Source organism: Bos grunniens, chromosome X, assembly GCF_055505025.1.
Source record: "Bos grunniens cultivar Pamir isolate PY7600 chromosome X, Bosgru_T2T1.0, whole genome shotgun sequence".
Classification (NCBI taxonomy): Eukaryota; Metazoa; Chordata; class Mammalia; order Artiodactyla; family Bovidae; genus Bos; species Bos grunniens.
The window spans coordinates 49,792,141-50,080,498 of record NC_141194.1 but is presented as its reverse complement, the minus strand read 5'-3'; the positions used below and the strand labels follow the sequence as shown (position 1 = coordinate 50,080,498).

Genomic DNA, 288,358 nt, shown 5'->3' with positions numbered 1-288,358 from the left:
TTTTTTAATAGCATTCTGATTGATGAAGAGAGTAAATGTGAGAGACAAGGGGAATGGGTGAATGTGTGAGTAAAGAGTAGATGAATGTAATGTAATGAATGATTCAGTAATTAAGTGTGAATGAGGGAATCACTGAATGAATTATCAGTAACCTTCTCCTATATATTCTGCTAAGAGATGCAGAGGCCACACTTGCTTTCTTCTGGAATTACGACTCAGAATGGGAGGCAATGGGATGACAGTGTGAAGGACAGGCTGCCCCAGAGGATATCTCAGGCCCTATAGGCCAGAGAAACACTGAGGCTGCCAGCCTTGCTTCAAACTTCATCTCGAGGCATTTGAAGGCCACACTGGCTACCGCAGAATCGTTATATGAGCTGTCCAAATATGGATTCCTGGGCCTCACCCCACTGGAGTCTGCATGAGTAGGTTGTGGAGGGGCCCAGGAATCTATCTTTATAACCCATTTGCAAGTGAGCTTGATGTCCAATCATATTGGAGAACCAGTGATCTGGGCTAGAGGCCTCCTCTGAGGGACGAGTGGGACAGACACAGAGAAATCACCCATGTTATGGGGCCACTCTCACTAAACTGTTTATCTGCGAAGGTCCTACCTAATTTGACCCTGCTCACCCAGAGAGACAGTGTGGAATGTGGAGGGGGGAGACACAGACACAGACCTGGGTTTAAATCCCAGCTTTGACCTTCTGTGAAGGTGAGGCAGCAGGCAAATCACCCACTGGCTCTCCTTCACTTTTCCCATCTGCACAATGAGCATGCACAATCTTCGGCCCAGGACCACTGTGAGAATTTGAGAAAATTCCTCCCCACAAATCACTGGTACCCAGGAATGAAGACCTGATGATAATTGTAATCCTTAGCATTATCAAGAGATAATTATCAGAGAAGGCAATGGCACCCCACTCCAGTACTCTTGCCTGGAAAATCCCATAGATGGAGGAGCCTGGTGGGCTGCAGTCCATGGGGTCGCTAAGAGTTGGACACGACTGAGCGACTTCACTTTCACTTTTCACTTTCATGCATTGGAGAAGGAAATGGCAACCCACTCCACTGTTCTTGCCTGGAGAATCCCAGGGACAGGGGAGCCTGGTGGGCTGCTGTCTATGGGGTTGCACAGAGTCAGACACGACTGAAGAGACTTAGCAGCAGCAGCATTATCAAGCACTTACTAAGATCCAAGTATGGTTCCAAATGATTTACATAAATGATCTCACTGAATTTGCACTAACTTTATCTATGAAAGAGGAGCTATTATCCTTCCCATGCTACAGATGAGGAGTCTGAGGTGTAGAGAGTGTGAATAACTTGTCCAGGGGCCCACAGGCAGCAACTGAGTCTTTGGAGCCTGCACTCTTAAACCCTAAGCCATAAATGGCAGCTCCCTCCCCCCCACCCCATTCTCCTTAAGGGTTAAAACAGAGGGGAGAGCCAATCCTGTTGAGATCAAACAGAACAAAGACCTCTGAAAGGAAGGAAGCCAAGGGAATGTATGTAAGCAGGCACCTCAGAGAGTATGGGGGCTCAGTTTGCCCCTAAGCTTCCTGACAGCTGTAGCAGGAAAGGGGGTGGGGAGCAGAATTCCCTAGTTTCCATGTTCTGGGGTGGGGGGGTGGGAAAGGAGGCACAGAGGCATATCTAAATGGACATTTGTCTTGGACTGAAATTCCAGAGGAGTTGATCTTGTGGCCAGCTCAGCAAACATCCGGGACCAGAAATTCATCTGTGATTTCATGAGGCGCTAAAAGGCTTATTCACACACGTGATTCTGTGAGAGTCAAAAGGCAGAGGGGGAAAAAACATGAAATTCTATCTAGAAGAGAACCTTGCTAGACTGTAAGTTCCCACAGCAGTAAGGGGTGTTGGGGGAGACTGAGGCCCTGTCTGTGTATCAGTTTCTCTCTGCAACGCACAACACAGGGTCTCTCCAGGAGGAGATCCAGGCTCATGAGGACATGACACTCCTCCAGAGCCTGGGCTCCAGGATGGATGGCAAATGAGCCAGGATGAAGTTGTGAGTGATAGCCAGACTGCCAGAGCCTGGAAGCTGAGTGGAGGCTGGGTCTGTCAGGCTGGGCATGCTTGGAAGAGGCAGAGTAGGGGCAGCTGATTGTAGGTTTGGGAGAAGCATGTGGTATTTGGCAGGTGGGGTGGGGCATTGCAGGCAATGGAGCAGCAGGTGGTGCAGAGCTCACTTCTCATCCTCCCCAGATATTGCCCCTTTTGATGTCCCTTTACTTGGCTTTCTGCCTGGTGGACTCTTCTTACCACCACCCATGCAGGTGAGGCTGACTTGCCCCCATCCACTATGATTGAGAGGGGAGAGACCTGTGTCCGAATTACCTTCTGTCCATCACTGCAAGACCAGTCTGCCTTCCCCAGCTCAGGGATCATGGCCAACTTTGTGGTCCAGAATGAGGTAGCATTCGAGGACATAGTAGGAGACGTGCACGTGATAGGGCCAGCAGAATGGAAAGTGGGCTCAGGAGTCAGACAGTCCAGGGAAACAAGGCGCTGGCCTCCACGAGGTACTTGTTTGTTTCTCCCTGGGGATCAGTGAGGACTAGTGCATGCAGACAAGATGGTGTGTAGCAACACATGACTTCACAGCGGGGAGGCACGTGTACCCCAAAGGCTTAGAGACCTGGAACTTGAATTCAATAAATGGAACTGAACTCCAGGTAAACACGCTCCTAAGTGAAGCAAGCCATAGCCCACTCCTAACCAGTCCTTTTAGGAAGGGAAATATCGGCCAGTGATTAGACTCTCACACTTTCTGCAGCTCTGATACTCTCATGTTCTCTTGGGCTTTCTGGATGTCTCTACATTTTAAAAAGCCTTTTAGCCTCGCTTGAGCCATTTGCCTAAACTGGGAGCCCTTAAATTCTGAGCTCACACACTCACAAAGAACATGCCAAGGTCCCGTCCTCTTCCAGAGGAGTAGAGGCTGATCCGGGACGCTTGTCTTGACAACAATTGTGTGGCAGCCTGAGATGTCTGGTCCCAGCCTGCTTGTTCCACAGCACCTCTCACTGCCTCCAGCACACAAACCATCCTCCAGCTGCCCCCACACCATGACACATCACACACCGTTGTCCCAAAGCACCCGAACCTACCAAACATCTGTGCCTGAGTATGTGCTCCAACTATCTGCCACCTTGGGAATGTCTTCTTCCTTTCCCCGCTGGTGCGTGTCCTCCTTATCCTGAAGACTGTGCTTCAGTGCCGCAAGCTGACTGTGGCTCAGATTATGAACTCCTTATTGCCAAATTCAGACATAAATTGAAAAAAGTAGGGAACATCACTAGACCATTCAGGTATGACTTAAATCAAATCCCTTACATACAGTGGAAGTGACAAACAGATTTGAGGGACTAGATCTGATAGACAGAGTGCCTGAAGAACTATGAACAGAGGTTCATGACATTTTACAGGAGGCAGTGATCAAGGCTATCCCCAAGGAAAAGAAATGCAAAAAAGGCAAAATGGTTGTCTGAGGAAGCCTTGCAAATAGCTGAGAAAAGAAGAGAAGCTAAAGGCAGAGGAAAAAAGGAAAGATATACCTATCTGAATGCAGAGTTTCAAAGATGAGCAAGGAGATATAAGAAAGCCTTCCTCAGTGATCAATGCAAAGAAATAGAGGAATCAATGGAATGGGAAAGACTAGAGGTCTCTTCAAGAAAATTAGGGAAACCAAGGGAACATTTCATGCAAAAATGGGCTCAATAAAGGACAGAAATGTTATGGACCTAACAGAAGCAGATGATATTAAGAAGAGAATGCAGAGAACTGTACAAAAAAGATCATCATGACCCAGATAATCATGATGGTATGACCACTAACCTAGAGCCAGACATCCTGGAATGTGAAGTCAAGTGGGCCTTAGGAAGCATCACTATGAACAAAGCTAATGGAGGTGATGGAATTGCAATTGAGCTATTTCAAATCCTGAAAGATGATGCTGTGAAAGTGCTGCACTCAATATGCCAGCAAATTTGGAAACAGCAACAGTGGCCACAGGACTGGCAAAGGTCAGTTTTCATTCCATTCCCAAAGAAAGGCAATGCCAAAGAATGCTCAAACTACCGCACAATTGCACTCATCTCACACGATAGCAATGTAATGCTCAAAATTCTCCAAGCGAGGCTTCAACAGCATGTGAACCGAGAACTTCCAAATGTTCAAGCTGGAAAAGTGTTCAACCTTCCACATGTAAAGCTGCCTTTAGGAAAGGCAGAGGAACCAGAGATCAAATTGCCAACACCCCCTGGATTATAGAAAATGCAAGAGACCTCCAGAAAAACATCTACTTCTGCTTTATTGAGTACTCCAAAACCTTTGGCTGTGTGGATCACAACAAACTGTGGAAAATCCTTAAAGAGATGGGAATACCAGACCGCCTTAGCTGCCTCCTGAGAAATCTGCATGCAGGTCAAGAAGCAAGAGTTAGAACTAGACATGGAACAACGGACTGGTTCCAAATCGGGAAAGGAGTACGCCAAGGCTGTACATTGTCACCCTGTTTATCTATCTTATATACAGACTACATCATGTGAAATGCCAGGCTGGATGAAGCACAGGCTGGAATCAAGATTGCCAGGAGAAATATCAATAACCTCAGATACACAGATGACACCACCCTTATGGCAGAAAGTGAAGAGGAACTAAAGAGCCTCTTGATGAAAGTGAAGGGAGTGAAAAAGCTGGCTTAAAACTCAACATTCAAAAAACTAAGATCATGGAATCCAGTCCCATTATTTCATGGCAAATAGATGGGGAAACAATGGAAACCCTGACAGACTTTATTTTCTTTGGCTCCAAAATCACTGCAGATGGTGACTGCAGCCATGAAATTAAAAGATGCTTGCTCCTTGAAGAAAAGCTATCACCAACCTAAATGGCATATTAAAAAAGGAGAGGTATGAATTGTGAATAATTTACACCTATGGGTTTCTGAAGCCATTTCTTTAAAAATAAAAATAAATAAAAAGCAGAGGTATTACTTTGCCAAAAAATGTCTGTCTAGTCAAAGCTATGGTTTTTCCAGTAGTCGTGTATGGATGTAAGAGTTGGACCATAAAGAAAGCTGAGCACTGAAGAACTGATGTTTTGAACTGTGGTGTTGGAGAAGACTCTCGAGAGTCCCTTCGACTGCAAGGACATCAAATCAGTCAATCATAAAGGAAATCAGTCCTGAATAATATTGGTGCTGAAGCTCCAATACTTTGGCCACCTGATGTGAAGCACTGACTCATTGGAAAATACCCTGATGCTGGGAAAGATTGAAGATGGCAGGAGAAGGGGACGACAGAGGACGAGATGGTTGAATGGCATCACTGACTTGACAGACATGAGTTGAGCAAGCTCTAGGAGTTGGTGTTGGAGAGGTAAGCCTGGCATATTGCAGTCCATGGGGTCGCAAAGAGTCGGACATGACTGAGCGGCTGAACTGAACTGATACTCCCATCCAGGGTGTGCTCTGATTCCTGCATCCCCAAAACAAGAACCCTTCAATCCACCTACCTACCATTTTGCTTGAGTATGCCTGCCTTTCAAAGCCCAACCCCCTCACTCCATGAACACCTAATCCGTTATGCCCACTACTGCCTGTGTTGGGAACCCTGAAGTGAATCACACACTGATCTTATTTACTGTCTCCAGGTGAAACAGAGACATGCAAGAATGACACAAGATGAGAAGTGCTTTGTCAATGACAGCTTAAGTATGATGGAAGCCATTGTGAGGGGTGAGGAGGTCAGAGAGTGCTCCCTGGAGGAAGTAAAGACATACTGTGGTCTTAAAGAATTCAAAGACATGTGCCAGGTTGGGAAGGACGCTCTCAGAGGCAAAGGCAATCTAGTAAACTGAGGGTTGCATGATACAAAGAATGGAGGTTGGAAAAATCCACGGGTGTGAAGGGAACTACAAGAGGATTGGAGCTCCTGAAGCGTTGATTTGAGGCTCATGGTATGTTCAGAGGTGAGCCTGAAGGCCATGAGTGCTGCAGGGGCTTGATAAGGAATATAAAATTTATGTTGAGAGGTTTGAGCCATCCAAGGGAATGGGTCCAGTGGTGAGTGGGTATGAATTTGTGGAGGGGGAACGAATGAAGAGCATTGGACTGGAGAAGGACTTGTGGGGTCAGCAATGGAGATCCATGGGTTGAATCCAAGAGAGCTAGGGAGGTGACCCAAGCAGAACGTCTAGAGCCAGAAGAGCAGATCTAGGATGGCAGTTGCTAAAGCAGAGCTTCCCAGTCTAGCAGCTATTGACCTCCACAACCCTTGGGATATCCAGCCCCACCAACTGACATTGGGCTGTTCAGGGTTCTAAATGCCCACCACTTCCCCCATTGTGCTACACAAATGTAATCATTTTCTTTGCATGCCACGACTGACAAATATTAGGCAACACTGCTTATGGAACACGGGGAGAACATGGAGCTGAAGAAAGAGACTGAACCCTATGGGCCTGAGAGCCTGTAGGAGAATAAGGAGCTTTCGTCATCTCTGAATCCCAGGGGACAAGATTCTTCTAAGGACCAGAAGTGATTGTCAATTGTGAACAACATCAGGCAGGTGCAGTCTGAGGAGAACTGAAGTACATCCAGTGAGTTTTCAAACCAACTAGTCATTGCTGCCTTTGGTGAGAGAAGGATCAGTGGTGAGGGTGGGAGCTAGGCTCCAGTAGGCAGCGGAGTAAACTGGAGGTGAGAAGACCATTACAGCTGTGAGTTCATTACCTCGGCATGCTACTGGGAAGAAAGGAGCTGGTTTGAAGTTTGTGTGGGATTGGGATGAATGGAGGTTGTCTTAGTGGATGGAAAAGACAGCAACATTTTTAAATTCTAAAGAAGACCCGGTCGGGTGCATGGGTGGGGTTGGAGAGTAGGAGTCTGGCTGGTGGAAGAGGTCCTGGAGGCTGGGCATGCATGGGGTCAGGGAAGGATTGTTTTGTCTTTCAGTAGAGGGATGAGGCATATAGGCATGTGGACCTTGTGCAAGAGTGGAGTGGGCAGTCCAAGGGACATGGCCTGGTGCCCTTACTGTTCTCCTGTGGAGGGAAGGGAGACGGTTCCTGAGAACAGTGTGGCATGATAGCTGAAGGGAGTGTGAGAGGTAATGCCGCTGGTTTATAAGATGTGAGGTGTGGCACCACCAGTGAACCTGGGTGCATGGAGAGGTAGGGATGTGATTTTCCCAGAAGCTCTCACCTACACACGTATGGGAAGAACATGGAAAGAGAGCTGGACTCTGCCTGTTGCTTGGGCAGTTGCAGGATGTTTGACTCAGGCTTTGGGGGACTGCTGTAGTGCGCAAGGGAAAAGTGCCTACAACACCTAAACTTGTGCTTGTGAATTAATTAAAAGGCTGGCATGGAGGAGAAGAGCAAGATGTCCTCCCACCTTCCTTCCTTCTCTCCACTCCCAGCTCCCGCCCTCCAAGAGGGGAGGAGATAGTGTGTCCAGCTTTGTGATCAGAGAATGCCTGAATGTCTGAGAGGAGAATAAGCTGGTTATCCTGGGGTAGAGCCTGCTGCAGGCTTCTGGGCAGCACAGACCCTCTGCAAGCCTATACTTGCTTAGGCTGAGCTGCACTGGTCCTGGGGGCCCTCCCAATTTCCCTCTCCTTTTCCCTCAGCTGTCCCAGGCCCCAGGCTCTGCAGAAAGAGAGATGGAGTGGGGGATGGGGGTCAGCAGCCAATCACATACCTGATAGCTCAAGGCATCTGCACCTGGTCTAACCAATCCCTTCTGAACAAACTGCTCACTCAGACTCCGCTCCCTCCTCCCCTCCCTGCTCTGCCCAGCAACAGCAGAAAGCAGGCTGAAGGAGGAGAGGGAGGCCCTGCAAACTCCCAGCCCCTGGCAGCAATGGAGCTGGGCCTCAGACTCACTCTATAGAGAGAGGCTGAAACAGTACTTACATTTCCTGGAACCCAGGCAAATCGTCCCTAGGGGCCCTCAAGACTGTGCAAGCCCAGCTCTCACAGACAGGAACTCACATATTACAGACATCCTGATCCTTGGAGCCTTTGGCCTCAAGCCAGTCTCATTCTCTCCACACTCAGGGGCAGGCCCTGGGCTGGCAGTCTGACCAGCAGAGATACATAGTTCTGGTGGAGGAGACGGACATTGAGCAAGCAATCCCACAAATGCCTATTTAATGGCAACAGTGGTAAGGCCTAGGAAGGAAAAGAGTAGAGTTTTATGTAGCAAAATAAGAGAGGACTTGATTTAGATGCTTCACAGTTTTTGTTGATTTCACTTCTGTTTTCCTCAGATTTACAACGGCTATTTTATTTATGACTTTGCACCCAGAGGCCTTCCACCTGTTGGTAAAAATGTGGGGTTTGTTTTTGACATGAGTGGCTCCATGTGTGGTACCAGGATGAAGCAGGTAACAGGGGCCCTGGGGGTCTTTTGTAGCTTTTGATTTAGAAAGCTCAGAAAGCAGAGTGCTGGAACAGTGGTTCCCTGAGACCGGACTCCCTGCCATCCCATCACCCTTTGACCTTATAGGCCTAGGCGTACCTTAGTGTCTTGGTTCCTTGTCAATCAGAACCCCCATAGACATGGAGCCACAGAACCCTAGGAATACTGAAACATAGGACCACACGGCCTGAACCCATCGATAGCCTCCACCACAAGCCTCCAGGTCTCATAAGGGCTCAAAGTTAAAGAGCCTTTGAGCTAGAGCACTCTGGCATCATAAAGACTCAGTCAAACATATTAAAACTTTGATCATTTTAGACTCTGAACTGTCAAGGGGCCACAGCTTTGTTTTCTTGTTTTTTGACTACATAGCCAAAAGAGTACTGTGCCATGGGCTTATAATTCTTAGGAGCCATAGAGTCCTGGGTCCATCTAGGCTTCAATCTTGTTCCCCTTACTAGAGCACTGTTGAAACAGAACCTTGGAGGCATAAACCAAAAAGATTCTGATTTTAGAGCCTGAATCCATAGACTTCTGGAAACAGATTTTCAAACCATCAGACTGTGAAGGTCCAGAGTATAAGGTCCTGATCTTAGGGCAGTATCACCTTTGTTACTTAAAGAAGCATACTTTGGAAATAAGGTATAGAATTCAAGATCCCCTGAATTTTAGCATCATGGGTACCTGGGTGCCTACGACTTCACAAAGTCTTTGGAAATTAAACTCTTTAAGAGTAAGATTTTTCTGTGTTATAAACTCCAAGTCTTTAACACTAGTTATCCTAGGCCAGAGTGGTTTTTCACCCCCTGAACCATAGTATCTTTTGACTAAACCTGAGGTCTACATGTCCAGTCTACAGTCAAATGTATTTAATGATTACTTCATTTCAGATATGGTATTTTTTCATTTTAAAAATCAGCATTAGTGAGTTTAAAAGAGATTATTGGAAAGTATCTTAATTGAGACAAAAACATCCCCAAAAATGAAAATAATAGAGAGTTAGAAACGTGTCAGAAAGCCAAATGATAAAATCATTTATATTTTTGTTTATTTTTATTGAAATATAGTTGATTTATAGTATTGTGCCAATCTCTGCTGTACAGCAAAGTGACTCAGTTATACATGTATATACATTCTTTGAATATTCTTTTCCATTATGGTTTATCATAGAATATTGAATATAGTAACCTGTGCTATACCCTAGGATCTTATTGTTTATCCATTCTATATATAATAGTTTATACCTATTAATCCCACACTCCTAGTCCTTCCCTTCCCCATCCCTTCCTGCTTTGCAACCACAAGTCTGTTCTCTATGTCTGTGAGTCTGTCTTTGTTTTGTAGATAGGTTCATTTGTGTCATAATTTAGATTCCACATATAAATGATAATGATGAAATAAATTAATCTATAGCTTAGAGAATACCAGTTAGGGAAAGCATAAAGAAAACTAGAATTAGGTACACCATGGGCAAGCTGTTGAAAACAATGGAAGTGAAGAAATAAGCAGGATCACTGAAAGTGAATTATTATATCAGGAAATAATAATACATCTTAGAAATGAACTTGGAAAAATATCTATGGAAAGTCACATGCAATGCAATGACTTTTTAAAAGGAATTATATATTAAAAAAATAACAAGCTATGTTCTATACCCAGTCAAAATGTTCTTCAAAAATTAAGATAAGGGACTTCCCTTGTGGTCCAGTGGTTAAGAATCTGCCTTCCAGTGCAGGGGATGTGGGTTCAATCCCTAGTTGGGAAAAGATCCCACATGCCTCAGGACAGCTAAGCAAGAGCACTACTGAGCCTGTGTGCTCTAGAGCCCATGTGTCAGAACTAGAGAAGCCCACTCACCACAACAGAAGATCCCACATACCTCAACTAAGACTCAGTGCAGCCAAATAAACATAATTATTTTTTAATGAAGGCAAAATTATGACTTTTTTAATACATATTGACAGAATTTTTTGTAAGCAAACTCAAGCTACAAGAAGAATTAGAGGATGTTCTTTAAGTTAAAGTAAAATTAACCTAGATAGATAGACAAACAGACTTTTAGAATGGTTGAAGTTCTCTTGGAAAAAATATACATGAGTAAATATAAAAGAATACTGTTTCCCCATCCTGTGGAGGATTCATGTTGATATATGGCAAAACCAATACAATATTGTAAACTAATTAGCCTCCATTTAAAATAAATAAATTTATATGAAAAAATAAAAAATAAAATAAAATGGGAAAAAAAGAATACTGTTTTTACAACAATATTATTGCTTACTATAGGATTTATAGTAGGTACAATTAAAATATTTAAAAATTTAAGTGCATGAAGGAAATGGAGTTAGATGGTGTTATTCTTTGATTCTTTAAGAAGTGATTAAGTTTCTAAGTTAAGGTAGACTATAATAAAGCAAGAATGCATATTGTAATATTCAGGGTAAAGACAAAAGCAACAATACAACAATATATAACTAAAAATCTAATAAAGGAGATAAAATGGAACAGTAAAATATTATTAATAACAAATCCAAAAGAAGTCAGAGAAGGAGAATTAAAGATACAAAGAACAGATGGGACAAATCAAAAAGTAGTATTAAGATATTAAGTTTATGGGAGGAGAAATGATGTTGAAGGAACTTGAGCTCACTTCCTTTTACAAGAACACCAAAATCACAACTAACTGCTGAAAAACCAATTTAAAAAAGGACCAGAACCTACCAAGAAAGATATTCTATATCCAGAGACATAAAGAAGAAACCTGACCAGTTGGCAAGAGGGATGCACTTGTGATATACTCAAATCCAATACCCCTGAGTGGTCAAATCACAAACTAGAAAATAATTATTAATATATTGAAGAAGCAAGAGTTTTAAGACCCATGTCAGTTTCCCCAGCCTGGGTGTCTGGTATCAGGAGGAGGAGCCCCCAGAGTATTTGGCTTTGAGAATCAGTGGGGCTTTATTGCTGGAGCTCCACCAAACTGGGAAAGACAGACTCCACTCTTGCAGGGCACACTCAAGCTCTTGTGTTCAACAAGACCCAGAGCAAATTAAGTGACTTCATAAGAGCCTGGACCATATCTACCTGCTGGTCTTAGAGAATCTCCTGGGGAAGTAGGGGTGGCTGTTTTTCTCCCTGGGGTCATAAAAGTTGGTGTCAGAAATACTGGCACTTTCACTACAGCAAACATTATCTTCAATGGTGAAAAATTTCCCCTAAAGTCAGGAGCAAGACAAGGGTGCCCACTCTCACCACTACTATTCTACATAGTTTTGGAAGTTTTGGCCACAGCAATCAGAGAAGAAAAAGAAATAAAAGGAATCCAGATTGGAAAAGAAGAAGTAAAACTCTCACTGTTTGCAGATGACATGATCCTCTACATAGAAAACCCTAAAGACTCCACCAGAAAATTACTAGAGCTCATCAATGAATATAGTAAAGTTGCTGGATATAAAATTAACACACAGAAATCCCTTGCATTCCTATACACTAACAATGAGAAACCAGAGAAATTAAGGAAGCAATTCCATTCATCATTGCAATGAAAATAATAAAATATTTAGGAATATATCTACCTAAAGAAACTAAAGACCTATATATAGAAAACTATAAAACACTGATGAAAGAAATCAAAGAGGACACTAATAGATGAAGAAATATACCATGTTCATGGATTGGAAGAATCAATATAGTGAAAATGAGTATACTACCCAAAGCAATCTATAGATTCAATGCAATCTTTATCAAGCTACCAACGGAATTTTTTTCAGAGAACTAGAACAAAGAATTTCACAGTTTGTATGGAAATACAAAAAACCTCAAATAGCCAAAGCAATCTTGAGAAAGAAGAATGGAACTGGAGGAATCAACCTGCCTGATTTCAGGCTCTACTACAAAGCTACAGTCATCAAAACAGTATGGTACTGGCACAAAGACAGAAATATAGATCAATGGAGCAAAATAGAAAGACCAGAGATAAATCCACGCACCTATGGACAACTTATCTTCGACAAAGGAGGCAAGAATATACAATGGAGAAAAGACAATCTCTTTAACAAGTGGTGCTGGGAAAACTGGTCAACAGCTCTGGGGAGCTTGTCTCTGGGAGGCGAGGCCGAGGTGGTGTCCGGGTGGGACTGGGGTGAAGCCAGGGTGCGGGCGGAGCCTGCATGTCTTGGGCCCCCTGCCCACCGCTCACCACCCCCAAGCCCCCGGCCCCACCCAGGAGGCGAGCTGTGCATGACTGGGGGCCTGCCTTTAAAGCACATCCCAGGACTGGGCAGGTGGCAGGCCCTGGGGTGGACCCTGGCTCCTGGCGCCATCCCTGCTGGGCTCAACCACCAAGGTGGAGCCTGTAAAAGAATGAAACTAGAACACTTTCTAACACCATACACAAAAATAAACTCAAAATGGATTAATGATCTAAACGTAAGGCCAGAAACTATGAAACTCCTAGAAGAAAATATAGGCAAAACACTCTCCGACATAAATCACAGCAGGATCCTCTATGACCCACCTCCCAGAATATTGGAAATAAAAGCAAAAACACACAAATGGGACCTAATTAAACTTAAAAGCTTTTGCACAATGAATGAAACTATAAGCAAGGTGAAAAGACAGCCTTCAGAATGGGAGAAATTAATAGCAAATGAAGCAACTGACAAAGAATTAACTTCAAAAATATACAAGCAACTCCTGCAGCTCAATTCCAGAAAAATAAACGACTCAATCAAAAAATGGGCCAAAGAATTAAACAGACATTTTTCCAAAGAAGACATACAGATGGCTAACAAACACATGAAAAGATGCTCAACATCACTCATTATCAGAGAAATGCAAATCAAAACCACAATGAGGTACCATTTCATGCCAGTCAAAATGGCTGCAATCCAAAAGTCTACAACCAATAGATGCTGGAGAGACTGTGGAGAAAAGGGAACCCTCTTACACTGTTGGTGGGAATGCAAACTAGTATAGCCACTATGGAGAACAGTGTTGAGATTCCTCTAAAAACTGTAAATAGAACTGCCATATGACCCAGCAATCCCACTCCTGGGCATACACACCGAGGAAACCAGAATTGAAAGAGACATGTGTACCCCGATGTTCATCGCAGCACTATGTATAATAGCCAGGACATGGAAGCAACCTAGATGTCCATTGGCAGACGAATGGATAAGAAAGCTGTGGTACATATATGCAATGGAATATTACTCAGCCATTAAAAAGAATACATTTGAAACAGTTCTAATGAGGTGGATGCAACTGGAGCCTATTATACAGAGTGAAGTATGTCAGAAAGAAAAACTCCAATACAGTATATTAACGTATATATATGGAATTTAGAAAGATGGTAATGATGACCCTATATGTGAGACAGCAAAAGAGACACAGGTGTAAAGAACAGACTTTTGGACTCTGTGGGAAAAGGCAAGGGTGGGATGATTTGAGAGAACAGAATTGAAACATGTATATTATCATATGTGAAACTGATCACCAGTTCAGCTTCAATGCAGGGTGCTCAGGGCTGGTGCACTGGGATGACCCAGAGGGATGGGATGGGGAGGGAGGTGGGATGGGTGTTTAGGATGGGGAACACATGTATACCCTTGGCTGATTCATGTCAATGTATGACAAAACCACTGCAATATTCTAAAGTAATTAGCCTCCAATTAAAGTAAATAAATTTATATAAAAAATATTGGGGTTTTCATCTACTTGAGCCCTTGGAGGCAGACATCTTGCTTGTGTAATTAGCCCCTAGGCCTTGTTGTTGTTTTTCAGTCACTCAGTCATGTCCAACCTCTTTGTGACCCCATGGACTGCAGCACACCAGGCTTCCCTGTCCTTCACCATCTCCTGGAAATTGCTCAAACTCATGTGCATTGAGTTGGTGATGCCATCCAACCATCTCGTCCTCTGTCATCCCCTTCTGTCTTCAATCTTTCCCAACATCAGGGTCTTTTCTAATGAGTTGGCTCTTCCCATCAGGTGGCCAAAATATTGGAGTTTCAGCTTCAGCATCAGTCCTTTCAATGAATATTCAAGACTGATTTACTTTAGGGTTAACTGGTTTGATCTCCTTGCAGTCCAAGGGATTCTCAAGAGTCTTCTCCAACACCACAGTTCAAAAGCATCAATTCTTCAGCACTCAGTTTTCTTCACAGTCCAACTCTCACATCCATACATGACCACTGGAAAAACCATAGCCTTGACTAGATGGACCTTTGTTGGCAAAGTAACGTCTCTACTTTTCAATATGCTATCTAGGTTGGTCATAACTTTTCCTCCAAGGAGTAAGCGTCTTTTAATTTTGTGGCTGCAGTCACCATCTGCAGTGATTTTGGAGCCCAAGAAAATAAAGTCTGTGACTGTTTGCATTGTTTTCTCATCCATTTGCCATGACGTGATGGGACCAGATGCCATAATCTTAGTTTTTTGAATGTTGAATTTTAAGCCAGCTTTTTCACAGCACCATCCATCAACAGAAAGGCTGCCTAAAGACTTTCTGAACCCACAGCCATCTCTAAGAATGCCCCTTAATGTGGTTATGCCCACCAGAGGGCCAAGATTTAGCTTTACCCAGCAGTGGGCAGGCCTGACCCTTCCTACCAGGAAGCATGCCCAAGTCTCCCAACTAGCCTCACCCATCAGGGGGCAGATACCAGAAGCAAAAACAAAACAAGCAAAAAATACATTTCCTCAGCCAGTGGAACTGAGTCTGTCAACAGGTCAGGACCTGCCCTGGGACCAGCTGATGCCTGGACTGTGGATGACAAGAGGGGAGTGTACTCCTGTGACACATAGGCCACCCCCAACAGAAGGGCCACTTCTCCAAGGTTGAGAAATGTAACTAACCTGCCATATACATAAAACCACAAATATAATTTAGATCAAATGAGACAGCATAGGAATATTTTCCAGACAAAGGAACAAGATAAAATCCCCAAAGAACAAGTAATTAGAGTGGACATAGGCAATCTACCCTAAGAAAGAGTTCAGGGTAATGGTCATAAAGATGATTCAAGAACTCAGGAAAAGAATGGATGCTCAGAGTGAAAAGGCACAAGATGTTTTTAACAGAGTTAGAAAATATAAAGAACAATCAAAGTTGAAGAATACAATAACTGAAATAAAAGCCACAATTTAAGGAGTCAATGTCAGAATAGATGAGGCAGAAGAAATGGATAAGAGTGCTGGAAGACAGAGTGGTGGAAATTACTGCTGTGGAACAGAGGAAAAGGAATGAAAAGAAATGAGGACAGCATAAGAGACCTCTGAGACAACATCAAATGTACCAATATTCATATTATAGGGGTCTCAAAAGAGAAGAGAGAGAGAAAGGACCTGAGAAAATATTTAAAGAGATAGTAGCTGAAAACTTCCCTAACATGGGAGAGTAAATAGTCACTTAAGTCCAGGAAGCACAGAGAGTCCCGTATGCGATTAACCTCAGGAGGAACACTCTGAGATACATATTAATCAAACTGACAAAAATTAGAGATGAAGACAAAGTATTAAAAGCCGAAAGGGGGGTTTCCCTGGTGGCTCAGTGGTAGTGAATCTGCCTGCCAATTCAGGAGACATGGGTTTGATCCCTGGTCCCAGAGGATCTCACATGCCATGGAACAACTAAGTCCCTGTGTGCCACAACCATTGAGCATCTGCTCTAGAGCATGAAAACCACAGTCACTGAAGCCTGAGAATCCTAGAGACTGTGCTTCACAAGAGAAGCCACCGCAATGAAAAGTCTGCTCTCTGCAACTAGAGAAAAGCCTGTGTAGCAATGAAGACCCATCACAGCCAATAAGTAAATAAAAGTATTTTTTTAAAGAAACAAGGGAAAAATAATATATAACATCCAAGGGAATCCCCATTAGGTTATCAGCTGATATTTCAGCAGAAACTCTGCAGACCAGAAAGGAATGGCATGATTTATTTAAGGTGATGAAAGGGAAAAATCTACAGCCAAGAGTACACAGGAAGACTTGCTCAGATTTGACAAAGAAATCAAAAGCTTTATAGACAAGCAAACACTAAAAAAATTCAATACCACCAAACCACCTTTACAACAAATGCTAAAGGAACTTCTCTTGGTGTAAAAGAAAAGGCTACAACTAGAAACAAGAAAATTACAAAATAACAAAGCTTTCTAAAGGAAACATACAATAAAGGGAAACATACAATAAAGATAGGAAATGATCCACACAAAAATGATATCTAAACCAGTAATCATGAGAGGAGGAGAGAACAAGTGCAGAATATTTGAAATATTTTATAATAACCTATTGGAGAAGGCAATGGCACCCCACTCCAGTACTCTTGCCTGGAAAATCCCATGGACGGAAGAGCCTGGTAGGCTGCAGTCCATGGGGTCGCTAAGAGTCGGACACGACTGAGCGACTTCACTTTCACTTTTCACTTTCATGCATTGGAGAAGGAAATGGCAACCCACTCCAGTGTTCTTGCCTGGAGAATCCCAGGAACGGGGGAGCCTGGTGGGCTGCTGTCACTGGGGTCACACAGAGTCAGACACGACTGAAGTGACTTAGCATAGCATAGCATAGCATAATAAACTATAAGGGAAACGAATCTGGAAAAGAATATGTGTGTATATGTGTGTGTGTTTATATATATATATAAAATATTTATATATAAACTGAATATATATATATAAGCTACATATACATGACTACTCATATACATATGTCTATCACTATGTGTGTGCTTAATAACTCAGTTGTGTCTGACTCTCTGCAACCTCATGGACTGTAGCCCACCAGGCTCCTCTCTCCATGGAATTCTCCATGCAAGAATACTAGAGTTGGTAGCTATTCCCTTCTACATATATACACATATATTTGTTGTTTAGTTGCTAAGTCATTTCTGACTCTTTTGTGACCCATGGACTGTAGCCCACTAGGCTCCTCTGTCCATGGGATTTCCCAGGCAAGAATACTGGAGTGGGTTGTATTTTCCATCTCCAGGGGATCTTTGAGCCTACTATCTTTTAAACATTTAAAAAAGATATTAGGCTCAAACCGAACTATGTCCTCATTACATTAAATATATCTCACAGTTCAGTGGGTGGTTTAGTCTCTAAGTCATGTCCAACTCTTGCAACCTCATGGACCATAGCCTGCCAGGCTCCTCTGTCCATGGGATTTTCCAGGCAAGAATACTGGAGTGGGTTGCCATTTCCTTCTCCACACACTTCAGTGAAAAGACTAAAAAAGGTAGAATTAAATTATATGTTTAAAAAAAAAAATAGATTGACCTTAAATACAAGGACACAGGCTGAAACTAAAAGGATGGCTGGTGTCTTACATTAATGCCAGACCAAACAGTCTTTGAATCAGTACATATTAGCAAAGATAAAGATTAACATTTTATAATGATAAAAGGACCCATTAAATTGTAAGATACATTTATAATTTTTTGCACCTATTGTCACAAGTTTGATATATACTAAAAAAATAAAAATATGAAAAATAAACAGTATCTGCAATAAATTATAAACTCCTCTACAAAATTGATAGAAATAAATTCACAGTTATAAGTGGAGATTTTAACATGCTTCTCTCAGTAACTAATAAGACAATTCAGTTCAGTTCAGTTCAGCCACTCAGTTGTTTCCGACTTTTTTCAACCCCATAGACTGTGGCACTCCAGGTTTCCTGTTCATCACCAACTCCCGGAGCTTGCTCAAACTCATGTCTACTGAGTCGGTGATGCCATCCAGTCATCTCATCCTCTGTCATCCCCTTTACCTCCTGCCTTCAATCTTTCCCAGCATCTGCTGCTGCTGCTGCATTGCTTCAGTCATGTCCAACTCTGTGCAACCCCATAGATGGCAGCCCACCAGGCTCTTCTGTCCCTGGGATTCTCCAGGGAAGAATACTGGAGTGAGTTGCCATGTCCTTCTCCATTTCCAGCATCAGGGTCTTTTCAAATGAATCCATCCTTCACATTAGGTGGCCAAAGTTTTGGAGCTGCAGCTTCAGCATCAGTCCTTCCAATGAATATTCAGGGCTGATTTCCTTTAGGATTGACTGGTTTGATCTCCTAGCAGTCCAAGGGACTCTCAAGAGTCTTCTCACCACAGTTTGAAAGCATCAATTCTTTGGCACTCGGCTCACTTTATGTTCCAACTCTCACATCCATACACGAGTACTGGAAAAACCATAGCTTTGACTAGATGGACCTTTGTTTGCAAAATAATGTCTCTGCTTCTTAATATGCTATATAGGTTGATGATAGCTTTTCTTCCAAGGAGCGAGTGTCTTTTAATTTCATGGCTGCAGTTACCATCTGCAGTGATTTTGGAGCCCAGGAAAATAAAGTCTGTCATGGTTTCTGTTGTTTCCCTATCTATTGCCATGAAGTGATGGGACCGGATGCCATGATCTTTGTTTTTTGAATGTTGAGTGTTAAGTCAGCTTTTTCACTCACTTCTTTAACTTTTATGAAGATTCCTCTTTGCTTTCTGCCATAAGGGTGGTGTCATCTGCGTATCTGAGATTATTGCTATTTCTTCTGGAAATCTTAATTCCAGCTTGTGCTTCATCCAGCCTGGCATTTCACATAGTGTACTCTGCATAAAAGTTAAATAAGCAAGGTAACAATATACAGCCCTGATATACTCCTTTCCCAATTTGGAACCAGTCTGTTGTTCCATGTCCAGTTTTAACTGTTGCTTCTTGACCTGCATACAGATTTCTGAGGAGGCAGGTAAGGTGGTCTGGTATTTCCATCTCCTGTAGAACTTTCCATAGTTTGTTGTGATCTGTACAGTCAAAGGTTTCAGTGTAGTCAATAAAGCAGAAGTAGATGAAAAGAATGAAAAGGACACATTTTTTTTTTTTGGAAAAAAAAATGTGTCCTTTTCATTATAGGGGACTGGAATGCAAAAGTAGCAAAAATAAGACAATTAACAATTATGTAAGGATATGTGTGATTTGAACAACAATATTAAGCAGTTTGACTTTGAATGACATCTATAAAGCACTACACCAAAGGATAGCAGACTATACATTCCTTTTAAGTGCCCATGAAACAATTTCCAAAAGAGACCATACTCTGGGGTATGTTTTTTTTTTCCATTTTAGAATAAACATTAAAATCACAATGATATACACTACACCTACTAAAAAATGTCTTTAAAAACAAAACCAAACTAAGGCAAACCAAAACTTCATAATCAAATGCTGGTGAGGATACAAAATGATAGAAACTCTCATATATTGCTGGTGGGAATGCAAAATAGTACAGCCACTTTGGAGAGTAGTTTGGGAATTTCACATAAATTTAGGAAAAAAAAAAAAACTTGCCCTATAGCCCAGAAATCCTATTCCTAGGATAAATTTTTTTTCTAATAGAAAACAAAACTTAAATTCACATAAACTTTGTAAAGAAATGTTTTAGTGGCTCTATGACAATTAAAAGAAAACAACTCAAATGTTCTTCAACTGGTGAATATTTAAGTAAACAGTGCTACATCCATACAATGGAATGTCAAGTATTTACCCTGGATAAATGAAAACTCATGTTCACATGAAAATCTGTTCACAAGTATAGCAGATTTATTTATGATTGCCAAAACCTGGATATAGCTCCAATGTCCTTCAAATGGTGAATAAAAAAAAAAAAAGCTTTGAAGTATGCATACAGTAGAATACAGTGCTCAATCGTGTGTGACTCTTTGAGGCTCCATGGACTATAGCCCACCAGGTTCGTCTGTTCATGGAATTTTCCAGGCAAGAATACTGGAGTGGGTTGCCATTTCCTACCATACTGTGTAGTCTTCCTGACCCAGGGATTGAACTCTCATCACTTGCATCTCCTGCATTGGCAGGCAGATTCTTTACCACTGAGCCATGTTGGAAGCCTCTAATAGAATACTGGTGGTGGTGGTGGTTTAGTCGCTAAGTCGTGTCTGACTCTTGTGACCCCATGGAATGTAGCCCGCCAAGCTCCTCTGTCCATGGGATTTTCCAGGCAAGAATACTGGAGTGGATTGCCATTTCCTTCTCCAGGGGATCTTCCTGACCAAGGAATAGAACCCAGGTCTCCTGCATTGGAGGCAGATTCTTTACTGACTGAGCTATAAGGGAATACTACTCAACAGCAAAAAGAAGCAAACTACTTATACATGGAGCAACACAGATTAGAGAAAAAAGAAAAACTACAGATTTCAAATGCGACATACTGTGTAATTCCATACATATGATCTTCTGGAAAAGGCAGTGTTATTGAAAAACAGCTCTGTTGTTGTTGGGACTAGAAGAGGGGTGAAGGAATAGACTATAAAAGGACAATATGAGAGAATTTTTTGAGGCTGTAATTGTTCTGGCTTCCCTGATAGTTCAGTTGGTAAAGAATCCGCCTGCAATGCAGGAAACCCAGGTTCAATTCCTGGGTTGCGAAGATCCTCTGGAGAAGGGATAGGCTACCCATTCCAGTAATCTTGGACTACCCTTGTGACTCCGCGGGTAAGAAATCCACCTGCAATGCAGGAGACCTGGGTTAGGTCTCTGGGTTGGGAAGATCCTGTGGAGAAGGGAAAGGCTACCCAATCCAGTGTTTTGGCCTGAAGAATTCCGTGAACCGTATAGTCCATGGGGTTGCAAAGAGTCAGACACGACTGAGCGACTTTCACTTCACAATTGTTCTGTATCTTTCTTTTGTTTTAGATTATGTGACTGTATGTATTTTTTTTAAATAATAGAATTATAAAGAAAAAATAGTAACTTTTACCCAATTCAAGTAAAGGAAGTAATAAGAAGTACTTATTGTGAGAAACTTTATGCTTGTAAAGCTTATAACTTCAATAAAATTATCAAATTTCTTAAAAAATACAACTTACCAAAACACATAAAAGATCAAAAGCATGAATAATTCTCTATACGTTAAATAAGTTGAATATGTAATTGAATTTCTTTCTACCAAGAAAACTCAGATGTAAGTGGATGCACTGCAAATTCTTGGAGCATTTAAGGAAGAAATATTTGCCTATTTTACATAAACTCTGTCAGAGAATATAATAAAGATGAAACATTTTGCAAATTGTGTTATGAGACCAGATTTACCCTGATACCAAAACCTGACAAAGAAACTATAAGAACTATAACTTTCATGAACATGCAAAAGTTATAAGCAAACTATTTGCAAATTAAACCCCATAACATACGAAAAAGATAATGCATCATGACCAAGAGATATTTATTTCAGGAATTCAAGTTAATGAAACAGTCAACAGAACAAGGAGGCAATCTATAGGATGGGAAACCTTATATTTAATTAGGGGTTAATATAAAAAATATGCAAGCTACTTCTGCAACTCAACAGCAAACAAAACAAAAACAAAAAAGCAAAATAACAACTTGATTTAAAAGTGGCCTAAAAACTTGAATAGATATTTTTCCAAAGAAGACATTAAATGACCAACAGATAACATGAAAAAAAAAAAATGCTCAGTTTCACTAATTGTCAGGGAAATGTAAATCAAGCCCACAGTGAGATATTACCATGCACCTGTCAGGATGGTGTGTGTGTGTGTGTGTGTGTTTGTGTCTGGAGACAGAGTGAGCAAGTGTTGGTGAAGATATGGAGAAATTGAAACTCTTGCACATTGTTGTTGGAAATCACAGTGATGCAAACATTATGATCAAAAAAGAATTGCTGTATGGCTCAGGAAACTCAAACAGGGGCTCTGTATCAACCTAGAGGGGTGGGATGGGGAGGGAGATGGGAGGGAGGTTCAAAAGGGAGGGGATATATTTATGCCTATGGCCAATTCATGTTGAGGTTTGACAGAAAACCACAAAATTCTATAAAGCAATTATCCTTCAACAAAAAAATTAAAAGAAAAAAAAAAGAATAGAACTACCAATTCCGCCTCTGGATATATATTCAAAGAAAACAAAATCACTATCTTGAAAACATATCTGCACTCCCAAGTTCATTGCAGCACTATTCACGATAATCAAGATGTGAAAGTGTTAATCACTCAGTCGTGTCCAACTCTTTGCAATGCCATGGGCTGTAGCCTGCCATGCTCCTCTGTCCATGGGATTCTCCAGGCAAGAATACTGGATTGGGTTGACATTTCCTTCTCCAGAGGGTCTTTCCAAGCCAAGCAATATAATATGTTTATAAATTGCAAAAAAAACAAAGCATGAATCATAAAGAATAAACTTTATCAAGTGGCTTTTGTCAATAGTGCAAAGTCCTGCTCTTTGAAAGACAATATCAAGAAAATGAAAAGGCAAACCACTGACTGGGAGTATATATTTGCAACGTGTATTAGAGGGAAAAATTCAGATTAAATAAATAACTCTAAAAAGTCAACAATAAGAACACACAAAACTAATTAAGAACCGTGATAAGCAATGCTATGAGGAAGAAGCCAGGTTCCAAATCATACACTACGACATCTTGGGAAAACAAAATTATAGAATGAAGAACACATAAGAAGTATCTAGGAATTAAATTTGTTTGGAGAGTTTGACCAGAAAGGTTTTGTATAGTGGAATTTTAGGATGTGATGAAACTCTGTGGTTTCTTGATCATAAGCATTGTTATATGACTCTGCATTTGCTAAAATCCATAGAACATACATTGTACATACATAGAACATACATATAAAATACATAGAACATACATAATACACGTAAATTAAAAACAAATTAAAATATGGCTAAATATTTGAACAAATGTTTCACAAAAGAAGATGTATGAATGTGCAACAAGCTTGTGAAGGGTATTTAATATCACTGCTTATCAGGTAAATAAAAATTAAAACAACACTAACAGACCACTTCACAACCACTGGATGAATAAAATTAAAGGACTGAGAATTCCAATTGCTGATGAGGGTGTAGGACAAGTGAAACTCTCATGTGCTGCTGGTGGGAGTGCAAAATGTTATAGCTACATTGGCAAACAATTTCAAAATATCATAATTTCAAATATACACTCAATGATATTACTCAACAATCTCATCCTCAAGTATTCACTCAAGAGAAATAAACATATGTCCATAAATGGCTTACACAGAAATGTTCATAGAAGGTTTATTTATAATAGCCTCCAATCTGGAAAAGAGACTGCTAACACTTTTTGATCAGTGAATTGACAAACATTATGGTATATGTACATGATTAAAGCTATTCAGCAATAAACCGAATAAACTTATGTATGCAAAATCATGAAGAAGTCCCAAATATGAGTTTTAAAAGTCACTCAAAAGAGTACATAGTGTATAATTCCATTTATTAATATACAAAATCCTTTTATAAATTCCTTTTGTCAATCCTTTTTTAGAAATGAATTTATTTATTTTAATTGGAGGATAATTACTTTACAATATTGTGATGGTTTTTGCCATACAACATGCATCAGTCAAAGGTATACATATGTCCCTCCCATCCTGAACTCCCTTTTCATCTCCCTTCCCACTCTATCCCCTCTATCCCTCTATAAATTCCACTTATATGACAAAAATGATCTTTTTTTTTTTTTTTTTTTGACAGAAAGAAGCTAAGTTGTTGCCTAGGCCTTGGAGCACGAGGGAACTTTTTTGGGTGATGAAAATATTCTACATCTTGATTGTGGAGGCTGTTTCATGGGTCTATACATTGCAAACTTGTTAAACTATAAATGTAAAATGGCTGCATTATACTGTATGCAAATAATACCTTGATAAATTTTACCTTAAAAAACTAAATGATTGCTATTCTCTGCATTACCATAATAAAGCAAAGAGTGGCCATCTCAATAGATGTACCAAGAGAGTCGATAAAGTCAGCACTTGTTCAGGATTAAAATTCTTGGCAAACTTTATTTTGATTTAATAAAAGGTATTTGCAAACAATATACAGATGGTATCTTACTTGTTCAGTCGCTAAGTTGTGTTCAACTTTTTGTGACCCCATGGACTGCAGTATGCCAGGCTTCTGTGTCCTTCACTATCTCCTGGAGTTTGCTCAAATTCACATCTACTGAGTCTGTAATGCTATCTAACCAGCTCATCCTCTGCCACCCTCTTCTCCTTTCGCCTTCAATCTTTCCCAGCATCAGCGTCTTTGAAATGAGAACTCTTCACATCAGGTGGCCAAAGTATTGGAGCTTCAGCTTCAGTATCAGTCCTTCCAATGGATATTCATGGTTGATTTCTTTCAGTATTGACTGGTTTGATTTCCTTGCAGTCCAAGGGACTCTCAATAGTCTTCCTCAGCATGACAATTCAAAAGCATCAATTCTTTAGCATTCAACCTTCTTTATGGTCCAACTCACATCTGTACATTACTGCAGGAAAAACAAACAAACAAACATTGCTTTGATTTTACAGACCTTTGTCGTCAAGGTGATGTCTCTGCTTTTTAATATGGTGTCTAGGTTTGTCATAGCTTTCCTTGAAGGAGCAATCATCTTTTAATTTCATGGCTGCAGTCATTATTGGCAGTGATTTTGGAGCCCAAGAAAATAAAATCTATCACTGTCTCCCCTTCTATTTGCCATGAAGAAGTGGGACCAGATGCCATGATCTTTGTTTTTTGAATATTGAGTTTCAAGTCAGCTTTTTCACTTTCCTTTTTCACCCTCATCTAGAGGCTCTTAAGTTCATTTTCACTTTCTGCCATTAGAGTGATATCTTCTGCATATCTGAGGTTATTGATATTTCTCCTGGAAATCTTGATTCCAGCCTGTGATTCATCCAACCCAGCATTTCACATGAAATACTCTGCATATGTTATATAAATAGGGTGACAATATACAGCCTTGTCATACTCCTTTTCCAATTTTGAACCAGTCAGTTGTTCCATGTCTAGTTCTAATTGTTGCTTCTTGATCCACATACAGGTTTCTCAGGAGGCAGATAAGGTGGTCTGGTATTCCCATCTCTTTCAGAATTTTCCAGTTTATTGTGATCCACACAGTCAAAGGTTTTTTTTTTATTTTTTAATATTTTACAATATTGTATTGGTTTTACCATACATCAACATGCATCCGCCACGGGTGTACGCGTGTTCCCCATCCTGAACCCCCCTCCCACCTCCCTCCCCATGCCATCCCTCTGGGTCATCCCAGTGCACCAGCCCCATGCTTCCTGTATCCTGCATCGAACCTGGACTGGCGAATCGTTTCTTATATGATATTATACATGTTTTAATGCCATTCTCCCAAATCATCCCCCCCCCCACAGAGTCCAAAAGACTGTTCTGTATATCTGTGTCTCTTTTGCTGTCTCGCATACAGGGTTGTCGTTACCATCTTTCTAAATTCCATATATATGCATTAGTATACTGTATTGGTGTTTAAAGGTTTTAATGTAACGAAGCAGTGAAAGTGTTAGTCTCTCAGTTGTGTCCGACTCTTTGTGGCTCTATGGATTGTAGTGTCCATGGAATTTTCCATGTAAGAATACTGGAGTGGCTTGCGATTTCCTTCTCCAGGGGATTTTCCTGACTCGGGGTTTGAACCCAGGTCTCCCACATTGCAGGCAGATTCTTTACTGTCAGAGCCACCAGGAAAGACCTAATGAAGCAGAAGTAGATGTTTTTCTGGAATTCCCTTGCTTTCTCTACAATCCAATGAATGTTGAAAACTTGATCTCTGGTTCCTCTGCCTTTTCTAAACTCAGCTAGTACATCTGTAAGTTCTCGGTTCACGTACTGCTGAAGCCTAAATTGAAGGATTTTGAGTATAATCTTACTTACCCCACTTACTAGCATGTGAAATGAGTGCAGTTGTACTGTAGTTTGAACATTCTTTGGCATTGCCCTTCTTTGCTAGATTTACATCTGTTTCTTTTTGATGCTAATGTAAATGGCATTATGCCTTAATTTCAAATTTCCATTGTTCATTGTAGATGTATAGGAAAGTGATTGAGTTTTGTATATTAACCTTGCCTACAGTATTGCTATAATCATTATTTCTAGGATGATTTTCTGCTGATTCTTTGGATTTCTTTACATAGACAATCATACTATCTATGAAAACAAAACCAACTTTAGATCTTCCATCCCAATATGTATGTGTTTATTTACCTTTCTTGTCTTATTACGTTAGCCAAGACTTGCAGTATGATGTAGAAGTGGTGAATGAGGACATCCTTGCCTTGTTCCTGATCTTGGGAAAGCATTTCTAGTTTCTTGCCTTTAAGTATAATGTTAACTGTAGGATTTTTGTAGGTATTCCTTATTGAGTTGAAGAAATTTCTCTCTATTTCCAGTTGCTTAGAGTTTTTATCATGAATAGGTGCTGAGTTTTGTCAAATGCATTTTTTTGCATCTATTGATTGATTTTTCTTCTTTAGCCAGCTGATATGATGTATTAAATTAATTGATTTCCTTAGTTGGAGCAGCCTTGCATACCTAGAATAAATTGCACTTGGTGTGTAATTCTTTTTATACATTATTGGATTATATTTGCCTGTATTTTGTTCAGGATTTTTGATTCTAAGGGAGAAAAATAAAGTGCCAGAAACCATCCCTGAAGATACACCAGCTTCAACTGAAATATACTCAAAAAGCTAATGCAACTATAAAGATAAGAACTAATGGAAATCAGGACAATGGTATATGATCCAAATAAGAATATCAACAAAGAGAAGTTATAAGATGGAAACAAAAATTCTGGAACTGAAAGCTATAAGAACTAAATGAAAGAATTAACTTGGGAAGTTCAACAGACTTGATTAGACAAAAGGAAAAATCAGTGAGCTTGAAGATAGGACTTTTAAAATTAGTGAGTCTGAGGAGATGAAATTAAAAAAAAAAAAAGAATGAAAACAAATGAGGAAAGCCTAAGGAACTCATGGGACACAATAAAGGAGGCAAATATACAAATTATGGGAGTCCCAGGAAGAGATATGACAAGGTGACAAAGAGATTATTTGAAGAAATAATAGCTAAAAATTTACCAAATGAAAGGAAAGATATGACTCTACTAATCCAAAAACTTAACAAATGTTAAGTAAGATAAAAAAAAAAATCCATACCATGAAATATAATTCAGTTGTTGAAAGTGAAAGACAATGAGAGAATTTTGAAAGTAGCAAGTGAAAAACAATTCATAACTTACACGGAGTCTTCAATAAAATCTTCAGTCAATTTATCAGCAGAAACCTTGGCGACCAGAAAAAATAGAGTAAAATATTTAAGATACTGAAAGAACTGTCAATTCTTTCTTTTTCATGTTAAAATGGACTTTATTTTCCTCCCAACTTTATTGGGATATAATTGACCAAATAAAATTATATATAAGTAAAATGTACAACTTGATGATTTGATAAGCAAAACATTGTGAAATGATTAACATAATCATATAAATTAACACATCCATCACTTTGCAGGGTTTTTTTTTTGTGTGAAAATGTTTAAGATCTACTCTTAGCAAATTTCAAGTATACATTAAATATTACTAACTATAGTCACCATGCTGTACATTAGATAACCAGAGTTTATTAATCTTATAACACATATCCATTGACCAGAATATCCCCATTCCAAGGTCACTGGTTTGATCTCCATAGGGGCCAAGTTTGCTTGTTACTTTGGGCTTCCCTTGTGGCTCAGACAGTAAAGAAACTGCCTGCAATGTGGGAGACTTGGGTTCAACCCCTGGGACGGGAAGATCCCCTGGAGGAGGGCATGGCAACCCACTCCAGGTATTCTTGTCTGGATAATTCCCATGGACAGAGGAGCCTGGCAGGCTACGGGCCATGGGGTCACAAACAGTAAGACATGACTGAGTAACTAAGCACAGCACAGCAACCCCCATTAATCACCACTTTACTGCCTGTTTCTGTGAGTTTCACTTGTTTTTTTTTTAGATTCCACCTGTAAGTGAGGGTAATATCTCCTTCTGCTTCATTAGCTACTCTAAAGCCTTTGACTGTGTGGATCACAAAAAACTGGAAAATCTTCAAGAGATGGAAATACCAGACCACTTTATTTGCCTCTTGAGAAATCTGTATGCTGGTCAAGATGCAACAGTTAGAACCAGACATGGAACAACCTACTGGTTCCAAATTGGGAAAGGAATACATCAAAGCTGTATATTGTCACCTTGCTTATTTAACTTATATGCAGAGTACATAATGCAAAATGCTGGACTGAATGAAACACAAGCTGGAATCAAGATTGCAGGGAGAAATATCAATAACCTAAGATATACAGATAACACCACCCTTATGGCAGAAAGTGAAGAGGAACTAAACAGCCTCTTGATCAAGGTAAAAGAGGAGAGCAAAAAAACTGGCTTAAAACTCAACATTCAAAAAATGAAGATCATGGCATCTGGTCTCATCACTTCATGGCAAATAGATGGGGAAACAATGTCAACCAGACCACCTTAATTGCCTCCTGAGATATCTGTATGCTGGTCAAGGCTGTGCACCTGAAACATATAATATTGTACCTCTGCTGCTGCTGCTAAGTCATGTCAGTCATGTCCAACTCTGTGCAACCCCATCAACAGCAGCCCACCAGGCTCCTCTGTCCCTGGGATTCTCCAGGCAAGAATACTGGAGTGGGTTGCCATTTCCTTCTCCAACGCATGCATGCATGCTAATTTGCTTCAGTGACGTCTGACTCTGTGTGACCCTATGGACAGCATCCCTCCAGGCTCCTCTGTCCACAGGATTCTCCAGGCAAGAATACTGGAGTGGGTTGCCATTGCCTTCCCCTCAACTATGCCTACATAAAAAAGAATACACACAGATGGCAGACAGTTATTTGAAAAGTTGTTCAACATAGTCAGAGAAATTTGAAATCAGAATCACAAAGAAATATTACTTCACATTTGTTAGGATGTCTTTATAAAAGTCAAAAGATAACTTGTATTGTCAAGAATGTGAAAAAAGAGTACTCTTGTCCACTATTGGTGGGAATGTAAATATGTACAGCCATTATGGAAAACATTGGAAGTTTCTCAAAAAAAAAAAATATATAACAACCATATAATCAACAACCCCACCCCTAAGTATGTATTCAAAGAAATAAAGTTATCTTAAAGAGATATCAGCACTCTCATGTTCATTGTTGCATTATTCGTGAAGGTCAAGATCTGGAAAAACCCATATGGATAATGTGTCCATAAGGGTAATGAAAAAATATATATATGAACATTATTCAGCCATAAGAAATAACACAATCCTACTTTTGTGACAATGTGGATGAAGCTGCATCTCATTATACTAAAATAAGCCAAACAGAGAAAAACAAATCTATATTCTCACTAATCAGTCAGTTTAGTTTAGTTGCTCAGTTGCGTCTAACTCTTTGTGACCCCATAGACTGCAGTACGCTAGGCTTCCCTAGCCATGACTAACTCCTGGAGCTTGTCCATTGAGTTGGTGATGACATCCAACCAGCTCGTCCTCAGTTGTCCCCTTCTCCTCCTGCTTTCAATCTTTCCCAGCATCAGGGTCTTTTCCAATGAGTCCAATCTTCGCATCAGGAGGCCAAAGTATTGGAGCTTCAGCTTGCTTTCAATCTTAGCTTTGACCAGATGAACCTTTGTCAATAGTGTTTCTGCTCTTTAATATGCTGTCTAAGATGGTCATAGCTTTTCTTCCAAGGAGCAAGTGTCTTTTAATTTCAAGGCTGCAGTCGCCATCTGCAGTGATTTTGGAGTCCAAGAAGCCAGGAAGAAAAACACCAATACAGTATACTAACGCATATATATGGAATTTAGAAAGATGGTAACAATAACCCTGTATACGAGACAGCAAAAGAGACACTGATGTATAGAACAGTCTTTTGGACTCTGTGGGAGAGGGAGAGGGTGGGAAGATTTGGGAGAATGGCATTGAAATACGTATAATATCATATATGGAACAAGTTGCCAGTCCAGGTTCGATGCATGATACTGGATGCTTGGGGCTGGTGCACTGGGACGACCCAGAGGATGGTATGGGGAGGGACAAGGGAGGAGGGTTCAGGATGGGAAACACATGTATACCTGTGGCAGATTCATTTCGATATTTGGAAAAACCAATACAATATTGTAAAGTTTAAAAATAAAATAAAATTTAAAAAAAAGAAAAAAAAAAAAAAGAAATATAGTCTTGACAACCAAAGCTGAAAGAAAGATCACCACAGAGGAGTCAAGATGGCAGAATAAAAGGATGCAGAATTTGTCACTCTTCATAAGTACACAAATAATTCATCTACAAACAGAACAATTCCCACAGAGCACCTGCTGGACATTAGCATAAGACTTTGGACACCCAGAAGAATGAAAGACAGAAGATAAAAATAGTAGAATAAAAAAATGGACCAGAAACTCTTGTGGGGAGCTGAAGGTGACGGGAGGCCCCATCACTCAGAAAAACTCCATCACAGTGGGGAAATCAGCTTGGACAGAAAAAGACCTTTGGGAAATCAAAGGAGAATGCAGAAGATGGTCTGTGGAAGGCAGGACAAAGTAAGAACAGCATGCAGAGGTGGTCCTAGGATGACGGAGGAATAGGATGGGGAGACCACTTTCTCCCCGACAAATTCATAAAAAGATCATTTGAATGCTGAGCAACTTCCACAAAACAACTTCTGAATGCTGGCGGATGACACCATGCACCCAGAAAGGTAGCCCATTCTCGTTTAAAGGAGGTAGGACAAAATATAAAGACAAAAAGAGTGACAAAAGAGTTAGGGATGGAGACCCATCCTGGCAAGGGAGTCAAGAAGGAGGAGAAGTTTCCAAACACCAGGAAACCCTCTCACTAGCAGGTCTGTGGGGAGTTTTGAAATCTCAGAGGGCAACATAACCAGGAGGGAAAACAAAAACAAAAACCAAAGTCCACAGAATATGTGCCTTAACCACAACTCCCAGCGGAGAAAGCCCAGACACTCAAGTCTGCCACCAGTGAGCAGGACAGATGAGGTTGCATGCTTAGGGTAAGGACCAGGCCTGAATGCCCTGAGGACAATCTGAGGGAGCTAACATGAGATAGCAACCCAAACTGTGGGATAGCCAGAGAGAGAGAGAGAAGAAAAAAAGAGAGAGAAGAGAACTTTCGCATGGAAAGCTCTAACCTAAGGCACAGGCTGGCCTGCTCACAGAACAAAGGATTGAGTGAATACCAAAGGAGAGCTAGCCAGCTGTGGACAGGCCCATTCCCCCGACGGAGGCAGAGAGGCAGGCAGGCAACAACCAGAGCTGAAAGGCAAGGGACAATCTTGGCCCCAGAGACGGCATCATCCACCAAACTGTGAGCAGGCTCCCAGTTGCTAACCAAGTCTTCCTGGGATCCTGGACAGTTGACATCTGCCAGGAGGGTCGCAACCTGAGATTCCCCAGAGGAGACACACAGCACACCTGAGACAGTGCTCTTGCAGCACACCCAGGAAACTGAGTGGCTGGGACTGGGGAGGTGATAAGACACACTACACACACCTGGCATAGTGCACTCACCAAGCACCTGGTTGCCTGAGCTGTTTGCACCTGGGAAGGGCACAAAACGCATGTCCAACTGAGTCTGTGCCTTTGTGGAGTACCTGAGAACCTGAACCTGAGCAGCCTACACATGGGAAGTGAATGCAACACAGGGGCTGCTTTGGACAGTTCCGCTTCAGAGCAACCCGGAACCTGAGCAGTGTAGACAGGAAAAGCACAGGCACCATGAGCTGGGGCAAAGTCAGTGTAGTCCATACACTGCACGCACTCCCCACACATGCCAGTGGTATTTGTTTGCAGTGTTCCTCCCTCTACACAGCACAACTGAACAAGTGAGCCTAAATAAGTGACCACCTTCACCCCCTTGTGTCAGGGTGGAAATTAGACACTGAAGAGACTCGCAAACAGAGGAAGCCAAAATAAACAAAGAAGAGGGAGCCACTCTGGAAGTGACAGGGGCAACAGATGAAAACCCTGTAGTTAGCATTGACTAAGCACTGGACGACAGAGGATGAGATGGCTGGATGGCATCACCGACTCAATGGACATGAGTTTGAGTGAACTCCGGGAGTTGGTGGTGGACAGGGAGGCCTGGCGTGCTGCGATTCACGGGGTCGCAGAGAGTCGGACACGACTGAGTGACTGAACTGAACTGAACTGAACTGAAGCATTGGAAGAGGCCTATAGACCTTGAGAAGAAGTATAAGCTGGAACAAGGAACTATCTGAAACTGAACTGACCCCACACTGCCCTCCACAGCTCCAGAGAAATTCCTAGATATATTTTTACTATTATAATTTTTAAGTTCTTTATTACTCCTTTAATTTTCATTTTTACAACCTACTATTACCTTTAAAAAAAGACCCTATTTTAAAAGCAAATTTAACATGCATATTTTTTATAATCTTTGTGATTGATTTTATTTTGCATTTTTAATATTGTATTTTTGAGAGTCTAAACTCTAGATTTTTAATCTTTGCTTTTTGGTATTTGTTATCAATTTTGTACCTTTAAGAATCTAATCTTCAGTACCCATTTTTACTTAAGGGTGTGATTACTGATTTGATTCCTGGGTTGGGAAGATCCCCTGGAGGAGTGTATGGCAACCCACTCCAATATTTTTACCTGGAGAATCCCATGGGCAGAGGAGCCTGGCAGGCTGAAGTCCATGGTGTCACAAAGTCAGACACAATAAAGCAACTAAGCACAGGACAGCACAGCACAAACTTACCTAAGGAGGCAAAAGACCTATTATGCAGAAAACTGTAAGATACTGGCTATAGAAATCAAAGACCTCACTAACTGAAGGAGAGATATACCATGTTCTTTGTTTGAAAGAATCAATATTATGAAGATGACCATACTATCCAAAGCAATCTATAGATCCAATGCAACCAAATTACAATGGCATTTTCCACAGAACTAGAACCAAAAATTTATAATTTGCATGTAAACATAAAAGACCCCAAGTAGCCAAAGCAACCTTGAGAAAGAAAAATGGAAGAATTAAACTCCCTGTTATTGTTCAGTTACTAAGTCTTATCTGACTCTTTACAACCCCATGAACTGCAGCACACCAGACTTCCCTGTCCTTCACAATCTCCTGGAGTTTTCTCTGACTCATGTCCATTGAGTCAGTAATGCATTCCAACCATCTCATCCTCTGTAGTCTCCTTCTCCTCCTGCTTTCAATCTTTCCCAGAATCAGGGTCTTTCCCAATGAGTCAGCTTTTTTCACCAGGTGGCCAAAGTATTGGAGCCTCAGCATCAGTCCTTCCAATGAATATTCAGGGTTGATTTCCTTTAGGATTGACTGGTTTCAACTCCTTGCTGTCCAAGGAATCTCAGGAGTCTTCTCCAGCACCATGATTTGAAAGCATTAATTCTTATGTGCTCAGACTTCTGTATGGTCCAACTGTCACATCCATACATGACTACTGGAAAAACCATAGCTTTGACTAGGTAGGCCTTTGTTGGCAAAGTAATGTCTCTGCTTTTTAACCCACTCTTTAGGTTTGTCATAGCTTTTATTCCAAGCAGCAAGTGCCTTTTAATTTTCTGGCTGCAATCACTGTCCACAGTGATTTTGCAGCCCAAGAAAGTAAAGTCTTTCACTGTTTCCACTTTTTTTTCCCATCTATTTGCCATGTAGTGATGGACTGGATGCCACTATCTTAGTTTTTTGAATGTTAAGTTTTAAACCAGATTTTTCACTCTCCTCTTTCACCCTCATCAAGAGGCTTTTTAGTTCCTATTCGCTTTCTGCCTTTAGAGTGGTATCATCTGCATATCTGAGATTGTTGATATTTCTCCTGGGATTCTTGATTCCAGCTTGTGAACCATCCAGTCTGGCATTTCACATGATGCACTCTGCATATAAGTTAAGTAAGAATGGTGATAATATATAGCCTTGATGTACTCCTTTCCCAAGTTTGAAACAGTCTATTGTTCCATGTCTGGTTCTAACTGTTGCTTCTTGCCCTGCATACAGGCTTCTCAGGGAACAGGTAAGGTGGTCTGGTATTCCCATCTCTTGAAGAATTTTCTCCAGTTTGTTGTGATCAACACAGTCAAAGGCTTTAGTGTAGTCAGTGAAGCAGAAGTAGATTTTGGGGGGAACTTCTTTGTTTTTTTTCTGTGATCCAGTGGATGTTGGCAATTTGATCTCTGTTTCCTCTGTGTTTTCTAAATCCAGCTTGTACATCTGGAAACTCTCGGTTCACATACTCCTGGAGCCTAGCTTGAATGATTTTAATCATATTCTTTCTTCCCTGACTTCAGACTATTCTACAAAGCTACAGTCATCACTTCACACCAGTCAGAATGGCCATCATCAAAGAAAAATACAAAGAATAAATACTGGAATCGATGTGGAGAAAACAGAACCCCCTTGCACTGTTAGTGGGAATGTAAATTGGTACAGCCACTATGGAGATCAGTATGGATGTGCCTTATAAAACTAAAATTAGAACTACCATATGACCCTGCTATCCCACCACTGGGCATAAACCCTGAGGAAAACCATAATTCAAAAAGACACATATACCTCAGTGTTTATTGCAGCACTATTTACAGCAGCCAGGACATGGAAGCCACCTAACTGTCCATTGATAGATGAATGGGTAGAAAAGATGTGGTACATATATGAAATGGAATATTACTGAGCCATAGAAAGAACAAAGTTGGGTCATTTGTAGTGATGTGGATGGCCTCAGAGTCTGTCATATAGAGTGAAGTATGTAAGAAAGGGAAAAACAAGTATCATATATTAACACATATATATCACATACATATGAAATCCAGGGGCTACCCAGGTGGCTCAGATGGTAAAGAGTTTGCCTGTAATGCAGGAGATCCAGGTTCAAACCCTGGGTCAGAATGAATCCCTCCCACAAGGGATTGGCTACCCACTCCAGTATTCTTGCCTGGAGAATTTCATGGACAGAAGGGCCTGGCAGGCTACAGTCCATGGGATCACAAAGAGTCAAACATGATTTCACCCTTTCACTTTCATTAAGTCTAGGAAAAGTGTACAAATGAACTTATTTACAGGGCAGGGATATAGATGAAAATGTAGAGAATGGATAAGTGGGCACATGAGAGGGAGGGGATTGTGGGATTAATTGGGAGATTAGCACTGACATATATACACTACCATGTGTAAAATACATAGTTATTGGGAGGCTTCTGTATAGCACAGGGAGCTCAGCTTAGTGTTCTGTGATGACCTAGAGGGGTAGGATGGGGGGTTTGGTGGGAGGCTGATGAGGGAGGGGATATATGTATACATATAGCTGATTCACTTTAACAGAATAAACTCACACAACATTGTAAGAAATTATACTCCAGTAACGATAATAAAAACAAGAAAGATCACCATATAACTTGGTAGGACAAAAGTTAAAAAAAAGAATAAGGATGGGACTTGTGTCTCTGGGAGTGAGTTCTCAAGAGAAAAGTTTCTTCTCCCTTGGAACCCACTTCAGGGACTGGGAGGTCAGTTGCGACAGTTAGGGAACCTCATTGAGAGATCAGCCCAGTCTTCACAGTGTTACCACAATCCCCAGCCTGACACACAAACCATGCCTGTTAGTGTAGGCAGTGGCTGGGTGCTGAAACTTGGACTTCAATGGACAGACTCAAAGAGAAGACTTGATTTGGCTGCACGAAAACAGCCCAAAGGGCCTAAGGTGTGTTCTTTACTGCAACTGAGGTTGTACTGCATAAAATAGAGCCTATGTCCAGTATAGGACCCCCATTGTTAACATGCATGTGAAGGGAACAGCATGGCTCTGCCATAGCAGCCTTATTCTTAGCATGTTCACAGGGGTTGAAGCAAAGCTTTGGGATCGTGTAAGGACCAGTGTGTTGCTCACATGCAGAAGCAGTGCTTAAATCTAAGTGAATTCCTGGTGGATGTGCTACTTCAGTGGATTCACACTGGTGGCATTGTGAATGCAGCTCTTGGGTGACAGCTGAGTTGATTACTGTGCTCTCATAGCTGAGGTGTATCAGGTGTCAGCAGCAGCAGGCTTTGTGGCCAGATACATGCAGAAGCAAGGCTGAAACCTGAGCTGATTACCAGCATCCCCACAGTGGAAGTGGGGCCAAGGCAATTCCAACAGCTGTGTATTTTTTGAGCAAACACACTGGGTGACAAGTGATGTCATAGAGTTGCATGTCCTGAGAGACAACTCCTGGGGAGAAACACACAGCAGCTCCTTTCCAAGTGGGAAATCTCCTTTCCCAGCACTCCAGTCCTACCTACCTTCCACCAAGGTGTATAACAGGTTCAGGGGATCTCTACTCCAACAACTAGGGAGCAAACTCTGCCCCTGATAGAGCAAAGAGGATGTCCCACCCAACATCCACTGCAGGTTCTGGTCACCACAACACCAATCACACCACTATCAAGGGACTAATAGGCAACACATTCTGGGGAAGGATGTGGCAGGCATCCATACCAAATATAGTCCTTGAAACAAAAATATTGGAGTCATACAGCCTACACAAGGATGCTCCTGCATAAAAACAGACATTCAATATCACAGTAAATAAATGTATCTCCTAAATTTGTAGAGTCAGAGGAATATAAGCAAAATAAAAAGTCAAGGAACAACTCCCAATTAAAAGTTGGGAGTTTTATCTTGAAGAACTCAATAAAGCCCCTGAATGAAATACATACATACATACATGTATATATATACACACACACACCTAATATAGGAGCACCTAAACGTGTAAAATAAATGCTAACAGACATAAAAGATGAAATTGACAGGAATTAAATAATAGTGGGAGACTTTGCCACCCCACTGACATCAATAGACAGACCATCCAGACAGAAAAAAAAAACAGTAGGGCAACAGGAGTCCTAAATAACGTAATAGACAAGTTGGACTTCACTGATATCTACTGGACACTACATTAAAAAGAAAAAAAAAAAAAAAAAACAAAACAGAACAACAATGACAAAACCCAACCAAACTAAAAAAAAAAAACAAAACAAAACAAAAAAACCCCAAAAAACCCAAACCAGAAAATATATTCTTTTCAAGTGCTCATAGAGCATTCTGTAGGATAGACCACATACTAGATCACAAAGCAATTAATTTAAATTTAAGCAGAGAGTCATTATTTTAACCATCTTTTCTGACTACAACAAGCATGTTTCTAGTATGAAACTGGAAATAATCAACAGAAAGAAAGTCAGGAAAAAATAGCTATCATGGGGAGATTAAACAACATGCAACTAAAAACCCAATGGATTAACAATGAAATCAAAGAAGAAATCAGAAAATACCTTGAGATGAGCAACAATGAAAACACAACCTTACAAAAATCTGTGAGACAAAGCAGTTCTAAGAGGGAAGTTCATAATGATATAGGCCTTCCTCAACAAACAGGAAAAATTTCAAATAAACAACCTAACCTACCACCTAAAACATTTAGGGGAAAAAAGAACAAAATCCAAAGTCACCAGGATGAAGGAAGTAATAAAAATTAAAGAGGAAATGAATAAAATAGGGATTAAAAACAAGAGAAAATATCAATAAAACCAAGAATTGTTCTATTTTTAAAGGATAAACAAAATTGACAAACCTCTAGCCAAAATCACCAAGAAGAAGAGAGTACCCAAATAAATAAAATAAGAAATGAAAAAGAAATAACATCTGATATCACAGACATACAGAAAAATCATAAGACAATAGTATGAATAGTTATATGCCAACAAACCATACAACCTAGAAGAAATGGACAAATTTTTAGAAACATGTATCCTGCCAAAACTGATTCAAGATGCAGATAATTTGACTACTCAAATTGTAATGAAATCTCTAATAAAATAACATTGCAAACAAAAACCCAGGGCAAGACAGCTTCATTGGGGGATTCTACTGAACATACAAGGAATAACTGATAATTTATCCTTCTCAAGCTATTACAAAGCATTGAAGAGGAAGGAACATTCGCAAATTCATTCTATGAACCCACCATCACCGTTATACCAAAGCCAGACAAAGAAACTACAAAAAAAGAAAATTATATATACAGTGGAATATTACTCAGCCATAAAAAGAACAAGATAATGCTATTTGCAGCAATATTGGATGGACCTACAGATTGTCGTACTGAGTGAAGTCAGACACAGAAAGACAAATATATGATACTGCTCATATTTAGAATCTAAAAACAAGGGTACAAATGAACTTATTTACAATATGGAAAGAGAGTCATGGATGTAGAAAACAAATTTATAGTTACCAAGAGATGGGGTGGGAGAGATAAATTGGGAGGTTGGAATTATATATACACACTATTATATATAAAATAGGTGACTCAGAAGAACCTGCTGTATAGCAGAGGGAACTCTACTTAATACTCTGTAATGGCCTATATGGGAAAAAAATCTTAAAAAAAAGAGTGAATATACATATATGTATAACTGATTCATTTTGCTGTATAGCAGAAACTAACACAACATTGTAAATAGACTATACTCTAATAAAAATTAGAAAAAGTAGGCCAATATCTTTGATGAAAAAAGATGCAAAAATCCTCCATAGCATATTAGGAAAATGAATCCAACAATACATAAAAAGGATGACACAGCATGATAAAGTTAGGTTTATTCCAGCATCACAAAGATGATTCAACATGTACAAACTAATCAATGTGATACACCATATTAACAAAAGGAAAGACAAAAACAATATGATCATCTTAATAGATGCAAAAAAAATTTGAGAGAATTCAGTATCCATTCATGATTAAAAACTCTCACCAAAGTAAATATAGAGGGAACATATCTCAACCTAATAAAAGCCATTTATGACAAACCCACAGCCCACATAATCATCAATGGTGAAAAGCTGAAAGCCTTTCCACTAAATTCAGGAAAAAGACAAGGATGCCCACTCTCACAACTTCTATTCAACATAGTATTTAAGTCCTAGCCCCAGTTGTCAGACCAGGAAAAGAAATAGAAGATATCCAAATTGGAAAGGAAGATGTGTAACTGTCACTATGCAGATGACAATACTCTATATAGAGAACCCTAGCATCTTCACACAAAAACTGTTAGAACTAATAAAAGATTTCAGCAAGGTTAAGATATAAAGATCTGTTGCATTTTTTTATACTAACAATTAAATATTTGAAAAATAAAGTTTAAAAAATCTTGTTTAAAACTGTGTCAAAAAATAAAATATCTGAACGAGATGATGCTGTGAAAGTGCTGCACTCCATATGCCAGCAAATTTGGAAGACTCAGCAGTGGCCACAGGACTGGAAAAAGTCACTTTTCATTCCAATCCCAAAGAAAGGCAATGCCAAAGAATGCTCAAATTACCGCACAATTGCACTCATCTCACACGCTAGTAAAGTGATGCTCAAAATTCTCCAAGCCAGGCTTCAGCGATACGTGAACTGTGAACTTCCAGATGTTCAAGCTGGTTTTAGAAAAGGTAGAGGAACCAGAGATCAAATTGCCAACATCTGCTGGATCATCAAAAAAGCAAGAGAATACCAGAAAAACATCTCAGTTCAGTTCAGTTCAGTCACTCAGTTGTGTCTGACTCTTTGCAACCCCATGAATTGCAGTATGCCAGGCCTCCCTGTCCATCACCAACTCCCGGACTTCACTCAGACTCACGTCCATCGAGTCAGTGATGCCATCCAGCCATCTCATCCTCTGTTGTACCCTTCTCCTCCTGCCTCGAATCTCTCCCAGCATCAGAGTCTTTTCCAATGAGTCAACTCTTCGCATGAGGTGGCCAAAATACTGGAGTTTCAGCTTTAGCATCATTCCTTTCAAAGAAATCCCAGGGCTGATCTCCTTGCAGTCCAGGGACTCTCAAGAGTCTTCTCCAACACCACAGTTCAAAAGCATCAATTCTTCGGCACTCAGCTTTCTTCACAGTCCAACTCTCACATCCATACATGACCACTAGAAGAACCATAGCCTTGACTAGATGGACCTTTGTTGGCAAAGTAATGTCTCTGCTTTTCAACATGCTATCTAGGTTGGTCATAACTTTTCTTCCAAGGAGTAAGCGTCTTTTAATTTCATGGCTGCAATCACCATCTGCAGTGATTTTGGAGCCCCACAAAATAAAGTCTGACACTGTTTCCACTGTTTCCCCATCTATTTCCCATGAAGTGATGGGAACAGATGCCATGATCTTCATTTTCTGAATGTTGAGTTTTAAGCCAACTTTTTCACTTTCCTCTTTCACTTTCATCAAGAGGCTTTTTAGTTCCTCTTCACTTTCTGCCATAAAGGTGGTGTCATCTGCATATCTGAGGTTATTGATATTTCTCCCGGCAATCTTGATTCCGGCTTGTGCTTCTTCCAGCCCAGCGTTTCTCATGATGTACTCTACATATAAGTTAAATAAGCAGGGTGACAATATACAGCCTTGATGTACTCCTTTTCCTATTTGGAACCAGTCTGTTGTTCCATGTCCAGTTCTAACAGTTGCTTCCTGACCTGCATATAGGTTTCTCAAGAGGCAGGTCAGGTGCTCTGGTATTCCCATCTCTTTCAGAATTTTCCACAGTTTATTGTGATCCACACAGTCAAAGGCTTTGGCATAGTCAATAAAGCAGAAATAGATATTTTTCTGGTATTCTTTTGCTTTTTTGATGATCCAGCGGATGTTGGCAATTTGATTTCTGGTTCCTCTGCCTTTTCTAAAACCAGCTTGAACATCTGGAAGTTCACGGTTCACATATTGCTGAAGCCTGTCTTGGAGAATTTTGAGCATTACTTTACTAGCGTGTGAGATGAGTGCAATTGTGTGGTAGTTTGAGCATTCTTTGGCATTGCCTTTCTTTGGGACTGGGATGACAAGTGACCTTTTCCAGTCCTGTGGCCACTGCTGAGTTTTCCTAATTCTCTGACATATTGAGTGCACTAATTATTAGTGAAATGCAAATCAATACTACAATGAAGTATCACCTCACACCAGGCAGAATGGCCATCAACAAAATGTCTACAAATAATAAATGCTGGAGAGAATATGGAGAAAAGGGAACCCCTGTAAACTTGGGATTGTACATTGGTGCAGCCACTACGGAAAACTGTATGGAGGTTCCCTTAAAAAGCTGAAAATAGGAATACCATATGTTCCAGCATTTCTACTTCTGGCTATATATTTGTAAATACCAAAAACTCTAATTTTAAAATATAAAATGCATCCTGGCGTTTACATAAGCATGACTCACAATAGCCAAGACATGTAAGGGACACAAGTGTCCATCAAGAGATGATTGGCTTAAGAAATTGTGGTATATATGTACAATGGAATATTACTCAGTCATTGCCATTTGTAGCCATACTGGTGGACCTAGAGAATATTGTACTTAGTTAAGTAAATCAGACAAAGCCAAATACTGTATTATATCAGTCATATGTGGAATCTAAAAAATAATATGAATGAAGCTATATACAAAACAGAAAGAGACTCACAAACATTAAAAACAAGCTTATGGTTATCAAAGTGGAGAGGAAGGAAGGACAAATTAGAAGTACAGAATTAACACATACAAGCTTCTATACTTGAGGAACAGGGATTTACTCTATAGCATAGGGTAAGTACTTATTATATCATAGCATACAAAATTATATTCAACATGTTATAATTACCTATAATAGAATATAATGTAAAAAACATACCTGAATCATTTTGTTGTACACCTGAAACAGGTTGTGTTAGTTTCAAGTATATAGCAAAGTGAATCATATCTATATATCCATTCTTTTACAAATTATTTTCCCATATAGGTTATTTCAGAATACTGAGTAGAGTTCCCTGTGCTATACAATAGATCTTTGTTGATTATCTATTTTATATATAATGTCTTGGTGTGGGTTTCTTTGGGTTCATCTTTTTTGGCACCCTTTGTGCTACCTGTACCTGGATATCTATTTTCTTCTTCAGGTTTCAAAGTTTTCAGCTCTAATTCCATCAAATATATTTTCAATCCTTTTCTTTCTCTCTTCTTATGGGACCCCATAATATCAATGCTGGTAAGCTTGATATTGTCCCATAAGTCCTTTCAACTATTCTGATTTATAATTGTTTTGTTGTTCTAGTTGGGTTATATCTATTTTTCTATATTCCAGATAACTTGTGTTCTTCTATATCACCTAGTCTGCTGTTAATTTCTTGTAGTGTGTTTCCCATTTCAGTTATTTTATTCTTGAGTTCTGACTGATTCTTTTTAAATGTATTTTAGTTCCCTGTTGAAATTCTGTGTTCATCTATTATTTTCCCTAGTTTATTTAGCATCCTTATTGTTTAAGTCTTTAACTGGTAAATTGCTTCTCTTTCATTAATTTTTTCAGGTGTTTTCTTACTTCATTTGGAATCAACTCCTCTGTCTTCTCCTTTTGCTTAACTTTCTCTGTCTCTATGAAATTAGGTGAAGTAGTTACCTATTCAGATCTTGAAGAGGTGTCATTCTGTGGGACCATCCCTATTGAGTCTGCATGTGCTCAGTGGCTTTGGTGGGAGAGCTAGATCTGAAGTAATCATGGGTCATGTCTTTCCCCAGGGTGCACTGGCTGCTATCACTATGGTAGGAAGTGATGGTGGAGATGGAGTGGGTAGAGTCAGAGCCAGGTATGAGCCAGGGCTTCTCCTCTACTTAATGGCCAACACTATCATATCAGGGGCAGGGGTGGGTTCTACATTGCTGAAGCAGAATCCCAGAGATTCAGCTCCATGCTGACTCCATCTCCCACAACTGTGAAATCTTCTTGCCCATGGCATCCCTTGCTCTAATGGAGAGTTGTGCTATGGAGTGAGAGGTGCTGGAGTGGGTGTTGAGTGCCTCTGTGAATGCCAATAATGTCTGCCCTTGCCCCATTCAGATGCCATGACTGGTCTGAGCCAAGTCTGTGCCCTACAATACTTTCCTCAGCTGCAGCAACCTTCACCCCAATGTACTGCTATGTTGTGGAGCAAGAAGAGATAGAGTGAGCACTGGCTCAGGCTGGGATGTGTGTTAGGGTGGTCATGGGAAATGAGACAGAGTCTTGGGCAGTTTAAATCTCCTTTCTCTGCCTCATTTCAGGAATAAGCATGCATGTACACACTCTTCATGAATGACGTCTAGGTTTCTTATAGCCGTGCTGTCAGTCACACTACTTTTTAAACCAGCTAAGGGGATTCATCCCCCTGGTGTTAGACCCTGGGGCTAGGGTGTCCAATCTGTCATTTGGACCATTCATTTCCTAGGTAGGATCTCTGAGTCCTTGTAATCCCACTCTTTTTTCTGTGTCCCCTACTAGGAGTGCAGGTCATGGCCTGATCATTTCTCTGTCCTTTGTACCTGATTCCATGTGGATCTGTCTTATACAGCCTTGGTGGTATAAGAATTTTTATGCCATTCTCCACCCATTTTCAGTGAGAATTGCTCCACATGTATTTTTTTAAATAAAAACATTACTAACTAAAGTTCATAGTTTACATTAAGGCTCACTCTTTGTGATGTACGTTCTATAGGTTTGTCAAATATAAAGTGACATGTATCCATCATTACAGTATCTTACAGAGTAGTTCCACTGCCCCCAAATCCTTTGCACTTTTTCCTTTTCTATAACATCTGCTCCTGCTAAAAGGCCAACAGAGCTGCTTCATGGGTGTCCACACTGGATGCTTGGCAGAGTCTGTGCTATGGGCACAGACTGTCTGTGTTGTGGGCACCTTTGATGGGGGAGTGCTCTGGTGAGAGGAGGAGCATGGAAAGTGGCATTGTCACTGAGAAGCAGCTGCAGAGTCAGTGAATTCTATTCTTAAATCATTGGTGGTAGTTAAAAACATTCTTCATCCTGTAGGTATAGAGAGTAGCTTGCTTTTGTGGCCGTCATTTGTAGTGTAAGACCCACCAGATCTGGGGTCTGTGTGGCCCACATGTCCTGGCCACTGGAGTTAGAGGACTATGGCCAAGTTCACATGCATTTATCTCCACTATTTGTGTCTTCACCTCTTCTTTTTTTCAAATTAATTACTTTAATTGGAGGGTAATCACTTCATAACATTGTGATGGTTTTTACCATACATCAACATGAATCAGCCATGGGTATACATGTGTCCCCTCCATCCTGAAACCCCTGCCCACCTCCCTCCCCACCCTATCCCTCTAGATTGTCCCAGAGTACCAGCTTTGGGTGTCTTGCATAATGCATCAAACTCGCATTGGTCATCTATTTTACGTATGATAAAGTATATGTTTAGAAGTTATTCTCTCAAATTATCCCACCCTCGCCTTGTCCCACTGAGTCTGAAAGTCTGTTCTTTACATCTGTGTCTCCTTTGCTGCCCTGCATGTAGGATCATTGGTACCATCTTTCTAAATTCCATGTGAGTGAAAGTTGCTCAGTCATGTCTGACTCTTTGTGACCCCATGGACTATACAGTCAATGGAATTCTCCAGGCCAGAATACTGGAGTGGGTAGCCTTTCCATTCTGCAGGGGATCTTCCCAACCCAGAAATCAAAACCGGGTCTCCTGTATTGCAGACAGATTCTTTACCAACTAAGCTATCAGGGAAGCCCTTTAAATTCCACATATATGCATTAATATACAGTATTTGTCTTTCTCTTTCTGACTTACTTCACTCTGTATAATAGGCTCTAGGTTCATCCACCTCATTAGGACAGACTCAAATGTGTTCCGTTTAATAGCTGAGTAATATTCTATTGTGTATATGTACCAAAACTTCCTTATCCATTAATCTGCTGATGGACATCTAGGTTGATTCCATGTTCCAGCTGTTGTATATAGTGCTGCAGTGAATATTGGGGTGCATGTGTCTCTTTCAATTCTGGTTTCCTCAGGGTATATGCCCAGCAGTGGGATTGCTGGGTGGTATGTCAGTTCTGTTCCCAGTTTTTTTTAAAGGAATCTCCACAGGGCTCTCCATAGTGGATGTACTGGTTGGCATTCCCACCAACAGTGTAAAAGGGTTCTCTTTTTTCCACACCCTCTCTAGCATTTATTGTTTGTAGTCTTTTGATGATGGCCTTTTGGACTTGTGTAAGATGATACCTCATTGTGGTTTTGATTTGCATTTCTCTAATGATGAGTGATGTTGAGCATCTTTTCATGTGTTTATCAGCCATCTGCATGTCATTTCTGGCAAAATGTCTGTTTAGGTCTTCTGTCCACTTTTTTTATTGGGTTATTTGTTTTTCTGGTATTGAGCTGAGCTGGTATTCTGTATGAGCTGCTTTTATATATTGGAAATTGATTCTTTGTCAGTTGTTTCATTTGCTATTATTTTCTCCCACTCTGAGGGCTGTCTTTTCACCTTGCTTATAGTTTCCTTTGTTGTGCAAAAGCTTTTAAGTTTAATTAGGTTACACTTGTTTATTTTATTTCCATTACTCTGGGAGTTGGGTCATAGAGGATCTTGCTGTAATTTATGTCAGAGAGTGTTCTGCCTATTTTTCCCCTAAGAATTTTATAGTTTCTGATCTTATATTTAGGTCTTTAATCCATTTTGAATTTACTTTTTTGTATCATGTTAGAAAGCATTCCAGTTTCATTCTTTTACATGTAGTTGACTAGTTTTCCCAGCACCACTTGTTGAAGAGATTATCTTTTCTCTATTGCATATTTTTGCCTCCTTTGTCAAAGATAAGGTGTCCATAGGTGTGTGGATTTATCCCTGGACTTTCTATTTTGTTCCATTGATCTGTATTTCTGTCTTTGTGCCAGTACCATAAATGTCTTGATGACTGAAGGTTTGTAGTATAGTCTGAAGTCAGGCAGGTTTATTCCTCCAGTTCCATTCTTCTTTCTCAAGATTGCTTTGGCTATTCGAGGTTTTTGTATTTCCATACAAATTGTGAAATTATTTGATCTAGTTCTGTGAAAAATACTTCTTGTTCGTGACTTTAGGGGAAACACTTTCAATTTTTCACCATTGAGGATAATGTTTGCTGTGGGTTTGTCATATATGACTTTTATTATGTTGAGGTAAGTTCCTTCCATGCCTACTTAATGGAAAGTTTTTAATCATAAATCGGTGTTGAATTTTGTCAAAGGCTTTCTCTGCATCTATTGAAATAATCATATTGTTTTTATCTTTCAATATGTTAATATTGTGTATCAGATTGATTGACTTGTGAATATTGAAGAATCCATGCATCCCTGGAATAAAAAGTCCACTTGATCATGATGTATGATCTTTTTAATGTGTTGTTGGATTCTTGTTGCTAGAATTTTGTTGAGGATTTTTGCAACTGTGTTCCTCAGTTATATTAGGCTGTAGTTTTCTTTTCTGTGGCATCTTTGTCTGGTTTTTGTATCAGGATGATGGTGGCCTCATAGAATGAGTTTGGGGGTTTTCCTTCCTCTGCAATTTTCTGGAAGAGTTTGAGTAAGACAGGTGTTAGCTCTTCTCTAAAATTTTGGTAGAATTCAGCTGTGAAGCTGAATCTGGTCCTGGGCTTGTGTTTATTGGAAGATTTTTTTTTTATTATTACAGATTTCTATGCTGGTGATTGGCTCAATTTTTCTATTTCTTCCTGGTTCAGTTTTATAAGGTTACACTTGTCTCAGAATTTTTCCATTTCTTCCAAGTTGTCCATTTTATTGGCATATAGTTGTTCATAGTAGTCTCATGACCATTTGTATTTCTATGTTGTCCATTGTAATTTCTCTATTTTCATGTCTAATTTTATTGATTTGAGCCTTCTCCCTTTTTTTCTTGACGAGCCTGGCTAATGGTTTTTCTATTTTGTTTATCTTCTCAAAGAATCAGCTTTCAGTTTTATTGATCTTTGCTATAGTCTCCTTTATTTCTTTCTTATTTATTTCTACTCTGATTTTTATGATTTCTTTCCTTGTACTAATTTTTTGGGGAGTTTGTTCTTCTTTTCCTAGTTGCTTCAGGTGTAAGGTTAGGTTGTTTATTTGATGTTCCTCTTGTTTCCTGAGGTAGGCTTGTATTGGTATGAACTTCCCTCTTAGCACTGCTTCTACTGAATCATGTAGGTTTTGGGTTGCTGTATTTTCATTATCATTTGTTTCTATGCATATTTTTGTTTCCTTTTTGATTTATTCAGTGACCTCCACATGTATTTTTGATGTTTTCATAGGGAGAGAGGAGATTTCCATTCTCCTACTCCACCATCTTGATTGCCTCCCTCTTTTATCTCTTCTATATATGTATAGGAGTGTACCCTGTGAAGCCTACTGGTCCTAGACTTTTGTTTGTTGGGAGTTGTTCTATTAGTGATTCAATTTCATTACTAATAATTGGCATTCATATTTTCTATTTCTTCCTGATTTGGTCCTGAGAGATTGTACCTTTCTAGGAACTTATCTATTTCTTATAGGTTGTCCATTTTATTGGTATATAATTGTTAGTAGTAATCTCTTGTGATCCTTTGTATCCTTTGATACTGTTTGTAACTTCTCCAATTTTTGTACGTTTTTGGGACCCTATATCTTTTTTATGAGGGTGGCTAGTAGTTTATCAATCTTGTTTATCTTTTCAAGGAACCAGTTCTTAATTTCATTGATCTTTTCTATTTTTTAAAATTCTTAATTTTATTTATTTATGCTCTGATCATTATTGCTTTGCTTAACAGAACAGGCTGCAGAGAAAGTCTAGAAAAGAATATCTTTGAAAACTCTCCAAAAAGATTACTACAAGGATACATTGCTTTTAAAATCTGGACTTTAGAGAAGTGAGAGTGGCTGAATGACAATTATATTTCCCTTATCTGTATGAATAACCTCTTTCTTTGCTTACACAGGCTTCAGTGCACTATCACATCATGGAGTGTGTTACCCTACTGGCCTTGGAATTCTCCAATACCAACTCTCTTGGATTTCAAAGGGAAATATTAAAGGCATGGTCTATATAGCCAGTAATGCCAGTAATGTCTGCTGAACTATAAAGAGAAAAACTGTTTCTACAGTTACAAAGCATACCTCACAACATGAAACAAGATCAGGGGAATGATATCATTACTTTAATGCCATCATTGCCAGGTCTCCTCAGTGGAAAACAAAACAGTAATTGGACATCACTTAGAGACAACCAAGGGGTTAAGAGCCAAAATATACAGATGTTTCATACAGCTCAATATTTAAAAAAGAACAATAAAAAATGGACAGAAGACCTGAATAGACATTTCTGCAAAGAAGACATACAGATGGCCAAAAGACACATGAAAAGATGTTCAACATTGCTAATTATTAGAGAAATATGAATCAAAACTACAATGAGGTATCATCTCACACTGGTCAGAATGGCCATCATCAAAAACTACAAACATTGTAATAAATGTTGCAGAGGGTGTGGAGAAAAGGGAACCCTCTTACACTGTTGGTAAGAATGCAAACTGGTGCTGCCACTATGGAAAACAGTACAGAAACTCTTCAAAACACTAAACTTTAAGAACAAGCAAGCTCACTCCTGAATATATATTAGTAAAAAATGAAAACTCTAATTAAAAAAGACACATCCCCTGTGTCCACAGCAGCACTTTTTGGAATAGCTAAGACATGGAAACAACACAAGTGCCCATCAACAGATTATTCATTTAAGAAGATGTGGTAGATATATACATCAGAGTATTATTCAGCCATAAAAATGAAATATTGCCATGTGCAGCAACATAGATGGACCTAGAGAATATTATGCTTGGTGAAGTAATTCAGTCAGAGAAAGACAAGTACTATATGATACCCCTTATAAGAGAAATCTAAAAATAATACAAATGAATCTATATACAAAAGAGAAGCAGACTCACAGACATAGAAACAATATTTTGATTACCAAAGTGGAGGAGGAGGAAGAGACAAATTAGGAGTGTGGGATTAACAAACGACCATACTTACAATAGATAAGTAACAAGGATTTAATGTATAGCACAGGAATTTATATTCAATATCTTATAATAGCTTATAATGAAATATACCCAAAAAACAGAATCATTTTGCTTTACATCTGAAATTAGCAATATATTTTAAATCAACTATATTTCTATTTTGAAAAAGCCCATGTCATTGAACTCTTTTATTGTGTAATGTAATGTCAGCATATTAAAAAGCAGAGACATTGTTTTGTCAACAAAGGTCCGTCTAGTCAAGGCTATGGTTTTTCCAGTAGTCATGTATGGATGTGAGAGCTGAGTGCCAAAGAATTGATGCTTTTGAACTGTGGTGTTGGAGAAGACTCTTGAGAGTCCCTTGGACTGCAAGGCGATCCAACCAGTCCATCCTAAAGGAAATCAGTCCTGAATATTCATTGGAAGGACTGATGTTGAAGCTGAAACTCCAATACTTTGGCCACCTGATGCGAAGAGCTGACTCATTTGAAAAATCCCTGATGTTGGGAAAGATTGAAGGCAGGAGGAAAAGGAGATGACAGAGGATGAGATGGTTAGATGGCATCACCGACTCAATGGACATGAGTCTGGGTAAACTCAGGAGTTGGTGACGGACAGGGAGACTTGGTGTGCTGCTGTTCATGGGGTCGCAAAGAGTTGGACATGACTGAGTGACTGAACTGAACTAAACTGAACTGAATGCCATTTTACTCTGGCTGTTTTATATGTTTTTAACATATCTTTGGTTTTAAGATTTGACTTTCTTTGAAGTTTTACTGTTCGGTGTTCACTGAACTTCTCATGCTGTGCTGTATTTAGTTGCTCAATCATATCCAACCCTTTGTGACCTCACGGACTATAGCCCGCCAGGCTCCTCTGTCTGTGGGGATTTTCCAGGCAAGAATACCAGAGTGGGCTGTCATGCCCTCCTCCAGTGGATTTTCCCAACCCAGGGATTGAACCCAGGTCTCCCTCATTGCAGGCAGATTCTTTACCATCTAAGCCACCAGGGAAGTCCACGAATGCTGGAGTGGGTAGCCTATCCCTTCTCCCGCGGGATCTTCCTGACCCAGGAATCTAACCGGGGTCTCTTGCATTGCATGGATTCTTTACCAGCTGATCTACCAGGGAAGCCCATGCTTCTCATATGTACAAAAATATTTTATTCACATAATTTAGGAAGCTTTTGTTTATTATTTCTTCAAATATATTTTCTACTCCAATTTATTTGTCCTCTATTTTTGGAGTTCAAATTACACATATATCAGTATCTTTGGTAATGCTCAATAGCTCCCTCAGTCTCTGTTTAGTTTTCCTCTTTTTCTCCTTATATATTTCTGATTAGATATTGTTTATAAATCCATTTTCAATTTCACCATTTTTCCTCTGAAATTTCCATTCTGTTAGTAAACTCATCCAATACACTTTTAAAAATTAATTAATTTATTTTAATTGGAAGCTAATTACTTTTCAATATTGTGCTGGTTTTTGCCATACATCAACATAAATCAGCCATGGGTCGTACATGATACTGTGTTTTCAGTTCCAAAATTTACATTTGGTTCTTTCTTACAATTTCTATTTCTCTTCTGAGATTTGTTTTTCCTTCATTCATCACAAGTGTGTTTTCCTGTACGTTGCATGTGTGCTAAGTCATTTCAGTTGTGTCCAACTCTTTGCAACCCTATGGACTGTAGCCCGCCAGGCTCCTCTGTCCATAGGATTGTCCAGGCTAGGATACTGGAGTGGGTTGCCATTTCCTACTCCAGGGGAGCTCCTCAACCCAGGGATCTAACCTGCATCTCTTATGTCTCCTGCATTGGCAGGAGGATTCTTTACCATTAGCGCCACCTGGGAAGCCCTTTCTGTACCTTATGGAATATAACTGTAATAGCTGCTTTAATGTTACTCCTCATAATTCTAATATCTGAATCTCTTCTTGTTTGGTATCAGATGATTTTGTTTTCCCTTTAGAAGGGGACATATTTTCTCACTCTTGGATACTAAGTAATTTTCTGCTTATCCTGGACATTGAAAATGTTTTGTGTAGACTCTTTGTTCTTTTATAATCTGCTGAAAAACGATACTTTTCTTTTAGTAGGCAATTTACTTGGTTAGATTCTGGCCATCAGTTCTGCATTATCTTTTCTATACCATAATTAAAATCTCAGTTTAGCTCTCAAGGCCTTTTATTTGCTGATTTGGATATGTGTGTGCATGTGCGGTTCAGAGTTCAGGCTGAGATTTTTGTGATTCAAATCTCAGTTCATTTCTCAACGGCTTTGATTTGCTTGTTGGTTACTTTCTGCACATGCATTGTTCAGTAAGAGTGGTTTTATCCAAAGATATGGGATACTTTCTCTGTCTCTTTTCCTTCTGAGATTTCTCTTTTGCACTGCATCATACTCATGCTCCTTTGCAAGGTTCTTCTGGCCAGAAAAATGGCAGGTTTTTCATCAGAGTTTCAGCTACATGTGCTTCTCTAATCCACAATAAATCCTTAACTTACAAGGCTGTGAAAGAAAAAAACCTGGATACCTTACTCTCTTATGTTTTCACTCTTTTTCATCATTTGCCTCCTTTTTGGTTACTTCTCAGAGTCCTCAAGTGAGATTTTTTCTTTCTAAAATTTTGTCCAGTGTTTATAGGTGTAATTAATGGGGGATGTGGTTTCTAGGGAGGCTTACACTTCCATTGCAGAATTGGGTCTCCCAAGAGCACTATATTTTAAATATCATCCTATATTTATATCTCATTCAATATTTACTTTTATGCAACACTATGCTGATAATTAACCAGTTGTGTCTTTTCATAAAATTTTAGGTTTTATTGTGAAATACATAAAAGGTAACCTGAATACATGGATAGATATACCATATTTAAGAATAGGATGATATAGCACTATAAAACTTTAGTGTCTCCCAAATTTATATATAAATTGATTGATAGCACAGCTAATATTCAAGCTGAAATTTTATACACTGATGTACAAACTATAACATATACACTTGCTTCCTATCAAATCCTAACATTTTATAAAGTTGTTTCCAAAGGTGACATTCAAAATATAGCAACCTGTATGACGTAGGCACTAACTAATGAGAAAAATCCCTGACTACTAGTTTCTATGATCTCAATGCCTACCAAGCCCAGTTAGATTTATGTATTTTTATTACATAAAATATTTTAGAGTTAAAGATGCTTCTGTATCTCTTTCCAAATCCCATAACTATTTCCCTTCCTGTGTATATTTTACACTATTACTGTATATGTATGTATCCATAAAAATGTATAGCATACTTTCACATGTATATAAATTGTACAATACTGAGCAAAGACTATCATACATGGACATAACTGAAGCAACTTAGCACAAATATATAGTAGGTAAATATCCATTTTGATACATATTGAACTGTTGCATAGTATCCCATTGAATAACTATCGTACAATTTACTTATCAAAATTGCCTATTTCTTTGTTTTAAATTTGGGATAGTGTTCTAATTCTATTAAAAACAATGTTGCAATAAAAATTCATTTTCATGGGTTATTAGGAACATGTTTCTCTTGGATACTACATAATAGTGGAATTGGGGATTATACATTTATTTACCTTTAATTTTATTAGATATCATAGTTGTACAAGTGTATACTCCCACAAATACTGAATGGGATTGCCTATATTCTGATACTCTCCCTAACAGTATGTGTTATCAAACTTCCTTTTTAAAAGATTATTTTAGCTTTTACTAATTTAATAAAGTGGTATTTTATTTTATGGTAATTTCATTTCCCTAATTAATGCTTATTGGTTTCTAATCAAGCCAGTCTCAAGTTCTGCTTTATTTCTTTTTAGTAGTTTCTTTTTTTTGAGGATTCTTAGATGTAGTCAACATACCCTCATTCTCTGTACTTTTCTAATCTGTTCCCTTTGCAGAAGTTTCTGCCCTTAAAAACTTGGTACCAATTTCTGTATATGCTTTTGACTGCAAACAGAAAATTCAACTGAATTAAAAAAGGCTGGTGTTGTTGTAATATATATTAGGAAAGTTCGGGGATAGCAGCAGATTTAGGTATGGCTTAATGTAAAAAAAAAAGTGGCAATGAAAAAAATGAAATAAAAGGAGGAGAGAGTGAAATAGCACAAGAGGAATGAAGAAGAAGAGGAAATGTAATATTTTGTTCTGATGTCTATTCTGTGAGTCAGGACACAAGTTCTGGGGTCTCGGAGATGAACCAGTTCTGCATGATGGATCCACAAGAAGCTCACCATCCAGAAGGCAGGACAGAGAATAAACCAGTAAACACAGAGCTCTCACCCAGTTTATTAAGTGCTCTGACAGAGTCATACAAAAGACTAAGGGGGAAGGAAAGACTAACTAAACTTAGAGTAGTCTCAGAAGCTTATTTTGGAGAAAGCAGCATTTGTGCCAGTCTTTATAGGAAGGCAGATCTTTTATAGGCAGGCATGGTGTGTGGGAGAGGGGAACAAAGACATTCCAGGTAGAGGAACATTCTGAACAAGGGTGTGGCATTGGCAGAATGCAGAACATGAGTCATCCAATTGTGACTGAGGCATGTGAGCTTGGCAGAGGCCAATCATGGAGGGCCTTGAACAAATGATAGGCTAAGGAGCTTGGATTTAAACCTGCCAGTCAAGGGAACCCTTGGTAGCTACAGATTTGGGCAGCTATGTGTTTGAAACATGACTCTGAGGGTCTCTGTGTGAGTGGAGCAGATGGGAAACAGGTGCATAGGAGCAGAGACCCATCTGCCACCATCACATGTGCCCCTACACTCAGCAGAGGCTCCTCAGAGCCTGCAGTCCTACAAGAACTATTCCTTCTCCCCTTCTCTTCTGCCAATGTCCTATTCCTCCCACAGGACCCACCCAGCTCAAATATACCATATATGGAAGATTTCACTGCCTTCCAGGTGGTGATTTCCTCTGTGAGACCCTCAGTACCCTGCTCTGGGATTCTTCAGTGACATTATATTCTTATGCACCCCAGCCAAACGGAGAAATCTTCAAGGACGGGGTGTGAATCTCATCTAGTTTTGGATGTCCAGTGCATAGTATGGGTTTTGGCACATGGAGGAAACTCCATTCCCATTCATGGGAAACTCACCAGTGAATGAGAGAAACAGAAAGTAAATGAAGGGAAAGAAGAAATGGGAGAAGGAGAGGAGAAGACTGGAGAGAGGGAGGGAAGGGGGCAGATAGATGGGGTGTTGGGATGGTCAAGAGAAATGAGAGGAAGAACATGGAGGGGAGTACAGGGCCAATGTGGGTTCTCTCCTCTTCCCATCTGTAGTGCCAAGTATCAGACAGTGAGTGTCAGTGTCAGACACAGTGAGTGTTAGGCTTCGAAATCAACCAGATGTGGGTTCGTATCTTGGTTCCATCACCTTGTGTTCCATCACCTTGGTTGATGTTACATACATGTGATGTGTTCCATCACCTTGGTTGATGTTACATACATGTGATGTGTTCCATCACATGGTGACCATGTGCCTTCAGACAAGATGTGTCAACTCTTGGACATTAGTTTTGTCAACTGTGGGATGATGATAATACTAGTCTCTCCCACGTGGGTGTTTTAGAGCTTAAGAATAGATATGAGTTCTTCGAGGGCAGGGGTCCTATCTTACTTGTTTTTCTTTGCCCAACATCCAACAAGGGCCTTGACACAACTGTGCTCAACAAATAATTAATGATTGAGCAAATGAATGCCTGAGAAGAACTTTTTCTGCACTGGGGAGCAGTGCTCCATTCCACAAGAGAGACAGGCTAAGCACTTGCTTAGTGTACCAGTAAAGACACAGCCCCAGTAAAAGTTTTCAGCCAAGTGGATATGCATTAAAAGCATTAATATAGTCATTAGGGGATAAATAAAAAAATTGGTAGACGTTACATTTACTGTTTCTATTCTGAATTACATATGATGCCGGGGCACCCTAACTCTTAGCGTTTAAAACCTCTAAATGTCTTAACTTTGTCCTGCTTGAGCAATAGAAATGAATAAGATCTAATATCTTACCCCAGAGCAGCTCCTGGGGCGAGAGACCCAGACACACAACACACTATGTAATTAGTGTTGGCATAGAGGGGGCTGTAGAAAGCATTGGTGTGGGAGCCCAGAGAAGTATGGTCCTAGGGAGAACAGAGGAGTCAAATAGGAATGGGGATACGGGGTGGGGATAGAGAAATCAAAAGGAGAACACAAGAGAATGATTGCTGAATAAGAGGTAGTAAGCAGAAAAGAGATCACATGGGGAGAAAGGAAAGCTGGAAGCAGGGAGTGTGGGAGGAGGCTGACAGGCTGTGAAGGAGACCCCTCTGGAGGCGGAAAGAGGCAGGGTCACTTCCGGCTGGGGATGGGGAGAAGCAAGGCACAGACCTAAGAAGAGGCTTGGAGACAGGACGCTTTCTGGACTGGAGAGGTGAGCTAAAGTGCCCTGCTATACTGAAGAGCTTGTGGGGACCTCCAGGCTGGGGTTTCAACGTGCTTGACTCCACATTCCCCTAAGGTTTGAAGGAAATCCGCTGAAGATACAGTCGCTAAACTCATGGAAGTGGTCGGATTTAGAGGTGCCTTTACTCAGATAGCAAGGGAGTTAGGTTAGAATTTCTTTTGGGCAATGGAAAGGAGAGGTCTAGATTCTGTTAGGGGTGCCAAAGGAGGGAGGCAGATCCGGTTGAGACTGCAGAAAAATGAGATGGAGAAATCGCTCAGGGCACAGAAAGAAAGGAACAGAATCCAATTTAGCAGGGAGATAGGCAATGAGGGCCTTTGTTAAATGGAGAAAGGTTGCAGGACCTGGTTTGGGCCACAGAATGTAGCGATTTGGAGGTGGATAAACGAAGGGGTAGAATCCCTATTGAATAACTGAAATGAACGGGCTCGGAGGGGAGAAAAGAGGGGCTAGGACCCGGTTGATACCGGTTTGAAAAGGAAAGGGACAGAACCTGGTAGCGTTTGGGAACAAGGATCACACAAAAGCCTGATATCGTTGGATTTATGGGCGAGGCAACCGTGTTTGTAGTAAGGGCGGGATGGTCACTAGCAGACATAGAAGTAGGAAAGCAGTGCTGGGGAGGGGGCGTGCAGGGACTTACTGCAGAGCGGAGGGAGGGAGCGTGTAAAGGGACGAAGAGGTGCGGGGTAGTACTGTAGAGTGGAGGGAGGGGGCGTTTCGAAAAGGGGCAGTGCGGTGCACCACTGTACTACAGAGGAGAGGTGGATGGTGTTGGGGGCGGGAAGGGGCTGTAAGAAGCTGTAAGAAGAGGTACTGCAGAGCGGAGGTGGAGGAGGAGGTGTTGGGAGAAGGGTTCGAATGAGATGAGATGCAGTTAGAAAGAGTTTGTCACGGGTGGAGTCCAGATGTTCAGCTGCTCTGAGAGCAGAGACCTTATGTGGGATTCAGGTGGTCACAGTTCAGTCCACCAAAGCAAGTGAGCGCTCAGCGCCAGCGGTTGCCCCTACACCTCTGGTTGGTGCACATGCGCACTATAGAGTTGCAGTAAGGGGCCTGTGTAGGGTAAAGGGGAAGGGGTCGGAGAACTGACTTGCTGTTTCTTGGAAGCAAAAGGAGCTAGGATTTGGAAGCCAGACCATCTGGGTTTCTAGGTATGAGAACCCAGTAGTTGTAGGGTTTGGGGTTCAAGGTTTGATAAGAACCCCTTCCTTAGGATTGGCAGGAGGCCATACAAATCTCCACCTCCCTCTCATTCTTTCCTAACTCAAGCCCCTTCCCATCAGGCTCAGCTGTTTCTTGGCCCTCCAGAAAAATGGATAGGAGAAATGACTCCAATTATAAGATGACCCTGTTCCAGGTGAGGCCTCTCTGCATTCTCTGAAGGCCATCTACCCTATTCTGAGTTCATTTACTGCTGTTGAGCCCCTACCACTCTGTGGTTGCATAACTCCCTACCTAACCTGTTTCAGTCCTCCCTTGCATGGTGGAGGACGAGGTGAGGAAAACCTGCCTATTTCTTGCTCCCTTTCTCTTTCTTTACTCTCCCCTTCAATCAATCGTTCAAAGGAGGGGGAGGTTTTTTTTAGAAAGGGTGGGCTCTAGGGAGGCCAGATGGCTCAATACATCATAGTCTTAAGTGTGTAGGGCCCTCTGCTTCCCACTGTGAGCCTAGGGCTTCACTTCCCTCCAGATGTACAGGCTGAGACAACAGAAGACAGTGTCTTGCTGATACATACCCTCTTGGCAGCAACCAAGGACCCTCTGGCCATGGACCCACCAGTTGCCAACCAGCTGAAGAAAAGCAAGACCAAGAAGGCCCCTATTAAGGCTATTACTAAGACTGACCCTCCAGTTCCATCTGCCAGTGTGATTCCCACCACCAAGTTTAAAGTAACTTTTCCAGCTTTAAATCTGCCAGTCATTCTCCAGATCAACCAGGCTTCAGCTACCACTGAGGTAGCCAATACTCAGGCTTCTTCATTCACTGCTTAGTCTACGAAATCTAACAAGACAAAAAAAGTTACTGCTAAGGCAACCCAATGTTCCCAATTTCCAATTGACAGTGAGAGTGTCACTACACAGATCAAGTTACCCTTGCAGACCCTAAACCTGCTAGTCGTTCTTCAGACTATCCAGGCTCCAATTGCCAATGAGTCAGCCAATTCTCAAGCTTTGTTAGGCCCCACCCGCCTAAAGAAGTTTCCAGGGCTAAGAAGGCTGATAATAAGGTCATAGCTAGTGCCACTGATATCTCACTGGCTCCATCCACTATTTACACAGCTACCACCCACAGCCAAATTACCTCCATCCGAACTAAGAAAGGCTCTAAAGCCAAGAAGGCAATTTTATTGTTAAGGGCACAAATACTGATACTGAGCTCCCGGAGGCCTCAGATGCCACTGAGATAGCTACCAGGCAGACTGAGGCCTCAGCAGCAGCTATCTGGCCCCCAAAATCCAAGGGCAAGAAAGTTGTCTACGAAGGCCCAAAATCTGCCTGTGAGATCTCTGAGGCCCTACCTGCCAGTCAAATGGTCACAAACCAACCCCTAGCAGCCACCCTCTGGGTCAAGAGAGGGTACAGGGGTCAGAAAGTTGACACTAAGACCCAAACAACCAAAAGCCAGACTCAAGTTGACCAAGGGATCCAGGCCAAGATGGATACCTCTCAGACCCACATAAGTTCTCTTGAGACTCAGGTTGCTGCTTCTGTCCAGGCCCTGGCAGATGACTACCTGGCTCAGTTTAGTTTGGAGCCCACAACTAGGACCCAGGGAAAGAGGAACCAAAAGGTGAGATCTCTGACATCACCATCCTTAACTTTGTACTTCTTTTCCATTGCTTTCCTCCTGGTTTGTTTATTTGTTCTATAAAAGTTTACTGAGTCTTTATACTCTGAGCCAGTCCCTGCATTCATACAGGCTATGTGAGATTCTGAGAAGATTGGGATGTAGTTACTGCTCCTTGGCAGTTCACAGATTGGTGTGGAAATAAGACATCGATACACTTAGATACAACCCAGATATAATTCAACTTGTACTTATACAGTAGTTAGAATGTGTCAGGCTTTGTGTTAGGTATAGTTACACAGGATATATTTTTATGTTTTAAAGTAACTTGTGCCAGCTAGGTCCCAGTTTTGCAGATAAGAAAACCAAGTCCCAGAGAGGTGAAGTGACTTGTTGAAGGGGTACAGCTTGTAGAGCCAGTGGTGGCCAAAAAAAGAGAGAAATAACCAGACCCTGCCCTTGGATTGCTCCTGTGTAGCAGGAAAATAAAACTCCTACCTGGAAGACAGTAAAAGATAAATCTAGGACTCAGTGTGGTTAATGGTAAAGTCAGGACCCACTATAGGGAAGGTTTAGGGGACAGCGTGAGGAGACAAAGCCATCTCTTTCAGCTGGTGATTTTGGATCTTCCTTCTTTCTGATGATGTAGTCCAAGAATCTGAACAAGGATGAGAGAGGTGTTGGTAATTATAGGTGGATCCCATGGAGCCAGAGGCCTCTGCTATCCCGAGATGTGGCCATTTTGCAAGAAAGGGTAAGAATCCAATGCTGCTCAGTCTTTTCTCTTCTTCACCTGCCCTCTTCTCTGCCATTCTTCTAAGTTTTATGAAAACATATTGAGATCTCCCCATGTATTCCTCTTCTCCCAGGCAAATAAGTTGGTGAAATACCTGTTGATTAAGGACCAGACAAAGATCCCCATCAACCACTCAGATAGAGTCATACCAACCCTCCTCCCTAAGCTGTCCTTTCTACTCCCCTCTCCTCTCTGCCATGGGAGTAATCATTTAGTTTTATGGCCTCTTCATTCTCTCACATGTCCCCCCCTGCCCTTTTCACACTCTGTCATGGCTGGCATCTCCCATTAACACAGTTCAGGACTCAGACTATACTGACCCCACTGGGCTGGCAAAAGGACTATAGCCTCTGTGGCCCCTTCTCATCCCAATTGTTCCCTTCTCTCCCTTCCTGCAGACATGCTGAAGGATGTCATCCAAGAATATGATGAATATTTCTCAGAGATCATTGAACAAGCAAGCTACGCTCTGGAGAAGGTGAAGGGGTATCCTCTGGGGGATGGGCACAATGGGGAACTCTTGAATGGAACAAAGATGTACACATCCCTTTGCAGGGAACCACAGAGACTGACTAATTCAGCCCCATCCCCATGCAGATGAGCAGATGGTGGCCTAGCGAGAGGCACAGACTAGCTTGGGGTCACACAGCAGGTACAGCTAAGACTCAAGCCATCCAACTCAATCCTGGCTTCTGTTCACTGCTGGACACATCCTGTAGTATATTTCAGATATTCACTTCTCCCTTCCATTTCCCATTCTCTGTCCCCCTCAGTTCAGTTCAGTCGCTCAGTCGTGTCCGACCCTTTGCAATCCCATGAACCGCAGCACGCCAGGCCTCCCTGTCCATCACCAACTCCCAGAGTTCACTCAAACTCACGTCCATTGAGTCAGTGATGCCATCCAGTCCTCTTATCCTCTGTCGTCCCCTTCTCCTCCTGCCCCCAATTGCTCCCAGCATCAGAGTCTTTTCCAATGAGTCAACTCTTCACATGAGGTGGCCACAGTACTGGAGTTTCAGCTTCAGCATCATTCCTTCCAAAGAAATCCCAGGGCTGATCTCCTTCAGAATGGACTGGTTGGATCTCCTTGCAGTCCAAGGGACTCTCAAGAGTCTTCTCCAACGCCACAGTTCAAAAGCATCAATTCTTTGGCACTCAGCTTTCTTCACAGTCCAACTCTCACATCCATACATGACCACTGGGAAAACCATAGCCTTGACTAGATGGACCTTTGTTGGCAAAGTAATGTCTCTGATTTTGAATATGCTATCTAGGTTGGTCATAACTTTCCTTCCAAGGAGTAAGTGTCTTTTAATTTCATGTCTGCAGTCACCATCTGCAGTGATTTTGGAGCCCAGAAAAATAAAATCTGACACTGTTTCCCCATCTATTTCCCATGAAGTGGTGGGACCAGATGCCATGATCTTTGTTTTCTGAATGTTGAGCTTTAAGCCAACTTTTTCACTCTCCTCTTTCCCTTTCATCAAGAGGCTTTTTAGTTCCTCTTCACTTTCTGCCATAAGGATGGTGTCATCTGCATATCTGAGGTTATGGATATTTCTCCCGGCAATCTTGATTCCGGCTTATGCTTCTTCCAGCGCAGCGTTTCTCATGATGTACTCTGCATATAAGTTAAATAAGCAGGGTGACAATACACAGCCTTGACGTACTCCTTTTCCTATTTGGAACCAGTCAGTTTTTCCATGTCCAGTTCTAACAGTTGCTTCCTGACCTGCATATAGGTTTCTCAAGAGGCAGGTCAGGTGGTCTGGTATTCCCATCTCTTGAAGAATTTTCCACAGTTTATTGTAATTCACACAGTCAAAGGCTTTGGCATAGTCAATAAAGCAGAAATAAATGTTTTTCTCGAACTCTCTTGCTTTTTCCATGATGCAGCGGATATTGGCAATTTGACCTCTGGTTCCTCTGCCTTTTCTAAAACCAGCTTGAACATCTGGAAGTTCACAGTTCACGTATAGAGTCCCATTAATCATAAAGATGATTTGGTAACAATAATACGTTTGTTATTTGTTTGCTGTGTGCTGGCCACTTAGCTAAATGCTTTCTATGCATTATCTTACTGATTTCTCACACACACTCACAAATCCTAGGTCAACAGGGAACTGTGGGATGCTCAGCCAGCTCATTGATGCCTAGGCTGAATTTTGTGATCTCACACGCTATTCTTTTACTTGGCAGATGTTTTGAGTCAATCTGAAGGAAATTGATAAAGCAGCTTGTATATTCTCATTAGCATTCAGGAATCCTCTACAGGCATACTGAGAATGTAAGCTGGGAAAGGGCTGCAGTGGTAGGGAGGCTTCTCTGCTTTTTTTTTGTTCATGGTACTACTCCATCCTTGTCTTTTCCTTCCCCACATCCCCTTAGGAAGTCAGGAAAGACAGAGCCTAAAACCCCATTTTCTATCATCCACTCATAGTTGGAGCCCTGCACACAGGAGTAGTGCTCCTTTATGATTGTCTGGAGGGTGTAAAAGCCTGGGTTACTCCTACTGTCAGATTTTCTATTTCTCTAGAAGCTTCCCTGTCTCTTCCTATCAGGCTTGGTAGAGTGGTTCTCAAGGGAAGGCTTCCTGGTGTGGGTGAATCATGATGATTGATGGGCAGGAGCATCAGTGGGGCTGTGCCTAGATTTCTCTTGGAACTGAGGGGTCTGGAAGAGAAAGAAGGAACTCACATTGGCTGGGTGCCTGGATCATACCAGACTGACAAGCATTCTATCCTCTCAGTAACTTGGGGAGAGGAGAATGTAATTTTCCCATTTTATGAATAGGAGACTAGGCTCAAAGCCTTAAGTGCCTTTCCCAGGATCATATAGAGCTTGAAGCATAGACTGAGCAGAATTCTCCCATATCTGAAGAATCTGGGAGAAGCTAGCCTAGTGAGCAAGCTGGTGTATGTTTTGTTTTGTTTTTCAGATGGCTGCTGGATGTAAACCTTCTCTCTGTCCCATTATTTCCCTAGGACCAAGGGCACACCCAAACTAGATCTTCTCATGGTGATTCTGAGTGTCATTTTTATGAATGGCAACAAGGCCAATGAGGGTAAGTGGCTGGGTTGGCAGCTGAATTGGAGGAGGGGGTCATGGTCAAAATTGCACACGTTCATTTCTATCCCTGTTTCCTTTTGCCTCCCCTTGCAGCTGTCATCTGGGAGGTGCTGTGCAAGTTGGGGCTGTGCCCTGGGTATGACTGGCCTCTGTCAGTGCTTGCTGTCCGTGTTGTCCTTTGGCAAGAGAGAATGGTCCCAGGATTGCATCAGTCTGGTGGTCTGGTGGGGTGGGCAGATGTGCTGGACTGGGTCCAGAGTTCTGACTTGGGTGGATAGGGAAATGGTCCTGAACTCTCTGCTTCCTCTTTCTCCTATGTCCTCTTTCTGTTCTAATCTGATATATAAGATAGACCTTAGGGGCATCCCTGATAAGAACCATCTGACCTCAGCTGCCTGCTTCTAGTGATCCTGTGTTCATTACTTTCCTGACTTAATTGAGATGGCCTCATGTACTAGACAGGTCTCTTCCACATTGGGAAATGCCTCTACCCCCATGTGGGAAGATCTGATCTTGGTTCATGGGTTATTTTTCCCATTGTCAGGATAAGGCACTCACTCTTAGGGGAAGTGAGGAAGCTCATCACAGATGAGTTTGTGAAGCAAAAGTAAGTGGTGTTTGGGGGCTTTGTCAGGACCTGAAGTGTTCTGGGTATGCCAGTCTGGTCCAGAAATTGCTTGTTCAGCCCTTTTCTTACACTAACTTTAGACATATGGGCATTATGTTTCCTAGAACTAAGTGAGTCTGGTCCACAATTACCATGGTGGACCATACCAGGGCTGGGCCAGACCAAACACAAAACCCTTGCTATGGGGTGTGCTCAGAGCAGAATGCCCAGAGAATGGCTTCTCTGTTTACAACACACCCAATAGAAACTTGGGTTTACCCCTCACAGGTGGCAGAATACTTTGGCCTCCCTGTGACACCATACCCTATACATGCCTCCCCTGTAACACCAAGTGACTGCTTTGTACAGAGCCAATGGGAAATGGCTCGATATTGGAGGTTAAGATCATGAAATTTGTTTTGGAGTTAGTCTAGGGAAGGAGGGCTTTGGATATCCTTCTCCAGGAGCTGAGTTTAGTACTTGATTGGAGGAGGTTGCCACCTGTAACCAAGTGGTTAGACAACAGGTTTGCTTGGTTAGAAGCAAGTTTTATTTCCTTTCTCCAAGGTACCTGGAATACAAGAGGGTCCCCAACAGCAGACCACCTGAATATGAGTTCTTCTGGGGCTTGCGCTCCTACCATGAGACTAGCAAGATGAAAGTTCTCAAGTTTGCCTGCAAGGTAATGGAAGAGCTTCCCTTACTTGGCATATTAAGGGTAATATGGCTGGGGCAGGCAGTGTACAGAATGGACAGGTACACGGTAGCCTGCAGTTCATATATAAACATATGGAACTTAATTTATGTCCCAGAATGCTGCTTGACATAAAGTTTACATCATTTCATTCATTATTCATAATTTATATTAGTCTCCTTAACTGCTATAACAAAATATCATAAACTGAGTAGTTTAAACAACAGAAACAGGAATTTCCCTGGTGGTCCAGTGGCTAAGACTCTACGCTCCCAATGCAGGGGGCTGGGGTTCAATCCATGGCCAGGGAACTAGGTCCCACATGCCCCAACTAAGAATTCACTCACATGCTACAACTAAAGCCTGGTGCAGCCAAATAAATAAATATAAAAAATTAAAAAAAAAAAAAAACAAACAGAAACATTTTGTTATAGTCCTGAAGGCTAGAAGTCCTAGATTAAGGTCCAGGAGCATTAGTTTCTAATGAAACCTCTCCTGGCTTGCAGAGTTCATGCATTCATGAACTCTTGCTGTGTTCATGGTGGAGAGAGAGTTCTTCTTTTTTAAAATAAATATTTATTTTTAATTGGAGGATAATTGCCTTACAATATTTTGTTGGTTATTTTGTTGGTATTAACATAAATGCAGCCATAGGTATACACGTTTCCTTACTCTTGAACCTCCCTCCAATCCCAGCCCTCTAGATTTTCACAGAACACTGGGTCTAGCTCCCTGCATCATACAGCAAATTCCCACTGGCTGTTTTATATATGGTACTGCATATGTTTCTATGCTACTCTTTCCATTTGTCCCACCCTCTCCTTTCCTGCACCCCCTCCATGTCCATAAGCCTGTTCTCTATGTCTGTTGTCTCCATTGCTGCCCTGCAAATAGGTTCATCAGTACCGTGTTTCTAGATTCCATATGTATGCATTAATATATGATATTTGTTCTTCTCTTTCTGACTTACTTCACTCTGTATAATGGGAGAGGCTCTTCTTAAAAGGACACTAATCTTATTGGATCAGGAACCCACCATTATGACATCATTAAACTTTACTTCCAGAAAGGCCCTACCTCCAGATATAGTCACATTCGAGGTTGGTGCTTCAACATATTAATTTCGGCGGGACAAAAGCATTCAATCCATAACATATTTACTCTCTTATCATTTCTCCTTATCTCTTACCATGAAAGGTAATAGGAGAGCTGTCCTGACTTGACATATTAAGGGTACAGGATGTCCCTGACTGGGGAAAGCAGTATACAGTGATGGGCAGCTTGCAGTTCATTTGTGATAAGAGAGTCAGTATGAAGACAGAGATGAAGACATTTAGGCTCAGTGACATTAAGTAGCTTGTCCAAGGTCACATAGCACCTAAATTATCAGAACTGAAATTGGATCTCAGGACTGATCCATGATAGAGCCCTAACAACTAAGAATTTTTAAAAATGCTACTCTTAGTTTTATACAAAGCCCATGGTATGTACTTAATACATAATTACAAATGTTATTTTTATTATAATGATTGTAATTCTCATTTCAGGTGCAAAAGAAAGACCCCAAGGACTGGGCCGTGCAGTACCAGGAAGCAGTGGAGATGCAAGTCCAAGCTGCAGCTGTGGCTATAGCTGAGGCTGAGGCCAGAGCTGAGGCAAAAGCCCAAATGGCGATTAGAGAGGAAGCTATGGCTGGGCCCTGGAATTGGGATGACATGGATATCAACTGTCTAACAAAGGAAGAGTTAGGTGATGGTGCTCAGGCCTGGGACAGATTTTCACTTGAAATTGAGGCCAGAGCCCAAGAAAATGCAAACGCCAGTGCTAGCATAGACTTCAGCAGAGAAGCTAGCACCAGGGCTAGCTATAGCGATGGTTCTAGTATTAGCTTCAGTGGTGTACCCAGCCCTGGTAATGTCTTTGGTGGCAGAGCTGGTATTAGCTTTGGTGGCACATGCAGCACCAGTGCTAGCTTCAGCAGTGTAGCCAGCATTTGCTTTGATGGCACACCCAGCACTTGCTCCACTTTCAGTGGTGGAGCCAGCATTAGCTTTGGTGGTACAGCCAACACCAGCTCTAGTTTCAGCAGTGAAGCCAGTATTAGCTTTGGTGGCACACCTTGCACCAGTGCCAACTTCAATGGTGGGGTCAGCTGTAGTTTCAGTGACCTGCTCAACACCAATACCAGTTTCAATGGTGGAGCCAGCTCTGGCTTTGGAGGCACACTCAGTACCACTTCTGGTTTCAGTGATGCACTCATTACAAGCACCAACCTTGGCAGTACACTTTGGCACCAGTGCAGTCTTTAGTGGTGTACTTAGCACCAGCACTCGCCTAGGTGGCACACTCAGCACTAGTGGCTACTATGGTGGTTCTCTCAGTTCTAGTGCCAGTTTGGTGGCACACTTAGTACCAGTATCTGCTTTGGTGGCTCTTCTAGCACCAGTACTGGTTTTGATGGTGTACTCAGTACCAAGGTCTCCTTTAGCAGCTCTTTCAACAGTTGCACTAACTTTGGTGATACACTCAGCACCAATCTTGGCTTTGGAGGCACACCCAGCACCAGTGCTGGTTTTAGCAGTGCTGTCAGAATTAGCACTGGCTTCAGCAGTGTTCAGTTCAGTTCAGTCGCTCAGTCGTGTCCGACTCTTTGCGACCCCATGAATCGCAGCATGCCAGGCCTCCCTGTCCATCACCAACTCCCAGACTTTACCCAAACTCATGTCCATCGAGTCAGTGATGCCGTCCAGCCATCTCATCCTCTGTCATCCCCTTCTCCTCCTGCCCCAAATCCCTCCCATCATCAGGGTCTTTTCCAGGGAGTCAACTTTGCATGAGGTGGCCAAAGTATTGGAGTTTCAGCTTCAACATCAGACCTTCCACTGAACACCCAGGACTGATCTCCTTTAGGATGGACTAGTTGGATCTCACTGCAGTCCAAGGGACTCTCAAGATTCTTCTCCAACGCCACAGTTCAAAAGCATCAATTCTTCAGTGCTCAGCTTTCTTCACAGTCCAATTCTCACATCCATACATAACCACTGGAAAAACCATAGCCTTGACTAGATGGACCTTTGTTGGCAAAGTAATGTCTCTGCTTTTGAATATGCTATCTAGGTTGATCATAACTTTCCTTCCAAGGAGTAAGCGTCTTTTAATTTCATGGCTGCAGTCACCATCTGCAGTGATTTTGGAGCCCCCCAAAAATAAAGTCTGACACTATTTCCACTGTTTCCCCATCTATTTCCTATCTTTTTGCCTTTTCATACTGTTCATGGGGTTCTCAAGGCAAGAATAGTGAAGTGGTTTGCCATTCCTTTCTCCAGTGGGCCACATTCTGTCAGACCTCTCCACCATGACCCACCTGTCTTGGGTGGCCCCACACGGCATGGCTTAGTTTCATTGAGTTAGACAAGGCTGTGGTCCATGTGATTAGATTGACTAGTTTTCTGTGATTATGGTTTGTGTGTCTGCCCTCTGATGCCTCTCACAACACCTACCATCTTACTTGGGTTTCTCTTACCTTGGACATGGGGAATCTCTTCATAGTTGCTCCAGCAAAGCGCAGCTGCTGCTCCTTACCTTGGACAAGTGGTATCTCCTCACAGCCGCCCCTCCTGACCTTGAACTTGGAGTAGCTCCTCTCGGCCCTCCTGAGCCCATGTTTATCTCATTTTTATAGATACTGATAGTGAATTGCAGCAGGCCTTCCCATGGAGCCAAGGTACATCCTTGGAATCTTTGTCCATGCAGCAGTCTTAGCAGATATTACCAATCAGCTGAGGGTGACACACTATGAAAATAATCTGTTTGCCAATTCTGGTTTTTGTGTCCTATCATATTTGGTATCATAGTTGCTTTAAATTTGCAAAATTAATTTCAGTTTGTTCTGTATTTTAATGTGCTTAGGTTGATGTGGGTGACGTTTTGGGTTTAGAAGAGCTAGAGATCAGCTTAGCTCTTTGGGGAAGGTGGGCTCTAGCTTTAGACTAAAAGCTATGTGTTCAGTGGGATAAAAGCTATGAGTTCAGTGGGATAGAGTCTTGGGGAAAGCATAGCAGACCAGCAGAAAATAGCCTAAGTCAAGATCTAGAAGGGGAAGCCTGGAACAGAAGGCAAAGAGAGCAGGTTCTTGAGATTAAGTACAGTTTCATTTTGAGATGTCTACGAATGGGGAGATAGAGAGGGACATAACTAGAGGTGGACATGGCAACAACAGAGGATTTTCTTGGGATAGGAGAGAGGCCCAAGCATGTTGCATAGACTATAAGTGCAAAAGCCAATAGAGAAGGACAGGATATAGATGTGGAATAATCAGGAACTGACTGAATCAACTTATCCTTGAGAAGGTGGGATGGATAGAATACCAGAGAATAGAGAGTGGCTCTGACTTTGAACAGAATTTAATGGTGGCTGTGGAAGGAGATAAATATAGATTTGCTTCAAGCAGTGATCACCAACCCTGTAAAAGATCCCAATTAAAAAAAATGATGTGGATTATACAAGGTTTTGGGTCTTGCTGGTGGTTGTGATGGGAGGACAAAAAGGGAAAAAAAAAGGCAGGGGGTGTATGAGTCTGTATCTTCACAACTGGGTTGCTGGTACCTGCCCATAGTAGCTGCATGGAGATTGGCTGAAGAGACAGAAAGTAGGATCCAAGACAGCCAGGGATGGAAGGAAAATGAAGAGGGAGAGGACTGATGGATTGGGAGATACTGAACGAATCAAAGGACTTATACTCCATGCAGTGCAAGGGTAAATATTGTTCATTCAAGAAATACTACATACATGCTTGCTGTGTGGGAGGATGACACAGAGAGTTATAAGGAATAGGGGGCCGGTGGTCAGATAGTGAGATGCTTGTATTTAAGAAGTCAAACTGGGAAGAAGTCTAGATGATGCCAATCAAGGTCCATGGCGTGACTGACTGAAGGGAAGATGATCACTGAAGTTGAGGGGGCAGGGCACTAGGTGACCAGGGTATTTGGATCATTTATATGGACAGTGAAATCAGTCAGGATGGCAACAAGAGTTGAAGAAAGGAGAACTGTGGTCTAAGTACAGATTCTTCTTTGAATATAGGGATGAAGGTGTCATGTTCCCAGTCATGTTGCTCACCAAGGAACAAGGCCATAGGCACGCACATGGATGCTCCACCTTCATATTTGGAGATGCTTCTCCAGAGCCCTTTTATCCAGGAAATTCTCATCCAGTCCATACCCCACAGCACCAGAGCCATTTCATAAGGTCAGGATCTTAAGAAAATCTTGTAGGAGAAGCCTCACAATGACCTCCTTTCTACTTTTGTAGGCAGTAAGGGAAGTCTTTATTGATCAGGGAATAGGAATTAAGAAGGAACAAGTTTCATCTTGAGCTAGACAGCTCCTTGTTTATAGCTAGAAATCAAGACCTATTTTGGAGTTTCTTTACTAGAAGTGGGTCTCTTCCAGTGAGGCCAAGTTCAGAGTGTTCTCAGTGTAAGAAAAGAGCAATAATAGCAGCTCCTAAATGTGAACCCAAGAAAGGACAGAGGCAGTTTGATGTCTAAGAAAGGGCTCAGTAGTGGGCAGGAACAGTGTCCAGGGCTTCTTCAGGTTCCCGGGTGATGTCCACATTCTGAGAGGAAAGAATCTAGTATTAGTAGGAAGGAACCAGTAGTCTGGAGCCCCGACCCTTCCCTGTCTCTTGTTCTCAGTGCCAGGCTCCCCTCTTTTAGCCAGGCCTGGATCCTGACTCTTTCCTTAGGCAAGCCTGGGGGAACTTCAGCCAGAGTCCTTTTAGGCAGGGTTGCTCTAGCCCTGCTTCTCTATGGTATCTCAAGTCTGGTCTGCAGTTCCTACATTTCTGGGTGCTGGTTTTTCTACATGTTGGTGGAAACACCCAAGCTCTGTGGGACTGGGGCTGCCTTTCTGCAGGGGAGGGTGCTTTAACAACACCCCAGCTTGAGCCACAGAGTCCCTTACCTACCTCAGGCTTCTCCCGATGTGTGTTTACAGCCTCCACATTCAGGTAGATGGACTCCACTTTGCAGCCTCGGAAAAGAACAACCCGTCGTCCATAAGCCACCCAGGTGAGCACAGGTCTCCCCTGAGGTATCACTCTCTCTCCTCGTAAGCACCCACACCCCCAGCTCCATGCTGTGTGCAGATTACAGCTGCCCTTTATGGAGGGGAATTTAGACCAGCTGTGTGATGTCTGGGGAAGGCATCAGGCCTAAAAGGCAGGCTATGCCCCTAATAGTCTCAGTGTTTGCTGAGCCTCCCTTGTCAATGGGAATGAGAATTGAGAACAGATGATCTCTGCCCCACTCCCCAGGTCTTTTCTGTGAGACAGAAACCTAATCTGTGTGATAAGGATGGAGCTCTGTGTAGCCTCCCAGCTGTGTTAGCTGCTGAAGTGCTAAAAGAATCTTGGGGCCACTACCTTGGGGCAACCAACCCCAGGTAAAGTTTATTTTGAGAACTATGTGGTTACTGAAAGATCAGAGGTGTGGAAGGCCACAAGGTAGTTCTGGGGAGCCTCAAGAAAGAGGAGGGTGGTATCATTGGGGTTTGGAGCTGGCATAGGAGGCCCAAAACCTGTGGAAGCCCTGATTGGTGCTCTGGTAGAGACAGAGAAAGCTGGCACCACATCCCAGATTTAGAGGCTACCTAAGTCCTTCCCCCATTGTCATCTTGCTACCACCAGTCCTGCCTCTACCAAGACATCTAACTATCTACCCAGGGAATTTCTCTTAGGACTTTGCTGGACAAATGGTAGGCACTGCAGGCATGCTCATAGCGTCTATATACTTTTCCGCAGATGAAGGTGGGGGCACTCACCATAAGCCACAGGTGTAAGTTTGAGCACTGTGTGCAGAGGGCACTTGAGATAAGGCAACTCATCTGGAAAGGAGGAGAGAGCAGCTTTCAGAGGCAGGATGCTAGGGATGTCACCACCTCTCTGGGGCTCCAGGGTTAAAGCACTCTTCCCTTCCACCCCCTTCCCCATGGATGTCTTTACCTGGATCCTGCTCCCCCACACTCTTCAGGGGGCAGTGCTGAGAGCCCAGTGGGGAGGGAGGAAGAGAGCAGAGAGGCCTCAGGAACAAGGAGGACTGCAGGTACTGGGGATCGGGGACAGACCCTGGGTCCCCAGAAACCAACGATTGGCACTGTGGAGGTGGCCGACCTCCTCAACTGCAGGGCAGACATGAGACCAAGACAAGCCTCCCTCCCACCCATACTCAGTCCTTCCACGGGGTCCCCCACCCTAAAGGTCACAACAGGTCCCAGCCAGTGTTTTCTGAGGCCCTACCATGTGCCAGGGCCTTGGCTGAGGTGTGCATGCACCTTGGCAGCTCTTGCAGCTTTCTCCCCAGCCCAGGCCTGTGCCCTCTGACTCCCTGGACTCTTGTTGATGGACAAGTATTCACTGATTCACTTGTGTTCAGTTCCTGATGATTTGCACGCAATGACTTCCGTGGCCTTGACGGCAATCACCAGATAGCCTCAAGGGAGCAGATGACCAGGCACATTCCATGGATGAGGACCCTGAGGCTCTGAGAGGGAAGACATTTGCCCTGAGTCCCACAGCCAGAATGTGGCAGTGCTGGGACTGGAACCCAGGTTGCTTTGAGCCCAAATGTGTGCTCTGACCACTGCAGTCTGCTGCCATTGCCTTCGAGGGATGCGTAGTGGTGTGTGGTGACACTCCCACCTCTCATTCCTCTCTGTAAACACCCACCCTCCTGATCACCCAGGAAACATATTCAGCTTTCCATCTCCCTTCATTGAGCCAGAACCCGCCCGTCATGGCCTCCCTGGCCCTGAGGGTCATGCTAGGCTTTTCAGGCCTGCCACAGCCCACCCAGCCTCCTGACACATAAGATTTCCTGGGCAACCAATCTGCTCCTCCTTGCCTTTGTCATCATCATCTTCAGGTGTTGGGTCCAGTGCTTTTGGTCCACTACCTTACTCCGTTCTCACTAACACTCTATGGGAGTTACTGTTCCTCACTTCATGCATGACAAAACAGATTCAGAGAAGGGAAGCAACTTGCCTGAGGTCTCTGACCCAGTTCTGCCACTGCCTAGACAAGTGATCTCAACCCTGCCTTTTCTTTTTCTGGTCTTCAAAGATCTTATCTCTTATAGCACAGGATTGGACCCAGCTCTGAGGTCCTATGGATCTGAGTTCTCAGTCACAGCATCTTCCTGAGTTTCAGTTTCCTTACCTTAGCAATAGCAGTAAAGAGCATGTGCCCAGTCCTGCCTAGCCAGCTCTTAGGACAGCTGTGAGAAGCTGGCATGGCCTGTTCATGAAAGCAGGTAGTATGTGGGTAAAGCAGTGTGCAAATGGGAGATGCATGTGCTTCCCATGAACCCCACATGTGTCTGAGATAAGGTGCCTCTGGAATGCACCTGAGATTAGTGCCTCTCTCTGCCCCACTGAGCCCTATGATCTTGGGCAAGTCACTTCATCTCTCAGAGCCTCCATTTCCTCTTCTGCACAGTCAGGGTTACAGGGCCAGCCTCACAGTCTCAGAAATAGTACTGAGCAGTACAGATGTGAACAGCATCAGAAATCCAGCAGCACTACCCCATCCCCTGTCACCTTTTTTCCATTGAGGAGATTGAGGACCAACCAAAGGAAATTACTTGTCCAATGTCAAGTTCTCAAGTCCCCCCAGTTCCAATTCTAGATGACTCCATATTATAGAGCCCTTTGTTTGAAAGCTAGCATCATAGAAAAGATCCAAGTCTGCAGGACATTGTATACTTCAAATATGACTTTGCACTGTTCTCACACATCCTTACTCCAGTATCCTGGAGATGCCAACACTTCAGCCTCCATGTCAGAAACAGACTTTCACACCTGGAGGTGACATGATAGTCCCTTGCCAGACCAGCTGCCCTAGCTTGCAATTTGTAATCAGTGTGTAGATACTCCGTAAATTAAAATATCCAGATTTTTTAATAAAAAGAAATTATCATTTAAAAATCAAAACACCACTATCTTTGAGAAATCATCCCTAGAGCAAAGACAGAAACCTATAATCAAAATCAAGACACTAGGGACTTCCCTGGTGGTCCAGTTGTTAAGATTCCATGCTTCCATTGCAGGGGGCATGTTGGATCCCTGGTCAGGGAAATAAGAGCCTCCATGCCACATGCATGATGTGGCCAAAAAGTTAAAAAAAAAAAAGTCACAAGAAGTCCCATTCCACCTGATGACAGCATGTCTCTGAGAAATACTGGCTCAGCTTTCTCAGGTTGAAAAAGATTGTTTAGGTTGGCTTTGAAAATGTTAACTCATAATAACACTGATATTAATAGTAGCAGCTAATACTTATATTGCCCATACTTTGTGTCATGAACTGTTCTAAGCTCTATACATATATTAATTTATTTAAACTTAATCATTCTCTCTTTTTTACAGATGAGGAAACTGAGAACAGAGCCTGCTGCCTGCTAAGTTGCTTTAGTTGTGTCTGACTCTTTGCGACCCCATGGACTGTTGCCTGTCAGGCTCCTCCATCCATGGGATTCTCCAAGCAAGAATACTGGAGTGGGTTGCCTGTGCTCTCCTCCAGGGGATCTTCCTGACCCAGGGATCGAGCCCACGTCTCCTGTGGCTCCTGCTCTGTAGGCAGATTCTTTACCACTGAGCCACCGGGGAGAGGTTAAAGTAATTTGCCAAAGGTATCACGAGACAGAGTAAGAAATTGGACTCATGCACCCTTGTTCTAAATACTGTACTCTTAACTATTAAGATAAAAACCACCAGTTTCTGTTGTCAGAGTCTCAACTTACATGCAGCTCCCATGCCAGGAACAGAGAGAAAAGTGGTACCTGAGCTCTTGTCCAGAAAGTAGGCCAGGAGGCACCGCATGACAGCCTGATGGCAGATCACCAATACATTTTCCTGCCGTTCTAGCTCCATTATAACTGGCTCCAGACGCTGGACCAGATCCTCGTAAGACTGAAAGGGAGAGAAACATTTGGGTAAGAAGAGGAGATGAGGCACATTTGCCCTGAGGAGAAGAACTCTAGACCAGGAATCAGGAAAACTCGATTTTGGTGCCAGTTCAGTTGTTAGTCAGCAGTATGACCTTGGGCAACTCACTTCCTTCCTTCCTGGGGCCTTACTTTTTCATCTATTAAATGGGGCAATCAATATAGTGGAATAGATAACAATAACAATAATAAAACTTTCCACTAAAAAATCCCTAGAAAAGCTGGATAAAATAAATGTTTGCATTGCTGATCTTTCAAGAAAACAAAACATTATGAATATAGGGTTCCCAAATGAAGAAAAACTTGGGGAAAAGAGTGATAAATGGATAGAGAAGCCATAATTCCCATGGGGACATTTGCCAATCACAGTATTCAAGAGCCTTGAGCTTTTAAAACATAATAGAAATATGAGATGAAACCTTAGGTGTATATAGGGTAGGGATTTATCTGGGACCTTCAAAGGACTACATCCTCAATAAAATTATAAACTAAAAAATATATCCACAGGCAAAGGGAAACAATAAGAAAATATGTCTCTGCCTCACTTTTGGTGGAAAAAATTAGGAAAAGCCTCCACTAAGAATGTATAACCCCAAACATATTAGATAGATTTGTGGTTCAGAATTATATTACCCATGTGTTTCAGAAAATGCTAAGCTGAGAGTTTAATAAAAAGTGATTTCAAGTCATTTGCTTCCAGGAGTGTCTGGAAAAAGCAAATGTAAATTCTCTCTAGATTCTCTCAACTGAGGCTGCATGGATTTTCCACAGATAAATTTTTGTCAAACTGAGGCTCATATAACATACACGGAACATAAGCTATAATAAGTAAAAATAAGCAGAAACAACAAGAACTCTAACAACTTAAGATAAAGGATCCACAATATAAAATAAATATTACTGAGATTTTTAGAGAAGTAAAAGATTGACTCAAAAATGCAAGGAAGAAATAAGATGCTATTGAATATAAGATCCAGATTTGAAAAAGAATTAAGTAGAATTTTTATAAATGAAGAATATATTCATTAAAATGGAAATCTCAATGGATAGAGTATGCAGAGCATTAAATAAAATGTTTTGGAAGACAGAGCTGAAGAAATTACCCAGAATGTGGCAACGAGATCGAAAATAAGAAGTTTGGAGACATGAAGCATAGAGGTAAAACTAACACATATCTAGTTGAATTTCTAGAAGGAGATAATAAAGAAAATATGAGAGAGGAATAGCTAAAGATATAATGCCTGGGAATTTTCTAGTATTGATGAAGAATCTCAATTCTCAGATTTAGGAATTCCAATTAATTCTGAGCAAGATAAATTAAAAGAAATTGATATTTAGACATATCAGAGTGAAACTTAAAAGCAATAGAGACCCAAAGACCCTAAAAGCAGCCAGAGAGAAAAGAAATAACAATTAGACTTGTAGGAGACTTCTTAGCCATGTTAGAAACCAGAAGACAGTGGGGATGATAACTCCAGAGAGAAAATTGTGTTCCTAGTGTTTTATACCTTGCCAAAGTACCATCTAGGATTGAGGACCACCCCTCCAAAAGACATTTTTAGACAAAAGGAAAGGTGAGTCTACTACCAACAGATCCTCCTAAAGAAAATTCTAAAAAAAGATAGACATTTAACTCAGAAGGAAAACCTGAGATGTAACATGAAAGAATGATCAAAGGAATTGGTAAATATGTGGTTTAATCTAAATAAACACTGACTATATACAGTATTTTTTTAGCTAGTAAAAATTATATTTTAATTAGATAAGTGATTTCCTCTAATTTCTACTATATAAAATCCATCTAGGAGAACAGAATGGGAATGGAGTTCCTTAAAAAAACTAAAAATAGAACTATCATGTGACCCAGCAATCCCACTCCTGGGCATTTATCTGGAGAAAACCATAATTCAAAAAGATACATGTACTCCAATGTTCTTTGTAGCACTATTTACAAAAGCTAAGACATGGAAGCAACCTAAATGTCTATCAACACAAATGAATGGAGAAGAAGAACCTAAATGTCTATAAACAGATGAATTGAATATTAATATATTCCATTGTATACATATAAATTTCATTGTGTATATATTAATTAACATATATAATGGAATATTACTCAGCCATCACAAGAATGAAATAAGGCCATTTACAGCAACATGGATGAACCTAGAGATTATCTGAAGTCAGACAGAAAAAGACAAATATTATATGACATCACGCATATGTGGAATCTAATTTTAAAAATGATATAATAGTCTTATTTAGAAAACAGAAACAGACTTACAGATATCAAAAACAAGCTTATGGTTACCAAAGGAAAAATGTGCAAGGGGGGATAAGTCAGGCACTTGGGATTAATAGACATACACAATTATATATAAGATAGATAATCAGTAAGAGCCAATGGAATAACACAAGGAACTCTTCAATATTATGTGATAACCTATATGAGAAAAGAGCCCGAAAAAGAATAAGTATATGTATATGTGACACAACATTGTAAATCAACTATAATCCAATAAAATTTTTTAAAAAGAAAAAATCCATCTGTGTGGGTACAAAGTTTATTAATTGTTTGGAAATAATTCTATTTTATCTAGAATTCATAATAATTTTACTTTGGTAATGTCAATTTAACCCCAAAATACAATATGTTGGCATTATAGGGACAAATAGTGATGTATTCTGATAGACTGGTATAAACTGAAGTGCTTCAGCAAGCATTCATTCAATTAACACTCACTGAGTAAGCTGTGCTTACAATAATAAATTTAATACTAAGAATAATAATTCATTTAGGGAATAAGACACAAGTTTGAAGTAAGTAAAATAAAAAACAACAAACAATATAAGAGAGGGAGTGACCAGAGTTGTAAAGTTTTTATACTGGTTCAGGAGGCAGGTAGAGATATTGATTTTTAGATTTTGTCAGTCATACATATTAAAATGTTAAGAGTAACTCTAAAAGAATGGAAAGAGATTGCACAACTCAAACATAGATGGAAAATTTTATCAATTCTAAAGGGAGGAAAAGACAAAAAATAACCAAGCCTAGAGAGCTCAAAATAAGAGAATAGAAATAAATTCACATAAGTCAGTAATTAAAATAAAAGTATACCAAACTTGCCATTCAAAAGTCATATATTTCCAGTGTTTATTAAAACCAACAAAACCCATCTCTATGTTGTCTATAGGAAACAAAACAAAACTACACAGAGAAGTTGAAAGTAAGTAACTAACCAAATACTGAGCAGATAAAATTTTAGTATCATATAAAAGAAGCATTATTAGCGGGGAAAGAGGCTTGCTCACTGTATTATAAAATATACAATTTACATAGGAGATATAATTGCTTTAAATTTGTATGCCTCTGATAATATAACCTTAAAATATGAAAAGGAAAATGAGGGCACAGTCACTGACTTCATAATGTCATTTCTGAAGATGAAAATACAAATGTTAAAGTGCTTTGTAACACAGGATATCTATCATTTCATCTTCTCTAATATTCTGCTTTCTGATAATTTCCCCCAGGAATCTGTATCAGAAATGGAGTATGACTAATAAATATTCTAACATGTGAAACTGGCTAAATGGAGGCTAGGTTGAAAGCAATGAGGATTCACCACCGCATGGGAATAGGGAACTGATAATCTGGCTCATATGATGGAAGAAGAGTTGGTTAAACCATTAGCCATTGTTACTTGGGACTCCAACTCACAGTCCAGAAAGGCTGGAACTTTAGGCAACTTGGCAATAAAGTGTCAGAAAATTAAAGTACAATAAAATATTTCGGATGCCATTAGTGAAAGAATATTAAAGACAAAGTCTAGGATAAAGTGAGCTTTCCTGAAAGAAGGAAATAAACGGGCAAATGTACAGCCTTTAAAAAGAGGAATATGTTGCTTATAGCCAAGAATGAGAGAGCCCAGGGCCAGATAATCATGTGCTTTGTGGGATGGAAGATGCAAAATTTGCTTTACCCTGTTTCTAAAGCTGTCTGGGGAAATATGGAATCCTGGTAGTTGGAATAAAGATACTGGGGAGGAGTCCTAAGAGTCTGGCCACCCCTCCAAATCTTACCTCTCCCTTAGGATAGCGGTAGCGGTATTTATCTTGGTCTCGCAGTGCAAATTCTTCAGGGTAGTGTTCTTGGATTTCTTCATAGGTCATCTCCTCACAGACACCCTGAGAAAAATTATTTGGGGACAAAAGTTTTCACAAGTTGAAATCTCCACAGCCTTTACCGTAGTTCTGAGGCCAATGATCGTGGAACATTAGCACACAAGCACCTGGGTTTCTGCTAACACACCTCTAGGTTTGGGTCTGCTGTCTGTTGTTGTTCAGTCACTAGTCGAGTACAATTATTTAAAACTCCATGAACTGCAGCACACCAGGCTTCCCTATTGTTCACTATCTTCTGGAGTTTGCTCAAACTCATGTCAATTGACTTGATGATGCTATTCAACCCTCTCATCACCCCACCAACCAACCATCTCTGTCACCCCTTGCTCCTCCTGCCCTCAATCCTTCCCAACATCAGAATCTTTTCCAATGAGTCAGCTCTTCAAATCAGGTGGCCAAAAGTATTGGAGCTTCAGCTTCAGCATCAGTCCTTCCAATCAATAGTCAGGACTGATTTCCTTTAGGATTGACTGGTTAGATCTCCTTGCTTTCCAAGGGATTTTCAAGAGTCATCTCCAGCACCACAATTTGAAAGGATCAGTTCTTCAGCACTCAGTCTTCTTTATGATCCAACCTTCACATCCATACATGACTACTGGAAAAACCATAGCTTTGACTATATGCACTTTGTTGGCAAAGTGATGTCTGGTTTTTAATACACTGTCTATGTTTGTCATAGCTTTTCTTCCAAGGAGCAAGTGTCTTTTAATTTCGTGGCTGCAGTCACTGTCTACAGTGATTTTGAAGCCCAAGAAAATAAAGTCTGTCGCTCTTTCCACTTTTTTCTCATCCATTTGCCATGAAGTGATGGGGCCAGATACCATGATCTTAGTTTTTGAATGCTGAATTTTAAGCCAGCTTTTTCACTTTTCTCTTTTACCCTCCTCAAAAGGCTCTTTAGTTCCTCTTTGCTTTCTGCCATTAGAGTGATATCATCTGCATACCTGAGATTGTTGATATTTCTCCCAGCAATCTTGATTCCAGCTTGTGCTTCATCCAGCCCGGCATTTTGCATGGTGTACTCTGCATATAAGTTAAATAGGCAGGGAGGCAATATACAGCCTTGACGTACTCCTTTCCCAATTTTGAACCAGTCCATTGTTCCATGTGGGCTTCCCTGGTGGCTCAGACGATAAAGTGCCCGCCCGCAATGCGGGAGACCCGGGTTCGATCCCTGGGTTGGGAAGATCCCTTGGAGAAGGAAATGGCAACCCACTCCAGTACTCTTGCCTGCAGAATCCCATGGACAGAGGACCCTGATAGGCTACAGTCCATGGGGTCGCAAAGAGTCGGACACGACTGAATGACTTCACTTTCACTTTCACTTTATTGCTCCATATCCAGTTCTAACTATTGTTTCTTGGCATTCATACAGGTTTCTCAAGAGACAAGTAAGGTGGTCTGATATTCCCGTCTCTTGAAGAATTTTCCACAATTTGTTGTGATCCACAGTCAAAGGCTTTTGCATAGTCAATGAAGCAGAAATAGATATTTTTCTGGAATTCCCTTGCTTTTTCTACAATCCAGCACATGTTGGCAATTTGATCTCTGGTTTCTCTGCCCTTTCTAAACCAAGCTTGTACATCTGGAAGTTCTCGATTCATATACTGTTGAAGCCTAGCTTGAAGGATTTTGAGCATTATCCTGCTAACATGTGACATGAGCACAATTGTATGGTAGTCCCTTTGGTATTGCCCTTCTTTGAGATTGGAATGAAAACTGACCTTTTAATCCTGTGGCTACTGCTGAATTTTCCAAATTTGCTGACATACTGAGTGCAGCACTTTAACAGCATCATCTTTTAGAATTTGAAATAGCTCAACTGGAATTCCATCCCCTCCACTAGCTTTGTTGGTAGTAATGCTTCCTAAGGCCAACTTGACTTCACACTCCAGGATGTCTGGCTCTAGGTGAGTGACCACATCATTGTGGTTATCTGCATCATTAAGACCTTTTTTGTATAGTTCTTCTTTGTATACTTGCCACTTCTTCTTCCTGGTGGACTATAGTCCATGGAGTTGCAAAGAGTTGGACACAACTGAGCAATTAACACTTTCACTACTTCACTTTACTGCCCCTGTGGAAGGAGACAATACATTCTATTTGTTGTCTGGTATATGTGTATATGTGTGCACAAGGTATGTAGCTGTGTGGATGTGAGAATGAGTGCATGTGCATAGGTGTGTTCAGGCTGAGTGCATGGTGGGTATCTGTGGTGTTTCTCTATGATTATCCTAGCAGGTTTATAGGTGTACATTGTACATATATGTGTATTTTTATAAATTTGTGGGTTTAAGAATTTGTGACTGTGTTTGTGTGTGTGTAGCTTGCTCATGATGTATATTTTTGGTATGTTTAAGGTCTTATGCTATTGGTTGTGCATTTGTGTCAGCATATATATGTAAGTATATATATATATATAAGTATGAGTATATGTATGTATATAAAGGATGTCTCATCATCTAAGAATGTGTGTGCATAGATGTCTCTGTGGTCTGTCTCTTCATGTGGGTCTCAGTGTGTCTGTGGTGTGTGTGTCTCTGAAATGTGTATATCTATAAACATATGTGTGAGTATCTATGTGTCTATGTCTGAGGTCTGTGTGAATCTGTGGTAATATGGCTGAGGCTGTATGTCTGTACTGTTAGTGTGTCCATGGTATGCCTCTATGTATCTATGTGATGTAAATATATGCAAAGATTGCATGCGTATCTACAGTGAATGTGATATGTACCTCTAGGTGTGTCTGTCTGTAAGTGTGTGTGTGTGCATGAATGGTGCACATATGATTGGTAGATGTGTCTGAGAGGAAACCTGTGCTTGACTAGTTAGTCTATGTGTCTGTGAAATGCATATCTGTGAGTGTAAACATACCTGTGGTGGATGTCTGTGACTGTGTACACAAGTGCATGTGTATGTACACATCCACAACAGGGCTTTTCAATGTTATCACATTTCCCATCCTTTCTGCCTACACTTCTTCTCCAGGACCTCTGGCAGATAAAGAAATAGGTATCCACAGACCTCTCTCAGAATGCAAGAATTAGCAAATTCCTCAGTTTCAGAGTGGTCCTTGGGGATATACACTCTCCTGACCCAAAGAAGGAATTAAGGGCTCTTAAAGAATGAGTTCTCACTAAGAAATCCACAGAAGTGAGGTGTCTGTTGTTAGAGGTGGGATCAATGTTGGGTTTATAAGATTCCCTTCTGGTTTGGTAGATTCCAATTAGACCTTCCTGTAGTGAAGCAATGGGCTCTGGTTGTCTTTTGAGTCACCAACCAGGCTTTTCTTAGGAGTTAGGTTCACCCCTGCCCCAACCTACAAGAAGATAGGCAGTGTAAAACCTGCATCTGACACTGCCCATGGGAGAAAGTGCACTCTGTATATTCACAAAGTCCTTCCAGATTGGCTTTGACTTTCTATTCTGAGGCATGCTGGGAATCTGTTGCCTGTGGAAGTGACCTCTGATTCCTTATTGACTTAAAGAAAATCGCCTAACTTCTTTGAATTTTATTTTCCTCATCTGCAAAATGAGGATAATTATAACTATCTCACAACAGTATTTTGAATATTAGAGATAATATATGTAAAAGAGACTAGTATAGAATGTACAAGACACATTTAAAAAACAATCAATGGAATATATTACTCTATAATTAATATTGCTTAGATTAATTAATCCCAGGCTCCCCCGTCCCTGGGATTCTCCAGGCAAGAACACTGGAGTGGGTTGCCATTTCCTTCTCCACTGCCTGAAAGTGAAAAGTTAAAGTGAAGTCACTCAGTCGTGTCCGACCCTCAGCGACCCCATGGACTGCAGCCTTCCAGGCTCCTCTGTCCATGGGATTTTCTAGGCAAGAGTACTGGAGTGGGTTGCCATTGCCTTCTCTATACACATACACAATTCCCTCTTTGCTTATGCTGCTTTCTTTGCATGATTCCTGATCCTCTCTACTTGGCTCACTGTTACTCAGCTCTCAGGTTTTAAGTAGGCATCACTTCCTCCAGGCAGATCATGGCTGGGTCAGATGCCCACATTCTAGCCTATCAGAGTCTGCATCACACATGCTGTTTTGTATTCCTCTGACTACCCTATTTTTTTCTGAAAATTCAATGAAGACAGAAACCAATTTCTCTCTCTAGCACTATTCTAGAGTCTGAAATGGAGTAGGGATCCAATAAATGCTTATACCATGTGTGTGCCAGAAACAAACAATAACTGAACTATTATGATGAAAAGTTGTCTCACATGTATTCTATAATAATATATGTGATATGTATAACAATGTTGTACATCCATTTTCTAAATATGTGTGTTTCTATACATCTGTAGTTGAGTATATATGTTATTATGCATGCACACACATACTTCCTGTATTTATCTAGCAGGCAATCAGGTTAACCTACCTACACAGAAGTTATCTACATCTGTGGTGAAGCTTTTACTTTAGTATCTAACAATCATAATCTGTGGGCTGTTACCTGATGTAAATGTGCCTATAGTGCAGGTGAGACAATGGAGAGGAAATATCTTCTTAAAGAGCTCATAGAAAAACCTGACTCTAAAGAAAGACTGTCATGTCATGAGGCTCAGATGAAATATTCACTAAGTTTTTCCTTCATTTCATCTCCAATACACATCTGGTCCATCACACCCTCACTTCTTGCCTAGACTAATGCAGTCATCTCCATACTGGTATGCATTCTCATTCTGGCCCTCTTCCCACCTAGTCTCCAGACATGATCATGATGGAGTCATGGGTGGAGTCTTCACAGCATGGTCTTTAAGAAAATGTGAATCACATTCAGCCCACTCCTCCTTTTGGCGAGGAAGGTAAATTTTTTAAAAATAATTTTTAATTGGAAGATAATTGTTTTACAATGTTGCATTGATTTCTGCTATACAACAAAGTGAATCAGCTTTAAGTATACATATATCCCCTCCTTCTTGAGCCTCCTTCCCATTCCCCACCCCCATCCTCTAGGTTATCACAGGGGACCAATCTGAGTTCCCTGTACTATACAGCAGCTTCCCACTAGTTATCTATTTTGCACATGGTAGCCCACTCCTCCTTGACTTAGACTACATCAATGTTTTCCCATTTTTGGGTAGCATCCAAATCCCTTAATATGGACTATAAAGCCCTATAAGCTCTCTTCTTTTCCAACCTCATCTCCCTTCTCTCCAGACCTTACAATCACCTCAGACTCTCTGCTGTTTTCCCTCAGTTCCCTGAACATGCCATGCTCTATTATCACCTCTGGGCTTTCACATGAACTGTTCCTTATTCCTTGAACTAAAATTATTCCCTTACCCCAGTCCATTTTGCCTGCTTCTAGGAAATTTTCCTTCCAAATCTTCTACCACTGTCTTGTCAAGAATATCCTCACCTTCTGAGACTCTGCAGATCCTTGTATTTCCCCTCTCACAAACTTTTGTTGCATGCAATGCAATGTCTTATTCACTGTCTAACTTTGGGCTCCATGAGAGTGAAGACCTTGTCTGTTCTGGACTTCACTGGATCCCCAAGGCACAGAACAGTGTTTAGCACAAGAAAAGTTTGTTGAATTAATTAGGTTCTGCATATGAGGCAGAGTAAAGGCAACCCAGGGGATAAGTCTAGAGTCACCACCCACCAGGGAATCCATCCCCCTCCATCTCACCGCATCAATCTCATTCAGGGCCTTCCATTGCTCATAGGGAATGCCTAAGGCTTCAGCTGTCTGGATAGTCCTCTTCATGTGGCTGGTCCACACCTTCAGTGAGCTGATACCCTGGGACTGAATGAAATTGGCCAGGGCATAGGCATACTGAGGAGTGGGGGTGCAAAGGAGGAGAGGATTGGAGAAAGAGAGATGAAAGAAGACAAGGTGACCATGAGAATAAATTTAGATCTACCACAAATAATGGAGTGATAATGAACAAGGAGGAGTAGAGTTTAAATGTTTCCAATTTACAAAAAGTCATATTTTTGCCCACATGACTAAGGACCAAGGGAATAGAAAAGAATATGTGTATTTATGTGTGTATATGTGCATGTGTGTGTGTGTGTGTGTGTGTTCACTGAAGCTTGTTCATAGAACCTCCTGCTTGGTTATTCATTCATTCAAACAGCTCACTTCTAACATTTGTGGGCCTGGGACAAAAGTACAAATGGAAGCACTCCACTTATAGTTCACCTCCCTTCTTTTCCCATTTCTGCTACATCCTGTACTCCTAGGCATCTTAAGTACATGCTTATGGATAATCCAGTCACAGGAACAAATTCTGTCTATATCATATCCCCAATCCCCATGACATACAAACAGTGACCCCTTGGCCATTCCTTTCCCTAGGTGTGAAAGATTTTGTGACATGTCCTGTTCTCATGTGAACAGACTCTTGGACAGGCCCCATATAGCTACTGGAAGCAGACTCTGGGCAGGAAATTCTAGGATTCTGGGTACTCGGAGTGTGGTCTGGAAGTGTATGTGGGTGGGATGTGGGGGACATTTCTCTTTGACCTTGTGAAAGGTCACTGCTTGAGCAGGGGACCTGGTACTAAGATTCTAAGGGTATTAAAATATTTACTGAGTGTGTGTGGGCATGTGCTGGGTGCTGGGGTGGCCAGTTCTCAAGACACAGCCTGGTGCACTGGGATGACCCAGAGGGATGATATGGGGAGGGAGGTGGGAGGGGGGGTTCAGGATAAGGAACACGTGTACACCCGTGGTGGATTCATGTTGATGTATGGCAAAACTGATACAATATTGTAAAGTAATTAGCCTCCAATTAAAATAAATATATATATATATATATATATATGTATATATATATATATACATATATATAGACAGCCCATCCAGTGAGGGAAACAGTGACAGCACCAAAAGGAACCACTTAGGTTTGTGGAAGTGCATATGAGCAACTGATTCACTCTTCTTCTGCAGATAGACATGTTTTTAATCAAGATGATGTGTGGGGAACATCTGCACAAATGTACAGATACAGGCACACATTTTTATGTACAAATATAGGCATTGTGTCCACACATTCTAATTATGGATTATGAGTCAACAGTCAGTGTGCTCTGGTGGAAGGAGTCCTGATTGGGAGACAAGTGATGGGGTTTAATCTACCCCAGCTCCATCACAGGGTCCCTTTGTGGCCTGGGGGCATATCTTGGGCCCACCTTGGCTTTGTATCTCCTGACTGTAGCATGCAAACAGCATTAGCTCACCCAGCCTGGTTTCTATGAGTGTCACATTAGATAGTAGATGGGGAGCCACCAGAGTGCTCTCTATTACATAGTGAGAGCTACTGTGCTCGATTGTGGATGACAGTTGATGGGAAAATACTTTGGAAACCATGCATGTTGCACTGTACTCTTTAGCATGAAAGTTGGAGCCAGGCATGTGCATGTACATGTACACATTTCTGTTTAAGGAGGCATATTGTATGGAGATGGCCATGTGTCCAAACTGGTGCTTAGTTGTGTGGGCAAGGCCATGGACAGCCCCAACCAAGAGACCCCTGGCTGTAGGTGGTGCCACAGGCTTGGGTGGCATCTCTATGGCCTCTGACTCTGCTCTGAGGAGTGAGAGAGGTAATAGTCAGAAGTCAGAGTCCACCTTGAGGGGATACTGCCAGTCTGAAAGTAACAGAAAAGGAGCCAGGAGGACTGAGGCTTCTGGTATGATGACTTGCCTGCAGCACTGCCAGCTCTGTAGTGGGGGAGGCTGAGGGGCAAGCAGGAAGGCCTGGTTTTCAGTCCTGGCTCTGTCCTTTACTGAATGTGTGACCAGAGGCCACTTCTTGTTCTTGTCTGGGCCTCAGCCTCCTCTTCCATAAATCAGTGATGGCAATGCCCACCTCACAGAGTTGTGAAGATTAAATGAGGCCACACATGTGGAAGTACATGGTGCCATGAATGTGCAGAGGTGCCCAATAAAAGAGGGAGCTCCTTCCCTCCTGCACCTCATTTCCCTCTTATCCCACCCCAAGTCATCCTCCTAGCAAGAACAATACCTATGTTAACAAGCCTAGTGAAAGTGAAAATGTTAGTCACTCAGTCGTGTCCGTCTCTGTGACCCCATGGACTGTAGCCAGCCAGGCTTCTCTGTCCTTGGAATTCTCCAGGCAAGAATACTGGAGTGGGTTGCCATTCCCTTCTCCAGGGGATTTTCCCAACCCAGGGATCGAACCCGGGTCTCCTGCACTGCAGATAGATTCTTTATCATCTGAGCCACCTGGGAAGCCCCTTTAACAAGCCCAGGGAGAGGGCCAAATGCAGGAAAATGTGTCTCTTTATTTGGGCAGCAAGTATAACATACAGGTCATTATTCTTGACTAGAAAGAAGAGACTCCCACCATTGGCTTCCCTCATAGCTCAGTTTGTAAAGAATCCGCCTGCAATGCAGAAGACCCCAGTTCAATTCCTGGGTCAGGAAGATCCGCTGGAGAAGGGATAGGCTACCCACTCTGGTATTCTGGCCTGGAGAATTTCATGGAGTGTATAGTCCATGGGGTCTCAAAGAGTCGGACAAGACTGAGCTACTTCCACTGACTCACTCACTCAGAAAAGAGACTCCCACCATGAAAGTCAGAGATGGGCCAGAACTGGGGGTATGGAGCCCAAGTGACCTGCCTGGGATGGCAAGAGAGGACAGGGGAGGGCTTCCTGGGTCAGCCCATGGAGCAGGAGATGGGTCCTGGAAAAGGTGGAGAAGGGAGGGCAGGAAAGAAGTGGTGACTGGTGGGGGACAAGAGTCAACTCTGTGATGACCTGCAGTGGGGGTTTGGGAACATAGCATCAGCCCTGAGTAATGCAGGAGAAGATGGATTCAAGTGTGGGGCACTTCAGGGCAGCTGTCTATGCAAAGGATGGTCATCAGCTGACAGAAGGGACAGAGGAGGGCAGCCTCCATGGCGGAAACTGCACAAATGAAGACACAGAGTTGTGAGAAAAATGAAGGGACCAGTTAGGCAGGAGAGACAATACTTATTTTAATGGGGTTGGAGGAGCAAGTGGTCTGGGAAGGCCTGGTATTCCAGGACCAAAGCATCAGAGTTGCTGGTGGCACATGGAAGCCATGCAAAGATGGGTCAAGACTGAGTGGTTAATGGGGTGGAAGAGCAGGAGTGGCCAGAACCTGCTTTTACCTTGTCACTGAGTCCCTCCACCCACAGGACCCAGTCAGCAGCCACCCCACCAACTTGTGGCCCACTTGAACCAGCCCAGTCAACGTTTCAGAATTCGTGGGGCCTTCCCTACCTGCTTGCCCCGAGCTGAGAGGCCAGAGTCACCTCCAATGCGGCCTCTGAGGTTGAGTTCACTCTCACCGTGCCGGCATAGGTAGATGGAGCGGGGTGTGACGTGAATGTTCATGAGATAGTAGACTGTGCGGCTCTGGATATGGTCCTGCACACGATTCACCATGTAGCGTGTGCCCACGTCGAAGATCTTGATGTAGGACAGGTGGCTGGGCCAGTCCAAGCAGGAGCAAGGGCAGCTCAGGAGCTGATGTTGGAGAAGCTGATCCCAAGAGAAAGCCCCAACCACACACCCTGCCTTCAAGCCTACTCCATAACACAGCTCTCACTTACCTTTCCTCTAGCCTTGCCTTGTTCTGCATACCTGTTCTAGAAACTTGGTTCCTGGCCACCCTGAGGAGCTCACTGCTTGCTACCATCTCCCTTTGTCTCCTTTCTTCAGTCTCAGTTTGAGCCAGACTGTTTTTTTACTTTCATTCATTACACTCCATGCATCTAGTATTCTCTCTTCTGTGGTTCACACTGCTGACATACTGAGAGAGAAACAGTAATCCTCCAACAGTCAAGCAGGAAGCAAATGCAAGTGGCCTATGAGATGTTGGAAGCAGTCAGGGACAGGCAGTCAGGCACAGGGTATGGTCACTGTTCTTTCACGTCTGAGAGTCAGAGCATCTGCTGTCATGCTTACAAATATGCTTTAAAAATATCTGAAATACCTGGAGATCTCTTCATGTCACTAAAGAACTCTGGCAAGGGTAGGCCCTTTAAATTATTCAGCCCTTCTAATACATTTTAAAATAGAACTCACCTAATATTCTGATATAAACATCTATTGCATAAAGCAAAAAAAAAAAAAAAAAAAAAAAAAGCAGCTGCCAACTGTGCCTGACTGCCTGTCCCTGACTGCCTACATCTCATAGGCCATTTGCATTTGCTGAGCATTTCATGTGTGTGTGTGTGCGCGCATCTGGCAGGGGTGGGAGGTTTCAAACTCCATAAATCCTCATAGCCATTCTAGGAAGTGGAGACTATAATCTCTGGTTTATAGGTGAGGAAACTGAAACACAGAGAGAGGAAGTGATTTGCCTGATGTCAAACTCTTCAACCTATGACTCTTAGAGCCTAGGTGGAAAATGTCTGATGTCACCTTGTTGTCTTGTTCCTGACACTAGGTTCTGAGTGGCATTAGGATAAACTCCAAATTCTTTAGCTTATTGTGACATTTTAGGTGCCTTCATACATTGGCTGTGCTTGGCCTCACCTCAGTGTCCCATGTCCATGCTCATAACTTTGTTTCATTTCAGGCTTAATGCTTTTGCTGAAATATTCTCTGTACTCCTCTACTTTTTATTCAGACTTAACTAGACCTTTACAAGGTACTGTTCTCTTTCCTTGAAAAGATGTTCTTTCCCTGGTTTCCAAAGCTGAGCTCCTATGCATCTATCCTCCAAGAGTAGGTATATTCACTCTCTCTACGAAGATTTTTTTAAGCCCAGTATCATGTGAATCATTTAGAGGTAGTTCACATCAAAACTATGACATTTTCTATTTCTTCTCAGCATACCCCCATCATTTATAATTTAAAATAAAAATTATCAGTTCAGTTCAGTTGCTAAGTCTAGTCTGACTCTTTGAAACATGGACTGCAGCACACCAGACCTCCCTGTCCATCACCAACTCCCGGAGCTTACCCAAACTCATGTCCATCGAGTCAGTGATGCCATCAAACCATCTCATCCTCTGTTACCCACTTTTCCTCCTGCCTTCAATCTTTGCCAGGATCAGGGTATTTTCCAATGAGTGCGTTCTTCACATCAGGTGACCAAAGTATTGGAGCTTCAGCTTCAGCATCAGTGAATATTCAGGACTGATTTCCTTCAGGATTGACTGGTTGGATCTCCTTGCAGTCCAAGGGACTCTCAAGGGTCTTCTTCAGCACCACAGTTCAAAAGCATCAATTCTTTTGTGCACAGTTTTCTTTATAATTCAACTCTCACATCCATACATGACTACTGGAAAAACTATAGCTTTGACTAGATGGACCTTTGTCGTCAAAGTAATGTCTTTGCTTTTTAATATGCTGTCTAGGTTGGGCATAGCTTTCTTCCAAGGAGCAAGTGTCTTTTAATGTCATGGCTGCAGTCACCATCTGCAGTGATTTTGGAGCCCAAGAAAATAAAGTCTGTCACTGTTTCCATTGTTTCCCCATCTATTTCCCATGAAGTGATGGGACCAGATGCCATGATCTTAGTTCTCTGAATGCTGAGCTTTAAGCCACATTTTCACTCTCCTCTTTCACTTTCATCAAGAGGTTCTTTAGTTCTTCTTTGCTTTCTGCCATAAGGGTGGTGTCGTCTGCATATCTGAGGTTATTGATATTTCTCCCAGCAATCTTGATTCCAGCTTGTGCTTCATCCAGCCTGGCATTTCACATAATGTACTCTGCATATAAGTTAAATAAGCAAGGTGACAATATACAGCCTTGATATACTCCTTTCCCGATATGGAACCAGTCCCTTGTTCCATGTCTGGTTCTAACCGTTGTTTCTTGACCTGCATACAGATTTCTGAGGAGGCAGGTAAGGTGGCTTGGTATTCCTATCTCTTTAATAATTTTCCAAAGTTTATTGCAATCCACATAGTCAAAGGCTTTGATGTAGTCAATAAAGCAGAAGTAGATGCTTTTCTGGAACTCTCTTGATTTTTCTATGATCCAGGAGATGTTGGCAATTTGATCTCTGGTTCTGCTGCCTTTTCTAAATCCAGCTTGAACATCTGGAAGTTTATGGTTCACATGCTGTTGAAGCCTTGCTTGGAGAATTTTGAGCATGACTTTGCTAGTGTGTGAGATGAATGCAATTGTATGGTAGTTTTTGGCATTGCCTTTCTTTGTGATTGGAATGAAAACTGACCTTTTCCACTCCTGTGGTGACCGCTGAGTTTTCCAAATTTGCTGGCATATTGAATGCAGCACGTTAACAACACCATGTTTTAGGAATTGAAATTGCTCAACTGAAATTCTATCACCTCCACTAGCTTTGTTCATAGTGATGCTTCCTAAGGTCCACTTGACTTCAGACGCCAGGATGTCTAGCTTTAGGTGAGTGATCACACCATCATTGTTATCTGGGTCATTAGGATCTTTTTTGTATGGTTCTTCTTTGTATTCTTGCCACCTCTTCTTAATATCTTCTGCTTCTGTTAGGTCCATACCATTTCTGTCCTTTATTGTGCTCATCTTTGCATGAAATGTTCCCTTGGTATCTCTAATTTTCTTGAAGAGATCTCTAGTCTTTCCCATTCTATTGTTTTCCTTTATTTCTTTGCATTGATCACTGAGGAAAGCTTTCTTATCTCTCCTTGCTATTCTTTGGAACTCTGCATTCAGATGGGTATGTCTTTCCTTTTCTCCTTTGCCTTTAGCTTCTCTTCTTTTCTCAGCTATTTGTAAGGTCTCCTCAGACAACCATTTTGCCTTTTTGAATTTCTTTTTGTTGGGGATGGTCTTGATCACTGCCTCCTGTACAATGTCACGAACCTCATTCCATAGTTTTTCAGACACTCTGTCTATCAGATCTAACCCCTTGAAACTGTTTGTCACTTCCACTGTACAATTGTAAGGGATTTTATTTAGGTCATACCTGAATGGTCTAGTGATTTTCCCTACTTTCTTCAATTTAGGTCTCAATTTGGCAATAAGGATTTCATAATCTTAGCCACAGTCAGCTCTGGTCTTGTTTTTGCTGACTGTGTAGAGCTTCTCCATCTTTGGCTGCAAAGAATATAATCAATCTGATTTTGGTGTTGACCATCTGGTGATGTCCATGTGTAGCATTGTCTCTTGTTTTGTTGGAAGAGGGTGTTTGCTATGACCAGTGCGTTCTCTTGGCAAAACTCTGTTAGCCTTTTCCCTGCTTCGTTTTGTACTCCAAGGCTAAACTTGCCTGTTACTCCAGTTATCTCTTGACTTCCTACTTTTGCATGAAAAGGACATCTCTTTTTGGTGTTAATTCTAGAAGGTCTTGTAGGTCATCATAGAAACACTCAACTTCAGCTTCTTCAGCATTAGTGGTTGGGGCATAGACTTGGATTACTCTGATGTTGAATGGTTTGCCTTGGAAATGAACAGAGATCATTCTGTCGTTTTTGAAATTGCACCCAAGTACTTCATTTTGGGCTCTTTTGTTGACTTTGAGGGCTATTTCATTTCTCCTAAGGGATTGTTGCACCTAGCAGTAGTAATAATGGTCATGTGAATTAAATTGGCCTATTCCAATCTATTCCTATTCACTGATTCCTAAAATGTCAATGTTCACTTTTGCTGTCTCCTATTTGACCACTTCCAATTTACCTTGATTCATGACCTAATATTCCAGATTCCTGTGCAATATTGTTCTTTATAGCATTAGACTTTACTTCCATCACCAGTCACATCCACATCTGGGCATTGTTTTTGCTTTGGCTCCATCTTTTCATTCTTTCTGGGGTTATTTCTCCATTCTTCTCCAGTAGCATATTGGGCACCTACCGACCTGTTGAGTTTATCTTTCAGTGTCACGTCTTTTTGCCTTTTCATACTGTTCATGGGGTTCTCAAAGCAGGAATACTGAAGTGTTTTGTCATTGCCTTCTCCTGTGGACCACGTTTTGTCTGTATTCTTCGCCATGACCTGTCCGTCTTGGGTGGCCCTACAGGGCGTAGCTCATAGTTTCATTGAGCTAGATAAGGCTGTGGTCCATGTGATCAGTTTCTTTTGTTTTCTGTGCTTGTGGTTTCATTCAGAATGAATAAGGATAAGAGACTTATGGAAGCTTCCTGATGGGAGAGACATCTTTATACTAAAAATTATAAGCTATATTATAATATGAGAAGGTTCCATTGAGTTCTGGTTAGATATTTTCTGTTTTCACTACCTTGATACTATTTTTGAAATATTGTGTTGGCCAGAAAGTTCGTTCAGAAAAACCCAAACAAACTTTCTGGCCAACTCAACACAAACTATCAAAAGCTTTCAAGATTGTCTTTTTTTATTTCTAATTTTTGGTAGTCTCTACCTTGCTGGTGCCCTAAAAACTTGGTAAACATGCTCTTCCAGATCTTTTCCTCCAAGTTGGACTGGATCCTCTCTTCTGTGTTCCCCCACCCCACTTGCTTTACTATCCCCAAATTCTGGCCAGCTGTGTATGCATTGTCTTCTTCAACCAAGTGGTCATTCTATCAGAGCAGATAGCCTATCCCTTTTTGGATTCTTAGTGCACAACTAGGTTTGAGCCTTGATGCATGGATTGTAAATGTCTGTTTATGGAAAAATGATTAGATAAAACCAACTTTCAGAATCAGTTATCTTCAGACCTGAACTGATTCATGAAACACTGAGTACCTGCAGAACTGTAGGCCAAAGGCTAGAGCTTTCTCCATGCTGTTCTTTCACTTTAGCCCTCCTCCTTCGGACTTTTCATATACTGCCTATGTGGAAATTTGAAAAAGTTTCCCTCACTCCAGCACAGATGGCTTGATGAGAAAGCAATTGTACCCTTGACCTGACACAGTGAACAATATTCACAATCATACATAAGGTCATGCACCTTGCACTGAGTATCATGTGACACTTTTTATGACATAGGTATGTGGGAGGGGATAACCTTGATGGAAGTTAGAAGATAGGAATTTTTTGAGTATATATTCTGCTACTGAATCATTGTGTGGCCTCAGGTAAGCCCTTGCCCTGCTCTATGTCTGTTTCCCCATCTAATAAGTGAAGCAGTAACAATGTTCACCTTGGGGATTTTGGTTGGGCAAAGCTGGAAGGATGCTCTTTAAACTTCTTAGAGTGGTGATGACTATCAGCAGCCTCCCTATACTTCTTACTTGAGGCCCAGAGGGTCTGAGTGACGAGGATCTCTTCTCATCATAATCTATTTTGAAAGAAAGTGAGCTTCTGGGAATACCTTATGTCTAAAGCTAACATTTTCCCTGTACTTCCAGCTAACAACTCTCCAATCTTTAGTTGGTATTATGAATGAAAGTTTCATATTTTTCATGCATCTTCTCATATATCAAAGCAATATGGAAGCTACCTAAGGATACAACCTACTTTTTTTGCCCTTATTTACAGCCCTTATATACTCCATAGCCCAAAGAAGTCAAATACATAGTGACTGAAAAAGGTACATGTGCATTGTGAAAAAAGACATGATTAAGAGACAGAATGTGTGATTAAAATCTTAGCCTTGCGTGGCAGAAGATTGAGCAAGCTCAAGCTCCCTAAGATGCAATTTCCTCTTCTTGAAAATTTGTGATCATAAGACCTATTTTAGCCTCCTTAACTGGAGTGCCAAGGGCATTCAATGAAACAAAAAAAAGTGAACACTTTTGGAAACTGAAGTGTCATCCATATGTGAAGAATACTTTTGAGAACATAATACTAACAACCATAGGGGAGAGGGATTTTCCCCCAGAGACCAGGGTCCTAATATGTCCATATTGTTCAGTAAAACATTACTTCAATCCTCTTGTGAACACCTTACACATCAAAGAATCACCATGTAGTGGGTAATTAGAGCTGGGAGGGCCCTTGAAGACAGATCAAGTGTAGCTCCCTAATATTACAAATAAACCTGAGGCCCAGAGAGGAAATGCATTTCTTCAGGTCCTATAAGACATCAAAACCAGGCTAAGAATCCAGACATATACTTTGTGGTGCTGGGTTCTTACCTATCCAGTTCATCATCCAAGGGTTGGTAGTTGACCTCATAGCACTCTATTCTCTTTAGAAAATCTTCCAGAACCTTTTCACGATCACAGTCTATATAATCAGGACTGCCAAGTTTCACTTGCTGGAAGAAGGGAGAAAGAACCATGGGAGACAGAGATTCTGACAGTGCCCTTAGGAAGAGCTCTTAGAGTTCACTGAATTCAATATCCCTCAACATAAAGATGAGATTGAGACTTAGAGAGGGGCCTTGCTCAAGTTTACAAAATCAGACAATTGAAGAGAATCTGAACAGTATAACCCCTCATTCCTTACCTCTGTGTGCTCAAACAAGGTCTATTACATTATATTCAGTTCTAGAATACACAGTTTAAGATAATGATTTATAAGTGGACTGGAAATTGTGGTGTGAGAAATGGGTGAAGAAGAGGAACAGGAGATCTTGACCAGGGTTCATAATGGTTTACATGTATCAAGTGTTTACTGGGATAACTTAACATATGTTGGCTTTAGATTTCTGAAGGGCTGGTATCTTCTAATCTCTTAGGATCTAACTTCTTTACCCATATTCTACATCTCAGTGAATGGCATTATCATCTACTTAAGTCAGTTCAGTTCAGTTCAGTCACTCAGTTGTGTCTGACTCTTTGCGACCCCATGGACTGCAGTACGCCAGGCCTCCTTGTCCATCACCAACTTCCAGAGTTTATTCAAACTCATGTCCATTGAGTCGGTGATGCCATCCAGCCATCTCATCCTCTGTCATTCCCTTCTCCTCCTGCCTTCAATCTTTTCCAGCATCAGGGTCTTTTCAAATGACTCAGTTCTTTGCATAAGTATTGGAGTTTCAGCTTCAGCATCAGTCTTTCCAATGAATTTTCAAGACTGATTTCCTCTAGGATGGACTGGTTGAATATCCTTGCTGTCCAAGGGATTCTCAAGAGTCTTCTCCAACACCACAGTTCAAAAGCATAAATTCTTTGGTGCTCAGCATTCTTTATAGTCCACTCTCACATCCACACATGACTACTGCAAAAGCCATAGCTTTGACTAGATGGACCTTTGTCAGCAAAGTAATGTCTCTACTTTTTAATATGCTCTCTAAGTTGGGCAAAGTTTTTCTTCCAAGGAGCAAGTGTCTTTTAATGTCATGGCTGCAGTCACCATCTGCAGTGATTTTGGAGCCCAAGAAAATAAAGTCTGTCACTGTTTCCATTGTTTCCCCATCTATTTGCCATGAAGTGATGGGAGTGGATACCATGATCTTAGTTTTCTGAATGTTGAGTTTTAACCCAAGTTTCCTCTTTCATTTTCATCAAGAGGCTCTTTAGTTCTTCTTTGCTTTCTGCCATAAGTGTGGTGTCATCTGCATATCTGGGGTTATTGACATTTCTCTCAGCAGTCTTGATTCCAGCTTGTGCTTCATCCAGCTCAGCATTTCTCATGATGTACTCTGCATAGAAGTTAAATAAGCAGGGTGACAATATACAACCTTGACCTACTCCTTTCCTGATTCCATCAACTCCACTAGCTTTGTTCATAGTGATGCTTTCTAAGGCCCACTTGACTTCACATTCCAGGATGTCTGGCTCTAGGTGACTGGTCACACCATCGTGGTTATCTGGGTCAGAAAGATCTTTTTTGTATATTTCTTCTGTGTATTTTTGCCACCTCTTCTAAATATATTCTGCTTCTGTTAGGTCCATACCATTTCTGTCCTTTATCAAGCCCATCTTTGCATGAAATGTTCCCTTGGTATCTCTAATTTTCTTGAAGAGATCTCTAGTCTTTCCCATTCTGTTGTTTTCCTCTTTTTCTTTGCATTGATCACTGAGGAAGTCTTTCTTATCTCTCCTTGCTCTTCTTTGGAACTCTGCATACAAATGGATATATCTTTCCTTTTATAATTTGCCTTTCACTTCTGAGCCTTAAATGAATCTGAGAGTCATCCTAGATGTGTCTCTTTCTATCACCCCCACCTCTTAGAAGGTACCTCTTAGAAGATATATACCTTCTATATACCTCACTATATATAAGGTATATATAGTGAAGATATATACCTTCACTATATCTTCTAAATATCTTCCCAAATGACCTCCAGTCTCTCTTCCTTGGATGCTCACTCTAGCTTTGTGACAAGTTACTCTGTTTACAGTTTACTTTCCCTTACTAGTAGCAAGAAGGATAGTTCTAATGTGCACCCCTGAAGATGGAATTCCTCTACTTGAAACCCTTCACTATTTCCTCATATCTTTTAGGATAAAGTATGAAATATTTTGGGTTTGCAGGTGGCGCTAGTGGTAAAAACATAAGAGGTGCAGGTTGGATCCCTGGATCAGGAAGATACCCTGGAGAAGGACATGGCAACCCACCCCAGTATTCTTGCCTGGAGAATCCCCATAGAAACAAGAGACTGGTGAGCTATAGTCAATGAGGTTGCAAAAAGTTGAACATGACTAAAGCAATTTAGCATGCATGTATGAAATATTTTAGCAGGTGACACATGGCTTGTTATGATTGTGCCCAGAATGATTTCTTCATCATCATCTCCCATTGCTCTTCTAGTCCTTCACACACTTTGCTTTAGCCAATCTAAGCTATTTCTAGTTCCCCCAAGACACCATACTTCGTATATGCCATTCCCTTATTTTCCATTCTTTACCCACCAAATGTCTATATTCATTCTTCAAGATGCAGGTCAGCTGTTATCTTCATTAAGAAGCTTTCTTATGCAAGGTTAGTTCCTCAACAGCCTTCCACAGCCTCCTTTGTTCATTTATCTCAGCACTGATCTCACAGAGTTATATCTCTTACGTTGTCAGTGTCCCTCACTAGACTGTGAGTTCAAGGCTGGACTCTCCTTTATCTATTTCAGTCTCTGATACTCCAAATTGTTCAGTCCAGGTATATGGATTCAATTTATGTTTAATCAACAAACGGATGGACAGGTGGATGGATGAAAAGGAAAGAGAGGATTTGGACATATTCTATGCCTCAAGAGGCAAAAATAGGACCAATAAGTGAAGATTACAGGGAGTCAGATTTCAGCTTGATTGGACTGCATTTAATGAAGGCAGTGAGCCTCATTATTGGAGGTACAAAAAAAAAAATCTAGGGAGGAGCTAAGATGGAGGAGGAGTAGGACGGGGAGTTTCTCCCCCACAAATTCATCAAGAGAACATTTAAACGCCGAGTAAATTCCACAAAACAACTTCTGAATACTGGCAGAGGACATCAGACACCCAGAAAAGCAACCCGAGTCTTCGAAAGGAGGTATGAAAAAATATAAAAGACAAAAAAAGAGACAAAAGAGGGAGGGATGGAGTTCCGTCCCAGGAAGGGAGTCTTAAAAAGAGAAAAGTTTCCAAATACCAGGAAACCTTCTCACTGCCAAATCTGTGCCAAGCCTTGGAAGCACAGAGGGCAACATAAGAGGGAGGAAAAATAAATGAACAATTAAAACCCACAGATTGCGAGCCCTACAGTAACTCCCCCAGCGGAGAAGCAGCACAGACGCCAGCACACGCCACTAGCAAGTGGGGGCTGGGCAGGGAGGTGCGGCGCGGGCTGCATCACTTAGAGTAAAGATCTGGCCTGAATACCCTGAGTGCTATCTGAGCGAAATAATTTGGGCTAGCAAACCAGACTGTGGGATATCTACCACGCGAAAAGCCAGCCCTAACCTAAGACACTGCCAGGCCCGCACAAGGAACAAAGGACTGAACAGAGATAGCCGGCTGCAGACCATCTCCCTCCGGTGACAGGCAGCCAGAGCCAGAAGGGGGCAATCGCAGCCCCAGAGAGACATTATCTATAAAACTGTAAGCAGGCTTCTTTGCTAACTAAAACTTCTTGGGGGTCTGGACGGTCAACATCTGCCTGAGAAGGTGCGCCGGTTGTACACCTAGGTAACCGAGCTGCGGGAAGGCGATAAGTCGCAGCAATCGCACTCGCCAAACACCTCATCACCTGAGCTGCTTGGACCTGGGAAGGGCACAAAACGCAGGCCCAACCGAGTCTGCATCTCTGAGGACTACCCGAGTGCCTGAACCTGAGTGGCTTGGATCTGGAAGGTGCAGGCAGCCCAGGGCCGGCCACGGATGGTTCCCGGTGGAGCAACCTAGAACCTGAGCAGTGTGGGCAGGGAGGCTACACGCACCGTGAGTGGGGGCAGACCCAGTGTGGCTGAGGCACTGCGAGCACACGCCAGTGTTATTTGTTTGCAGCATCCCTCCCTCCCCCCCACCCCACAGCACGACTGAACAAGTAAGCCTAAAAAGAAAAAAAAAGTGTCCTCCATCGTCCCCTTTGTGTCAGGGTGGAAACCAGACACTGAAGAGACTAGCAAACAGAAGAAGCTATAACAGAGAGAACCGCCTTGGAAGCTGCAGGCAATAGATTAAAACCCTGTGGTTAGTACCAACTACATAGGAAGGGGCCTATAGATCTTGAGAAATATAAGTCGAATCAAGGAACTAGCCGAAAATGAACTGAACCCACAATACTCACAACAAAGCCAGAGAAAGTCTTAGATATATTTTTACTATTTTTACGATCATTCTTTCTTTCTTTTTTTTTTCTTTTAATTAAAAAAAAATTTTAAGTCCTGTATTATTCCTTTAATTTTCACTTTTATAACCTATTACTTTGCAAAAAAAAAGACCTTTTTTTTAAAAAAAAGCAAACTTCATATATATATATTTTTTTTATAATTTTTTGACCTTGTTTTTTGTTTGTTTGTTTTTGTTTTTCTTCTTTTCTTTAACATTGTATTTTTGAAATTCCAAACTCTACTCTAGATTTTTAATTTTAGCTTTTTGGTATTTGTTATCAATTTTGTACCTATAGTTTTTTTTTTTTTTTTAATTTCTGTGACTTTTTTTTTTCTCTGTTTTTTTGTCTTCTTCTTTTATATAACATTGTATATCTGTAATTCCAAACTCTACTTTAGACTTTTAATTTATGCTTTTTGGTATTTGTTATCAATTTTGTACCTGTATTTTCTTTATAATTTTTGCGACTTTGTTTTTGTTTGTTTGTTTGTTTTCTCTCTTTCTTTTTCTTCTTGTTTTTTTTAACATTGTATTTTTGAATTTCCAAACTCTACTCTAGATTTTTAACTTTTGCTTTTTGGTATTAGTTATCAATTTTGTACCTATATTTCCTTTATAATTTTCACGACCTTGTTTGTTTTTGTTTGTTCGTTTTTTCTCTTTCTTTCCTTCTTCTTTTCTTTAACATCATATTTTTTAAAATTCCAAACTCTACTCTAGATTTTTAATTTTTGCTTTTATGTATTTGTTACTAATTTTGTACCTTTAAGAACCCAATCTTCAGTACCCATTTTTCACTAGGGAGCGAGATTACTGGCTTGATTGCTCTCTCTCCCTTTGAACTCTCCTTTCTCTCCACCAGGTCACCCGTGTCTCCTCCCTAACCCCTCTCCACTCTACCCAACTCTGTGAATTTCTGTGTGTTCCAGACGGTGGAGAACACTTAGGGAACTGATTACTGGCTGGATCTGTCTCCCTCCTTTTCATTCCCCCCTTTTATCCTCCTGGCCACCTCTGTCTCCTTCCTCCTTCTTCTCTTCTCTGTATAACTCCGTGAACATCTCTGAGTGGTCCAGTTGTGGAGTGCACATAAGGAAGTGATTACTGGCTATCCCATTCTCCTCTATTGATTCCACCTCATCTCATTTGGGTCACCTCTAACTTCCTCCTCACTCTTCTCTTCTCCATGTAACGCTGGGAACCTCTCTGGGTGACCCTCATGGTAGAGAAACTTTTCATCTTTAATGTAGATGTTTTATGAATGGTGCTGTATAGAAGGAGAAGTTTTGAAACTACTGTAAAAATAAGACCAATAACTGGAAGCAGGAGGCTTAAGTCCAAACCCTGACTCCAGGGAACTCCTGACTCCAAGAACATTAATTGACAGGAGCTCATCAAACGCGTCCATACCTACACTGAAACCAAGCACCACACAAGGGCCAACAAGTTCCAGGGCAAGACATACCAAGCAAATTCTCCAGCAACAAAGGAACACAGCCCTGAGCTCCAAGATACAGGCTACCCAAAGTCACCCCCAAACCATAGACATATCATAACTCATTACTGGACACTTCATTGCACTCCAGAGAAAAGAAATACAGCTCCACCCACCAGAACACTGTCACAAGCTTCCCTAACCAAGAAACCTTGACAAGCCACCTGTACAAACCCACACACAGTGAGAAAACGCCACAATAAAGAGAACTCCACAAACTGCCAGAGTACAGAGAGGACACTCCAAACTCAGCAATTTAAATAAGATGAAGAGACAGAGGAATACCCAGAAGATAAAGGAACTGGATAAATGCCCACCAAACCAAACAAAAGAGGAAGAGATAGGGAATCTACCTGATAAAGAATTCCGAATAATGACAGTGAAATTGATCCAAAATCTTGAAATCAAAATGGAATCACAGATAAATAGCTTGGAGACAAGGATTGAGAAGACGCAAGAAAGGTTTAACAAGAACCTAGAAGAAATAAAAAACAGTCAATATATAATGAATAATGCAATAAATGAAATTAAAAACACTCTGGAGGGAACAAATAGTAGAATAACAGAGGCAGAAGATAGGATTAGTGAAGTAGAAGATACAATGGTAGAAATAAATTAATCAGAGAGAATAAAAGAAAAACGAATTAAAAGAAATGAAGACAATCTCAGAGACCTCCAGAACAATATTAAACGCTACAACATTCGAATCATAGGGGTCCCAGAAGAAGAAGACAAAAAGAAAGACCATGAGAAAATACTTGAGGAGATAATAGTTGAAAACTTCCCTAAAATGGGGAAGGAAATAATCACCCAAGTCCAAGAAACCCAGAGAGTTCCAAACAGGATAAACCCAAGGCGAAACACCCCAAGACACATATTAATCAAATTAACAAAGATCAAACACAAAGAACAAATATTAAAAGCAGCAAGGGAAAAACAACAAATAACACACAAGGGAATTCCCATAAGGATAACAGCTGATCTTTTAATAGAAACTCTTCAAGCCAGGAGGGAATGGCAAGACATACTTAAAATGATGAAAGAAAATAACGTACAGCCCAGATTATTGTACCCAGCAAGGATTTCATTCAAATATAAAGGAGAAATCAAAAGCTTTTCAGACAAGCAAAAGCTGAGAGAATTCAGCACCACCAAACCAGCTCTCCAACAAATACTAAAGGGTATTCTCTAGACAGGAAACACAAAAACGGTGTATAAATTTGAACCCAAAACAATAAAGTAAATGGCAACGGGATCATACTTACCAGTATTACCTTAAACGTAAATGGGTTGAATGCCCCAACCAAAAGACAATGACTGGCTGAATGGATACAAAAACAAGAACCCTAAATATGTTGTCTACAAGAGACCCACCTCAAAACAGGGGACACATACAGACTGAAAGTGAAGGGCTGGAAAAAGATTTTCCATGCAAATAGGGACCAAAAGAAAGCAGGAGTAGCAATATTCATATCAGATAAAATAGACTTTAAAACAAAGGCTGTGAAAAGAGACAAAGATGGTCACTACATAATGATCAAAGGATCAATCCAAGAAGAGGTTATAACAATTATAAATATATATGTACCCAACACGGGAGCACCGCAATATGTAAGACAAATTCTAACAAGTATGAAAGGAGAAATTAACAATAACACAATAATAGTGGGAGACTTTAATACCCCACTCACACCTATGGATAGATCAACTAAACAGAAAATTAACAAGGAAACACAAACATTAAACGATACAATAGACCAGTTAGACCTAATTGATATCTACAGGACATTTCATCCCAAAACAATGAATTTCACCTTTTTCTCAAGCGCACATGGAACTTTCTCCAGGATAGATCACATCCTGGGCAATAAATCTAGCCTTGGTAAATTCAAAAAAATTGAAATCCTTGCAAGCATCTTTTCTGACCACAATGCAGTAAAACTAGATCTCAATTACAGGAGAAAAACTATTAAAAATTCCAACATATGGAGGCTGAACAACATGCTGCTGAATAACCAACAAATCACAGAAGAAATCAAAAAAGAAATAAAAATTTGCATAGAAATGAATGAAAATGAAAACACAACAACCCAAAACCTGTGGGACACCGTAAAAGCAGTGCTAAGGGGAAAGTTCATAGCAATACAGGCATACCTCAAGAAACAAGAAAAAAGTCAAATAAATAACCTAACCCTACACCTAAAGCAACTAGAAAAGGAAGAAATGAAGAACCCCAGGGTTAGTAGAAGGAAAGAACTCTTAAAAATTAGGGCAGAAGTAAATGCAAAAGAAACAAAAGAGACCATAGCAAAAATCAACAAAGTCAAAAGCTGGTTCTTTGAAAGGATAAATAAAATTGACAAACCATTAGCCAGACTCACCAAGAAACAAAGGGAGAAAAATCAAATCAATAAAATTAGAAATGAAAGTGGAGAGATCACAACAGACAACACAGAAACACAAAGGATCATAAGAGACTACTATCAACAATTATATGCCAATAAAATGGACAATGTGGAAGAAATGGACAAATTCTTAGAAAAGTACAACTTTCCAAAACTGGACCAGGAAGAAATAGAAAATCTTAACAGCCCCATCACAAGCATGGAAATTGAAACTGTAATCAAAAATCTTCCAGCAAACAAAAGCCCAGGTCCAGACGGCTTCACAGCTGAATTCCACCAAAAATTTAGAGAAGAGCTAACACCTATCCTGCTCAAACTCTTCCAGAAAATTGCAGAGGAAGGTAAACTTCCAGACTCATTCTATGAGACCACCATCACCCTAATACCAAAACCTGACAAAGATCCCACAAAAAAAGAAAACTAAGGCCAATATCACTGATGAACATAGATGCAAAAATCCTTAACAAAATTCTAGCAATCAGAGTCCAACAACACATTAAAAAGATCATACACCATGACCAAGTGGGCTTTATCCCAGGGATGCAAGGATTCTTCAATATCTGCAAATCAATCAATGTATTACACCACATTAACAAATTGAAAAATAAAAACCATATGATTATCTCAATAGATGCAGAGAAAGCCTTTGACAAAATTCAACATCCATTCATGATAAAAACTCTCCAGAAAGCAGGAGTAGAAGGAACATACCTCAACATAATAAAAGCTATATATGACAAACCCACAGCAAACATTATCCTCAATGGTGAACAATTGAAAGCATTTCCTCTAAAGTCAGGAACAAGACAAGGGTGCCCACTTTCACCATTACTATTCAACATAGTTTTGGAAGTTCTGGCCACAGCAATCAGAGCAGAAAAAGAAATAAAAAGAATCCAAATTGGAAAAGAAGAAGTAAAACTCTCACTATTTGCAGATGACATGATCCTCTACATAGAAAACCCTAAAGACTCCACCAGAAAATTACTAGAGCTAATCAATGATTATAGTAAAGTTGCAGGATATAAAATCAACACACAGAAATCCCTTGCATTCCTATACACTAATAATGAGAAAACAGAAAGAGAAATTAAGGAAACAATTCCATTCACCATTGCAACGGAAAGAATAAAATACTTAGGAATATATCTACCTAAAGAAACTAAATACCTATATATATAAAACTATAAAACACTGGTGAAAGAAATCAAAGAGGACACTAATAGATGGAGAAATATACCTTGTTCATGGATTGGAAGAATCAATATAGTGAAAATGAGTATACTACCCAAAGCAATTTATAGATTCAATGCAATCCCTATCAAGCTACCAACGGTATTCTTCACAGAGCTAGAACAAATAATTTCACAATTTATATGGAAATACAAAAAAACTCGAATAGCAAAAGCTATCTTGAGAAAGAAGAACGGAACTGGAGGAATCAACCTACCTGACTTCAGGCTCTACTACAAGGCCACAGTCATCAAGACAGTATGGTACTGGCACAAAGATAGAAATATAGATCAATGGAAAAAAATAGAAAGCCCAGAGATAAATCCACGCACATATGGACACCTTATCTTTGACAAAGGAGGCAAGAATATACAATGGATTAAAGACAATCTCTTTTACAAGTGGTGCTGGGAAAACTGGTCAACCACTTGTAAAAGAATGAAACTAGAACACTTTCTAACACCATACACAAAAATAAACTCAAAATGGATAAAAGATCTAAATGTAAGACCAGAAACTATAAAACTCCTAGAGGAGAACATAGGCAAAACCCTCTCCGACATACATCACAACAGGATCCTCTATGACCCACCTCCCAGAATATTGGAAATAAAAGCAAAAATAAACAAATGGGACCTAATTAAACTTAAAAGCTTCTGCACAACAAAGGGAACTATAAGCAAGGTGAAAAGGCAGCCTTCAGAATGGGAGAAAATAATAGCAAATGAAGCAACTGAGAAACAACTAATCTCAAAAATATACAAGCAACTGCTATACAACTCAACCCTAGAAAAATAAATGACCCAATCAAAAAATGGGCCAAAGAACTAAATAGACATTTCTCCAAAGAAGACATACAGATGGCTAACACATGAAAAGATGCTCAACATCACTCATTATCAGAGAAATGCAAATCAAAACCACTATGAGGTACCATTTCACACCAGTCAGAATGGCTGCGATCCAAAAGTCTACAAGCAATAAATGCTGGAGAGGGTGTGGAGAAAAGGGAACCCTCTTACACTGTTGGTGGGAATGCAAAATATTACAGCCACTATGGAGAACAGTGTGGAGATTACTTAAAAAAAACTGGAAATAGAACTGCCTTATGATCCAGCAATCCCACTGCTGGGCATACACACTGAGGAAACCAGAATTGAAAGAGACACGTGTACCCCACTGTTCATCGCAGCACTGTTTATAATAGCCAGGACATGGAAGCAACCTAGATGCCCATCAGCAGATGAATGGATAAGAAAGCTGGGGTACATATACACAATGGAATATTACTCAGCCATTAAAAAGAATACATTTGAATCAGTTCTAATGAGGTGGATGAAACTGGAGCCTATTATACAGAGTGAAGTAAGCCAGAAAGAAAAACACCAATACAGTATACTAACGCATATATATGGAATTTAGAAAGATGGTAACAATAACCCTGTATACGAGACAGCAAAAGAGACACTGATGTATAGAACCGTCTTTTGGACTCTGTGGGAGAGGGAGAGGGTGGGAAGATTTGGGAGAATGGCATTGAAACATGTATAAATATCATGTATGAAACGAGTCGCCAGTCCAGGTTCGATGCACGACACTGGATGCTTGGGGCTGGTGCACTGGGACGACCCAGAGGGATGGTATGGGAAGGGAGGAGGAAGGAGGGTTCAGGATAGGGAACACATGTATACCTGTGGCGGATTCATTTCGATATTTGGCAAAACTAATACAATATTGTAAAGTTTAAAAATAAAATAAAATTTAAAAAAAAGAAAAAGAAAATCTAGACAAACATTTAGCTAAGGTTTCAAGTTTCTGATTAAACATTGAGGGAGGTGATCTTTAAGGTCTTCTCTATCCCCAAGATACAGTAATTTGATGAAATAAGAAACAGTAAAATGTGGTGAATGTTCTAAATCTAGACCACATAACGAATCTAAGAGCAGTGATAAATTTGATACAAATTGTGGGGCAGAAAAAAGAGCTTTCAAGACAGATAGACCTGAGGTTCAGCCCCAGTTTTGTCTCTTCCCAGCTGTATGAACTCTTGGCAACTTACTTCTCTCCTTGGAACCTTAGTTTCCCCTCTCCAACACTAAGAAGAAATTCACAGAATCATTGTGAGGATGGTGAAGGAATACTTCCTATAGGAAGTGGGAGGAGAAGCTCATGGAAAAATACCTCCTTTAACTACAGAGATATTTCTAAGCATGATCCAAATCTGAGACAAAATAAGAAGGAAAGAAAAGGTGACTGGTGCTCCTTACCCTGATGTTTTCTGCAATGACGTCAGGGTCATTACAAATGGACTCAATGAAAAAGACCTATAAGAGAAACAAAAGAGAGATTTCAGCAAGGAATTATGTTTGGTATGAGCTAAACATAACTTGACCTCTTCTCAATGACTCTGAATCATTTTTAGAGGCATTCCTTTTTTTAAAAAAAATAAATTTATTTATTTTAATTGGAGGCTAATTACTTTAAAATATTGTATTGGTTTTGCCATACATCAGCATGAATCTGTCATGGGTGTACACGTGTTCCCCATCCTGAACCCCCCTCTCACCTCCCTCCCCACACCATCCTTCTGGGTCATCCCAGTGCACCAGCCTCGAGCATTCTGTATCATGCATCAAACCTAGACTGGTGATTAGTTTCACATATGATATTATACATGTTTCAATGCCATTCTCCCAAATCATCCCACCCTCGCCCTCTCCCACAGAGTCCAAAAGACTGTTCTATACATCTGTGTCTCTTTTACTGTCTCGCATACAGGGCTATCGTTAACATCTTTCTAAATTCCATATATATGCATTAGTATACTGTATTGGTGTTTTTCTTTCTGGCTTACTTCACTCTGTATAATAGGCTCCAGTTTCATCCACCTCATTAGAACTGATTCAAATGTATTCTTTTTAATGGCTGAGTAATATTCCATTGTGTATATGTACCCCAGCTTTCTTATCCACTCATCTGCTGATGGGCATCTAGGTTGCTTCCATGTCCTGGCTATTATAAACAGTGCTGCGATGAACAGTGGGGTACACGTGTCTCTTTCAATTCTGGTTTCCTTGGTGTGTATGCCCAGCAGTGGGATTGCTGGGTCATAAGGCAGTTCTATTTCCAGTTTTTTAAGGAATCTCCACACTGTTCTCTATAGTGGCTGTACTATTTTGCATTCCCACCAACAGTGTAAGAGGGTTCCCTTTTCTCCACACCCTCTCCAGAATTTATTGCTTGTAGACTTTTGGATCACAGCCATTCTGACTGGTGTGAAATGGTACCTCATAGTGGTTTTGATTTGCATTTCTCTGATAATGAGTGATGTTGAGCATCTTTTCATGTGTTTGTTAGCCATCTGTATGTCTTCTTTGGAGAAATGTCCGTTTATTTCTTTGGCCCATTTTTTGATTGAGTCATGTATTTTTCTGGAATTGAGCTGCAGGAGTTGCTTTTATATTTTTGAGATTAATTCTTTGTCAGTTGCTTTATTTGCTATTATTTTCTCCCATGCTGAAGGCTGTCTTTTCATCTGCTTATAGTTTCCTTTGTTGTGCAAAAGCTTTTAATTTTAATTAGGTCCCATTTGTTTATTTTTACTTTTATTTCCAATATTCTGGGAGGTGGGTCATAGAGGATCCTGCTGTGCTTTATGTCGGAGAGTGTTTTGCCTATGTTTTCCTCTAAGAGTTTTATAGTTTCTGGTCTTACGTTTAGATCTTTAATCCATTTTGAGTTTGTTTTTGTGTATGGTGTTATAAAGTATTCTAGTTTCATTCTTTTACAAGTGGTTGACCCGTTTTCCTAGCACCACTTGTTAAAGAGATTATCTTTTCTGCATTGTATATTCTTGCCTCCTGTGTCAAAGATAAGGTGTCCATATGTTCATGGATTTATCTCTGGGCTTTCTATTTTGTTCCATTGATCTATATTTCTGTCTTTGTGCCAGTAACATGCTGTCTTTATGACTGGCTTTGTAGTAGAGCCTGAAGTCAGGCAGGTTGATTCCTCCAGTTCCGTTCTTCTTTCTCAAGATTGCTTTGGCTATTTGAGGTTTTTTGTATTTCCATACAAATTGTGAAATTATTTATTCTAGCTCTGTGAAAAATACCGTTGGTAGCTTGATAGGGACTGCATTGAATCTATAGATTGCTTTGGGTAGTATACTCATTTTCACTATATTGATTCTTCCAATCCATGAACATGGTATATTTCTCCATCTGTTAGTGTCCTCTTTGATTTCTTTCACCAGTGTTTTATAGATTTCTATATAAAGGTCTTTAGTTTCTTTAGGTAGATATATTCATTCCTAAGTATTTTATTCTTTTCATTGCAATGGTGAATGGAATTGTTTCCTTAATTTCTCTTTCTATTTTCTCATTATTTGTGTATAGGAATGCAAGGGATTTCTGTGTGTTGATTTTATATCCTGCAACTTTACTATATTCATTGATTAGCTCTAGTGATTTTCTGGTGGAGTCTTTAGGGTTTTCTATGTAGAGGATCATGTCATCTGCAAACAGTGAGAGTTTTACTTCTTTTCCAATTTGGATTCCCTTTATTTCTGTTTCTGCTCTGATTACTGTGGCCAAAACTTCCAAAACTATGTTAAATAGTAGTGGTGAAAGTGGGCACCCTTGGCTTGTTCCTAACTTTAGGGGAAATGCTTTCAATTTTTCAGCATTGAGGATAATGTTTGCTGTGTGTTTGTCATATATAGCTTTTATTATGTTGAGATATGTTCCTTCTATTCCTGCTTTCTGGAGAGTTTTTATCATGAATGGATGTTGAATTTTGTCAAAGGCTTTCTCTGCATCTATTGAGATAATCATATGGCTTTTATTTTTCAATTTGTTAATGTGGTTTATTACATTAATTGATTTGTGGATATTGAAGAATCCTTGTATCCCTGGGACAAAGCCCACTTGGTCATGATGCATGATCTTTTTAATGTGTTGTTGGACTCTGATTGCTAGAATTTTGTTAAGGATTTTTGCATCTATGTTCATCAGTGATATTGGCATGTAGTTTTCTTTTTTAGTGGCATCTTTGTCTGGTTTTGATATTAGGGTGATGGTGGCCTCATAGACGGAGAAGGCAATGCCACCCCACTCCAATGCTCTTGCCTGGAAAATCCCATGGATGGAGGAGCCTGGTAGGCGGCAGTCCATGGGGTCGCACAGAGTCGGACACGACTGAGCAATTTCACTTTCATTTTCCACTTTCATGCACTGGAGAAGGAAATGGCAACCCACTTCCGTGTTCTTGCCTGGAGAATCCCAGGGACGGGGAAGCCTGGTGGGCTGCTGTCTATGGTGTCGCATAGAGTTGGACACGACTGAAGTGACTTACCAGCAGGCCTCATAGAATGAGTTTGAAAGTTTGCCTTCCTCTACAATTTTCTGGAAGAATTTGAGTAGGATTGATGTTAGCTCTTCTCTAAATTTTTGGTAGAATTCAGCTGTGACGCCGTCTGGACCTGGGCTTTCGTTTGCTGTAAAATTTCTGATTACAGTTTCAATTTCTGTGCTTGTAATGGGTCTGTTAGGATTTTCTGTTTCTGCCTTGCTCCATTTTGGAAGTTGTACTTTTCTAAGAATTTGTCCATTTCTTCCAAGTTGTCCATTTTATTGGCATATAATTGCTGATAGTAGTCTCTTATGATCCTTTGTATTTCTGTGTTGTCTGTTGTGATCTCTCCACTTTCATTTCTAATTTTATTGATGTGATTTTTCTCGCTTTGTTTCTGGATGAGTCTGGCTAATGGTTTTTCAATTTTATTTATCCTCTCAAAGAACCAGCTTTTGGCTTTGTTGATTTTTGCTATGGTCTCTTTTGTTCCTTTTGCATTTATTTCTGCCCTAATTTTTAAGAGTTCTTTCCTTCTACTAACCCTGGGGTTCTTCATTTCTTCCTTTTCTAGTTGCTTTAGGTGTAGAGTTAGGTTATTTAGTTGACTTTTTTCTTATTTTGTGAGGTATGCCTATATTGCTATGAACCTTCCCCTAAGTACTGCTTTTACAGTGTCCCACAGGTTTTGGGTTGTTGTGTTTTCATTTTGATTTGTTTCTATGCATATTTTTATTTCTTTTTTGATTTCTTCTGTGATTTGTTGGATATTCAGCAGCGTGTTGTTCAGCCTCCATATGTTGGAATTCTTAATAGTTTTTCTCCTGTAATTGAGATCTAATATTACTGCATTGTGGTCAGAAAAGATGATTAGAATGTTTTCAATTTTTTTCAGTTTCCCAAGGCTAGATTTATTGCCCAGGACGTGGTCTATCCTGGAGAAGGTTCCGTGTGTGCTTGAGAAAAAGGTGAAATTCATTGTTTTGGGGTGAAATGTCCTATAGATATCAATTAGGTCCTACTGGCCTATTGTATCATTTAAAGTTTGTGTTTCCTTGTTAATTTTCTGTTTAGTTGATCTATCCATAGGTATGAGTGGGGTATTAAAGTCTCCCACTATTATTGTGTCATTGTTACTTTCCCTTTTCATACTTGTTAACATTTGTCTTACATATTGTGGCGCTCCTGTGTTGGGTGCATATATATTTATAATTGTTATATCTTCTTTTTGGATTGATCCTTTGATCATTATGTACTGTCCTTCTTTGTCACTTTTCACAGCCTTTGTTTTATAGTCTATTTTATCTGATATGAGTATTGCTACTCTTGCTTTATTTTGGTCTCTATTTCCGTGGAATATCTTTTTCAAGCCCTTCACTTTCAGTCTGTATGTGTCCCCTGTTTTGAGGTGGGTCTCTTGTAGACAACATATATGGGGGTCTTGGTTTTGCATCCATTCAGTCAGTCCTTTGTCTTTTGGTTGGGGCATTCCACCCACTTACATTTATGGTAATTATTGATAATTATGATCCCATTGCCACTTACTTTATTGTTTTGGGTTTGAGTTTGTACATCCTTTTTGTGTTTCCTGTCTAGAGAAGATCCTTTAGCATTTGTTGGAGAGCTGGTTTGGTGGTGCTGAATTCTCTTGGCTTTTGCTTGTCTGTAAAGCTTTTGATTTCTCCTTCAATTTGAGTAAGATCCTTGCTGGGTACAGTAATCTGGGTTGTAGGTTATTTTCTTTCATCACTTTAAGTATGTCCTGCCTTTCCCTCCTGGCCTGGAGAGTTTCTTTTGAAAGATCAGCTGTTATCCTTATGGGAATTCCCTTGTGTGTTATTTGTTGTTTTTCCCTTGCTGCTTTTAATATTTGTTCTTTGTGTTTGATCTTTGTTAATTTGATTAATGTGTGTCTTGGGGTGTTTTGCCTTGGGTTTACTCTGTTTGGGACTCTGGGTTTCTTGGACTTGGGTGATTCCCCATTTCAGTGAAGTTTTCAACTATTATCTCCTCAAGTATTTTCTCATGGATTTTATTTTTGTCTTCTTCTGTGACTCCTATGATTCAAATTTTCGGGTGTTTAACATTGTCCCAGAGGTCTCTGAGATTGTCCTCATTTCTTTTATTTAGTTTTTCTTTTTTTCCTCTCTGTTTCATTTATTTCTACCATTCTATCTTCTACCTCACTAATCCTATCTTCTGCCTCAGTTATTCTACTATTTGTTCCCTCCAGAGTGTTTTTGATCTCATTTATTGCATTATTCATTATATATTGACTATTTTTTATTTCTTCTAGGTCCTTGTTAAACCTTTCTTGCATCTTCTCAACCCTTGTCTCCAAGCTATTTATCTGTGATTCCATCTTGATTTCAAATTTTGGATCATTTTCACTATCATTATTCAGAATTCTTTATCAGGTAGATTCCCTATCTCTTCCTCTTTTGTTTGGTTTGGTGGGTATTTATCCTGTTCCTTTACCTGGTGGGTATTCCTCTGTCGCTTCATCTTGTTTTAATTGCTGTGTTTGGGGTGGCCTTTCTGTATTCTGGCAGTTTGTGGAGTTCTCTTTATTGTGGAGTTTCCTCACTCTGGGTGGGGTTTTATGGGTGGCTTGTCAAGGTTTCATGGTTAGGGAAGCTTGTGTCGTTGTTCTGGTGGGTGGAGCTGGATTTTTTCTCTCTGTAGTGCAATGAAGTGTCCAGTAATGAGTTATGAGATGTCAGTGGGTTTGGAGTGACTTTGGACAGCCTGTACATTGAAGCTCAGGGCTGTTGTCCTGTGTTGCTGGAAAATTTGAATGGTATGTCCTGCTCTGGAACTTGTTGGCCCTTGGTGCTTGGTTTCAGTGTAGGTATGAAGGCGTTTGATGAGTTCTTGTTGATTAATGTTCCCTGGAGTCAGGAGTTCTCTGGTGTTCTCAGGATTTTTACTTAAGCATCCTGCTTCTGGTTTTCAGTGTTATTTTTATAGTAGACTCAAAACTTCTCCATCTATACAGCACTGCTGATAAAACATCTAGGTTAAAGATGAAAAGTTTCTCCACAGTGAGGGACACCAGAGAGGTTCACAGAGTTATATGGAGAAGAGAAGAGGGAGGAGGCAGTTAGAGGTGACCAGGATGAGATGAGGTGGAATCAAAAGAGGAGAGAGCAAGCTAGCCAGTAATCACTTCCTTATGTGTGTTCCACAGTCTGGATACCTCAGAGATGTTCACGGAGTTATACAGTGAAGAGAAGAGGGAGGAAGGAGATAGGTCACCAGGAGGATAAAGGGGGGAATCAAAAGTAGAGAGACAGATCCAACCAGTAATCAATTCCCTAAGTGTTCTCCACCATGCGGAACACACAAAGAGATTCAGACAGTTGGGTAGAGAAGAGAAGGGGGAGGGAGGAGACAGAGGCGACCTGGTGGAGAAAAAGGAGAGTCCAAAGGGGGAGAGAGCAATCAAGCCAGTAATCTCGCTCCCAAGTAAAAATGGGTACTGAAGATTGGGTTCTTAAAGGTACAAAATTGATAACCAATACAAAAAAGCAAAGATTAAAAGTCTAGAGTAGAAGTTGGATTTTAAAAAATACAATATTAATGAAAAAAAAGTCACAAAAATTATAATATAATATATATATAAATATAATAATATAATATAATAATAATAAAATATGAAGTTTGCTTTAAAAAGAAGGGTCTCTCTCTCTCTCTTTTTTTTTTTTTGCAAAGTAATAGTATAGTATAAAAATGAAAATTAAAGGAGTAATAGAGGACTTAAAAATAAAAAAAATTTAATTAAAGAATGATAGTGAAAATAGTAAAAATGTATCTAGGACTTTCTCTGGTGTTGTTGTGGGCAGTGTGGGGTCAGTTCAGTTTCAGATAGTTCCTTGATCCGGCTTATATTTCTCAAGATCTATAGGTCCCTTCCTATATGCTGCTGATGCTGCTAAGTCGCTTCAGTCACGTCCGACCCTATGCGACGCCATAGAGGGTAGCCCACCAGACTCCGCCGTCCCTGGGACTCTCCAGGCAAGAACACTGGAGTGGGTTGCCGTTTCCTTCTCCAATGCATAAAAGTGAAAAGTGAAAGTGAAGTCGCTCAGTCATGTCCAACTCCCAGCGACCCCATGGACTGCAGCCTACTAGGCTTCTCCATCCATGGGATTTTCCAGGCAAGAGTACTGGAGTGGGGTGCCATTGCCTTCTCTACCCTTCCTATATAGTCGGTACTAATTACAGGGTTTTAATCTATTGCACCTGTCACTTCCAAGGAGGTTCCCTCTGTTTTAGCTTCTTCTGTTCGCTGGTCTCTTCAGTGTCCAATTTCCACCCTGACACAAAGGGGCAGTGGTGGACACTCTTTTAGGCTCACTTGTTCAGTCGTGCTGTGGGGAAGGAGTGACGCTGCAAACAATTAACACTGGCATGTGCTTGCAGTGTCTTGGCTACACTGGGTTTGCCCCTGCTCACGATGTGTGTGCTTTCCCTGTCTACACTGCTTAGGCTCTAGGTTGCTCTGCCGGGAACTGTCTGACACCGGCCCTGGGTTGTATGCCCTTCCCAGTTCTAAGCCACTCAGGTTCAGTTACTTGGGTACTTCTCAGAGGTGCAGATTTAGTTGGGCCTGCATTTTGTGCCCTTTCCAGGTCCAAGCAGCTCAGGTGACCAGGTGTTTGGCGAGCATGGTCACTGCGACTTATCGCCTCCCTCGTCCCTGCTGCTCGGTTTTCTGGGTGTACAACTGGCACACCTTCTCAGGCGGATGTTGACCATCCAGAATCCCAAGAAGTCTTAGTTAGCAACGAAGCCTGCTTGCAGTTTGGTAGATGATGCCTCTCTGGGGCCACAATTTCCCCCTTCCAACTCTGGCTGCCCTCTCCTGCCTGTCTCTGGAGGGGGATGGGCCTGCCTGCAGCCAGCTAGCTCTGCTCAGTCCTTTGTTCTGTGAGCGGGCCTGCCGGTGTCTTAGGTTAGGGCTTTTTGCGTGGTAAGTATCCCACAGTCTGGTTTGCTAGCCCAAGTTAGTTCCCTCAGATTGCCCTTGAGGCATTTGGGCCTGGTCCTTACTCTAAGCAATGCAGCCCACACCTCCCTGCACAGTCCCCGCCTGCTAATGGCGGATGCAGGCATCTGCGCTGCTTCTCCGCTGGGGGAGTTACCCTTGGGCATGTAATCTGTGGGTTTAAATTCTTTATTTGTTTTTCCTCCCAATTATGTTGCCCTCTGTGGTTCCAAGGCTCGGCACAGACTCAGCAGTGAGATTGTTCCCTGGTGTTTGGAAACCTCTCTCTTTTTTAAGACTCCCTTCCCAGGACAGAGCTCCATCCCTACCTCTTTTGTCTCTCTTTTTGTCTTTTATATTTTTTCCTACCTCCTTTTGAAGACAATGGGCTGCTTTTCTGGGTGCCTGATGTCCTCTGCTGGCATTCAGAAGTTGTTTTGTGGAATTTACTCAGTGTTCAAATGTTCTTTTGATGAATTTGTGGGGGAGAAAGTGGTCTCCCTGTCCTATTCCTCTGCCATCTTAGGACTGCCCCCTTAGAGGCATTTCTGACAACGTAATTTCATACAGTGGTGGTTTTAGGATTCTGAGTTTTATGAGGCAGATTTGCCCTAAATTGTAGTAATTCCATCTCCTCCTTCCTCATACCCATCCAACAGTGTCAGCTTCTCAGTAATTATCTTCCATTGCCTTATGTGGCATCCCTTCTTTCCTGTTCTGTTTTTCTGTTTCTAACTGTGATATGGAAAGCCATATAACTCAATTAAAATGCTGAGCCTATGGTAGCTGATTTGGCATCTTTGTCCCCTGGTTTGGCTTTCTTTGGGATTTGCTCATAGATGAGTAGGGTCTAGATAAGAGTTGAAGAGTTACTCTACCTTGTAACCATGTTCTTTAGCAAACTGCAGAATCAGTGACCGTCGTTCTCTGGTAGTGTTGGTGGCATCAAAAACCTAGAGGCACATGATGAGATTGGTTTGCTTTAAATCTAGTTCTGATAGAATGCCTACTCTTTGACCATCCCTATGCTAAGTAAATGATTTCAAGGAGGAGATAAAACTTGACCAGGGTTTTGAAGGATTTTAAACGACTTATATCAATTTCTCAAGCACTCATTGAGGCCTTGCTGTCTGCCCAGAAATGTAGCCGACTCTGTAGGCATAAAAAGGCCAGAGGAAAATTGTGGAATTCTATTAGTCTCATTTTACAGGTAAAATAGCTGAGACTTAGAAGAAGGGTTTCTTTTACCCAAGGCCACTGAGACTTACTGACGAAGCAGAATTGAAACTGATTTTCTCAACTCCTAGGTGAAGCTTCTTCCCTCCCTATCACTTTGGAGTTCTTTGAAGCCCTTTTAGAATTTCCAAATCCTATATCAGAGGTTTATGAGATTAAATTGACTAGGTGTTTAGGTAAATCTCTAGAACTAAAAAATGTTTGTATTGCAGTCAAATTCTAGTGTAGTCCTGTTGAATTATTGGGGGTAGAGTGGTAGACTCTATTGGTTAGGAGTATAGATTCTGGAGCTATACAACCTGTATTCCAGTTCTGGCTTACCCTTTGGGAAAATATTTAACTATTTGGTCTTTCTGCACTACATTTTTCTGGGGTATAAAATGGAGTATAATAAAAAATACTTATCTTGTGGGGGAGGGTGGAATTACATTAATACATGCAAAGTGCTTAGAATAATGTATAGAACATAATAAACACTCAATATATATTAGCTCTTCTCCATCCCAACAGAAACCCAAGAGAAAATGCAAATTTCCTTACTGCAACACGACCTTCCTCATGGCTGAGATAGCTATGAACATCTTTCAGGGCTGCTAGGGCACACTGCCTGAAAAAGATGAAGAAAGAAACAGAGACATCTACTATACCAAAGTTGGGTTCCTCTCTATTCTGCATTATCTTTTGCACTATATCTCATATGTCATACATTAAATTATTCATCTGTTGAGTATCTACAAACTGTGTTCTGTTTTAAGAACTATAACAAGCATAGAGAAGTCACACAGTTGAAAGTGGCTCTGTGTAGACATCTTAGGGGCATAACATACCCAGGAAAATTAGACTAATGACTGAGCCATACTATCAAGGGCTCCAAACCTTGAACTAATAGTGCTCAAACTGAATTGGGTCTTAAACCCAAGAAGAGCCTGGATACATAGTCTGTGAAGTAGAAGGCATTACTGGCACATATAACAGGGCAAACACAGGTAACATGATGGAAATGTATTTACACTTTTGGCAAAAATCTGTTTAGTGATTACTCTTTGCTGGGTTCCATTATGAGGATGTAGATCCATAAATGAGACTCAGGCTCTGTTCTGAAAGTGTTCAGAGCCTTGTAGAGGACAAACACCTTGAGGTTGAATGAATGAGGTCAGAGTGGGCCAAACTACTGAGACTCTTATTTTAAATACTAGGCTAAATTTCCACTCTGTCCTGTCAAAAGTAGGAAACTCTTAAAAGTTCTTAAGCAGGGGATGGATATGACCAGAAATAGGTTTCGGTTAAGATAGTGTAAGGGTTGTCTTAACTAGTCTCCTTACTAACCCAAATTGCTCTGCTGTACTCCACTCTTATCTGAATAGAGGCCTCCCTCAGCCAGGGGGCAGCAAAGGTCTTTAAAATGTTAGGTACTCACTTCCTGATAAGTAGGGCCTCCATGTTGTCGGGAAGAAAGAATTCGTAGTTCTTGTAGCTCACTGCCTCTCGTCGATATTGGCCTAAATTAAACACTGAAAGCAGGAAGCCCTGGTGAAGTGGTTGGGAAGATCCCAGTGGCAAAATAAAAGTCCTTTCTGGGAGGGATCTCAGAGGTAAAAGAAGGTAGAGTTTCTAATTATATAATGTGTATGCAAAGCCTCAAATTATGGCGTCCAGCTCACTTACTCCTCACAACAACCCTAAAAAGTAGGAATCACCATTCCCATTTTATAAATGAGAAAATGAAATTTCAGAGAAAGGAAGTAACTCTCATTGTAAGTGGAGAGCTGGGATTCAAACACAGGTCTGTTTGGTTCCAAAGCTGGTGATCTTTCCACTATTCTGTTTTATCATAAACTACAAAACTTTTAATGCCCCACTCCATTGGAAAGATAAAGAAACTGGGATCCTGTGAGTAAACCAAGGGTCAAAAATTGAGCAAGCTGGGGGCATAACTAGACTTGGCCTTCAGATACCTAGTCCAATGCTATCATATTTTATGCATCAGTATAGAGAGCCTAGATTTGTTGGACTTTTTAGGCCACACTTGCTCATTTGTAGAGGTGAAAAACCAGAGAGGAAGGAGGGAAAGGGGGAACGAAGGGATACTAGGCAAAGAGGTAATGTACTATTTCATTCATTCATCCAACAAATACTTTCTCATGTCTACTTTGTAAATCAGGACATGAGTTCTGGGGTCTCAGAGATGAATCGGATCTGCATGATGGATCCTCAAGAAGCTCGCCATCCAGAAGGCAGGACAGAGAATAAACCAGTAAACACAGAGCTCTCACCCAGTTTATTAAGTGCTCTGACAGAGTCATGCAAAAGACTAAGGGGGAAGGAAAGACTAAACTTAGAGTAGTCTCAGAAGCTGATTTTGGAGAAAGCAGCATTTGTGCCAGTCTTTATAAGAAGGCAGATCTTTTATAGGCAGGCATAGTGTGTGGGAGAGGGGAATGAAGACATTCCAGGTAGAGGAACATTTTGAGCAAGGGTGTGGCATTGGCAGAATGCAGAACATGAGTCATCCAATTGTGACTGAGGCATGTGAGCTTGGCAGAGGTCAATCATGGAGGGCCTTGAACAAATGGTAGGCTAAGGAGCTTGGATTTAAACCTGCCAGTCAAGGGAATCTTTGGTAGCTACAGATTTGGGCAGCTATGTGTTTGAAACATGACTCTGAGGGTCTCTGTGTGAGTGGAGCAGATGGGAAACAGGTGCATAGGAGCAGAGACCCATCTGCCACCATCACATGTGCCCCTACACTCAGCAGAGGCTCCTCAGAGCCTGCAGTCCTACAAGAACTATTCCTTCTCCCCTTCTCTTCTGCCAATGTCCTATTCCTCCCACAGGACCCACCCAGCTCAAATATACCATATATGGAAGATTTCACTGCCTTCCAGGTGGTGATTTCCTCTGTGAGACCCTCAGTACCCTGCTCTGGGATTCTTCAGTGACATGTTGTATTCTTATGCACCCCAGCCAAACGGAGAAATCTTCAAGGACGGGGTGTGAATCTCATCTAGTTTTGGATGTCCAGTGCATAGTATGGGTTTTGGCACATGGAGGAAACTCCATTCCCATTCATGGGAAACTCACCAGTGAATGAGAGAAACAGAAAGTAAATGAAGGGAAAGAAGAAATGGGAGAAGGAGAGGAGAAGACTGGAGAGAGGGAGGGAAGGGGGCAGATAGATGGGGTGTTGGGATGGTCAAGAGAAATGAGAGGAAGAACATGGAGGGGAGTACAGGGCCAATGTGGGTTCTCTCCTCTTCCCATCTGTAGTGCCAAGTATCAGACAGTGAGTGTCAGTGTCAGACACAGTGAGTGTTAGGCTTCGAAATCAACCAGATGTGGGTTCGTATCTTGGTTCCATCACCTTGTGTTCCATCACCTTGGTTGATGTTACATACATGTGATGTGTTCCATCACCTTGGTTGATGTTACATACATGTGATGTGTTCCATCACATGGTGACCATGTGCCTTCAGACAAGATGTGTCAACTCTTGGACATTAGTTTTGTCAACTGTGGGATGATGATAATACTAGTCTCTCCCACGTGGGTGTTTTAGAGCTTAAGAATAGATATGAGTTCTTCGAGGGCAGGGGTCCTATCTTACTTGTTTTTCTTTGCCCAACATCCAACAAGGGCCTTGACACAACTGTGCTCAACAAATAATTAATGATTGAGCAAATGAATGCCTGAGAAGAACTTTTTCTGCACTGGGGAGCAGTGCTCCATTCCACAAGAGAGACAGGCTAAGCACTTGCTTAGTGTACCAGTAAAGACACAGCCCCAGTAAAAGTTTTCAGCCAAGTGGATATGCATTAAAAGCATTAATATAGTCATTAGGGGATAAATAAAAAAATTGGTAGACGTTACATTTACTGTTTTTATTCTGAATTACATATGATGCCGGGGCACCCTAACTCTTAGCGTTTAAAACCTCTAAATGTCTTAACTTTGTCCTGCTTGAGCAATAGAAATGAATAAGATCTAATATCTTACCCCAGAGCAGCTCCTGGGGCGAGAGACCCAGACACACAACACACTATGTAATTAGTGTTGGCATAGAGGGGGCTGTAGAAAGCATTGGTGTGGGAGCCCAGAGAAGCATGGTCCTAGGGAGAACAGAGGAGTCAAATAGGAATGGGGATACGGGGTGGGGATAGAGAAATCAAAAGGAGAACACAAGAGAATGATTGCTGAATAAGAGGTAGTAAGCAGAAAAGAGATCACATGGGGAGAAAGGAAAGCTGGAAGCAGGGAGTGTGGGAGGAGGCTGACAGGCTGTGAAGGAGACCCCTCTGGAGGCGGAAAGAGGCAGGGTCACTTCCGGCTGGGGATGGGGAGAAGCAAGGCACAGACCTAAGAAGAGGCTTGGAGACAGGACGCTTTCTGGACTGGAGAGGTGAGCTAAAGTGCCCTGCTATACTGAAGAGCTTGTGGGGACCTCCAGGCTGGGGTTTCAACGTGCTTGACTCCATACATCCCTACGTTCTGAAGGAAACCTTAAGGTTGTAAAGAAATGGTAATGCTAATAAAATAGTATTATTGATGTAATATTAATAAAAATGGTAATAAGAATAATATGTTATTGATAGGGTGATTTTGAGGTCTTACAAAATAGATCTCCTCTGAAACAGATGTTTAATCTTATTAATTTTCCTATACTTAGCCCCTAGCATAAGATTTAGCACTGGGTATGTACTTAAGAAATTGTAAAATTTATGAAGGTAGTAGTAGCAGTAGTAGAAATAGTAGTAGCAGTCATAGTAGTAGTAGTAGCAGCAGCAGTAATAATATTAGTAATAGTCTTAGTACTGTTAATAGTGGTTTGAGACATTCCTAGTGGCTTTGATCTTTTGAGGTTAGCTACCTTACTCTATAGTCCATCAGTGTTCTATAGAGGGCTGTAGAACAAAGGGTTTCAGAGACATACCTTTAGTTGGTGTTCCTATCCAGTTGAGATAGCGTGTGAGCTTTGTTGAGATGTAGGTCTTTCCTCGAGCTGGTAAACCCACCATGATCACCATTGTGGGGGAATTTGTAAACTGTGGTATGGATGCTGGAAGACAAACAGAGCTTCAAATCTTATCCTCAGATTTACATGATATTAAGTTATCATCACAGAGATGTAAAATTTAAAAAAGAGCCTCTCTCCAACCACTATATAACAAGGAAAAAGAAAAAAAAAAAACCTAGAAAATTGAAACTTATCTTCATTGAATTCATGAGCAAACCGAGATTGCAGTGCAAAATGCTAACCCCAAATCTGTAGATGCAGGCATCTGCAGGGAGAAACAGGGCCCAGGAGTTTGCTTATCTTTACAGATACTACTGAATAACATATAAACATAAGAAGTTACAGCTAGATTCCTGAGAACTTTCAAGGTGGTGGAGTTAGGGAGATCAACTTCCTCCCAAAAAATGCATTATAAATCCATCTGCATATAGGATAACTCTTACAGAATACCTTCTGAACACTGAGAGAAGACCTTACACTTCCAAAAAGGGAAGTTAGTCTCCTCAGAATGAGTGTGTGAGTTTCTTTGAGTATTCTGGGCTGTTTATGTTGGTTTTGCTATTAGTCTTGGGGTTTTGTCTTCTATGCTGTGTGGCCTGTGAAATATTCCTGCTACAGTAAGTGGTTGGGCCCAAATCCTTGAGGTGGGAGATTCAAGTCCAGGACTTTGTATCACCAGAGAACTCCCAAACCCATGGAACATTAATCAATGAGAGCTCTCCCCAAAGCCTCCACCTCAACACTAAGACCAAGACACACTCAAAGGCCAGCAAGCTCCAGTGCTAGATACTTCAGCAAAATAGGAACTCAACTATGCCCATTAGCAGACAGGTTACCCAAAGTCATGCCAAGCCCACTGACATCCAAGAACACTTTATTGGACATGGCACTGTCCTTCAGAAAGTCAAGATCCAGCCCCACTCACCAGAACGCAGACAAAAGCTTCCCAACAGGAAACCTTCACAAGGCACTGTTCCAAACCCACCCGAGTGGGGGCAGACTTGACAATTAAAAGCAACTAAGACCTTCTATACCATTTCTGTCCTTTATTGGGCCCATCTTTGCATGAAATGTTCCCTTGGTATGTCTGATTTTCTTGAGGAGATCTCTAGTCTTTCCCATTCTGTTGTTTTCCTCTATTTCTTTGCATTGATTGCTGAGGAAGGCTTTCTTATCTCTTCTTGCTATTCTTTGGAATTCTGCATTCAGATGCTTATATCTTTCCTTTTCTCCTTTGCTTTTCACTTCTCTTCTTTTCACAGCTATTTGTAAGGCCTCCCCAGACAGCTATTTTGCTTTTTTGCATTTTTTTTCCATTGGGATGGTCTTGATCCCTGTCTCCTGTACAATGTCACGAACCTCATTCCATAGTTCATCAGGCACTCTATCTATCAGATCTAGGCCCTTACATCTATTTCTCACTTCCACTGTATAATCATAAGGGATTTGATTTAGGTCGTACCTGAATGGTCTAGTGGTTTCCCCTACTTTCCTCAATTTAAGTCTGAATTTGGTAATAAGGAGTTCATGACCTGAGCCACAGTCAGCTCCTGGTCTTGTTTTTGTTGACTGTATAGAGCTTCTCCATTTTTGGCTGCAAAGAATATAATCAATCTGATTTTGGTGTTGACCATCTGGTGATGTCCATGTATAGAGTCTTCTCTTGTGTTGTTGGAAGAGGGTATTTGCTATGACCAGTGCATTTTCTTGGCAAAACTCTATTAGTCTTTGCCCTGCTTCATTCCGTATACCAAGGCCAAATTTGCCTGTTACTCCAGGTGTTTCTTGATTTCCTACTTTTGCATTCCAGTCCCCTATAATGAAAAGAACATCTTTTTTTGGGTGTTAGCTCTAAAAGGTCGTATAGGTCTTCATAAAACAGTTCAACTTCAGCTTCTTCAGCATTACTGGTTGGGGCATAGACTTGGATTGCTGTGATATTGAATGATTTGCCTTGGAAACGAATAGAGATCATTCTGTCATTTTTGAGATTGTATCCAAGTACTGCATTTTGGACTCTTCTGTTGACCATGATGGCTATTCCATTTCTTCTGAGGGATTCCTGGCCACAGTAGTAGATATGAATGGTCATCTGAGTTAATTCACCCATTCCAGTCCATTTTAGTTCGAAAGATGGGGTCGATAAAGGACAGAAATGGTATGGACCTAACAGAAGCAGAAGATATTAAGAAGAGGTGGCAAGAATACACAGAAGAACTGTACAAAAAAGATCTTCATGTCCCAGATAATCACGATGGTGTGATCACTGACCTAGAGCCAGACATCCTGGAATGTGAAGTAAAGTGGGCCTTAGAAAGCATCACTATGAACAAAGCTAGTGGAGGTGATGGAATTCCAGTTGAGCTATTTCAAATCCTGAAAGACAATGCTGTGGAAGTGTTGCACTCAATATGCCAGTAAATTTGGAAAACTCAGCAGTGGCCACAGGACTGGAAAAAGGTCAGTTTTCATTCCAATCCCAAAGAAAGGCCATGCCAAAGAATGGTCAAACTACTGCACAATTGCACTCATCTCACATGCTAGTAAAGTAATGCTCAAAATTCTCCAAGCCAGGCTTCAGCAATATGTGAACCGTGAACTTCCTGATGTTCAAGCTGGTTTTAGAAAAGGCAGAGGAATGAGAGATCAAATTGCCAACATCCACTGGATCATGGAAAATGCAAAAGAGTTCCAGAAAAACATCTATTTCTCCTTTATTGACTATGCCAAAGCCTTTGACTGTGTGGATCACAATAAACTGTGGGAAATTCTGAAAGAGATGGGAATAGCAGTCCACCTGACCTGCCTCTTGAGAAATCTGTATGCAAGTCAGGAAGCAACAGTTAGAACCAGACAAGGAAAAATGGACTGGTTCCAAGTTGGGAAAAGAGTATGTCAAGGCTTTATATTGGCTCTCTGCTTATTTAACTTGCATGTTGAGTACATCATATGAAATGCTGGGCTGGATGACTCACAAGCTAGAATCAAGATTTCCAGGAGAAATAGAAACAACCTCAGACATGCAGATGATACCATTTTAATGGCAGAATGTGAAGAGGAACTAAAGAGACTCTTGATGAAGGTGAATGAGGAGAGTGAAAAAAACTGGCTAAAATTCAGCAGTCAAAAAACTAAGAATATGGCATCTGGTCCCATCACTTCATGGCAAATAGATGAGGAAAAGGGAATACAGTGTCAGATTTCATTTTCTTGGGCTCCCAAAATCTCTGTGGATCATGACTGTAGCCATGAAATTAATAGATGTTTGCTCCTCTAACAAAAGCTATGACAAACCTAGACAGCATATTAAAAAGCAGAGACATCACTTTGCTGATAAAGGTGCATACAGTCAAAACTACAGTTTTTCCAGTAGTCATGTATGGATATAAGAGTTGGACCATAAAGAAGTCTGAGCCCAGAAGAATTAATGCTTTCAAATTGTGGTGCTAGAGAAGACTTTGAGATTACCTTGGACAGCAGGGAGATCAAACCAGTCAATCCTGAAGAAAATCAACCCTGAATATTCATTGGAAGGACTGATGCAGAATCTGAAGATCCAATACTTTGGCTACCTGATGCGAAGAGCTTACTCACTGGAAAAGACTCTGATGCTGCAAAAGATTGAGGACAAGAGAGGAGGGGGCAATAGAAGATGAGATGGTTGGATGGCACCACTGACTCAGTGGACATGAGGTTGAACAAATTCTGGGAGATAGTAAAGGACAGGGAAGCCTGGTGTGCTGCAGTTCATGGGGTTGCAAAGAGTCAGACTTACAGACTGAACAAAGCAGATAAGCAAAAGCTAAGAAAATTCAATACTGGAGCTGGCTAAGATGGCAGAGGAATAGGACAGGGAGACCACCTTCTCCCCCACAAATTCACTGAACAATCTTTTGAACACTCAGCAACTTCCACAGAACAAATTCTGAACGCTGGCACAGGACATCAGCCACCCAGAAATGCAGCCCATTGTCTTCGAAAAAAGGTAGGACAAAATATAAAAGATAAAAGGAAAGACAAAAGAGTTAGGGAAGGAGACCCATCCTGGGGAGGAAGTCGTGAAGGAGGAGAAGTTTACAAACACCAGGAAACCCTCGGACCAGCGGGTCTGTGGGGAGTTTTGGAATCTCAGAGGGCAATATAACCGGGAGTAAAAAATAAATAAATAAAACCGACAGATTACGTGCCTAACTGCAACTCCCAGCAGAGAAGTAGCCTAGATGCTTGCATCTGCCACCAGCAAGTGGGGGCTGAACAGGGAGGAGCAGGCTGCATTGCTTAAGGTAAGGACCAGGCCTGAATGCCCTGAAGACAATCTGAGGGAGCTAACATGAGATAGCAACCCAAACTGTGTGATAGCCAGAGAGGGAAAAAAAAGAAAGAAAGAAAGAGAGAGAGAGAACTTTCCCACAAAAAGCTCTAACCTAAGCCCGCTCACAGAACAAAGGACTGAGCGACTACTAGAGGAGAGCTAGCTGGCTGCTGACTGACCCATCCTCCACTGGAGGCAAAGAGGCAGGCAGGAGACAGCCAGAGCCAGCAAGGGGCAATCTCAGCCCCAAAGATGGCATCCTCTACCAAACTGCGAGCAGGCTCCCAGTTGCTTATCAAGTCTTCCTGAGATCCTGGATGGTTGACATCTTCCAGGAGGGTCACAGCCAGAGATCAGCTCCCCAGAGGAGACACATGGCACAACTGAAATGGTGCTCCCACTGAGCACCCAGGAAAATGAACGGCTGGGACTGGGGAGGTGATAAGACGCACTGCCCCACCTGGGGAGGGTGTGCTTTCCGAGCACCTGGTTGTCTGAGACGCTTGGACCTGGGAAGGGCACAAAACAGGTTCAACCGAGTCTGTGTCTTTGTGGAGTACCCGAGAACCTGAACCTGAGCGGCTTAGACCTGGGAAGTGCACGCAACACAGGGCCCACCTCAGAGAGTTCCCCTTCAGAGCAACCTGGAGCTTGAGTATTGTAGACTGGGAAAGCACACATGCTGTGAGTGGGGGCAAACCCAGTGTGGCCGAGACACTGCACGCACTCCCCACACAGACCAGTGATATTTGTTTGCAGTGTTCCTCCCTCCCCACAGCACGACTGAACAAGTGGGCCTAAATAAGTGACCACTTCCGTCCCCTTGTGCCAAGGTGGAAGTTAGACACTGAAGAGACTTGCAAACAGAAGAAACCAAAATAAACAGAGGGAACTGCTTTGGAAGTAACAGGTGCAACAGATTAAAACCCTGTAGTTAGCACTGACTACATTGGAAGGGGTCTATAGACCTCAAGAAGCATAATCTGGAACAAGGAACTATCTGAAACTGAGCTTACCCCACACTACCCACAACAGCTCCAGAGAAATTCCTAGATATATTTTACTGTTATCATTTAAATTAAAAATAAAATTTCAGTCCTTTGTTATTTCTTTAATTTTCATTTTTGTAACCTACTATTACCTTGCAAAAAAGGCCCTATTTTAAAGCAAATTTCATACATACTTTTTATAATTCATGTGATTTTGTTTTCTTTTTTAATATTGTATTTTTGAGAATCTAACCTCTACTCTAGATTTTTAATCTTTGCTTTTTGGTATTTGTTATTAATTTTGTACCTTTAAGAATCCAATCTTCAGTGCTCTTTTTTACTTAGGAGTGTGATTACTGGCTTGATTACTCTCTCCCCCTTTTGACTCTCCATTTTCTCCCCCAGGTCACCTCTATCTCCTCCCTCCCCCTTCTCTTCTCTACCCAATGCTGTGAACCTCTCTGGTTGTTCCAGACTGTAGAAAGCACCTAGAGAATTTATTACTGGCTAACTTGTTCTCACCCCTTTTGATTCCCCCTCTTCTCGTCCTGGTCACCTCTATCTCCCTCCTCCCTCTTCTCTTCTCCGTGTAACTCTGTGAACCTCTCTGGGTGTCCCTCACTGTGGAGAATTTTTTTCACCAAAAATCTATATGTTTTATCATCAGTGCAGTATGAATGGAGAAGTCTTAAGGCTACTGTAAGAATAAGACTGAAAACCAGAGGCAAGAGGCTTAAGTCCAAAACTTGAGAACACCAGAAGACTCCTGACTCCAGGAAACATTAATCGACAAGAGCTCCTCCAAAAGCCTCCATACCTAGAAGGAGACCAAGCTCCACCCAAGGCAACAAGTTCCAGAGCAAGACATACCATGCAAATTATCCATCAACGCAGGAACATAGCCCTGAGCATTAATATACAGGCTGCCCAAAGTCACACCAAACCCATAGACACCTGAAAACTCACTACTGGACACTTTATTGCACTCCAGAGAGAAGAGATCCTACTCCACCCACCAGAACACCGATGCAAGCTTCCCTAACCAGGAAACCTTGACAAGCACTCATCCAAACCAACCAAAGGGAGGAACCTCCACAATTAAGAGGAACCACAAACCTCCAACATAGAGAAAGGCCACCCCAAACACAGCAATCTAAAAAAGATGAAAAGGCAGAGGAATATTTATCAGGTAGAGGAACATGGTAAATGCCCACCAAACCAAACAAAAGAAGAGGAGATAGGGAGTCTACCTGAAAAAGAATTTAGAATAATGATAGTAAAGATGATCCAAAATCTTGAAAAAAAAGTGAAGTTACAGATATATAGTCTGGAAACAAGGATTGAGAATATGCAAGACATGTTTAACAAGGACCTAGAAGAAATAAAAAAGAGTCAATCAATAATGAATAATGCAATAAATGAGATCAAAAACACTCTGGAGGGAACAAATAGTAGAATAACTGAGGCAGAAGATAGGATAAGTGAGGTAGAAGATAGAATGATAGAAATAAATGAAGCAGAGAGGAAAAAAGAAAGAAAGAATTAAAAGAAATGAGGACAACCTCAGAGATCTCTGGGACAATGTCAAATGCCCCAACATTCGAATCATAGGAGTCTCAGAAGAAGAAGACAAAAAGAAAGGCCATGAAAAATACTTGAGGAGATAATAGTTGAAAACTTCCCTAATATGGGGAAGGAAATAGCCACCCAAGTCCAAGAAATACAGAGAGTCCCAAACAGGATAAACCCAAGGTGAAACACCCCAAGACACATATTAATCAAATTAACAAAGATCAAACACAAAGAACAAATATTAAAAGCAACAAGGGAAAAACAACAAATAACACACAAGGTGATTCCCATAAGGATAACAGCTTATCTTTCAATAGAAACTCTTCAGGCCAGAAGGGAATGGCAGGACATACTTAAAGTGATGAAAGAGAAAAACCTATAACCCAGATTACTGTACCCAGCGAGGATCTCATTCAAATATGAAGGAGACATCAGAAGCTTTACAGACAAGCAAAAGCTGAGAGAATTCAGCACCACCAAACCAGTTCTTCAACAAATGATAAAGGATCTTCTCTAGACAGGAAACATAGAAAAGGTGTATAAATTCGAACCAAAAATAACAAAGTAAATGGCAACGGGATCATACTTATCAATAATTACCTTAAATTTAAGTGGGTTGAATGCACCAATCAAAAGACAAAGACTGGCTGAATGGATACAAAAGCAAGACTCCTATATATGATGTCTAAAAGAGACCCACCTCAAAACAAGGAACATATACAGAGTGAAAGTGAAGGGCAGGAAAAAGATATTCCACATAAATAGAGACCAAATGAAAGCTGGAGTAGCAATACTCATATCAAGTAAAATACACTTTATTATTATTTTTTAAATTTTTATTGACATATAGTTGATTCACAATGTTATGTTCATTTCTGCTGTATAGCAAAGTGACTCAGTTTATATATATATATATATATATATATAATTTTTCATATTCTTTTTTTTTGGGGGGGAGGGGGGTTCAGGATTGGGAACACATGTACAGCTGTGGCGGATTCATGTTGATGTATGGCAAAACCAATACAATATTGTGAAGTAATTAGCCTCTAATTAAAATAAATAAATTTAAATTAAAATAGACTCTAAAATAAAGGCTGTGAAAAGAGACAAAGAAGGACACTACATAATGATCAAAGGATCAATCCAAGAAGAAGATAACACAATTATAAATATATATGCACTCAACATAGGAGCACCACAATATGTAAGGCAAATGCTAACAAGTATGAAAGGGGAAATTAGCAATGACACAATAATAGTGGGAGACTTTAATACCCCACTCACACCTATGGATAGATCAACTAAACAGAAAATTAACAAGGAAACACAAACTTTAAATGATACAATGGACCAGTTAGGCCTAATTGATATCTATAGGACATTTCATCCCAAAACAATGAATTTCACCTTTTTCTCAAGTGCACACAGAACCTTCTCCAGGACAGATCATATCCTGGGCCACAAATCAAGCCTTGGTAAATTAAAAAAAAACTGAAATCATCCCAAGCATCTTTTCTGATCATAATGCAGTAACATTAGATGTCAACTGCAGGAAAAAAAAAAAAAAAACTATTAAAAATACAAACATATGGAGGCTAAACAACACAGTTCTGAATAACCAACAAACCACAGAAGAAATATAAAAAGAAATCAAAGTATGCATAGAAAAGAATGAAAATGAAAACACAACAACCCCAAACCTATGGGATTCAGTAAAATCAGTGCCGAGGGGAAGGTTCATAGCAATACAAGCTTACCTCAAGAAACAAGAGAAAAGTCAAATAAATAACCTAACTTTACACCTAAAGCAACTAGAAAAGGAAGAAATGAACCTTAGGGGAAGTAGAAGGAAAGAAATCATAAAAATTAGGGCAGAAATAAATGCAAAAGAAACAAAAGAGACCATAGCAAAAGTCAACAAAGCTAAAAGCTGATTCCTTGAGAAGATAAATAAAATTGACAACCATTAGCCAGACTCATGAAGAAACAAAGAGAGAAGAATCAAATCAATAAAATTAGAAACGAAAATGGAGAAATCAGAACAGACTACACAGAAATACAAAGGATCATAAAAGACTACGATCAGCAACTGTATACCAATAAAATGGACAACTTGGATGAAATGGACAACGTCTTAGAAAAGTACAACTTTCCAAAACTGAGCCAGGAAGAAATAGAAAATCTTAACAGACCCATCACAAGCACAGAAATTGAATTTGTAATCAGAAATCTTCCTCAAACAAAAACCCAGGACTAGATGGCTTCACAGTTGAATTCTACCAAAAATTTAGAGAAGAGCTAACACCTATAGTACTCAACCTTTTCCAGAATATTGCAGAGGATATAAATTGTCAAACTCATTCTATGAAGCCACCATCACTGTAATACCAAAACCAGACAAAGATGCCACAAAAAAGGAAACTACAGGCTAATATCACTGATGAAAATAGATGCAAAAATCCTTAACAAAATTCTAGCAAACAGAATCCAATAACACATTAAAATGATCATACACCATGACCAAGTGGTCTTTATCCCAGGGATGCAAGGATTCTTCAATATCTACAAATCAATCAATGTGATATACCACATTAACAAATTGAAAGATAAAAATCATATGATTATCTCAATAGATGCAGAGAAAGCCTTTGATAAAATTCAACATCTATTTATGATTAAAAAAACCTTCCAGAAAGCAGGAATAGAAGGAACATCTCAGCATAATAAAAGGCATATATGATAAACCCATAGCAAACATTATCCTCAATGGTGAAAAATTGAAAGCATTTCCCCTAAAGTCAGGAACAAGACAAGTGTGCTCACTCTCACCGCTACTATTCAACATAGTTTTGGAAGTTTTAGCCACAGCAATCAGAAAAGAAAAAGGAATAAAAGGAATCCAGATTGGAAAATAAGAAGTAAAACTCTCACTGTTTGTAGATGACATGATCCTCTACATAGAAAACCCTAAAGACTCCACCAGAAAATTGCTAGAGCTTATCAATGAATATAGTAAAGTTGCAGGATATAAAACTAGCATACAGAAATCCCTTGAATTCCTATAGATGAACAATGAGAAAACAGAAAGAGAAATTAAGGAAACAATTCCATTCATCATTGCAACGAGAAGAATAAAATATGTAGGAATAAATCTACCAAAAGAAAAAAAAAGACCTATATAGAGAAAACTATAATACAGTGGTGAAAGAGATCAAAGAGGACATAAAGAGATGGAGAAATATACCTTGTTCATGGATTGGAAGAATCAATATAGTGAAAATGAGTATACTACCCAAAGCAATCTACAGATTCAATGCAATCCCTATCAAGCTACCAACGGCATTTTTCAGAGAACTAGAACAAATAATTTCACAATTTGTATGGAAATACAAAAACCTTGAATAGCCAAAGCAATCTTGATAAAGAAGAATGAAACTGGAGGAATCAACCTACCTGACTTCAGACTATACTACAAAGCTACAGTCATCAAGACAGTACGGTACTGGAACAAAGACAGAAATATAGATCAAGGGAACAAAATGCAAAGCCCATAGATAAATCCTTGAACCGATGGACACCTTATTTTTGACAAAGGAGGCAATAATACACAATGTAGAAAAGACAATCTCTTTAACAAGTGGTGCTGGGAAAGTGGTCAACCACTTGTAAATGAATGAAACTAGAACTCTTTCTAACACCATACGCAAAATAAACTCAAAATGGATTAAAGATCTAAATGTAAGACCAGAAACTATATAAATACAAGGGGAAATCTTAGGGAAAACACTAACTGACATAAATCACAGCAGGATCCTCTATGACCCACCTCCTAGAGTAATGGAAATAATAGCAAAAATAAACAAATGGGACCTGATTGAACTTAAAAGTTTTTACACAATGAAGGAAACTATAAGCAAGGTGAAAAGAAAGCCTTCAGAATGGAAGAAAATAATTGCAAATGAAGCAACTTACAAAGAATTAATCTCAAAAATATAGCAGCAGCTCATTCAGCTCAATTCCAGAAAAATAAACGACCCAATCAAAAAATGGGCCAAAGAACTAAATAGACATTTCTCCAAAGAAGACATACAGATGGCTAACAAGAGCATGAAAAGATGTTCACACCACTCATTATCAGAAAAATGCAAATGAAAACCACAATGAGGTACCATCTCATGCTGCTCAGAATGGCTGCTATCCAAAAGTCTACAAACAATAAATGCTGAAGAAGGTGTGGAGAAAAAGGATCCCTCTTACACTGTTGGTTGGAATGCAAACTAGTACAGCTACTATGGAGAACATTGTGGAGATTCCTTTAAAAACTGGAAATAGAACTGCCATATGACCCAGCAATCCCACTGCTGGCATACACACTGAGGAAACCAGAATTGAAAGAGACACGTGCACCCCAATGTTCATCCCAGCACTGTTTACAATAGCCAGAACTTGGAAGCAACCTAGATGTCAATCAGCAGACGAATGGATAAGAAAGCTGTGGTACATATACACAATGGAATATTACTCAGTCATTAAAAAGAATGCTTTTGAATCAGTTCTAGTGAGATGGATGCAATTGGAGCCCATTATACAAAGTGAAGTAAGTCACAAGGAAAAACACCAATACAGTATACTAACACATATATATGGAATTTAGAAAGATGGTACAGATGACCCTATATGCGAGACAGCAAAAGAGACACAGATGTAAAGAACAGTCTTTTGGACTCTGTGGGAGAAGGCAAGGGTGGGATGGTTTGAGAGGGTAGCATTGAAACGTGTATATTATCATATGTGCAGTGGATCACCAGTCCAGGTTCAATGCATGAGACAGGGTGCTCATGGCTGGTGTACTGGAATGATCCTGGGGGATGGGATGGGGATGGAGGTGGGTGGGGGTTTTTGGATGGGGAACACATGTGCACCCATGGCTGATTCATGTCAGTGTATGGCAATAATCACTACAATATTGTAAAGTGATTAGCCCCCAATTAAAATGAATGAATTAATTAAAAAAATAGAAAATTCAAAACCATGAACCCAGATTTAGAACAAATGCTAAAGGAACTTATCTAGGTGGAAAAACCCACAACTAGAAACAAGAAATTTACAAATGGAAAAGCTCAACAGTAAAGGCAAACATATAATAAGGGCAGGAAACAATCTGCACAAAAATATGATATCAAAACCAATAATTGTGCAACGAGAAGAGTATAGATGCAAGATATTTGAAATGCATCTGAAATTAAGAGACTAGCAACTTAAAACAATCTTGTGTATAGTGTGTATAGAGAGATTGCTCTATCAAAACCTCATGGTAGGTGTCCAGTTTTCCAAGCACCACTTATTGAAGAGACTATCTCTGCCCCATTGTATATTCTTGCCTCCTTTGTCAAAGATAAGTTGCTCATAGGTGCATGGGTTTATCTCTGAACTTTCTATCTTGCTCCATTGGTCTGTATTTCTGTTTTTCTGACAGAACCATACTCTACTGATGATTGTAGCTTTGTAGTATAGTCGAAAGCCAAGAAGGTTGATTTCTCCAGCTCCATTTTTCTTTTTGAGAATTGCTTTAGCTATTCTGGGTCTTTTGTGTTTCCATACGAATTGTGAAATTTTTTATTCTAGTTCTGTGAAAAATGCCATTGGTTATTTGTTAGGGATTACATTGAATCTGTAGATTGCATTTGGTAGTATAGTCATTTTCACAATATTAATTCTTCCAACTCAGGAGCATGGAATATCTCTCCATTTGTTTATGTCACCTTTGATTTTTTTTACCAGTGCCTTATAGTTTTCTGTATATAGCTCTTTGTCTACTTAGGTAGGTCTATTCCTAGGTGTTTTAAATAGAATGAAATTAGAATACTTCCTAACACCATACACAAAGATAAATTCAAAATGGTTTAAAGAGCTAAATGTAAGATCAGAAACCATAAAACTCTTAGAGGAAAACATAGGCAGAACACATGTAGCATAAATCACAGCAAGATCCTCTATGATCCACCTCCTAGAGTAATGGAAATAAAAACAAAAATAAACACATGGGACTTAGTTAAACTTAAAAGCTTTTGCACAGCAAAGGAAACTATAAATAAGGTGAAAAAGCAATCTTCAGAATGTGAAAAAATGATAACAAATGAAACAACTGAAAAAGTAACTAATTTCCAAAATATATAAGCAGTTCATGCAACTCAATACCAGAAAAACAAACAACCCAATCAAAAAGTGGGCAGAAGACCTAACCAGATATTTCTCTAAAGAAGATATACAGATGGCTAGTAAACACATGAAAAGATGCTCAACGTTGCTCATTATTAGAGAAATGCAAATCAAAACTACAATGAGATATGACCTCACATCAGTCAGAATGGCCATCATAAAACAAAAACAAAAACAAACTACAAACAATAAATGCTAGAGAGGTTGTGGAGAAAAGGGAACCTTCTTCAACTGTTGGTGGAAATATAAATTGATACTGCCATAAGGAAGACAGTATGGAGATTGCTTAAAACTCTAGAAATAAAACTACCATATGACAAAACAGTCCCACTATTGGGCATATACCCTGAGAAAATAATAATTGAAAAAAAGCACATGTACCCCAGTGTTCATCACAGCAGTATTCATGATATCTAGGACATGGAAGCAACCTATATGTTCATTGATAGATGAATGGATAAAGAAGCTGTGGTACATACATATACAAAGTAATATTACTCAGCCATAAAAATCAGTGCATTTCAGTCAGTTCAGTCATTCAGTCGTGTCTGATTTTTTGCGACCCCATGGACTGCAGCATGCCAGGCTTCCCTGTCCATCACCAATTCCCAGAGCTTGCTCATATTCATGTCCATCAAGTAGGTGATGCCATCCAACCATCTCATCCTCTGTTGTCCCCTTTTCCTCCTGCCTTCAGTGTTTCCCAGCATCAGGGTCTTTTCCACTGAGACAATTTATATGTGTCAGGTGGCCAAAATATTGGAGCTTCAGCTTCAGCATAAGTCCTTCCAATGAATATTCAGGACTGATTTCCTTTAGGGTTGAGTGGTTTGATCTCCTTGCTGTCCAAGGGACTCTCAAGAGTCTTTTCCAGCACCAGAATTCAAAAGCATCAGTTCTTCAGCACTCAGTTTTCTTTATAGTCCAACTCTCACATTTGTACATGATTACTGGAAAAATCATAGCTTGGACTAGATGGATCTTTGTTGGCAGTGTAATGCGTCTTCTGTTTACTATGTTGTCCAGGTTGGTCATAGCTTTTTCCATGGAGCGAGCATCTTTCAATTCCATGGCTGCAGTCACCATCTGCAGTATTTTGGAGCCCAGGAAAATAGAGTCTCACTGTTTCCATTGTTTCCCCATCTATTTGCCATGAAGTGATGGGACTGGATCAAATGAATTGAGCCAGTGTTAATGAGGCTGATGAACCTAGAGCCTATTATATATAGTGAAGTAAGTCAGAAAGAGAAAAACAAATATTATATATTAATGCATATATATATATATATATATATATATATATATATGGAATCTAGAATGGAGATGTAGACATAGAAAATAGACTTACAGACATGCTGTTGGCAGGGAATGAGAGGGTGGGACAAATGGAGAAAGTATCATGGAAACATATATACTACTATATGTAAAATAGATAGCCAGTGGAAGTTTGCTATATGATGCAAGGAATTGAAACCAGGGCTCTGTGACAACCTAGAGGGATGGGATGAGGTGGGTGTTGGGAGGGAGGTTCAAGAAAGAGGGGATATATGTATGCTACTGCTAAGTCACTGCTAAGTCACGTGTCCGACTCTGTGCAACCCCATAGACGGCAGCCCACCAGGCTCTGCCATCCCTGGGATTCTCCAGGCAAGAACACTGTAGTGGGTTGCCATTTCCTTCTCCAATGCATGAAAGTGAAAAGTGAAAGTGAAGTCTCTCAGTCGTGTCCGACCCTCAGCGACCCCATGGACTGCAGCCTTCCAGGCTCATCCATCCATGGGATTTTCCAGGCAAGAGTACTGGAGTGGGGTGCCATTGCCTTCTCTGGATATATGTATACCTATGGCTAATTGATGTTGATGTATGGTAGAAACCAGCATGATATTTTAAAGCAACCCAGAGGGATGGTATGGGGAGGGAGGAGGGAGGAGGGTTCAGGATGGGGAACACATGTATACCTGTGGTGGATTCATCTCGATATTTGGCAAAACTAACACAATATTGTAAAGTTTAAAAATAAAATAAAATTAAAAAAATAAAGCAATTATCCTTCAATTAAAAATAAATTTGAAAAAAGAAAAAAAAACATTATGGTAACTACAAAGCAGTAATCTACAATATATATACACACAAAAAGAAAAAGGAATACAAACGCATCACAGAAGACAGTCATCAAATCAAAATAGAAGACAAAAAAGAAGAAAGGAAGAAAAAAATCTAAAAAAAAGTCAAAAACAATTATGAAAATGGTGATAAGAATATACATATCCAGTACTATTTACAATAGCCAGGACATAGAAGCAACCTAGATATCCATAGACCCATGAATGGATAGATAAAGAATTTGTGGCACATATATAAATAGGATATTACCTAGCCATAAAAAAGAACAAAATTGAGTCAATTGTAGTGATATGGATGAACCTAGAGCCTGTCATACAGAGTGAAATAAGTTAGAAAAACAAATATCATGTATTAATGAACATATGTGGAATCTAGAAAAATGGTACTGATGAGCCTATTTGCAGGGCAGATATAGAGATGCAGATGTAGAGAATGGACTTGGGACACAGTAGGGGATGGAGAAAGTAGGACGTATTGAGATAGAGTAGCATTGACATATATCCATTACCGTATATAAAAGAGATAGCTAGTAGGAAGCTGCTCTGTAACATAGTGGGCTCAGCTTGGTGCTCTGTGATGACATAGAGGGATGGGATGGGTGGTAGAGGGAGGTTCATGAGGGAAGGGATATATGTATACTTATAGTTGATTCATGTTGTACAGCAGAAACTAACAACATTGTAAAGCAATTGTCCTCCAGTAAAAAATAAATTAAAAAGATAAAAAAGAATATTTCAGCAATTACCTTAAATATAAATGGACTAAATGCTCCAATCAAAAGACACAGATTGGCTGAATGGATACAAAAAAAGAGACCACTATATATGTTATCTACAAGAGGCCCACTTCAAATTTCAGAACATCTACAAACTGAAAGTGAGAGCATGGAAAAAAAATATTCAATGCAAATGGAAAGCAAAAGAAAACTGGAGTAACAATGCTCATATCAGACAAAATAGACTTTAAAATAAAGATGGTTACAAGAGACAAAGAAAGACGATATGTAATAATCAAGGGATCAATCCAAGAAGAAGATATAGCAATTTTATTTTATTTATTTTTTTAGCAATTTTAAATATATGTGCACCCAACGTAGGAGCACCTCAATATAGAAGGCAAGTGCTAACAGCTATAAAAGGAGAAAACAAAAGTAACACAATAATAGTAGGGAACTTTTAACACCCCACTTTCATCAATGGACAGATCACCCAGACGGAGAATCAGTAAGGAAACAGAGGTCTTAAATGACATATTAGACTAGATTGACTTTTTTGATATTTATCGAGCATTCCATCCAAAAGCAGCAGAATACACATTCTTTTCAAGTGTACATGGACATTCTCCAGGATCGACCACATACTGGACCATAAAGCAAAACTTTGTAAATTTGAGAAAATTGAAATCATATCAAACAAGTTTTCCAAACACAGCTACGGGAAATGAGAAATCAACTACAAGAAAACACATTATATAAAAAAATCTCAAACGCATGGAGGTTCAACAATATGGTACTAAACAACCAATGGATAGCTGAAGAAATCAAAGAGGATGGGGCTCCCCTGGTGTTTGGTGGGAAAGAATCCAACTGCTGGGCTTCCCTGGTGTCTCAGAGACAATGAATCCACCTGCAATGCAAGAATCTTCCAGCCAGTGCAGGAGACATAGGTTTGATCCCTGGTCCAGGAAGATGACACATGCTGCAAAGCAATTGGGCCTCTGCAGAAAAACTATTGAGCCTGTGCTCTGGAGCCTGAGAGCCACATCTATGAGACCATGAGCCACAACTACTGAAGCCTGTGCACCCTGGAGCCCATGCTCTGCAACAGATACCACTGCAATGAGAAGTCCACTCACCAAAACTAGAGAGAGGTCCCTGCTCACCACAACTACAGAAAAGCCCACGCAGCAATGAAGACATAGCACAGACAAAAAAAAGTAAATAAATAAAATTATTAAAAATATATATTAAAGAGGAAATCAATGAATACCTAGAGACAAATCAAAAGGAAAACAAGATGATTCAAAACCTATGGGATGCAGCAAAAAAAGTTCTAAGAGGGAAACTTACAGCAATAAAATCTTACCTCAGGAAACATGAAAGATCTCAAGTAATCAACCAAACCTTACACTTAAAGCTGCTAGATAAAGAAGAACAAACAAAACCCATAGTTAGTAGAAGGAAGGAAATCATAGATTGGAGCATAAATAAGTGACATAAGGACAAAAAAAAAAAATAGAAAAGACCAATGAAACCAAAAGTTAGTTCTTTGAAAAGATAAAATGATAAGTCTTTAGCCAGACTCATTAAGAAAAAGGGAGAGCTCAAATCAATAAATTAGAAACGGAAAAGGAAAGGTTACAAGTGACATCACAGAAATACAAGGGATCATGATACTACTATAAGCAACTATATGCCAATAAATTTGACATCATATTAATAGAAGAAATGAGCAAATTCATAGAAAGGTACAATCTACTAAGACTGAACCAGAAAGAATTAGAAAATAAAAACAGACCTATCACAAGTACTGAAATTGAAACTGTGACTAAAAACTCCCAATGAACAAAAGTCCAGGACCAGATGTTTCACAGGAACATCTATCAAACATTTAGAGAAGAGTTAACACCTATCCTTCTGAAACTATTCCAAAATATTGCAGAGGAAGGAACACTCCCATACTCATTCTGTGAGGCCATAATCGCTCTGATGATAAAACCAGATAAAAATACCACACAAAAAATATCACTGCTGAACACTGATGCAAAAATTCTCAACAAAATAGTAGCAAGCCAAATCCAACAATACATTAAAAAGATCATACACCATGATCAAGTGGGGTTATAGCAGGCATGCAAGGATTTTTTAAAATCTGCAAATCAATCAATGTGCTATATCAACAAATTGAAGAATAAAAACCATATGATCATCTCAATAGATGCAGAAAAATATTTTGACAAAATTCAACAGCCATTTATGATTTTAAAAAAGCTCTCCAGAATGTGGGCATAGTGGGATAGAGGGAACCTACTTCAACACTGTAAAGGCCACATATGACAAATTTTCAGTTAATGTCATACCCAAAGGTGAACAGCTGAAAGCATTTCTTTTATGATCAGGAATAAGACAAGGATGCCTACTCTTGCCACTTTTTTTCAACATAGTTTGGGAAGCCCTAGCCATGGCCATCAGAGAAGAAAAAAATAAATAAATAAAAGGAAGCCAAAATGGAAAAAGAAGTAAAATTGTTACCTTTTGAAGATTACATAATACTATACATAGAAAATCCTAAAGATGTTACACTAAAACTACTAGAACTCATCAATGAATTTGGTAAAGTTTCAAGATATAAAATAAATATACAGAAATCTGTTGAATTTCATTTTTTTTTCTTTTGAACTGTTTATCTTGTGTCTGGGTATAGCCAATTAACAATGTTGTGATAGTTTCAGGTGAACAACGAAGGGACTCAGCCATACATATACATGTATCCATTCTCCTCCCAATCCCCCTCCCATCCAGCCTGCCACATAACATTGAGCAAAGCCTCATGTGCCATACCATAGGTCCTTGTTGGTTATCCATTTTAAATATAGCAGTATGTACATGATCATCTCCAACTCCTTAACTATCCCTTTCCCCTGAAAACCATAAGTCTTATAAGTCTATGAGTCTCTTTCTGTTCTGTAAGTAAGTTCATTTGTATAATTCTTTTTAGATTCCACATATAAGGGATGCCATATGATATTTCTCCTTCTCTGTCTGACTTACTTCACTCATTATGACACTTTCTAGGTCCATCCACATTGCTGCAAATGACATTATTTTATTCTTTGTAATGGATGAGTAATATTCCATTGTATATATGTACCACATCTTCCTTATCCATTCCTCTGTCAATGGACATTTAGGCTGCTTCCATGTCTTGGCTATTGTAAACAGTGCCGCAGTGAGCATTGGGGTGCATGCATACTTTCAGATCATGTTTTTCTCCAGATACATGCCCAGGAGTAGGATTGTAGGGTCATAAGGCAGCTACATTTTTAGATTTTTAAGGAACCTCCATACTGTTCTTCATAGTGGCTGTACCAATTTACATTCCCACCAACAATGTAGGAGAGTTCCCTTCTCTGCACACCCTCCCCATCATTTATTGTTTGTAGACTTTTTGATGATAGCCATTCTGGCTGGTATGAGGTGATATCTCATTGTAGTTTTGATTTGCATTTGTCTAATACTTAGTGGTGTTGAACACATTTTCATGTGTCTATTGGCCATCTCTATGTCTTCTTTGGAGAAATGTCTATTTAGCTCTTCTGTCCATTTCTTGAGTGGGTTGTTTGTTTTGATGCTGTTATGTGTCACAAGCTGTTTGTAAATTTTGAAGACTACTCCCTTATCAGTGACATCATTTGCAAATATTTTCTTCCTATCTGTGGGTTGTCTTTTCATTTTGTTATTGTTCCCTTTGCTGTGGAAAAGCTTCTGAGTTTAAATATCCCCATTTATTTGTTTTTATTTCCATTATTCTGGGAGATGGATTGGAAAAGATGTTGTTGTGATTTATGTCAGAGAGTGTTCTGCCAATGTTTTCCTCTAGGAGTTTTGAAGTGGGCTCACATTTAGGTATTTAATCCATTTTGAGCTTATTTTTGTGTATGGGGTTTAAAAATGATCTAATTTCATTTTTGTACATGTGGCTGTCCAGTTTTCCAAACATCATTTGTTGAAGAGACCATCTTTCTGACATCATCTTGCATCCTTTGTCATAGATAAGTTGACCATAGGAGCATGGGCTTATTTATGGGTTTTCTATCCTGTTCCATTGATCAATATTTCTATTTTTGTGCCAGTACCATATTGTTTTGATGACTGTAGCTTTGTAGTAGTCTGAACTCAGGGAGCCTAATTCCTCCAGCTACATTTTTTTTTTCTGTTTCATTTCTATACACTAACAATGAAAGTTTAGAAAACGAAGTGCAGAAAACAATCCCATTTATCATCTCATAAAAAAAAAAGAATACATAGGAATAGCCTATCTAAGGTGACAAAAGTCCTGTACTCCAAAAACTATAAGAGGCTGATGAAAGAAATCAAAGATGACACAAACTGATGGAGAGATATACCATATACTTGGATTAGAAGAATTCAGTTCAGTTCAGTCACTCAGTCATCTCTGACTCTTTGTGACCCCATGGACTGCAGCACATCAGGCCTCCCTGTCCATCACCAACTTCTGGAGTTTTGGAAGAATTAACATTGGCAAAATCACTGTACTACCCCAAACAAGGCAATCCCTATCAAATTACCAATGTTCACAGAACTAAAACAAAAAGTATTCAAATTTGTATGGAGACAGAAAAGACCGCAAACAGCCAAAACAACCTTAAGAAAGAAAAATGGAGCTGGAAGAGTCAGGATCCCTGTCTTCAGACTATACGATAAAGCTACTGTTATCAAGACAGTATGGTACTGGCACAGAAATAGAAATACAGATCAATTAAACAGGATAGCAATCCCAGGAATAAACCTGTACACCTATGGTCAATTAATCTATGGCAAAGGAGGAAAAATTATACAATGGTGAAAAGACAATCTCTTGAATAAAGAGTGCTGGGAAAACTAGACAGCTGCAGATAAGAAATGAAAATAGGATATTCTTTAACACCAAACCCCAAAACAAACTCAAAATCAATTAGAGACCTAAATGTAAGCCTAGAAACTATAAAATTCTTAAACAAAGATATAGACACAACACTCTTTGACGTAAATTGGAACAATATATATTTTTGACCAATCTCATAGAGTAAAATAAAAACAAAAAAATAAACAAATGAGACCTAATTATACTCAAAAGCATTTGCAAAACAAAGTAACCCACAAACAAAACAGAAAGACCACCTATAGAGTGGGAGAAAATATTTGCAAATGATGTATCCAACAAGGAATTAATTCCCCAAATTTACAAACATGAGGCTCAATATATTTTAAAAAAACAACCCAATCAAAAAATGACAAAAGACCTAAATAGACATTTTTCCAAAGAAGATACACAGATGGCCAAGAGTCACATGAAAAGGTGCTCAACATTGCTAATTATTAGAGAAATATAAGTCTAAACTACAATGAGATATCACATTACACCAGTCAGACTGGCCATCATCAAAAAGTCTACAAATAATAAAAGCTGGAGAGGGTGGGGAGAAAGAGGAACCCTCCTACACTGTTGGTGGAAATGTAAATTGGTAAAACCACTATGGAGAATAGTATGGAGGTTTCTTTAAAAAGTAAAAATAGAGCTACCATATGATGCAGCAATCCCATTCTTGGACATATATCCGGAGGAAAAAAAACATGTTTTGAAAGGATGCATGCATTCTGATATTCATTTCAGCAATGTTCATTACAACAGCCAAGACATGGAAGCAGGCCTAAATTGTCCATTGACAGATGAATAGATGAAATAGATGTGGTACATATATATGATGGAATGCTACTCAGAAATTAAAAAGAATGAAAAAATGCCATTTGCATCAACATAGATTGACCTGGAGACTACCGTATTAAGTTAAGTAAGTCAGAGAAAGCCAAACAGCATAAGATATTCTGTATATGCAGAATCTTAAAAAATTATACAAATGAACATTTTTGTAATACAGACAGACTCAGAGACTTAGAGAACTTATTATTACCTGGGGAAAGGAGGGAGGAGGATAGATTGGGAGATGGGATTGACATGTACACACTGTTATATATAAAATAGATAATCTACAAGAACCTACTGTACAGCACAGGGAACTCTGCTCAATACTGTGTGATAACCTAAATGGGGAAAAAAAAAAAAAGATACATGTATATGTATAGCTGAATCATTTTCCTGTACATCTGAAAGTAACACAACATTGTTAATCAAATATACTCCAATATAAAATAAAAATTGAAAAATAAAATTAAATTAATATGGAAAGTAAAAGGAACTAGACTGACTAAAATAATTACAAGACAAGAAAAATTTTGGGGGAAGGCGCCAAGATGGCGGAGGAGTAGGACGGGGAAAACACTTTCTCCCCCACAAATTCATCAAAAGAGCATTTAAACGTCGAGTAAATTCCACAAAACAACTTCTGAATGCCGGCAGAGGACATCAGGCACCCAGAAAAGCAACCCAACTCCTCGAAAGGAGGTAGGAAAAAATATTAAAGACAATAAAAGAGACAAAAGAGGGAGGGACGGAGTTCCGTCCCGGGAAGGGAGTCTTAAAAAGAGAGAAGTTTCCAAACACCAGGAAACCTTCTCACTGCTGAATCCGTGCCGAGCTTTGGAAGCACAGAGGACAACATAACAGGGAGAAAAAATAAATAAACAATTAAAACTCGCAGATTGCGAACCCTACGGTAACTCCTCCAGCGGAGAAGCAGCGCAGACGCCTGCATCCGCCATTAGCAAGCGGGGGCTGGGCAGGGAGGCGCGGCGTGGGCTGCATCACTGAGAGTAAGAATCTGGCCTGAATACCCTGAGCGCTATCTGAGCGAAATAATTTGGGCTAGCAAACCAGACTGTGGGATATCTACCATGCGAAAAGCCAGCCCTAACCTAAGACACCGCCAGCCCGCGCACGGAACAAAGGACTAAACAGAGGTAGCCGGCTGCAAACCTTCCCCCTCCGGTGACAGGCAGCCAGAGCCAGAAGGGGGCAATCTCAGCCCCAGAGAGACATTATCTATAAAACTGGCTTCTTTGCTAACTAAAACTTATTGGGGGTCTGGACGGTCAACATCTGCCTGAGAAGGTGCGCCGGTTTTACACCCAGATAACCAAGTGGCGGGGAGGCGATAAGTCGCAGCATTGGCGCTCGCCAAACACCTCATCACCTGAGCTGCTCGGACCTGGGAAGAGCACAAAACGCAGCCCCAAGTGAGTCTGCGCCTCTGAGGACTACCTGAGTGCCTGAATCTGAGCGGCTCGGACCTGGGAGGTGCATGCAACCCAGGGCCAGCCTCGGATTGTTCCCGGCGGAACAACCTAGAGCCTGAGCAGTGTGGGCAGGGAGGCTACACGCGCCGTGAGCGGGGGCAGACCCAGTGTGGCTGAGGCACTGCGAGCGCACGCCAGTGTCATTTGTTTGCAGCATCCCTCCCTCCCTCCCCATAGCGCGACTGAACAAAGAGAAGAAATACAGCTCCACCCACCAGAACACCGACACAAGCTTCCCTAACCAGGAAACCTTGACAAGCCACCTCTACATACCCACACACAGCGAGGAAACGCCACAGTAAAGAGAACTCCACAAACTGCCAGAATACAGAAAGGACTCCCAAACTCAGCAATTTAAACAAGATGAAGAGACAGAGGAATACCCAGCAGATAAAGGAACAGGATAAATGCCCACCAAACCAAACCAAAGAGGAAGAGATAGGGAATCTACCTGATAAAGAATTCCAAATAATGATAGTGAAATTGATCCAAAATCTTGAAATTAAAATGGAATCACAGATAAATAGCCTGGAGACAAGGATTGAGAAGATGCAAGAAAGGTTTAACAAGGACCTAGAAGAAATAAAAAAGAGTCAATATATAATGAATAATGCAATAAATGAAATTAAAAACACTCTGGAGCCAACAAATAGTAGAATAACAGAGGCAGAAGATAGGATTAGTGAATTAGAAGATAGAATGGTAGAAATAAATGAATCAGAGAGGATAAAAGAAAAACGAATTAAAAGAAATGAGGACAATCTCAGAGACCTCCAGGACAATATTAAATGCTACAACATTCGAATCATAGGGGTTCCAGAAGAAGAAGACAAAAAGAAAGACCATGAGAAAATACTTGAGGAGATAATAGTTGAAAACTTCCCTAAAATGGGGAAGGAAATAATCACCCAAGTCCAAGAAACCCAGAGAGTCCCAAACAGGATAAACCCAAGGAGAAACACCCCAAGACACATATTAATCAAATTAACAAAGATCAAACACAAAGAACAAATATTAAAAGCAGCAAGGGAAAAACAACAAATAACACACAAGGGAATTCCCATAAGAATAACAGTTGACCTTTCAGTAGAAACTCTTCAAGCCAGGAGGGAATGGCAAGACATACTTAAAATGATGAAAGAAAATAACCTACAGCCCAGATTATTGTACCCAGCAAGGATCTCATTCAAGTATGAAGGAGAAATCAAAAGCTTTTCAGACAAGCAAAAGCTGAGAGAATTCTGCACCACCAAACCAGCTCTCCAACAAATACTAAAGGATATTCTCTAGACAGGAAACACAAAAATGGTGTATAAACTCGAACCCAAAACAATAAAGTAAATGGCAACGGGATCATACTTATTAGTAATTACCTTAAACGTAAATGGGTTGAATGCCCCAACCAAAAGACAAAGACTGGCTGAATAGATACAAAAACAAGACCCTTACATATGTTGTCTACAAGAGACCCACCTCAAAACAGGGGACACATACAGACTGAAAGTGAAGGGCTGGAAAAAGATTTTCCATGCAAATTGGGACCAAAAGAAAGCAGGAGTCACAATACTCGTATCAGATAAATTAGACTTTAAAACAAAGGCTGTGAAAAGAGACAAAGAAGGTCACCACATAATGATCAAAGGATCAATCCAAGAAGAAGATATAACAATTATAAATATATATCCACCCAACATGGGAGCACCGCAGTATGTAAGACAAATCCTAACAAGTATGAAAGGAGAAATTAACAATAACACAATAATAGTGGGAGATTTTAATACCCCACTCACACTTATGGAAAAAAAAAAAAAAAGAAAACTTCATCTGATACATTGTTTTAATATACTTTTCTGATATTGATACATATTATGTGTGTGTGTGTGTACTTTTTCCTTACCTTTGTAAAAACCCCTTTAAAAAGAAGTGTAAGATGTCCTGTATTTAAAGTTTTCCACTGCCAATGCCTCACTCATCCTCTGCTATTATTTACCCTGGTGCTGTATTGTACCTTTCCTATGTTCTCAGACCAGCTGGAACTTATTTTTTACTGTTTTTCAAACAAGCTCATAAGTCTTCAAATTTCAGTTTTCTTTTTCTTGGAATAGATTTTTAGATCCTAAAAAGCTCAGTGTCTAACTTATGCATTACATTTGTGCAGTTTACTGTATTTAATATTTCCCCACATTTCATGTTTTCTCATAAATTTTATTTTTTTAGTTCCCTGGAGAAATGATAGTTTAGTATATTTTTATTTAATTCCCTCTAAAAGTAATTAAAACCCACTAAAAGTAAGAGAAGTTTATTTCAGAAAAGAGTGCTAAAACAAAATTTTTGTTATACCCAAACTGTAAAAGATGCCAGTTGAAAGCACATGGCATCCCATAACCAGCTTATGTAATAGCCACTCTGGTTATTGCTGACATATAATCTGTGTCTTAAATCCAAAAGGTACAGATTGATGGCAGAGTGCCAGACAGGGTGAAATAAGTGAGAGTGTTTTTTAATCTTTCCTGGATTGATGGATTTCTGCCCACTATCAGTGTGGCCTTGGTCAGGACTGCTAGAGACTAGTGAGAGCTCCAGAAAATGAAGCTACTTGCATTTGTGACCAGGAGACCATCCTATAACTCAATGACCTGGTATAAATGCCAAGAAATTGCTTTTTTCTTTCTTAAAAGTATTTTTCACTCATATTTGATTTTATGAAATAAATTCAGGATTACTACATGTTGAAAAAGTGAACACAAATAAATGGAAAACACATAACTGGATGTTTGGGGGAAATAATTAATTGACTTTTCTATTTTTTAAAAGTTGACTTTGAAGGGAAGCAACAGACAAGCTGAATAGTAAAAGCAAGTATTATGTTAACCATCAGAAGAGACATATTTATGTTGAAAAGTATCAGAATCTAAATGTAAGGAGTTTAGCCTTGATTCTTCATCAAGGCTACTCAAAATGAGGTCCAGGGACCAGTGCCCATCTGAGACAAGATAAAAACAGAAAGTGTAAATTTGAAAATTTTAGAGCAGTTGACATTACTACACTACCCAACCTGTGATTTTGTATTTTACAAAACTCAGTCCATGGCATTTGCAATTTAAAAAATTTTCACTTTAGTATAATTAGTTACAGATACATTGATCTAGCATAAATTACTGTAAACAAATGAAAAAAAAAAGTGCCATTTGAACTTCATAGTATTGAAAATAATTTAACCTGTGTGATTATGTCTGAAAGCTGGGAAATCTTTTTTATCTCTGAAAGATCTCTTTCTAGTCCTATAGTTATATATTTACTATTATAAGATTATAACAAAGGAGGCTAAAGCAGATGTTCTCTCCTTTTGCAGACATAAAAACGAAAGTTCAAAGGGCTTCAATGAGATATCTGATATTACACAATTACAATCAAAATTTTAAAGTCAAGTGAATAGCATCGCACAGAAATTATTTAATATTCTAGTGAATAAATACACCCTAGTTGATTACAATTTCACATGGTAGATGGCAGTGCTTTGTCTTCAGGTTTCAGAAGGAGAAGCATTATGTTACAGTAGTTCAATGGATGACTAGTGAAAGTACACATACTAATAATTAAGATGAAGAGTTGAAGGAATTCAATAAGCAAAAATAAAAAAAAGAAAAAAGAAAAAAAAGAAAAATTTTGAAAGAAACTTTCTACTTGATTTTAAGATTTACTATAAAGCTATAGTACCCAAGACAGTGTAGTGTGGGCAAAGGATAGACATATAGATCAATGGAATGGACTAGAAACCCCAGAAATAAATCCACTCAAATGCAGTGAATGCAGTGAAAGCCATGCAGAAGCTTTTTAGTTTGATGAAGTACAACTTATTTATTTTTGCTTCTGTTGCTAGTGTTTTTTGTGTGATATCCAAGAAATCCTTGCCTAGACTAATGTCATGAAGCTTTATCCTTAAGTTTTCTTCCAGGAGTTGTACTGTTTCAGGTCTTTTATTTAAATAGCTAATCAATGTTGACTTGATTTTTGTGTATGTTGTAAGATATGGGTCCAATTTTACTCTTTTGCATGTGGATATCCACCTTTCTTACTACCATTTGTTTAAGAGGCTCTCCTTGAAATCAATATCATCAAGAAATTATCTGCACTTCCATGTTCACTGAAGTATTATTCACAGTAGCCAAGATATAGAAACAACATAAATATCCATAACTGATAAATGAATTAAGAAAATACGGTACACACATGTAATTGAATACTGCTGCTGCTGCTAAGTCGCTTCAGTTGTGTCCAACTCTGTGTGACCCCATAGATGGCAGCCCACCAGGCTCCCCTGTCCCTGGGATTCTCCAGGCAAGAATACTGGAGTGGGTTGCCATTTCCTTAAAAATAAGGACATCCTGTCATATGTGACAGTGTGGATTTACCTGGAATACATTTTGCTGAGTGGAATAAATCAGTTACACAAGTACAAATACTGCATGATTATACTTATATGAAGTATCTAAACTAGTCAAAGTCATAGAAGCAGAGGGTAGAATGGTTGTTCAATGGGTATAGAGTTTGAGTTATGGAAGATGAATAAGTTCTAGAGATTTATTGTAATTGTGCCTACAATTAACAATAATTATTATTCACTTAAAACATTGTTAACAAGGTAGATCTCATATTAAGTGTTCTTGTCACAATATAAAAAAACAACTGCCAGTTGTTGAATTTTGGTATCAAATCAAAGAAAAATGCAATTATCTAAAAATAAACGGTATTAGGGTATTGTTGTTTTCCCAAGCTGTCGTAGAGGAGGACAAATTTTCTTCATGTATTTCAACCAAGATAACGCACTACAACAGACTGAATGCAGAACATGTAATACATCTACTATTAAGTCACACATAAAATAGGTTTTTAAATACATGAAATAATTTTTCTTCATCATTTTTTGGGGAAATAGTTATTTTTGTGAAAAATATGCTATTTATGTTAACATGTAATTGGTTTATTATTTTCATGTTTAAATGGGTTCATAAAAGCATATTTTAAAGGAAAAATATGTACTATACAATCATTAATTTTAAAAAAGCAAGAGTGTCTATTAATATCCAGTTAATTATGTTTCAGTGCACAGAAAAATACTACATGCAAAAGAGAATTACATAATGATAAAAGATCAATCCCTTAGGAATATATAATAATCCAAATTATATGCATACCAGAAAACAGAGTCTCAAAATGAATGAAGCAAAACTAAAAGGAGAAAAGAGACAAATGCACAAAGACTCTTGAGGACTCCAACATACACTCTCAGGAATTAATAGAATCATTAGACAGAAAATCAGCAATAATATAGAAGAATTAAGCAACATAATGAATCAGCAGTATCTAATTGACATATAAAAGTACTACATTTGAAAACACCAGAATAAATATTTTGTTCTAGTGACCATGGCACATTTTCATGCTCTGGGCCATTAAACAACATTCAGTAAATAAAAACTGATTGACATTAACATAGTGTATTCTCTTATCCTAAAGGTAACAAAGTAAAATCAGTGAAAGAATGAAGACAGGTAAGTCTCTAAACACTTGAAAATTAAAGAACATATTTCCAAATAATCCATGACTGATAAAAGAAGTCTCAAAAGAAATTTTGAAAATACACATAAAACTGATTTAAAGTAAAAAACAAAAACAAAAACAAAAAACCCACGTCAAAATATGAGGGTTGCAGCTAAAGCAATGGTGACAGAGGGATTTATAGCACTAAAATGCTGTAAACTGAAAATGCTATACATTGAAAAAAAGGCTCAAATCAATAATCTAAGTGCCACTTAAAACAAAAACAGGAAAAAAGAGCAAAATAAACAAAAGCAAGCAAAAGGAAAGAAATTCTAGATAAGAGCAGAAATCAATGACATTGAAACCAGAATAACAATAGAGAAAATGAATAAAACAAAAAGTTGATTACTAAATAAATAAATGAACCATTCAGTGAAAAATCAATGAACAACCTTTGGCAAGACTGACACATATAAAAAGAGAGGAGATAAAAATGGCCAATATCAGCAGTAATATATAGGAGATATCACTACATATGCTGCAGTCATTTAAAAGTTAATAAGGGGCTTCAGGTTCAAGATGGCAGAGTAGAAGCACATGTGCACATCTCTCCTGTGAGAGCACCTAGCTGTTGAACAACCATTGGCAGGAGGACACTGGAACCCACCAAAAAGGTACCACAAACCCAAAGACAAAAAAGCTGCAGTGAGATGGTAGGAGGGGCATAATAATGATAAAATCAAATCCCATTCCTGCTAGGTGGGTGGCCCACAAACTGGAGAAAAACAATATGAAAGGAGTTATCCCACTGTTGTGAAATTTCTGAATCCCACATCAGGCTTCTCACTTGGGGATCTGACAAAGTGACTGAGAGTCCCCAGGGAATCTGGCCTTGAAGGCCAGCAAGGTTTGATTATAGGACTTCCACAGGACTGGGGGAAACAGAGTCTCCAGTCTTGGAAAACATAACAAAATCTTGTGTGCACCAAGGCATATGAGAAAGGAGTAGTGACCCTACAGGAGACTGAACAAAAATTACCTGCTAGTGTTGGAGGGTCTCCTGCAGAGGTGTTGGTCAGCAGGGGCACACCACAGAGATGAGGGCACTGGCAGCAGTAGGCTGGGAAGGTCCCCCTTGGTATAAACCCTCTTGGAGGTTGCCATTAACCCTACCATACAGCCCACAGATCCCAGGGCTGGGTAACCATAGGCCAAAGAACTAACAGGGAGGGAATGTAACTCCACCCATTAGCACATAATTGGATTACAGTTTTACTAAGAAAGGCTGTGCCCACCATTTCAGTTCAGTTCAGTCCCTTAGTCCTGTTAGACTCTTTGTGACTTCATGGACTGCAGCACGCCAGGCCTCCCTGTCCATCACCAACTCCAGGAGCTTACTCAAACTCATCCCCATTGAGTCGGTGATGCCATCCAGCCATCTCATCCTCTGTCATCCCCTTTTCCTCCCGGCTTCAATCTTTCCCAGAATTAGGATGTTTTCCAATGAGTCAGTTCTCATCAGGTGGCCAAAGTATTGGAGTTTCATCTTCAACATCAGTCCTTCCAATGAATATTCAGGACTGATTTCCTTTAGAATGGATTGGTTGGAAATCCATGCAGTCCAAGGGACTCCCAAGAGTCTTCTCCAACACCACAGTTCAAAATCATCAATTCTTCAGCGCTCAGCTTTCTTTATAGTCCAACTCTCACACCCATACATGACTACTGGAAAAACCATAGCTTTGACTAGATGGACCTTTGTTGGCAAAGCAATGTCTCTGCTTCTTAATATTCTGTCTAGGTTGTTCATAACTTTTCTTCAAAGGAGCAAGCATATTTTAATGTCATGGCTGCAGTCACCATTCGCAGTCATTTTGGAGCCCAGGAAAATAAAGTCTGTCACTGTTTCCATTGTTTACCCATCTATTTGCCATGCATCTGGTCCCATCACTTCATGGGAAATAGATGGGGAAACAGTGGAAACAGTGTAAGACTATTTTGGGGGGGCTCCAAAATCACTGCAGATGGTGACTGCAGCCATGAAATTAAAAGACGCTTACTCCTTGGAAGGAAAGTTATGACCAACCTAGATAGCATATTGAAAAGCAGAGACATTACTTTGACAACAAAGGCCCGTCTAGTCAAGGCTATGGTATTTCTAGTGGTCATGTATGGATGTGAGAGTTGGACTGTGAAGAAAGCTGAGTGCCGAAGAATTTAAACTGTGGTGTTGGAGAAGACTCTTGAGAGTCCCTTGGAGTGCAAGGAGATCCAACCAGTCCATTCTGAAGATTAGCTCTGGGATTTCTTTGGAAGGAATGATGCTAAAGCTGAAACTCCAATACTTTGGCCAGCTCATGCGAAGAGTTGACTCATTGGAAAAGACTCTGATGCTGGGAGGGATTGGGGGCAAGGGAGAAGGGGATGACAGAGGATGAGATGGCTGGATAGCATCACTGACTCGATGGACGTGAGTCTGGGTGAACTCCAGGAGTTGGTGATGGACAGGGAGGCCTGGCATGCTGCAATTCATGGGGTTGCAAAGAGTCGGACACGACTGAGCGACTGAACTGACTGACTGATGGGACTGGATGCTATGCTATGCTAAGTTCTCTGAATGTTGCGTTTAAAGCCAACTTTTTCACTCTCCTCTTTCACTTTCATCAAAGAGCTCTTCAGTTCTTCACTTTCTTCCATAAGGGTGGTGTCATCTGCATACCTGAGGTTATTGATATTTCTCCCAGCAATCTTGATTCCAGCTTTTGCTTCATCAAGCCCAGCATTTTGAATGATATTCTCTGCATGTAAGTTAAATAAGCAGGGTAGCAATATATAGCCTTGACGTACTCCTTTCCCAATTTGAACCAGTCAGTTTTTCCATGTCTGGTTCTAACTGTTGCTTCTTGACCTGCATACAGATTTCTCAGGAGGCAGGTCAGGTTGTCTGGTATTCCCATCTCTTAAAGAATGTTCCACAGTTTGTTGTGATCCACACAGTCAAAGGTTTTGGGAGAGTCAATAAAGCAGAAGTAGATGTTTTTCTGGAATTCTCTTGTTTTTTTGATGATCCAGCGGATGTTGGCAATTTGATCTCTGGTTACTCTGCTTTTTCTAAATACAGCTTGAACATCTGGAAGTTCACGGTTCATGTACTGTTGAAGCCTCGCTTGGAGAATTTTTGAGCATTATTTTGCTAGTGTGTGAGATGAGTGCAATTGTGCAATATTTTGAACATTCTTTGGTGTTGCCTTTCCTAAGGACTGGAATTAAAAGTGACATTTTCCAGTCCTGTGGCCACTGCTGAGTTTTCCAAATTGGCTGGCATACTGAGTGCAGCACTTTATTAGCATCGTCTTTTAGGATCTGAAATAGGTCAATTGGAATTCCATCACTTCCACTAGCTTTGTTCGTAGCAATGCTTCTTAAGGCCCACTTGACTTTGCATTCCACGGTGTCTGGCTCTAGGTAAGTGATTTCACCATCATGGTTATCTGGTCATGAAGATCTCTATTGCACAGTTCTTCTGTGTATTTTTGCCACTTCTTCTTAATATCTTCTGCTTCTGTTAGATCCATACCATTTTTTTCTTTATACTTTTATATATTTTCTAAACTTTTAAAGAATGAATGTATTATCATAGAAGCTAAATAAGAAGAAAGTAAAATATTAAATATTATTAGTTCTTATAAAGTAATGTTGCCCATCCTCAGCTTTCAATAAATTATTTGCTATAAGCTCAAAAAATCCAATATTACAAATAAAGAATTATAGAGAATGGTTAAGTGTGATTCAGTGCAAGTCTGCAAGGTTAGGTGAACATTCAAAAATATCAATTAATGCAACCCATGATATTGACAAGCTATTGAAGAAAAATATGTCAATGCACATAGGAAAAACACTTCATACTTTAAAAACCAATTAGTAATAAAAATTATTAAGTTAGGAATAGATGTGAATTACTTAAACTTGATAAGGAACCTTTAAAACAAAAGCATACTGTCATTATTAGCCTTAAATGTGAAAGACTGAATGACTATCTATGTAGAAATCCCCAAAACCATACAAATCCTTAGAACTGACAAATGAGTTCGACAAAGTTGACAAATACAAGATCAATATACAAAAATCATCTTTCTACGATTAGGAGTTCTATTTGCTGGCATATTGAGTGCAGCACTTTCACAGATAGCTCAACTGGAATTCCATCACCTCCACTAGCTTTGTTTGTGGTGATGCTCCCTAAGGCCCACTTGATTCACATTCCAGGATGTCTGGCTCTTGGTGAATGATCACACCATCGTGATTATCTTGGTCATGGAGATCTTTTTTGTACACTTCTTCTGTGTATTCTTGCCACCTCTTCTTAATATCTTCTGCTTCTGTTAGGTCCCTACCATTTCTGTCCTTTATTGAGCCCATATTTGCATGAAATGTTCCCTTGGTATCTCTAATTTTCTTGAAGAGATCTCTAGTCTTTCCCATTCTACTGTTTTGCTCTATTTCTTTGCATTGATTGCTGAAGAAGGCTTTCTTATCTCTCATTGGTATTCTTTGGAACTCTGAATTCAAATGGGTATATCTTTCCTTTTCTCCTTTGCTTTTCACTTCTCTTCTTTTCACAGCTATTTGTAAGGCCTCCTCAGACAATCATTTTGCTTTTTTTTGCATTTCTTTTTCTTGGGGATGGTCTTGATCCCTGTTTCCTGTACAATGTCACAAACCTCTGTCCATAGTTCGTCAGGCACTCTGTCTATTAGATTTAGTCCCTTAAATCTATTTGTCACTTCCACCATATAACCATAAGGGATTTGATTTAGGTCATACCTGAATGGCCTAGTGGTTTTCCCTGCTTTCTTCAATTTAAGTCTGAATTTGACAATAAGGAGTTCATGATCTGAGCCACAGTCAGCTCCTGGTCTTGTTTTTGCTGACTGTATAGAGCTTTTCCATTTTTGGCTGCAAAGAATATAATCAATCTGATTTTGGTGTTGACCATCTGGTGATGTCCGTGTGTAGAGCCTTCTCTTGTGTTGTTGGAAGAGGGTGATTTCTATGACCAGTGCTTTCTCTTGCCAAAACTCTATTAGCCTTTGCCCTGCTTCATTCTGTAATTCAAGGCCAAATTTGACTGTTACTCCAGGTGTTTCTTGACTTCCTACTTTTGCTTTCCAGTTCCCTATAATGAAAAGGACATCTTTTTTGAGAGAGAACCAGAGAAAGAGCCTATTAAGAAGAGCCCTCCTGGGGTCGGAGCTAACCTCAAAGACTACCTTTGCCAGACTTTAATTGGGTAACACTGCTGAGCAATGTATGCTTTAAGGGCATTGTAAAATATAATAGCAATCAGCTTGTAATTTATGAATCCCAGAATGTAACACCAGATGAAACTGATAGCTTTATAATCAGGGAAGTGAAGTCAGTTGTGTCGGACTCTTTGCAACCCCATGGACTGTAGCTTATTAGGGTCCTCTGTCCATGGGATTCTCCAGGCAAGAATACTGGAGTGGGTTGCCATTTCCTTCTCCAGGGGAACTTCCCAGCCTAGGGATCAAACCTGGCTCTTCTGCATTACAGGCAGATTCTTTACCACTGAGCTGCCAGGAAAGTCCCACGGCCTACAAGAAGTAACACCAAAGGCTTCCCACTGCAGAGAAATAAACTTCTCTAAAATAGGCTAATCAAGTCACAAAGTGAAGAGTTATAATTCAAACCCACAGGAACAAATGAACAGAATCAGACAGTAAATATCAATATAATAAACTTTATTTACGTGCTCTCTTTTATTTTCTCAGCTTCTTTAAAACATAAAAGTTTGTAAAATAACAATAATATATTGGGGGTTTTAGCATGTAAAGATATGATATGTATGAAATAATAGCACAGAAAAGAAAATGGAATATAGTTATATAAGGGTAACATTTCTATATCTGACTGGAATTGTTAGTACAAATCTAAAGTAGATTCTTCAAGATCTCTTCAAGAAAATTAGAGATACCAAACAAACATTTCCAGCAAAGATGGGCACAATAAAGGACAGAAACGGTATGGACCTAACAGAAGAAGAAGATATTAAGAAAAGGTGGCAAGAATACACAGAAGAACTGTACAAAAAAGATCTTCACAACCCACATAATCATGATGGTGTGATCACTCACCTACAGCCAGACATCCTGGAAAGTGAAGTCAAGTGGGCCTTAGGAAGCATCACCATGAACAAAGCTAGTGGAGGTGATGGAATTCCAGATGAGCTGTTTCAAATTCTGAAATATGATGCTGTGAAAGTGCTGCCCTGAATATGCCAGCAAATTTGGAAGACTCAGCAGTGACCACAGGACTGGCAAAGATCAATTTTCATTCCAATCCCAAAGAAAGGCAATGCCAAAGAATGGTCAAACTACTGCACAATTGCACTCATCTTACATGCTAGTAAAGTAATGCTCAAAATTCTCCAAGCCAGGCTTCAGCAATATGTCAACTGTGAACTTCCAGATGTTCAAGCTGTATTTAGAAAAGGCAGAAGAACCAGAGATGAAGTTGCCAGCATCCGCTAGATCATCTTAAAAGCAAGAGAGTTCCAGAAAAACATCTATTTCCACTTTATTTACTATGCCAAAGCCTTTGACTGCATGGATCACAGTAAACTGTTGAAAATTCTGAAAGAGATGGGCATACCAGACCACCTGACCTGCCTCTTGAGAAACCTGTATGTGGGCCAGGAAACAACAGTTAGAACTGGACATGGAACAACAGACTGGTTCCAAATAGGAAAAGGAGTATGTCAAGGCTGTATATTGTTACCCTTCAGAGTACATCATGAGAAAGGCTGGGCTGAATGAAGCACAAGCTGGAATCAAGATTGCTGGGAGAAATATCAATAACCTCAGATATGCAGATGACACCACCCTTATGGTAGAAAGGAAAGAAGAACTGATAAGCCTCTTGATGAAAGTGAAAGAGGAGAGTGAAAATGTTGGCTTAAAACTCAACATTCAGAAAACTATGATCATGCCATCTGGTCTCATCACTTCATGCAAATAGATGGGGAAACAGTCTAAACAGTGGCTGACTTTATTTTTGGGGGCTCCAGAATCACTGCAGCTTGTGACTGCAGCCATGAAATTAACAGAAACTTACTCCTTGGAAAGAAAGTTATGACCAACCTAGACAGCATATTAAAAAGAAGAGGCATTACTTTGTCAACAAAGATCTGTCTAGTCAAGGCTATGGTTTTTGCAGTAGTCATGTATGGATGTGAGAGTTGGACTTTAAAGAAAGCTGAGCATCGAAGAATGGATGCTTTTGAACGGTCATGTTGGAGAAGACTTTTGAGAGTCCCTTGGACTGCATGGAGTTCATTGGAAGGACTGATGTTGAAGCTGAAACTCCAGTACTTTGGCCACCTGATGTGAAGAGCTGACTCATTTGAAACGACCCTAATGCTGGGAAAGATTGACGGCAGGAGGTGAAGCAGACTGCAGAGGATGAGATGGTTGGATGGCACTAACTCAGTGGACATGAGTTTGTGTGAACCCTGGGAGTTGGTGATGGACAAAGAGGCCTGGTATACTGCAGTTCATGGGGTCACAAAGAATCGGACACGACCAAGCGACTGAACTGAACTGAAAGTAGATTCTAATAGTTGTATATGGAAAGCCCTAGAGCAACCACTATGGAAATATCTCAAAAATATATAGTAAAAAACATATTTAAAGGAATTAAATATTAAACTAGGTAAAATTAACACAAAAGAAAGGAGGAATATGGGGAAATAACATAATCTATATAGAAAATTTTAAAATGGTACATTTAAATCCAACTACATACATAATAATATTAAATATTAATGGATCAAGCCATCTAAGAAAGAGGTGGAAAATGTCTGACTGGATTAAAAAAAAATAAAAAAACAAGATCTGGGTTTATGATGCCTACAGAAAATACACTTTAGATTTTAAGATACAGATAGATTAAAAGTAAAAGAATGTAAAAAGTATATCACACAAAGAGCAACCAGAAGAAAGATGAAGTGGCTATACTAATATCAGATGAAAAGATGTTAAAAAACATTGCTAGAGATATGTAGCAATCAGTGTAGAACTCTGAGACCTTGGTCTTGTTTTCAGTAAACATTCCACTCCATTGTCCTGAAATCCTCTAATGTGTCTTTCTGTGAAGTTGCTCAGTCATGTCCGACTTTTTGCGACCCCATGGACTGTAGACCACCAGGCTCCTCCATCCATGGAATTTTCTAGGCAAGAGTACTGGAGTGGGTTGCCATTTCATTCTCCAGGGTATCGTCCCAACCCAGGAATTGAACCCGGGTCTCCTGCATTGCAGGCAGACGCTTTACCGTCTGAGCCTGTCTTTAGTCTGATAAATTATCAGCACTCAGATCCAAGAAAGGGCAGTAATTAGCTTCTGTTCCAAATGCCTGGGAAAAACAACCAGTGATCATTAATCTTAAGCCCATATATCTGGTAAAATGTCTAGGTGGTGTTAGAAAGGGTGATGTTAATCCAAGGATCAAGGGAAGTCATAAAGTTGTTAAATATCTTAAATTTTAAATTGATTGGGTAGACACCCATGATTTAAGGAAGGATATAAAAACTGCTGTAAGTCCCACCTTGGCGGGGGGGGGGGGGGGGGGACTCTTTGCTCCCCGTCAGGGTCTATGCTGAGAGCTTTGTACTTTCCTCCTCTTTAATAAATCCTATTTGCTTGCTACCTTGAGTGTTTGCTCATGGATTCCATTCTTTGGGTCCGTGGACAAGAACTCAGATTCCCATCTCACTGGGAAGAGACAGCTATTAGCTGTGAAAAGACAGTCTGAAGGGACAGGTATAAGGAGCTCCACAACTAGGAGTATCCTCAGAAAAAGCCCAGGACATCATAGAAGCAAAGTATCGTTATTCCTCCCCCCACCCACCAGCATCTGCAGGCACTGAGAGGAGTCCCCTTCTGAGCAGGGAGGGCTATCAGATCAGGGTCTCCTCTGCCCTCTGGAGCTCTGGTTGCCTGAGCACCAATCATCCCAAAGCCTCCTTGGGAATCACCACTGGGTGCCTCTCTCTGGGACAAGAGTCTGCCAATGCTGGTGGGGACTGAGTGCTAAAGTATGAGGTTGGTAGAACTGATTCAGGGAGAGGAACACGGTTGACTGTGTGGATACAGCAAAGGGTGTTAACAAGGAGGGAAAGGATGCACAGCCATGAATGCTCCTAGACAAGGCATAGTGTGCCTGGAAACTGAGGCACCACTATTGAGATATGTGTATGGGGGCTAGGTCACCATCACCTCCACACGCCAGAAACTGCCTGTATATGCACTGTTCAGTTCAGTTCAGTTCAGTTGCTCAGTCATTTCCGACTCTTTGTGACCCCATTGACTGCAGCATACCAGGCCTCCCTGTTCATCACCAACTCCCGGATCTTACTCAAATTCATGTCCATCGAGTTGCTGATGCCATCCAACCGTCTCATCGTCTGTCATCCCCTTCTCCTCCCACCTTCAATCTTTCCCAGCATCAGAGTCTTTTCAAATGAGTCAGCTCTTCGCAACAGGTGGCCAAAGTATTGGAATTTCAGCTGCAGCATCAGTCCTTCCAATGAATATTCAGGACTGATTTCCTTTAGGATAGACTGGTTGGATCTCCTTGCAGTTCAAGAGACTATCAAGAGCCTTCTCCAACACCACAATTCAAAAGCATCAATTTTTCAGCATTCAGCTTTCTTTATAGTCCAACTCTCATATCCATACATGACTACTGGAAAAAAACATAGCTTTGACTAGACAGACTTTTGTTGGCAAAGTAATGTCTCTGCTTTTTAATATGCTGTCCAAGTTGGTCATAGTTTATCTTCCAAGGAGCAAGCATCTTTTAATGTCATGGCTGCAGTCACCATCTGCAGTGATTTTGGAGCCCAAGAAAATAAAATCTGTCACTGTTTCCATTGTTTCCCCATCTACTTGCTGTGAAGTGATGTGGCCGGATAGCATGATCATAGTTCTTTGAATGTTGATCTTTAAGCAAACTTTTTCACTCTCCTTTTTCACTTTCATCAGGAGACTCTTTAGTTCTTCTTCATTTTCTGCCATAAGGGGGGGGGTGTCATCTGAATATCTGAGGTTATTGATATTTCTCCCAGCAATCTTGATTCTAGCTTGTGCTTCATTCAGCCTGGCATTTTGAATGATGTACTCTGCATATAAGTTAAATAAGCAGGGTGAGTACATATAGCCTTGATGTACTCCTTTCCTGATTTGGAAAGAGTCAGTTGTTCCATGTCTGGTTCTAACTGTTGCTTCTTGACCTGCATACAGATTTCTCAGGAGGCAGGTTAGGTGGCCTGGTATTCCCATCTCTTGAAGAGCTTTCCACAGTTTGTTGTCATCCACACAGTCAAAGGCTTTTTTGTAGTCAATGAAGCATAAAAAGATGATTTTCTGGAACTCACTTGCTTTTTCAGTGATCCAGCAGATGTTGGCAATTTGATCTCTGGTTCCTTTGCCTTTTCTAAATCCAGCACTGGGGAGCTAGCTTATTTAAAACTGCTTGTTGGTCCCTGTTACTGCAAGCAACTATTGCACACCCCAGTCAGTAAGTAAACGTGCCCCAAGAAGCCACTACTGGTGCTGAGCAGGGCCCTGTGGGACGCCTGGCATGGAGGCCTTTTTGTCCCTCATTTCCTACAGACAAGACTCCAGCATCCATGCTCTTCTCTCAGTTTCAAAGGTCAGAACAGTTGCTAACCAAAGAAGGAACAGCAATGAAACCACCTGAGGTAAGATTAAAGGACCAGAGGGGCTCATCAAAATTAGGAGGCTGGACCACCTAAGAACTTGCACACACCCTAATTGTGTTGAAGAAAGAATACAAGACTGTTATTGCATTTATCCTTATCACAAACTCCTGCCTGACTATATAACCTTTCCCTACTCACCAAGATTTGTAAGATGGCAGTGCAAAAGGACATGCACTCATCTTCTCCTGTGAGAACTACAAAATTACAACTCACTGCTGAACAACAATCAACAGGAGAATGTTGGATCCCAGCAAAAAAGATACCCTACATCCAAGGGCAAAGGAGAAGTCCCAGCAAGATGATAGGAAGGGAAAAAATCACATTTAGAGTCAAATCCCATGCCAGCCAGAAATGCTTGGAGGGCTCAAATAAAACCTTGTGCACAGCAGGAGATCCCACAGAGACTGAGTCAGTCCTGCCTTTGCATGTTTGAGTGTCTCCTGTGGAGGTACAGGCCCTGCAGGGGCTCTGGGTGCAGGAGACCTGGTTATGGCATAAGCCCTCTTGCAAGAGGTTGCCATCAACTCCACCATAGAGCCACCAGAACTTACACAGGACTGAGGAAACAGATTCTTAGGGGCCACAAACAAAACCTTTTGTGCACCAGGACCCAGGAGAAAGGAGCAGTGACCCCACAAGAGACTGACCCAGACTTGCCCATGAGTGTCCAGGAGTCTCTGGTGGAGGCATGGGTCGGTGGTGGCCTGTTGCATGGTCGGTGGCACTGAGTTCAGTGCGTGCACTGGATCTTTTGAAGGAGCTCACCATTATCTTCACTACCTCCACATTAGTTTGGCCTCAGTTCAAATAACAGGGAGGGAACACAGCCCCACCCATCAACAGAAAATTGGATTAAAGATGGCCTTTCCCATCACACAAGACCCATCCCGCCCCCCCCCTCCCCCCCGCCCCCCCCCCCCCCCCCCCGCCACCAGTCAGTCTCTACCATCAGGAAGCTACCATAAACCTCTTATCCTTATCCTTATACATCAGAGAGCAAACAAAATGAAAATCACAATCACAGAAAACTAAACAAACTGATGACATGGACCACAATCTTGTCTAACTCAAGGAAACTATGAGCCATGCCATGTAGTGCCACCCAAGACAGATGGGTCATGGTGGAGAGTTCTGATAAAACACGGTCCACTGGGGAAGGACATGACAAACCATTTCAGTATTCTTGCCTTGAGAACCCCATGAACAGTATGAAAAGGCAAAAAAATAGGACACTGAAAGATGAACTCCCCAGGTCAGTAGGTGCCCAGTATGCTACTGGAATAAAGTGGAGAAAACAACTCCAGGAAGAATGAAGAGATGGAGCCAAAGCAAAAACACCCACTTGGGGATGTGACTGGTGATTTAAGTAATGTCTGGTTCTGTAAAGAACAATATTGCTTAGGAACATGTAATGTTAAGTCCATGAATCAAAGTAAATTGGAAGTGGTCAAACAGGAGATGGCAACAGTGAACATCGACATATCAGGAATCAGTGAACTAAAATAGACTGAAATGGGTGAATTTAACTCAGATGACTATTATATCTACTACTGTAGGCAAGAATCCATTTGAAGAAACGGAGTAGCCATCATAGTCAACAAAACAGCCCAAAATGCAGTACTTGGATGCAATCTCAAAAATGACAGAATGATCTCTGTTCATTTGCAATGCAAAGCATTCAAATATCACAGTAATCCAAGTCTATGCCCCAACCAGTAATGCTGAAGAAGCTGAAGTTGAATGTTTTTATGATGACCTACAAGATTTTCTATAACAAACACCCCAAAAATATGTCCTTTTCATTATAGGGGACTGGAATGCAAAAGTAGAAAGTCAAGAGATACCTAGAGTAACAGGCAAATTTGGCCTTGGAGTACAGAATGAAGCAGGGCAAAGGCTAACAGAGTTTTGCCACGAGAATGCACTGGTAATAGCAAATACCCTCTTCCAACAACACAAGAGAAGACTCTACACATGGACATCACCAGATGGTCACTACTGAAATCAGATTGATTATATTCTTTGTAGCCAAAGATGGAGAAGCTCTATACAATCAGCAAAACAAGACTAGGAGCTGACTGTGGCTCAGAGCATGTCAAATTCAGACTTAAATTGAAGAAAGTAGGGAAAACCACCAGATCATTCAAGTATGACCTAAATCAAATCCTGTACAATTATACAGTGGCAGTGAGAAATAGATTCAAGGGATTAGAGATTCTTCTCAAGTGCAGATTGAACATCCTCTAGGATGACTATACTTTTAAAAATGGGCAAAACCAGCTGTTAGTGAAGATATAGAGAAATTAGAATCCTCATATATTACTTTTGGAAATATAAAACATGAATTCACTTGAAAAACCAGCTTAGCAGTTTTTTAAATCATTGTATTAATAGGTAGAATTACCAGAGGACTTAGCATTTCTACTTCTATGTGTATATTCAAGAGAAATGAACAATGTGCCCACCCAAAAACTTGTACACAAATGTCCATGGCAACATTGTTCAAAAGTGGAAATAAACCAAATTTCCCTCAATTCATATTTGAATTTGCTAAACAAAATTCTGTATATCTATATAATAGAATATTATTCAGCTTTAAAAAGGAATGAAGTATCTACACATGCTACAACATGGATTAACTGAAAATATTATGACCAGTGGAAGAAGCCAGATACAAAAGAACATATATTGTATGATTCCATTAATGTGAAATATCCAGAATAGACAAATCTATGGTGACAATAAGTAGATTTTAGTGGTTTGCCAGTGGCTAAAGGGAGGGGGGAATCTGGAATGACACTAAAGCATATGGGGTTTCTTTGGGAGAGTGTGATGAAAATGTTCTGGAATTAGTGATGATGGTACATAACCACGTGAATATACTAAAAACTACTAATTTGTACACTTTAAAATAATGAGTTTTATGGTATGTGTATTATATCTCTATCAGAAACATTTTTCTTACAGGCCATCATGTAAAAGTCTATAAATGATGGAGAGGATGTGGAGGAAAAGGAAACCTCCTATGCTATTGGTTGTAATGTAACCTGGTACAGCCACTATGGAGAACAGCGTGGAGGTTCCTTAAAAAACTAAACATAGAGTTGCCATATGATCCAACAATCCCATTCCTGGGCATAAACCCAGAGAAAAATCTAGTTTGAAAAGACACATGCATCCTTATGTTCACAGCAGCACTATTTACAATAGCCAAGACACAGAAGCAACCTAAATGTCCATCAACAAATGAATGAAAAAAACAAACAAACAAACAAACAGGTGAATGAATAAAGAAGATGTGATACATATATACCATGGAATGTTGGAGAAGGCAATGGCAACCCACTCCAGTACTCTTGCCTGGAAAATCCCATGGACGGAGGAGCCTGGTAGGCTGTAGTCCATGGGGTCACGAAGAGTCAGACACTTACTGAGCGACTTAACTTTCACTTTCATGCATTGGAGAAGGAAATGGCAGCCCACTCCAGTGTTCTTGCCTGGAGAATCCCAGGGATGGTGGAGCCTGGTGGGCTGCCATCTGTGGGGTCGCACAGAGTCGGACACGACTGAAGTGACTTAGCAGCAGCAGCATGGAATGTTAGTCATGAAAAAGAATGAAATAATACCGTTTGCAGCAACATGATGAACTTAGAAATTATCATGTTAAGTGAAGTAAGCCAGAGAAAGACAAGTGTCATATGATATCACTTATAAGTATAATAAAAAAAAATGATACAAGTGAACTTATTTACAAAACAGAAATAGACTTACAAACATAAAAGAAACATGGTTACCAAAGAATATAGTGGGAGTTAGGAGAGAGATAAATTAGGAGTTTGGAATTAATATATGTAACCCTATATAAAATAAATAAACAACAAGGGCTTACCGTATAGTACAAGGAACTATAATCAATATCTTATAATAACCTCTAATGAAAAAGAACCTGCAAAAGAATGTATAGAATATATATATACATACATATATATTCTGAATTGCTCACATTATAAGTTAACTACACTTCACTAAAATGGTAAAAACATTATTTGAAAGTGTATAAATGATATACTAGGTAAATATAAAGCTAAATAAAGCAAATATACATATAATAATGTCAGAAAAAATTGTAGGACAAAATGTTAATTATACTAGATTAGCAGAAATTTCCTTACACGTTGATAAATATTCAGTTTACCAGAAATATATAGCAATTTTAAATTTGTAGCTATTTACAAAGATTCAAAATTGACATAGTTACAAGGAGATATTAACAAATTTTTCATATCAACAAGCAGACAAAATCCTGGAAGAATACTAATTGAAGTATATAGTATTCTTAATTGAATTGTAAAATGTATATTTTTTTCAAGTGCTCATGGAATTTTTACCAAAAATTACCATATGTTGGTCCATAAAGCAAATCTCAATAGATATCAAAGAACTGAAATCATACAGTTTGTTCTTGAAGAAGGATGGAATCAGACAGGAAATGGTAAGGGCACTGATCTAGCAAAACAGAAGCTGACCCAAGGGTTTGGCACCAATTTCTAGAGGACTCCGTCTGTGTCAGGCATTAACTCTTCAGTTGCTAGATGATAATCTATAGGTCTTAGCAGTCCTGAGAAAGGGACTGAGGTGGCCAGGGCAACTGAGTGATATAGAAACTAAGAAAGCCCTGAGCAGTGTCTATTTACCAAATAGTCTGGAAATACTTTAAAAATTCATATGTCCATACAACTGTGCATCTGTGGAATACCAATCTGTTTCATATGATAATTATAGCATCAGATGCTTATATTTAAAAGGAAGAAAGTCTGAAAATTAATAAACTGTGCATCCAACCCCAGAAGTTAAAAAAGAAAAACAGAGTAAGTAAAAAAAAAAAAAGTATAAAAAAAGAATAATGATGAGGAAAATGGCTAAATAAAAAGCCAGAGACATAACAGAAAGAATCAGAAGGCCAAAAGTCGAATATTTTTTAAAATTTATAGAAGTGACAAACTTATGGCTATATTGATCAAGAATAAAAAAAAGAAGGTACAAATAAACAAGGATAAGAGGATATAATTGCAAATGAAATAGAGACTTTAAAAATATGGATGTAAGTTTATGCAAATAAATTTGAAAAGTGATGTGAAATAGAATAATTCCTAAAAAAGCATAATTTAACAAAACTGACAAGAAGGAATAGCAAACCTGAATGATTCTATAACTATTCAAAAGATTATATCAATTATTTTTTTTCTCACAAAGAAAACACCTGGTCTGATGTTTTTACCTGGAAGTTGTGCCAAATATTTAAAGAACAAATAGTTCCTTGAATAACCTCTGTCAGAAAATAGAATGAAAGGAAGTAGTTCCCACTTCATTTTATGACACAAAAGTCAAACAGGGAACAATGAGAATGGAAAAAGTACAGGTCAATCTCATTCATAAACAAAATGCCAAATCCGTAAATAAAATATTAATGAACAAAATCCAATATTTATCCTGACTTCAAGACAAATAAAAGACAAGAAAAATCTCTAGTGTAATTCACATTAACAGATTAAAACAGAAAAGCAATCTATCATCTCAGTGGATACAGAAAACGTGTTTATAAAATTCAACATCTACTCATTTTTAAAAAATCCTATTGGCAAACAAAGAACAAACTGGAACTTCCTTAACCTGTTAAGTGATACGTACAAAAAAATTACAGCAAACTTACTCAATGGTGAAACTTTAAAAACATTACCTTTAAAATTAAGTCCAATATAAACATGAGTAATTTTAACATTTTTATTTGACATTGGTGTTAATGTGTTGAAGGTAGGAGGTCCTAGCAGTGACGTAATATAAGAATAAGAGATTTTAAAAAGTAAGGATTGGAAGGGAAAATAGAAAGCTGTTATTTACATATAAATTATCAAAATTAAGTTTATCAAGTTTGCTAGTTGCAAATGCAACACACAAAAACCCCCACAATTATAGCTGTATACATTAGCAATAAAATGGTATAAAATGTAACTTTCTATAAAGGTATACAATAGCAACAAAATAAACAAAAATTATAATGACACACAAGCCCTTTTCAATTATAAAACTTCACTTAACATTAAAAACTTCTAAATAGAGACACACCATATTTATAGAAGACTCAATATCACAAAGATGTTAACTTTCCTTAAAATGATATATAGATTGACTGTAATTCCAATTCCAATCAAAACACCAAAATTTGTATACATGTGTGTAATTTGAAAAACTGATTCCAAAATTTATGGGGACAAAATTTTTCATTGTGTAATTGTTCATAACCCTAAACTAAAAATTACATAAATATATATCAACAGTAAAATGGATAAATAAATCATGGGATATTTGCAAAATGTAATATTATACAGCAAAGAGAATAAACAATTGCATGCAACAATATTATAGATGGCACAAAATATAATGTTGAATGAGAAAAAAAGTCACAGATGAATATACACAGTTGTTCAAGAACTTTACACACAAATGCATTTACTTCTCAGAATAGTCATTAAATAATTGTGTACCTCTACCACCCCCAGGTCACTAAGTTTATTATATCTGTGGTCTGACATAATTCAGTCAATCACTTATGAGTCACTATCTTGTACACACAGATCCCCATGCTTTGCTATGGTGAGGGTAGAGTGGATGTAGCAAAGAGTTACCATTTACTGGGTATCTGCTATGTGCCAGGCTTCAAGCTTGATGCTGGGGATATGATGGCAAAAGACCACACACCCACCTTCTTGTTTAAATAATAACAGTAACATTGAGTACTTACTGTACACCTGACATTCTTTGGAGCATTTTATATGCTTTAGCTTTCTAATTCTCCCAATACTATTACGAACTTCTTTTTACCGATGAGGAAATGGAAGCACATGTAAGTTAAGAGGGATCCAGACATCCAATGTCACAGAAGCAGGAGGTGGCAGAGCTGGGACTCAAAGCTAGGCAGTCTGAATCACTAAACACCCCAACAACGTGGGGAAGTAGGTATTAATTATGTCTTATAGCTGAGGAGAGACAAACTCTTAAAGTGAATGCATATTTATTTTGCATCCTCTATATGACAGAGACTATATTATGTGATTTATGTATATTATTTCTCCAACTGAAAGACAAGAGTTCCCAGGAATATAAGGGCTCTAACTATAGAGGACCCAGGTATGCAGAGAGTGGCTTGCCTGCTTGCCAGCTTAACCCAATAGCCCCTTAGAAGGAATAAAAGTGGCTTGGTGGGTGAGGGTGGGATGTAATTTTCAGTTTCATCTGGGCTCCTTGATCTCCAGATGAGTGATTGAAACTGCTGATGGAGAGGAAAAGGAAGAACAAAAGGCTAGGTTTTTTTCCCCTCTCTCCCTCCATCCATACCCTCCATTCTACATAGTATATTTAACATCCTACATCTTCCTGGATCTTCCTCTCACTAGCTGTGAGCCTGGACCTCTTCTAGCATTAGCATAGTGGAAGCTTGGTCAGCTGGTCCTTAAGATGTGTGGGTCCCACAGTCCATAGCTGTCTTATCTCCACCCACCTTATGGCTCCTCAGGTCAAAATTCTTGGGCTGCAAACACCTTGATCTGCAAACTGTCCCCTGTTATCTATGGGAAATGGTATAATCTACTTAAAAATATATTTACAGGTTTTGTTTGCTTTCCCCCTTTGACCCTAGTCTTTCTTAATTTTTCAAAGTGGACATTACACCAGTAGTCTATCCCTGGATGTCTTATCTCTCAAATTTCTAGAGCAGCAAATGTGTCCATATGTGCCATGAAGGCAATGCAGGAGACAGGACACCAGTCTTTACCAACCCAGTTAGGCAGGACACCCAGCTTTTTCCAACCCAGTTAAACCCAGTTAAACCCAGTTTCTCAAGGAGGCTTGAGAAAAGGGAGGACCAAAGCTGACCAATGATATGGAACTGTTGTGTACCCAGCACCTGTCCTCTAAGAAATAATGCCAAGAACTTTATTTCACCCAAGCGCTATCAGACAGTACAGATTTCCAGACATTTAACTGAGGTCACCAAAATAAAACATTTAGGCTAGCACTGATCTAGAATAGTCAGATTTCAAACAAGAAGTATTCCAAATAAGCTCTGGATAAAAGAAAAAATTCCTAGTCAAAAATTCCTCTGATTAAGATGGTCTTTATGTAACCATCATTCTTTCTCTGTATTCACCTCTCTCTTTCTGTTTTTCTTTCTCTCCTTCTTTCTGTTTTTGACATTAGCATCTTGTTACCCTACAGCTATTTCATCCAGCTGCTCATCTTTTCCAACTTTCAGGTTGGGGTGGGGATGGACAGGGGGCCATGTCCTTTGATCTTCTACACCCATTCTACCACCACCACCTTGAAGCCCACAGAAGCAAACCCCACTTACAGCCCCTCCTCCGTTGAAGCCTGCTGTTGCCGTTGTTGTGTGGAATCCAGATCTTCTGCAATCTGGTTTGGGTGAGCTCTCCCATCTCTTGAGACATCTTGGGCGTCACAGCTAACGACACTACTGTCCACAAGGTACCCGGCCTTACTTTCTGTCTTATAGCTCTCTCTTCTTTTGCTGTGGCCACAGCAGGTGGTGGACAGAGTTGGGACAGGGAGGTGTGCTGGGGTTCTGAGCCCTTTTGTAGCCTGTCTCCAGCCTCTCTCTTGTCTCCTAGTCCTTGCCTTCCTCTGCTCTTGTATGTACCATCGAGGGCTTGGGTGCAGAGGAGAGGTTGGGCAGAGGTTAGCAGAGGCCTCTGAACTCCAAGGGCTGTGTACATAGGAGATAAGTTGGAGCCCAGCAAGGAAGGCAGTCAGCAAGACAGCCCAGATCTGGCCAATCACTTCCCTCCAATGAAGACAGGACTAGTAGAGTATGCAAATAAAAGACTGAAGATCATGTGCTTATGTCCTGTGTGAGGTGGGGAGGCAAAGGTGATGGAGTCAGATCTCAGCAGCTTTCATAGCTTTGCAATAAAAAAACAGGCCCAAGCAGAATGTCAGGCTCCAGACCAGAAACAGAGATCCACATCAGAAATGCAAGATTCCCAAATACAAACACACAAACACAATGTCCCTACTGAAAAAAATGTTTTGAGCTAGCAATCATTGTCCCGAATTGGAAGTGGAAGATTTACCACCTCAATGCCTTCCCAAAGGCACTACAAACCTTTTCTTCCCCTGAATGCAGCTACCTTTCCTATTGAGGGTCCTGCTTTCCTAAAATGTGAAAGTGAGCTGCCTGGGACACTCTCAGAGAGATGGGCAATATTTGATCATCTTTATGCTCTCTCCAGCCAAAGCTAAATAAATCAGAGTAAACCTGACACCTTGGGAAGAGACGTTCATGCAGCCATTGCTAGGAAGAGTCACAGTATGATTGCCAACCATCATCAGGTCCTCTAGGGAGAACGGAATTGTGATCTGACCCAGAACTTGACTAAAGTTCTTCATGCCAAGCCATGGGGATGGAGGCCTGGGGGGAGGCTGCAACAAGCACACTGTGGGGAATAGGGAGCAATGGCCTCAAAGTAGGACAAGTCCATAGGCCAGAGCCATCCTACTCAGAATTCTCTTCTTTACCCTCCCCCCGATTGTTTTGAAACTTTTATGTGTAAAACTCATCTAACAGCATAGCTTACCTGGAAGATGTTCAAGTGTGCTCTTACTTCATTCTTTTGCAACCTTCCCACCCCTTGATAGACCCCAGTGATTGGCTACATGGAAGCTCAGTTTCTTCCTCTGAGCTGGGCAACATTGGGCCGGTCTCTTGGGGATATAAATCTCCAATTCCTGACCTCCAGTGCTCTCAGCTCCACTTTGCCTTTTAAGAAGTTCCCTAAAATACATTCTTATTATCCCAGTCTACCTAAGGGTTAGATTCCCTCCAGTTTCTGTGTATAAATCATACCAAACTTTCAATACATTTCAGAGCCTTCCCTTCTAAATGAATCTCTTGAGGCAGTGGATCACAGTGGTTAAAAGCACTGGGCTCTGGAGCCATGCTACCTGAGTGGAATTCCACCTCTTCCCCCTTGCTTAGGAGACCCTGGGCAGAACACAACTTTTCAGTGCCCTGGTGAAACACTTTGTGTTTTCATATCATAAGAGTATCTTAAGGTAGTTGAAGATTCGGTGTGTTAACACATATAAAGTAATCTGTGAAATGTTCAATATATATTATGTAACACTGTGATTCCCTCTGTGAAGTAAAAGATCAATCACCTCTTGGGCTAATCTACAATTTCTAATGTGATGGTGAGAATTCAGGAAACAGCAAAAGAAACTTACAAAATTATGACAAAGCGTTAACATTTATAATAAAGAACTCATGCCAATCAATTAGAAAGATGAATTCATTTTTATTTTTTGGTTTTATCATGCAGAAGACCCCTAGAAATTATTTCATTCAACTCTCTCAGGTAAGAAAATAGAGGCCTGAGAGGGAAAGTATTTTCTTAAGGTCCTATAGCAAATTAAATCTCCAAGTCAAGAATAAAACACTGGGGATCTAATTTCTCCAGTCCAGGGTTTTTCTTTGGTTTAACTGGTAAAAATAGCTTGATTTAAGAATGTGGTCCTCCAGATTAGCTCATAACATTTAGAGTCCTAGAACTAGATTTTGGAAGAGATACAATTCTCTTAATTCTAATAAGTCTCCTAACTGTATCACTCTGCTAATGCTAATAATCTTAATAATAGTGCTTTACAAGTATGTTTTCCAAGGCCCACAAAGAAACATATTCTTTTTCATAGTTGCTCCTTCCAAACATTCTCACTAGCCTCACAGGGAAACTGAGGTCTCAGGAGGGGAAGTGGCTTGTCTGATGTAATCAATCTAGTCATATGAACCCCTTTACTATGTTTACAATTTTGTCCTCATGACCCTGCATGAAAGATAATTTTAGCAGTAGGAAATCTGAGATAGGAGCTTAGCCGACTTTTGACAAGGTCTGAAAGGCAAACTTGGGGTCCAGGCTTGAAAACCCAAATTATAATTGCCTGGAACTAGCTCTGTATGTGTGTTTGTGTGTGTATGTGTATGTATATGTGTCTGTGTGTCTGTGTGTTTAATCACTGTTATCCATTGTGATCCCCAGAAGTAGGAAAACTCAACAAGCTTTATGGAAGGGCCTCAGCCCTGGTTCTTCTCAATCAAACCTACTTCTCCAGTCATTTATCTCTTTAGACTCACATGGCTAAATTGTACCAGCTGACTCACTGGGCCCCCAAACTTACTGTGTACTTTTTTGCCTCTGGGTGTTTGCTCAGCCTGGAATGCCTTCCCTTCCTTTCCATTCTCAATGAAATATGACTCAATTTTCTAGGCTGGGCTCAATTCTCACCTCCTCTGAGAAGCATTGGCTTTGGTCCCCACATTGCTTATATGCTTCTGTTTATGTGAGCAAGTATCAACCTGTGTTTTACCAGTCTACTTTCCTACTAGATTCTGATCTCCTTAAGGATAGGTACTGGATCTCAGTTATCTGTGATCTGTTTCCAGATGTCCAGCTCAGGCCTTGGAACCGAGGATACTTCCTTAATCTACATCTCTCTGCCTGGATGAGATGAACATGTGTACAAATAATCCCCATTCAACAAGATAAATTTTATTAAAAGGGAGCTATTCAGGGAACTGGGAGTCGGGGAAATAACTTGGTCTGAAGATAGAAGCAAAATGGCTGTCTGAGGAGGCCTTACAAATAGCTGTGAAAAGAAGGGAAGCAAAAAGAAAAGGAGAAAAGGAAAGATATACCCTTTTGAATGCAGAGTGCCAAAGAATAGCAAGGAGAGATAAGAAAGCCTTCCTCAGCGATCAATGCAAAGAAATAGAGGAAAACAATAGAATGGGAAAGACTAGAGATCTCTTCAGGAAAATTAGACATACCAAGGGAACATTTCATGCAAAGATGGAAATGGCATGGACCTAACAGAAGATACTAAGAAGAGGTGGCAAGAACACACAGAAGAACTATACAAAAAAGATATTCATGACCCAGATAACCACCATGGTGTGATCACTCACCTAGAGCCAGACATCCTGGAATGTGAAGTAAAGTGGGCCTTAGGAAGCATCACTATGAACAAAACTAGTGGAGGTGATGGAATTCCAGTTGAGCTATTTCAAATCCTGAAAGATGATGCTGTGAAAGTGCTGCATTCAACATGCCGGCAAGTTTGGAAGACTCAGCAGTGGTCACAGGACTGGAAAAGGTCAGTTTTCATTCCAATTCCAAGGAAAGGCAATGCCAAAGAATGCTCAAACTACCACACAATTGCACTCATCTCACATGCTAGTAAATTAATGCTCAAAATTCTCCAAGCCAGGCTTCAGCAATACGTGAACCATGAACTTCCAGATGTTCAAGCTGGTTTTAGAAAAGGCAGAGGAACCAGAAATCAAATTCCCAACATCTGCTGTATCATCTTAAAAGCAAGAGAGTTCCAGAAAAACATCTATTTCTCCTTTATTGACTATGCCAAAACCTTTGACTGTGTGGATCACAATAAACTGTGGAAAATTCTGAAAGAGATGAGAATACCAGATCACCTGACCTGCCTCTTGAGAAACCTGTATGCAGGTCAGGAAGCAACAGTTAGAACTGGACATGAAACAACAGACTGGTTCCAAGTAGGAAAAGGAGTACGTCAAGGGTGTATATTGTCACCCTGCTTATTTAACTTGTATGCAGAATACATCATGAGAAACGCTGGGCTGGAAGAAGCACAAGCTGGAATCAAGAATGCTGGGAGAAATATCAATAACCTCAGATATGCAGATGACACCACCCTTATAGCAGAATGTGAAGAAGAACTAAAAAGCCTCTTGATGAAGGTAAAAGACGAGAGTGAAAAAGTTGGCTCAAAGCTCAACATTCAGAAAACTAAGATCATGGCATTCGGTCCCATCACTGCACGGCAAATAGATGGGGAAACAGTGGATACCATGACTGGCTTTATTTTTCTGGGCTCCAAAATCACTGCAGATGGTGACTGCAGCCATGAAATTAAAAGACGCTTACCCCTTGGAAGGAAAGTTATGACCAACCTAGACAGCATATTAAAAAGCAGAGACATTACTTTGCCAACAAAGGTTCGTCTAGTCAAGGCTATGGTTTTTCCAATGGTCATGTATGGATATGAGAGTTGGACTATAAAGAACGCTGAGTGCTGAAGAATTGATGCTTTTGAACTGTGGTGTTGGAGAAGACTCTTGAGAGTCCCTTGGACTGCAAGGAGATCCAACCAGTCCATCCTAAAGGAGATCAGTCCTGGGTGTTCATTGGAGGGACTGATGCTGAAGCTGAAACTCCAGTACTTTGGCCACCTCATGCGCAGAGTTGACTCATTGGAAAAGACCCTGGTGCTGGGAGGGATTTGGGGGCAGGAGGAGAAGGGGATGACAGAGGATGAGATGGTTTGATGGCATCACCGACTCATTGGGCACGGGTTTGGGTGGACTCTGGGAGTTGGTGATGGACAGGGAGGCCTGGTATGCTGCAGTTCCTGGGGTCGAAAAGAGTCGGACATGATTGAGCATCTGAACTGAACTGAAGGTAGAAGGTGGTAGGAGGATCTAGAGAGTTTCACAACTCTGAATGGGGCAAAACAAAAAGAACTAAAGAATGAAGTCCCCTCACTCCCAAAAATGATCCAAATAACTGGTTACAGAAAAAGAAAGTTTCACTCAGTATCAGAAACTCACTTACCCTAACTCAAGACTAAGAGTTGAACCACAAATTCTAATTTGGGATTAACTGTATAGACGAAAGAATGAAGTGTGACTTCCTGAGGCATGCAGATTCTGATCATCTTCCCAAAGTATGTAATTTATGGAAGAATTTCATTAAAAGCAATATCAAGACAGTACTGATGGGTATCAAAATCACAAATGGAGTCTCCTTATTCGTAATTCTTGGAGTGTATGGATGTGAATGCATTCGTGTTAGAGTGAGGACGGAGATTGTATGCTTATAGGTCACGTGTCTATATGTGTATATTAGGCCTTTTGTGGCAGCAGCCTAGGAGCCATTTCTTTCTTAGCCACTTCCCTTACCTACTATCCTCTCACTATTTTCAGTGCCATACCTGGAGCCCAAGGTTTGCACTCCACAGACCACAGTCACTCAGGGAGAAGAGAGTTGTGGGTGGTATTGCCTGTGGAGGCTACAGAAAAGTAAGATCACTAACACAGATCACGGAAATTCTGAAATATTTCCAAAGAGCTTTGGTTCCTCTCATCCTACTCTTCTTCACCTTGTTACAGCCCTCTGAGGTAAATAGGATAGGGACTTTAATTTTATTTTAGTGAGGAGGCTACTGAAGCCCAAAGAAGCTAAAAGCTTGTTCAAAGTGCCACAGCAAACCAGTCCTACTTTATACACCAGTTGGCAGTTAAGAAATATAATATCTATCATCCAGTTTTTTTTTTTTAAACTGGACTAGACCAAGTTAGAGAGACTTCTAAAAGTGCTAGGGAACTGCCCTTTGGGCCAGTGTTTCACAAAGACAGGTCAGAATGGATGGTAGATAATGAGATATAGAAATTATATTAATCCTAAACTTCCCATACCCTTTAGTGAGCAGTTCAAGTGACTGCCTACACTAAGAAAAATTTCCAGAGAACCTAAAGAGTGGATTTATATTTGTATTAACTCCTATCTATTTTTCTTCTGTCTCACTTACCTGTTCTCCTAGAGGCTTTTTCTTCCATCACTAATTATCCGACACACGACTCTTGCATTTAGACCCCCAAAGCAGGTCCAGAGGGTGGCATCAAACAGGGAGTCTGGAGGTGCTTGTTGATTCTCTGGGAAGGCTGGGAAGTACCCTTGGTAAGAGGGGCAGTGTACCCGCTGTTGAAATATCAGCTGTTGTAGTTGCCAAAGAAGTTCCTGAGTCATCCGGAGCCTTTTCTCTTCAGGCCAATCCCGAAGGTCAGAACTAATATTAACAAGCAACTGCAGAATGGGGAAATGAAAACCAGCAATGGAAAGAGGCAAGATCTGGATTTCTTTAGGGCTGTTTCATATTGGTCTTCAGTGCAAATTGACATGATCCCTTACTGGAAAGTGATTTGGCAATATGAAGTAAGAGCAATACAAATGTTCATTTCCTTTGTCCTAATTATTCCACCCTTGGGACTCAATCCTAAGCTTATAACCATCAAAACATGAAGAAGTTTAAAGCACCAACATTTTAATTTTAATTGCAAGACTATTTTCTGATGGCAACAACCTTTAAGTCCATCAGAGGGAATGTAACCTTTTAAGTCCTCCAAGAGGAAAAGCAGATCTTTAGGTCTTTTTTGCAGACATTGAGAGTGATGGTTGGAATTCTGGGGGAAAAGTAATTATACTGCAATTCTGGGTAAGGAACCTAAGGATGCAAAGTTATACTTTCCCCTGGATATTGGGCACGTCTATTATCTCTATTCTTATGTTCTCAGAAAACAAGTCACTAACCTGCTGATGCTCTTGCTTGTTCATTCATTCAGCAAACATTTATTAACTCCTATTAGGTGTTGTGTGCTATATTAGGGGATGGGACTAATGAGATGAATCAGACATAGTCATTGCTCTCAAGCTGCTGGCAGCCTAGTGATGGAAATAGAAATCAGTGGTAGCTGTGCATTGTAAGTGCTGTGACAGAATGGACGATAGGGTGGTGTGGGGGCCCAGAGAAAAAGTAGTGCATGGGTGATTATTTAAAAAAAAAAAACAACTTACTCAGGAAAGTATTCCTTGAGCTGATTAAGATAGGGATTGAATCTTGGCTCTACTACTTCTGTGATACTAATTCAAATTCACTGAACCTCTCTTATTTAGCCTTAATGTCCCTTACAAAGTTGCTCTGACAAGGAAGTGAGATAAATGCATATGGAAGAGCCTTGGGTTATATTGGGAGACAGTGCTGCTCTGGAACATGGATAATCCTCTTAAATTCTCTAGGTCTTGATTTTAATCATCTGAGAAATGAAAAGAAAGTACTTGTCAGGTCGCATCCTAGGGATGCTATAAAGTCAAAGAAAGATGATGGCTACAGGGTGGGCTGGATAAAACTTCCCCATCTCCCTCTCCCAGCCCAATAAAGCCAGAGGCCCTCTCCTAAGTCTTACTCCATTAGGGTGCTTTCTCCCCCTCATTTTCCCCATGGTTTATTCAAAAGGTTCAATACTATTTTGCAGCCTGCCTCCAATATATTTTGATATCTTCCCATATAAATGCACATAGAACATTTCATTATCCTCTCCTCTTAAAAAAAATTATTTTATGTTGGAGTATAGTTGATTTGTAATATTGTCTTAGCTTCAGGTGTATAACAAAGTACAGCATATACATACATCTATTCTTTTTCAGATTGTTTTCTCATATAGGTTATTACAGAGTATTGAGTAGAGTTTTTTGTGCTTTACAGTAGGTCCTTGTTGATTCTCTATTTTATATATTATAGTGTGTATATGCTTTTTTAAAATTGAGGTAAAATTTGAGTGCTCAGTCGTGACTCTTTGCGACCCCTTGACCTGTAGCTTGCCAGGCTCCCCTGTCCATGGGATTGTCCCAGCAAGAATACTGGAGTAGGTTGCCACTCTCTCCTCCAGGAGATCTTCCCAACCTAGGGATCAAACGCATGTCTCCTATGTCTCCTGCACTGCAGGTAAATTCTCTACCGATGAGTCACTGGGGAAGCCCAAGGTAACATTTGCACAACATAAAATTAACAATTTTAAAGTGTACGATTCAGTGGGATTTAGTACAGTTTGCCATGATTTAATTTATGTGAAAAATCAAAAATAGATAAACACAGAGGGACAGAAAGCAAATTGATGGCATCCAGGTGCTCGTGGTGAAGGGCATAGGGACTAACTGCTTAATGGGTATGTGTTTCCCTTTAGGTGATGTTTTGGAACTAGGAAGAGGTGATGGTTCCTCATTCCTTTTATTATTATTTTTCATTATGGTAAAATATACATAGCATAGACTTTCCTGGTGGCTCAGATGGTAAAGCGTCTGCCTACAATGTGGAAGACCCAGGTTAGATCCCTGGGTCTGGAAGATCCTCTGGAAAAGGAAATAGCAACCCACTCCAGTACTCTTGCCTGGAAAATCCCACGGACGGAGGAGCCTGGCGGGCTACAGTCCATGGGGTCACAAAGAGTTGGACACAACTGAGCACGCATGTGCTCACACACCCACCCAACCCCCCACCAAACACACATATATTTCACCGTATATATGTACCATAATTTCTTTTTTTAAATTTTATTTTATTTTTAAACTTTACAATATTGTATTAGTTTTGCCAAACATCGAAATGAATCCGCCACAGGTATACCCGTGCTCCCCATCCTGAACCCTCCTCCCTCCTCCCTCCCCATACCCTCCCTCTGGGCCATCCCAGTGCATCAGCCCCAAGCATCCAGCATCATGCATCGAACCTGGACTGGCGATTTGTCTCATACATGATATTACACGTTTCAATGCCATTCTCGCAAATCTCCCCACCCTCTCCCTCTCCCACAGAGTCCACAAGACTGATCTATACATCAGTGTCTCTTTATCTGTTGATGGATATCTACATCATATCCACCACCAAACACACACAATATGTGATGGATATCTACCCCCCACCAAACACACACATATTTCACTGTACATATGTACCATAATTTCTTTATCTGTTGATGGATATCTACATTCTTCCACGTCTTAGCTATTGTAAATAGTGCTGCAATGAACGTTGGGGTACATGTGTCTTTTAAAATTGTGGTTTTTTCAGGGTATATGCCCTGTACCAGGATTGCTGGGTCATATGGTATGGGTCATATGGTCATGGGTCAACTTTATTCCTAGTTTTTAAAGAAATCTTCAGTGTTCTCCACAGAGGCTGTATGAACTTACATTCCCACTGACAGTGCAGGAGGATTCCCCTTTCTCACACCCTCTCTAGTATTTGTTTGTAGAGTTGTTTTTTTTTTTTTTATGATGGCCATTCTGACCAGTATGAGGTGACACCTCATTCTAGTTTTGATTTGCATTTCTCTAATAATAAGAAATGTTGAGCATTTTCTCATGTGTTTATTAGCCATCTATATGTCTCTGAAAAACTGTCTGTTTAGGTTTTCTGCCCATTTTTTGATTGTTTGTTTTTCTGATATTGAACTGCATGAGCCACTTGCTTATTTTGGAGATTAATCCTTTGTCAGTTGTTTCATTTGCTATTATTTTCTCCCACTCTGAGGGTTGTCTTTTCATTTTGTTTATGGTTTGCTTTGCAAAAGCTTTTAAGTTTAATTAGGTTCCATTTGTTTATTTTTGCTTTTATTTCCATTACTCTAGGAGCTGGGTCATAGAGGATCTTGCTGTGATTTATGTCCAAGAGAGTTCTGCCTATGTTTTCCTTAAGAGTTTTACAGTTTCAGGCCTTACAATTAAGTCTTTAATCCATTTTAAGTTTATTTTTGTGATGGTATCAGGAAGTGTTTTAATTTCATTTTTTTACAGTTAGCTGTCCATTTTCCCAGTACCACTTATTGAAGAGACTGTCTTTACTCCATTGTGTATTCTTGCCTACTTTGTTAAAGATAAGGTGCTCATAGGTGTATGGGTTTATCTCTGGGATTTCTACCTTGCTCCACTGGTCTATATTTCTGTCTCAACATGCTTACTTTCTTTTTTTACTTTTGGACAAAGGGGGCAAGACCATACAGTGGAAAAAAGACAGTCTCTTTAGCAAGTGGTGCTGGGAAAACTGGACAACCTCATGTAAATAAATGAAGTTAGGACACTCCCTTATACCATATACAAAAATAAATTCAAAATGGCTTACAGAGTTAAATATAAGGCATGACACAATAAAACTCCTAGAAAAGAACACAGGTAAAACATTCTCTGACATAAATCCTGATAATATATTCTTAGATCAGTCTTCGAAGGCAAAAAAATAAAGCAAATAAACAAATGGGATCTAATCCAACTTAAATGCTTTTGCACAACAAAGGAAACCAAAAGGAAAAGACAACCTATAGACTGGGAGAAAGTAATTGCAAACAATTACCAACAAGTGCTTAAATTTCCAAAATCTAGAGCCTTTCTTACTGCTCAGGCCTCCAGCCACAAAGCTCCCTTTGCTCAGTCTGGCTTCCGCGTTTACACGCTGGGTTATACCAGATACTCCCAGCTCCCCACGTCAAAGCCTTCCGGGTACGGTCTGAACAGCAGGGGCGGAGGTTTTGGTCGCTGCGTGGTTCCGCTTGCTGCGCGGTTCCGCTTAAGGCTCTGCCACTTGAATAGTGGTGAAATCTCATTTGTAAGCAATCAAAAGCACCAAAGGGACTTTTGAGCAGAGTAGAAACGCAATCAGACTCAGGCACGCGAGCTAGTGTTGGGTGGTAGGAGAAGCCCAACCCGTGCCCTTTCTCTCATTATTCATTTCCCCTAGGGGAGACCGAACACACCTTCCCCATCAGCTTCCGCTCCTCCTACCAATGAAAACTGAAGAGCTTGAAGTCCCGCCCCACGTACGTCCGACCGTTTAGGCGGGCACTCACTAGAAAGCCTGCGCAAATACGCGCGCGCGCGCGGGAGGCCCAGGCCTGCAGGACTTGGGAGTTTCCAGTGTTTCCCCTAGCCGCCTGCGTTGGGGGCGGGCTTAAAGACATTGTAATTAGTTGTCGACATGTTGCGCTTGGTGAGCTGGAACATCAATGGGATCCGGAGCCCCTTGCAAGGGGTGAGATGCGAGGAGCCCAGCAGCTGCAGCGCCATGGCTATGGGGCGCATTTTGGACAAGCTGGATGCAGACATCGTCTGTCTTCAGGAGACCAAAGTAACCAGTGAGCGCTCAAGAATTTAGGACCCCATACCGTACTTTCCCCTTTCTGCTAACTTTTGCCCCCTGCTCCATATACTTCACTTTCCCATTTCTCTAGTCTTAGAATCCTCCCCTTAGAGCCAATTCGGAATCCCGTTCTCCCCTCTCTGTTTCACGCTCTAGCTAGATCTTCTAATTCCCACATTATCTCCTGGCCTCAGCGAAATCAAATTCTCTCCCCTTTGCAATTTCCATTTTGTTTCACATCCCGATTCTTACTCATTCTCCTACCCCAGCTAAGTCCCCCGAATTTGCTTCCCCTACACACTTTCCATCTCCCACTCCCAAGTCAGATTCCCCCAATTTCCCTTTTCTGCCCCCAGTCCATATCCTTTAATTCCCACCCCATCTTCTCTCCCAGTTTAGATTCCCTAATTTCCTCCTTTTTAAACTTCTATCTAAAGTCACCAGATCCCCTTATCTCTACCCCCTGTTTCCTCCCCAGCTGAGTGCTCAGTTGCTAAGTCGTGTCTGACTCTCTGCAACCCCATGGACTGTAGCCCCAGGCTCCTCTGTCCAAGGGATTCTCCAGACTAGAATACCGGAGTGGGTTGCCATTTCCTTCTCCAGAGAGCCTCTCATTCCTACTTCATGTCCACCCCTAAGCGTAGACTCTGGTAATTCCCTGCACACACAATGCCTCCACCCCCCTGCCCCACAGCTCAGTCCCCTGATTCCTTCCCTCTCCCACTCACCCACCTTTAAGACCAGTTACCTACTTTCCTGCATCCTCTGTTCAAATCTTCCAATTCCCTCTCTCTCCTACCTCCTGCTCAGATTGCCAGTCTTCTCTCCCATATAACCATTTCTCACCCCCAACTTCCTCCAGTCACCTAGCCTTTTCCCACCTAATTCTTCACCTCCCATTAGGTAGTCTTCCCCTTTCTTGTAATTCTGGTATCAGTTTCCTCTATCGTCCCCACCTTTCTAACTTCTCTAATCATAGATACTTAATTTTCCCTTCCCACCCTGGCTCTGATGTGTGCAAGGAATTAGCCTACAGCTATAATTCCAGGCCTTTCTAGTTTGATATCTGATGTAATCTTACATCTTTTTTTCCCCCAGGGGATGTGCTGACAGAGCCCCTGGCTATCATTGAGGGCTACAACTCCTATTTCAGCTTCAGCCGTAACCGCAGTGGCTATTCTGGTAAATGGGTCTTTCTAGGGACTTTAAAGTGATGAGGGCAGATGGAAAAGGGTTTTCAATATTTAATGAGAAGGCAGTAATAAATGTAGGCTTTTATCTACAGAGATAAAGCCACATCAGATTATATGAAGGATATTTTTTTGTATAATATTGGATTGCAAAAGCACAATAGTGGTGGTTAGTTATGTGAGCTCTGGAGCCTGACTGCCTGAGTTTGAATCCTAGCTCACTTCTAGCTGTGTACCCTCTGGCTAGCTATTTAACTTTTTTTATACTTAAAGTTCCTCACTTGGAAAAGGGGGATAATGTGTACTTCTTAGGGCTGTTGCAAGAACTGAACTTATTAGTTCATATGATAATAGTAATAGCTAGCATTTTCTGAGCAGCTACCATGTAAAGCACTTAGAATATTAGCTGTTATTAATCTGTATCTTTTCAAGATGAAGGAACTGAGACCCAGGGTTTGAGTAGACTTGCCCCAGGTATCCATGGACCTTGAATTGGGAGAGTTAACAAGAGAGCTATGCTTGATGAAGATGAGCATATGACCTGTGCAGGGGCAAAAGGCTGTGCAACAGGGTGTTGACTGCCAGGCCCGCTCAGTCTCCAGTACCCTCTCTGTCTCCAGGTGTAGCCACTTTCTGTAAGGACAGTGCTACCCCAGTGGCTGCTGAAGAAGGCCTGAGTGGCCTGCTTTCCACTCAGAATGGGGATGTGGGTTGCTATGGAAACATGGATGACTTCACCCAAGAGGAACTTCGAGCTCTGGATAGTGAGGGCCGGGCCCTCCTCACACAACACAAAATCTGGTAATAGTCCACATCCCCCTGTCACCCATCATTGCTAGTTCAACTCTGTGAATGTGGTGGTTCTAAGGCTTGCCTTATAAACATACATTCACCATTGGAAAACTTCCTAAACTTGCCATTCCTGGACTTTAGTCCTGGCTTAGCTACCTAGTTTGTAACCCTGAACAAATTGTATTCTTCTCTGAGTTTTGAGTTCTCTGTCCCTGCTTGGGGCTGAAGTGGGAGGGAGCCTGGTTGGGAGGCCTAACTCTTTTTATTACCACAGGTGCCTCAAAAGCAAGTTAGCCAACCTTGAACTTACTGCCCCAGATTGCTCTCCTTCTGTGTCCTATCTTTGTGAATGGCAGCACCGTTACTTGGTTTACCTGTGTGTCATCATAGTATAGTCAATCCTCAAGTCCTGTGTATGCCAGCTCATTCATGTTTCTCTATCCCTTTCCTTTATTTTCATCCCATAGACAACCTTGAGTGGAAGTCACATGGTGTGGGAAGGGGAAGGGTGGCTTGCAAGTGATTCCTTTTTGATGGTCTGTTTCTCTTCTTCCCAGCACATGGGAAGGGAAGGAGAAGACCTTGACCCTAATCAACGTGTACTGCCCCCATGCGGACCCTGGGAAGCCTGAGCGACTCACCTTTAAGATGCGCTTCTATCGCTTGCTGCAGATCCGAGCAGAAGCTCTCCTGGCAGCTGGCAGGTACTGGAAGCCTGTGCAGCAAGGCTTCCTTGAGCTTGTCCTTGGTGCCCAGTCCTGTGTCAGGACCCATTGGGAGGGATGTGGGATCTTTGTATTTTGAATTCATTCACAGCCTATTTGTAGACATCAGCATGCCCAAGAGAATAGGCTCTGCTGTTTAAGAGCTTGTGAGGACCAAATAAAGTGATACAGACATGAGTTTTGTACTCAAATACCTCTGGTCACATATCCGGGCTCCTCCTTTTACTCACTATGAGCCCAAAAGCTAGTCCTGCCTCTGTTTTCTCTTTTGTAAAATAAGTATATAAAACCCTGAAAGTGAAAGTCACTCAGTCATGTCATTCTCTTTGCTACCCCATGGACTATACAGTCTATGGAATTCTCCAGGTCAGAATACCTGAGTAGGTGGCTGTTCCCTTCTCTAGGGGATCTTCCCAACCCAGGGATTGAACCCAGGTTTCCTGCATTGCAGGCAGATTCTTTACCACCTGAGCCACCAGGGAAGCCCAAGAATACTGGAGTGGGTAGCCTATCCCTTCTCTAGTGGATCTTCTTGACCCAGGAATCGAACCGGGGTCTCCTGCATTGCAGGTGGATTATTTACCAGCTGAGCTACCAGAGAAGCCCTATATGGACCCCTACCTCAGAAAAGTTTTAAGGGTGAAATAAGAGGAAGGCAACATACTTAGAACAAATGAAAAGTCTTGTCCCAGAGGACAGAAAAGTGAGGTTGGGTTGGAATAATCAAGAGATGCTTCCTAGAGGGAATGGTACCTGAGCTCATCTTTGAAGGATCAGAAAGATGCCATTTGGTAGAGATCAGTGAGACAATCATGTCAAACAAGAAACAGTTTTACCTTTGGAGATCTGAATTGGATTGGTCATTTGTAAAAGGCATCAAGGTTATAGTGAAATTGGAGAGGTGGACTACTATGAGTTGCTGTTGGCTCCCATCTTCACGTCTATGTGGCAGGTGGCAGATCTTGGGCCCAGGAGACAGTAGATGGGCCAGGACTGCTGCTTCCCTTTCTTGACATTCATTTTATGTTTTTCAGCCATGTTATCATTCTGGGTGATCTGAATACAGCCCACCGCCCCATTGATCACTGGGATGCAGTCAACATGGTAAGGTTCCCGTTAGGCCTTTGATCTCACTCCTGACTGATTCTGTTGAGCCAATCAGTGCTGTTTTTTGGTTCAGTGGCAAGTGTCCTTCGTGAAAAAGCAGAGCTTAGTTTGAAATTCTATTCTCAAAGCACTGAGGATTACGCTGTGGACTCATTTATCAGTCATTTCTGACTATTGGCCCCCCAGATCTCTCAGCATGGTTGGCTATGGACACATGACAAGTCAATTATAGAATGGTGTCTGGACTTCAGGGGAGATATCTTAAAATGGCTGAGTCTTAAAAGATGAGTAGAAAAGAACTTGGGGGTGGAGTGGAGAGCAAACCATTCTGGCATGATGAGCAAAGGCTGCAAGGTGAGAATTTGGCTGGTGTGCATTAGGAACTACAAGTTCCCTTCTTATTAGGGGATGACAGGGAAGGAAGGTGGGTAGCAGAGGACGGGGCTAGAGAGTTCCAGTCAGATTTTGAGGGCCTCGAACTCCACATTATCTGGATCATTTCCCTAATAGAGTATGTTTCCTGCTCACGAATCTTTAATACCTCCCAGTTACCTTGCAGACATGCAGAGAAAATACCCAGGCCTGGCATTCAAGGCTCTTCTGTGTCTGTGCTCAGTCTTTTATTCCCATCCTCAGCACCCCTTCACACTCCATCCACTCCACCTAGGTTTTCTCCTCTCTGCCCATTGCAAAAGTTGTTCTCATTTTGGCTTTTCTCACTGTTCTCTGAATTGGTGGTCATCCCCTCCCTTCTGACTTTTCTTATATGAACCCCTCATCTCTGAGTCCCTCTAGGCCAATGATTCTCAGCCTCTGAAAGCACATTAGAATAAGTAGCTTTACATAAATATCAATACCCTCATGCAACCCTAGACCAATTAAGTCAGAATCTATTGGGTGTGAGGCCAGGGTAGCAGTATGTTTTAAAAACTCCCAGGCTGATTCTATTGTATATTCAGTCTTGAGAACCACTGTGCTAGAATCTTCAAGTCAGTTCTCAAAGAAGAGGCCGTAGGAAGATTCCTTGATTAGTTTGCAGAAGAGCCACAGGACATAGATGTGTCTCCCAATGGGGAAAATGAGCAGAAATGAGATAATTAGAGACTGGTGATGGTCATGATGGGGAAGGAAGTGTACACTACAAACTGAAAGCCGTCAGTCCTCCCTACCTTATTCCTCGTCAGGTATTTACTTAATCTGTTCTTCCTACTTCCTGTGATAGTGTCATACACCTTTATGTGTTCTCTTCTTAGTTCAGAAATACCCTAGATCTCTTGAGTGCACTTCATGTGTTCTTTTTTTTCCCAACAAAAAAGAATAATACCAGATGACATGACAAACACAATCTTTCCAAAATAGCAGAATATGTCCACTTCCCACAAGACCAGCTATTCTAGTCTTATCCTCCCTAAATGGTACCATCCATCCTCTTGGTTGCTCCAACCAGAAGCCAGGGAATCATGTTAGTATTGTCCTTCTCTACCCTCCCTTTTCCCATTCAGTTGGCCAGTGAGTACTGTTGATTCTAGCTCCAAATCATCTCTTAATTTCATTTTGTCTCCTCTGACACCACCCTAGTCTAAGTAACCATCATATCTTGCTGATGTGGACTATGATAGTCATCTCCTGTTGGTACTCTGGCCCACAGTCTCATTGCCCCTCCAGTCTTCTGGGTACACTGTTCCCTCCCTCTACAGGCCCATTGCATAAGTTGTTCTCTCAATTTGTAACACCTTCTGCCTGGGTTATTGTTGCTCAATCTTCACTTCTCAGTGCCAGATCACTTGCTAAAAGAAAGCCTTGTTGGTCCCCAAGACTAGATCAAGGTCCCACTTTGTCACTCATATCACACCTGGCACATAATCAGTGTTCTTTGAACATTTGTTGCATTGAATGGATGAGTAAATGGATTGGGTGGATGATGAATTAGGAATCAGAGCCAAAGGAAGTATTCAGACGTGAATCCCTTGAGCCCCTCAAATACCAAAATAGTACTAAAGGATTTACATGAAAAGGCAACAGTCTTAACTTCTAACTGTAGCCCAACTTCCTGGAGGTAACCATTCTACACATCTTATTTTCCATTCTCTTGGTGAGCAATTCTGGGAATTGCTTTGATTAACCAACAGGAAGCTTTCAGGCCCGGGATTTATGGCCCAGTGCAAGGTAGATGTAGCTTGATGCAGAAGTAAAAAGAAGCATGAGCTTTTAAATCAGTAAGGAGGCAAAGTGCAAAGTCCGGAACAGCTCTGCCAGTTCCGGACAGTATGACCTTGAGCATTCTTCTTTGGAACAGCCACATTTTCTTATCTGTAAAATGCAGCAGTTAGTCCCTTACAGTTCTAGGCATCTAGTTCTGCCTATTTCTTTGTCCTCTTCCCTTTTCCCCAGGAATGCTTTGAAGAGGACCCAGGGCGCAAGTGGATGGATGGTTTGCTCAGTAACCTGGGGTGCGAGAGTGGCTCCCACATGGGACCCTTCATCGATAGCTACCGCTGCTTCCAGCCAAAGCAGAAGGGGGCCTTCACCTGTTGGTCAACAGTCAGTGGTGCCCGTCATTTGAACTATGGCTCCCGGCTTGACTACGTGTTGGGGGATAGGACCCTGGTCATAGACACCTTTCAGTCTTCCTTCTTGCTGCCTGAGGTGATGGGCTCTGATCACTGCCCTGTGGGTGCAGTCTTAAGCGTGTCCTCTGTGCCAGCAAAACAGTGCCCACCTCTGTGCACCTGCTTCCTCCCTGAGTTTGCAGGTACCCAACTCAAGATCCTACGATTCCTGGTTCACTTCAAACAAGATCCTGTGTTCAAGCAGTCAGCACTTCAGCCCAGCAATCAAACACAGGTACACATGCGCCAAAACAAAGCCCGTGTGCGCTCAACTAGGTCCCGGCCAAGTAAAACTGGCTCCAGTAGAGGCCAAAAAAACCTGATGAGCTACTTCCAGCCATCCTCCAGTGGCCCCCAAACTTCTAACTTGGATCTTCCTAGCCTGGGCACCCTTATAACCCCAAAGACCTCAGAAGAGGACGTGATGGCCAATGTGGTGGAGGGGCAGGCCAAGGCTTCAGAGGCCAAGGATGAAAAGGAGATACGGACCTCATTCTGGAAGTCTCTGCTGGGGGGACCCTCGCCCATGCCCCTCTGTGGGGGACACAGGGAGCCATGTGTAATGCGAACTGTAAAGAAGCCAGGACCCAACCTGGGCCGCCACTTCTACATGTGTGCCAGGCCCCAGGGTCCTCCCACTGACCCCTCTTCCCGCTGCAATTTCTTCCTCTGGAGCAGGCCCAGCTGAATCACCCCAGGCCTAAAGATGTCTGACATAATCAACCTTGTATGGTCTGAGGCCAACTTCCTCCTAAGCTGCCTCCTCCTTCCTCAAGACCTCCTTTCTTCCTCCTCTTTCTCCTCTTCCTCTTCCACCTTCCTCAAGGACCCTTCCCCTTTTCTCTTTTTTTCTTCCTCCAAAGCCTCCTTTTTTCTCTTTTCTTCCTGCTTAGTTCCTCCTCATTGGTGAGCTTCTTGTGCCTTAATGCTTGTGACCCAGTCCCCTACCCCACTTCCCACCTTCCTTTCAGAAGTACACCAGAAGCAGTTGCCCTAAGAAGTTGTAATTTTAAACCCCTTCCTACCTTGCTGGAAAATGTATCTGTGCCTAAATAAAGTCCATGTCTTTGTTGTAGTGCACCATGTCATATGGACATTTTGGATGTGCCCCATAAAGTTGAGTTAGAGATGTTATCTTAGTCCTGGGTTTGAACTCCTAAGGAGAAGGGTTGAAGGAGGAGTGGTGCTCACCATAAAGGTGCTCTGTTCAGTTGAGGTTTCCTGTACTGCTGAGGTTGGGTCATCAAGGGAAATGGGTATGGTGGGACAGAAAGCTCAGGTGGGCTGTGTGAAAGTGTTAATCACTCAGTCATGTCTGACTCTTTGTGACCCCATGGACTGTAGCCTGCCAGGCTCTTCTGTCCATGGGATTCTCCAAGCAGAATACTGTAGTGGGTTGCTGTTGCCTTCTCCAGGGGATCTTCCTGACCCAATGATTGAACTTGGGTCTCTTGCATTGGCAGGTGGATTCTTGACAGTCATCAGGGAAGCCCCGGGCTGTGTAGCTTTAAACCAATGTTTCCCAACTGATATGTCTCACAGCTGCCACAAATGTGTTAAAGGGTGGAAAGAAATGGATCCCTCACACCTAGAGTTGCCAGACAGGACCAGGAATTAATTGCATAAGTATTAGGAAAGATTGCCTCCTAAGCAGGAAATATTAATTCACCCAAGTGTGCCATGCATGTGTTTTCAGTGTGTTATGACCTAGAGAGGTTGGGAACCTTGCCTTGAACAAGTTGCTTGCTATAGCCAAGCCTCTTTCCCACCTTGGGAAATAGAACTGATAAGTACTGTTCTATAAGGTACTGTGGAAAGGAAAGAGGATAATGGATTGAGGAGAATATCCATTCTCTTTGTTGGAAAATACCTTCAAGCTTTTGGGGAACCACTCCTTTCCTCCAGGCAGATTGATTTGGGCTGATTCCATCTCCTTGCTTCAGGGGCTACCTGGGGCCAAAGTTTTCATGTCTACAAATGAAGAGTCAATCTCTGGATTTTTGGTGAAACCATGGGGAAAGAGCCATTTAATATAAATCTTCCAAGTGTCCTGGCTCTTTGTACAACTCACTGTGTAGTTTTTGGCCTCTCCCTCTCTGAATCTCAGTAAAATGGGATGGTCAGATCAACGGGTGATTGGTGGTTTCCTCATGGCTCTGCCACTTGTCTGAGGGAGACAGGTATAATGCAGTTATCTGTTCTCTGTCAAACAAAGAGCTACAAATGCTACACTTTGCTCTTTATTTTCAGTCTCAAGTCAGCTAAAGGCACACAAAGCAGAGGACAGGAGGCAGCCCAGCTTCAAGTGAAGTGCAGGTGGAGTGGGGATCCAAAGCAGCTGGTTTCTTAGGCATAAGTGGTGACATACTGGGGCCCCATGTTCCCAAAGTAGGAACGTTCCCACTCACTCATGAGCTCGAAGTGTACAGGACGGCGGCAGAAATTGCAGGCAGCTATAGATATATCCTGGAGGGGGAGTCCCACCTCAGTCCAGGCTTCTAGCAGCTTCTCTGAAGGTGATGAGGGGAAGGGAGGGAAATAATTGGTTAGAGTATGTCTTAATCCCTGTGCCACATTACAGATGTGCAAAGATATTGATCCCCTCAACCCTTTGAGATATCTCAGAACTAGAAATAGCCTCGTTAGTTTGCTCCTTTGTGTGATGTGAATATTACCATTTGTGTATGGGTGCTGTGATATATAAAAGTTTGAGAAGCACTCATGTGACATAATTTGAAGCTGTACTGGCCTGGCCTGAACCACTTCGTAAGTACATGACATGGTGTAACTCAAGAAGTGAATCCATCTACTTGGAAACTCAGCCTGGTGAGGAAGATGACACTGACAGTAAACACACAGTGTCATCAGTATTGTCACCTGGGAGCCTGGGGCAGGGGTTTTTCCTAGAGGGAGTGGGGAGCCCAGAGGACAGAATCTGATCTCTCTGCCAGAAGTACCTCAGCTGTGTCCCAGGGTTCTGTCCCTGGCTCTTTTTTCATGCTTACTCCCTGTGTGATCTCATCTAGTTTCATGGCTTTAAAAACCATGTATATGCTGGTGATTCTGAAATTTTCATATCTAGCCCAAAGCTCTTTCCTGAATTCTAGACTTGTATATCCACCTTTCTGTATCTTCACCTGGATATCTAATAGGCATCTGTAACTTAACATGAGCACAACTGAGCAGTAATACTGATCTCCCTACCCTCCACCAAGTCTACCTTACTTTCAGCGTTAACCATCTCAGTTGGTGGCAATGCCAGTTGCTCAGTACAAAAATATTTGAGCTATCCTTTATTTTTCTCTTTCTCTCCTATGACACATCCAGTCTATTAGCAAAAACCATTGGTTCTACCTTCAAAATCTGACCACTTCTTACCACCAATGCTATCCTCAGGTCTGAGCCACCATCATTTGTTTTTCATTTTTTAATTCTGAAGATTTTTTATTAAAAAGCAAATTATTTGCTATGTGACATCCAATGGCTTGGGAGTTTTAATCCCTTCTTTTGTCACCATTATTTCTTAATCTGGAATATCACAATAGCCCCCTAATGGATCTCCCTGCTCCCACTCTTTCAGTCTATTCTCAACATAGAAGTCAGAGAAACTCTTGAAGCCTGAATCAGATTCAGATATGTTACTCATCTGCTTAAATCCTTCTGAAGGCTTTCTATTTCAGAGTTCCCTGGTGGCTCAGACAGTAAAGCGTCTGCCTACAATGTGGGAGACCCGGGTTCGATCCCTGGGTCAGGAAGATCCTCTGGAGAAGGAAATGGCAACCTACTCCAGTACTCTTGCCTGGAAAATCCCATGGACGGAGGAGCGTGGTAGGCTACAGTCCATGGGGTCGCAAAGAGTTGGACATGACTGAGCGACTTCACTTTTCTTTCACTTTCAGAGTTAAAGCCATAACCCTTCCAGTGGCCTGCAGTACCCTACACCGTCTGGTCCATATTGCTCCTCCTCACTTTTCTCTCTCTTTCCCTCTAATTCACACCATTCCATCCATACTCATCTACTTATTCAAATACAAGAGGAATACTGCTGTGTTAGGGTCTTACCTGTTTTAGGGTGTTCTCTCTGCCTGGGATGCTCTTTTCTTAGATTTCTTCCCAGCTGACTCCTTCACTTCCTTTATATCTTTGCTCAAGTGTCACTTTGGTGGTCTCTACACATAGCACTCTATTTAAGGCTTCAACCTTCCTCTCCAAGCTAGCCCATGTACCCGCCCCCAGCACTTTCTATCCCCTTTTTCCTGCTATATTTTCCCCCATAAATGCTTAGAATTACCATGCTATTTAATTTGCACTTATTTTTAAGTGTTCCTTTTTCTATTATCTCCTACTAGTATGTAAGCTCCAGAAGGATAGAGATTTTGTATCTGTTTTGTTTAGTACTGAATCCCCAGCACCTGGAACAGTATCTAGCACACAGTAGGTACTTGATAACTATGTGTTGAAAGAATGAATGAAAGATGCCTGATTACATCTAGAAGATGAAAAGAGGTAAGTCAGAGTAAGGGATGAAGGAAGGCATTCCACTCAGAAGGAAGCATCATTAACAAAATCCCAGGGGTAAGAGGCTAGAGCTAAGTAAGGGAACTGTAAGTCATTCAGAGTAGCTGGAGAAATAAAATGAATGTGGGGAAGAAGAGAAAGCATAGAGATCACCATGTTGAAGGCATTGAATGCTATGCCAAGGAGGTTTGACTATTCTCCAGGCCAGTGTCTCCAGTTTGGGGGCTATACATCTTATTAGTACAAAAGTTCTAATACCTACCTCCAATGTATGTATTTTTTATATAATACATACATATATAATTGTCAGTCTATATATTAGAGATCAGTATAGGTAATGCTTAATTTCCTATTTTTTAAGACAAAAAGTAAATATACAATTCTAATAAATCCCCTTACCCTATGGATGATCTTGCATACCTCACCTTGGAGACCACTGCTCTAGTCTAGACAGTAGGGAACTATGAAGAGATTTAAACTAGGGAGCTATATGATCAGATTTTTAGAAAAATCCCTCTGATGGTCAGTATGGATAAAGGATTAGAGAAAAGCAGGAAAATTAGTTAGGAAGAAATCACATTGACATGGATTTAAAAAGTAGCAATGGAGAAATGAGATTTGAGAGAGATTGTAGAGAACATTTGCAAGATTTCATGATGGGTTGGCTATAACTTTGAAGGGCTGACTGGTGGAGTCATGGTGAATGCCTCTCATATTTCTTTCCTGCAAAAGCCCAGCATAAGTGGACATTTAGAGAACTGAGAATACTAAAAGCTCTATAATTGAAGCCTAGCACAAAGAAGGCTGAGCAAGAGGTCCAGAAGTCTAGATCATTAGCTCAGAGATGGTATGTGGCATGAGACCTAGTGGTATGAGCATGGAGGTAGATGCAGATTCTCCAGTTCAAACCTAGTGGCTATGTCACTTTGGACCAGTTTTTTATATGTTTTGATACCTCAGTTTCTATATATATAAAATGGAAATGCTAATAATACCATGTCTACCCCATGAGGATTAGATGAGTTAATACATGTAAAGTATTTAGAACAGTTCTTCACACATGGTAAATACTTAATAAGTGTTGGCTAGCATTATTTGATGCTTTTAAATGAATGAATGTATGGCGTCTACCTGTCTTGTTTTCCTAGTACTCTCATTCTGCCTATGCTCCAGACAAACAAAATGCTGTAGCTAATGTATGCCCTCTGCTTTCCTATCTCTAGGTCTATGCTTATCAAATTCCCTTGTTCTGAAATATCCTTCTTACACCATACCACAGGTACTTCAAGGTACAGCAGAAGGATTTCCTTACCTATGAAGCCTACTTAATTTCACCCTTCTTACCTTCTCTAGCCATAAATGAACACTCTCCTTTTAGCTCCCAGAGTACTGGAGCTCACCACACTGGACCAGTACCACCCGTGTTTATATCTGTCTCCTTTGCTATGCCATCAACTGCCTATGTGTCTTTCACCCAACAGACCTAGAATAAGAACCTGCTCTATGCTGGCCCTGTACCCAGAAGGAATCCAGTAAACTTCAGGTGAATTGGGCACCTTAAGGATAAAACCCAAGCTATTCAGTTCTACAAGCCTCCAAACTGTGTGTTGTCTTTGCAGATTCATAGGTAAACACTCCCCTACCTTATTCCATTCTTACTTTCCTACATTCCAGTAATATTTGCTTGTTCTTGATATGTCCAAGCCTACTTCTGATTCTCTTACTTGTCTTTCTCCATGCTCTTGCTTCTACTGGGAATATCTCTTCTGCATCCTCTTTCTTCTCTTGGTCCAATACCACACCCCTTTGCAAGACTCAGCTCAGGTTGTCACCTCCACTAAGAAGCCTGTCCTGAAGCCAGGCCCCTCTTCTGCTCCTACAACTCCCCCATGCATTCTCTCTGTTGAACTTCAGTCACTCCTTGAAGTCATTGTTTGAGTCTGCTATGGTCTCCTCAACCAAACTGAAGCCCTATGAGTACAGGAACTGTTTCTTATTCATTTATGACCCCAGTATAGGGTCTAGCACATAATAGATGTTTCAGAAATATATTTTTAAACTGAACGGCATCCATTGTCTTCTTAAGATAATGAGGCTGAAGGAAAGAAGAGTGCTGTAGACACCCATGTTGAGGAAAGGAAAGGAAAGAAAAGAAAGGAAAGAGAAGTCGCTCAGTTGTGTCCGACTCTTTGCGACCCCGTGGACTGTAGCCTACCAGGCTTCTCCATCCATGAGATTCTCCAAGCAAGAATACTGGAATGGGTTGCCATTTCCTTCTCCAGGGGATCTTCCTGACCCAGGGATCGAACCCAGGTCTCCCACATTGGAGGCAGATGCTTTAACCTCTGAGCCACCAGGGAATAGGTGTCCCCATGTTGAGGACTTACCCACAAAGTCTTCCATCATCTGAGGGCTGTGGTGGGGGGAGGGTGCCAAGCGCAGCAGCTCCTCACCCCGGGGGACAGTTGGGTAGTTGATGGCCTGCACATAGATGCCATACTTGGAGAGCAGGAGATCACAGATCCTGGTGTTCAGCACTGCATCACCCACCTGGACCCAGGAGAAAAGCTTGTCAGTATCTGCTCCCCTGACCCCACTATTGCTAGCTCTATTAAGTAGGTGGAGGGAATCAGATCAAGGAACTCCACTGAACTTGGGGGCATATATTTTCATAAGCGTCTTAGTCAGTGGCAAGTCTAGAATCTCTTATCAAGGAGTTTCTCAGTGGCAGCAATCTGACTTAAGATACATGCATCCCAATGTTCACAACTCTACTTACAATAGCCAAGACATGGAAACAACTCAAGTTCCCATCAACACATAATTGGTTTAAGAACATGTGGGGTGTGTATGTGTGTATACACACACACACATATACATATGTGCTGCTGCTGCTGCTGCTAAGTCGCTTCAGTCATGTCCGACTCTGCGACTCCATAGATGGCAGCCCACCAGGCTACCCCGTCCCTGGGATTCTCCAGGCAAGAACACTGGAGTGGTTGCCATTTCCTTCTCCAATGCATAAAAGTGAAAAGTGAAAGTGAAGTCTCTCAGTCGTGTCTGACTCTTAGCGACCCCATGGACTGCAGCCTACCAGGCTTCTCCATCCATGGGATTTTCCAGGCAAGAGTACTGGAGTGGGGTGCCATTGCCTTCTCCATACATATGTGCATACATGCATAAAATTGAATATTAGCCACAAAGAAGTGAAATATTTTCATTTGTGGAAACATGGATGGACCTAGTGAATATTATACTAAGTGAAGTGAGTCAGACAGAGAAAGACAAATATATCACTTATATGTGGAATCTTAAAAAATAATACAAATGAATCTATAACCAAAACAGAAACATACTCATAGAAAATAAACTTATGGATGCCTAAGGGGAAAGAGGGGCTTCCCAGGTGGCTCAGTCATAAAGAATCTGCCTGCTAATACAGGAGACTTGGGTTTGATCACTGGGTTGGGAAGATTCCCTGGAGAAGGAAATAACAACCCACTCCAGTATTCTTGCCTGAGAAATCCCATGGATAGAGAAGTCTATGGCAGTCTATGGTCCATGGGGTCACAAGAGTTGGTTAGACATGACTTTGTGACTAAACAACAACAATGAGGTATAAGGGAGGGATAAATTAGGAGTATGTGAATGATAGGGAGGGAACACAGCCCTGCCAATTAACAGAAAATTGGATTAAAGATTTACTGAGCATGGCCCCACCCATCAGAACAAGACTCCATTTCCCCCTCAGTCAGTCTGTCCCATCAGGAAGCTTCCATAAGCTTATACTTCTCCATCAGAGGGCAGACAGCATGAAAACCAAACTCACAGAAAATTAACCAATCTGATCACATGGATCACAGCATTGTCTAACTCAATGAAACCATGAGCCATGCTGTGTAGGGCCACCCAAGACGTACGTGTCATTGCGGAGAGTTCTGACAAAACATGGTCTACTGGAGAAGGGAATGGCAAACCACTTCAGTTTTTTTGCCTTGAAAACCCCATGAACAGTAGGAAAAGGCAAAAAGATAGGGCACTGAAAGATAAACTTCCCAGGTCGGTAGGTGCCCAATTATGCTACTGGAGATCAGTGGAGAAACAACTCCAGAAAGAATGAAGAGATGGAGCCAAAGCGAAAACAACACCCAGTTGTGGATGTGACTGGTGATGGAAGTAAAGTCGAACGCTGTAAACAACAACATTGCATAGGAACCGGGAATGTTAGGTCCATGAATCAAGGCAAATTGGAAGTGGTCAAACAGGAGATGACAAGAGTGAACATCAACATTTTAGGAATCAGCGAACTAAAATGGACTAAAACTAAATGGGTGAATTTAACTCAGATGACCATTATATCTACTACTGTGGGCAAGAATCCCTTAGAAGAAATGGAGTAGCCATCATAGTCAACAAAAAAGCCCAAAATTCAGTACTTGAATGCAATCCCCAAAACAACAGAATGATCTCTGTTCATTTCCAATGCAAAGCATTCAGTATCACAGTAATCCAAGTCTATGCCCCAACCAGTAATGCTGAAGAAGCTGAAGTTGAATGGTTCTATGAAGACCACAAGACCTAGAATGAACACCCAAAAAAGTTGTCATTTTCATTATAGGGGACTGGAATGCAAAAGTAGGAAGTCAAAATACACATGGAGTAACAGGCAAATTTGGCCTTGGAGGACAGATTGAAGCACGGCAAAGGCTAATAGAGTTTTGCCAAGAGAACACACTGGTCATAGCAAACACACTCTTCCAACAACACAAGAGAAGACTCTACACACGGACATCACCAGATGGTCAACAGCGAAATCAGATTGATTATATTGTTTGCAGGCAAAGATGGAGAAGCTCTATGCAGGCAGCAAAAACAAGACCAGGAGCTGACTGTGGCTCAGATCATGAACTCCTTATTGCCAAATTCAGACTTATATGGAAGAAAGTGGGGAAAACCACTAGACCATTCAAGTATGACCTAAATCAAATCCCTTACAATTATACATTGGAGGTGAGAAATAGATTCAAAGGATTAGATATGATAGACAGAGTGCCTGAAGAACTATGGATGGAAGTTCATGACATTGTACAGGAGACAGGGATCAAGACCATCCCCAAGAAAAAGAAATTCAAACAGGCAAAATGGTTGTCTGAGGAAGCCTTACAAATAGCTGTGAAACGAAGAGATGTGAAAGGCAAAGGAGAAAAGGAAAGATATACCCATTTGAATGAAGAGTTCCAAAGAAGAGCAAGGAGAGATTAAAAAAGGCTTCTTCAGTGATCAATGCAAAGAAATAGAGGAAAACAATAGAATGTGAAAAACTAGAGATCTTTTCAAGAAAATTAGAGCTATCAAGGGACTCTTTTATGCAAAGATGGGCACAACAAAGGACAGAAGTGGTATGGACCTAACAGAAGCAGAAGACATTAAGAAGAGGTGGCAAGAATATACAGAACTATACAAAAAAGATCCTCACAACTCAGATAATCACTTCACAACCCAGATCACTCTCCTGGAGCCAGACATCCTGGAATGTGAAGTCAAGTGGGCCTTAGGATGCATCACTATGAACAACGCTAGTGGAGGTGATGGAATTCCAGTCGAGCTATTTCAAATCCTAAAAGATGATGCTGTGAAACTGCTGCACTCAATATGTCAGCAAATTTGGAAAACTCAGCAGTGGCCACAGGACTGGAAAATGTCAGTTTTCATTCCAATCCCCCAAAAAAGCATTGCCAAAGAATCCTCAAACTACTGCACAATTGCACTTAACTCACACACTAAAAACGTAATGCTCAAAGTTATTCAAGCAAGGCTTCAACAGTACGTGAACCATAAACTTCTAGATTTTCAAGCTGGATTTAGAAAAGGCAGAGAAACCAGAGATCAAATTGCCAACATCTGTTGGATCATTGAAAAAGTGAGACAGTTCCAGAAAAACATCTTCTTCTGCTTTATTGATTACACCAAAGCCTTTGACTGTGTGGATCACAATAAACTGTGGAAAATTATTTAAGAGATGGGAAAAGCAGATTACCTGACCTGCCTTCTGAGAAATCTGTATGCAGGTCAAGAAGCAACAGTTAGATCTGGACATGGAACAACAGATTGGCTCCAAATCAGGAAAGGAGTAAGTCAAGGCTGTATAAATGCTGGGCTGGATGAAGAACAAGCTGGAATCAAGATTGCCAGGAGAAATATCAGTCACCTCAGATATGCAGATGGCACCACCCTTATGGCAGAAAACAAAAAAGAACTAAAGAGCCTCTTGATGGAAGTGAAAGAGGAGAGTGAAAAATTTGGTTTAAAACTCAACTTTCATAAAACTAAGATCTTAGCATCTGGTCCCATGACTTTATGGCAAATAGATGGGGAAACAATGGAAACAGTGACAAACTTTATTTTTGGGGGCTCCAAAATCGCTGCAGATGGTGACTGTAGCCATGAAATTAAAAGATACTTGCTCCTTGGAAGAAAAGCTGTGACCAACCTAGGCAGCATGTTAAAAAGCAGAGAGATCACTTTGCCAATAAAGGTGCGTCTAGTCAAAGCTTTGGTTTTTCCAGTAGTCATGAATGAATGTGAGAGTTGGACTATAAAGAAAGCTGAATGCCAAAGAATTGATGCTTTCAAACTGTGGTGTTGGGGAAGACTCTTGAGAGTCCTTTGGGCAGCAAGGAGATCCGACCAGGCCATCCTAGAGGAAATCAGTCCTGAATATTCATTGGAAGAACTGATGCTGAACCTGAAACTCCAATACTTTGGCCACCTGATGCGAAGAACTGAGTCTATTGAAAAGACTCTGATGCTGGGAAAGATTAAAGGTGGGAGCAAAAGCGGATGACTGAGGATGAGATGGTTGGATGGCATCACCACTCAATGGACGTGAGTTTGAGTAAGCTCCAGGAGTTGGTGATGGATAGGGAAGCCTGGCGTGCTGCAGTCCATGGAATAGCAAAGAGGCACTACTGAGTGACTGAACTGAACTGAACTGATGGGATTAACAGATAAAAGTTACTACCCATAAAATAGATAAGCAACAAGGATTTACTATATAACACAGTGAATTAATGGAAAATAATCTGAAAAAAAATATGTAACTGAATCACTTTTCTGTACACTTGAAACTAACACAATATTGTAAGTCAACTATATGCTATGCTGTGCTTATTAGCTCAGTTTTGTCCAGTTATTTATGACCCCATGGGCTGTAGCCCGCCAGGCTCCTCTGCCCATTGGGATTCTCCATGCAACAATACTGGAGTGGGTTGCCATGCCCCCTCCTCCAGGGCATCTTCCCAATTCAGGGACTGAACCCAGGTCTCCCTCATTGCACCCAGATTCTTTACCATCTAAGCCACCAGGGAAGCCCAAGAATGCTGAAGTGGGTAGCTTATCCCTTCTTTAGGGGAACTTCCAGACCCAGCAATCGAACTGGGGTCTCCTGCAGTGGAGGTAGCTTTTTTACCAGCTGAGCTACCAGAAAAGCCCCAAGTCAACTATACTTCAATTTAAAAATTAAAGGGGGTAGAAGTGCTTCTAGGGACCTTGTCTTGAATCTGTTTGCAGAAGAAGCATACCTAGCTATGTTTAGGGTAGTTCTGAGTAAGAAGATAAAACCCCAAGTGACTTCTGGAGTGTTGTCACTGGGTTAATTAAACATATTTGCAAAAGTAGTCTTTCAAAGGAACACTGCATTAGCCCAAGGAACAGTACAGTCTACTAAGCATGAGATAATAACTAATGTTAAAAAAAAAAGACTAGTTAATCCAGAATGACTGATAATTTTCCAAAAGGGAAAGAAAACTGATGATAAGGAGGTTGGTTAACAAGGAAACAGCTGACAGGAACAGGTTTCAGTTTGCTGGTTGTGGGAAGACTCCCAGGAGAGATGGTGGAGAAGGCAATGGGGAATGTGGGACTCTCACCCGAATGGGGATGATGTGGCTGGGGCATGGAATGACAGGAAGGCCCCTGTCCATTAGTAGCTGACGCATGTGCTTGACATTGCGTTGGTGGGCCCTCCTCAGGGCTTGGCCCTCCTCTCCTTTGAGCAGTCGCACGGATTCCAGAGCCCCAGAGAGCACCATGGGAGGCAGTGAAGTGGTGAAGATGAAGCCAGCAGCATAGGAACGTACCATGTCCACCAAGTCACGGGTGCTGGCAATGTAGCCACCCACACAGCCAAAGGCTTTGCCTGGAGACAAGGAGGAGAATGAGGAGGTTATGCACAGATCCTATTATCAGCCCCCTGAGGAACAGGGTAACTCAAGGCAGTACACTAGAAGCTGGAGCTCCAGACTCCCTTATCATCTTTCTTGTCTGTGACAAGCAGACAGAGCTGATAGTTATGCTGCTTTGAGGTAGGACTTGTAAGCCCTGCCATGTGTAATGACTAGATATGCGGGAGCTGGGTGGGGACCTTCAACTGGTTAGATCCAAAAGTAGAGCTAAATGGAGCTTGGAACTGGGATGGGGAAGGAGTTTTGATCCACAACTCCACCCAATGAATTGAACTTAGTAATTTGGCCCAGCTCAGGGGTCTTCTCAAAAAATCCTCCCAGACTTTGTCAGCAATTTTGCAGTGATATGGGAGTGGGAGGAGAGAATCCAAATGTTCTATAGCCTGGGTCATAAATTCTACCCAAATAGCCTTTGCAACTTTGTGGAGGAGGAAGAAAAAGTTCTTCTAGGGACTTCCTTTCTGGATTGTATATAAGGGTAACCCAAGGGACTCACTTACCAAGAGTTCCAGAGATGATGTCAATCTTGTGCATAATTCCATCACGCTCCCCAATCCCAGCACCCCGGGACCCATACAGTCCTACAGCATGAACTTCATCCACGAAGGTCAGAGCCCCATACTGGTGGGCCACATCACACAATTCCTCAAGGGGACAGATGGCACCTGAGCAAAGCCATGAATAGAGGTAGATCATAACCCTTCTCCAGCTCCATCTCCAGCATGGAATTTGTGGCGCATATCAACTATAGGTTGGGAAAGGAGGAGGGTGTGCACCCGTAGTTGGGGCTATGCCAGACTTCTTCATATGTGTCGACTGAGTTCACCCTACTCCCACCCAAGTTGTGTATGTGTGCATTTTCCCCAGCCTGTGATTAAGGCTTACTTTTCTTTCTATTTTTACTTCATTCTGATGATATCTGTCCTCTTGCTTATGCTATTTGCCAGCCTCTCTCTGCCTCCCCGCCCCCGCCCCACCACAAGTCTGTGTATTTCCATCAAGTATTGGCACTAGCCTATATGATGCCTTTGTTTAAATAAATTAAAAAAAATTCTCCTTTTGCTCCAGGTTAATGTTTTCAGATCTCACTCACCCTGTCTGCCAAGTGTTGTTGTCAGCTGTGTCAATTTTTTCACTGGTCTTCCATATTTCTGTGTTTATGACTTTTTGCCAGTCTCTTTTTATGACTATTTCCAAATTTGTTTCTGTGTCTCTATTTTCTATCTCTGTCTTTGTTTTTCCTCTCTCCTCTCCCCACTTCCTCTGTCTCTTTGTTAGTGTCTATATCCCTCCTTCCCTCACTCACCTTCCTCTCTCACTTCTGTTCTCTCTTATTGTTTGTATCCCTTCATGTCTACCTTTCTGACTTTAGACTTTTTTCTCTGTATCTCTGTCTCTTTCTGAGTTTTTTTGTGCCTCTATCTTTTCTGTCTCTGTGGGAAATATTTTTTTTCTCAACCTGTCAGTTTTGTTACCTGAGGGTACCCTCCCATAGACTCAGGCTCAATGTATTGAATGAAAGTGAAATAGAAGTAATCTGTATGTTCCTGTACATTTTCCATGCAGATTTACCATTTTCCCCTGTTATTCTATGCTGATAATTGTTTATAAGGTCTTCAAATGTCTGTGAATTTCATGCATAGATATTGTGACCACTCTACATATACAAGAACCCATACATCTGTCATTCCCCATTCCTGGAAACTAATGGTGCAGGGAAGTGGAATACAACAGAAACTTCTTCATGTGGGAACAGGGACTCCAGGCTAGGATTAAAGTTTGTGAGCCACTGGTGGGACAATAGGAGGGGAGAAAACCACAAGAGTTGGAGTCCAAGACTAAGAGGACAGTGTAATGGTTCAAACATCATTTCAATGAGAGGAATTCAGCCCTAAATTGACAGTTTCAGCAGGGTTTCCACCATTCACTAAATAAAGAACCATTCATTTGCAAATGTAAGGAAGTAGAATGGTCCTAACATTCATTATTTCTGGTTTTCACTACAGAAATAATGATTTAAAGTAGTCTCAGTGGTAGAAATATGATGATTGCTGGTTGTAGAAATGTGGACAAGGGCATGACAATAAGTTTTTATATATATTCACTCACTTAAATATTCTCAGCTACTCCATTAATTATCATCTCAATTTTTAAAGATAAGGCAATTGACACACAGCAATTAAGAAACTTGTCCAAGCTAGTAAGTTGTAATGCTGGGATTTGAACATGGATAGTTTGGTTCAAAAGCTTGTGCATCACCATTACTTGATGTGATGGCACTTACACTGGCTAAATCTGAGAGTACAGTGGACTCTCCTTTGTTTCACTTGGAAAATGAATTAAAATGATTTGATTAAAATTAATCATTTAATCATTTAATCACAGATTAAAATGAATTGAGGATCTCTTTGCTTTAATAAACCCAGAAGATTATGCCTAAAATAGATGATTTCTGCCTAAGAGGGACAGCAATACAATGATTTGAGCATTGTTTCAGTTAGGGAAAGGAAAGAGGTAGGATGATAAAGGTGATTTATTTCTACTTAGATCATGATAAATAGAATGTCTTCCATCATCTCTTTTGATCAGATATTTTACCTTGAGGAAAGTTGAAGTTTAGAGAGTTAAAGAGTTACTCAAGGTCACTGAGCTGGTAAGTGCTAAAGGTAGGATTTGAACCAAGATCTGACTTGAAAACCTGTTTTGATTCCAGTGCTACATATTGGACCCTAAAAAATCTCCCAGGAACTGGTTTGTGAAAATTTATGCTGCAGGAACCAGACACTGGGATGATTGATCTGCACATCATTTCTAATGGAAGGAGCATTGTATGAAGGAATTGGACTCATACATCCTAGGGTTCAGATATACACTTTGGCACCAGTTTACTGAGCCAGCCAAGGTAATTTGGGTACTCTCTCTGCACTTCAGTTTCTTAACCTTTGAAATCAGTATAATAGCTCTCTCCATCCTTTGGCATTTACTGTCTATGTGACCTTGGGCAAGTCAGTTCACTTCTTGGTGTCTCAGTTTTCCTCATAATAACATTTACCTCAGAATTGTTGTGAAGATTAAGTGAATTAATACATGTGAAATACTAATAATTTTGCTTGGTACATAATAAGCATTCTATAAATGTTAGCTATTATCATTATCATCATAGTTTTTGTGAGACCAATGTTAGTAAACATACACTCACACATACACTTACCATCCATGGAGTGAACAGTCTCGAAGGCCACGATTTTGGGTGTCTCAGGGTTGGACTTCTTTAGAAGTTTCTTCAGGTGGTCAGGATCATTGTGCCTGAAGACAAACTTAGCTGCTCCACTGTTGCGGATACCTTGGATCATGGAAGCATGGTTGCCTGCATCTGAGTAAATCTCACACCCTGAAGAACCAGATGCATAATGCTTAAGCTTCTATCCAAGTATTCACATTTCAACTTCAAGACTGACTTGGCAGGAGCAAAGAGCTAATCTTTTCCTCCATATGAAGCCTCTGCTCAGCTTCTCCCTCCTCCGGAAGCCTTTGTAACACCTCTTCCTCTCTTGGAAGAACTCCTCTGCCCTGAAATTCTGACCCCTACACTCTTCTCTCCAGGCATTTTAACCCTGGCTTGGACTTTGATTCTTGGGGTGGAAGAAATTTAAATTTCCCAAGAATGCTCTAGAGTTTCCTGAGAATAGGGCTTACGTTCCTATTCCCAGACACCAAGATTAAGCCTTAGAAAGGAATTTGTCGGAGGGAATGTTTGCTAACTTGGACTGATGATATATTCTTCCTGATTTAGATGAAACCTCACCTTTTCCAGATAGTATACCTCTGCTTATAATTACAGGGTAGATACTTAGACTTTCACAATTTGAATCATAACCTTATAACAAGTCAGAGCTAGAAAGGCAATTGGTGACCATGGAATCTAGTCACTTTAATGTACAAGTGAGGAAGCTAAGTCTAAAGAAGGGGAGACTTTTGTCTAGGACCTGAGGAATCCAGGGCTTTTTACTGGACAATAGTGGGAGAACAAGTAGAGATGGGAAATTGGTGGATGGAATTGATTCCTGGGCCCCTGAACCTGCACTGACATCAAGGAACTGTGGCCTTATATTAGAGTAAGGGATCACTTCTACCTGTGGAAATCAGGCATGACTTCCTGGAGAACCTGCTATGAAAGATAAGTAGACTGGAAGTTTCTTGGGAGCAGGGATCACAGCTTTTTATCTTTCTGTTTCTGATACCCAGATTAAGGCTAAGTGTACAGGAGATGTTAAGCAAACCTTTTTTAATGAACGGATTAAAAAAAAAAAAAACAGAATTACTGAATTTTAAGTGAGTGAATGAATATGTGAATTAGTATATTACTGAATGAAAGAATGTGAGGAGAGGTGTCAAAAGATGAATTTGAAGAGGTAGATAGAGGCCAGATTATTGAAGGCTTTAGAAGGCATGATAAAGAGAAGGGAAGTGGGAATCTATTAAAGGGCAGAGGAATAACAAAGATAGGCTTTTATTTTTAAAATATCATCTGGTTCTTGTGAATAATATGTTGTAGGAAGGCAAAGGTAAAGTCAGGAAAATGATGCTGGTCTTAGGATGGTGGCAGAAGAAATGAAAAGAAGTTGAATTCTAATGGCTGAAGGAGTTTACTGAAGACATTTCCAAAGATATTGGCTTGAGTTGGGGTTATGTGTGGTCTTGAAGAAAGTTTCTAAGAAGCAGTAGAGATGTTTATAGTGTGCTGAAATTTTTTCAAGAAGTGAGGAAATGTGTAGCAAGTGTGGAGACTTTTCTCAAGCAGTTTGCCTGTTATAAGGAGGGGACAGAATGGGAGTAACTAGAGAGTGAAGAGGAAAAAAAATTTTTTTTGAGATGCAAGAGACTTCAACATGTTTAAAGAGCAGGAGAGGCTAAAGATACATGAGGGAGAGAGGGAACTCATAGATCAAGATTCCTGATGAGGTAGAGGACACACAGAGTGCCAATGTAAGAATTAGTCAACAAGAAAAATGGCACCTCTTCTACTGTGATAGGAGATAAGGAATGAAAAGAGGCCATGTGAGAATGCTCATGAGTTTATAGGTAGTTTGAGGCAAGAAGTTGAGGACATTGCTGCCTAGGGTCTTCTGTTTTCTGTGTGGTAGGAGACAAAGTAATCTGCTGTGAGTGGAGGTGAGGTGGAGGTGTAAGAGAGCTGAAGAGAATGGGGTTTGGCAAAATTTCCTTGGCGAGAATGGGGTTTGGCAAAATTTCCTTGGAGACTTGGAGGGCTGACTATGGAAACAGGATTGCCAGAAAGAATAGAAGACAGTAGAGCTTGGGGACCATGAATTATTAGTGGCTCCCATCTAAGTAATTATGTAATACCAGTATTGACATAGAGAAGGTGGAGAGTTGCATTTATCTGGGATTGGGCTGTGATGGAAGAATTGATAGGCACATGAGTTGAGGATGCTACTGGTTAGAGGATGGGAGAATGGGAAGATGGGATTCAGATGAGATCTGGTGTACAAGTGAAGAGATTAGCTTTAGGCAGGAGAGAGAATGAAAAAGGGTAGATGAGCAGTGAGGTGAATTTGTGGGTTTAGGGGCTATAAGTTAAAGGACCTCCTGTTTGGTGGCTTCTGTTTTATTTGTGTTGTAAGATGTGAGATTATTTGCTAAGAGTGAAGGAGGAGATAGCCACAGGTTTTAGAAGGGGAAAGAAAGTTTGAAAAAGCTGATATAGGGATATAAAAGGACTATTTATAAGTGTTGAGTGCAACTGAGTTGGGAAACGACAAATTTGTGATGTTACCCTTCAGTGAGGTTAGGATACAGTCATACAGTGTTGAGGGTATGCAGGGTGGGTAAGAACAAAGAGCAATGGGAGCAAGTGAACTCAGAAGACAGGGAAGGGCTGATGGAGACAGTAAGCCTGGATGCAGGATACTAGCCCTGAACAAAGTTTTGGCTCTGGGCTTACCTGGCAAGATCTTGGCCAAGGTGAAGAGAGTGGAGTCATTGGCCACAAAGCAGGAAGAGAAGAGCAGGGCTGAGTCCTTCTGGTGCAGCTCAGCCAGCTCTTGCTCCAGCTCGACATGGAACTTACTGGTACCCGAGATGTTGCGGGTGCCACCAGCTCCAGCTCCATGGCGCTGCAGGATCTCTCTGGCCAGGAGAAAACAGGGGAAGCAAGGAGAAGAAACTCTTGTCAGATACTGAGAAACTGTGTAGATTTCTCTTCCTTGATAGGGGTCAATATTAACTTAGTGATTCTCTATGAGTTGTGTCCTATATGACAAAGTAGAGGTCGGTATAGGGGCAATGGGGAGAAATGGACCTTCCTTCTTAGGCTGAAAGCACTCAGGGAGAGAAGGAGAAGCTAGATTGGTCTTGATTAGCTTGGAAGATCTTTTAGAGAAGGTTGAATACCATCTCTGGTAATACTTATTCTGTAGCCAGAGTAAGAACTCATGGAGAGTGCAACTTGTCCGATTTCTCATCCTCTCCTTTGTAGCACTGGACACCAAAGAGTTTGGATAACTAGGCTTGTTGACTTAGTTCCTGTCCAAGGATTAGATTTGTTGAAAGACCTTGAGACAAAAGGGGTGTTGGGTGGAACCCAGGTTTCCACCATCAGCTCTGCCTTTTCCTTCTATATGTGGCTTTGGCTCTTCTCTGGATATCTCCCTGTGGGCTCATCATGGCTCAGACCCTACTACTCACTGTGTGGCTTGCAAGACCCGAGGGTGCCGGCTCATGCCCAGGTAGTCATTACTGCACCAGACAGACACATCCTTTGAGGCCACAGATGCCTCAAAGAAGTGTTCAGCAAAGGGGTATGCATCAGCCCAGCGATTCACAGTCTTGAAAACACGATAGGTGTGGTCCTGTTTCTTCTCCATGATTTTGTCCCTAAAAAACTGGTCATAACCAAAGACATGGTCTCCTGTGGGAGTAGAGATGGGGATGAAAAGAATTTATTTTAAATTACTTCTTGGCTAGTCAATATTTTATTTAATGCAATTGATTTGGAGTTCTCCAGTTCTCTTTCCATTTATTAATTTATTTGATCAGTCATTAACTTACTGGGTCACATTAATGCTCTACTATTTAATTCAACCATCCCTTTGCTTACTCACTGACTCATTCACTTATTATACATTCACTCAGGGCTCCTAACCCTTGCATGGCCTCATCTCTTTTCCCAAGGTTAGTATGGCACCCTCCTTCCAGAAGTACCACCTCAAGTTTCAGTGGAAAGAGTGTTGATGGGTCTAGTTCTAGTCATAGTTTTGCTACTTCCTAGTTGTGTAATATTGGCAAGTCATGAATCCTCTTAGTCTTAATTTTCTCACCTATAAAATGGGACTAATAATATCTTCATCACAGAATTATGACCATCTGATGACAAACAGAATGTAATACATCCAAGCTAATATCTGGCACATAGTACTATTATTGTGACTATTGTAATATAGTAGTAGTAGTAAGAATAATAATTTTAAATATTATTATTGTAGCCAACATTTAATAAGTGCCTATTACATGTAACACCCTCTCTTAGTAACTTTATAGATATTATTTCATTTATTCTTTATAATAATCCTATGTGGAAAGTTCTATTAGCATCTCCATTTTACAGATGAGGAAGAGCCTAATTCTTTAACCACTACAAAATGGAGCAACCTTATTTTTAGAATTGAAATATAATGTATGCCACTAGGCTTGTTAAACTCCAGAACTCTATCCACGAGACAGAAATCATGATTGTTACAGATGGCAACTTATATGGTAGGAGTGTACATTAGTAACATCTTTGCTGTAGGGATGTTTGGAAATATGTACCAAGAGTTTTTAAAATGCACATGCTGACATACCTGGGGAAATATTTGCAGCATGTTTAGCATAAAACTTGATATCCAGAATTTATGTTTTGGAAACTCTGAAAATTACTATGTAAAATTTTAACCCAATAGAAAAGTGGGCAAAGAATATAACCAGACCATTCAACAAATGTAGTAAAAAGATGCTTAATCAGGGAAAGTCAACTACAAAAACAAGTTTTCACTGATCAAATTTGATAAAGATTTAAAACTTTGATACTATCAAGTGCTGGAGAGTGTGTGAGAATATGGATTCTTTTTGATAATTAGTACACCACTTTGGAGGACCAATTGGCAATATTTATTAATATTGAAAATGTGTACACCTTCACATCCTGAGATTTCCACCTCTTAGTGTCTATTGTAGAGAAACATTTACCTATCTACATGAAGAGGTACATTCAAGGATGTTTGTTGCACCACTGTTTGTAAGAGAAAAAACTGGAAGCAAGCCAATTGAGGAATAGCTAACTAGTTTCTAGTTTAGCCATATATAGTCTAAGAATACTATATGTTATCTTTGTGGAGATATGTTATCCTATGTGGAAAGTTCTATTAGCAATCTATTACATTTATATGTATGTAAAACCAACATACAATATAAAGTGGAAGAATACACACAAAAAATTGGTATAATTACATGAAGATGCTTGGTTGATTAAATGATGTTGCATTCATGCTACAGAACACATTTCAATCATTTATAATTATTATGCAGCTCTATGTTTAGGGACATGGAATAATGCTCATGACATATTGTTAAATGAACAAAGAACAACAGCAAACTCAAGGTGGAATGAGATCACATTTCTAATAAAAACATGTATGTGGAGGGAAGTGTAGTTTTGTATGTGTGTGTTTAGTCATAGGGAAATATCTAGAAAAAATATAAGAAGAAAATTAATGGTGGATGGTGGAGCTCTGATTTAAATTTCCCTCTTTATATTCATTTTGTATTGGGAAAATAAAATGAATTCTGTTATGAAAAATTATTATAAACACACACAAGACAAGGGGAAAAGTTCTCTGTGAAGGATGAGTGTTTCTGAGGGAAGCATGGAGAAAAAATGATAGGAATACATCTAATATTTAATGAAGCTTCATAACAAGTTTGAGGCACTTCTGTAAGTGTAATTTTATTTTCTTCCTGTAATAACTTGTTGAGGTATTAAAATCTCACTGCAAGGAAATGACTTACTTTCCAAAGCATGCAGATCCAGCAAGTGCCAGCATTAAAATTTAAACTCAGACTCCCCTGGGCTCTAAAGTGATTCTTTGCCATTTCCTCTGCTGTGTCAGTGCACAGCATTTCAACATTCCTTCCATATTCCAACCCCTTTGACTTCCATCTCAGCAAACTCACCAGCCATGTTGTTCTGAATCAGGTGTGTGACCTTCTCCGAATTTTTCTCTGGCTCTTGGGGACTGGAGAATGTCTTCTTCAGGCTGGTTGAGGCCAGAGAGGTGGGCAAGTCTGAGAGGGAGTATGGGATCCATTGGCCATGAAAAGAGGGGGGGGGGAGGGAAAGAAAGCATGTGCTGTCCTCTTTAAAGTCAATACAACATATATAAATTCAAGGTTAGGAAGTAGAGAAGCCTTGTACACAGATAAGAAATATTTTGAAAAGTAAGCTTTTTCTCATTTCCCAAGTGGAGACTTATATATCATGAAACCACCCATAAGGTGAATTACACTTTTCTTCACTAGGACTTTCCCTTGGGTAAGATAACTGGAGCAGCAATGCGGAGTCTTGCACTTGGAAGGTAGATGCAGGATAGTGTCCCTTACTCTTCTTTTCTGAAAGTCATTAGAATTCAATTTTGAAAATTTTACTCTTAATTATATCCCACAAAGTTCTGTGAAAGATGTCGACAGTATAGCCAATTCTCAAGTGTGATTATCTTGAATGGTTTGTACCAATTGAATTGACCTGACCTCAATACTCATCTAAAGAATGTACCTACTTCCAAAACTTACTCTTTCATGCAAATCCAGACTGTCAGAGAGTAGTGTTGCTTATATGTGGGAGCCCAGCCTGTTGGAATCCATTTAGTCACTTGGGAGAGAGCAGGCAGCACTCTAGTGGGCTCATTTTAGACTAATAGCTAAAAGTTATAGAAGTATGCATATGTGTTGGGGAGGGTGAATTTCAGTGCACAGTTTAAGCTATTGCCTACTGTGGTTCTCCTAGAAAAGACTGGACTTCCATCATGGAATCTGTACCAGTTGCCTTTGGATTAGCCTAGCTCAGGACCATGATAAAATGAAATCAAGCATTAAGTTAGATGTTAGATGAGGTGGAAGTTAACTCCAACCTGTCTTGAAAGTCTTCACATCTTCCTGGACTTCTGGGGCTGCTTTTTGCACAATTTTACTCTTCCCATCCTGGAGTTCCAACAGCATGAAGGGACAGTGGCTCTTGGCCCAAGATGGAGAATCTATGCAAAGAGAGTAAGTGGTAGTGAATTTCTAGCTATAAGTTTCTAGCTGTAAATTTAACAATGGTCACTGAGATGTACTATAATTAAAAGCTATATCTCAGGCTATGGTAGAGTCACAAAGATGGATGTATCTGGTCCCTGTGCTAAGGGAGTTCCTAAGTTGTTGGGAATGGCACATTACTGAAGACACATTATGAACAGTGCTGGGATTGGAAGGAAGACATGGGCTAGAAGAGGGAAGAGACATGACCCAGAATTGGAATTGGACAGGCTGAAAGTCTAGGCAGGCTTCATAGAAGAGATGGTGTCCAAGTTAAGTGTTATATGAGGAGTTTGAGATGCTCTGGAAAAGATAATGGGACAGAGTCATTTGACAAGAGCAAAGACATAGAAACTTAAAATGATAATCCAGACAATTTTAAGTAGTTTCAGCATGACTGGAGTATATAGAATGTGAGGGGCATGAGAATGAGACTCTTTTTAGAGATACTGACGTAAGTCAGAAGTGAGGTGTATTTTTAGGCCAGCTTATTCTTCGTTGACACTTTTCACATGAACCCTCCCAGTTATTAGGTAATGATGACCAGTATGACTTGGAGTCTTATCTCTAGGGCCCAGACATTTTCCCCCATTTGTCAGAAGTGACTTCTTACCCCCTCCAGCCTTGGTTGCCTTAAGGTGGATTTGAGAAAAACTTGGTCCTTGGGTGGCCAGAATGGGACAACGTCCAATACCAAACAGGAACTGGTGAGTCTTAATCGTCTTGCCCAGGAGGCCTGTGGGGCTCCGGATAAGCACTGGGCAACGCTGTAGCAACATGGCTGCTGTCACCATCTTGAGCCTGAAGTTCTGCATAAGATATGAAAGAGATGAGATTCCACTATGAAGGCCTGGCCAAAAGCCAAGAGTCATTCTTATGTTTGATACTTTGCCTTTAGCTTCTCACCTGATGCTTGCTCCCCTCCCCAGAAATGTCTTTACTGTTATTTCAGGGTAAGAAATTTCCCAATCTTAAAAATGTACCAATGGGGCATCTGAGAGGAAGAAATAGGAAACTTATCATTAGACCAAAGAGGTAAAGAAATGAGTTCCCACTGGAGGTGAGAAAGCCTGAATTCTGATTGTTTTAGACTTGGCTACTGACCTACTCTGTGATGGTAAGGATCACTGAAGTATGTTGTGTGTGGCAGGAAAAGACTTGACAACCCACCAACATTTTGATCAACACTTAAGGCTAAGACTCTTTCAAAGAATATTGGCCTCAGCTAAATGAAGATTCAACCTGCTAATGCAGACAGATGCCAATGACCAGGGCTCCTGAGGCTTGGCTAGGAGTCTTTCCTGAGCAGGCCCAGCCAGAGAGACAAGCTTGAGGCCACAGGTACCAATTTAAGTAGATTCAGGAAATAGAATGAAAGGGTACATGTCCCACCAGACTGGTATATTACTATCTTTGGATTTACTCCTGGATTTTGGAAAAGCACAAATAGAGATGTAGATGAAAACAAGCCAAGCCCCAAGGGATCTGGGAAGCATCTATTTGTGAATGAAAGAGGCAGAGGCTAAAACAGATATTCATCGAATATTTTATTAAAATTTATTCAATAAATATTTATTGAATTTAAATAAGTATTTATTGAATTTATTAAATATTTATTCAATAAATGTTTATTGAATTTGGGAGTATATTAATGAATGAGCAGGAATTCAGAGGGAAAAGAATATGGAAAGAGTCATAAGAAATGAAAAGTTAAGAAAGATAAAAGGCAGAAAGTAATAGAAAACAAAGGTGCAATGGTAGTGTTGGAGTTAGAACAATAGAAATTGCAGGAGAGAGAAAGATCAAAGTCAGAAGGAAAGGGGACAGGTAGAGATAAGAACAGGAAGAAGATGACTGATCCAAAAAACAGAGGACAAGAGGATGATGGAAAATAAAGGAGGCAGGGAAAGAGACTGAGATGAGGCAAAGAGAATGAAAGAGAAGACAAGAGAGGAGAGGAAAAGGGTAGAGGAGAGGCATTGAGTAACAGAGCAGAAGTAGAGTTAGAAACAGATAGACAGAAGGACAAAAAAGGGATATGAGGCAAAAATCAAGAAGCATGCAGAAATATACAAAGACTCAGAAAACTGAGAGCAGGAGAGGAGAGAATCCAACAGGGACAGAGAGTCAATCAGCACAAAGGTAAAGGAGAAATTCTATCAGAGACTGTGGGGATGGAGAAGAACAAAGAATGGTTAGGGGAAGAGGAATTGGCCCACCCTACTGAGAGAGACGAGAGTGAGACTGAGTGACAGGGGGAAGGGAGTAGAGACAAGATCAAAAGATAGAGACAGAGAGGTGGCTAAGGTGGGTTGGGGGTTGGGATGAGGGAGGAATGAGAGATATAAAAAGAAAAAAAGCTACAGATAACAAAAGGGAGAAGTAGATTAAAAGAAAAAGGACAGCATCCAGCATCAGAGAGTGAGCCAAAATATGGGACTGGAAAATGGGGGAAAGATGGAGGAATGTTTGAAGACTAAGGGCCTGCCACCACCAGGAGAGCTACTGAGTAGAACCCAATAACACCTCTACTATTTAAGGCCTTATATTGTGAGGGACAAGTGAACAGGAGGAGCTCATGCCATGTTGTTATATGGCAATATCCTTCATCTCTTACTGAGCAAAACCCCTCCCTTCTAGATCTCACAGAGCAAATGCCCTCCTCCTAACTCACAAAGCAACCTCTTTCCCTTGTTCCATTGCAGAGTATCCTCCCTCCAACTCTCACAGGCTGTCATAAGAGCATAAGTTGGTGTATGGAGTAGGGTATATGGATCTTGAAATTGGGAAAGGCCAAGTGGTATTGAAAAGACTAAATGAAACCTATGTTAAGATTTTGGGAAAATTTCTAAAAGAAAATGTTAGCTTTTCTTATTTCAGTTCCAGCTCTCTAACTCCTTGTTGGACATACTTGAAAAGTTACTTCCCCTCTTTGGGCCTCAACTTTCATCAGTAGTCAAATTTAAGATATTTATGTCTACCTCATATGGTAGGTAATGAATTGAATTTGATGCCTCCCTCATATCTGGATATATGAGTTTCCCTTCTCCTGCCTGCCTGCAAATGCTAAAGTGCTTGGGGCTGAGCCTGCAGACCACAGATAAGGCTGTCAGAGTTTATCACATTTTGGGTCTGACCACTCCCCAAGCTGAGACTAGGGTGTGGGGGAGAAAAGGAGTTCCTTTCTAGAATCATGTCTGTGCATCTGGCTGGGGCTGCCCTGGCTGCTGGTGGTGAGGGGGGTTGAATGGCCAAGGGAGAGGCAGGCAAAAGAGATGATCAGGTCCCAGGCTCCTGCAAATTCCTTTCCCCAACATTAACGACAATAATGACCACTTTGGGGTATGTAATGTGAAGAAAATACCCCAATATTGAAAGCAAAGTCCAGTCCTGCCTTGGGATGATGGTGAATCCCACCCCCAGAATAAAAGCAGAAGTTCAATACACACATCACCTTTAACAGGCTTTTAGCCATGATATATACTCAAGACCTGGGAAATATAGTCTACTTCTCGGAATTTGTTGAATTATCAAGCTCTTTCAAGCTTCAGTTCCAGTTTCTCTGTTCTGATGGTCCTTTCCTGGAATTTGTTCTGTCTTACTCTGTCTGTCCATCTTTATGACCCGTTATCTTGTAGTGTAGTTACCTTGGGCTCTGTTTCCATTCTATCTTACTACCTATCCTGAGATTGGAGTGAGTAAAATCTAATCAAAGAAGTATTTTAGGCAATTAAGGGTATTAAGAGCACAGCCTGCTAGATTACTTGCATTTGAATCCTTGCTCTACTACTCACTAGCCCTGGGGTATTAGAAAAGTCATGCTTACGCTCTACATCTTATATCTTTAAAATGTAGATAATAACAAGAATACTCGAATTCACAGGGATGTTGTCAAGATGTAGTAAAATAATCTATATAAATTATATAGAAGAGTACCTATCCAACAGTAAATACTGAAAAAGTGTTATCTATTTTTTTTTTTTTTGCAGGTATGGTTAAGGGTTTATTGGTGATCTGGCTGGGCAGGGCCCATGCTGGGAGAGCAAGGCCTGCACACCTGCACACCAGGCTAGTCCTGGCCTCCAGGGCAGTGCTGGGGGCTCAAGCCTGAGCTCTCTAAGCCAGGGTCTCTAAGCCACGTCAGGCTACTCACAGAAGAAAAAAAAAAAAAAAAACACATGAAAAAGAAGGATGGTCTGGTTGGCTTTAGAGCGGAAATGATAACATCAAGGGGTGACTTCACTGAAGAAAAATAGGGTGCTGTAGAGTTTATAGATCTTAGATTAGAGATCCTAGATCCTAGATTCCACATTTTCTGTATAGGGAAAAGGAAAGTATAGCCAAGGGAATTAAAATCATAAATATACCAGAACAGGTCTGGAAAGCTGGCTCTTGTCTCAATCCTGATTCTTGTCCTTATTCTGTTATAATTTACTATATAAAATTGAACCCTGCACTTTTCTCCTCTGGGCCTCAGTTTTTCCACAGACATTGGACTAGATAACTCCATAGATTCCATCTGATTCTAACAGTCAAACACTCTCAGAGTTCTCACTGTGTCAGACCCCTTTGTAAATGCTTCACATACATTGACTTATTTAATCCTCATGACAATCCTGTCAGGTATAAACTAATATCAACTTTATTTCAAAGATGAGGAACTGAGGCCCCAAAAGATTAAGTAACCTGTCCATGTCACAGAGCTACTAAGTAGTAGAACCAGGATTTGAACCTAGTCAATCTGGTTCCAGGGAGCTTCCCAGGTGGCTCAGTGGTAAAGAATCTGCCTGCTAATGCAGGAGATGCAAGAGATGTGGGTTTGATCCCTGGGTTGGGAAAATCCCCTGGAGAAGGAAATGGAAACCAATTCCAGTTTTTCTTGCCTGGAAAATTCCATGGACAGAGGAGCCTGGTGGGCTACTCTATGTGATCACAAAAAGCTGGACATGACTGAACATGTGCGTGCACACACACACACACACACAATCTGGTTCCAGAGCCTACTAACTTAACCACTATGGATCTATGATTAAAATATTACTACATATTTTCCTGACTGAGAGCCTGACTCCACACATTAATCCACTCTCCTATTAATCCAAGTCCCTTTCTAGGACGTTTGATTTTGAGCTGTAACCAATGCCTTTATCATAGGAACAGATTTCTAACTGAAGTGGAATTACAGACACTGATGAACATTCATTCATTCATTCCATCATTTAAAAACTTAAGCACCAATCTTTGCTGGGGTCTTCTTAGAGCAATGCTTTCACTCAAAGTGATAATGGTGAAATTTGAGCCTAAGTTATACAGCATTACTAGATCTTCCCTAAACCTTAAAATCCTCTCTTGTGTCAGCAGCCAATCTATAGTACCAGAGATCAGAGGGGCTAACCATAAATCTACCCCAGCAGAGAGCCAGAAACCATTCATTGCTTTTTTCCTTGACCCTTCTGTCCCCTTTGCAGTCTGCTTTGAAAGAATCAGTTAAGTCTGGAAGGGATATGGTCACTTTTCTTCAAGAATTGGAAGCATCAGACTTTAATTTCCTACCTAGTACCCTCTCCCCATCACAGAAGAAGCACTGAGAATTTTAGATTCCTGGAATCAGAATAGGAAATTCTTAGAAACAGAAAAATTTAGAAGACCACAAAATCAAACTTAGATGAGGTTGTGGAAATCATAGGGCAAGCTCTCTTTTGCAAAGGGTGAATGATTTGCCTCACAGTAAATTAGGGTGAGAAAACAAATCTATTGACTTTCAGCATAGGGCCCTTTTAGTGACACAGAATTCTTCTCCCACTGTCTCCCCTTATTTCTGGTAATTATTCATCTCTCAATTCCTTCAAATCTCTCCCTTCAATTCATTATTCCCATCACACCACATTAACTCTGTTTTCTCTCCCTACCTCTTTCCCTCTAAACTTTGATCCATTGAGCTCTGCTGTCTGCCAAGCAAGAAGGAGCCAGAGTAAAGGAAAAATAAGAGAAAACTAGAGCGTCAGAGAGTGATGAAGTAAAGTGAGTGATCTTGTAAACTAACAAAGAAGGGGAAACAAGAGGGAAAATTGACAAAAGGAAGATGAAAACAGGGAAAGACAGGAAGAGACATCGGGTGTGGGAAAGAAAATGACAGAGGGATAGGTTCTAAGAAACAAAGCCAGATCTAGTCAGGTCAGAAGGTCAGCCTATACAGCCATGAGGTGGGCAAGCAAACCAAGAAAGAAGGCACCACGCTGAAAGCAACACTTACCTGTTGCCCTGCACTGAGGACGAACGAACGACAGGTTGGGTGCTGTGAGTCAGGACCTGGTTTTTATCCCTTCTCCCTTGGCTCAGCTCCACCCACCCCGCCTTCTGCTGGCCTGGCCCTGCATTGGCCCCAAAGGTATCTCAGGCCCTTGTTAGAGATAAAACTCAATGTAGTCCCCTCTTGCCTCTCCCCTCACCCAGTACCAGCTATCCCCTCTTTATTTTCTTTTTCTTCTCCCTCTGGAGTAGTAAAATGAGTTTCCTGGTTTTGAAATTAAACCATCCCTATATGGCTAGGGTACCTTGAGCAAAACCATCCCTCTGACCCTTGATTTCCTCAACTATTAAAGGAGGGCAATAAAATTCCAAAACCACTGTAGTACAAGAAGGAGGGGCTCTGTAACAGTCACCTTCCATAGGTGATATCTAGGTCATTGGAACAGTTCAATAACATCACGTACAGAAAACACAACACAGTGCCTGGTCCCAAGAAATAACAGCTAATGTTGATTGAATGCTTACTATGCACCAAGCCTTTGTTAAGTGTTTTTGTTGTTGTTTTTTTGTTTTACATGGGTTAATTTAGGCCATCCTCATAAGGACCCTGGGGCTTCCTTGGTGGCTCAGCTGGTAAAGAACTTGCCTGCCAGTGCAGAAGATGCAAGAGATGCAGGTTCAATACTTGGGTTGAGAAGATCCTCTGGAGGAAGAAATAGCAACCTGCTTCAGCATTCTTGCCTGGAGAATTCTATGGACAGAGGAGACTGGTGGCCTTACAGTCCATGGGGTCACAAATAGTCAGACACGACTGAGCATGCATGCATACACAGACATGGAAGGGCCTTATGAGATAGGCACTATTACCCCCATGTTACAGATGAAGAAACAGGCTCAGAGAGGTGAGATAACAGGCAATTGCCAAGCTACTAAGTTCAGGGCTCAATTATGAACTCAGGCAGTCTAGTTCCATAACTCATACTCTTTAAGCACTATTCTCCCTTTTAGGATATACAGTTAAAAATGTGAAGTTCTCTATTTCCTCTTTTTATTACACTCTCCTTATCACTTTGTAATTTTCTTGTCTTCACTATCTTCTCATTTTCTTCTCAATCCTAGGGCAGCAAGACTGTATCATAACCAGGCAATTTTATCTGTGGGGCACTATTTACACAAATTGGATCATACTCATTATACTGGTCTGCAATTTCCTTTTTTTTTTTTTTCCCATTTGACCACATACCAATATGCCATGTAGGTCTTTCTATATGAATTCTTCCTTTTCATTTATTTATTTATTTTTTTAACTTAAATTTATTTATTTTAATTGGAGGCTAATTACTTTACAATATTGTGTTGGTTTTGCCATACATAAACATGAATCCACCATGGGTGTACACGTGTCCCCAATCCTGAACCCCCCTCCCACCTCCCTCCCAATACCATCCCTCTGGGTCATCCCAGTGCACCAGCCCCAAGCATCCTGTATCCTGCATCAAACCTGGAATGGCGATTTGTTTCTTATATGATATTATACATGTTTCAATGCCATTCTCCCAAATCATCCCACACTCTCCCTCTCCCACAGAGTCCAAAAGACTGTTCTATACATCTGTGTCTCTTTTGCTCTCTCGCATACAGGGTTATCATTACCATCTTTTTAAATTCCATATATATGCATTAGTATACTGTATTGGTGTTTTTCTTTCTGGCTTACTTCACTCTGTATAATAGGCTCCGGTTTTATCCACCTCATTAGAACTGATTCAAATGCATTCTTTTTAATGGCTGAGTAATACTACATTGTGTATATGTACCACAGCTTTCTTATCCATTCATCTGCTGATGGACCTCTAGGTTGCTTCCATGTCCTGGCTATTATAAACAGTGCTGCGATGAACATTGGGGTACACGTGTCTCTTTCAATTCTGGTTTCCTCGGTGTGTATGCCCAGCAGTGGGATTGCTGGGTCATAAGGCAGTTCTATTTCCAGTTTTTTAAGGAATCTCCACACTATTCTCCATAATGGCTGTACTAGTTTGCATTCCCACCAACAGTGTAAGAGGGTTCCCTTTTCTCCACACCCTCTCCAGCATTTATTGCTCGTAGACTTTTGGGTCACAGCCATTCTGACTGGCATGAAATGGTACCTCATTGTGGTTTTGATTTGCATTTCTCTGATAATGAGTGATGTTGAGCATCTTTTCATGTGTTTGTTAGCCATCTGTATGTCTTCTTTGGAGAAATGTCTATTTAGTTCTTTGGCCCATTTTTTGATTGGGTCATTTATTTTTCTGGAATTGAGCTGCAGGAGTTGCTTTTATATTTTTGAGATTAGTTGTTTGTTTACTTCATTTGCTATTATTTTCTCCCATTCTGAAGGCTGTCTTTTCACCTTGCTTATAGTTTCCTTTGTTATGCAGAAGCTTTTAATTTTAATTAGGTCTCATTTGTTTATTTTTGCTTTTATCCAATATTCTGGGAGGTGGGTCATAGAGGATCCTGGTGTGATGTATGTTGGAGAGTGTTTTGCCTATGTTCTCCTCTAGGAGTTTTATAGTTTCTGGTCTTATGTTTAGATCTTTAATCCATTTTGAATTTATTTTTGTGTATGGTGTTAGAAAGTGTTCTAGTTTCATTCTTTTACAAGTGCTTGACCAATTTTCCCAGCACTACTTGTTAAAGAGTTTGTCTTTTCTCCATCGTATATTCTTGCCTCCTTTGTCAAAGATAAGGTGTCCATAGGTGTGTGGATTTTTCTCTGGGATCTCTATTTTGTTCCATTGATCTATATTTCTGTCTTTGTGCCAGTAACATGCTGTCTTGATGACTGTGGCTTTGTGGTAGAGCTTGAAGTCAGGCAGGTTGATTCCTCCAGTTCCATTCTTCTTTCTCAAGATTGCTTTGGCTATTCGAGGTTTTCTGTATTTCCATACAAATTATGAAATTATTTGTTCTAGCTCTGTGAAAAATATCGTTGGTAGCTTGATAGGGATGGTATTGAATATATAGATAGCTTTGGGTAGTATACTCATTTTCACTATATAGATTCTCCATCTATTAGTGTCCTCTTTGATTAATTTCAACAGTGTTTTATAGTTTTATATATATAGGTCTTTAGTTTCTTTAGGTAGATATATTCCTTAGAATTTTATTCTTTACATTGCAATGATGAATGGGATTGTTTCCTTAATTTCTCTTTCTATTTTCTCATTATTAGTGTTTAGGAATGCAAGAGATTTCTGTATGTTGATTTTATATCCTGCAACTTTACTATATTCATTGATTAGCTCTAGTAATTTTCTGGTGGAGTCTTTAGGGTTTTCTATGTAGAGGATCATGTCATCTGCAAACAGTGAGAGTTTTACTTGTTCTTTTCCAATTTGGATTCCTTTTATTTCTTTTTCTGCTCTGATTGCTGTGGCCAACACTTCCAAAAACTATGCTGAATAGTAGTGGTGAGAGTGGGCACCCTTGTCTTGTTCCTGACTTTAGGGGAAATGCTTTCAATTTTTCACCATTGAGGATAATGTTTGCTGTGGGTTTGTCATATATAGCTTTTATTATGTTGAGGTATGTTCCTTCTATTCCTGCTTTCTGGAGAGTTTTTATCATAAATCGATGTTGAATTTTGTCAAAGGCTTTCTCTGCATCTATTGAGATAATCATATGGCTTTTATTTTTCAATTTGTTAATGTGGTATATTATATTGACTGATTTGTGGATATTGAAGAATCCTTGTGACCCTGGGATAAAGCCCACTTGGTCATGGTGTATGATCTTTTTAATGTGTTGTTGGATTCTGATTGCTAGAATTTTGTTAAGGATTTTTGCATCTATGTTCATCAGTGATATTGGCCTGTAGGGTTCTTTTTTTGTGGCATCTTTGTCAGGTTTTGGTATTAGGGTGATGGTGGCCTCATAGAATGAGTTTGGAAGTTTACCTTCCTCTGCAATTTTCTGGAAGAGTTTGAGTAGGATAGGTGTTAGCTCTTCTCTAAATTTTTAGTAGAATTCAGCTGTGAAGCTGTCTGGACCTGGGCTTTTGTTTGCTGGAAGATTTCTGATTACAGTTTCAATTTCCGTGCTTGTGATGGGTCTGTTAAGATTTTCTATGTCTTCCTGGTTCAGTTTTTGAAAGTTGTACTTTTCTAAGAATTTGTCCATTTCTTCCACGTTGTCCATTTTAATGGCATATAATTTCTGATAGTAGTCTCTTATGATCCTTATTTCTGTGTTGTCTGTTGTGATCTCTGCACTTTCATTTCTAATTTTATTGATGTGATTTTTCTCCCTTTGTTTCTTGATGAGTGTGGCTAATGGTTTGTCAATTTAATTTATCCTTTCAAAGAACCAGCTTTTGGCTTTGTTGATTTTTGCTATGGTCTCTTTTGTTTCTTTTGCATTTATTTCTGCCCTAATTTTTAAGATTTCTTTCCTTCTACTAACCCTGGGGTTCTTCATTTCTTCCTTTTCTAGTTGCTTTAGGTGTAGAGTTAGGTTATTTAGTTGACTTTTTTCTTATTTTGTGAGGTATGCCTGTATTGCTATGAACCTTCCCCTAAGTACTGCTTTTACAGTGTCCCACAGGTTTTGGGTTGTTGTGTTTTCATTTTGATTTGTTTCTATGCATATTTTTATTTCTTTTTTGATTTCTTCTGTGATTTGTTGGTTATTCAGCAGCGTGTTGTTCAGCCTCCATATGTTGGAATTTTTAATAGTTTTTCTCCTGTAATTGAAATCTAATCTTACTGCATTGTGGTCAGAAAAGAGGCTTGGAATGATTTCAATTTTTTTCAATTTACCAAGGCTAGATTTATGGCCCAGAATGTGATCTATGCTGGAGAGGGTTCCTTGTGTGCTTGAGAAAAAAGTGAAATTCATTGTTTTAGGGTGAAATGTCCTATAGATATTAATTAGGTCTAACTGGTCTATTGTATCATTTAAAGTTTGTGATTCCTTGTTAATTTTCTGTTTAGTTGATCTATCCATAGGTGTGAGTGGGATATTAAAGTCTCCCACTATTATTGTGTCACTGTTAATTTCTCCTTTCATACTTGTTAGCATTTGTCTTACATACTGCGGTGCTCCTATGTTGGGTGCATATATATTTATAATTGTTATATCTTCTTCTTGGATTGATCCTTTGATCATGATGTAGTGTCCTTCTTTGTCTCTTTTCACAGCCTTTGTTATAAAATCTATTTTATCTGATATGAGTATTGCTACTCCTGCTTTCTTTTGGTCTCTATTTGCATGGAATATCTTTTTCCAGCCCTTCATTTTCAGTCTATATGTGTCCCCTGTTTTGAGGTGGGTCTCTTGTAGACAACATATATAGAGGTCTTGTTTTTGTATCCATTCAGCCAGTCTTTGTCTTTTGGTTGGGGCATTCAACCCATTTATGTTTAAGGTAATTATTGATAAGTATGATTCCGTTCCCATTTACTTTATTGTTTTGGGTTCGAGTTTATACCCCCTTTTTGTGTTTCCTGTCTAGAGAATATCGTTTAGCATTTGTTGGAGAGCTGGTTTGGTGGTGCTGAATTCTCTCAGCTTTTGCTTGTCTGTAAAGCTTTTGATTTCTCCTTCATATTTGCATGAGATCCTTGCTGGGTACAGTAACCTGAGCTGTAGCTTATTTTCTTTTCTTTTTTTTTTTTTTGTAGCTTATTTTCTTTCATCACTTTAAGTATGTCTTGCCATCCCCTCCTTGCCTGAAGAGTTTCTATTGAAAGATCAGCTGTTATCCTTATGGGAATCCCCTTGTGTGTTATTTGTTGTTTTTCCCTTGCTGCTTTTAATATTTGTTCTTTGCGTTTGATCTTTGTTAATTTGATTAATATGTGTCTTGGGGTGTTTCGCCTTGGGTTTACCCTGTTTGGGACTCTCTGGGTTTCTTGGACTTGGGTGATTATTTCCTTCCCTATATTAGGGAAGTTTTAAACTATTATTTCAAGTATTTTCTCATGGTCTATCTTTTTGTCTTCTTCTATGGGACTCCTATGATTCGAATGTTGGGGCATTTAATATTGTCCTGGAGGTCTCAGAGATTGTCTTCATTTCTTTTAATTCGTTTTTCATTTTCTTCTCTGATTCACTTATTTCTACCATTCTATTTTCTACTTCACTAATCCTATCTTCTGCCTATTATTCTACTATTATTCTACTATTTGTTCCCTCCAGAGTGTTTTTGATCTCATTTATTGTATTATTCATTATATATTGACTCTTTTTTATTTCTTCTAGGTCCTTGTTAAACCTTTCTTGCATCTTCTCAATCCTTGTCTCCAGGCTATTTATCTGTGATTCCATCTTGATTTCAAGATTTTGGATCATTTTCACTATCATTATTTGGAATTCTTTATCAGGTAGATTCCCTATCTCTTCCTCTTTTGTTTGGTTTGGTGGGCATTTATCCTGTTCCTTTACCTGGTGGGTATTCCTCTGTCTCTTCATCTTTTTTACATTGCTGACTTTGGGGTGGCCTTTCCGTATTATGGCAGTTTGTGGAGTTCTCTTTATTGTGGAGTTTCCTCGCTCTGGGTGGGATTGTATGGGTGGCTTGTCAAGGTTTCCTGGTTAGGGAAGCTTGTGTCGGTGTTCTGGTGGGTGGAGCTGGATTTTTTCTCTCTGGAGTGCAATGAAGTGTCCAGTAACAAGTTAGGAGATGTCAATGGTTTTCGAGTAACTTTGGGTAGCCTGTATGTTGAAGCTCAGGGCTGTGTTCTTGTGTTGCTGGAGAATATGCATGGTATGTCTTGCTCTGGAACTTGTTGGCCCTTGGGTGGTGCTTGGTTTCAGTGTAGGTATGGAGGCGTTTGGAGAAGGCAATGACACCCCACTCTAGTACTCTTGCCTGGAAAATCCCATGGAAGGAGGAGCCTGGTAGGCTGTAGTCCATGGGGTCGCTAAGAGTCGGATACGACTGAGCGACTTCACTTTCACTTTTCAGTTTCACGCATTGGAGAAGGAAATGGCAATCCACTCCAGTGTTCTTGCCTGGAGAATCCCAGGGACGGGGAAGCCTGGTGAGCTGCCATCTATGGGGTCGCACAGAGTCGGACACGACTGAAGCGACTTAGCAGCAGCAGCAGCAGCAGCAGCAGCAGCATGGAGGCGTTTGATGAGCTCCTATCGATTAATGTTCCCTGGAATCAGGAGTTCTCTGGTGTTCTCAGGATTTGGACTTAAGCCTCCTGCTTCTGGTTTTCAGTCTTATTTTTACAGTAGTCTCAAGACTTCTCCTTCTATACAGCACTGTTGATAAAACATCTAGATTAAAGATGAAAAGTTTCTCCATAGTGAGGGACACACAGAGAGGTTCACAGAGTTAAATGGAGAAGAGAAGAGGGAGGAGGCAGTTAGAGGTGACCCAAATGAGATGAGGTGGAATCAAAAGAGGAGAGAGCAAGCTAGCCAGTAATCACTTCCTTATGTGTGTTCCACAGTCTGGATCCCTCAGAGATGTTCACGGAGTTATACAGAGAAGAGAAGAGGGAGGAAGGAGATAGGTCGCCAGGAGGATAAAGGGGGGAATCAAAAGGAGAGAGACAGATCCAACCAGTAATGAATTCCCTAATTGTTTTCCACCTTCTTGAACACACAGAGATTCAGAGAGTTGGGTAGAGAAGAGAAGGGGGAGGGAGGAAACAGAGGCGACCTGGTGGAGAAAAAGGAGAGTCCAAAGGGGGAGCAAGCAGTCAAGCCAGTAATCTCGTTCCCAGGTAAAAATGGGTACTGAAGATTGGGTTCTTAAAGGTACAAAATTGATAACCAATACCAAAAAGCAAAGACTAAAAATCTAGAGTAGAGGTTGGATTTTCAAAAATACAGTATTAAAGAAAAGAAGAAGAAAAAGAAAAAAAAAGCAAAGTCACAAAAATTACTATATATATATATATATATATGAAGTTTGCTTTGAAAAATAGGGTCTTTTTTTTTTTTTTGAAAAGTAATAGTAGGGTATAAAATTGAAAATTAAAGGAGTAATAGAGGACTTAAAAATTTAAAAAAAAATTAAAAAAGAAAAGAATTATCATATAAATAGTAAAAATGTACCTAGGACTTTCTCTGGTGTTGTTTTGGGCACTGTGGGGTCAGTTCATTTTTGGATAGTTTCTTGGTCTGGCTTATATTTCTGAAGATCTATAGGCCCCTTCTTATGTAGTCGGTACTAACTACAGGGTTTTGATCTATTGCATCTGTCACTTCCAAAGCGGTTCCCTCTGTTTTATCTTCTTTTGTTTGCTGATCTCTTCAGTGTCTGATTTCCACCTTGACACAAGGGGGGCGGTGGTGGACACTTTTTTTAGGCTCTCTTGTTCAGTTGCACTGTGGGGAGGGAGGGACGCTGCAAACAAATAACACTGGCATGTGCTCGCAGTGTCTCAGCCACACTGGGCCTGCCCCCGCTCACGGCACATGTGCCCTCCCTGCAAACACTGCTCAGGCTCTAGGTTGCTCCCCTGGGAACCGTCCGAGGTCGGGCCTGGGCTGTATGCACCTCCCAGGTCTAAGCCACTCAGGTTCAGGCACTCGGGTAGTCCTCAGAGGTGCTGACTCTGTTGGACCTGTGTTTTGTGCCCTTCCCAGGTCCGAGCAGCTCAGGTGATGAGGTGTTTGGTGAGCATGGTCGCTGTGACTTATCGCCTCCCCCATCCCTGACGCTCAGTTTTCTCGATGTACAACCGGTGCACCTTCTCAGGCGGATGTTGACTATCCAGAATCCCAAGAAGTCTTAGTTAGCAAAGAAGCCTGCTTGCAGTTTGGTAGATAATGTCTCTCTGGGGCTGTGATTGCCCCCTTCCAGCTCTGGCTGCCTGTCACTGGAGGGGGATGGTCTGCAGCCAGCTAGTTCTGTTCAGTCCTTTGTTCTGTGCCCGGTCCTGGCAGTGTCTTAGGTTAGGGCTTTTCGCGAGTTAGCTATCCCACAGTCTGGTTTGCTAGCCCAAGTTAGTTCGCTCAGATTGCCCTAGGGGCATTCAGGTCTGGTCCTGACTCTAAGCAGTGCAGCCCATGCCTCCCTGCCCAGCCCCCGCTTGCTAGTAGTGGATGCAGATGTCTGCGCTGCTTCTTCCCTGGGGGAGGTACCGTTGGGCTCGTAATCTGTGGGGTTTAATTATTTATTTATTTTTCCTCCCAGCTATGTTGCCCTCTGTGCTTCCAAGGCTCACCACAGACTCGGCAGTGTGATTGTTTCCTGGTGTTTGGAAACTTCTCTCTTGTTTTGTTTTTCCTTTTTAAAATTTTCGTGACTTTTATTTGTTTATTTTTTTATTATTATTATTTTTTTTACTGTACAATGTTGTATTGGTTTTGCCATACATCAACATGCATCCACCATGGGTGTACATGTGTTCCCCATCCTGAACCCCCTTCCCACCTCCCTCCCCATACTATCTCTCTTTTTAAGACTCCCTTCCCAGGACGGAGCTCCATCTCTACCTCTTTTGTCTCTTTTTTCGTCTTTTATATTTTTTCTTACCTCCTTTTGAAGACAAAGGGCTGCTTTTCTGGGTACCTGATGTCCTCTGCCGGCATTCAGAAATTGTTTTGTGGAATTTACTCAGCGTTTAAATGTTCTTTTGATGAATTTGTGGGGGAGAAAGTGGTCTCCCCGTCCTATTCCTCCGCCATCTTAGGAACGCCCCCAATTCTTTCTTTTTAATGGATTTATACTATTCCAGAATGAATGTTACCATAAATTATTTAAACACTCACTTATTAATGGAAACTTAGGTCACAGGGATTTCCCACTTCATCATGAAAAATCTTGCAATAACTATCTTTGGGCCTATGTGAGAATATTTTTTATATGGTAGCATCCTAAAAAAATTCCTGGGGCAAACGATATATAGACATTTAAATTTTTGATACTGCCAATATGCCCTATACATTTTCTATACATCCCCAATAATGGTGAGTGTGTGCATGCTTATCCTTTCAACTTGCCAATGTGATTTTTAAAATTTAATTAATTATTTAACTGAAGTACACTTGGTTTACAATATTATAGCTAAATTTTATTATTTCCTTCCTTCTGCTATCTTTGGATTTAGTTTGCTATTTTAATATCCTATTTCCTTAAGATGTAAAGTTGGGCTATTGGTTTAAGATTTCCTTTTAAAGTATGTTTTTATAACTATAAATTTCTTTTTGAGCACTGCCTTGTTGCATCCCATATGTTTTGATAGGTTGTATTTTTATTTTAATACATTTCTAAGTATTTTATAATGTTTCTCGTGATGTATTCTTTGACTTACTGATTGATTAATACTATGTTGTTCCATTTTCACATGAGAAAACTCCAGTTTCACTTGTCATTGACTTTCAGTTTCATTCCACTGTCACCATAGAAGATATTTTGTATGATTTTATTATTTTTAAATTAACTAAGACTTGGGGCTCAATTTATGGTGTATCCTGGAGAATACTCCGTGCACACTTGAGGAAAATATGTAGTCCTGTTATTGCCAGCACAGAATCCTGTAGATTCTATTAGTTCTAGTTGGTTTTTAGTGTTTTGAAGGTTCTCTATCATTGATCTTCTGTTTGTTTTAGCCATTACTGACAGTGGAGTATTAAAATACAGAACTATTGAGAATGTTAATAGCCTCGGTAGGAAGGCCAGAGGTCCTGAAGTGGCGGGAGGAAATAAAACTGCAAGTGGCTGATGTATTTTTTTTTTCTTTTCTCTTCCAATCCTGTGTTGTCATCCAATCCCAAAGAAAGGCAATACCAAAGAATGTTCAAACTACCACACAGTTGCACTCATCTCACATGCTAGTAGAGTAATGCTCAAAATTCTCCAAGCCAGGATTCAACAGTACATGAACCGTGAACTTCCAGATGTTCAAGCTGGATTTAAAAAAGGCAAAGGAACCAAAGATCAAATTGCCAATATTCGTTGGCTCATCGAAAAAAAAAAAAAAGAGAGAACTCCAGAAAAATATCTACTTCTGCTTTATTGACTACACCAAAACATTTGACTGTGTGGATCACAGCAAACTGTGGAAAATTCTTCAAGAGATGGCAATACCAGACCACCTTACCTGCCTCCTGAGAAATCTGTATGCAGGTCAAGAAGCAACAGTTAGAACCGGACATGGAACAATAGACTGGCTCCAAATCAGGAAAGGAGTACGTCAAAGCTGTATATTGTCACCCTGCTTATATAACTTCTATGCAGAGTACATCATTCAAAATGCCAGGCTGAATGAAGCGCAAGCTGGAATCAAGATTGCCGGGAGAAATATCAATAACCTCAGATATGCAGATAACACCACCCTCATGGTAGAAAGCGAAGAACTAAAGAACCTCTTGATGAAAGTGAAAGAGGAGAGTGAAAAAGCTGGCTTAAAACTCAACATTCAAAAAACTAAGATCATGGCATCTGGTCCCATCACTTCATGGCAAATAGATGAGGAAACATTGAAAACAGTGACAGACTTTATTTTCTTGGGCTCTAAAATCACTGCAGATGGTGACTTCAATCATGAAATTAAAAGACATTAGCTCCTTGGAAGAAAAACTATGATCAACCTAGACAGCATATTCAAAAGCAGATACATTACTTTGCCAAAAAAGGTCCATCTAGTCAAAGCTATGGTTTTTCCAGTGGTCATGTTTGGATGTGACAGTTGAACTATAAAGAAAGCTGAGTGCTGAAGTATTGATACTTTTGAACTGTGGTGTTGTTGAACACTCTTGAGATTCCCTTGGACTGCGAGGAGATCCAACTGATCAATCCTAAAGGTAATCTGTCCTGAATATTCATTGGGAGGACTCATGCTGAAGCTGAAACTCCAATATTTTGGCCACCTGATGTGAAGAACTGACTCATTGGAAAAGACCCTGATGCTGGGAAAGATTGAAGGTAGGCGGAGAAGGGGATCACAGAGGATAAGATTGTTGGATGGCATCACTGACTCAATGGACATGAGTTTGAGCAAGCTCCAGGAGCTGGTGATGGACAGGGAAGCCTGGCCTGCTGCAGTCCATGGGGTCACAAAGAGCTGGACACGACTGATTGACTGAACTGACTGAATTGAACTGAATCCTGTGTTGTCACGGTGACACCTGGTTCCTCCTGAACTTAACTCTATCTCAAACCTTGAGCTAACCAATGCATTTTTCTCATGGAAATGTCTTTCTTAAGCTGTGTTAATGAAGCATGTACTTGCTTGTAAATCTGCCTTTCTTCAAGATTCATGTCAATTGTTTTATGGCCCAGGATGACTCACCTTGTGTCAGTGCTATCTCAAAATGCATGCTGTGGGTGAGGGGCCTGGTGCAACTCTCTCAGTTTTGAGGCTTTTCCTTTCTCTAATTAGCAGCTTGCTAATAGGTATATAGTGAATGTCACTCAGTCTTGTCTGACTCTTTGCGTCCATGGAATTCTCCAGGCCAGAATACTGGAGTGGGTAGCCATTCCCTTCCCAACCCAGGGATTGAACCCAGGTCTCCTGCAATTCAGGCTGATTCTTTACCAGCTGAGCCACAAGAGAAGCCCAAGAATACTGGAGTGGGTAGCCTTTTCCTTCTTCAGCAGATCTTCCTGACCCAGGAGTTGAACTGGGGTCTCCTGCATTGCAAGTGGATTCTTTACCAACTGAGCTATCAGGGAAGCCCATAGATATGTAACCCCTTGTTAAAAACTAGCAAGGGGGTACTCTTTCTGTCCACCCTTCTGATGCCTATGTCAGAAGCTTCCTCTATCATTTTTATACTTTAATGAAACATTACACAAAAAGCTCTGAGTGATCAAGCCTCATCACTGGCCACGGATCAAATTCCTCTCCTCCGGAGGCCAAGAATCCTGGCATTGTTCATGGTTTGTAGAAGCAACCTTTCATCTTGGGGGCTCATCCAGGATCCTTCAGGATAAGATGAGGACGCTCAGAGCTCTAGTTTTTTGTTCTCCAATACACATGTTTTCTGCTTTACTTTACTACACTGTGCCTGTGTGAGTGATTGATTGAAAGAGATACACAAACGCGTGTGAAGCAAGAGTTGTGTCCTAATCTGTGGTTCCATGGTGACCTCATATGGCTTATGCCAAAAACCCTGTCAGGGGATTATACCTACTGGCTAATGTCAAGAGGCATCCAACCTCTCCTCCAGGGGAGTGGCCAGAGTTGGACGATGTGTGTGGACCACTCTCCTTTCTCAGTCAAACTCTCCAGTCTCTTTGACATTTTCATAACTGCCTGGGAATTAGAGCTACTAACCTAATATATCAGATTATAGACTTTCAAGGGACTTGTGGTTCATCCTGTTACTATGTACTTTTACTTAGACCCCAAGTTTGGAAGCACCTAGCCTTGCTAGGAGCCTAAAGTTACAAGAGCACGTTCAGGAGCAAGGTGGAGCTCTAGCTCCAGGAACGTCTCTCAGGCTACAGGTCACTCTCTTGGTTGCCTGTTTCAGGGGCCAGGGACCTGAAAGTGAGTCTTTGTAATGCCTGTACCTCCAATCTATGTGGATAGAAGCATTGCTGGTGACCATGAGGTCTTAAGGACACAGAACAGGAATTCCAGTATCTGGTCAGATTGGAAGTGCAATGGGCTTCTTCCTTTGGGTAAACTAGTTCTTAGTGGACCAGAGGAGGCTATCTGGACTTTTGTCTCAAATCCTTAGACATTCTTTCTGGGAATGAGAAAGACATTTCTTAGACATTCATCTATGGGAATGAGCTGGAAGGATTGGCCCTAATAGCTCAAGGACAATAATCACTTTTTCCTCACTGGCTGGCCCTTCACCACCTCTTTTGCTCTCATACATACTGGTGTGGTGATACTTCTGTGTGACACTCAGAAGGGGCATCTTGGGTTTTGTGTTCATCCCTTTATGACTCAGTGCTTCTACTGTGGTCAGGACTGTACTCAGGAATGTGCACAGGCCCACAGAAGATGGATACTTCCCCTAGTAGTCTTAGCTTGGGAGGCATTCTGGAAGGCTACTCTGTTGTACTCCAGGTGGCATCAGAGAAGGAGCAGAAATCAGACAAAGGTCTTGATGGTGAGGAACTGGACATCAATCTGGGATGTCATCGGGTCTACCCCTGGTGCATCTCCACCCTGCCTCGTTGGTAGAACTGGGAAGGATGGGTAAGGCACCTGCATACATAAGGAACAGACTAAGTCTGACCAGGGAAGGAAAGCTTCAGTGGAAAGTCTGTCTCCACCCCCATCTAGAGCAGGGAGGGACGCCTCTGGTAAGAAAGAGCTACAGCTTTAAATGTCACTTTTTCCCTCTCTTACAGATGGGAGCTAGCAGTTCCAGAATCAACCCCTTTAGAGTGTATTTAATAAAAAACTGTGACAATTTTGATCCCCAGAGTTTAAAAAAGACACACCTGATCTTCTTCTGTGATACTGAATGGCCACAATATCCTTTGAAAGATGGGGAATGCTGGCCATTTGAAAAGTCTGTTAATTATAATACTGTTTTACAATTAGACTGTTTCTGTAAAAAACAAGGGAAATGGGTAGAAGTGCCATATGTGTTGCTCTTTTTCTCTCTGCAAGACATGCCAGCCTTATGTCCTAAGAGTACAGATTTGGGTGTGAAAGCTTCAGCTCCCTCCTCTCCTCTTACTTTGCCCCTGTATCCGGGGCTCCCAACTGAACAGGCTGAGAGTCTGGACACCCTTCCAGGAGGGGTGGCCTCAGTTTCGGTAGAAATTCAAACAGTCCCAATTGCAGTTGAGACTATATATATATAGAAGCCTTTAAGGGACTAACTTTACTTTATGAACTTACTTGGAAAGATGTAACGTATGTCTTGGGACAGATGCTAACTCCTGACTCAAAAGCTCGAGTTTTGGGGAAAAGCTGTTACCTATGGAGATGAATGGCTTGGTAATGAATCAGCAGAAAGCGGGGAGGGTGAGATAGCTGCCTTCCCTACTGGGAATCAGACAGTCTCCACAACAGAGTTAGACTGGGACTATAACACAACTAAAGGAAAATGGGGACCAGAATTACTTTTTCACATGTGTTTTTGTCAGGACTCAAGTGAGCGCACACTAAGACTTTAAACTATGCCAAACTGACAAGCATAGAACAGGGAGAGTAGGAAGCTTCTGGTAAATTCCTAGATAGACCAACAGGAAGTCCTTTGCAGATTCACTGAGATTTATCACAAAAGTACAGAGGGAGAAATGATCTTAAAAGATAGATTTCTCAGTTGGCTCTAGATATCCACTGTAAGCTATGAAAACAGGTGTATGGACCAAATCATCCTTAGATAACCTGTTGCCAGTGGCTCAGACAGTTTATTATGACAGATAGGAAGAGGAGAAGAGACAGAAAAATGCCAGAGAAAGACTGAAGCCCTAACAACTTTCAGATTAGCTCTGAAACAGTTGGAGAAAGATGCTCAGAGGGACCCTGGTGAAAAGGGATGGACATGCTGTTACTGTGGAAAAGAAGGGCACCTCAAGTAAGATTGCTCTGGCTCCATGTCCAGTCTGCAAAGGACCACATTAGAGAGGAGACTGCCCTCCGAGCTCTAGGCCTCAGGGGTCAGACTCTCAAGACAATCAGGACTGAAGGTGCCCGGGGGTCCCCACACAAGTTCCTGTCCTAGTTACACCTGAGGAACCCCAGGTATTGACAACTATGGGGGCCAATCAGTCAATTTCCTTTTAAACATTGTGGAAACTTACTCTATGCTTACTGAAACCCCTGGTCCACTTTCTCCCTGATCCACTTCCATAATGGGACTGTCTAGATGAGCCAAACGCTATTATTTCAGCTCAGTTGTTCTCTGATCTGCAACTGGGACTCTGCTATTTTCACACGAGTTTCTGATCCTGCCAGAGTCTCCTTCACCTTTCTGGGGAAGGATATACTGAGCAAGGTCCAGGCCTCTGTTTTCATGAATATGGAGCCTGCTCTTTCTCTCCTACTAATTGAACAAAATGTAAATCTTAGAGCGTGGGCTGATGGAAAAGCTGTTGGTAGAGCACAAAATGCTATCCATGTCATCGTCAGGCTCAAAGACCCTCACCTATTAGCACATCAAAAGCAGTATCCACTGAAACCCGAGGTTAAGAAAGGGTTAAAACCCATTACTGAGAATTTAAAGGAGCAGGGGCTATTAATTCCTTGTAACAGTTTATGCAACACTCCTATTTTGCATGTAAAAAAGCTAAATCATAAATGGAGATTAGTTCAAGATTTACAAATAATAAATGAAGCTGTGGTTCCTTTACACTCTGTGGTGCTTGATCCTTATACTTTATTGTCTCAAATTCTTGAACAAGCCAAATAGTTTTCAGTCACTGGTTTGAAAGATGTTTTCTTTTCTAGAAGGGATGAGGGGCATAGGCCCTGAGAGAATTAAGCCTGTATTATTCATCCTCTACCTATGATTTTAAGACAATTGAGAGGATTTGGGGAGCATCACAGTCTATTGCCAGATTTAGATTCTGGGTTATGGGGAACTTGCCTAGCCTTTATATAAACTTATAACTGAAACTCAACAAGCCCAAACCACAAGCTGGTTTGGTCTCCAGATACTCAAAGCTTTTAACCTCTTCAAACTTCTTTTCAGCAGGCTCTTGTTTTGACCTTGCCTACAGGATGAGAGTTTAGTTTGTTACTGGAAAAAAAAAAATCTGCCATTTGCACTTTTATTTCTTCCTGCCACTTGGGGACCTCTGGCCTGCCTATGGAGGCTAACACTCTCAGTCAAAAGAATCTGACTTGACTTAGCAACAGCACATAAGCAAGAGGTTTTCCAGAGCTGTATTTACTCATGGATAGCTGTTCAATCATTGAACTTTTTTTTTTGGGGGGGGGGGGTGCTGGGGAAGCAGGAGTCTCTTGTATTTTAATTTTTCCCAAAAACTAACAGCTGATTTCTCATCAAAAACTATGGAGGCCAGAAGGCATATTTAAAATGTGAAAAGAAAAAAAATCAACTAAGAATATTATATCTGCAGAAGTATTCATCAAAATTGAAGGATAACTCAAGATAGTCCCAAATAAACAAAAGTAGAATTTGTCACCTGTAGACTTGTCCTACAAGAAATGCAAAAGGGAATCAGGCTAAAAGGAAAGGATGCTAGATAGCCAAACAAATAAATAAAGAACACTGGTAAAGCTTATTAAACAGGTAGATATAAAATTCAGTATTATTTTATCATTGTTTGTAACTTTTCTATTGTATGAGTTGAAAGACAAATTCATAAAACAATAATTATAAGTCAGTGCCAGTGGAGGCACATTGAATAAAGACATAAGCTATGGCAATAATATTATAAAGGGGAAAGAACAAAGGTATCTAGGAGTATAAGAGCAGAGTTTTGCATGCTATTGAAGCTGTTATTATTAATTAAAACTAAAATGTTATGAATTCAATATGGTTCTTGTAATTCCCAGGATAAACATTAAGAAAATAACTCAAAAACATACAAAAAGGAAAATGAGAAGGGTATCAAAAAGTACATAATGATAAAAGATCAATTAAACACAAAGGCAGAAGTGGAGGTAACGGGGAAGGAAAAGCTATAAGACACAGGAAAAAAAAAATAGCAAAATGTTTGAGCAAATTCCTCATTATCAGAAATAAGTTTAAATGTAAACAGAGTAAACTCTCTAATCAAAAGGCATAGATTGGCAGAAGGGGTGAAAAAATATAACTATCAAACTATATGCTGCCTACAAAATATTCATTTTGATCAAAAGAAACTGGTAGATTGAAAGTGAAATTATGTAAGGAATACTCCACACAAATAGTAACCAAAAGAGAACTTGGGTAGTTATATAAATATCATATAAAACAGACTTTAAGTCAAAATGTGTTTTAAGGCACAAAGAAGGATATTTCACATTGATTAAAGGGTCAATTTACCAAGAAGCTATAATTATAAACACACACACAACTAACAAGACTGTCACAATATATGTGAAGCAAAATCAGACAGAATAGAAGAGAGAAACAGACACTTCTACAATAATAGAGAAAGGTTGCTGCTGTAAGCCGACTGGGATTCTTGGCCTCCAGAGGAGAGGAATTTGATCTAGGGCCAGTGATGAGGCTTCATTGCTCAGAGTTTCTGTGTAATAAAGTTTTATTAAAGTATAAAAGAAATAGAGAAAGCTTTTGAAATAGCCATCAGAAGGGGAAAGAAAGAGGGTCCCCTTGCTAGTTTATAGCAAGGAGTTTTATACCTATTGCTGCCAAGTCCCTTCAGTCGTGTCCGACTCTGTGTGACCCCATGGACTGCAGCCCACCAGGCTTCTCCGTCCATGGGATTCTCCAGGCAAGAACACTGGAGTGGGTTGCCACTTCCTTCTCCAATGCATGAAAGTGGAAAGTGAAAGTGAAGTCACTCAGTCATGTCTGACTCTTAGCGACCCCGTGGACTGCAGCCCACCAGGCTCCTCCATCCATGGGATTTTCCGGGCAACAGTACTGGAGTGGGGTGCCATTGCCTTCTCCCTTTATACCTATTGGCAAGCTGCTAATTAGAGAAAGGATTTCTTTTAGGATTGACTGGTTTCCTTTAGGACTGAATGATTTGATATTATGATTGACAGGTTTGATTTCCTTTAGGAGTGCCTGATTTCCTTTAGGATTGACTGGTTTGAGCTCCTTGCAATCCAAGGGACTCTCAAGAGTGTCGTCCAACACCACAGTTCAAAACCATACCTTTGACTAGATGGACATTTGTGAGTGAAGTATTGTCTCTGCTTTTTAATATGCTGTCTAGGTTGGTCATAACTTTTCTTTTGAGGAACAAGTGTCTTAATTTCATGGCTGCAGTCACCATCTGCAGTGATTTTGGAGCCCAAGAAAATAAAGTCTCTCATTGTTTCCATTGTTTCTCCATCTATTTGTCATGAAGTGATGGGGCCAGATGCCATGATCTTCGTTTCTTGAACATTGAGTTTTAAGCGAATTTTTTCACTCTCCTTTTTTGCTTTCATCAAAAGACTCTAATTCTTCTTCACTTTCTGCCATAAGGGTGGTGTCATCTGCATATCTGTCATTATTGATATTCTCCCGGCAATCTTGATTCCAGCTTCTGCTTCATCCAGCCTGGCATTTTGAATGATGTACTCAACATAGAAGTTAAATAAGCAGGGTGACAGTATATAGCCTTGACACACTCCTTTCCCAATTTGGAACCAGTTCCATGTCCGGTTCTAACTGTTGCTTCTTGACCTCCATACAGTTTTCTCAGGAGGCAGGTAAGGTGGTCTCATATTGCCATCTCTTAAGAATTTTCCACTGTTTGTTGTCATCCACACAGTCAAAGGCTTTGGCATAGTCAGTAAAGCAGAAATAGATGTTTTTCTGGAACTCTTCTTTTTTTTATGATCCAATGGATGTTGGCAATTTGATCTCTGGTTCCTCTGCCTTTTCTAAATCCAGCTTGAACATCTGAAAGTTCATGGTTCATTACTGTTGAAGCCTGGCTTGGAGAATTTTCAGCATTACTTTGCTAACCTGTGAGATGAGGCAATTGTGTGGTAGTCTTATATTCTTTGGGATTGCCTTTCTTTTGGATTGGAATGAAAACCTTTTCCAGTTCCGTGGCCACTGCTGAGTTTTCCAAATTTGTTGAATTTGGAATGCATACTGAATGCAGCACATTAACAGCATCATCTTTTAGGATTTGAAGTAGCTCAACTGGAATTCCATCACGTCCACTAACTTTGTTCATAATGATGCTTCCTAAGGCCCACTTGACTTCACAATCCAGGATATCTGGTTCTAGGTGGGTGATCACACCATCATGGTTATCTGGGTCATGAAGATCTTTTTTGTATAGTTCTTCTGTGTATTCTTGCCACCTTTCCCTTTTCTCCTTCACCTTTAGCTTCTCTTCTTTTGTCAGCTATTTGTAAGGCCTCCTCAGACAATCATTTTGCCTTTTTAAATTTCTTTTTCTTGGGGATGGCCTTGAGCACTGCCTCCTGTACAGTGTCACGAACCTCCGTCCATAGTTCTTCAGGCACTTTGTATACCAGATCTAATCCCTTGAATCTATTTGTCACTTCCAGTGTATAATCATAAAGGATTTGATGTGCGGGCACAGGAGGCCCAAGAGGAGCTACTCCACGTTCATGTCAGGAGGGGTAGCTGTGAAGAGATACCCCTTGTCCAAGGTAAGGAGCAGTGGCTGTGCCTTGCTGGAGCAGCTGTGAAGAGATACCCCACATCCAAGGTAAGAGAAATCCAAGTAAAACGGTAGGTGATGTGAGAGGGCATCAGAGGGAAGACACACTGAAACCATAATCACAGAAAACTAGCCAGTCTGATCACATGGACTGCAGCCTTGTCTAACTCAATGAAACTAAGCCATGCCATGTGGGGCCACCCAAGATGGGTGGGTCATGGTGGAGAGGTCTGACAGAATGTGGTCCACTGGAGAAGGGAATGGCAAACCACTTCAGTATCCTTGCCTTGAGAACCTCATGAACAGTATGAAAAGGAAAACTGATAGGATACTTAAAGGGGAACTCCCCAGGTCGGTAGATGTCCAATATGCTACTGGAGATCAGTGGAGAAATAACTCCAGAAAGAATCAAGGGATGGAGCCAAAGCAAAAAAACAAACAAACAAACAAACAAACAAAAAAACCCAGTTGTGGATGTGTCTGGTGACAGGAGCAAGGTCCAATGCTGCAAAGAGCAATATTGCATAGGAACCTGAAAGGTCAGGTCCATGAATCAAGGCAATTTGGAAGTGACCAAATAAGAGATGGCAAGAGTGAACGTCGACATTCTAAGAATCAGGGAGCTAAAATGGACTGGAATGGGTGAATTTAACTCACATGACCATTATATCTACTACTATGGTCAGGAATCCCTTAGAAATGGAGTAGCCATCATAGTAAACAAAAGAGTCTGAAATGCAGTAGGGATGCAATCTCAAAAATGACAGAATGAATTTTATTCATTACCAAGGCAAACCATTCAATATCACGGTAATCCAAGCCTATGCCCCAAGCAGTAATGCTGAAGAAGCTGAAGTTGAACGGTTCTATGAAGACCTACAAGACCTTTTAGAACTAACACCTAAAAAAGATGTCCTTTTCATTATAGGGGACTGGAATGCAAAAGTAGGAAGTCAAGAAACACCTGGAGTAACAGGCAAATTTGGCCTTCGAATACAGAATGAAGCAGGGCAAAAGCTAATAGAGTTTTGCCAAGAGAATGCACTGGTCATGGCAAACACCCTCTTCCAACAACACAAGAGAAAACTCTAAACACGGACATCACTAAATGGTCAACACCGAAATCAGATTGATTATATTGTTTGCAGCCAAAGATGGAGAAGCTCTATACAGTCAGCAAAAACAAGACCGGGAGCTGACTGTGGCTCAGATCATGAACTCCTTATGGCCAAATTCAGACTTAAATTGAAGAAAGTGGGGAAAACCACTAGACCATTCAGGTCTAACCTAAATCAAATCCCTTATGATTACACAGTGGAAGTGAGAAATAGATTTAAGGGACTAGATCTGATAGATAGAGTGCCTGATGAACTATGGACTGAGGTTCGTGACATTGAACAGGAGATAGAGATCAAGACCATCCCCATGGAAAAGAAATGCAAAAAAGCAAAATGGCTGTCAGAGGAGGCCTTACAAATAGCTGTGAAAAGAAGAGAAGAGAAAAGCAAAGGAGAAAAGGAAAGATATAAGCATCTGAATGCAGAGTTCCAAAGAATAGCAAGGAGAGATAAGAAAGCCTTCCTCAGCAATCAATCCAAATAAATATAGGAAAACAACAGAATGGGAAAGACTAGAGATCTCTTCAAGAAAATTAGAGATACCAAGGGAACATTTCATGCAAAGATGGGCTCAGTAATGGATAGAAATGGTATGGACCTAACAAAAGCAAAAGATATTAAGAAGAGGTGACAAGAATACACAGAAGAACTGTACAAAAAAGATCTTCACGACCCAGATAATCACGATGGTGTGATCACTCACCTAGAGCCAGACATCCTGGAATGTGAAGTCAAGTGGGCCTTAGGAAGCATCACTACGAACAAAGCTAGTGGAGGTGATGGAATTCCAGTAGAGCTATTTCAAATCTTGAAAGATGATGGTGTGAAAGTGCTGCACTCCTTATGCCAGCAAATTTGGAAAACTCAGCAGTTTTCCAAACAGGACTGGAAGAGGTCAGTTTTCATTCCAATCCCAAAGAAAGGCAATGCCAAAGAATGCTCAAACTACCGCACAATTGCACTCATCTCACGTGCTAGTAAAGTAATGCTCAAAATTTTCCAAGTCAGGCTTCAGCAATACAAGAACCGTGAACTTCCAGATGTTCAAGCTGGTTTTAGAAAAGGCAGAGGAACCAGAGATTGAATTGCCAACATCCGCTGGATCATGGAAAAAGCAAGAGAGTTCCAGAAAAACATCTATTTCTGCTTTATTGACTATGCCAAAGCCTTTGACTGTGTGGATCACAATAAACTGTGGAAAATTCTTCAAGAGATGGGAATACCAGACCACCTGACCTGCCTCTTGAGAAACCTATATGCAGGTCAGGAAGCAACAGTTAGAACTGGACATGGAACAACAGACTGGTTCCAAATAGGAAAAGGAATATGTCAAGGCTGTATATTGTCACCCTGCTTATTTAACTTGTATGCAGAGTACATCATGAGAAATGCTTGGCTGAAAGAAGCACAAGCTGGAATCAAGATTGCTGAGAGACATATCAATAATCTAAGATATGCAGATGATACCACCCTTATGGCAGAAAGTGAAGAACTATAGAGCTTCTTGATGAAAGTGAAAGAGGAGAGTGAAAAAGTTGGCTTAAAGTTCAACATTCAGAAAACTAAGATGGCATCTGGTCCCATCACTTCATGGTAAATAGATGGGGAAACGGTGGAAACAGTGTCAGACTTTGTTCTTTTGGGGCTCGAAAATCACTGCAGATGGTCACTGAAGCCATGAAATTAAAAGACACTTACTCCTTCGAAGGAAAGTTATGACCATCTAGATAGCATATCAAAAATCAGAGATATTACTTTGCCAACAAAGGTCCGTCTAGTCAAGGCTATGGTTTTTCCAATGGTCATGTATGGATGTGAGAGTTGGACTGTGAAGAAGGCTGAGCACCGAAGAATTGATGCTTTTGAACTGTGGTGTTGGAGAACACTCTTGAGAGTCCCTTGGACTGCAAGGAGATCCCATCATCCATCCTAAAGGAGATCAGTCCTGGGTGTTCATTGGAAGGACTGAAGCTAAAGCTGAAACTGCAGTACTTTGGCCACCTCATGCGAAGAGTTGACTCATTGGAAAAGACTCTGATGCTAGGAGGGATTGGGGGCAAGAGGGGAAGGGGACGACAGAGGATTAGATGGCTGGGTGGTATCACCGACTCGATGGACGTGAGTCTGAGTGAACTCCGGGAGTTGGTGATGGATAGGGTGGCCTGGCGTGCTGTGATTCATGGGGTCGCAGAGTCGATCATGACTGAGGGACTGAACTGTCTGACTGATACCTGAATGGTCTAGTGTCTTAGAAATATTAATAAGGATTGCATTGAATGTGCAGGTGGATTTGGGTAGTGATACCTTATGGTGAACTATGTTGGATTCATGATCTCTAAAGAAGAAGATTTAGCTTTGGGACCAGGAACCAGGCTTGATCACTCAAGAGCTTTTGTGTAGCAGAGTTTTATGGAAGTATGAAAAGGGACAGAGAAAGCTTCTGACATACCCATCAGAAGGGGGATGAAGAATTCCCCCATGGGCTAGTCTTATCAAGGGCTTATATACTTTTACCAGACCCATTCCTACAACATACTTTTTAAATTAACAAGATTAGAATTAACAATAGAAAGGTCTCACCAGACCCACTCCCACAATATACAAGATATCTTAAGATCACAAGATTAGTCAGAAGGTTCTTGTTAAGGAGGAACATGTGCTCTAGCAAGATGCATTATATTGACTAAGACAAAGAAATGCAGGAAAAAAGTCTGTCCTTTTCTCCTCCTTGAGAGTCTCAGACCCCTTTCTCCTCCTCAGGGGCCTTGGACTTCTTATCAACCTGCTAGGAACTGACTCTCTCAGTAGTACAGACATGCTAACAATATTAATTCTTCCAATCCATGAAAACAGGATGTCTTTCCATTTATTGTGTCTATTTTAATTTCTTTCATCAATGTTTAAAGTATTTATTGACATCCTAAGGCTTTTCCCTATATAAGATCTTGTCATCATCAAACAGACTATTTTACATTTTCCTTTCTAATTTGGTTGATTTTTTTTAATTAATTTTTTATTGGAGTATAGTTGCTTTACAATATTGTGTTAGTTTCTATTGTACAGCAAAATTAATCAGCCATACATGTGATATATGTAGTCCCTTTTGGACTTCCTTCCCATCCTGGTCACCACTGTACATTAAATAGAATTCCCTGTGCTATACAGTATGCTCTCATTAATTATCTATTTTATATATAGTATCAGTAGTGTAAATGTATCAATCCCAATCTCCAAATTTGTCCCACCCTGCTTTTCTCTTTGGTATTCCCATTTATTTATTCTCTATCTCCATGTCTTTATTTCTGCTTTGCAAATAAGATCATCTGTACCATTTTTCTAGATTCCACATATATATGCTAATATGTGATCTTTGTTTTTCTCTTTCTGACTTACTTCACTTTATGTGCCACTCTCTAGATCCATCCATTTACAAATGACACAATTTCATTCCTTTTTATGACTGAATAATATTCCAGTATATATATATATGTGTGTGTGTGTGTGTGTGTGTGTGTGTGTGTATGTGTGTGTGTATGCACCACATCTTCTTTATCCATTCCTCTGTTGATGGACATCTAGGTTGGTTCCATATTCTAGCTATTGTAAATAGTGTTGCTCTTAACATTGGGGTACATGTATCATTTTGAATTATGTTTTTTTTTGGTACTGGCACCAACCCCCCCCCCCCCCAGAAATATAGATCAATGGGTATACACACACAGACACACAGACTCACACATACAAATGAATCACTTTGCTGTATACCTTAAATTAACACAACATTGTAAGTCAACTACATTTCAATAAAAAATAGATCACCAGGAAACACATGAAAAGATGCTCAACATCAATAATTATTGCTTCGCTGTGCTTAGTCACTCTGTCTTGTCCAACTCTTTGTGACCCCACGGACTGAAGCCCACCAGGCTCCTCTGTACATGGGAATTCTCCGGGTAAGAACACTGGTGTGGGTTGTCATGCTCTCCTCCAGGGGATCTTCCCAATCCAGGGATCGAACCTAGGTCCCCAGGGCTGCAGGTGGATTCTTTTCCATCTGAGCCACCAGGCAAGTCCCACTAATTATTAGAGAAATGCAAATGAAAACTGCAATGAGGTACGACCTCACACTGGTTAGAATGGCCATCATTAAAAAGTCTACAAGCAATAAATGCTGGAGAGGTTTTGGAGAATAAGAAACTCCTACACTGTAAATAGTAATGTAAATTTGTGCAAGAACATGGTATATGTCTCCATCTGTTAATGTAATCTTTGATTTCTTTCATCAGTGTTGTCAAGTTTTCTGTTACAGGTCTTTTTTCTCCTTAGGTAGGTTTATTCCTCAGTATTTTATTCTTTTTGATGTGATGGTAAATGGGATTGTTTTCTTAATTTATCTTTCTGACTTTCATAACAGCGTATAGGAATTTAAGAGATTTCTGTGTATTAATTTTGTATCCTCTAACTTCATCAAATTCATTGATGAGTTCTAGTAGTTTTCTGGTAGCATCTTTAGGATTTTCTACGTATAGTATCATGTCATCTGCAAACAGTGACAATTTTACTTCCTTTCAATTTTGATTCCTTTTAGTTTTTCTTCTCTGCTTGCCATGGCTAGGACTTCTAAAATCATGTTGAATAAAAGTGGCAAGAGTGGATATCCATATTTTGTTTATGATCTTGGAGGAAATGCTTTCAGGTTTTGACCACACAAAGAAATAGGGAAAAAAGAGAACCAACAAAGAATTCAAAATAAGAACAGTCATTTAGAAATAAACTTAGTAAAACAAAAAATGAAAACTAAACTACAAAGAAAAAGCAAACAGATAACAAAAAAGTGAAGAAAACAAAATACACACATAAAAATCAATTTAAAAAATAAAGAATGAAAGCAAGAAAAAAAATCTCCAAAACAACAAAAAATAAAAATAGAAAAACAAAAAATAAATAAAAACAAAAAATTAAAAAATTGAAAACAACAATACCAACAACTGAAGAAAACGAAACAAGGAAACAAAACAAAATGATAGTAATAAGAATATTTTTCTGGGGCATTGTCTCTCAGTGTGCTTGTTCCCACAGTGAGCCGGAGCCAAACCCTGCCTCTCAAGGAGACCTTCCAATACCTCTAGAAAGGTCTCTAGGCCTGCTGTGGGCACTATGGGGTCAGCTCAGACAGTTCAGTTCAGTTCAGTCGCTCAGTCATGTCCGACTCTTTGCGACCCCATGAATCGCAGCACGCCAGGCCTCGCTGTCCATCACCAACTCCCAGAGTTCACTCACACTCACGTCCATCGAGTCAATGATGCCATCCAGCCATCTCATCCTCTGTCGTCCCCTTCTCCTCCAATTGCTCCCAGCATCAGAGTCTTTTCCAATGAGTCAACTCTTCGCATGAAGTGGCCAAAGTACTGGAGTTTCAGCTTTAGCATCATTCCTTCCAAAGAAATCCCAGGGCTGATCTCCTTCAGAATGGACTGGTTGGATCTCCTTGCAGTCCAAGGGACTCTCAAGAGTCTTCTCCAACACCACAATTCAAAAGCATCAATTCTTCAGCACTCAGCTTTCTCCACAGTCCAACTCTCACATCCATACATGACCACTGGAAAAACCATAGCCTTGACTAGCCGGACCTTTGTTGGCAAAGTAATGTCTCTGCTTTTCAGTATGCTATCTAGGTTGGTCATAACTTTCCTTCGAAGGAGTAAGTGTCTTTTAATTTCATGGCTGCAGTCACCATCTGCAGTGATTTTGGAGCCCAAAAAAATAAAGTCTGACACTGTTTCCACTGTTTCCTCATCTATTTCCCATGAAGTGATGGGACCAGATGCCATGATCTTCGTTTTCTGAATGTTGAGCTTTAAGCCAACTTTTTCACTCAGACACTGACCTGGCCCAATTCCTGCTTGTATTTGTCTGGTAAGTCCACTGCTGCAAACATTAGACTGGTCTTAATTGTGGCAACATTTACTGTCTATTCAGGTATCTCACAGATTCAAGATTTACCAAGTAGATCTAAAGGCTTTAATCTGCATCTTGTGCAAATGCACAGAAAATTTCTATCCCTCTTCCATAGTTGTACTACCCCAGGTTTGGTTTTGACCTTGCCTCCATGTGTACTCTACCTGTGCTCTAACCTGCCCAGGCGAGAGGGAGCAATAGGAAAGCAGTGTTGCCAAAATCTTGGTTTTCTGTTCACCAATGCCAAACAGAAATATGGAGACAGAGTTATGGATGAGAAGGAAAGAGTAACTTTATTACTTTGCCAGGTAAAGAGGGAACACAGTAGGCTAGCTCCTCAAGAACTGTGCCCCTCTCATTGGTGAGTTCAGTTCAGTCACTCAGTTGTGTTCAACTCCTTGCAACCCCAAGGAACAAGCATGCCAGACATTCCTGTCCATCACCAACTCCTGGAGCTTGCTCAAACTCATGTCCATAGAGTTGGTGATGCCATCCAACCATCTCACCCTCTGTTCCATTTTCCTGCCACCTTTAATCTTTTTCAGCATCAGGGTCTTTTCCATCGTGTGGCCAAAGGGTCTTTTTGCATCAGGTGGCCAAAGTATTTGAGCTTCATCTTCAGCATCAGTCCTTCCAATGATTATTCAGGACCGATTTCCTTTAGGATTGACTGGTTGGATCTCCTTGCAGTCCAAAACACTCTCAAGAGACTTCTCCAACAACACAGTTCAAAAGCATCAATTCTCTTGGCAAAACTCTGTTAGCCTTTCCCCTGCTTAATTCTGTCCTCCAAGGCCAAATTTGCCTGTTGCTCCAGGTATCTATTGACTTCCTACTTTTGCATACCAGTCCCCTATAATGAAAAAGACATCTTTTGTGGGTGTTTGTTCTAGAAGGTCTTCATAGAACCATTCAAATTCAGCTTCTTCAGCATTACTGATTGGGGCATAGACTTGTATTACTGTGATATTGAATGGTTTGCTTTGGAAACGAAAAGAGATCATTCTTCTGTTTTTGAGATTGCATCCAAGTATTGCATTTCAGACTCTTTTGTTGACTATGAGGGATACTCCATTTCTTCAAAAGGATTCTTGCCCACAGTAGTAGATATAATGGTCATCTGAGTTAAATTCACCCATTCCAGTCCATTTTAGCTCACTTATTCCTAATATGTCGATGCTCACTGTTACCATCTCCTGTTTGACCACTTCCAATTTACCTTGATTCATGAACTGAACATTCCAGGTTCCTATGTAATATTGCTTTTACAGCATCGGACTTTACTTCCACCACCAGTCACATCCACAAGTGGGTCTTTTTGCTTTGGCTCTGTCTCTTTATTCTTTCTGGAGTTGTTTCTGCACTCTTCTCCAGTAGCATATTGAGCACCTACTGACCTGGAGAGTTCATCTTTCAGTGTCCTATCTTTTTGCCTTTTCATACTGTTCATGGGGTTTTCAAGGCATGAATACTGAAGTGGTTTGTCATTCCCTTCTCCAGTGGACCATGTTTTATCAGAACTCTCCACCATGACCCATCTGTCTTGGGTGGCCCTACATGGCATGGCTCATAGGTTCATTGAGTTAGACAAGGCTGTAGTCCATGTCTCAGTTTTCTGTTATTGTGGTTTTCATTCTTTCTGCCCTCTGATGGATAAGGATAAGAGGCTCATGGAAGCTTCCTGATGGCAGAGACTGACTGAGGGGGAAACTGGGTCTTGTGTGATGGGCAGGGCCATCTTTAATCCGATTTTCTGTTGATGGGTGGGGCTGTGTTCCCTCCCTGTTATTTGACCTGAGGCCAAACTAATATGGAGGTAATGAAGATAATGGTGAGCTCCTTCAAAAGGTCCAGTGCACGAACTGCACTCAGTGCCCTCGACCATGCAGCAGGCCACCACTGATCCGTGCCTCCACCAGAGACTCCTGGACACTCACGGGAAAGTGTGGGTCAGTCTCTGTGGGGTCACTGTTCCTTTCTCCTGGGTCCTGGTGCACAAAAGGTTTTGTTTGTGGCCTCCAAGAGTCTGTTTCCCCAGTCCTGTGTAAGTTCTGGTGGCTCTATGGTGGGGTTGATGGCGACCTCTTGCAAGAGGGCTTGCAGGGGCAGACAGAGCCCCTGCCAGGCCAATACTGACCTGTATCTCTGCAGGAGACATTCAAACACTGAAAGGTAAGACTGGCTCAGTCTCTGTGGGGTCTCCTGCTGCACACAAATTTTTGTTTGAGCCCTCCAAGCACCTCTGGCTGATATGGGGCTTTATTCTAAACATGATTTCGCCCCTCCTACCATCTTGCTGGGGCTTCTCCTTTGACCTTGGATGTGGGGTATCTTTTTTTGTGGGATCCAACATTCTCCTCAAGTTCCCATGGAAGATTCACCAACATAGACCTTTATCCTGGGCCATGACACAAATCTCAAGAAGTTGAAGTGAAGTGATTTCATACAGAGTGTGTCCTCTGACCATAAGGGAACAAAATGGGAAATAATGGAAAGACAATATTAAAAATCTCTGAACACATTGAAATGAAACAACATATTTATAAATAATCCATGGGTCAAGTTGATCACAAAGGAAATAAAATGCACATAAAACAGAATAAAAATGAAGCCTCTGAAGCAGTGCTGGCATGGAAATTTATAGCACTGAATTGCTTACATTAGAAGAAAGAAAAGTTCTCAAGTACATGTTTCTATCCTAAGAAACTAGGAAAAAAGAGAAAAATAAACCAAAAAGAATCACAAGAAAGAGATAATAAACACCAAAATTTAAATCAGTTGAAAATAGGAAAACAACAGAGATAAGCAAATAAATTGTTATTTTTTAAAAACTATCATTGCAATTGAAAACCCTCTAGGAAGACTGACAAAAATACGAGAGGAATGATAGAAATCACCAGTATTAGGAGTTAAACAGGGGATATGTTTCCAGTTGTTATTGTTCAGTCAGTCAGTCATGTCCGACACTTTGTGACCCCATGGACTGCAGCACGCCAGGCTTCCCTACTCTTCATCTTCTCCTGGAACTTGCTCAAACTCATATTCATTGAGTCAGCAATGCTATCCAGCTGCAGACTCATGGTTCCAATGCCAGTGTGTGCTTAGTCGATCAGTCATGTCTGATTCTTTGCGACCCCATGGACATGTAGCCAAGCTCCTCTGTCCATGGGGATTCTTCAGGCAAAAATACTGGAGTGGACTGCCATGCCCTCCTCCAGGAGTCTGCAGCTATTACAAAGTATAGTATGGAAATACTATTAAGAACTATGGGCTTCCCAGGTGGTACTAGTGGTAAAGAAGTAGCCTGCCTTGCAGGAGATGCAAGAGACACAGGTTGGATCCCTGGGTTGTGAAGATCCCTGGGAGATGGGAATCTTCTTCACACTTCAGTATTCTTGCCTGGAGAATCCCATGGACAGAGGAGACTGGCTGGCTACAATCCATAGGATCGCAAAGTGTCAGACATGACTGGAGTTACTTAGCATGCATTAATAGCTATACACTTATAAACTCAACAATTTAGCAGGTAACAACCAATTCCTGAAAAATCAAAAACTATCAAAACTCAAATAAGATTAAATAAATAGACATCTGAATATCACTATTAAAGAACTTGAATTTTTAATAAAAAAAATCTTCCAAAAAGAAATTTCCAAGCTCAGATGATTTAAATAGAAAATTATATGAATCTGTTAAAGAAGTCTCACCAATCCAGACAATCTTTTTCAAAAATTAAAAGGAAAAAAACGTTCCCAATTCACTTGATAAAGCCAATATTAACCTGATGCCAAAACCAAAGACAATGCCGGGAAAAAAAGCCATTACATATCAAATCCCTCATGAACATGAACACAATTAGCATTAACAAAATATTAGAAAGACAAATCTATGACTTCATAAAAACAAATTATACATTGTGATCAAGTGAGAGTTTTTCCAGGTATGAAGCATTGCTTCAAAATTAAAAAAATCAATTAATGTAATCCACAAAGGCTAAAGAACAAAAATAATATGATTACATCTAGGAACACAGAAGATTATCGACAAACTCTAACACCAATTCATGATAACAAATTTTCAGAAAGTTAGGAATAGGGATGAATTACCTGTAAAGAATATCTACAAAAATCCTACAGTTAACTTCATACTTAATAGTGAAAGACTGAATGGTTACCACTAAGATTGGGAACAAGGAAGGATGTCCAACCTCTACTCTCTTATTTAAAAACAGGAAGTTTTAGCCCCTAAAATAAGAATAAATGAAAAGCATGTAGATGAGCTCAACTGGAATTCCATCACTTCCGCTAGCTTTGTAGTGATGCTTTCTAAGGCCCACTTGACTTCACATTCCACGATGTCTGGCTCTAGGTGAGTGATCACACCATTGTGATTATCTGGGTTGTGAAGATCTTTTTTGTACAGTTCTTCTGTGTATTCTTGCCACCTCCTAATATCTTCTGCTTCTGTTAGGTCCATACAATTTCTGTCCTTTATCGAGCCCACCTTTGCATGAAATGCTCCCTTGGTATCTCTAATTTCCTTGAAGAGCTCTCTAGTCTTTCTCATTCTATTGTATACCTTGTTTCTTTGCACTGTTTACTTAAGAGGGCTTTTTTTATCTCTTGCTATTCTTTGGAACTCTGCATTCAGATGCTTATATCTCTCCTTTTCTCCTTTGCTTTTCGCTTCTCTTCTTTTCAAAGCTATTTGTAAGGCCTCCTCTGACAGCCATTTTGCTTTTTTGCATTTCTTTTCCATGGGGATGGTCTTGATCCTTGTCTCCTGTTCAATATCACGAACCTCATTCCATAGTTCATCAGGCACTCTATCAGATCTAGTCCTTTAAATCTATTTCTCACTTTCACTGTGTAATCATAAGGGATTTGATTTAGGTCAGACCTGAATGGTCTAGTGGTTTCCCCCACTTTCTTCAATTAAAGTCTGAATTTGGCCATAAGGAGTTCATGATCTGAGCCACAGTCAGCTCCTGGTCTTGTTTTTGCTGACTGTATAGAGCTTCTCCATCTTTGGCTGCAAAGACTATAATCAATCTGATTTCGGTGTTGACCATCTGGTGATGTCCATGTGTAGAGTCTTCTCTTGTGTTGTTGGAAAACTCAGCAGTGGCCACAGGACTAGAAAACGTCAGTTTTCATTCCAATCCCAAAGAAAGGCAATGCCAAAGAATGCTCAAACTACTGCACAATTGCACTCATCTCACACGCTAGTAAAGTAATGCTCAAAATTCTCCAAGTCAGGCTTCAGCAATACGTGAACCGTCAACTTCCAGATGTTCAAGCTGGCCTTAGAAAAGGCAGAGGAACCAGAGATCAAATTGCCAACATCCACTGGATCATGGAAAAAGCAAGAGAGTTCCAGAAAAACATCTATTTCTGCTTTATTGACTATGCCAAAGCCTTTGACTGTGTGGATCACAATAAACTGTGGAAAATTCTTCAAGAGATGGGAATACCAGACCACCTGACTTGCCTCTTGAGAAACCTATATGCAGGTCAGGAAGCAACAGTTAGAACTGGACATGGAACACCAGACTGGTTCCAAATAGGAAAAAGAGTACATCAAGGCTGTATATTGTCACCCTGCTTATTTAACTTATATGCAGAGTACATCATGAGAAATGCTGGGCTGGAAGAAGCACAAGCTGGAACCAAGATTGCCAGGAGAAATATCAATAACCTCACATATGCAGATGACATCACCCTTATGGCAGAAAGTGAAGACGAACTAAAAAGCCTCTTGATGAAAGTGAAAGAGGAGAGTGAAAAAGTTGGCTTAAAGCTCAACATTCAGAAAACTAAGATCATGGCATCTGGTCCCATCACTTCATGGTAAATAGATGGGGAAACAGTGGAAACAGTGTCAGACTTTATATTTTGGGGGCTCCAAAATCACTGCAGATGGTGATTGCAGCCATGAAATTAAAAGACACTTACTCCTTCGAAGGAAAGTTATGACCAACCTAGACAGCATATCAAAAAGCAGAGATATTACTTTGCCAACAAATGTCCGTCTAGTAGAAGCTATGGTTTTTCCAGTGGTCATGTATGGATGTGAGAGTTGGACTGTGAAGAAAGCTGAGCACTGAAGAATTACTGCTTTTGAACTGTGGTGTTGGAGAAGACTCTTGAGAGTCCCTTGGACTGCAAGGATATCTCACCAGTCCATCCTAAAGGAGATCAGTCCTGTGTGTTCATTGGAAGGACTGAAGCTAAAGCTGAAACTCTAATACTTTGGTCAATTCATGAGAAGAGTTGACTCATTGTAAAAGACTGATGCTGGGAGGGATTGGGGGCAGGAGGAGAAGGGGACGACAGAGGATGTGATTCCTGGATGGCATCATCGACTCGATGGACATGAGTTTGAGTGAATTCCGGGAGTTGGTGATGGACAGGGAGGCCTGGTGTGCTGTGATTCATGGGGTCACAAAGAGTCAGACATGACTGCGTGACTGAACTGAACTGAATGTTAATGAGAAATGAAGAAACAAAATACCCATATCTGCAGATGACATTGTCTACATAGAAAATACTAAGAAATCTACACAGACCAAAAAACCCTGTACAAATCCCTTAGCACCCATAAACTCCCAAAACAAAAAGCAAAAAACCAAAATTGAGTTAAATCAAGTCTGTGGATACTAAATCAGCACTTAGAAGTCAACTGTGACTTGGTGCCTAGGCCTGAACCTCTTGGTCAAGAGCCCTCAGAACCTGGACAGGACTGCACCTGGTTCCAGTTGTCCTGCTCCCTGCCCCTACTTTTCTCTCTGCTCAGGGGGAGTGCACAGAGTGGGCAGTGCCGAGCCAAGAGGATATGAGGATTTCCTGCCCCTCCCTGGTGCAGTTTCCTGAGCCCAGGTCTATATGCTCTCACAGCATATCTGATCAGGCCCCTAGTGCCTGGGAAGCCCAGCACCAGGCAGAGTAGCCATGTCTGGTGTGGTGTCCAGAGGTGGCTGCAGGGCCATTCGTCTGCATTCAGGTGGATGCCACCAGGTGGAGCTGGCCTACTGGGAAAAATATAGCTAAGAGGAAATGCACTACCTTCCCCAACACTTGTGCAAGTGACTCAGAACTTATTTACTAGGCATTGTGGTATAGCAAAATGAAATACAAGAAATCAAAAGTAAGGTAATTTAAGGCAGTGAAACTTAAATAAAACATAAACATGTCAAAAGACCCACTGGAGACAGCAAAGGATGGGAAATAAAGTGAAACAGTGTTTTATCCCATGAATTTCAGCAGGCTTTTTGAAATTTAAAAACACGACTACTCTTCTTTAGAGGACTGCTCTTTTCAGTGCCAGTTCCATCAAACCAACAAGCCCCTAGATATCAGCTGTTTTATATTCCTTTTGTATTATTATTATACTTGGGAATATAAGATTAAATTCGTCCAGCTAGGAATGAGAAGACAAAAGCAACTATCAGACTTTCATAGTTTTTTTTGTTTTTTGTTTTGCATTTCACTAACATTTGTCTTTTATTTTTGGTAAACATTTCCATTATACCTTACTTCACAGACTCTTGTACCTTTAGGCACTAGGTTTACTAAATATCACATCTGCCTATTTACTCAAATTATTTCCTTTACTTATGGCTTTTTCTACTATAGTTTTCCCGATTGTTGTTTTAGTTGCTAAGTTGTGTCTGATGCTCTTTTTGTGACCCTGTGGACTGTAACCCCCAGGCTTCTCTGTCCATCAGATTTCCCAGGCAAGAATATTGGAGTGGGTTGCCGTTTCCTTCTCCAGTGGATCTTCCTAACCCAGGCATAGAACCTGGGTCTCCTGCAATGCAAGCAGATTCTTTACCATACCATCTGAGCCACTAGGAGTCCAGCAATCTACCAAACCCTGAGGGCCCTAAATGTTTATTTTTTTCCATGTCCCTTCTACTTAAGTGTTCATAGTTACTCTCTGTCATTTTCCATGGTGATGGTTATGATTTTATCTCTTGGTCAGAAGTCATTACCTTGGTACTGGCTCTTAGGACAACTTCTTATATGAATGAGACTATTCTATATTTTGTCTTTCATTCTGATAGTTACACTATGAATTCTAAAAAAAGGTATTCCTGACCAAGATAGCATCTGTTTTCTTGATATCTGGTTGCCATTTGTACTACCTCAAGTAACCATCCTTTTATTTAAAGTACACATTCCAGTCTATATTGAGATGAACATTCCCTGGTTGTGTTTTCCCAATAGTTTTCTCATTGTTGCAATTTATTGGTTTGATTGTCACAAACTTAATTTGGGAGACATAACATTACCGGTAGATCCACTTATGAACTGGAAATGCTGCTTCACTCCACTTAAGATTCATAATCTTGAGCAAACTGAAAAGCCTACACTGAAAATAATTTGTCATATGTCATTCATATTTCAATAAAGCTGGGGAAACTTGTTAATATGTTGTCATGTTGGAACTAAGCAAAACTTACAACTACAAGAATCATAGTTTTACAAACAAGAAGGAATGATGACTATGACATGTGAAAAAATGCTACCAAAACTTCTTGTCCCCTAATTTTCATAACTTTCTGAATGTTTCTTTTGGGGCTATGCTATTATTTATTAAATGGTGATTTTAAAACAAAATAATTCCAGTGTTGTACCTTCTCAGTAACACTGTATATTATAAATACCAATTTGTTATTAATATCAAAACAAAAGACAACATTTTGGCCATATTGATGTTTCTGATACACAAAACACTGCTTGATGCAAACTGTTCTGTACATCTGAGATACACTGCCAACTTTAATATATGACAAATATTTTTATCAAGGTTTAAAGATATTTGCATTTCTGTACAGTAAAAATGATAGTGAAAATCAAAGTTAAATCCACATTATCACTTAAAAATCACCCCCCAAAATGAAACATCTATACATTGATAAAACATATACAGGATTCACAAGAATATAATAATAAGATACAGATGCATGGGCCTAAAGAACACCCCAATAAATCGAGAGGCCTACCATGTTCACAAGTTGGAAGATTCCACAAAAATGAGGCCACTGATCTCCAAACAGCTTTACAGATTTAATGTGATTCTTATCAAAATCCCAGGAAGGTTGTTTTGTAGATATAGATGAACCTATTCTAAAATTTATATGGACATGCAGAGGCCCAAGGACAGTTGAAACACTCTTGATTAAGAGTAAAGTAACTCTGATTGCTGTGGCCAAAACTTCCAAAACTATGTTGAATAGTAGTGGTGAAACTGGGCACCCTTGTCTTGTTCCTGACTTTAGGGGAAATGCTTTCAATTTTTCACCATTGAGGATAATGTTTGCTGTGGGTTTATCATATATAGCTTTTATTATGTTGAGGTATGTTCCTTCTATTCCTGCTTTCTGGAGAGTTTTTATCATAAATCGATGTTGAATTTTGTCAAAGGCTTTCTCTGCATCTACTGAGATAATCATATGGCTTTTATTTTTCAATTTGTTAATGTGGTGTGTTACATTGATTGATTTGTGGAATCCAAATTGGAAAAGAAGAAGTAAAACTCTCACTGTTTGCAGATGACATATCCTCCACATAGAAAACCTTAAAGACTCCACCAGAAAATTACTAGAGCTAATCAATGAATATAGTAAAGTTGCAGGATATAAAATCAACACACAGAAATCCCTTGCATTCCTATACACTAATAATGAGAAAATAGAGAAATTAAGGAAACAATTTCATTCACCATTGCAACAAAAAGAATAAAATACTTAGGAATATATATACCTAAAAAACTAAAGACTGTATAGAGCTTCTCCATCTTTGGCTGCAAAGAATATAATCAGTCTGATTTCTGTGTTGACCATCTGGTGATGTCCATGTGTAGAGTCTTCTCTTGTGTTGTTGGAAGAGGGTGTTTGCTATGACCAGTGCATTTTCTTGGCAAAACTATTAGTCTTTGCCCTGCTTCATTCTGTATTCGAAGGCCAAATTTGCCTGTTACTCCAGGTGTTTCTTGACTTCCTACTTTTGCATTCCAGTCCCCTATAATGAAAAGGACATCTTTTTTAGGTGTTAGTTCTAAAAGGTCTTGTAGGTCTTCATAGAACCGTTCAACTTCAGCTTCTTCAGCACTACTGGTTGGGCCATAGACTTGGATTACTGTGATCTTGAATGGTTTGCCTTGGAAACGAACAGAGATCATTCTGTCGTTTTTGAGATTGCATTCAAGTACTGCATTTTGGACTCTTTTGTGGACCATGATGGCTACTCCATTTCTTCTGAGGGATCCCTGCCTGCAGTAGTAGATATAATGGTCATCTGAATTAAATTCACCCATTCCAGTCCATTTTAGTTCGCTGATTCCTAGAATGTCGACATTCACTCTTGCCATCTTTTGTTTGACCACTTCCAGTTTGCCTTGATTCATGGACCTGACATTCCAGGTTCCTATGCAATATTGCTCTTTACAGCATCGGACCTTGCTTCTGTCACCAGTCACATCCACAGCTGGGTATTGTTTTTGCTTTGGCTCCATCCCTTCATTCTTTCTGGAGTTATTTCTCCACTGATCTCCAGTAGCATATTGGGCACCTACTGACCTGGAGAGTTTCTCTTTCAGTATCCTATCATTTTGCCTTTTCATACTGTTCATGGGGTTCTCAAGGCAAGAATACTGAAGTGGTTTGCCATTCCCTTCTCCAGTGGACCACATTCTGTCAGACCTCTCCACCATGATCCACCTGTCTTGGGTGGCCCCACAGGCATGGCTTAGTTTCATTGAGTTAGAAAAGGCTGTGGTCCTAGTGTGATTAGATTGACCAGTTTTCTGTGAGTATGGTTTCATTGTGTCTGCCCTCTGATGCCCACTTGCAACACATACCGTCTTACTTGGGTTTCTCTTACCTTGGATGTGGGGTATCTCTTCACGGCTGCTCGAGCAAAGTGCAGCTGCTGCTCTTTACCTTGGACGAGGGGTATCTCCTCACCGCTGCCCCTTGTGACCTTGAACGTGGAATAGCTCCTCTAGGCCCTCCTAGGCCCTCATAGCCACTGCTCCTTGGAGGTGGGGTTGCTCTTCCAGGCCATGGCCCCTGGCCTCGGGTGTGGGGTAGGTCCTCCCGGCCACTGCCCCTGGCCTTGGACGTGGGGTAGCTCCTCTTGGCCACCTCCCCTCGGGCATGGGGTCCTCCTGGCTTCTGCCCCTTCCCTCGGACGTGGAGTAGCTCCTCTCGGCCATGCTAAGTGCACTGGTCGCAGCTCCTCGCGCTCTTCCAACAGCAATAGAGAAGACTCTACACATGGACATCACCAGATGGTCAACAATGAAATCAGATTGATTATATTCTTTGCAGCCAAAGATGGAGAAGCTCTCTACAGTCAACAAAAACAAGACCAGGAGCTGACTGTGGCTCAGATCATGAACTCCTTATGGCCAAATTCAGACTGAAATTGAAGAAAGTAGGGAAAACCACTAGACCATTCAGGTATGACCTAAATCAAATCCCTTATGATTATACAGTGGAAGTGAGAAATAGATTTAAGGGACTACATCTGATAGATAGAGTGCCTTGAACTATGGATAGAGGTTCATGACATTGTACAGGAGACAGGGATCAAGACCATCCCCATGGAAAAGAAATGCAAAAAAGCAAAATGGCTGTCTGGGCAGGCCTTACAAATAGCTGTGAAAAGAAGAGAAGTGAAAACCAAAGGAGAAAAGGAAAGATATAAGCATCTGAATGCAGAGATCCAAAAAATAGCAAGAAGAGATAAGAAAGCCTTCCTCAGAGATCAATGCAAAGAAATAGAGGAAAACAACAGGATGGGAAAGACTAGAGATCTCTTCAAGAAAATTAGAGATACCAAGGGAACATTTCATGCAAAGATGAGCTCGATAAAGGACAGAAATGGTATGGACCTAACAGAAGCAGAAGATGTTAAGCAGAGGTGGCAAGAATACTCAGAAGAACTGTACAAAAAAGATCTTCACGACCCAGATAATCACGAGGGTGTGATCACTTACCTAGAGCCAGATATCCTGGAATGTGAAGTCAAGTGGGCCTTAGAAAGCATCACTATGAACAAAGCTAGTGTAGGTGATGGAATTCCAGTTGAGCTATTTCAAATCCTGAAAGATGATGGTGTGAAAGTGCTACACTCAATATGCCAGCAAATTTGGAAAACTCAGCAGTGGCCACAGGACTGGAAAGGTCAGTTTTCATTCCAATCCCAAAGAAAGGCCATGCCAAAGAATGCTCAAACTACCACACAATTGCACTTATCTCACATGCTAGTAAAGTAATGCTAAAAATTCTTCAAGCCAGGCTTCAGCAATATGTGAACCATCAACTTCCAGATGTTCAAGCTGGTTTTAGAAAAGGCAAGGAACCAGAGACCAAATTGCCAACATCCACTGAATCATGGAAAAAGCAAGAAAGATCCAGAAAAACATCTATTTCTGCTTTATTGATTATGCCAAACCTTTGACTGTGTGGATCACAATAAATTGTGGAAAATTCTTCAAGAGATGGGAATACCAGACCACCTGACCTGCCTCTTGAGAAATTTGTGTGCAGGTCAGGAAGCAACAGTTAGAACTGGACATGGAATACCAGACTGGTTCCAAATAGGAAAAAGAGTACATCAAGGCTGTATACTGTCACCCTGTTTATTTAATTTATATGCATAGTACATCATGAGAAATGCTAGGCTGGAAGAAGCAGAAGCTGGAATCAAGATTGCCAGGAGAAATATCAATAACCTCACATATGCAGATGACACCATCCTTATGGCAGAAAGTAAAGAGGAACTAAAAAGCCTCTTGATGAAAGTGAAAGAGGAGAGTGAAAAAGATGGCTTAAAACTCAACATTCAGAAAACCAAGGTCATGGCATCTGGTCCCATCACTTCATGGGAAATAGATGGGGAAACAGTGGAAACAGTGTCAGACTTTATGTTTTTGGGCTCCAAAATCACTGCAGATGGTGAATGCAGCCATGAAATTAAAAGACACTTACTCCTTGGAAGAAAAGTTATGACCAAGCTAGATAGCATACTGAAAAGCAGAGATATTACTTTGCCAACAAAGGTCCGGCTAGTCAAAGCTATGGTTTTTCCAGTCATCATGTATGGATGTGAGAGTTGGACTGTGAAGAAAGCTGAGTGCCAAAGAATTGATGCTTTTGAACTGTGGTGTTGGAGAAGAGTCTTGAGAGTCCCTTGGACTGCAAGAAGATCAAACCAGTCCATTCTGAAGGAGATCAGCCCTGGGATTTCTTTGGAAAGAATGATGCTAAAGCTGAAACTCTAGTACTTTGGCCACCTCATGCGAAGACTTGACTCATTGGAAAAGACTCATTGGAAAGGGGAGGGATTGGGGGCAAGAAGAGAAGGGGACGACAGAGGATGAGATGGCTGGATGGCATCACTGACTCGATGGACGTGAGTCTGAGTGAACTCCGGGAGTTGGTGATGGACAGGGAGGCCTGGTGTGCTGTGATTCATGGGGTCGCAAAGAGTCAGACACGACTGAGCGACTCATCTGATCTGATCTGATCTGATTGCTGAGACACACACAGAGGATGGAGCCACCACTGTAGCATCTTTCTCCCGCATACTGGTGCCAGTAGCTGAGCTATAGAAAAGGACTAGTGAGGACTGCCTGGAGAATCCCAGGGACGGGGGAGTCTGGTGGGCTGCCGTCTATGGGTTCGCACAGAATAGGACACGACTGAAGCGACTTAGCAGCAGCAGCAGCAGTGAGGACTGCCATTTGAGCACCTGGTGCAATGAGCAATAGAGAAGGAAAGGACAGCATGGCCCTTTGACTGTCTGTTGCTGAAGATAGAAAAGGCTCCTAATAGAGCCATATCTCTTCCACCTGTGGTTGCTGGCTTCTCTGAACACCTGGTGCTGCCTGGGTCCACATTATCCAAGGAGTTGCACCATTTCCAGGCTCTGTCCTCACTAGTGCCGACCCACGTCCTCAAGGGCAGCCTCAAGAGCAGACTCCTTCAAGTAGCCCACATGCAGAGGTGAGGATAAGACCACAATTGAGTTCCAGGGACAGGGCAACTAAGGAATAGGATTAAAAACCAGAAACGTTTTCATCAGCTGTATAAGCTGCAAATTAAACCCACACAATCAACTAGGTAGACTCTGTGTCTGTGGATATAAAAAAGGACAATGAGTATTCCCACAAAAGAAAATGCTCTACCCCTGGTAACTGTGGATATTGGAGGCAAGCACATGTGAGAGTAGGGCTAGATTAGAATCTGAGCTATCCTTACAGTAGGTCAAGAGACCAATCCTCTACAGAATTGGAGGGGCTCCTGGGAAGGTGTAGATGGGCTGTGGCTCACAGCAAGGTCAAAGATGCTGGAAACTGAGACCCCAGGAAAACATTTATTATTATTTTTATGTTTTGATTCATTCTGTTGCTGGTTCTTTTTTTCTCCCTGTTTTTTCTGTTTTTATGGTTGTTATTATTTATACTTAGGCTTTGGGAATTTTTTTTAAAACCACACTCCTTATTTCTTTTATATTTTTCTACTACTTCAGCTTTCTGCTGTTCTGTGCTTTTTGTCTTTTTTGTTGATCTTTTTATATACTTCTTTTTTAACTTTGCTTTTCTGTTTTTTCCCTATGTTTCTCTGTTCTGTGTTCTTTGCTTAGTGCCTCATTTGGGACATATCTTTCGTTTTGTTTTCTTTTTTTTTGTATTTTAGATGGTTCTGTTTTTAATTGGTTGATTTCATTTTTGGTTTTGTTGGGTTTTGTCTGGTTTTGTCTGGTGGGTCATTCTCCCTTTCTTTGTGTTCATTGGTCTGATTTGGTTCCTTGTGTGTGTGTGTTCCTATTTTTTATTTGTTTGTCTGATTTATTTTATCATTTGCCTGGATTTTGTTTTTTGTTTTCTGGGATTCTTTTGTTTCTTTTTTAAGCTTTTTATGTTACCAAGACAAATGGCTCATGGGGTCTCAGTTCCCTGAGCAAAAGTCAGGCTTGAGCCTCTGGGGTGATAGTACTGAGTATAGGATGCTAGAACACAAGAGAACTTATGATCCTAGAGAGTATTAACTGTGAGAACTCTCAAAATGTCCTCCATCTACATCCAACACCCAGTACCACTCAACTGCCTGCAGCACCCAGTGCTGGATGCTTCAATCCAAAAAGCAAGAAAGGAAAACAAACCCAATTATCAGCACACTGTCTTCCCAGACATCCCAAAGCACACCACCTCACATAGTACTGCCCATCAGAGGGAAACAAAACTCACTTCCATCCACCAGAATGCAGAAACAAGTCCTTCCTAAAATGAAGCCCACACAAGCCACTGACCAACCTCAAGCACAGACTAGAAGCAAAAACTATGTAGCCTAAGGAAAGGAGACTTCAAATATAGTAATTAGATGAAATAGCAGAAAACTATTTTGCATATGAAGGAGCAAGTTAAAAGCTTACAAGATCAAAAAAATGAAGAGGAAATAGGCAAACTCTCTGAAAAAAAAAATCAGTGTAAAGATATTAAAGAAGACCTAAAATCTTGAAATTAAAATGCAAGAATCATTTAACACATTTAACAAGGACCTAGAAGAGATAAAGAATAAATAGTAGTGAACAACACAATTAGTGAAACCAAAGATACTCTAGAAGGAATGTATAGCAGAATAATTGAGTCAGAAGAATGGTTAAGTGAGATGTTAAGTAAAATGGTGGAAACAACTGGCAGAGAGCAAAGAAAAAAAAAATGAAAAGAATCAAGGACAAACTCATACACCTCTGGGACAATATTAAGTGCACCAAATTTGAATTATAAGAATCCCAGAAGAAGATGAAGAGAGAGAAAGGGTCTGTGAAAATCCTTGAAGAGATTATAGACAAAAACTTTCCTGATATAGGAAAGGAAATGGTCAAGCCCAAGAGGTGCAGAAAGTCCCATATAGGATAAACCCAAAGAGAAACATGCCAAGACATATACTAATAAAATGAACAAAAATTAAACATGAAAATATTAAAAGTAATAAATAAAAGCAAAAGAAATGCAACAAATAACATACAAGTGAATCCACACAAGGTTAACAGCTGATCTTTCAACAGCAACTCTGTAGACCAGAAGAGAGTGGCAGGATATAATTAAAGTAGTGTAAAAAAAACCTGCAACCAAGATTACTCTACCAGCAAGGATCTCTCTGAAATCAAGGAGAAATCAAAAGCTTTACAGACAAGCAAAAATTTAGAGAATTTAGCACCACCAAATCAGCTAAAACCAACAAATGCTAAAGGGACTTGTCTAGGCAAGAAACAAAAGAAAAGCATAAGAGCTACAGAAACAAACCTATAACAATTGAGAAAATGCCAGTAGAAATACATATCCTAACAATTACTTTAAATGTAAGTGGATTAAATGCTCCAACTAAAAGATAGAGACTGGCTAATGGATACAAAAACAAGTCTTGGATGTGCTGTTTAGAATAGACCCACTTGAGACCTAGGAACATATACAGACTGAAAGTGAGGGGATGGAAAAAGATACTCCTTGTAAAGGGAAATTTTAAAAAAGCTGGAGAAGCAATTCTCATATCACTCAAAGTAGACTTTAAGTAAATTACAAGAGACAAGGAAGGACACTATATAATGATCACAGGATTAATGCAAGTCAAAGACCTAACAACTGGAAAAATTTATGTACCCAGCATAGGAACATAGCCATACGTAAGGCAAATGCTAACAAACATAAAAGGGGAAATCAACAGTGATGCTGTTGTTTAGTTGCTACTTGTGTCTGACTCTTTTATGACTCCATGGATTGTAGCCCACTTGGCTCCTATATCCATGGGATTTACCAGGCAAGAATACTGCAGTGGGTTCCCATTTCCTTCTCCAGGGGATCTTCCCAACCCAAGGATTGAACTTGCATCTCCTGCATTGGCAGGAGAATTCTTTACCACAGGGCCACCAGAAGCCCAACACAATGATAGTGATGGAATTTATACCTCACTTACACCAACGGACATGTCATTCAGGCAGAAAATTAATAAGGATATGAAAACCTTAAAAGACACATTAGATCAGATGGACCTAACTGGTATCTATAAGACATTCCATCCAACACCAGCAGCATACACTTTTTTCTCATGTTCACTAGGAATATTTTCCAGAATAGACCACATTTTGGGTCACAAATCAAGACTTGGTAAATTTAAGAAAACTGAAATTATATCCAGATGGAGGAAGGTTGCTAGTGGGTAGTGCAGTAGTGTAGGTAGATAAGACTGAAAACGAACAGCAATTCTCCTATGGTCATGAATTTAAGATAAAACACTTCTGTAAGGTTGAAAAGTTTTCTCCTCAATGCTCAGGAGCTCAGATACAGGCAAGGAGTGAGTAAGCAGGAAGGTGCAAGGAGCACAAGAGGTGTGTTTGCGGGGGACAACTTCCAGCCCCAGCTCAGGGAGTGAGTAGGGGCCTGGTGGATGGTGTAAATGGATGTGTGGTCGGTGAGCTGGAGGTCTCCAGGAGGTTGAGACTATCAATCCACTGGCACTAGAGCTAGGGAGCTTGAGGACAGGACATCACATTGAGGGTGATGAGAGGGAGGAAAGCTAGAAATGCACACCATGAGGGGTGTGGTCTTTGCTGATGCCCAGAGTGGGACCATGGGCAGGGGGATGCTCAGATGGGGAGGAAGAGAACATCTATGAGGATGGAGGGACCCCCTCCTGACCCACCCCCACTCCAACCCCCAAAACCAGGATTTCCTGCCCCTGTTGCTATGGTTACAGGGGCGGAGCTAGGGAAGCCTGCCATGTGGGGATGGTCTGTCAGGGCTACTTTGGCCTGTACCCGTCCATCCTCTTGTCCTCACTGTTATCCTGCTTGGCTTCTCCCAGTATTGCCTGGGCCACTTCAGACAGTACTAGTGTATTCTGTGGTCTTAATATGAAGATATGTTACTGGAATTAGGAACACAGTCACTGGAGGATAAGTGGTATGTAGGAATGAAGTCTGAACGGATTGCAATGATCTTTTTCTTACCAAGTCCAGCTAACATTTCTGAAGTTTCCTTGGAACGCTCACACATCTGAAAACATACCACGTATTTTCTACCAAAAAGTTTTCTTTTAACAGCACTGGTGATAGCACCCCACTCCAGTACTCTTGCCTGGAAAATCCCATGGATGGAGGAGCCTGGTAGGCTGCAGTCCATGGGGTCCCGAAGAGTTGGACACGACTGAGCGACTTCACTTTCACTTTTCACTTTTCACTTTCCACTTTTCACTTTCATGCATTGGAGAAGGAAATGGCAACCCACTCCAGTGTTCTTGCCTGGAGAATCCCAGGGATGCGGAGCCTGGTGGGCTGCCGTCTATGGGGTCACACAGAGTCGGACACGACTGAAGTGACTTAGCAGCAGCAGCACACAAATTATCTGAATTAATTTATACTGATAACTTCTTTCATCAAGACATTGTATCATAAAGACATCATTTGATTGGACGTGCAGTTCTTCACTGAAATTTTCCTTTTGTAGGACTTTGTGAAGGGCCAGGGCTCAAGAGAACTTTGTGAAGGCCAGGGCTCAAGAAAACTTCCCTTCCAGTTCCAGCTCTACCAGCCTTACTTATCTTACTCTGAATCACTTTTCTTCTTTAAGCTTGCTCTTTGCTCAGTTTTAAGAAGAGTCAGACTGAGGCAAGAGGCAGATTACTCCCCACAGGGTAAAGCAATTGGAGATTCATTCCCTGTTGACTGAAACTCCAAGATGAGAATGGCAGGACAATTAAGGGAGAAGGCTGGCCCCTGCTCAGACCACATATTTCTTATTCTTGAAGTCAGGAGACCTCCCTGGCCACATGTGTGCAGAAAAGGCTCTTTGGAGGCCAAAGGGGAGTTGCATCAAGGGATATTCTTTACTCAGACATCTTTTCAGTAAAACCCATCTTGGCTAAGATATGTATGTGCATACATGGGAGGTTCCTGATATATACTAAATACGGACTGTGAAACAGGCAAGTCAAAATGATTGGCCAAAGGACACCCAAAAGGAATGCCCTTTAAAAGTAATTCAAACTGCCATAAGGGCTTGACTCACCACCTTTCTGTCTCCCTAAGTCTGCCTGTTTGCCTATCCACATGTACTTTTTTTTTTCCCCTCTTAATAAATACTTTACTACCTTTGCTACTTCCCATCTTTGTGGAAATTCTTTTCTGGAAAGCTATAGGGCCAGGGCCCTTGTCACTGACCACTGAGCCACTGGTCTAGTGGCTAGGATCTGGTGCTTTAACCACTGCCACCCAGCCCAATCTCTGACTGGGAACCCAAACCCTACTCCAAGCTATTGCAGGCCAAGGCTATCCAAGATCAAGCCTAAGCTAATGGGTGGCACAGGGAGAGGGATCCAGAGAAAGGTGCAGTTAAAGAGCCTGTGTTCTCAATACAGTGACTCCTCCCTTTTCTCTGATTTATTGATTTTTTTTTTTTTTTTTTGGTTAAGAAAAGTCACTGGTTTATAGGATCAGTACTCAGTCTCCCAGAGATGGGAGGAAGATTGAAGAGAAATTAAATTAAAAAATGAGTAGACTCAGCCATCCTCTGTCCGTGGGATTTCCCAGGCAAAAATACCAGAGTGGGTAGCCATTTCCCTCTCCAGGGTATCTTACCAACCCAGGAATCAAACCCATGTCTCCAGCATTGCAGGCGGATACTTTACGAATTGAGCCACCAGGGAAGCCTGTTATCATGTGGAAGGGGTTAAAAATCACTCAACCTGGAATTGTAACTTCAGGGAATGATGACAATGAAGCTAATTAGGTAGATTTTGGAAATGTAGCTATTAAATTCTTCCTGCCCTCATTTTATTCCCAAGAGTCATTTAAAATTATGAAGCTAATGTTCAGAAGTGGAATTTACAGCTTGACTTCTCCTAGAGTTCATGTCTAATATTTTCCTTCTTTATGCCTGGTGATGAATGCTTCCAACTTAAAATTATTAGAGTAGCAGATGATGACTTGTCTTTTCTCTGACAAGATTTCAAATATGTTTGTGACACTGGTTCACAGTTTAAGTGTCCAATTGTTGGGTGATATTTTTTCCTCCCTTTCCTTTCCTGAGCAAAGAATGAAATGATTATTGATTCCTTCATCCTCCTGGAACCTGTACACAAGAGGTGATAGTCCCAGATCCTGGGCAGTTACTTGGGTGGGTAAATTGTAGCTAGGTATAACTCATGTAACTTGCTCTGTTAGATGATGACCTTTTTGTTGAATGTACATGTACAGTATTGCTCTTTTTTGTTTAGCCTTATATCTTTACAAATAACATCACCATTTTCCCTATAAATCTGTGCCCTTGTACATAAGTATGAGCCTCCAAGAAAGTGCAAACACAAAAACACAAACACAAAAAGTGTTTTTTTGTATGAGTCTGTCTTACTTAACAAGACTATTCATTATATATTTCAGATTGCCAAGTAGTAGCAAGAAATGGAGTGAAAAAATGTGTAGATATAAACAGAATTGGTTTATCTGGAACATATCTTTGCCCTTTTCTCTTCTGTACCTTCATTGGAAAACATTTGATAGCCTAATGCTAGAATTCCAAGGGAACATCAGAAGCAAAACAAATGAGAGAAAAACAGAATGAGGAGTCCAGCCTACATTTGAAAATTAGAATTCTGTAAAATCCACTCCAGTCCCTCCCTTTTTTTTTTATAGTGGTAGGAACTGTCAAGTTATTGTTTAAAGTAGTGTCAATTCATGTGACAACTAGAACATTTGGCATAATTTTTGAAAAATGTTTTCCTTAGGTTGATTGTAGATTTCAGTCATTTACATCACCTTTATTTGTACATTCTAAGACATAGTACTGCTTTGGGAGACCTTATTTTGGGTGAAACTGTCACTGAACAAAACAATGGTTGTTAGTCCTATTTTTTTTTTTTTTAATTTACAATATTGTATTGGTTTTGCCATACATCAAAATGAATCCGCCACAGGTAAACATGTGTTCCCCATCCTGAACCCTCCTCCCTCCCCCCTCCCCATACCATCCCCTCTGGTCGTCCCAGTGCACCAGCCCCAAGCATCCAGTATCGTACATTGAACCTGGACTGGCAACTCATTTCATATATGATATTATACATGTTTCAATGCCATTCTCCAAAATCATCCCACCCTCTCCCTCTACCACAGAGTCCAAAAGACTGTTCTATATATCCATGTCTCTTTTGCTGTCTCTTATACAGGGTTATTGTTACCATCTTTCTAAATTCCATATATATGCATTAGTATACTGTATTGGTGTTTTTCTTTCTGGCTTACTTCACTCTGTATAATAGGCTCCAGTTTCATCCACCTCATTAGAACTGATTCAAATGTATTCTTTTTAATGGCTGAGTAATACTCCATGGCGTATATGTACCACAGCTTTCTTATCCATTCATCTGCTGATGGACACCTAGGTTGTTTCCATGTCCTGGCTATTATAAACAGTGCTGCAATGAACATTGGGGTACACGTGTCTCTTTCAATTCTGGTTTCCTCTGTGTGTATGCCCAGCAGTGGGATTGCTGGGTCATAAGGCAGTTCTATTTCCAGTTTTTTAAGGAATCTCACAACTATTCTCCATAGTGGCTGTACTAGTTTGCATTCCCACCAACAGTGTAAGAGGGTTCCCTTTTCTCCACACCCTCTCCAGCATTTATTGCTTGTAGGCTTTTGGATCGCAGCCATTCTGACTGGCGTGAAATGGTACCTCATTGTGGTTTTGATTTGCATTTCTCTGATAATGAGTGATGTTGAGCATCTTTTCATGTGTTTGTTAGCCATCGGTATGTCTTCTTTGGAGAAATGTCTATTTAGTTCTTTGGCCCATTTTTTGATTGGGTCATTTATTTTTCTGGAATTGAGCTGTAGGAGTTGCTTGTATATTTTTGAGAATAGTTGTTTGTCAGTTGCTTCATTTGTTATTATTTTCTACCATTCTGAAGGCTGTCTGTCCACCTTGTTTATAGTTTCCTTTGTTGTGCAAAAGCTTTTAAAAATTCCAACATACGCAGGCTGAACAACACTCTGCTGAATAACCAACAAATCACAGAAGAAATCAAAAAAGAAATCAAAATATGCATAGAAATGAATGAAAATGAAAACACAACAACCAAAAACCTGTGGGACGCTGTAAAAGCAGTGCTAAGGGGAAAGCTCACAGCAATGCAGGCATACCTCAAGAAACAAAAAAAAAGTCAAAAAAAAAAAAAATAACCTAACTCTACACCTAAAGCAACTAGAAAAAGAAGAAATGAAGAACCCCAGGGTTAGTAGAAGGAAAGAAATCTTAAAAATTAGGGCAGAAATAAATGCAAAAGAAACAAAAGCGACCATAGCAAAAATCAACAAAGCCAAAAGCTGGTTCTTTGAAAGGATAAATTAAATTGACAAACCATTAGCCAGACTCATCAAGAAACAAAGGGAGAAAAATCAAATCAATAAAATTAGAAATGAAAATGGAGAGATCACAACAGACAACACAGAAATACAAAGGATCATAAGAGACTACTATCAGCAGTTATATGCTAATAAAATGGACAACGTGGAAGAAATGGACAAATTCTTAGAAAAGTACAACTTTCAAAAACTGAACCAGGAAGAAATAGAAAATCTTAACAGACCCATCACAAGCACAGAAATTGAAACTGTAATTAGAAATCTTCCAGTAAATAAAAGCCCAGGTCCAGACGGCTTCATAGCTGAATTCTACCAAAAAGTTAGAGAAGGGCTAACATCTATCCTACTCAAACTCTTCCAGAAAATTGCAGAGGAAGGTAAACTTCCAAACTCATTCTATGAGGCCACCATCACCCTAATACCAAAACCTGACAAAGATGCCACAAAAAAAAAAAAAAAAAAAAAGAAAGAAAGAAAGAAAAAAAAGAAAACTACAGGCCAATATCACTGATGAACATAGATGCAAAAATCCTTAAAAAATTCTAGCAATCAGAATCCAACAACACATTAAAAAGATCATACACTATGACCAAGTGGGCTTTATCCCAGAGTCACAAGGATTCTTCAATATCTGCAAATCAATCAATGTAATACACCACATTAACAATTGAAAAATAAAAGCCATATGATTATCTCAGTAGATGCAGAGAAAGCCTTTGACAAAATTCAACATCAATTTATGATAAAAACTCTCCAGAAAGCAGGAATAGAAGGAACATACCTCAACATAATAAAAGCTATATATGACAAACCCACAGCAAACATTATCCTCAATGGTGAAAAATTGAAAGCATTTCCCCTAAAGTCAGGAACAAGACGAGGGTGTCCACTTTCACCACTACTATTCAACATAGTTTTGAGTGTTGAGTTTTAAGCCAGCTTTTTCACTCTCCTCTTTCATTCTTCTCAAGAGGCTCATTGGTTCCTCTTCACTTTCTGCGCTTAGAATGATATCATCTGCCTATTTGAGGTTGTTGATATTTCTCCCAGCAATCTTGATTCGAGTTGTGAGCCATCCAGCCTGGCATTTCATATGATGTACTCTGCATATAAGTTAGATAAGCAGGGTGACAATATACAGCCTCGATGCACTATTTCCCCAATTTTGAACAAATCCATTGTTTCATGTCTGGTTCTAACTGTTGCATTTTTACCTGAATACAGGTTTCTCAGGAGGCAGGTAAGGTGGTCTGTTATTCTTATCTCTTGAAGAATTTTCCACAGTTTGTAATGGTCCACACAGTCAGAGGCTTTAGTGTAGTTAATGAAACAAAAGTATATGTTCTGGAACTCTCTTGTTTTCTTGATGATCCAATTTGATCTCTGGTTCCTCTGCCTTTTCTAAATCCAGCTTGAACATCTGGACTTTCTCGGTTCACATGCTGTTGAAGCTTAGCTTGAAGGATTTGGAGCATTACTTTGCTAGCATGTGAAATGAGTGCAATTGTACAGTTGTTTGAACATTCTTTGGCATTGCCTTTCTTTGGTATTGGAATGAAAACTGACCTTTTCCAGTCCTGTGGCCACTGCTGAGTTTTCCAAATTTGCTGCCATATTGAGTGCAGCACTTTCACAGCATCATCTTTCAGGATTTGAAATAGCTCAACTGGAATTCCATCACCTCCACTAGCTTTGTTCATAGTGATGCTTCCTAAGGTCCACTTGACTTCGCATTCCAGATGTCTGGCTCTAGGTGAGTGATCATACCATCGTGATTATCTAGGTCGTGAAGATCTTTTTCTGTATAGTTCTTCTGTGTATTCTTGCCACCTCTTCTTAATATCTTCTGCTTCTGTTAAGTCCATACCGTTTCTGCCCTTTATTGTGCCCACCCTTTCATAAAATGTTCCCTTGGTATCTCTACCTTTCTTGAAGAGATCTCCAGTCTTTCCCATTCTATTTTTTTCCCTCTCTGTCTTTGCATTGTTCACTTAGGAAGGCTTTCTTATCTCTCCTTGCTATTCTCTGGAACACTGAATTCAGATGGGCATATCTTTCCTTTTCTCCATTGCTTTTCTCTTCTCAGCTATTTGTAAGGCCTCCTCAGACAACCACTTTGCTTTCTTGCATGGTACGCATGTAAGTAATTATTTGGATAGTGGTAGGGCATCAAGATGACCTGTGCCTCCCTGAGATAGCCCCTCAAGGCCCTGGCAGGTACATGGGAATCAAACTAACAAAAAGCCCCAGAGGTAGTTCTTATGTCTATTCCCATACATAATGTGTTATGAAAAAAAAATCTCTGCTTGGTTCAGCTGAAGCTTTTTTGGATACAGTGTAAATAGGCAGATTTCTATATGACCCAAACTAATCTAAAATTCTGCCTTTTCACACAATCTAGACCCCAGCACTTCTGTGTTGTGCTTTTGTGAATATCATTTAGTGAGAGACCCCTGGTCATTTAATAAATGTAATTTTATTTTGCAATGTGCTGGAATTTACAAGGGTTTCAGTTTTGCAGAGTGTGGGCCTGTTCTCATTTTGTCTTTCACAGGTATCAGCACTGAGTTTATATTTCCTCTGAATGATGAGAGGAAAAAGAATGAACTTTGTAATTAATAAGTAGGATAAGCATTCTAATGAGAAGTTTCTTTGAGGTGTCAGTAGGATGGTGAAAAGGATTTACATTTTATGGTTTTTGCTCAATCCTGAAGCATTTAAAATCTCACATCTCTTCTGGGAAAAGAATTAGGTCTCTTTCTAAAATCAAATGCAGTAAGTAAGATGCTTCTGCAGTCAGATGGCTGTTTCAAGAGTCAAAACCATACACTCTCCAGGAGAAACCTTTACATCCCAAGCACTCTGACACTAATATATCTCATTAACTGAGATATCTCATATGAAGTATGTTCAAAAGGGTTAAGGTCCAGGGTTGTATAATGTTGTTGTTCATTGTTCAGTCACTAAGTCTTGTCAGACTCTTCACAACCTTATGGACTGCAGCACACCAGGCTTTCCTGTCCTTCACTCTTCTCCCTGAGTTTGCTCAGACTCATTTCCATTGAGTTGATGAAGCCATCCAACCATCTCATCCTTGGTCGCCCCCTACTCCTCCTGCCCACAATGTTCCCCAGCATCAAGGTCTTTTCCAATAAGTTGGTTCTTCATATTAGGTGGCCAAAGTATTGGAGCTTCAGCTTCAGCATCAGTCCTTTCAATGAATATTCACGTTTGATTTCCTTTAAGATTGACTGGTTTGATCTCCTTGTTGTCCAAGGGACTTTCAAGAGTTTTCTCCAGCACCACAGTTTGAAAGCATCAATTCTTTGGTGCACAGCTTTCTTTATGATCCAGCCCTCACATCCCTACATGACTACTGGGAAAAACCATAGCCTTGACTCTATGGACCTTTGTCAGCACAGTGATGTCTCTGCTTTTTAATATGCTATCTAGTTTTGTCATAGCTTTCCTTCCAAGGAGCAAGTGTCTTTTAATTTTGTGGCTGCAATCACTATCCACAGTGATTTTGGAGCCCAAGAAAATAAAACCTATCACTATTTCCACTTTTTCCCCATCTATTTGCCATGAAGTGATGTAGGCTATATTTACCAGATAATCAGCATTTTTGGCCTATAAAATGCTAGTGGATAGGACATTTTAGAGTTCTTTAGTAGTTTAAAGGCATTCTCACTTATGGCATCATTTAAAGTTTTTGTTTTGAAGTCAAAAGTAACTGAATCCAAAAGCAAGTGATGTGCCTTGGTCTTGTAGTAGCATTCTTTAAGATACTTATTTGCAAATAAAATAGTTGTTTTTTACAAAATAAATACAATTGTTATGAATTATTTAGAAAGTGAAAATATACAAAAAATTTAAAAATAAAAATAAAAAGGATCTAGAGCCTCAAATTTTAAACATTTATACATACATCTGTAAAAAAATCATGTGATATTAAATCAAATGATGTCCAGGACATCAACCTATATCAGTATAAATACAACTGTATCATTATTGTTAATGGCTGACAAAATTGCATTGTATGAATGGATGTGCTATAACTTAACCACTTTCCAGTTTTTAAAATTAATTTTTAACTAATTTATATATTTTAACTGGAGGATAATTACTTTACAGTATTGTGATGTTTTTTGCCATACATCAACATGAATCAGCCACAGGTGTACATGTGTCCCCCCCCACCATCTGCTTTTGGACATTTAATTGTTTCTGATTTTCAGCTATAAGCAACAATGCTGATATTATAAACAGTGTCATTATGAACATTTGTATTTATGTCTGTATGCAACTGAGCTTGAAAATGCTTTAAATGAACTAGCGGCAGTTCTATTTTTTCTATTGGAGGCAGATCTATCTTTTCTTAATGATTATTCTACAGAAATCTCTTCTAGCTTGTTAATTTTAATATGCCATTTCATAGTGTAGCATTACTTAGTGTTACACTATAGTAGAAAATAGATATGTTATCATTTGAGATGAAATTTGATTCCTAGAAGCTAATTATAGTTCTTACTTTGTTTTTCAGACAGTACCTGTATAAGGAAGGCCAACTAAGAGGAACCCAAGTGTGTACTGTGGGTTTCTGATTCAATGTAATACCTACTTATTTTTGAATATTCATAACTTCACTATTTTATGCTACTAGAAGTTTCAGATATTTACCCTTGAGCTAGAAAAATCATCTTTTTTGATATATTTTAATTGACCTTGACATTAAGTCCTAAAGTCAATTTGATTGCTGTTTGTAATAAACTTCATATCTGGTTTCTGCTGACTCACCCTAATTCTTTTTGGATGATTCTTTTAATATATGTTTCTAGTTGCATAGAGATGGGCACAAGTTGTCTATTAGGACCTGTGGGCAGTGTGATGGATGGCCTATGTTGAGAAGCTCCAAATGACCAATGAGCCATGACCATTCTTGGTTTAAGTCTTATTAATGTTACCTGAGGTAAAGATTGCCTTGTAAGAAATGCAATACCTGCCATTTGAGGAAAGCATCTTAGGAAATTGTTTAGAAAACTGGGAATTTTTGAAGAAAGCATTAACCATTCTGTCTCTAGAACCCCTGCCCCACAATCCTGATTGGCAAGAGCCAATTACTTAATATCTATCCTGTTGCTCCTGTTTGCCCTGAATTCAGTGGTTTCTGTGTACTGGCAGATTCTTTGGTTTGTCTCGAGGCTGAAGTCAAGGGGAGATTCTCTTATCAGCCAAGGACCTCTATGTTCAGTCCTGAATGGGTTTTTCCTCCAGTTGCAGGGCTTGTACCTATACTGTGCCACTAAATGTATAAAGGTATGTAGTTATACCTGTTGCCCTAATGGTCTGGAAGCAAGCAATGAGAATGAAGACAGAACATGAAATCTGGTGCAATGGGCCAGGGGATCTGCAGCCTCTATTGGCCTGAGGTACAGAGTCTACTCTGGGTCCAGCTTTTATTCCTAATTGCAGACTAAAAGACTTTTTCAGATCTTACCTTTCTCAAGACACATGCTGTGTTAATCACATACTCCTAAATGTCATGGACTACACTGACATAGTCCAGATCGCCTTGTGTTTACCCCAGGCCATTCCCTTCTGGGCTAGTCTTGGGAACAATTAGCAAGTGGGTAGGCAGCATTCATGCCTGGTGCCAACCTGGTGTTCCAAGGTCCATGCTTTCATGATCCCAGTCATACTCTCTTCTGGGTCTGGCCTTGGGGTTTGTAACAAGGAGGATATTCTTAAGAAAAACATGAAAGATAATCATTAACACAGTTTCTTAATATATGCTGTTTTTCCAGGTTCTATTTCTGTGAAATTTTTCGACCGTGAAAGTACATTATTAGGAATTCCCACCACACACACCACCCCTTAGATTTTCATTGTTGAATATATTGTGCGATGTTGAATACATTGCACCCTTAAAGGCATCAGACCATTTAAAAAATCTGAACAAAGGGCCAGCATATACTTGAGCTCAGTGTTTGGTGATATTTAAATGTAAATAAAATAAAAATGATAACACATCCCCACAAAAAGCAATATCAAAATTGTTAAATACTGTGGTTCAGATGCAGATCCTTGTCATTACTTTTTCCTTTGAGAATCCTAACACTGGAAGGGAGGAAATTCTTAACAATGACTGCTTTCAGGAATCCGCTAGTAGCTTCTCCAATATGACAATGACCCTGAGTCATATTAGTTCAATTTAAAAAGGAATGTTAGGTGCAAACACCCACACATACACCCCATATAAAATCCATATTTATTGAACAGCAATAAATACTAGTCTTAAAAGTGCCAATAATTAACATACAAATTTCATTTAAAGTGTGCCGAGTACCTTTCAGAATCTGTATGTAGCCTTGCATTGATATAGGAGGACCATGTATGCCCACTATCAGGGGATAAGTATGAAGTCATCACAGGATTGTATATATGCATGCATGTATGTTGTTGTTCAGTCACCCAGTCATGTCTGACTCTTTGCAACCCCATAGGCTGCAGCACTCCAGGCCTCCCTGTCCCTCACCATCTCCCAGAGTTTGCCCAAGTTCATGTTCATTGCATAGGTAATGCTGTCTACCATCTCATCCTCTGATGCCCTCTTCTCCTTCTTCCCCCAATCTTTCCCAGCATCAGAGACTTTTCTCATGAGTAGTCTGTTAGCATCAGATGATGAAAATACTGGAGCTTCAGCTTCAGCATCAGTCCTTCCAGTGTATGTTCAGGGTTGATCTCCCTTAAGATTGACTGGTTTGATCTTCTTGCTGTCCAAGGGACTTTGAGGAGTCCTTTCCAACACCACAGTTTGAAAGCATCAATTCTTTGGCGTTCTGCTTTCTTTATGGTCCAGCTCTTACAACCATACACGACCACTGGGAAGACCATAGCCTTGACTATATGAACCTTTGTTGGCAATCTCTGCTTTTCAACCCACTGTATAGGTTTGTCATCACTTTCGTGACAAGAAGCAATCATCTTCTGATTTCATGGCTGCAGTCACCATCCACAGTGATTTTGGAGCCCAAGAGGAGGAAATCTGTCACTACTTCCACCTGTTCCCCTTTTACTTGCCATGCAGTAATGGGGCTGGATGCCATGATCTTAGTTTTTTTAATATTTAATCTTAAGCCAGCTCTTTCACTCTCCTGCATATGTATGCATAAATAAATGTATGCATGTAACAAAATTTATTTGTTTTATTTTAGTGTGTGCCCAGAATCCATTTTATTCTTTATGAGCATACTTCTACTACATTTTAGTGTTGACTGATGCTTTCCCTTAGAGGGTGAGAAGTTATTTTTCTGATGCAATTGAAATAAGGGCTGCAAGCAAGAACAGTGGATTTATGAAGGGATTTGAAATCAGAAGGCCTGTGTTTGAATCCTCACCCTTAGACTTTTCAGCTACGAGACACTGGGGAAGTCAGTTGGTCCCAGTTTCCTTGTCTGTAAAATGGTGGATGTTAATCCCAACTTAAATCATGGGTTGCTGTTTTGTGAGCAGAGATTGAAGTATTTTAAGTGGCTGTAGTTTCGAAGCCACTAAGGCTTCAAATAGTGTTTGATGCTGCTATTCCCCAAGATGAATAGGAAAAATAGTGTAATAGCATAATATTCATCCTGTTTCTGTTTTCATCCTTCCAGTCTTCAAGCAATGATAATGACAGGAGCAGCAGCACTGTTAATACTCCAGAGAGAATAATTGGACCAGAAAGTGGTTTAAATCAGATTGTTGCTATACTCAACAAGAGTACACCTCAGTCCTTATATGAGGAATATGCCCCTATGCCAAGGTTCTTATTCCCACATCAACCAAATATTAAGGGAGGCACACTTCAACAGCCTACGACAAAGAGGACAGTCTCAAAAGTGATGAATTAAGGGTTCTTTATTCTAACCTAGAATTTGTTTGTAAAAGCAATTGCATATGCAAAAAATAGTCTGTTGGGTTTTCAGTCTATATTTTATTGTTTTTTCCTCAGTCTATTTTTTAAATAACAGGTTGATGCACAACTGTTTTAACTTGGGGTTCTGTTGCATGTTCGCTGTTTCAAAGGGGGCTTTGAAGCAATTTTTATAAAATTCTTTTCAGGATGGATGTCAAATCTATGAAGAAACTTCACCTGCAGGTTGAATCTGTAGAATGTCCAATTCAGATTGGTGTTCAAGTCTGTTGTTTAGACACTCAGGTCAAATATTTTTTTAAAATGAAAGATCCTAAGTTTCAACAATTAACAGGCTAGTGAAGAACATGATGTTTTCATGAAAAAAAAAAAAGATGTTTCTATTTTATATTTCAAAGTATAGATAGCTTGATTCAGTCTTGCACTGAACTGAACTTCCATACTGCTTCTCAGAAGGCAAATACCTTATTGAAATCACTCTTAACTTGGGGAGACAATTAAATCGAATTTAGACTATATAAGTGAAATCTCTCTAGTAACTGTTTCCATGCATTGTATTTCTAGAAAGAATGTTTCTAAAATTCCTGTATACTCAGGTAATTTCTATATCATGAATCCTCCAGAGAGTGCATTTCAGACTTAGTAGAAAACATTGCACACTTCAATCAATCAGTAAGTATGTAACAACTTTCTGATGTGCACAAAAACACCGTTTAACTATTAGTTTATGTGATCTCATTTATGTGATCTATTATGTCTAGAGTTAGTGCTGATAAACTGTAAGCTACCTGGCATGCACTCATCTCACATGCTAGCAAAGTAACACTCAAAATTTTCCAAGGCAGGCTTCAACAGTACATGAACCATGAAATTCCAGATGTTCAAGCTGGATTTAGAAAAGGCACAGGAATCAGAGATCAAATTATCAACATCTGCTGGATCATCAAAAAAAAAAAAAACAACAAGAGAGTTCCAGAAAAACATCTAGTTCTGCTTTATTGACTATGCCAAAGCCTTTGACTGTGTGGACCAAAACAAACTGTGGAAAATTCTTCAAGAGATGGGAATACCAGACCACCTGACCTGCCTCCTGAGAAATCTGTATGCAGGTCAGGAAGCAACAGTTAGAACTGGACATGGAACAACAGACTGGTTCTAAATGAGGAAAGGAGTACATCGAGGCTGTATATTGTCACTCTGCTTATTTAACTTATATGCAGAGTACATCATGAGAAATGCTGGGATGGAATAAGCACAAGCTGGACTCAAGATTGCTGGGGGAAACATCAATAACCTCAGATGTGCAGATGATGCCACCGTTATGGCAGAAAGTGAAGAAGAACTAAAGAGCCTCTTGATGAAAGTGAAAGAGGAGAGTGAAAAAGTTGGCTTAAAGCTCAACATTCATAAAACTAAGACCATGGCATCTGGTCCCATGACTTCATGGCAAATAGATAGGGAAACAATGGAAACAGTGATAAACTATTTTTTTTGGACTCCAAAATCACTGCAGATGGTGACTCCAGCCATGAAATTAAAAGACGCTTGCTCTTTGGAATAAAAATTATGACCAACCTAGATAGCATATTAAAAAGCAGAGACATTCCTTTGCCAACAAAGGTCCATCTAGTCAAAAAGCTATGGTTTTACCAGTAGTCATGTATGGATGTGAGAGTTGGACTATAAAGAAAGCTGAGCACCAAAGAATTGATGCTTTTGAACTGTGGTGTTGGAGAAGACTCTTGAGAGTCCTTTGGACTGCGAGGAGACCCAACCAGTCCATCCTAAAGGAAATCAGTCTTGAATATTCATTTGAAGGACTGATGCTGAAGCTGAAACTTCAATACTTTGGCCACCTGATATGAAGAGCTGACTTGTTGGAAAAGACCCTGATGCTGGGAAAGATTGAAGGCAGGAGGAGAAGAGGATGACAGAGGATGAAATGGTTTTATGGCATCAGCGACATGAGTTTGAGTAAGCTCCATGAGTTGGTGATGGATACGGAGGCCTGGTGTGCTGCAGTCCATGGGGTTGCAAACAGTCAGACATGACTGAGTGACTGAAGTGAACCTGGCCTGATGTCTAAAGTAACAAGAGTTGTTAAACTGGTTTAGCCAACCCTCCACTTTATGTTACAGGGACCTCTTCATGGAGACTAGGAAGCCAGTTTCTGACACTGAAACTGCAAAATTTGGTGCAGCTTACAAACAATGGTTGAGGCACCATTAGAAGAAATAGACAATAGTTGTGCTTGTTTACGGAAAGTTGGATATGTTCCCATGTTCTTTAGTTATACTAAAGGAGTCAATCAGATTTGAAGAGTGATTTCATAGACATACCTGATTTTTCAGTGATGAACTGTGTTGACAAGATTCAGTGAAGAACTGTGTCCATAGGGAGCCAGAATGTATCCAGTCATCTCTCTGCCCTGTCAAGTGCCAGAGGTACAACGTGTCACTAGATTTAAAGAAAGTGCCCCAGTGTCTAATAAGAATCTCTTACATGTTCACATCATTTCCTACTCACTATATTGGACAGCTCACACAGCAGAAACAAGTGGATATGAGAATTAAAGATAGGTCTAGTAAGAGGTCTTTGCCATTTGCCAAGATTTGGAAAACATATAAAATAACAGATTGACTAAAAGTAGAATAAGACTTTTATGAAGTCACAGAACTAATATTTGAAAAGGAAAACTATCCTGTGAAAAGGAGAAAGCACACAGAGACACTCACACATGCCCCTCATTTACATGGCTGATTCCTTTAGTATGGACAGGATTCTAAGGTCAGACACTGGTAGTGGACTTTTAGTGTTAAGGGGGAAAAGTTACAGCACCATTGGCCTCAAACTTGTGGAGTAGGCATGGGTCAATTAGGGTCAATATTTTTTTTCCCCTCAATTGCGCAGTTTGTATAAGAGTGTTTTTTCTTTTTTTCTATCACTACTGTCTCCAAAGTTGGAAGACCAGGTGTTTGACAGGAAGAATTAAGAATTTTTACTTTTTGGCTATCATGTTCTCTGTAACACAAAACAAACAAACACATATTAAAGAAGATAACCTGTTTGAACTTCCAAACCACAGGTACACACATGTTAGAAATGCCCAGGAAGAATGCTGCAAGCTTAAATACATGGTATCAAATGGTAACAGCTTATATGAAAAATGCAGTGCCACTGAAAAATTTGAGAAATAAAATTTCCTTTCATTCCCCATCCATTTAATGATATGAGCAATGAAGCTATCACCGAGACCAAACATTACTATTGTTTTCAATGGAAGGAAAATTCTAATCTAAGGCTACCACTGCAAATCTCTTATCCTAGTAAATGCCATTGAATGGGATTATTTCCTTAATTTTTCTGTTTTTTTTTTTTATTGTTAGTGTATAGGAATGCAAGAGTTTTCTGTGTATTAATTTTATATCCTCCAACTTTATTATATTCCTTGATTAGCTCAGTAATGTTCTTCTGGCATCTTTAGGGTTTTATGTGTACAGTTTCATGTCATCTGCAAACAGTGAGAGTTTTACTTTTTCTTTTCCAATCTGGATTCCTTTTATCTCTTTTTCTGCTCTGATTACTGTGGCTAGGACTTCCAAAATGATGTTGAATAGTAGTGGTGACAACGGGAACCCTTGTCTTGTTCCTGATTTTAGAGTAAATGCTTTCAAGTTTTCACCATTGAGGATAATGTTTGCTGTGGGTTTATCATATATGGCTTTTATTATGTTGAGGTATGGTCCTTCTATGCCTACTTTCTGGAGAGTTTTTTTTTTTTTTTTTAATCATAAATAGGTGCTGAATTTTGTCTAAGGCTTTTTCTGCATCTAGTCATATGGTTTTTATCTTTCAATTTGTTAATATGGTATATCACATTGATTGGCTTGAGAATACTGAAGAATCCTTGCATGTTTGGTATAACGCCCACTTGATCATGATGTGTGCTTCCCTGGTGACTCAGCTGGTAAAGAATCTGCCTGCATTGTGGGAGACCTGGGTTTGATCCCTGGGTTGGGAAGATCCCCTGAAGAAGGGAACAGCTACCCACTCTAGTATTCTGGCCTAGAGAATTCTATGGATGTATACTCCATGAGGTGGCAAAGAGTCAGACACGATTAAGTGACTTTCACTTCACTTCACTTCACTGATCATGATGTATGATCTTTTAAATATGTTGTTGGATTCTGTTTGCTATAATTTTGTTGAGGATTTTTGCATCTATGTTCATCAGTGATATTAGCCTATAGTCTTTTTTTGTGGCCCTTCATCTAGTTTTGGTATCAGGGTGATAGTGGACTTGTAGAATGAGTTTGGGAGTTTTCCTTCCTCTGCAATTTTCTGGAAGAGTTTTAGTAGGATAGGTGTTAGCTCTTATCTAAATTTTTGGTAGAATTCACCTGTGAATCTAGGACCAGACCTACCATCTGGTCCTGGGCTTTTGTTTGTTGGAAGGTTTTTTATTATACTTTTGATTTCTATGCTTTTGATTGGTCTGTTCAAATTTTAGTACACTTTCTAATGCCATACACAAAAATAAACTCAAAATGGATTGAAGAGCTAAATGTAAGACCAGAGACTAAAGGCCATATACACACACCCACAGCAAACATTCTCAATGTGGAGAAACTGAAAGCATTTCCTCTAGTAACAGGAACATGACAAGGATACCCACTCTGTACATAGAAAACCTAACGATACTATCTGAAAATTACTAGAACTAATTAGTGAATATAGTGAAGTCACAGAATACAATGGTAATACACAGAAATCACTTGCATTCCTATATGCTAACAATGAAAAATCAGAAAGGGAAATTAAGGAATCAATCCTACTCACCATTGCAATAAGAAGAATAAAATACCTAGGAATAAAGCTACCTAGGGAGAAAAAAGACCTGTGTACAGAAAACTATAAGATATTGGTGAAAGAAATCAAAGATGACACAAACAGATGGAGAGATATTCCATGTTCCTGGGTAGGAGGAATCAATATTGTGAAAATGGCTATTCTACAAAGGCAATCTACAGATTCAATGCAATCCCTATCATATTGCCAATGGCAATTTTCACAGAGCTAGAACAAAAAATTTCACAATTTGTATGGAAATACAAAAGATCCCAAATAGTAAAAGCAATCTTGAGAAAGAAGAATTGAGCTGGAGGAATCAACTTACCTGATTTCAGACTATACTATGAAGCTACAGTCATTAAGACAACATAATACAAAGTGGTCCTAAGATGGTGGAGGAATAGGAAGTGGTGACCACTTTCTCCCCCACAAATTCATCAAAAGATCATTTGAATGGTGAGCAACTTCCACAAAGCAACTTCTGGACACAGGTGGAGGACACTATGCACCCAGAAAGGCAGCCCATTCTCTTCAAAAGGAGGTAGGACAAAATATAAAATACAAAAAGAGAGACAAAAGAGTTAGGGGTGGAGACCCATCCCGGGGAGGGAGTCGTGAAGGAGGAGAAGTTTCCAAGCACCAGGAAACCCTCTCACCAGCAGGTCTGTGGGAAGTTTTGGAATCTGAGTGCAAAATAAATTGGAGGGGCGAAAAAAACCTCTCAGAATATGTGCCTTAACCACAACTCCCAGCATAGCCCAGACCCTCGCATCTGCCATCAGTGAACGGGGGAGGTGCGGGTTGCATGCTTAGGGTAAGGACCAGACCTGAATGCCCTGAGGACAATCTGAGGGAGTTAAATGAGATAGCAACCCAAACTGTGGGATAGCCGGAGAGAGAGAGAGGAAAAACAAAGAGAGACAGATAACTTTCCGACAAAAAGCTCTAACCTAAGGCACAGCCTGGCCAGCTCACAGAACAAAGGAATGAGCGAATACCAAAGGAGAGCTAGCCAGCTGTGCACTGGCCCATCCTCCCACCTGAGGCAGAGACAGGCAACAGCCAGAGCTGGAAGGAGAGAGGCAATCTCGGCCCAAGAGATGACATCCTTCACCAAACTGTGAGCAGGCTCCCAGTTGCTAACCATGTCTTTCTGGGATCCTGGATGGTTGACATCTGCCAGGAAGGTTGCAGTCTGAGATTAGCCCTCCAGAGGAGACACACCACACACCTGAGACAGTGCTCTTGTGGCGCAACCAGGAAACCAGGCAGCTGGGACCAGGGAGGTGGTAATATGCACTGTACACTGGGATAGTGTGCTAGCCAAGCACCTGGTTGCCTGAGCTCCTTGGACCTGGGAAGGGCACAAAATGCAGGCCCAACCAAGTCTGTGCCTTTGTGAAATGTCTGAGAACCTGAGCCTGAGCAGCTTAGACCTGGGAAGTGCATGCAACACAGGGGCCACTTTGGACAGTTCCTCTTCGGAGCAACCTGGAGCCTGAGCAGTGTAGACCAGGAAAGCACAGGTGCCGTGAGCTGGGGCAAAGCCAGTGTGGTCCATACACTGTGTGCACTCCCCACACACGCCAGTGATACTTGTTTTCAGTGTTCCTCCCTCCCCACAGCACAACTGAACAAGTGAGCCTAAATAAGTGACCACCTTCACCCCCTTGTGTCAGGGTGGAAATTAGACACTAAAGAGACTTGCAAACAGAGGACTCCAAAATAAACAAAGAGGAGGGAACTGCTCTGGAAGTGACAGGTGCAACAAATGAAAACCCTGTAGTTAGCATTGACTAAGCATTCAGTTCAGTTCAGTTCAGTCGCTCAGTCATGTCTGACTCTTTGTGACCCCATGAATCACAGCAAGCCAGGCCTCCCTGTCCATCACCAACTCCCAGAGTTCACCCAGACTCACGTCCATCGAGTCAGTGATGCCATCTAGCCATCTCATCCTCTGTCGTCCCCTTTTCCTCCTGCCCCCAATCCCTCCCAGCATCAGAGTATTTTCCAATGAGTCAACTCTTCGCATGAGGTGGCCAAAGTACTGGAGTTTCAGCTTTAGCATCATCATCATTTCTTCCAAAGAAATCCCAGGGCCGATCTCCTTCAGAATGGACTGGTTGGATCTCCTTGCAGTCCAAGGGACTCTCAAGTGTCTTCTCCAACACCACAGTTCAAAAGCATCAATTCTTTGGTGCTCAGCCTTCTTCACAGTCCAACTCTCACATCCATACATGACGACTGGAAAAACCATAGCTTTGACTAGCTGGACCTTTGTTGGCAAAGTAATGTCTCTGCTTTTGAATATGCTATCTAGGTTGTTCTTAACTTTCCTTCCAAGGAGTAAGCATCTTTTAATTTCATGGCTGCAGTCACCATCTGCAGTGATTTTGGAGCCCCCAAAAATAAAGTCTGACACTGTTTCCATTGTTTCCCCATTTATTTCCCATGAAGTGATGGGACCAGATGCCATGATCTTCGTTTTCTGAATGTTGAGCTTTAAGCCAACTTTTTCACTCTCCTCTTTCACTTTCATCAAGAGGCTTTTTAGTTCCTCTTCACTTACTGCCATAAGGGTGGTGTCATCTGCATATCTGAGGTTATGGATATTTCTCCCGGCAATCTTGATTCCAGCTTGTGCTTCTTCCAGCCCAGCGTTTTTCATGATGTGCTCTGCATATAAGTTAAATAAGCAGGCAGGGTAACAATATACAGCCTTGAAGTACTCCTTTTCCTATTTGGAACCAGTCTGTTGTTCCATGTCCAGTTCTAACTGTTGCTTCCTGACCTGCATATAGGTTTCTCAAGAGTCAGGTCAGGTGGTCTGGTATTCCCATCTTGTGAGGAGCCGCTTTAGGCATTACTGACAAAATGGAGACACAGCCCCAACTCCCCTCTCTTTGTCCCACAGGCTAGGACCCAGGATGAAGGAGTTAGGTCTTGTGATTCTGACTTGTTTTTTCCTCTCCTCAGCTGAGTTGACTGAAAAGAATATTAGGGTGCTTATTGTTCTTGAGAGGAGCACGAGAAGGCACAAAGCCTTCTGCAGCTGTGCTCAGAGAATAATTCATAAAGTTAATCCTTGACCTTTGTTCAAGGACTTTTACAGAAGAGTGTTCCAGGGTGAGCACGTAGGCCGCAGCTTGAGGCCATTGGAAGGATTGCTATCTGAAGCCTATTTGTGAGGAAAGTGTTTATGGCAAAAGAATTTGCCGAATTTAGGGCTTGGGAATAATTAAAATAGTTAGAAGCTAAAGATTTAAGAAATGTTATAATGTTAGCATATTCTACTATAGCTTATAGAGATCAGGAACTTTAGATATATTAATAGCTAGAAGCCCTTTTTAAGAAATAGTTAGCTTAGGATACTAGGGGCAAACAGGACTTAGAAAGATAAGAAATAAGCTGAGGTTTGTGGTATGCAGCCCAGACTTAAGCACGAGTTACAATGTAATCATGAGTTAAAGTAAACACTATTCTGAGAGAACTGCTGGAGCAGCAACTCTGCTTGAAGGGCAACAATGATTTATGGAGACAATAAATCTGGGTGAGGGGAAATTAAAAATGTCAAACCTCTGGCCTAATGCTTTTGTCAAAGTATAAAAGAGAATCTAAAGCTTGAAATAAATATGCAGTCCAAAAAAGTAAATGAGAGGCTGCATCATTACTCGCCGACACCGCCCATCACTTCAGGTTGATTTCCTGGCTGCTGGAGCTGGACTCCAGCACCATCTCTTTCAGAATTTTCCACAGTTTATTGTGATCCACACAGTCAAAGGCTTTAGCCTAGTCAACAAAGCAGAAATAGATGTTTTTCTGGAACTCTTTTGCTTTTTTGATGATCCAGGGGATGCTGACAATTTGATCTCTGGTTCCTTTGCTTTTTCTAAAACCAGCTTGAACATCTGGAATTTCACGTTCATATATTGCTGAAGCCTGTCTTGGAGAATTTTGAGAATTATTTTACAAGCGTGTGAGATGAGTGCAATTGTGTGGTAGTCTGAACATTCTTTGGCATTGCCCTTCTTTGGGATTGGAATGAAAACTGACCCTTTCTGGCCACTGCTGAGTTTTCCAAATTTGTTGGTATATTGAGTGCAGCACTTTCACAGCATCATCTTCCAGGATTTGAAATAGCTCAACTGGGATTCCATCAACTCCACTACCTTTGTTCATAGTGATGCTTCCTAAGGCACATTTGACTTTACATTCTAGGATGTCTGGCTCTAGGTGAGTGATCACACCATCGTGATTAACTGGGTCATGAAGATCTTTTTTTGTACAGTTCTTCTGTGTATTCTTGCCACCTCTTTTTAATATCTTCTGCTTCTGTCGGGTCCATACCATTTCTGTCCTTTATCGAGCCCATCTTTGCATGAAATGTTCCCTTGGTATCTCTAATTTTCTTGAAGAGATCACTAGTGTTTCCCACTGTGTTGTTTTCCTCTATTTCTTTGCATTGCTCCTTGAAGAAGGCTTTCTTATCTCTCCTTGCTGTTCTTTGAAACTCTGCATTCAAATGGATTTATCTTTCCTTTTCTCCTTTGGTTTTGGCTTGTTTTCTTTTCACAGCTAATTTGTAAGGCCTCCTCAGACAGCCATTTTGCTTTTTTGCATTTCTTTTTCTTGGGGATGGTCTTGATCTCTGTCTTCTGTACAATGTCACACACCTCTGTCCATAGTTCATCAGGCACTCTTTCAGATCTAGTCCCTTAAATCTATTTGTCACTTCCACTGTGTAATCATAAGGGATTTTATTTAGGTCATACCTGAATGGTCTAGTGGTTTTCCCCACTTATTTCAATTTAAGTCTGAATTTGGTAATAAGGAGTTCATGATCTGATCCACAGTCTGCTCCAGGTGTTGTTTTTCCTGACTGTATATAGCAGTGCTATTTACAATAACTCAGACGTGCTTATCAACAGATGAACGAGTAAAGAAGCTGTGGTACATATATGCAGTGGAATATTACTCTGCCATAAGGAGGAACACATCCGAGTCAGTTCTAATGAGAAAGATGAACCAAAAGCCTATTATACAGAATGAAGTAAGTCAGAAAGTGAAAAAAAAAAGTCATATATTAGCACATATATATGGAATCTAAAAAGATGGTACTCATGAATCTATTTGCAGAGCAGCAGTGGAGACACAGACATAGAGAACAGAGTTGTGGATACAGTGGGGGAAGGAGAGGATGGGACAAATTGAGAGAGTAGTATGGACTTATATATATTACCATATGTAAAATAGATAGGCAGTGGGAATTTGCTGTATGATGCAGGGAACTCAAACTGGTGCTCTGTGACAACCTAGAGGGATCTGATAGGGTGGGAGGTGGGAGGGCAGTTCAAGAGTGAAGGGACTTATGTATACATAATTCATGTTCATATATCACAGAAACCAATACAATATTATAAAGCAATTTTCTTCCAATTAAAAATAAATTTTTAAAAGGTATAAGAAAGAAGCTACAAAAAATAAGACGATTCAGGCAGTAATTGTGGAGAAGACTCTGGTCTAATGGAATGAATCCTGAAGTATATATGAGAGACCTAGAAATCTTTTGAGAATATTATGCCAGCAGAAATACTGCCATTTTAAGCTAAAAGGACAGAGAAGAATGAAGTGAAAGAAAGTTTTTAGACTTCAAAAACTCAACAAGGATGAAACAAGCAGATGAAACTACTCAAGTGTAAACATTTGTTACCCTTTCTGGAAAAAAAAAAAAAAATTACTTAGAGGGAAGAGCCAGCAGCCCAGAAGGCAAAATCGCCAAGTCCAGAGAATAGAGCTGTGGGCCAAGAATTTGTCATAATTTAGTAAAGCAGCAACAGGAATCTAATACCAAATCAAGAACTGATCATTTTTTCATTCATTTGTTCAATATCAGTTTCCTTCTTCTCTTAGAAAATAAGTTCCATGGGAATCAAAGACCTTACATGCTTTGTTTACCTTGATAGCTCCAGTACCTTGAGTAATATTCAATATATTGTATATACTCAAAAATATTCTCAAATAAATAACTTATATATTTAGAAAAAGTTAACAGTTGAAAGAGAGAGGTTGAGTAGGCAAATTGGGAAAAGTAAAACAAAAACAAAAATCAACAATGTTCCAATCTAGCTCTCAGGAGGCAGTTCTGCCCTGGGCCCTTCCTACCTGGTGCTTATAGATGCCTTCCCTCAACCCTTTATGTGGTTACTCCACACCAAGTCTAATGCTGGGAACCTCACATGTTTGACTTCAGTTAATTCCCACAATAGCTCCAACAAGTCAGTACCTTCATTAGCTCCAATGAGGTTTTTCTTTTCTTTTCTTTTTTCTATTGGCAGCTCAGCGGATAATAGGTTTGCTTAAGATCTCAGACAGTTGGCAGGACAGACCTTATCAGGTCTCAGGAGAGTGTAGTCTGGGCTTTGATGCCTCATTCTATCCTACTCCAGGCAATGTGGATATGAAAATGACTAGATTCTCTAGAATGAGGCTCAGACCACTCATCTTTTTAAATTTCACTTTTCCTAGATCTAAAAATGAAATGGCAAACAGGAAGGGGACTGTTGATCTCATGAGCCTCAGGCAACCTCCCAGCCTATGTTCCAGGATCAATGAGAAATTCCCTTCACCCATTAATGATAACACTGACTGGCCCTGGCTTTATGCTGCATATCATTTTATATCACCATACCCACCCCTGCATGGTAGATATTACTATCATTCTCCTCCTTTCAGAGACAAGAGAACTGAGGCATGGAGAGCTCTGGTGACACCCCAAATTACATAAACAGCAAACTACTACTTGCTGGCAAACAGCAGTTCTGCAAAGTGGACTCGGACAGACAGACTCCAAGAAAAGGTGTCTCACCTTTACAACATGCTATTTCATCTTGATGCAGCATGCTTTCTTACCCATGATCTGGGGTAGGTACATTTCCTGTCTGCCAGGGTCTCCCAGTCATAAGTACTCAGCCTAATTCCTGGAATGTGGTGATGCTTCTCTGCTCTACCAGGCCAAGACATTGTGGTTTGACTCAGGTTCTACCCTATGCCTCTGCCTTCTTCTTCCTCTCCCTTTTACTTCCCTGTGGAAAGATGAATGACAGGAATAATTTATAGGACTTCCCTCTGTGTCTCTGGTATCTAACCTGTGACAAGTATCACTGTTTGATAAGGAAACAAAGAAGGGAGCAAGGGACAGGGCAGATCCTTTCAAAATTTGGGAGTTTGGGTGATTTACTCAAAGTCACCCAGCTGTTAAATGGAAGAACTGAATTTGACCTTATATCTTTCATTATATGAATAAAACTCAATGACCAGTTCTGAAAGAGGCCAGATTGTTTCTTCTAGAATCTCCAGCCCTGTTTCCTGTCTCATCTCTTGAAGTCTTATTTTACAACATGATTGAACCATCTTACTATTTAGTAAAACTGTCAGAACAAGCAAATTTGTGCAATGTACATGGTTTTCTTTTCCCTCTCCTTTCTTTTGAGATTCAATAAACCCCAAAGTTGTTCCAAGAAGACAAGAAAGTGATGGGCAGTATAATTAACATGGCAAGACAATGGAGTTCATACAGGCAGGAGATGCATAGTACAAACAGCATCTAAATCCCAGCAAAGGAAAAGTAGAAAGATGAGTGTATGTAGATATCAGGCCGTCAAGTCAGTATCTTCAAGGCATACCTTGCAGATATTTCAAGTTTGGTATTGGATTACCTCAGTAAAGTGAATATTGTTAAAGTGAATCACAAATTTTTTGTTTTATCAGTGAACATAAAAGTCATGTTTATAGTGTACAGTAGACTATTAACTGGGCAAAAGCATTATGTCTAAAAATGTATGTACCTTAATTTGAAAACACTTTATTGGTAAAAAAAAAAGATGTTAACCATCATCAGAGCCTTCAGTGAACTGTAGTTTTTTGTTTTGGGGGGTGGTTATTTTGCTAGTAGAGAGCTTGAAATATTGGCAGAATTGACAAAATGTGACACAGAGACATGAAGTGAGCAAATGCTGTTGAGAAAAATGGTTTGAATAGACTTGTTTGATACAGGGTTGCCACAAACTTTCACTTTGCAAAAAATGCATTATCTGTGAAGTACAATAAAATGAGGTATGCCTATACTGTAGTGGACATCCATGGGTTTCATTTGCCTAATATCAATGCTCTCCCTTTATGAATACAGCAATCTTAGTGGGGAAGTCATTTAAAATGCTTACTGTCCTCTGGCCAATGTGTGGGACAATTACCTATGCAAGTATGGGCAGATACTCTTCATTGAAATTTGAGTCTTGATTTAAACAACTTGATAACTGAAAATGGTTGGAACTGATGTGTGCCATTGACCTAGACTTTAATTCTGTGAGTCTCTCATTCCCATAGCTTTTCAATACATTTATTTTTTTGCTTTGATTATCCAGAAGTAGTTTTTGTCATTTGCAAACAATGTTAGTTTTGTGCTCTACCTGAAATTTTGTTTTAGAACGTTTCCTCATGGCACAGATGCAGAGGCTGGCTTGGAAGCTGAGTAGCTGGACCGAAGAATGCCTATGAGGAGACTAGTGTAATTAGCCGTGCAAGTATGATAAGTCAAGGTTTGAACTGGAGAATTGGCCACATAAGAGGGAATGTAAGAAAGAGACTGAGCCAATGAGGTAGAATCCATAAGACATGGAGGTGGAAGATGAATTGAGAGTTGTCCAGGCTCATCCGGACAGTTGTCCAGGCTTAACTGTGACTTTCTAGCCTGCTTAGTGGTGGATATGATGTTGAAGTCACTCAACCCATTAGGAGGAAGGACATGCCTGAGCGCTCATCAAGGGAGAATATGTGCTCAGATTCTTTTGAAACATCCAAATACTAAAAGGAGTACAATTGTGAGGGATCTGGGCTGACCTTAGGAGCAGAAGGCTCTCATTAGTGTGTGAATAGCATCTGAGTCCAGGGAGAGGGGAAAGAACTCCTAGGTTGAAGGAGACTGAAAGCAAAGAACTGGACTTGAGGAAATCTAGCATTTAGGAGCTGGGGCAGGGGAAGCCCCAGCACGATCCAGTCATCACCAATGGCCCTCATTCTACTCCAACAGCTGTGGTTTCTCAGTACTAACCTGTGTAAACATCCCATGGTGTCTCACCTTGGCAGGTTGTGGACAGGACTTAGGTATCTGTGTATTTAACAAGCATTCTGAGTGATAGTCTTAGGACTGCACTTGAGAAATACAGCCCCAACAAGCTGGCTTGATGTTCTAGTTCCTTCTAGCCCTTGCCTCCCTCTTCAGCTTCTTCTGCCTCCACCTATATGTGCCTCGCTTCTCAACTTGATGAATACAAATGCACTAAATTTATGCCTCTATGCCTTTGCACATCCTTGTCAGAACATCTTCAATCCCCATCCCTAACCTAACTCCTACTCATCATTCAGGACATGGTTTGAATGTCACCTCCTCAGAGAAGATTTCTAAGATCTCTTAAGATCTTAGGTAGCTTCATCATACCTCCATAGTCTTCATGATTCTATTGTACTAGTATGTGATTTCTATGAGGGGGATGGGAGCGTTTTGTGTACTGTGTCTGAGGCCTTTGTCAACTCTGAAATAATACATATAGCAATAATTATATACATGGAATAATTACTTTAATTATAAATTGACTAAAAGTTCTAATCAGAAAACATAGAGCAGATGATTGGATACAAATGCAAGACCCACATATATGCAGCCTACAAGAGATTCACTTCAGATTTAAAAACATACAGACTGAAAGTATGAGAAAAAGTATTCCATGCAAATGAAAATCAAAGGAAAGCTGAGATTACAATACATATATCAGTCAGAGGAGACTTTTATCAATTTTTAGTTGGAGGATAATTGCTATACAATATTGCATTAGCTTCTTCCATACATCAACATGAATCAGCTTCATGTTGGAGGGTATACATATGTTCCCTCCATCTTGAGCATTCCTTTCACCTCCCATTCCATCCCACCCTTCTAAGTTGTCAGAGAGCACCGGGTTTGAGCACCCTGTGTCATACAGAAAATTTCCACCGGCTATCTATTTTATATATGGTAATGTATATGTTTCAATGCTACTTTTTAAAATGTCCCTCCCTCACCATCCTCCACTGTGCCCACAAGTCTGTTAATCTATGTCTGGATGTCCTTTGGCAAATGGTTAAAGAAGTTGTGGTGCATATATACAATGGAATATTGTGTCAGTGTTAGTGGCTCAGTCATGTCTGTCTATTTGCAACCCCATGGACTGTAGCAATCCAGGCTCCTCTGGCCCGGAAATTTTCTAGGTAAGAATAATGGAGTGGGTAGCTTATTCCCTTCTCCAGGGGATCTTCTCAAATCAGAGATTGAACCTTGGTCTCCCACATAGCAGGCAGACTCTTTACCATCTCAGCCACCAGGGAAGTGGTGAAGCCACCAGTGAAGCCCCCAGTATTCTTGCATGGAGAATGTCGTGGACAGAGGAGCTTGGTGGGCTATGGTTCATGGCATCATAAAGAGTCAGATCAGACAGAAAAGAATATTACTCATCCATAAAAAGGAATGCATTTGAGTCAGTTCTAATGAAGTGTGCAAATCCAGAAGAGAGTTTAAAACAAAAACTGTAGTAAAGGACACAGAAAGACATTTCATAATGATTAAGGGATCAATCTAAGAAATGCAACAATTGTAAATATATATACACCCAATATAGGAGCACCT

At 40.6% G+C, this 288,358-nt stretch overlaps 4 protein-coding genes, 1 non-coding gene and 1 pseudogene across 16 annotated transcripts; 4 read left to right on the top strand and 2 right to left on the bottom strand.

The window, feature by feature from the left end:
* Nucleotides 1–55,565: 55,565 nt before the first annotated feature.
* Nucleotides 55,566–66,886, top strand: TRO (trophinin). The gene is given in 17 exon segments (XM_086388543.1): nt 55,566–55,663; nt 56,983–57,056; nt 57,344–57,884; nt 57,887–58,044; nt 58,047–58,490; nt 59,137–59,241; nt 59,357–59,417; nt 59,679–59,761; nt 61,483–61,513; nt 61,516–61,570; nt 62,268–62,347; nt 62,446–62,488; nt 62,897–62,959; nt 63,527–63,641; nt 65,201–65,941; nt 65,943–66,042; nt 66,045–66,886. Coding segments are annotated over 16 exon segments (3,111 nt in total). The 5' UTR covers nt 55,566–55,663; nt 56,983–57,011; the 3' UTR covers nt 66,491–66,886.
* On the top strand, nt 63,164–63,292 carry LOC147340301 (small nucleolar RNA SNORA11). The gene has a single exon (XR_015159977.1). It is a non-coding gene; the product is annotated as a small nucleolar RNA SNORA11 (small nucleolar RNA).
* A 2,069-nt stretch (nt 66,887–68,955) lies between the features above and the next one.
* Nucleotides 68,956–174,521, bottom strand: PFKFB1 (6-phosphofructo-2-kinase/fructose-2,6-biphosphatase 1). 9 transcript variants are annotated; one of them, XM_086388542.1, is made up of 16 exons: nt 174,302–174,521; nt 168,015–168,527; nt 119,993–120,118; nt 116,483–116,576; nt 115,606–115,672; nt 114,708–114,782; nt 105,755–105,811; nt 93,804–93,925; nt 87,091–87,298; nt 83,501–83,647; nt 77,734–77,838; nt 73,486–73,615; nt 70,656–70,778; nt 70,475–70,537; nt 69,621–69,685; nt 68,962–69,269 (listed from the first exon to the last, which is right to left on the bottom strand). In XM_086388542.1, exons 2-16 carry the CDS (start codon nt 168,394–168,396, stop codon nt 69,210–69,212), a joined length of 1,824 nt encoding a protein of 607 aa, XP_086244668.1. In that variant the 5' UTR covers nt 168,397–168,527; nt 174,302–174,521; the 3' UTR covers nt 68,962–69,209. The 9 variants fall into 9 exon arrangements, with proteins under 9 accessions (XP_086244659.1, XP_086244663.1, XP_086244660.1 ...); XM_086388533.1 differs by lacking the exon at nt 70,656–70,778 and having other exon boundaries at nt 68,956–69,269; XM_086388537.1 differs by lacking the exons at nt 70,656–70,778; nt 168,015–168,527 and adding an exon at nt 173,705–173,782 and having other exon boundaries at nt 68,956–69,269; nt 174,302–174,452.
* Nucleotides 174,522–179,151: 4,630 nt separating this feature from the next.
* Nucleotides 179,152–227,604, top strand: APEX2 (apurinic/apyrimidinic endodeoxyribonuclease 2). Of its 4 annotated transcripts, none has more exons than XM_086388531.1 (6): nt 179,152–179,450; nt 180,554–180,637; nt 181,266–181,446; nt 181,995–182,141; nt 183,197–183,266; nt 225,969–227,604. In XM_086388531.1, exons 1-6 carry the CDS (start codon nt 179,294–179,296, stop codon nt 226,209–226,211), a joined length of 882 nt encoding a protein of 293 aa, XP_086244657.1. In that variant the 5' UTR covers nt 179,152–179,293; the 3' UTR covers nt 226,212–227,604. The 4 variants fall into 4 exon arrangements, with proteins under 4 accessions (XP_086244657.1, XP_086244658.1, XP_086244656.1 ...); XM_086388532.1 differs by having other exon boundaries at nt 179,152–179,443; nt 225,969–226,347; XM_086388530.1 differs by lacking the exon at nt 225,969–227,604 and adding an exon at nt 185,661–186,958 and having other exon boundaries at nt 179,152–179,443.
* On the bottom strand, nt 188,107–215,305 carry ALAS2 (5'-aminolevulinate synthase 2). Its single transcript, XM_086388527.1, has 11 exons — nt 215,243–215,305; nt 209,603–209,798; nt 208,824–208,946; nt 207,871–207,981; nt 205,348–205,570; nt 204,605–204,789; nt 201,851–202,030; nt 199,140–199,304; nt 198,325–198,593; nt 192,784–192,946; nt 188,107–188,388 (listed from the first exon to the last, which is right to left on the bottom strand). Exons 2-11 carry the CDS (start codon nt 209,781–209,783, stop codon nt 188,225–188,227), a joined length of 1,764 nt encoding a protein of 587 aa, XP_086244653.1. The 5' UTR covers nt 209,784–209,798; nt 215,243–215,305; the 3' UTR covers nt 188,107–188,224.
* A 21,975-nt stretch (nt 227,605–249,579) lies between the features above and the next one.
* LOC147340296 (putative G protein-coupled receptor 160) lies at nt 249,580–250,974 on the top strand (annotated as a pseudogene).
* Nucleotides 250,975–288,358: the final 37,384 nt, after the last annotated feature.

Coding starts and splice junctions, on each gene's coding strand:
- APEX2 (XM_086388529.1), top strand. CDS start 179,294: ATGTTGCGCTTGGTGAGCTGGAACATCAATGGGATCCGGAGCCCCTTG. Junction 179,451..180,553: donor TCAGGAGACCAAAGTAACCA/GTGAGCGCTCAA, acceptor TTTTTCCCCCAG/GGGATGTGCTGACAGAGCCC. Junction 180,638..181,265: donor TAACCGCAGTGGCTATTCTG/GTAAATGGGTCT, acceptor CTCTGTCTCCAG/GTGTAGCCACTTTCTGTAAG.
- ALAS2 (XM_086388527.1), bottom strand. CDS start 209,783: ATGGTGACAGCAGCCATGTTGCTACAGCGTTGCCCAGTGCTTATCCGG. Junction 207,982..208,823: donor TGTGAAGACTTTCAAGACAG/GTTGGAGTTAAC, acceptor ACTCCCTCTCAG/ACTTGCCCACCTCTCTGGCC. Junction 192,947..198,324: donor GCCACATCATCCCCATTCGG/GTGAGAGTCCCA, acceptor TCCTGGGTCCAG/GTGGGTGATGCAGTGCTGAA.
- PFKFB1 (XM_086388542.1), bottom strand. CDS start 168,396: ATGTACACAGCCCTTGGAGTTCAGAGGCCTCTGCTAACCTCTGCCCAA. Junction 93,926..105,754: donor TCATTGCAGAAAACATCAGG/GTAAGGAGCACC, acceptor CCCTTCTTCCAG/CAAGTGAAACTTGGCAGTCC. Junction 83,648..87,090: donor TCTCAGCTCGGGGCAAGCAG/GTAGGGAAGGCC, acceptor CCCACTCCTCAG/TATGCCTATGCCCTGGCCAA.